This window comes from Triturus cristatus, chromosome 7 (genome assembly GCF_964204655.1).
Source record: "Triturus cristatus chromosome 7, aTriCri1.1, whole genome shotgun sequence".
Taxonomy (NCBI): Eukaryota; Metazoa; Chordata; class Amphibia; order Caudata; family Salamandridae; genus Triturus; species Triturus cristatus.
Genome location: NC_140590.1, coordinates 77,697,621 through 77,969,797, shown reverse-complemented (window position 1 = coordinate 77,969,797; position 272,177 = coordinate 77,697,621). Strand labels below are relative to the sequence as shown.

At 44.7% G+C, this 272,177-nt stretch overlaps 1 protein-coding gene across 2 annotated transcripts; it reads right to left on the bottom strand.

Moving 5' to 3' along the window:
• Positions 1 to 31,109: 31,109 nt before the first annotated feature.
• LOC146808860 (phospholipase A2 inhibitor and Ly6/PLAUR domain-containing protein-like) lies at positions 31,110 to 188,225 on the bottom strand. Of its 2 annotated transcripts, XM_085614246.1 has the most exons (5): positions 188,141 to 188,225; positions 87,942 to 88,061; positions 83,096 to 83,245; positions 70,641 to 70,787; positions 31,110 to 31,605 (listed from the first exon to the last, which is right to left on the bottom strand). In XM_085614246.1, exons 1-5 carry the CDS (start codon positions 188,190 to 188,192, stop codon positions 31,478 to 31,480), a joined length of 597 nt encoding a protein of 198 aa, XP_085470372.1. In that variant the 5' UTR covers positions 188,193 to 188,225; the 3' UTR covers positions 31,110 to 31,477. The 2 variants fall into 2 exon arrangements, 1 of the variants encoding a protein (XP_085470372.1); XR_014965496.1 differs by lacking the exons at positions 70,641 to 70,787; positions 83,096 to 83,245; positions 87,942 to 88,061; positions 188,141 to 188,225 and adding an exon at positions 48,818 to 48,911 and having other exon boundaries at positions 31,471 to 31,605.
• Between the last annotated feature and the right edge of the window lie 83,952 nt (positions 188,226 to 272,177).

The following is a 272,177-nucleotide window of genomic DNA, read 5'->3' as shown; positions in this document are numbered from 1 at the left end:
CTGGCACCTGATCCTTCTGCATCGTTTCATTATAAAACGAAAACCTTTTTCTCCTGGTGCCCTACCTACGCTGTTCATAGTATTAGCATCACGATTCTGCTCCCCGATGTGCTGCCTGTGTCTACACTTGCCTGTTTTTGCTCTGATTGCTTAGCGGCCGGCCCCGGGGGGTTGTAGGCCCATACTTGTTCTCTATTGAACTGTCAATAAAGGTTTTCAAAAAAAAAAAAAAAAAAAAAAAAAAAGAACGTAAACATTGGTATATAAAAGTATGCAAAAAGTGTATGCAGATACACTAAATATAACAAGACTTCTCCAATAAAGAATGCAGAAAATAAACATAAAATACTCTATATGAATATATACATGAAACCATCAGGAATATTTTATGGAGGTTTGGGAAGTTCTTTTGTACAAGGAGTATGTAAAGGTAGGGAACGTGCAGCTACATTTAATAAATTTGTAATGGGTAACCATAAAAAGTCACGTTTAATAGCAATTGTAATGGGATAAACATAGGCCCTGTCTAATCTGTGATGATAACAGACCCCATACCACCAAGCTTGAAAAGAAACATTCGAGGTATCCTTCCAAGATTTAGTGATTTGCTGAAACGCTACAGCTATAAGTAGATCAATAATGGAAGTGTTAATAATAGAAGAAGACCATATGTCTGAAAGACTGCCTAAGAAAATATGTGAAAGAGTAAGGGGGAAATGGGTGGAAACATTTTTATTAATCTGTTGCCACACATCGTTCCAAAACTTATAAATCACCGGACAAGTAAACAACATATGCTTAAAATCTGCCAGTGAAGCTGAGCAAGACCAGCAAGTGGAGGGAATAGAGGGATCAATTATATGTAATTTGGCAGGAGTAATCAAAAGTCTATTATATATAAAAAACAGTGTTTGAGTTGTATTAGCTGCTCTAGACGATTTCCTTATCTTGGTCCAAATTTTCTGCCACTTGAGGACAGAAAATGAGTCTTCTAAATCTGACTCCCAGTCCTTTTGTACCTTAGATTTATCTCAAGTGCTAGAAGTATCTCTTAACTTTTTGTAGATTTGGGAAGCGGAAGAAGAAGCAAGTAAATAAGGGAGAGGAAGAGGAGAGGGATTGGTATGAGTGACGGAGTCAGAGAGGGAATCATAACTATTCTGTGCAGCCGCACTCAGTAGTCTATATTTAGATTCAAAGGATACTGGTAAAGAAAAACGGGATTGAAGAATAGAGAAGGAGATACAAGTACCTTCATGAAAAAGTTGGTGAGTCCAACTAAGGCCAAGATCCTTCCAGTCCTTCCAAAAAAGAGTCCTATTTCTTATTTTAATAAGGGGATTATACCACAAGGGGGAATGTAAAAAACGTGAACGATCATCTAAACCTTCCAGAAAAAGAGGAAAAAATAATTTCCGAGAATTTTTAAGGATGGGGAGAGAGAATTTTTTGGGAATATGGGACAATGAAACAAATTCTTCAAAATTGAAAGGGTGAAAGAAGGAGGATTCAATATCTACCCATAACGGCTGAGAAGAGATATCAGACATATGATCAGATAATAAGTAAACAGAATGCTTAAGAAAGAATGAAGTATGATAAGAAGGAAAATCTGGAAAGTTAACTCCACCCAACTGTTTAGAGCACTTAAGTTTTGCAAAAGACATCCTAGCTTTCTTATGGTGCCATAAGAATTTTGATAAGGTGGAGTATATATTTTTATAGCAGGATTTAGGGATATTAATTGGAAGATTAGAGAGATTGAACACAATTATTGGAACTAACATCATTTTAATAGAGTCTAGTCTGCCCCACAAGGATAAAAACAAGGGGTGCCATCGAGTTGTAGAATCTTTTAGAGTTGTTTGTAGGTTTTTAATATTTAGTGCAACAGTATCTTTAATAGAGGATTTAAACCACAAACCTAAGTATTTGATCTTAGCCGGGCTCCAATGAAAAGAAGAGGCCAGAAAATCTGCATGGAAACAAAATTTATTTAGAGGGAGAATTTCACACTTATCAACATTAAGTTTATAACCTGATACTTTCGCAAAATCAGAGACTTCAGATAAAAAGGATGGAATAGAAGATTGGGGGTTGGAAATGAATAAAAGAATATCGTCCGCATAGGCAGAACGTTTTAAATGCTTATCCCCATATGGGAAGCCGGTGATATCCTTATTCTCTCGAATTTTTGTCAAGAAGAGTTCCAATGCCAAAATAAAAAGAAGAGGAGAAAGGGGACAACCTTGTCGGACACCTCTGAAGAGGGGAAACGAAGAGGAGACAAGACCATTAGCTAAAATAAAGGATCTTAGAAAGGAGTATAGTAAAGAAATATAAGCAAGAAATTTCGGGCCAAACCAAACCAAACAAGAACTGCGAACATAAATTGCCAATAAACCCTATCAAATGCTTTTTCAGCGTCTAACGCAACAGCAGCTACAGAGTGCTGGTAGGAATGAGACTTACTTAATACATTGAAAAAGAGTCGGGTGTTGTCAGAAAGGTGACGACCCTTTATGAAGTCCCATTGTTCTTTACCAATTAATGTAGGTAAAATTTTGTCGAGACGAAGCACTAGAATTTTTGCAAATATTTTGTAATCCAAGTTGATTAAAGAAATAGGTCTATAATTTTTACACAAGGTATGGTCCTTATTATCTTTAGGGAGGAGGCAAATTAAGGCTTCCTGAAAAGAGCCTTCAGATTTTTTTGGACGATATAAAGAACGAAAATAACTGGTGAAGTTTAGGAACAAGGAAGTTGGAAAAATGTAAATAGAATTCTATCGTGAATCCATCTGGCCCGGGAGCTTTGCCTTTTTTAAGCACCTGAATGGAGTCTAGAATGTCTTTAGGACCTATATCTGCTTCTAAGGGGGGTAAAAAACGATTTCTGGAAAGGAAGGAGAGGGAATAGAGGATAAATAATGATCAATGTCAGTTAACAGGGGAGGAAACTCCGGAGTATAAAGATTTTGATAAAAGTTAGTGAATTCCATCAGAATATCTTCATCCTTGTGCAGTGTGATATTAGATGAGGAAACAATAGATTTGATTTTTGTTCGTTCTTTTTTAACTTTAAGATACTTGGCAAGAAGATTACCTGCCTTATTTTGTGCAGAATAATACTTGCCACTAGATTTGAGTAAAAATAAATTTGCAGATTCTGTGGAGAGTTTATTAAAAGAGAATTTGGCCTTGAGAAGTTTATCTAAATCAGAGTGAGATTTAGTCAAGTAATAAGAATGTTCCAATTGTTTAATTTGCAAGTTAATTGATTGTAGGGAGTGAGAGGCAGCACGCCTTTTACGGGAGACGAATGAGATAATGAAATCTCTAGAAGCAGCTTTGTAAGTGTCCCATAACACCTGAGGGGATACCATAGGAGACCCATTTTCTGCAAAAAATAGGGAAGAAAACTCAAGGAAGGCTGGGGTAAATTTGGGATCTAAAAGGAGAGAATTATTAAACCTCCATCTTCTAGTACCTTGTAAGGGAGGGAGTAAATCTAGGCGCAGGGAAACTGGGGCATGATCAGAAATTAAAATAGAGCCTATTTCAGAATGGGTAATGTGTTGAGTCAAGGCTTTAGAAATAAAAATGTAGTCAATCCGGGACTGAGAAGAATGAGCCGGTGAGTAATACGTGTATTCCCGAAGTGTAGGATGGCAGAGTCTCCAGGAGTCAACGAGAGAACGTTGGGATATAGTGGAAGTGAATTGAGTGTGTACGTGAGAAGGCGAGAAATGGGAATTGGATCTTCGGTCTAAAATAGGATCCATAATTGTGTTACAATCACCTCCTAAAATGAGATAATCATCAGAAGATTGCATCAATGAGGTGAGCATCTAAGGCTAAAATAAAATATCTTGTAAAGTGGGAGTATAGACATTAAAAATAGTTAAGGGGATTTTATCAATCAACAAAGATACAGTAACCCACCTACCATCAGAGTCATTGGCTTGGTTTATAACTTTGATATTTAACCGCTTATGACAGAGAATAGCAACACCATTACGCTTCCCTGAACCAGGAGACGCAAAAACATGACCTACCCAATTACGGCGTAATTTGATAACTTCAACCTGTTTAACATGTATCTCTTGTAATAACATGATATCTCCTTGTAAACTTGCTAAATGAGATAGAACACGTTGGTGCTTAATGGGAGAACCCAATCCTTTAACATTCCAGGTAAGTATATTCAACGACATCTAAAAATAAAACTTATATCAAAAAAGGTAACAATTATGTACAAAAGTAATAAAGTACAAAGCATCTTATAATAATTTGAGAGAATGACATTGCCACTAGAGGAGTATTGATAGAATAAGGTAGATAAATATGAAATAAGAGAGAGTCTTGGAAAGAGAGATTGTGAGTAGAGAAGCATGAAGTGAAAAAATTGAGAATTAGAAATAAGTAAGAAGAGAAATACCAGGGATAGAAAAAAAGGCCAGAAAGAGAAGCGAAAAAAGAAATAAGTAAAAAAGGGTAAAAATAAGAAGAAACATGTACTACAAAAAACATAGGAACAAAACGACAGACACAATTGATGAAAAAATATGATAACAAATAGACATACCACAAGAAAGAATGAAGGACGGGGTTGGTGAAGCCACATAAGGAATATGAGACACTGAAACGGGAAACTCCAGGACGACGGTAAGGAAGGGACATCTGCTAGGCAAGTTGAGGAGAACAAGGAAAGACGAAGGATCACAAGATCGCCACCTGATGAAGGGAGGAAGAAAGAACAAATTAATCCAACATAATGGTACATAATACACTAGAAAAGAAATTAAAAACATCACGAAAGGTGAAACAAACATATACTACTAAAATAAATAAGTCCATCATGACTGAGGCACTTCCATGGACTCTGTTCTGCAGTTGTTCAGAAATTGTTGGAGCAGCGCTGGATCTTCATAACTGGTTGTTTTATTATTATAAGTCACCTTGAAGAGACAGGGATGGAATAAACCATAGCATGCGTTTATGTTGCGTAATGCAGGCCTCATCTCCAAAAACTTTTTCCGACGGTCAGCAGTCATCTTGGCATAATCTTGAGCAAAGAAAAGATTAGAACCTTTCCAGACAATTTTCCCTCGCTGTTTGGCAGCTTGAAGGACTCTGAGTAAATCCGTATATTCCAAAAAGTACAAAATAACTCCTCTCGGCTTAGTAGATGATGATGGAGAAGAACGGGCTAGATGACCCAAACGATGCGCTCTTTGGATATTCAATGAAGGGGTGTCAGGAAGACCCAGAAGAGTTGGCAAAAAAGACTGGAAAAAAGAAATTGGATTAGAATCTTCAAGCCCTTCAACTAATCCGTAAATGCGCAGATTATTGCGCCTATTGCGATTTTCTAAATTTTCAATCTGCTGCTTAAATTGAGTAATCTCCTGAGAAATAAGAGGAACTTGAGCTGTAAGACTTTGGACAGAATTAACACGTAATTCTACGTCTCCAACTCTCTTTTCAGTGAGAGACCAGTTGGCTTCCAGATTCTGAAGTCTGACGTTAGTTTCCTCCATATGTGGTTTGAGAGCATGAATTTCGTCAAGAAGGAGCTCCATAGATATCAGGGATGATGAATTGGTGGGAGAAGGTGGGTTAGCTTTCACTCGTTTGCCAGAAGTAGATGTTGACGCAGAGGGTATTTTGGAGCCTTGTTTAGTGCTTGAACGAGGAGTGAGTGGTGTAGCAGACTTGGAGCCAACAGTATGATCCTGCAGAATGTCAAAAGGATTGTATACCTCTACACTCGCTTCGTTGGAGGGAAGAGCACCACTACAGTTGGTGCGAGGCATGGTGATACGTGAAAAGTCACTCAGAGTCACTCAAAAGGAAGCAGAGCCAAACTCAGGAAAAAATTAAAGGAAAGTGAGAAAACACCAGTCCATACAAGCATCAGCTCATAACTCCAGCAATGAAGTAAAAGAAATAATTTTCCGTAGCCACTGCAAGCTCAGAGGAGAAGGCAACAATGGAACAACACCATGGACCAAATAAAAGAGAGCGCTGCCCAAAAATGAAGGAAGAAGATGATAATATCAAAAAATGGGCGATCAACTGCTAATCAGCAGCGCCACACAGCCTCAGGCGGGAAGCAGAGGAGCGCCGAAAAAACAAAATGGCGGCCGCAACGTTGAGGAAACAGAAAAACATTAAAATAAACCTGTCAGCCTCAGCCTATGAACAAATAGTGGCAGCATTGTGACGAGCGGGAGTTCCGACCGCCATATCCAGCAATTCCGAAGGTTTTCAACGATTAAATATTGCCTGCAGAGGTCGCGCTACCTCACGTCTCGGCGGAGCTCCCGGGAACAGCGGCCATCTTCCGAGGCTCCGAAGCCACGCCCATGTAAATTTGATGAGTCTCTTGATGAACGCATTTGTGACCAATTCATGTTCGGTTGCAATATAGAGAAAATTAAGGATGAGCAGTGGCAAAAGGACGATCCAAAATTAGATGAAGTTATCCTAATCGCAAAGAGAATTGAGCACTCTCTTGCCTGTGTAGAAGTAATTAAGAAAGAGAATGGTTCTTTAAGTGACAAAGTACAAAGTGCGATTAAATCTGTGACAAACTCTTCCTCGAAACAAATTGAACCTTCGACTTCGATTAAGTCTAAGAAAGGCTTTATGGGAAAATGTTTCCTTTGTGATATGGTTGGTCACTTAGCTACTGATAAGTCATGTCCTGCCATAACATCCAACTGTCACAGTTGTGGGAAAATAGACCATTTAGCAAAAGCTTGCAGGGCTCAGAAATACAAAAATAATAAGTGTGTGAAAGAAAGTTCCTTAAAAAACAAAAGTGATACTGATTGTAATGAGTTGCACTGTGGGGAAATCCTACTTCAGTTCGGGCTGAACAAAGGCAAGAGCCCCATTGACAATGTTCAAGTGAATGGTCATCCCATTGATATGCTCTTTGATTCTGGGGCTAAAACTTCTTTAGTTCCCAATTTTTTTCTTTTTCACACGTTGAAAGGGAAAGTCAAGATTTTTAAACCTGATATTAAACCTCTTGCCTATGGTGGTCAACCTATAAAACATTTTGTTTACTTCGTAGGTGATATAGAATACAAGGGGAGACTGACTGCAGGAAATATTTATGTCTCCTCTAGAGGAGATAGAATTGTCAGCTGGGTCCATCAGGTTGATCTAGGAGTGATTTTAGTTCTGGGTGGAAATCCTTGCATTGTTCTAAAGGACCTCTCTCTTTTAGGGCATTAGGGGGTGTTGTTGCCACTGAACCTTTGAAGATTGATCAGGAGGATGACTTGCGTAGGGAGTTTGAACAAGTCTTTAGTGAGGAGTCAGGTTGTCTCTCAGGTTACACACATAAGATCACTCTAAGAGCAGATGCCACTCCTGTGATGTGCAAGGTGCACAGCGTACCTTTAACTCTAAGGGAGTCTATGCGTCATGAACTTTAAGAAGTTGAAAAAGGAGGGAATAATCGTGGAAACTGAAGCAAGTGGTTATTTAGCTGCAGTAGTGCTTGCCCGAAAGGCTTCTGGAGAGGTGAGGTTATGTGTAGACCTTAGAGCTCTCAGTCGTGCCATTATTGCTGACCGATATCCCCTCCCCAATATCACTGAGTTGCTAATGCAATTGGAAGGGGCCGAAGTTTTTAACATAATTAGATCTTAAAGCTGCCTATCATCAGATCAGAATTGATAAAAAATCCATGGACTTAACGGCTTTTATAACACCATTTGAAATATATAAATTCACTCACCTTCCCTTTGGCTGGTATTCTTCAGCCTCCGTTTTCCAACGAGCCATGGAAGATGTTTTGCATGGGTTGTCAAGTGTAAAAAAAGACTTAGGGCAGTTTTGGAAAGATTTAAGTCCCAGGGTTTGACTTTGGGGAAAAAACAAGTGCAACTTTAAACTTTTGGAAATAGATTACTTGGGCACAAGTTGACTAAGAAAGGAGTTAGACCCAAAGACCATCAGGTGAAAACCATCTTCCTGTCCCACAATCCAGGGATCATCTGGTCACCTTTCTGGGTATGGCAGAATATTATAACAAGTTTGTTCCTCAGTTTGCTTGCCACACTTTTGTCACTCTTAAAGAAAGGTTCAAAATGTATTTGGTCCTCTCAGTGCTAAGCTGAATTCATTGATGTCAAGAATGCCTTGGGTTTAGCACCCTCTCTCCAAAGTTTTGACACTGCCACCCACTCTATCTTAATTACAGATGCCAGTTCAAAGGGTTTGGGTGCAGTCCTCAAACAATTAAGAGTGATAATGAAGAAACTATCATGCTCTTCTCCAAGGCACTTGTAGGACCAAAAGTACAATACTCCGTGATTCAAAAAGAAGCTCTATGTATCTTTTGGGCAAAGTTAAAAAAAAGTTTATCTGGCGAAGCTCATTCGTAGTCCGTTCTGATCACATACCCTTAAAAGACTTGTTTTGTAAGAAAAACGTAGATGCTATGTCATCTAGGATTTGTAGGTGTATAGTTGCCCTACAGGATTATGACTTGGTGGTGAATAACATACCTTGTGTAGAGAATAAAGCCGCTGACTGTCTCTCTCACCTAGTTCCCGAACACTCTGGGGATGTACCTGACGATACAGAAAGTCTATGGGAGAATGATGAATACAAAGTGTGTGAGATCGTGGAAGAAGTAATAAGTGAAGAAGAGTGGAAGGATTCCATGAAGAATGATGCTGTGATCTGCGAAGTTTGTAAGTTGATAATGAAAGGTTGTCTGGTATAAAGAACTTGAATGAAGAAGTTCCCAAATTCTGGAATGTGAGGGATGAATGTTGGTGGTGGTTTACTTTGGTGGGGTACCAGACTTGTTCCCCCTACGCTAATTAGGATGAAAATTATTCAATTAGCTAATCAAGGTCACCAAGGCATTTGTAAAAACCAAAGAGGGAATTTCCTTACATTTTTGGTGGCCAGGTATTGATCTTCTGGTGGAACGTGAGTGAGAGAGTGCATATAGTGTAATGCATGAGACACGATATCTAAGACTAGGGTTCAACCTATGGGTATATGTGATTCTCCTACGTGCTGTTGGCAAGAAGTTGCTTTGGATTTCTTAGGGCCTATAACAACCAAATCTGGTCAATCTTATGTTCTTGTTCTAATGGACATGTATTCAAGATGGCCAGAAATCAAAGTTACCCAAAGCATTGAGACAAAGGATGTTATTACATTTCTAGAGGATATCTTCTGCAGGGAAGGACTCCCTGATTGTCTGTTAACAGACAATGGTGTTCAATTGGTCTCGAAAGAAATGGAAGAGTTCTTGGTAAGGAGAGGCATCAAGCACAAGCGTTGTGCTCTCTATCATCCCAAAATGAACGCCATGGTAGAGAGATTCAACCGGGTGCTAAAATAGTCCATCCAACTAGCTAAAGTCCAGGACAAGGACTGGAGATCTGAGATTGTGTAGAGACTCCCGATTTATCGCCTCACGCCCCACTCCACTACAAACAAAATTCCTTTTGAGCTATTTTTATGTTCCATTCTGGATGAAGGGTAGGAGTACAGATGCTGTTGATTCTGATGTTGTACCCTGGCAGGTAACACAAAAATTGAAGTCCATCAAGAGTAAGGAGAACTTTGATGGAAGGCATGCTGTTTCTCACACGCATGTACATGCGGGTGACAGGTTGAGAGTATGTTATACACAGAAGTCTGCTGTTTCTAAATACTCTCCACCTTTTAAGGTGTCTAAGTTCTTTCAAAATGTGGTTCAACTCAATGACGGAGGAATATGGAATCTGAGCAGGATTGATCCCATGCGTTCTGGTAATACAACCAAACGAGACATGCCTAAGGCAATCTCTAATAGTTTGTCATCCTTGCGCAGGAGCTCCCACACTAGTAAGATTCCTGGAACATTACGTGACTTTGTTTTGCACTAACCTTTCTTCCCTTGTTTCATTTTTTTATTATGTTTTTTCTAATGTGTAGAGGGAAGATGTGTAGTAGTTGATATGTAACTTGTGTTTACCTAGACACATTCTATTTAGAAGGGCTCCTTGTTCTGGAATGTTTATTTGCGAAGAGCATGTTATCTCTAGAACTCCAAGGGTCATTTGCTGTTGGAGACTCAGTGGATAGGACGCTTTCATACCGTAGATGTATCTTCAAATAAAGAAGCTGCTGTTTAACTCTACCGGAATCCTGTCTACTTCTTCACAACCAGCCATCTTAGTCTTCAAAACCAGGAGAAAATGTACCTCAACTTCAAAGGAAATGTGACTCAGCACCCACACCCAATCAATTTTTTAGCTAATAACAACAGTGTTATTTATAATTAAACAGCAAAATGAACAGACTCACAGAATCTTTATATGCTAAAAGTAAATTCTTTATTCATTAATTTTTCAGTTAAAACATTTCTTTTTCTTCTTTGATTTTGCTGTAGCCAATGTGTTTTGTCCAAATAGACTTCTTCAGTGCGTGTTCAATGTATATCCATAGAGTATGGTGTATACTGATAATTTCCCATTTGAAAATCAACAGCGCTGAATTGAAATCAACAGTCTCCATATACGCAAAAAGTTCCTTGGAGACCAATTCAAATGTGAAAGTGACTGGACAACCAGATAGCTACCAATCTCAAATTTCGAAATTCCTGATCCAAAGTTCTCAAACAATTGTATCATAGTCCTTGTATAGGTAATGTCTTAGTGATTCAAACACACAAAAATGTCCAAGGTCAGAAGCCTCAAATCATAGAGTTGGTAACTCCCGCATCTCATGGACCAATGTTAGTCCAGCAGAGATTCTCTCCCCATGGCCAGAATGTCCAGATTTCTCAGCCCCATGATTTGTACCTATGGCCCCACATTGAAGCCTCTAATGGGCAGTGGACAGCCAGTGGCCTGGTTTCTAACACTGACAGCTGTCATCAACCTCTTTTGGTTATTAGTCTTTTGGTCAGAGCTTGCCCTGAATTGAGGAAAGTAGTCCAACCAATGAGACAGAATGGGCCAATTAATCTTGTTGCCCTTGTTGATACTGTCCGCCTACTGAGTTACATCTGTGAGCGAAATATGGTTAGGCGCCTCGCTGGTGGGTCCTGCAAGTGAAGGAAAGGGTTTCCCGTGGATAGGTGTAGTGGATAGGGGAGGTGTTTACAGAGGGGCGCAGCTAGCACAGCTGGACTGGACACCCAAAACAGCCCTGGCAATTTCCTCAGACCATCCCCTGCCTAGCCCCGGAAGGCTGGAAACACTTGCTTGCAGCACTGGTGGAAAACCGGCCTCCGGTAACAAAACTGGCCCCCACTGTTGTAAATCCAGGCCCCACCCTTCCAGCCTCCTGGAGAAACACCCGATACATGGTATGGCCAATCTGGCCCTGTAAGGTAGTCTAAAAGGGACATAGAATAGACAAGTGCCCCGCAAGTGGCAAATTGTCTACATTCTATCGTCTGAACAGGTAAGTTCATCAAGGGACTGATTGGACAACCGTCGCTCTTGGTTGGGTAGCCCATGCAGGAAATCCACCTTTTCTGAATGTTCACCGTATATTGGTGCCGATTCCTATCCTGGAGAAACCGGGTACGAACCGTCGGATGGAGCGTATTCTCCGTCCGACTCGTACCCGGTCGAATTATCTCACAAATATGCAAGTACGATTCGTATGGAAACACCATTTCCGTACGAATCGTAAAAACCACCGAACGAACAAAAAATATCCACAATTCTGATCCGGGACGCCGTGAACGTGACGTCCGGACGGAGTCAGGCAGCGTTCCACGAACCATCAAGTTCGATCCGTACCGACGTCACTCCGCATGGACAATATTATACGGGAGCCAAAAACTGCCGGGAAATCAGGACGACGCACATAAGGAGCATCTGGACGCGACGGGCAGCCATGGACCCCAACCTTCGTGTCCACCTGGTGTACAGGAACCGACGCAGACGCCGCAGAAGGTCAGAACAACACCCAGGGTCAAAGGGGGGGGGGCAGGGGCAGGAAACATGACCCCCACCCAAGTCCAAAATCAAACATGCCCTGTACATACCTGACCCCCAGGGCCTGGTCACTTTGGGGGTGAGGGTGGGGGCGTCTCCACCAAGGCCTGCGTCTGCCACAACGGAAGTCAACATGGACGCGAACCGGCAACACAACAATTGTGGTACGCACCGTACCCACGCCTTAAGAGTGTGGGTATGGGACGTATCACGCCTACCCCTACGTCATCCCATCAATGTCGGTACGGCCCGTACCCACGTCCCAAAGGCATGGGTACGGGCCGTACCGCCATTATTGTGGTGGGCGTGGTACGGCCCGTACCCACGCTCGTAAGGCGTGGGTACGGTGCGTACCCCTATGTCACCCCAACAAGGGTGGTACAGCCCGTACCCACGTCCCAAAGGCATGGGTACGGGCCGTACCGCCATTGTTGGGGTGACGTAGGGGTAGGCGTGGTACGGCCTGTACCCACGTCCCAAAGGCATGGGTACGGGCCGTACCGCCATTGTTGTGGTGGGCGTGGTACGTCCCGTACCCAAGCTCGTAAGGCGTGGGTACGGTGCGTACCCCTACGGCACCCCAACAATGGGGGTACGACCCGTACCCATGGCTGTGGGACGTGGGTACGGCTCGTACCAAGCGCACCCCTACATCACCACTGCAATGGTGGTACGGCCCGTACCCAGGCCGTAGGACGTGGGTACGGGTCTCACCACGCCAGTGGACAGACACATAGGGGTGTGTGGCCACCAGCCCCAGCAGTGCCCAGACATAGGAGGGGTGGGTGCAGAGTCCTCTCATCAGTGCCCCGACATATGAGGGGTGGGTGCCTATCACTCCCAGCAGTGCCCAGACATAGGAGGGGTGGGTGCAGAGTCCTCCCATCAGTGCCCAGACATATGAGGGGTGGGTGCAGAGTCCTCCCAGCAGTGCCCAGACATAGGAGGGGTGGGTGCAGAGTCCTCCCAGCAGTGCCCAGACATAGGAGGGGTGGGTGCCTATCACTCCCAGCAGTGCCCAGACATAGGAGGGGTGGGTGCAGAGTCCTCCCAGCAGTGCCCAAACATAGGAGGGGTGGGTGCAGAGTCCTCCCAGCAGTGCCCAGACATTGGAGGGGTGGGTGCAGAGTCCCCCCAGCAGTGCCCAGACATAGGAGGGGTGGGTGCAGAGTCCCCCCAGCAGTGCCCAGACATAGGAGGGGTGGGTGCAGAGTCCTCCCAGCAGTGCCCAGACATAGGAGGGGTGGGTGCAGAGTCCTCCCAGCAGTGCCCAGACATAGGAGGGGTGGGTGCCTATCACTCCCATCAGTGCCCAGACATAGGAGGGGTGGGTGCAGAGTCCTCCCATCAGTGCCCAGACATATGAGGGGTGGGTGCAGAGTCCTCCCAGCAGTGCCCAGACATAGGAGGGGTGGGTGCAGAGTCCTCCCAGCAGTGCCCAGACATAGGAGGGGTGGGTGCCTATCACTCCCAGCAGTGCCCAGACATAGGAGGGGTGGGTGCAGAGTCCTCCCAGCAGTGCCCAGACATAGGAGGGGTGGGTGCAGAGTCCCCCCAGCAGTGCCCAGACATAGGAGGGGTGGGTGCAGAGTCCCCCCAGCAGTGCCCAGACATAGGAGGGGTGGGTGCAGAGTCCTCCCAGCAGTGTCCAGACATAGGAGGGGTGGGTGCAGAGTCCCCCCAGCAGTGCCCAGACATAGGAGGGGTGTGTGCCTATCACTCTAAGCAGTGCCCAGACATAGGAGGGGTGGGTGCAGAGTCCTCCCAGCAGTGCCCAGACATAGGAGGGGTGGGAGCAGAGTCCCCCCAGCAGTGGCCAGACATAGGAGGGGTGGGTGCCTATCACTCCCAGTAGTGCCCATACATAGGAGGGGTGGGTGCCTATCACTCCCAGCAGTGCCCAGACATAGGAGGGGTGGATGCAGAGTCCTCCCAGCAGTGCCCAGACATAAGAGGGGTGGGTGCAGAGTCCTCCCAGCAGTGCCCAGACATAGGAGGGGTGGGTGCAGAGTCCTCCCATCAGTGCCCAGACATATGAGGGGTGGGTGCAGAGTCCTCTCATCAGTGCCCCGACATATGAGGGGTGGGTGCCTATCACTCCCAACAGTGCCCAGACATAGGAGGGGTGGGTGCAGAGTCCTCCCATCAGTGCACAGACATATGAGGGGTGGGTGCAGAGTCCTCCCAGCAGTGCCCAGACATAGGAGGGGTGGGTGCAGAGTCCTCACAGCAGTGCCCAGACATAGGAGGGGTGGGTGCCTATCACTCCCAGCAGTGCCCAGACATAGGATGGGTGGGTGCAGAGTCCTCCCAGCAGTGCCCAGACATAGGAGGGGTGGGTGCAGAGTCCTCCCAGCAGTGCTCAGACATAGGAGGGGTGGGTGCAGAGTCCCCCCAGCAGTGCCCAGACATAGGAGTGGTGGGTGCAGAGTCCCCCCAGCAGTGCCCAGACATAGGAGGGGTGGGTGCAGAGTCCTCCCAGCAGTGCCCAGACATAGGAGGGGTGGGTGCAGAGTCCTCCCAGCAGTGCCCAGACATAGGAGGGGTGGGTGCCTATCACTCCCAGCAGTGCCCAGACATAGGAGGGGTGGGTGCAGAGTCCTCCCAGCAGTGTCCAGACATAGGAGGGGTGGGTGCCTATCACTCCCATCAGTGCCCAGACATAGGAGGGGTGGGTGCAGAGTCCTCCCATCAGTGCCCAGACGTATGAGGGGTGGGTGCAGAGTCCTCCCAGCAGTGCCCAGACATAGGAGGGGTGGGTGCAGAGTCCTCCCAGCAGTGCCCAGACATAGGAGGGGTGGGTGCCTATCACTCCCAGCAGTGCCCAGACATAGGAGTGGTGGGTGCAGAGTCCTCCCAGCAGTGCCCAGACATAGGAGGGGTGGGTGCAGAGTCCCCCAGCAGTGCCCAGACATAGGAGGGGTGGGTGCAGAGTCCCCCCAGCAGTGCCCAGACATAGGAGGGGTGGGTGCAGAGTCCTCCCAGCAGTGTCCAGACATAGGAGGGGTGGGTGCAGAGTCCCCCCAGCAGTGCCCAGACATAGGAGGGGTGTGTGCCTATCACTCTAAGCAGTGCCCAGACATAGGAGGGGTGGGTGCAGAGTCCTCCCAGCAGTGCCCAGACATAGGAGGGGTGGGAGCAGAGTCCCCCCAGCAGTGGCCAGACATAGGAGGGGTGGGTGCCTATCACTCCCAGTAGTGCCCATACATAGGAGGGGTGGGTGCCTATCACTCCCAGCAGTGCCCAGACATAGTAGGGGTGGATGCAGAGTCCTCCCAGCAGTGCCCAGACATAGGAGGGGCGGGTGCAGAGTCCTCCCAGCAGTGCCCAGACATAGGAGGGGTGGGTGCAGAGTCCTCCCATCAGTGCCCAGACATATGAGGGGTGGGTGCAGAGTCCTCTCATCAGTGCCCCGACATATGAGGGGTGGACGCCTATCACTCCCAGCAGTGCCCAGACATAGGAGGGGTGGGTGCAGAGTCCTCCCATCAGTGCCCAGACATATGAGGGGTGGGTGCAGAGTCCCCCCAGCAGTGCCCAGACATAGGAGGGGTGGGTGCAGAGTCCTCCCAGCAGTGCCCAGGCATAGGAGGGGTGGGTGCCTATCACTCCCAGCAGTGCCCACACATAGGAGGGGTGGGTGCAGAGTCCCCCCAGCAGTGCCCAGACATAGGAGGGTTGGGTGCAGAGTCCTCCCAGCAGTGCCCAGACATAGGAGGGGTGGGTGCAGAGTCCTCCCAGCAGTGCCCAGACATAGGAGGGGTGGGTGCAGAGTCCTCCCAGCAGTGCCCAGACATTGGAGGGGTGGGTGCAGAGTCCCCCCAGCAGTGCCCAGACATAGGAGGGGTGGGTGCAGAGTCCCCCCAGCAGTGCCCAGACATAGGAGGGGTGGGTGCAGAGTCCTCCCAGCAGTGCCCAGACATAGGAGGGGTGGGTGCAGAGTCCTCCCAGCAGTGCCCAGACATAGGAGGGGTGGGTGCCTATCACTCCCATCAGTGCCCAGACATAGGAGGGGTGGGTGCAGAGTCCTCCCATCAGTGCCCAGACATATGAGGGGTGGGTGCAGAGTCCTCCCAGCAGTGCCCAGACATAGGAGGGGTGGGTGCAGAGTCCTCCCAGCAGTGCCCAGACATAGGAGGGGTGGGTGCCTATCACTCCCAGCAGTGCCCAGACATAGGAGGGGTGGGTGCAGAGTCCTCCCAGCAGTGCCCAGACATAGGAGGGGTGGGTGCAGAGTCCCCCCCGCAGTGCCCAGACATAGGAGGGGTGGGTGCAGAGTCCCCCCAGCAGTGCCCAGACATAGGAGTGGTGGGTGCAGAGTCCTCCCAGCAGTGTCCAGACATAGGAGGGGTGGGTGCAGAGTCCCCCCAGCAGTGCCCAGACATAGGAGGGGTGTGTGCCTATCACTCTAAGCAGTGCCCAGACATAGGAGGGGTGGGTGCAGAGTCCTCCCAGCAGTGCCCAGACATAGGAGGGGTGGGAGCAGAGTCCCCCCAGCAGTGGCCAGACATAGGAGGGGTGGGTGCCTATCACTCCCAGTAGTGCCCAGACATAGGAGGGGTGGGTGCCTATCACTCCCAGCAGTGCCCAGACATAGGAGGGGTGGATGCAGAGTCCTCCCAGCAGTGCCCAGACATAGGAGGGGCGGGTGCAGAGTCCTCCACGCAGTGCCCAGACATAGGAGGGGTGGGTGCAGCGTCCTCCCATCAGTGCCCAGACATATGAGGGGTGGGTGCAGAGTCCTCCCAGCAGTGCCCAGACATAGGAGGGGTGGGTGCAGAGTCCTCCCAGCAGTGCCCAGACATAGGAGGGGTGGGTGCAGAGTCCTCCCAGCAGTGCCCAGACATAGGAGGGGTGGGTGCAGAGTCCCCCCAGAAGTGCCCAGACATAGGAGGGGTGGGTGCAGAGTCCCCCCAGCAGTGCCCAGACATAGGAGGGGTGGGTGCAGAGTCCTCCCAGCAGTGCTCATAGAATGGCCGGCACAAAAAAGGTGGTATAGCCAACCATATGGTGGGGCACTGTGCTCCAAGTCTCCTGGAAGATACAGATGCTATAGGGCTCTATCAAAGAATTCCAGTTTGGGAGATCTAATTTGCTAGCAATGCCAGCTACATTCCAACTTAGAACCCTTAGGGGAGGGACATCTGTAACTAAATCCCGTGTTGTAAGAGGAATAGTAGAACTAGGAATAACCTGAGACAAGTTAGGTGTGGGGGGCGAAAACAAATAATTTATATCCTGGAGATTTAAAGTAAACTGTGGTCTTTGCTGCTGGGCGTGGAGACTTAGAGTGTTAGGTAAGGGATCCCCAGCTGATTCAGTAAGAGTTTCTATATCTTCTTTGTTTTGATCGCCAGCGGAGGTATAAATTCCAACCGCGACAGGGTTTCCATGTCAATAGGAATCATAATGGCCATGAAGTTCTCGATTTCTACTAAAGGCAGAAGTGGAATAATCATTGCCACTGATAGTCCGGACCACCTTATGGAGCCCATCATGAGCCAAATGGAAAAAAGACTGTGAATGATGGAAATACACAGAATCTGAATAGAACTGACTTAAGTCAAGACATCCTATACCATTGGCAACAAAGCCTGATTGTTGGTTACAAATTAACCTTGTAACACGAGGATCCCTGAAATTTACAAGGATACAGTCACCAGACATATTCTTAGGTCTATTACCCACCCAGGAAACCCTTCTAACATGGAGGACATGGCCATCCAGATGCCTAGGAAGCGGCTTGTTGATGTTAAGCCAATGTGTTGTTTTGTTTTTTAATTCAGTAAAGGATTCAGGCTTGCCAGCTTTGAGCTGAGGGACTCCGGTTAAAACAACAACAAAGGGTAGGCACTCCGGTGGCAAATTAATATGAGGTAGAATTTGCTGGGTGCAGATAACATTATCGTTTGGGTGATCTTGTACAGGTTCCTTACTAAGGGCCTTATGTAGGTGGCCTGGCATTTACCACTTCATAAATACCGAATCATACCGATTCGGTATTTATGAAGTGGTAAATGCTATGTAGGTAATTAGTCGGTAAATATTACCGATTCGGAATAATTCGGTAATTACCGAATCGGTATTTACCGATTCGGTAATGAGGCATACCTTCCCATTGATGGGAAGGTATGCCTCATTACCGAATCGGTAAATACCGATTCGGTAATAGGGGAGCACATGCAAGGGTGGCAGGGTGTCACATTGACACCCTGTTGCACCCCTGATTCGGCCATGTGTGCACATGTGGCACACATACATGCCCTAAGGGCATGTATGTCTGCCACATTGCACACTTCTAAGCGCCTTAAAGTGCATTTACACATCCATTCTTAATTTACCACCAACTATTAGTTGGTGGTAAATACCGACTCCAGACAACACCCACACACTCCCCCTACATCTCATTTCTGTATTCGGAATTTACCGAATCGGTAAAATTACCGATTCGGTAATTTTACCGATTCTGTAAATTACCGAATACAGAAATGATCCCCCTACATAGCAAAAGCCTAAATACCGGTCGGTAACGGTATAATTACCGAAAATCGGCCGTTACTGACCGGTATTAGGCTACCTACATGAGGCCCTAAATCTTTAACTGCTGGAACTGAGATTTCAACGTCTTGGACTGTGGAATTAGGATGCCTCCCATAATTTATGTAAAACGGAGAATAACCAGTGAATACGTTTTTTGCATTATTATGAGCAAACTCTGCTGCCCATAGGTAATCTGGCCAATCCTTGTCTTGTTTTAACAGGAAAAGTCTTAAGTATTGTTTTAACTCTTGGTTCACCCTCTCTGTCTGACCATCTGTTTCTGGGTGATAGCTGGTTGAAAACCTAGTCTCAATTCCCAGACCTTCTACAAAAGCTCTCCAGAAATGGGACAGGAATTGTGAACCCCGATCCGAAATGATGACCCTCGGAATCCCATGTAGTTTCTCTATTTGTGTGCTAAAATGAGTAGCTAACTGTTTTGCTGAAGGAACCCCTTTTAATTCTAGGAAATGAGTCATTTTTGAAAATGCATCTACCACCACTAAAACTGTATTAATCCCTGGCAGGAAGGCAAGTCAGTTATTAAGTCTAGGGTGATTGTGTGCCATGGAAAAGGGGGGGTTGGCATAGGTTGCAATAAACCTTTTGGAGCCTGCCGTTCCGATTTTCCCTGAGCACAAATCTCACATGTCTTGACATATTGTTCAATGTCTTTATTCATTTGAGGCCACCAGTATCTTCTCTTTACCAGGTCTGCAGTCTTGAGCTCTCCTTTGTGGCCTGCCAAGAGATCATCGTGGCATTCGTACAATGCTTGAGTTTGCAATTCACACGTAGGCAAGTATAGGGCTCCCTTATGGTAAGGTAAACGGTTTTGGGCTTCTCTTCCTTCCTCTTGTTGGGCCCATTTCTGCATGTCCTCTGGGTTTAAGACCTGAGCGATTAGTTCCTTCAAATTAATTAGAGTGGTGGCACAAATTATTTTGGAATCTGGAATTATTGTTTGATTTTTGGGCACCCCTTTTTCTTCTTCAGTTCCAATTCGAGATAAGGCATCTGCTTTCCCATTTTGAGCTCCTGGTCTGTAGGTAATCACAAAGTCGTAGTCAGCGAAATACAGAGACCATCGAAGTTGTCGAGGCGTGAGGGTTCTGGCTGACTTCAAAAACTTCAAATTACGGTGGTCAGTGAAGACTGTTACCACATGGTTAGCTCCCATGAGATAATTTCTCCACTCCTTAAAGGCGTCTTTTATAGCTAACAGCTCTTTTTCGGTTATGGTGTAATTAGTTTCAGCAGGTGTCAATTTTCGAGATCTATAAGCAACAGGATGCAGCTGACCCGTTTGCTTGTGCCTTTGGGATAGAACTCCTCCCACTGCCAGATCGGAGGCGTCAGTCTCTACATAAAATGGCTCAGTTGGGTCAGCGTGCAACAGGATGGGCGCCAAAGTGAAGTCTTCCTTCAAGGATTCAAAGGCTTCATCAGCTTCATTCGACCACTCAAAATGTACTCCTTTCTTGAGCAGGCGTGTAAGTGGGAGTATTTTTCGTGAAAAGTCACTGATAAATCTTCGATAAAAATTTGCGAACCCAATAAATCCCTGAACCTCCTTGACACTTGTTGGAGACTTCCAATCAATTACTGCTTGGATTTTTCGCTTATCCATGTTGATTCCGGATGGTGAAATCATAAAACCCAAAAATTCCACTTGTGACACGTTGAAGGCGCACTTCTCCAATTTCACAAACAGTCGATTCTCTCTGAGTTTTTGTAACACCTTTCTAACTTGGTCCCGATGCTGGCTCTGATCGACTGAATAAATCAATATGTCATCAATGTACACAATTATACATTGATAGATAAATTTGCTAAGAGCATCGTTGATAAAGTGCTGAAAAGCAGCTGGAGCGTTGCACAGTCCATACGGCATAACTTGGTATTCGAATAATCCAAACCTTGTTCTGAATGCCGTCTTCCATTCATCGCCTTCTCGCACTCTGATTAGATGGTAGGCTCCCCTCAAATCTAACTTTGTATAGATCTGTGCCCCTTTGACCTGATCTAATAGGACGGAGATGAGCGGAAGAGGATATCGGTTTTTCTTGGTAATTTTGTTAATTGCTCGATAATCGATACACATTCTCAAATCTCCCTCCTTCTTCGGCACGAAAAACAAAGGTGAAGATACCGGCGATTGAGAAGGTCGGATGAAACCATTCGCCAGATATTTGTCTATGTACTCTTTCAGGTGCTGGTGCTCTTTTTCCGTCAGCGCATAGAGCCGACTACAAGGCATATTGGAGCCTGGTTCAAAGTCTATTTTACAATCATAAACACGGTGAGGTGGTAGTTGCTCGGCTTCTTGCTCGTTGAACACATCTTCAAAATCCTGGTATTCTTGTGGTATTTCCTGTGAATTTATGACGCAGACCGAAGCTTCTGCCATGCATAAGGAGATTGCCGGATTCTCTTCCGTTGTTCCACCTTTCATCTTGAAGCAGTTTCTTTCACAATATTTCGAATTCATTTCAATTGTTCTGGTGCTCCAATCGATGGCTGGATTGTGCTCAGTGAGCCATGGTAACCCTAATATGAGTTGAAACTGTGGGGCATCAATTAAATTAAACTGGATATCTTCGCGGTGCCCATCTTCAGAAATCATTTGCATTGATTCCGTGTGGCTCACAATGGGTCCGGAGGAAAGATTCGTTCCATCCACCGCTCGGACTGGCTCACTCTTGGTCTTTGGGATGGCATTCAGCCCAATCTTGGTTGCAAATTTTAGATCACAAAAATTTCCGGTAGCTCCCGAATCCACCATTGCTGCCACTCCCGTCAATGTAACTTGTCGAAACCTTATTGTCATGGACAATATTAAGTGTGGTGACGATGATTGCAAGGTATTCGCCACTTGGTGTCCTTTCAGAGTTGATTCCTGATTAGCATCCACCTGTCCAACTCCTTCTACAGGTTGTGCTGAAAGTTTTCCTTCGGTTTAAAGGAATTTTTTGGTTTCTTTGGACAATTTCTCACAAAATGTCCACTTGAGCCGCAGTACATGCATAAATTGCTGATCCTTTTCTTCTTTCGAAAGTGGACCTCTTATAGTTCCAATTTGCATAGGTTCAGAGCTCAATGTTCCTTCTGCAACCTTTCCAGCTTTTATTTTTACTCTGTCGAATCGTGGGGCTATCGGTCTGAAATCTCTTCTTTTTTCGCCTTTCCTTTCTCCATGACGGAAGTCCAGTTCTAAAACCAGGTCTATCAGGGCTGAGATCTCTGTGGGTCTATTTGGGATTTGTGCCAGAACGTCCTTTAATTCATCTCTTAAGCCTCGATAAAATATTGCTGCTCTTTTGCTTTCTGGCCAGTCTGTTTCCATTACTAATTTATTAAACTGAGACAAATAAGCCACGAGGTCTCTATTCCCTTGACGTAATTCAAGCAGTTCATTATCTACAGCCTGAGAAATTCTTTGTCTATCAAAGATTCTTGTTTGAATTGGTCATAATCTTGCAAAAGTGGGTCATCTCGTGAAACCAAGGGCATAGACCACGACGCTGCATCACCACTTAAATATGACAAAACAAAGGCCACTCTAGATTGCGCATCAGGGAAAATTGAAGGGCGGCACATAAAGTGTAGAGAACATTGAGTAATGAAAACCTGGGCCTTCTGGGGGTCTCCACTAAAACTTTCTGGGGGTGCCAAAGGGATGACAGGGGATAAAGAGTGTATGACTTGTGTGGTTACTTTATTAGGGTCTCCAATGGATGGGTTTATGCTCTCTCTCCCTGGGCCTAATGGTTGTTTAACTATCTGGGCCAGTTCTGCTGTCTCCTTCCTAGAATTTATTACTTCTTGTCGTAAACTCTGATTGTCCTCTCTAACTGCGACTAACTCCTTTTGTATAGCTTCTAAAACGGATCCCAAGGTTTGCAAGTTTATTCCTTCAGCCATTCTGTCCGGGTGCAAGTTTTAAAACGTGGGCACTTCACTCTGTCAAGATCTACAACAGAGGAATTCTTACCATGTACTTGCACAGGAACAGAGATGCTAGTTCCCAATGCCCCCTCCAGGATCCTCCAGAGACCGAATTAGATCACGTCTCTAAACAACCCCAAAGGGGGAAGGGGGAGTGGACAAAATAATAAAAGAAAGAAGAGACTGGTTCAGGATTCTTCGGATCTCCTCCACAGCACCCTTCTTCTTGTCAGTCCGTTCTATAGACCTTCTCTTGAACGATGCCTGAGGGAACTAATAGAGCACAATACTTAGCACCCTAGTCTACTCAGCACTTGTCTAACCAACTCTACAAATCTTTAGTTGTACCCTTGGAAAGGAACGTACCCCTTAATCCTCTTGAACTAGCCCCTCTTCGTATGGTGGTAGTTGACTGCCTGGAATGTCTTTTCTCTTATTGGTTCTGTACAGTTCTACCTGAGACATATAAACACTTAATGGTTAATACCTGTCCCTTAATCTAATTCTAATTATTATTATTCTATTTATCAGCTCACCTACCAGTATCTTTTTAATGTAGCGCTCTCTATTCTTCTCTGTATTGTTGTGATAAGATTTCGTAGTCTTTTCCTTCACTAGGATTTATGTTCTGCGTAGTTGTTTTTCTTGTCATTGCATTTACTCAGTTATTTTATCTTGTATTCATCCTTTCTTTTAGCTTGATACATTAGCAGTTATCTCTCTCTATACTTAGGTAAGTTTCCTCTTCTTATATAGTGACTATGTCTTTTATATTTTTTCTATTAGCAATGTATTTTTCGTAATACTCTTTCCACAAATGAACAACATATAACTTAGCTTTTGAAGTCGGCTCCGTGTCCTTCTTCCTTCGAGCCGCTAGAGTTAACTCCTGTCAAGAGTTGCTGAGGCGGAGTGGTTACGTCAGGAAAAGTTCCTCACACGAGTCTTGAAACCTCCTGACTTGGGGAAAATATCGGGGAAGAACTAGGTAACAAGGCCTTGACTCTCCTAACCCTTACTGTAAACTGAATTAATCACTATCTTTGAAATTCTAAGATTTTCCTGAGACGCGCAAGTTCAGCTCCGACCTCGGGCGACGCTTCGGTGAAGTGCGCACTCGTTAGGGAGAGCGCATTCCACCAAGGCTCCACAAAGGTGTGAAGACAAAGACTAGACGGCTACCGCGATTGTACAGCGGCGGCCATCTTGGAATTTCTTCTTTGCAGCAAGGCACTCCAAGCGCGATCTTTTGTGCATTTTCCACTTCTCCTGTTCCAGCTTATTTTCGGATATGTGTTAATCGCATTAACTACTCGTGTCAAAGGCCCAGTGGTTCTGACAAACACACATTTCCATCCAACTAAATGGATGTGGACAGGTATACTTTAAGATTTTGAGCTGAAGAATTCCTGCAACATTACTTTTGGCCTGCTAGCTTACAGCTTATCTCTACTTATCTACATATCCCATTATATCAATCAGCCCTGTGTTACCCAATAACTGCCTGCCAGCGTGCAGTGACTCCCACCCCTAGGCAACGATCCAGCATTTAATTCCTGTGATGCTACATCAGGGTGTAAATCTCAGTTTAAGCGCAGCCCCCTGCCCCAACTACCCCATCCGCCCCCGTCATTCTGTATACAAATGAGCTTATTACTGCCAGGCAAAGTTCGGCAGTGGTAGTCCATAAAGTGGCCTTGTAGTTCAATGCATTACTGCCCCTGCCATGAATCATCAGCATCACCGGCCCCACCCGGCCTGTCCGCAGTGTGAATTGAGACGCATCCACCAGTCTGTGCGCAGTGACATCACAGTTCATATCTCTTATACTTACAATCTCCGCCAGTCCTGCCTAGCCCCCAGCCAGTGTGGATTACTGGTGTTCAACCCCATAGCCAAAGGAGCTAGTTCGCTGTCTTTACCGCAGCATGTTCAATAGCCACATCAATCCCTCACGCCCAGTACTCAAGGTGACGGTCACTCTTCATCTTCTCTTAATCCGAGTCTCGGTTCTGCTCCATTCGTTTTTGTTCCTTGCATTTGGCGCCAATCCTTTTAATGAATTCCAGTGCCGCTTCGGGCATCTGAAGAATTGTTGCATGACCCTCATGTGTCACTCGTAGCCGTGCAGGATATAGCATGGCATAGACAATGCCAAGTTCTCGCAACTTCTTTTTCGCTGGATTAAATTCTTTCCGTGCCAGCTGGACTGTTACTGTGAAATCTGGGTAAAATTCCAACGTATTACCCTGGTGGGTTATCAGCCACTTTTCTCGCGCCAGTCACAATATAGCGTCCCGATCCCTATAGTTAAGGACTCTGGCAACTATAGGTCGGGGGGGCGCGCCTGGTTTTGGCCGCGGAGCCAGAGACCTATGCGCACGCTCAATCAAAAACATTGAGGAAAGATGTTCAGTGCCAAATATACTTCGGATCAGTTCCTCCACATACGTTTCCATCCGCCCCGTATTAGTGGATTCCGGAACCGCTGTGATTCTGACGTTATTGCGCTGAGATCTCGCTTCCAAATCGTCCGCCTTATTTTTAATTACTTCCAATAGCTTTTCCACTTCCGCACATTTTTGGGCCGTGACCTGCGACACATCCTCCACCGCTGCAATACGATTTTCCGCCTCCAACAATCTTTCCCCATGTCCATCCAACTTGGCTGCCATATTGTCGACATGCAGCGTGATAGTATCCAATTTACCGTTTATGTCCTGCAGACTCTGTTGTATGGCCTGCAGCACCCCTTCCATTCCCGTGGATACCATCTCTTCCGTGTCAGGAGCAGCGTCTGAGGTGGACGCGGCGCCTTTTGCTTGCAGCTTAGCCTCAAATGGGAGCTTTGATTGGTGTTTGTCTGGTTTCCCCATTTTCCGCCCTCCGACTCCTAGGTGCCAATAGAGTCGAGACCGTGGAGCACTCCAGTTCAGATGACCCAGCCTGCTGCTTGCAAGTCCAGTAGTCTCAGGCGGCCCAGCGCATGAGCTACCCCACTCGTCTAGCACTTCAGGCGTCGATTACCTCACCTACGCTTCGTCTGCATTTCTCTGTTGTTGGTCCCCCTCCACCATATGATATGCGAGGCGGTCAGCAGATCCCAGCACACGATCTTTGTTGTTGTGGCTTATGAGTCCTCCCACCAGACTCGCAGTGAAGCCCGCACCAGCCTTTATTCCAGTCAGTCTCCAGCCGCCATCTGCCACATACTTCAGGGAGCCAGCAACAGGCATGAGAGTCAACCCGATCAGCCTATATCTTATTGCATTGTTGAGTGGGGTCGAGGTACTCTGGATCGCCGCCCGCCACCTCCTCCTTTACATCAGCGCTATCGGGGGCCACACTTCGAAATGCCACCCTCTCAGTATCCGGCTCGCCCTCCGACTACGTTAATTATATGCCAGCCTCCACCAAGCCAGGCAGTCAATTTCTCCCTCCTGGGCAGTCAGGCACTGGTCTTATCCACATGGAGCCTGCACACTCTTCTCGCATACCTGGGCAATGCGTGGGGTCAATTCATACTTCGGCGCCACTATATCAGGTGCGCACAATGCCGCCCTCGTCACCGCGCGCTCTCCGGCAACGGTTCCCTTCGCTGATAACAGCCACCATTTCGAGCCATACCGTCCGACCCAGCAGCTTCACGCACACAGCCTCCCAGGATTTATGCGCGTTTACAGTGCAAAGGGTCTCAGCTGGCACTTTCGACTCCTGGGCAGCACAGCGTCTCGCTTAGATGGCACACTTCTCCGCTCGCCGCTTCCCGCTGTCTCCAAGGCCCCAGGTCCTCAGGGCAGCGCCATCTTGTCCCCAGCCGGCTGCGTCTTCTCCGGATCGTCTGGGCACGAGTTGAGGCTTCTAGAGACACATTACATGTCCCTCTCCGCTGTTTTTCAGCCCGCAGCACAGTGTTTATTGCCACATACTGAACCTGCCCGGTGGAGCTGTCTTAGAAGGCAGCCATTCCGCTGTGCGATCTCTAGCGCCCCCCACCAGGAACTTGAAAAAAGATGGCACACCAGCAGAAATCTCACAGAAAGAGCCAACTTCAAATCAGCCCTCAATGACTACCACCAACAGATCAAAGTTGTGAGTCTACCTTAGTCATAGAGTTCACATGCCCATCAGCCACTGAAAACATTTTCCCCATATCATAGGAGCTCTGTGACACCCTCGCTGACCACTTCCACAACAAGATAGCAGCCATCTATAAAAACTTTGACCCACAACATTCTAACCTCCTCAGTCACCAATCAACCACCACCACTAACCACCCACTCACCACATTGAAACAGCTCACCACATCAAACACTACCACTCTGATAAACACCATCCACTCGGGAACACCCACTGACCATTGCACCCACTGACTCTTCAACTTCAGAAAAGACTAAATCAGCCGCCAATTCACCACATCCTCAATGCCTCGATAACACCGGGACCTTCCCCAATGAGTCAAAACATGAAGCGGTCAGACGACTCCTCAAGAACCCTTGGCAGACCCCAGTGAGCTCTTGAACTACCACCGCATCTCGCTACTTTTGTTCCCCGTCAAAGTCCTGGAGAAGGCCATCAAACTCCAACTCACCGAACACCTGGAGAAGTACAACCTACCGGACCCCTCATAAACAGGCTTCAGAACCAACCACAGCACCAATACAACTCTGATCGCCGCAACAGATGACATCCACACCCTACTGGACAGGTGAATCAGCCGTCTTGATTCTACTTGACCTCTCTGTAGCTTTCGACACTGTCTCCCTCCACACACTCATTGAACAAGTTCACCAGGATGGTATCACAGGTGGCACGCTCAGATGGATGGCATCCTTCCTTGCAGATGCACCCCGAAAGTCTGACTACCTACCTTCACATCGCAAGCCAAGCACAACATTGCAACATTCCCCAATGCTCATTCCAATGCTCATTCCTCAGCCCAACAGCCCAACACTCTTAAATATCTACAAGGCACCACTCACAGACATCGTCAGATTGCACAACATCAACATCATCTCCTACGCTGACAGCACCCAGTTCATCTTATCGCGTTCAGCTAACCCCACCACGATGAAGACTAACTTCCACACCTGTATGAAAAGAGTATCAGCCTGGATGAGGGAAAACTGCCTCAAACTCAACACAGACAAGACAGAAGTCCTCATCTTTGGAGACACACTGCCCTCTGGGATGAATTCTGGTGGCCTTCAGAACTCAGACCTACTCCGACGCCAAAAGACCATGCCCGCATCCTCGGCATCATCCTCGACAGGGAACTATCTATGAAACACCAAGTCATCTCCGACTCCTCAGCCTGTTTCCCAATGATCCACAAGATTTTCAACGGATACCCATCAGCACCAGGACGACGTTAACAGTGGCCCTCATCACCAGCTGACTAGACTACAGCAACACACTCTATGCAGGCATCGCCTCCAATTGATCCAGAAAACAGCAGCCAGACTGATCCTCAACCTAACCTGCCCAAGAGAACCCATATCACCCAGGACCTGAAGGACGTCCACTGGCTTCCCGTTCAGAAGAGATGCCACTTCAAGCTACTAACCCATGCCTACGAATCTCTCCACGACCAAGGACCGACCTACATAAGCGACCATTTGCGCTTCCACTGACCACCCAGGAATCTCCATTTTGCACACCTCAACCTGGCACCATTGCTCATTGATTCCAGAAAGGAGCTCAAGACCTGACTTTTTGAAAGAGCCTTGTAGCAAGCTCCTGGATACCCCGTGGGTGACAAGCAGCGCTATACAAATACTACTTGATTGATTGAACTTTCTGCTACTCTTACAATCCAGTACAGAGGAAACCACTCCTATTTGTCACTTCACAGCATATAGTAGGACACATACTGCCTGTCGCATTCGAAAACCGCCTGCGCCATTCAGTGGAGAAGCATGACATCTCCACAAATACGGTTTTTACCACTAGTCAGTAACTTTACTGCTATTATTGTGATCGCTTAAGCCTTGGAACTCATGGTCCCACCCACTCACACTAAAACACATAGCAGATTATCTCAGATGTAGAGGCCAGGGTGCCTGACTCTGGACTACTGAGTAAACTGTTCGATCCCCGGCGGCAGGTTTGCCCAACACCATGTGACTCTGGGCAATAGCTCGCCTAATCTTCCTGATGGTCACCAGTGCCGGGACACCACTTTGGAGGTAGCTGTGTGCTTTAAAAATACTGGTATTTCATTTCATTTTAAATAAGAGAAAATCTAACTGTCCCAAATTGTAATGAACTGTGAGTTCGAATCACATCCTCATAATTAACCCTGGGTGGAGCTGGATGCTTGTCTGCACTGTGTGATCATAGCGAACGGCACCATGCACAGCGCAGGCTTTCCTGTTCTGCCGTTCCAGTAGATTTTTGCTCGAGCGGCAGCTTTCTCAACCCAAACGGCAGTTTCTCAACGCAAGCGGTCGCGAGTATACGCGACCACTCGCAATGAGAAACCTTACCACCCGGCGTTGAGAAATCTCACCAGGAGGTTTAATGTTGATGATTTTCCTCACTCGCGCGTGGAACGCGAGTGTGGACAAAAAAAACTCTGCTCCGCTGAACGGAGTTTTTGGGAACTCCGCGATCTCCGCGTAACGCTGAGTGCAGAAAATTCCGCAACCTCCGCGAGCGGAGTTCAGTTCACCACCCAGGCCTACTCTTAATAAATCACTCTTCCTTTGTTTTCTTATTTTTCACTCTTCTGATGAGTGGGAGAATGGGAGGCGTTCATCCACCTTGCACACCCTAGGGGTGATTACAATGTAGGGCAGACTTACGTTTGCCTAACACAGAAACAGGACTGACCGGCCTTAGGTTTTTGGTCCTGGCCACCTAATCACGATGCAACTGAACACTGTTCGGCCGCATACTCCCATTCCCCTATGGGAGCTAGTGTTACGGCCATAAACGGGCCATGACACAACCTCCCATAAAGGCATGGGAGTCTGTGGTCATCCCTGCACCATGTGAAAGGCACCTCAGGGTGCCTGCCACATGGTGCAGGGATGAACAGGGGGCAAAAGACACACAGATTATGGATGGAATGCAGAGCAAATCAAGCATTCACCCTCTGCCAAGAGATCTGGGCTACATCCATCGTATCCATCGTTCTTTTGATCATCAAGCCACCCCAGTTTAGAACCAGCCATATTTAAATCAGTCTTGACCCTGTGCCTCATGGGAACATTCCAGCCTGAACTGCCAAGCTAGGTCCTCTCTGGACTGGAAACAAGCATCCTGGGACCGGTTTCAGGGCATCACCCCACATCAGCCAGGCTAGCTTGAATCCAGTGGCACAGTGAGCCTGGGACCCACATCTCGGCATACATGGCACACTTAGGGTGAGAAAGTAAAAAACACAGATGATGGACGGAATGCAGAGCAAATCAAACATTCAGCCCCAGTCAAGAGATCTGGGTTAAATCCATTGTTCTTTTGCTCACTATGCCACCCCAGTTTAGACCAAGCCATATGCAAATCAGTCTTCACCCTGTGCCTCATGAGAACAATCCAACCCAAACTGCCAAGCCAGGTCCACCCAGGACCAGAAACAAGCATCCTGGTAACAGCTTTGGTGCATCACTCCTCATCAGCCAGGCTAGCTTGAGTTCAGTGGCACATTGAGCCCGGGACCCGTATCTGGGCATTCCCAGCGCACTTAGTGCGTGAAAGCAAAAGACACACAGATGATGGACAGACTATAGAGCAAATCAAACAATCAGCCCCAGCCAAGAGATCTGGGTTAAATCCATTGTTCATTTGCTCACCATGCCACCCCAGTTTAGACCAAGCCATATGCAAATCAGTCTTGACCCTGTGCCTCATGGGAACAGTTCAGCCTGAACTGTCAAGCCAGGTCCTCCCAGGATCAGAAACAAACATCCTGGGACCGGTTTTGGGGCATCACTGCTCATCCCCCGGGCTTGCTGATATCCAGGGGCACAGTGAGCCTGGGAAACATGTCTGGGCATACCAGGCGCAATTAGGGTGAGAAAGCAAAAGACACACAAATAATGGATGGAATGCAGAGCAAATCAAATACTCACCCCCATTCAAGAGATCTGGGTTAAATTCATCATTGTTTTGATCACCATGCCACCCCAGTTGAACAGGGGAGGCACAATAGGTGCCCCCTTGGCCTCCAACTGGAGGTCCCAGAGGCAAGGGGCCACCAACTTGCTCTCCGACAAGCATTCCATGTCAGAAAGCCCGACATGGAAATCCTGCCGGAGACCGTGTATCGTAAATCCAAGGGCGGAAAGGCAGCCCTTTGCGATTATACGCAGGCCTCCGACTGGCCAACGGACTCCTTGAGCCCGTCAGAAGCCAGCTGTAATGACCGACCAGTTTAATTTCCGAACCCCAGCATTGGAATGCAGCAGAAGGAAATTAAATGGAGATGCGGTCGGATCCTTTCCGGGCCTCATCATAATAAAGCCCTATATGTATTGCTGTAACTCTTTATCTGCTAGTGAGGACAACTAGAAGCAATCAAATGTAGATTGGGACTTTTAAAGAAGATTTATTTATTTTTTCCTCAAGAATACCTCTAGGACTCTTCCTGTGGCATCTTCTAAACGTGACCATCTTCTAAATGACTGTTGCCACTGAATGGCTTACAAAAGTTTCAGAAATGTTGATTTTTCATACACAAAGTCTCTACCAAAATAATGAATGCAGATAACCCAACCTTTCATGATTAGACATACAGCAAATAAATAGAAGTTTCACAAACAAATATAGAGTGAATACATTTACTTTATATTTTGGGATGGATAAACAGATAAACAATGATTGTGGGACAGTTAGACAAGATAAGATGAAGATAAACTATTTGGTTCCCATGGGTCAAATGTTGCTAATAATCATTATGTAAAGAAGCTGTTTCCTGATTTAAACATGGATGAGTGCAGTGAGCTTTGACAGGATTCGGTGCAAAAGGGATCCTTGCTTCAGAGTCGTGTTTTCAAAATGTCTTTAAACGCCTTTGCTGATTTCCAGAGTCTCAATGCTTTGCAGTCTGTATGAAGCGTCCTGTGGGTAGTCGTTCTTGGTCTTTGCACTGGTGCAGCCACGGTAGGCAGCTGTCTCGGTAGGAGGGGGCTCTGTGGAGAACAGATACATAGTAAATATTGCAATTATATAGCACTAACTACCCCAGATGAGGCGCTGAAGCATGTGCCGAGTTTGAGCAGAGTTGGACATGAGACACCCTTAAACAGACTCCACGGGTCCTCGTTTCCCTAATGTTACTGCAGTGATGGCTGGCATTGCGGGAAGGTGGGATAGCTATTGGAATTCTGATCCACCGAAATGCCTGCACAGCTATTAGTGGGCGATGCAGACAGGATCACAACTAGAACTAACAGGGAGAAGGAAACAACAGAACCATAGGCAGTGGCACTGCCTTCTCCACACCCAACACACAGCCACTTACAGAGACATATCCTTCCTTAAGGGAGTCATATGCTTACCATCTCCAGCTGGGAGGGAAGAGCTGCCTCTGACCTGTTGGGGGGAAGGGGGGTTGTATCTTGATGATGCAGGACCTCATAGTCTCTCTATGGCAATGTTTGTATGTGAGGGAGAGTTGTGTATCACTAAAGTCACCAAAGTGTCTGTTGTTCTCCTCCTCACATGGCTTTAGCATTGGTAATCCTATTTATTGGTATCCTTGTCCACTCCTGTAGTCAGTCACACTCTCTGTATTAGGGAGATGTTTGCCTGAGCTGTTTTTCTTGACCATAGAACTCTAGTCAATTTACTCCTGCTACTAGTTGCAAACTGCTTATGCTCCCCCTCTTAACATGGTGACATTGGTATATACCAGATTCACATATTTATCTTATCTATAAGTCCCTAGCATATGGTAGAGAGTGTACCTCAGGCCTGTGAGTTAAATGCTACCAGTGGTCCAGCAGCACCAATTGTGCCAAGACCTAGCAACCCCGTCTCCAGGCCTTCCATTGTAGCCTGGCTGTGCAGGATTAAACTGCAAATTCTGCCGCCAACAATAAACCCTTTTGACAACTCAAAAATGTCATTTTTATATATAAATAGGCCACTCCTAAGTAGGCCTTAATGCCCATAACACAGGGTGCATTTTATTTAAGGTAGGACATGTAAATGTTGAATGTTCCACGCGCCCTTACGGCGAAATAAGGCCTAAAAGCTATTTTCACTCTATCAAGGTTGGCTGCTCCATTGGAAAATAGTGTTTTTTTGTTATTACAGATATACTAAATCTAATATAGGTTGAAAGCAGCTAAGAAATAAATTCAATAATTATTTTTAACAGTTAATCAAAAAAGCATTTGCAATGCAACCGGTCTCGCCTTTGGGACCTAATAAGTATTTAGCCATGCTGTACATTATCCTGGGTGCTGAAACATCTACTGTTCTGTAACATGGAAGCTTTGACACAAATAGGCACATTATCGCACTGCTTTTATGCTGATACAACTCTTTCAGCCATCTAGCCCTACATTTTAACACCGACATCTGATCGCCGGCCTGCAGTGCCCGCTATGCCTGCCACCTTTACCTTCCAAAAGGCACAACTGTTTGGCAGATGCCGTTCAAGGTGGCAGAGGGCCTGTCACAGTTAAAGTTGTGTCGACTTCAGGGGCATAGGTATGATCAGTGCAGCATGTGCCATGGCACTGGGGCCCAGGTGTAAGATGCACCCACAGCACACTAAATATGACAAACCTTTACTACCTAACCAGAGTACCTGAGGCATATCTTCCTGTTTGCACTGGTCCCCAAGAACCTTTACAACACCGCACATTTCCAGGGGTGCAGTAATACAGAACCAAGTCACAGGAGGAATACAGAGCAGACTGGGGCACCTAAAGTGGGGCATGGTTAAAGAGCGGGGACAAAACAAATATTCTGCTAACTACTTTGGCACCCGTGGTCAAATCTGCACAACGGGTGACAGGAATTTACAGCTCTCGTTTTCTGTTGCCATGTCAGGTTATGGCCAGATCAGGGATTCCAGTTTGAATGCGAATGTGAACACAATGAATAAAGGGGGAGGGGTCAAAAAAGCTTTGATATGCCAATATGTTTGGCACCATTTGACACATCTGCACAAAAGTAGAGCTCCTAAAATTGGTAATTACTTGCAAACCGCATGGTCAATTTGGGACTGGGAGGTTGGCTGCCAGGAGCATCTGTCAGTTGTGCACGGCCAAAGGATACATGCAGCAAGCTGTGAGTTTTGTGGAGGGCCTGGCCTTTGCCACTGATAGGATTTCTTCAGTTTCCATTAGTTCACATCTGGCCAAGTGTTTTTGTTGTTCTGAGGAACGCCTATCGCTGAAATGCATTTACTGTGACAATGCAAATAAATTATGCAGGATCACGGGAATGCATGCTGGCTTTCTTGGATGCATGTTTTTTTATGCATATCGCATGGTGGCTACTGACCGCAGTTGCACCAGGCCCGTCAGGAGTATGTACTTAGGTATAGCAAGCGGTGGAATATATACATACACACACCCCTTTAACACAATGAGCAAGCTGTCTGGGGCACCACTCATTCTTGCATTTGGCCAGCGCCTCTGGCACATTACATCAGAGTAGTCTGGTGATACAACAGACAGAGCACTATGTCATGAATCAAAGTCCAAATTAGCATATTTTTTATATAATAAATTGCCTCTTCAGTGACAGACCAACGTCACAGAAGACACCCTGAAAAGTGCATTAATTAGTGCAAATAAAAATAATCTATGCATGGGGGGAGCGCGCGCGGCGCCAAACAAGATGGCCGCCTAGCTTCCGAGTTCCATGTCGCGGCGGAAATGTCGCGGTAAAATTTGCAGCAGAAAACTCTCTCTAAACATCGAAACTGAGAGTTTTAGGCATCGGAACTGCTCCTGATCACCCTCAAATGCCTGAAATGGGTGACTTATTTGTATTTTGAGGTAAAACCTCTCTTTATTGTTCTATCTCCTCTGAGGCCGCCATTTTGTTTTTCCCTGTGAGGATTTCCTGGCATTACACCTCAATTACTATGCTGCTTTCCTGATTTTTGATGATATTTCTTATTTTTTCTGCCATTTTATGCTTGACCAGTCATATTTTTAACTTTAATAACAATACAGCTGTATTTTTTAACTGTTTGCGCATCCACTTGTGAAGCTTACCTCCCGCACTGTGAGTCATTATACTTCTTCACTGGTGTTATTTTTTTTCTCGCACGTAGTGTTTCCTTGTCTACCCTATGGGCAGGAGCAAGAAACTATTACTTACACAGAAGAGATCCATACCTCAGTCTCCAGTGTCAGTGTCTTTTCCCTCTGCTCCTGTATTTAGGAAAACTATCACTATGGCGCAATCCAATTCTTCAAAGTCAACTTCGTCATCAGCATCAATTAAAACGCAAATTTCATCTGCCGCTAATAAACGCTTCAAACAGGACCCTCCTTCTCCACCAAAGCCTACTTCTCCGATCTCTTGTGACACTATCTTTGAGGAAATTTGCGCTTTGCGCCCCTTTATCAAGGATGCTAACACACGCTTACAGACTATGGACACTAAGTGGGCTTCTATGGACTCTCGTATTTCCACAGTGGAACAGCAAGTTGATGAACTTCAAACTGTTTCTACAAAATTAATTGTCCTTGAGAAGGCGGTCCTTTGGCTGAAAAAATCAGCTGAGGACTTGGAAAACAGAAATAGGCGCAACAATCTACGCTTATATGGTCTTCCAGAAAATGTAGAAGGTGATGATCCAGTTCCCTTCTGCAGCAATTTTCTCATATAGCTTCTGGACCTACCTGCATCTACAAATCTGAATATATATACAGAGAGCACACAGGTTGTGTCCTCGTTTGTCTTCTTCAGCTGCTCCTTCCAAGCCACGAGGTGTTATTTTTCTGTTTTTAAATGCAGCTAAACATAAAAAACAGCTTGTCTGGTCAGGTGCTAAGATATTTTTATCTCAGGATATTTCCTCTGCGACTGCTAAACGGCGGAAATAATTTTTGGATCTTCGACCTCCCTTATGCACACTTGGAGCTCATTATGGACTTTTTCACCCATGTTTATTCAAGGTTACTTACCAAAATAAAACCTCCACTTTTGAGGAACCGGCAGAGCTGAGAAAATTCATCCAGTCACATTCCACATCGTCGATGGATGTCTCTGGCCCTCTCTCTTCTTCAACCGCCAGACCTTGACTTTTTTCTCCTCTATTTTAAATTTACTCTTGCTTGGTTTTACTTACTGTTTCTATTGTTAATAATTGTATCGTAGCACTATGTTTGTCGTATATTGTTTTCCATGCTTCTTTTATATTCTTCTATTTGCTATAGGTACTTTTTTTAAAAAAGTTCATATCCTCTAACGCATTTCTCTCTGTTTCCTGTTTATCGAATATGTTCCCCGCTATGACGCTACCTCCCCGGTTAGTTGTGCCGTCTTCCTCGTGTCGCCACTTCCCGCACATCTTCTTTTGTCTTCCCCTAAAAGGTACGTATCACAGTCGTCATCCTCTCTATTTTTCTCAATCTACATTCCTTTACTGCATTGGTGGTTGTCATGTACTGTCTTCTCTTATTGTCTCTTTTTTCAATCCTCTCCTTTTTTGGTCTTCTTTCCCTTCTTCCTTTTTCCTTCCCTTTCCCTCCTTTTCTCTAATGGTGTACTTGTATTTGGATTGTAAGTTTGATTACAGTATTTATTGCATCTGTGTTAATATTGTACGTTTTGTTTTTATTGTTGTCGTTTTTTAATGTATTTTTGATGGTTTTACATTCAGAGGTATTTCTTGGAATGTGAAAGGTTTCATTAACCCTATTAAGAGACAGAGAATTCTATCACATTTTGCCTCTTATAACACTGACCTGGTTTTTCTGCAAGAGGCCCATCTAACAGAAACTGAGGCTTTGAAATTGAAGAGAAGCTGGGTAGGATCAGTTTTAGTCTCTCCCACTTCTAATAAGAAAAATGGTGTAATAATTCTATGTCATAAGAAACTAAATTGTAAAATTATATCGCAAGAAAATGATACAGAAGGTAGATTAGCTGATCTGTTAATTAATAATATCTCTTTGACTGTTTTTAATGTTTATGGTCCCACTCATCCTGATTGCTCCTTTTGGCCTATGATCACACAAAAATGTATTCAATCAATTAATTCTTTATTTCGATGGTTAAAAAAATCATCATAAAAAGTACATATTTTAAAACACAGAAACATACATGATTTTATATCACATCAATATCAAAATTAACCATCTATCACCCTGTTAAAATTCAAAAAGAATCAATATATTATTCATAATAGGTTAGTCTCTGGTATTTCTTAGTCTTACTGCCGCTTTTAAAAAACCTATTACTGAACATAAAGTATGCATATCATTTGCTCTCTGAAGAAACAGCAGGGCTATTTTAGCATGACGAAATTTTCCACTTTTTAAAATTTCAACCAGAAACATACGCCTTGGATAACGATAAAATGGACATAATAATACAAAATGAAGGGTGTCCTGTGGAGACATATTGTCGCAGCCGCAGGCACCCTTCTGCTCAATAGTTGCAGTAAAACCAGACGGATAAGCTAAAATATTTTGCAACAAATTGAGCCTAAAACGACACATTAAAAACCTGTCCTGCTGATTATGCATCAGAAATAGGTACGGTTCCATACCTGGTGCCTCTTTAACTAGGGAGTATACTACCACTGAACGTTTTAGTGCAAAAGCTTTAGTCTCCCTAAGCCTCTCCAAATTTTCAAGCAACAGTCTTTTTATTTGTAATTTACTATTCCTTGTAATTAGGGCAGGGGTGCTAAAAAGGGTGTGCTGACCTATGGACTCTAAAGTTATTTTGACATATTTCAACCAAGGGATTAACATCCCTTTGTCCATTTGTATACAGTCAGAGAGGATTTCTTGGCTTAATACAGCCTCCGGGTTAGCCCAAATACTAAGCCAAGCCAGGACCGGTCTAATCTTGACCTGGTCTACAATATACGGGATTCCGAGTTCGGAATGTGCAATTTCAGCTGGTATTGAGTGTGGGATCTTGAGGATTCTCCGGATGAATTTGTCTTCCTCTAGTTGTAACTGTTTGGCATCCCGAAAGCCCCAAACCTCGGCTCCATATACTGCTTTGGCTGTGCTTATTGAGCGATACAGGCTCATTATTTGCTCTGGGGACCAACGTCCCAGTCTCTGGGCAAAGTTCATAATTGTACCACATGAGGAAGCCAATTTAGTACAATGTTCCTCTAATAATGTGTCAAATTGCATCTTGCCATCAAGTAATAGACCTAAATATGGGAAGGTGGTTACAATGCCCATGGTATGAGTCCCAATTTTGAACACCGTTTTTTAGTGAGTTTTTTGCCTGCAATCAGTGCAAAGGACTTGGTCAAATTCAGGGACAGATCTAATTTTTCCATGAAGACCACAAATCCATTAATCAGAGATTGGAGACTTCTCGGTGTCCGAGCAAGCAGGACCGTGTCATCTGCGTACAATAGTACCGGTATTTGACGCTTCCGTACCTTGGGACAATCCACTGCCCGGGCTATGAGGCATGACTCCAGGTCATTTATGTATAATGAGAAAAGGAAGGGGGCAAGAATGCACCCCTGCCTTACTCCGCTAGAGCATGGGAAGGAGTCAGTTTGCCCCCCCTCCATACTAAAGCGAACCCTGGCTGTGGTATTCCAGTGTAGTTCTCTTAGAATATTTATAAGTCCCTGGTCAATCCCCAAAGTGCTCATCCTTTCCCAAAGTTTACTTCTATTCACATTGTCAAAGGCCGCCGCCAGATCCATGAATCCCATATAAATGGTGCCGTTACTCGCTCTGGTGTATTTAGCGACCAATAGGTATAAATTTAAACATTGGTCACTGGTCGACTTTCCTGCTCTAAAACCATACTGGGTGTCCACTATTGCATGGTGCTCTTCTGTCCAGATCATTAAGCGGTTTAGGATCACCCGCCCCAGTATTTTGGCCGAAACGTCGATCAGTGATATGGGTCTATAACATTGAGGATTGTCCCTATTCCTTTCCTGAAAATAGGTACAATTAAGGCGGTGGACCACGACCTAGGGAGTCCTGTCTTAATAGCTGCATTTAACACCCTCGTTAAAATTGGCGCCCACAAGTCAATATTACTTCTATACAAATCTGGAGGGGTGCCATCAGGCCCGGGGGCTTTATTTGGAGTCAACCCTTTAATTGCCTGGATAGTCTCGGAAAGTGTGAAATCCTGCACCCAGCTCCTATTACCATCCCATTCCCCTTTATGTTTAGGATCTATAGACTGATTATAAAGACTCTCGAAGTGGGTCACCCATTGCTGCGGGAGGATGTTTGTGCTAATGACCGGGGCGTTTTGGTCGTGAAAACAGGGCCTATTTATGATTTTCCAGAATTCAATAAAATCCCTGTTTTCGCCGGCCTCTCTTAAGTCAGCCCATAGTTCTACTTTTAGGGAAGCCTTCCTTTCTTTGATCATGGTGTTATAGATTTTCCTACACTTTGCCACTTCCACTGTGTCCCTTGGAATTACTTTAAGACTTAATTTTAAATTTCTTAGTGCACGTGCACAACTTGCGTCAAACCATCTTGGTTGGGTCCCAGATTTTCTAGGACCTTTTGCCTCCAATAATTTTTCAGCCAATTTAGTTAGTTCGCTGAAGGCAGCTACTAAGTCAGCTCCTTCTATTTTAAAATCTAGACACTCTTCAACCCACTTTTTCCCCTTTACTATCAATGCGGTATAAAATTCCGAGGCATTGATTTTTGCCCATTTTAAACGCCTTCCTTGATCTGAAGGCTGTAAGATAGTATCCAGCTGTTTATTCATTTCAACATAATCCCTGCAAAGTATTTCTATAGATAAGGGATTATGATCACTAAAGGGACTCCATTTAGTGCATACCATCCCAACCCATTGTTTGGCGAAGGCGGTTATCAGGATGTAGTCTATAATAGACGAACATCCCCTACCTTTAAAAGTTGGTACCAAGGTACCCTTTGGCCCTGGGATTACTAAATCCATGGTATGTACTAATGAGTGACTACCTATTCGTTTTGTAAGTGATGTGCCCTCCGAGCTGTGCTCAAAGTGTGGCCCTTTACTAACTGGACAAAGATCCCAATCCGTAGTTACTGAAGTCAAGTATGGGCATAAATGACAATTTAAATCTCCCATTAAGAGGACAAATAAATCTACACCGACTTTCCTTAAATCGGCTTCCTGTTTTAATCTAGAGTCTAGTTCCTCCAGCACGGTTTTAGTGCCGCTTCCTGAGCCTGAGTTATAAATGTTAAATAGTTGTGCCTTCATCCCATAGCCATGAAATATTATTGCTTGCAAGTTTTTGGATGTCCAAGATGGCACTGTCCATCTCCCCTTTAAATTAATGTCAGCATAAATTATTAGACCTCCTTTAGCTCTGCCTGCCCTACTCTCTTGTGCAGGGACAACAAATAACTTGTAACCCTCCAAATGGTAGAGGTCGGGCTCAACCGCCCAAGTCTCCTGTAAAGCTACTATATGGGAGTCCCTCAATTGGTTCCTACAATCTGCATTGGCTATTTTTCCTGCTAAGCTTTCTATATTCCAAGATGTAATTTTCACCTTTCCCCCCTGTTCCCCTATCAAGTTTGAGCCACAAATATGGAAAGCATCTGCCTCCCTCTCTTCAGGCCGGGGGTCTTGTATCTCCCCATTCTGATTCTGCTGGAAGCCTTCCTGGGGGTTCGGTATATATCTTCCTGTAGGAGTTAAATCAATGTTATCCCTGGTCATTCTGATTGCTTTCCCCGCAGATTGTATATCAAGGTTGGTTAGTCAGTCATTTTCGTCCAGGTATTGAAGGGGACTGAATCTGTTTTTCCACTGTAGGCCATCCAGATCCAGTGATGAGAAGTGACTATGTTCAGGTTTTCTTTTCCTATAACCTTATATTCCTCCTTCCCTCATGCCCTGATTTTGGGCCAAGGGATATGTATTTCTGCTTCTCGGATAGAAATAACCTAGTGGCATAGATTGTACAGTACTAGTTACATTTTTATTAAGGTTACCCAATATGTATTCCACTAGACCCGGATTCCTAAAATTTACAATGACACAGTCCCCCTCAATATCCTTCTCTCTGATCCCCAGCCATGATCCTCACATGAATAATTTCTCCCCTTTCCTGCCCCCGGAGAGGTCTGTGTATGTTAAGCCAATTGATAATCTTGTTTTTTAAATCTAAGTATGGCTCTTTTTGACCCATCCTAAGTTCAGGCACCCCAGCAAATACCACAACATAGGGGCTTGTTTGGGGAGGTAAATGTATACGAGGGGGGGGGGGGGGAGAGTTTCTCCTTTACTCTCATAATCTTTTTGTTGTTTATTTACCTGGCTGTGAGAGACGACCTTCCCTAGCAACGTCTGCGCCCGACTTTGCGGAACCTGGGGTTTAGCGCTAGGTTCTTTCTCATTTTCATTATAGCCTCTGTTTTGCAAGTGGACTATAGTTTTAGGCGGCACATGGACCTGGGCAATAGTACATGGCTCATTGCTTGCGCAGTTATTGTTCATGGGGAATATCCTTGAAGAGGGGGTTTCAATTGAAGTTGAATTTCCAATAGAAATGGAATTTATATTTTCCTTCAGTCTCCCTAGCTTTTGCAATTCATTTGTGATTTTATCTATTTTGCTAATTAAAGGTTTTATTTGGGAGATAATGAAGGTTTCTAAATGTTTTTGCAGGTCACTTATTACCGGTTGGAGCCATCCTGGCGGGATTAGTGGGCCTTGCACATCTACTTCTATAATCTCATCATCTAGCGGTTGTGTCTTCCCACCCATGTTAATTGGTTTTAATTTCCTTGTATGCATATTCTTTATGCGCCTTTTAGGTGGTCTGTGTTTTGGTACAAATAGTCTTTTTGCTGACCTAGCAAGGGGAGGGTCGATCTCTGATGCCAGCTGGCCACAAGGCACATTTTCAGATGAGATATCTTGGGTATTGTCCTGTGAGCTATCACAGAGATTTATGTCTAACACCTGCGAGCGTGTACTCTGTGTTTGTGAATGGGGGTTGTTTGTAGGGGTCATCGAAAGGCGTCTCTCAGCGCGCTCAATCTCCCCATCCACCGCCCCAATGACCTTTCGTAACATCAGATCTATGGCAGTGGGGGGGACTAAGTGTCCAGCTACATTAGCAATATTCGATCCAGTTTGTTTGGCAATCAATGGGGTACTTGGTTTTCTCTTCGATGATCTTGTTTTAGGTTTGGAAGCCATAGTACCCTATCGGTCACAGTCCCCCTTCTCTCAATATATCCCACACAAAATGAGCAAATCACAGTCACAATTTAGTGTTTCACTGCCCGAGTGGTCGGGGCACATCAGAAGAATAGATTAAGGTCCCCAGGTTATACTTCAGAATGTCAGTGACCAACATATAGGTGTTATGAACTTTGTCCACCACTCAGCCTCACAAGTGGGCCACGATAGCTTTGCAAAGCAATCGGCTTACAGTACCCTGATTTTTCAGCCCATAGATGTGGCCCAGCCCGGCCTCCTTGTGCCTCTGAGGGCCACAGAGGGCCCGCCCTTTGCCCGGGCTTAGCCCGGCGCCGCCCGCGCGCGGTCCCGCGACGCGGGGGGCGGAGTCACTTTAGTAGCGCCTTCGGGCGCGAAACTATGCCAATTCCGCTTCTGGGGTTTCCAGGGATCTTGGGAAATGTAGTCCCGTCTTACGCTCCCCCCACACTGCGGTCGCGATGTCCGGCGACGGCGGGAAGGAGAGACAGGAACCAACGAGAGATGCAGCTGCCCCAGGCACCACAGGGGCACACAGGTATGCACCGGGTAACGTGAACAAATGCAGCCAATTCGTAGAAGGAACCCCCGCTCTGCCGGGGGCAGAGTCACTTTAGTAGCGCCTTCGGGCGCAAAACTATGCCAATTCCGCTTCCGGGGTTTCCAGGGATCTTGGGAAATGTAGTCCCGTCTTACGCTCCCCCCACACTGCGGTCGCGATGTCCGGCGACGGCGGGAGGGAGAGACAGGAACCAACGAGAGATGCAGCTGCCCCAGGCACCAGAGGGGCACACAGGTATGCACCGGGTAACGTGCACAAATGCAGCCAAATCGTAGAAGGAACCCCCGCTCTGCCGGGGGCAGAGTCACTTTAGTAGCGCCTTCGGGCACAAAACTATGCCAATTCCGCTTCCGGGGTTTCCAGGGATCTTGGGAAATGTAGTCCCGTCTTACGCTCCCCCCACACTGCGGTCGCGATGTCCGGCGACGGCGGGAGGGAGAGACAGGAACCAACGAGAGATGCAGCTGCCCCAGGCACCACAGGGGCACACAGGTATGCACCGGGTAACGTGCACAAATGCAGCCAAATCGTAGAAGGAACCCCCGCTCTGCCGGGGGCGGAGTCACTTTAGTAGCGCCTTCGGGCACGAAACTATGCCAATTCCGCTTCCGGGGTTTCCAGGGATCTTGGGAAATGTAGTCCCGTCTTACGCTCTCCCCACATTGCGGTCACGATGTCCGGCGATGGCGGGAGGGAGAGACAGGAACCAACGAGAGATGCAGCTGCCCCAGGCACCACAGGGGCACACAGGTATGCACCGGGTAACGTGAACAAATGCAGCCAAATCGTAGAAGGAACCCCCGCTCTGCCGGGGGCGGAGTCACTTTAGTAGCGCCTTCGGGCGCGAAACTATGCCAATTCCGCTTCCGGGGTTTACAGGGATCTTGGGAAATGTAGTCCCGTCTTACGCTCCCCCCACACTGCGGTCGCGATGTCCGGCGACGGCGGGAGGGAGAGACAGGAACCAACGAGAGATGCAGCTGCCCCAGGCACCACATGGGCACACAGGTATGCACCGGGTAACGTGAACAAATGCAGCCAAATCGTAGAAGGAATTCAATTTAGAGATGAAAATTTCATTTTAGGAGGTGACTGTCACCAAGTTGTTGACCCCTTTCTTGATTGCCAATCACAAACACGCTTTACACCCCATAGATCTCATAAAAAATGTTGGATACTATCTCCCAAACACATCTTGTTGACTCTTGGAGGCTCACTCACCCTGATTCCCTTGACTTCTCTTTCTTCTCTCCCCCTCACAATTCTCTCTCTTGTTTAGACTATAGCTTTATCTCAAAACTTATTATCCTCTTCTATTGAACCTATCGTTATTTCTGACCATTCCCCAATCATAACTGACCTTGATCTACTTCCACCACATCCCAGGTCCTCCTGTTGGTGTTTCAACAACTCTCTTCTTCTTGACCCTCTTTTCTCCTCTTCTTTCACCACCTTTGCTAATGAATTTATTGACATTGATAACGTTTCTACTTCCACCCCTTACATGATTTGGGACTCCTTTAAAGCTACTGCAAGAGGTTTCATTATAGACTTTGTCTCAAGAAAGAAGAACCATTTTCTCCAGCAACATAAAGCTACCTTGGCCCACATCAAAGCTTTAGAGCATACATTTTATACCTCATCGGATAACGCAAGTTCTTCTAGCCTTGATTTGTGCTAAAATGGCATTCAACAAAATTTCGACTGACAATGCGTCTTCCGTACATCTCCGTAGTAGTGCTCGCTATTATGGTGGTCGTAATAAAGTTGGAAAACTTCTAGCAAATTACCTTAAATCCCATAAAGATCATACATTGATTGACTTTGTTTATTCTGCGGATGGCAGTCTTCTTCATAAGGATCAAGAAATCCTTAATGAATTTAAACTGTTCTATGAAGATTTGTACACCCCAGAGTCCCCTCCCTCTAGTTCTCTCATTCAATCTTATCTTGATAAATTACCATCCTTATCCAAGTCTCATCGTAATCTTTCTGGTCTTGAGGTTGACCTCACCCTTAATGAACTCTCCTCTGCTTTGTCTGTTCTAAAGAAAGGGAAAACACCTGGCCCTGATGGCTTTTCAATTGAATTTTACCTACATTTTTCTAACTTACTCCTTCCTAAGCTTTTAAACCTTTTTCATTCCTTTTTTCTCTCTGGTAAAACAGAAGGTACTTTTCAAGAAGCCACAATTTGCCTGATTCATAAAGAAGGACGAGATCCTATTATTTGCAAAAATGGTAGACCGATTTCTGTGGTTGATGTTGATTACAAACTTTTTACCAAGACACTTGCTTTACGTTTAGATCCTCTTTTACCTCATTTAGTTGGTAAAGAGCAATGTGGTTTTGTCAAAAGCAGGTTGACCTCTGATAATTCTCATCTTTTTCTTAATGTTTTAAACAAAGTCCCCTCTCTCTCCACATCTTTAGCGGCCATACCTGTTGACGCTGTAAAAGCATTTGATAGAGTAGATTGGTCATTTTTATTTGCATCCTTGAAATGCCATGGCTTTGGTCCCAAATGTATTTCTCTTATATCTTTGTTATACTCAGCCCCCAGAGCTTCAGTATTAGTTAACGGTCGTATCTCGTCTTATTTTCACCTACAACGTGGGGTCCGTCAGGGATGTCCTCTATCCCCTCTTCTTTTTGTTCTTGCTCTTGAACCTTTCCTTTCCTCAATCCGCAATAATGCTTCCATCTCTGGTTTTTCGTATGGTGAGCAACATTTAAAACACTCTGCTTACGCAGATGACATCCTACTCTTTATTTCCGATCCTGACAAATCCATTCCTCCATTATTACAAGAATTTGCTTATTTTTCCCTTGTTTCTGGTTATAGAATTAATTCTGACAAAACAGAAATTCTTCCCCTCACTAAATTTTATCTTCCTCATTCCATTTCTTCCACTGGGTTTGCATGGAATAGTTCCAAAATCAAATATCTAGGTATATGGTTCTCCAATTCTATCACCTCTTCTATTAAATTAAATATGTCTGCGATCCTGTCTCGGATTGACAAATTACTTTCCTCTTGGAATCCTCTCTTTCTTTCATGGTGGGGTCGGTTGAAATCAATCAAGATGATGATTACTCCTATTTTGATTTATACTCTTTCCATGCTCCCTGTTCACATTCCTGCCTGCTATTTTAAACAAATCGATTCCCGTCTATCTAAATTTCGTTGGAAAAATAAAAATCAAGGATCTCTCTTTCTTCTCTTCGTAGGACCACAAATAATGTTGGTGTAAATTTCCCTAATTTTTGCTTATATCATAAATCTTTTTGTCTTCGACAAGCCTCCAAATGGCTCCTTTCTGACTTCTCCCCTTTCACTCCCTTGTGGCTCTCCATTGAGCGAGCCTTATGATTACAGTTCTCTTTAAAGGAAGTCCTGGCCTTTTCTGCCAAAATGCCTCTTACTTCTCTCCCTTTGTTTAAACACACTTGTTCTCTACTGAAACCTTTGCTACATCCCAATCCTATCTCTAAAGAATCCTTTTTAGATTCCCCTATTTGGCATAACTCCCTCATTACTATCAATGGTAGAACTATTTTTTGGAACTCTTGGAGATCAAGAGGTATAACCTGGGTCAAAGACCTTTTTGATGGTCTAACTCTGTGTTTCTTTCCCCAGTTTCAGACCGCTTTTCAATGTCCCCGCTCCTTCCTACAGAAATTTACTGTTCTAATGACTGTCATTCTTGGTATTTTCTATTCTCTTTCATCCTCATCTCTTCCCCCTGCCTCTCATTCTCTTCTTAAACTTCTTCTCTTAGTTCCTAAAGCATCTCCTATTTATAAATATTTCTCAGCTCCTAATCCAGAGCGTATGAAAACCAAGTTGGAACTCGCATGGGAATCTGACCTGGGATGGGAATGGTCTATTACCTTTTGGGACAAACTTTGGTCCCGTTCTCTAAAAATCTCTTGCTCCACTTCTCTTACTCAATCTATGTTCTTTCTATACCATAGGCTTTATCTCACTCCCACCTCTATTGCTAAATTCTCTCACTCTACTACTACAAACTCTTGGAACTGTGGTTTCCCTAATACCGGTCTTCTTCACCTTCTTTTCCTCTGCCCTTCAGTCTCCTCTTTTTGGGAGAAAGTTTGGTCCTATGTGTCTTGCCTCTTTAATATTTCTATTCCCTATTCTATCCCCCTAGCTTTCTCTGGAAGTCTCTCTGATTACATAGACCTTCTCCCTGTTAAAAAGGGTCTTTTTGACCTCCTGCTTGCTTTGGCTTTCCAACACATCACTCTAAATTGGAAAACACTAACAAAACTCTCCATTCAACACTGGTGGAATAGCCTCTGTCATATGCATCGACTTGATATTGCTTTTGCCTCCTCTTGTAAACCTTTGCTTAATAGAGATCCCTTACCTTACCCCTTACCACTTATTTAGATCATTTAGTATTAACTGATAACGCTCGTTTAAATGCTGAAAATTTCAAACCTCCTTGAACGTTTATTTTCCTCATTCCTTACCTTTTACTGTTCGTTTTTATTACTATATATATTAGCTTGATTAGTTTTTATCTTTCTTATTCCGATGTAAGATGCAATTTCTTAATGTATTAGTTTTAGAATGTTTACCTTCCTTCCTTCCCTCTTTTCCCCCCTTTCTTTCCTCTCCCTTATTCCCTTAAAAATGTAAAATAGCTTTCTTTTCTTCTGTACATAAACCCCTCATTTGATATGTTTTTTCTCTTATAATGATAATTTGTATCATTGGTTTCTTGTTCTCTGTACTACCTTTATTTGAAATAAAGCTTTTAAACTTAAAAAAGAAATAATCTATGCACAATTTCATATTTAATAAAAGGGAAGTGAACTATTAAAATAAAAATGTATATTTTAGAGTTCTTTTAAGCCTCTTCCACTCAAGGTACAATTTTGGGGGTACATTCTTTATCGTTCTGTGGGGTCCATGTGGGCATGGGCAGGACCCACGCTGCCACAGCAATTTGTTTCGCGGAATACTGTAATGTATATATTTTAGTTTATAGCGTTTACATGTACAAGGATTAATGTATTAACAAAATAGGCACCATGAATCTTCAGTTAACGATTAGCAAGGTCATAGATCCTGTGCCTTTTTAATTAACAACGCGGCCGGTATCACGCGCTCCCGGTAAATATCGGAAGGTATATAAATCAAACAAAAAAAACCAAGAATGAACGTAGCAGCCACATATTTGCGTTATTTACGATGTGGTCTCCTGTTTGTCTATCAACGTAGAGGACAGCTATCTCATTTCAGTTAGAAACTCAAACGCATTTTTGTAAATCTCTGCACCCCTCTGGTGGCGCTAAAAGTGCCTCCAGCGATCCACTTCGCAGATCCGGGCATCGGAAGCATTCAGTTATGTTTTCTTTACACTACTTGAAATTTTATAGCGACCCTTCAATATTTAGTTTTGATGCCTGTCAAAAAAAATTGGAATTGTTAACGAGGAATACATTATTTTTCACTCTGTAGACATCAGTCTGTTTTATCATGTGTTTAACTTGTTTACTATTTACGTGTGCACAGACTAAACATTGTGAAACAAACATTTACCAAGTAATCACCCTTATTTCCACCAGATTTCTTGTTTTTTGAGCCAAGAGATCATTTTAGGTTGAACAGAGAGCTCGGCAAAAGATAACTGAAACGTGTGCTTTACGTAACCAATTAAGAGTGGTAAGAGTTAGAGGAAAAGAGGGTGACACCATCAATATCAGAGGGTTCGCACAGACGTCCTTGTAATATCGCGTTAGATGCCTGCCGGATGCCAGCCAGTGATGTCCATCTCAGTATGGTCACTGCTTTGCGTGTATTCCCCTAACACTTGGGAACCGCTTGTAGTGCAGATGCGATGCGCCGGGAACCACAGGGCCCTGCCGGCCCGCCCTGAACTCAAAACCAACTTTTAAAGGGAAGTGAATGCGACCTCTCCACATTGGAAATCCATGGCAGGCTCTTTCAATTCTCGTAAAAATACGCGAGGTTTAAGATGGAAAGCGCTGCCCCTCTTTAATGCCAGATGGATATTTTTGTCTGGTTAGATGTCAGTGCCAAATATAGCTTAAACTGGTCGTTCAGTTTGCACGATGGCGACAAGCAGCGTTTAATAATCGTAATAAAATTAATTAATACAAAAAAAACACTGTTAAAAACTATTTAGGAGGAGTCCGTGTGTTCAGCTATTTCTTCCGGTAAAGGATATCTACAGAGCAAAGCATCCAATCAGTTCTGGCGTCGCAAGTAGTTGTTTTATTCATAATTTTAAAAAAACATTTTACTCCAACGTGAAGACTCCCCCGGAGGCCCGGGCATTCGAGCGCTCCAGAAGTGTATTTTTTTAACATAATATGACATACTGCTTTAGGGATAATGGCTTCGGGGCAGGGCACAGGCAAGGGATCGGGCCAGCTGCTTGATCTCTGGTGCAGGCGGGACTCACCTTCTGCAATGTCTGCTGCAGCACATTCTGCTCCACGGTCATGGCCCGGCCCTGCGGCGGCCACGGCGGGCAGGTGGTGCAAAGGAGGTGTGAGTCCCGTGTGCTGCAGCGGCGCAGAAGGAGACCGGGCCAATGGGCGAGAGAGCGTGGGATTACCGGAGAGCGGCTGGGCCAATGAGAGCCAATGTCTGACTGCGCATGCTTCTGCACAGACATTCTACATGTGTCAGCTCCCTACTCCCCCTCAGTGCGGCCGGACGATAGGAACTACTTTAAAAACAAGCATTGAAAATGCAATAGGACCTATTGCATTTTCAACAGAATTGCGTGCGTGAAAGAAGGCATGGACGGTAGGGGGTGGTGTGGGTGGTGATGGTCCAAGAAGTCACTGACTATGGGAGGGAACGGGGAGAGACAGGGGAACAAAACTGTTTTGGAAGTAAAGGGGCCGATAGCCTCGGAAGGAGGAAAATTACGACATGGCCATCAGGAGGTGGGATTAAATTCCCGAACACCAATCAAAATGCAGCATTTAGAATTGCGGCCAATCAAAATGATAGGTGGAAAGTGGGCGGATCTTCCCCCGCAATACTGTATACAGCATCTCTCGACGAGACAGCGCATGCGCTATCTAGCCAAGACCTAAAAACTATTTCGTGGTGAAATCGACTTTTGTATAATTATTAAGTAAAATGTACTTAAAGAAAAGTTCCTTTTTCCCTGTCTACAGTCAATGGAAGGGAATCTAGATTTTGCTCTTCCACGCTTGCCAGCCAGCAATAAGCATTACTTAGGTGGGAGCTTGCTCCCAGGGCAGGGACAGGAGGCCTTGGGTGTGGACGTGTGTTGTTGTGCCTTTGACAAGATGGTTTGTGGGCTGCATCCAGGAACTTGATAAACTTCAAAGAGGCCTACCCTGTCACAAGCAGATATAGCTAACTCCTAGGCCTTCACCCTTCTTTTGTCCCCCAGCCAGGTCGGTTCCAATCACATTGGGCTTCTAGTTGACATCACCGTGTCAAATCCTGCTGGAGTGTCAAGACCTGCTTGAGAGGTTGTCTGGGGTTTTTTAAATCACTCTCGGGGGTGCACTTAAAAGGGCTAGAGCCCGATGAGAAAATACTTCTTGTGTATTCACTGCCTGGCTGATGTTGAGCCCTGCTTTGTTCTACTTGACTTCTGTCTTTTGGTTTCATGAGGGTACATGGACTGTCTAAAATTGCTTTTGGTGTTAGATTTGGGAGGAAACTAGAATTACCATGGTACACTCAATCTTAGAAATCATCTAGTCAAAGCCACCCGCCTTTCCGTGGTGCCCACTGACCTGAGAGGAATGATGGGCCTTCCGGCACTCACCGGACATTTCCGGTGCAATGGATGCGGGGTATGCACGCAAACAAAAAATTCTAAGTGTGTGGAAATCAATAAAGTAGTGCATTCACAGCTAAGTTTTTCCAATTGCAACACCAAAAATGTGGTGTACGCAGTCACATGCCCGTGCGAAAAAACATACATTTGACAGACGACTCAGGCCGTAAAGATGAGGATTTTACAACATAAATCCCGTATACGATGTGGAACCATAGGGGCCCCTATGGTACAACATTTCAATGATATGAATCACAATGAAGATGAACTGTACTGGACAGTGTTAGTGGTGGTGAAAGCATCCACTAAAACAGCACTACAAAATAAGCTTAATCACCTTGAGGCACGTATGATCGAACGTTATCATACATCCAGATTAGGTCTAAACGACCGCGATGAAATCTGGGCGTTGATATAAGTACCATAGTCCCGTACCACTGTCTTTTGATACTGAACCTAGTATAGGGTTAGGGGTCTTGCATTACAAGGTCCTGACTAGTGCGAATGCCCTATTACATTTCCCGTTACACATTTTAGTAATGTTTTTATCTATTCGTTTTTTAGTTTTGTATTAATAGATTGTGCATTGATCAAGCACTGTCTGCGCGGTCTCCTGTGTTGCCCGTGGAGAGTAGTTGGCGGTGGTGGTGCCTTGTGGGATGTCGACCCCTAGATGTTGGACATACGGTCTTGTCCCCAGTGTCAGACTCAGTATACAGTATGGGAATACCTCGCTTCAAGGCAGTGCTGTGACTGTGTTGTCCCTGGGTTGTACTTCTATCTCTGACGACCTGATGTTTTTTTCTTGATTCATACCCCAGAGGTAGATGGTAGCGCCAGTAGAGATGCACCCCCTGTTAAGATGACCGATGTGTTTTCTTCTTTGATTTGCACTTCAGAGGTAGAAGGTAGCGCTAGTTTAGACATACCCCGTGTTAAGATGGCCGACACGTTTTGAATTCTAGTGGAATCCTTTCTCTATGTTTACTCCCCTCGACCAGCGCCGGAAATATAGTAACAGGTGCTCCTTGCTGCCTCACGCAGACCGGCGTCTTGGGGATTGTCGAGCGGTGGGGCTGTGTGTTCCGGACTTTTTAGTCGGATTACTGCCGAAGTAAGTGCCGTCACGCTAGTTTAGTAGGATTTGAACTTATGTTTACCGTCTGCCCCCGATGAGTTCTTTAAGGTTATTGGTTTCTTGCCTCTCTAGGTAGCTATTCCATTGAAAAATAAAACAAGTTGTCGACATATAGTGTCATCAGGAAGGACTTCCTGCTGGAGGAAGGTAAGCCCCCTTTGACTTAGTACCCCCGAGTGTATTCCCCTCAGTAATATTAATTGTGCCGCCATGTGTGTTTAGCCTCTTGTTTCCTTGTTGATAGGTTCGGCATCTTTTGGGTATCTGGGGACCCGGATGACCCGTACGTACGAGCGTCCTTTGGGCCACCTTATGCCCGTGAGTGCTATATGCTTGTTTAGACCTAGAGACACGTAGTAGTAGCACTCAGCATGCGTGCTTTTCGACGGTGGATTGTTGCCACGGGTGAGAGAACGTGAGATTGGGTTCCCCTGAGGTCCTTGTACTCCTTGTGGTTTATGCACCACCGGTGACGGTGGGCTGTGCACTGGGTCCGTGTTGTGACATCAGTTTCGCTAGTCTGAGATATTGACACACTGGTGGTTAGTAAATAATAGTCCCTTTGCTGTGAACATATAGATCCTCCTCGGGTGTTGCTTTTAGGTGTAAGTCCCCGGTTCACCTTTGTGCCCCTTGGTGACGGTCACCGACCACACACACCCCGCAGGGCGGCATGGAGAACTGCTACGACTTTGCTTGTGATTAAGTTCATGTGTAGGCAAGATGATTTATTTTGATATTTATATTTATATGTGTATATACTTCTTTTTTGTAGTGTGTGTACATTCTTTGTATTAACCCTGTCCTGAGGAGGCCGAGGAAAGTGTATGGCCGAAACGCAATTGCGTAGACCCGGTTATGAAGGAGGAGTCCTTGAAAATAAGCTCAGTGTGGTTACTCACCGTTTAGTGTGCTGAGAAAGTCCGACAATAATTTGTTGAGTCGCAGCGCACTCTGTGGACTACCTTCCAGTGGTTCGTCCTGAAATTATTAGGAGGACACTAATAGAAAATTATGTGTTTGTTTAGGGGTTAACTTATTTGTGTGTACAAGATTTTTTATGTATGTGATGTTCTGCACATGTTCAATTTATGTGTATATTTGTATTGTTGTATTTTTGCCCTGTTGCTCTCATCAAGGTCCGTTGTCATTTTTGATGCAGGAATGTCCAAATATTTTGATAAAATCTGTCTAGATTAATAAACTAGATGTAGAGTTAATTAGTGTGCTCTTGACCAAAGTTATTTCCTTATCTCTCCCTTTTGTACCATTTTTTGTTTGCACTTTATTGTTCCTTACCCAGGTATTAAAAGGGTCAATTGGGTATAACCCTGTTGTTTGCCAGATGTCTTTTACACTTTGTCAAGTGTGAGGTTGTGATTTAAAGTATTAGTATACGGTACATGACAAAATGTGTTAATCATCCTGCACTAAGTGACCTCTGATCATTGTTGGATTGTATACATTTATAGCTTCTGTTTTGTTTAAGTTTTTTTATGTGGAGTGTATGTAAACTTGATTTGTGTATAGAGAAATGTCTGAACCATACATGGTCAGTTACTCAGAAGAGGACATTAACAAGCTGAAACAGATCCCGTCATTATTAGGGGGTGACACTTCAGGGACTAGCAATCTGAATTATAATTCAGACAAAGGGGAACGCCTTATCCAACTCAAAAAGAAGAATACTAGGACCCAACTCCATGCCCAAGTATTGTTGGAATACCTCAAATCCAACACTATACCTGTAGGATTACAGGTTAAAAACATCCCAGTAATCTTCATAAACGATAAAGCATACCTGGTGGACTTCAGTGGTGTGGGAACTAAATGTTCACGCGATTGGATCGTGTTGTCAATTCAGACGGCATTAAGAATAAGCGAAGAAGAGTTAAAAGAAATCAAACAATTAGAAGAGGAAATTGGGGGAGACACCTCAATATCAGATGCGAAGGCACTGCTAGAAAGTATAGAGAGAACCTTAGCTGACTTCAAAACGCATACTGTAAATTTAAAAACATCAAAGGTGGTGAAAGATATTAAGAACTTTAAATTAGAGTGGGTTTACCCTTACCTGAAAGAAGATTTCTTTAAGAATAATAACCCCAGCAGTCTGAACCTACAATACAGAGGAAGGTCTCGAACTAAATTTGTGACCTTCTCCGAATCCTCGTCTTCCGATTCAGATCAAGGAAGCGGGTATTTCTATCCACCATATCCGCCACAGCAGCCGTACTATCAATATCCTAGAACCCAGCCCCCCCCTCCTTTTTTAGACAGAGGCGGGCACCGGGGACGGGGGTTCAGAAGGGGATGGCAACCCCCGCTTCAGCAGAATCAGGAACAGGGATTTTTCAGGACCCGACACAGAACTTACAGGAGGTAATTCTGAGTGATATGGAAGAGCATTATCCAGAGAGAGTCACTTTGCCAATTTATAATCTGTCGAAACATTCTTTATCAGAAACAGAAATAAAAGTATTGCAAAAGGGCTTATCCTTTGTCCCTACAGTGTTGCAGGATCCTGTTGCACCTAAAACTGAAGTTCTACAATTTCTCAGAAAAATTAGACTTAGGGTCTTTTTTTCAGAGTATAATGATACTGACGAGATCAATATCAGCGGGCTAAAGAAAAAATCCACTTTTTGCCCTCAACGCATGGCTATGCCTGAGGAGGTTTTAATGTTTGAAGATCAGGTCTTGCGGGAAGTTGATCAACTGAATACCAAACAAATCAGTTTCAAATCTAACTTTTCCAAACAAGAACTAGTGGCTTTAAAACAACTTGCTTTGAACCCTTTGACGGTCATTAAACCGGCCGACAAGGGTGGGGGGATCGTATTGTGGGACAGCGAACAATATGATGTGGAGATCCAGCGTCAACTGGATAATAGGGACCATTATCGTCTCATTATAAAGAATCCCACGGCCAGATTAAAAGCTCAAATATTACACCTGACTACTGAAGCAATGGACCTGGGTTTTCTTTGTAAAAAAGAATATGAATATCTTAACTTTACCGATCAAAAGATCCCCAACATATATGTATTGCCGAAAATACACAAAAACAGTTCCCATCCTCCCGGGAGACCCATCATTGCCTCCTGTGGGTCCGTGTTGGAGCCACTGGCAAAATACATAGATGTATTTCTGAAGCCATTTGTTCCTCTTACAAAAGCATATATCAGAGATACCATGGACTTCATTTCCAAAATTGAACTCTCAATGTTCGACGGAACCCAGCAGTTGCTGGTTTCCTTCGACATTGAGAGTTTATATACTAATATACCACAAGACGAAGCCTTGATAGTTATGCGGGTGGTACTTAATCAACGGCCCCGACCGCATCAGGTGCCCACTGAATTTTTAGTTGCCCTAGCCCAGATTTGTTTAAAAAATAATTTCTTCACGTTCAAAACAGATTTATTTTTACAGATTAAAGGCGTAGGGATGGGGTGTTGTTTCGCCCCAGAAATTGCTAATTTGGTTATGAATCAATTTGAAATCTCACACATCTTTGATGACCTGTCCCCCTTTAAAGATCATATCCTGAGGTGGGTTCGGTTTATAGACGATGTGTTTATGATATGGAAGGGTACACAGGATCAGCTGACACAATTCCACTTTTGGCTTAATGCAAGGACACCAGATTTAAAATTCACGATGTCATCAAGTGATAAACGTATCAACTTCCTGGATGTGTGGATTTTTGAAAAAGAGGGTAAACTGGAGGTGGACTTGTTCATCAAGCCCACCGATAGGAACACACTATTAGATTATACCTCTGGACATCCACGAAATCTCAGAGACAACTTGCCCTACGGCCAATTTTTGAGAGTGCGACGTAATTGCACTAATAAAGATGATTATTTCAGAAACGCCAAAATGCTCCAAAAAAAACTTATAGCACGAGGGTACCCAAAGAAATTGGTGAAGGGAGCATTAAAGAGAGCTTGGTACACCCCGAGGGAAACACTCCTTGTACCCAAAACGAAACAGGAAAATGATAAAATGGTATGTGTCCTTACATTCAACCCTAAGGCTAATAAGACCAAGCAGATTATTCTAAGAAACCTCAAATTGGTGGAACATTTGAATATCTCTAAGCCATTATTTGCGTTCCGCAGAGGGAAGAATCTTAGAAATCATCTAGTCAAAGCCACCCGCCTTTCCGTGGTACCCACTGACCTGAGAGGAATGATGGGCCTTCCGGCACTCACCGGACATTTCCGGTGCAATGGATGCGGGGTATGCACGCAAACAAAAAATTCTAAGTGTGTGGAAATCAATAAAGTAGTGCATTCACAGCTAAGTTTTTCCAATTGCAACACCAAAAATGTGGTGTACGCAGTCACATGCCCGTGCGAAAAAACATACATTGGACAGACGACTCAGGCCGTAAAGATGAGGATTTTACAACATAAATCCCGTATACGATGTGGAACCATAGGGGCCCCTATGGTACAACATTTCATTGAAATGAATCACAATGAAGATGAACTGTACTGGACAGTGTTAGTGGTGGTGAAAGCATCCACTAAAACAGCACTACAAAATAAGCTTAATCACCTTGAGGCACGTATGATCGAACGTTATCATACATCCAGATTAGGTCTAAACGACCGCGATGAAATCTGGGCGTTGATATAAGTACCATAGTCCCGTACCACTGTCTTTTGATACTGAACCTAGTATAGGGTTAGGGGTCTTGCATTACAAGGTCCTGACTAGTGCGAATGCCCTATTACATTTCCCGTTACACATTTTAGTAATGTTTTTATCTATTCGTTTTTTAGTTTTGTATTAATAGATTGTGCATTGATCAAGCACTGTCTGTGCGGTCTCCTGTGTTGCCCGTGGAGAGTAGTTGGCGGTGGTGGTGCCTTGTGGGATGTCGACCCCTAGATGTTGGACATACGGTCTTGTCCCCAGTGTCAGACTCAGTATACAGTATGGGAATACCTCCCTTCAAGGCAGTGCTGTGACTGTGTTGTCCCTGGGTTGTACTTCTATCTCTGACGACCTGATGTTTTTTTCTTGATTCATACCCCAGAGGTAGATGGTAGCGCCAGTAGAGATGCACCCCCTGTTAAGATGACCGATGTGTTTTCTTCTTTGATTTGCACTTCAGAGGTAGAGGGTAGCGCTAGTTTAGACATACCCCGTGTTAAGATGGCCGACACGTTTTGAATTCTAGTGGAATCCTTTCTCTATGTTTACTCCCCTCGACCAGCGCCGGAAATATAGTAACAGGTGCTCCTTGCTGCCTCACGCAGACCGGCGTCTTGGGGATTGTCGAGCGGTGGGGCTGTGTGTTCCGGACTTTTTAGTCGGATTACTGCCGAAGTAAGTGCCGTCACGCTAGTTTAGTAGGATTTGAACTTATGTTTACCGTCTGCCCCCGATGAGTTCTTTAAGGTTATTGGTTTCTTGCCTCTCTAGGAAGCTATTCCATTGAAAAATAAAACAAGTTGTCGACATATAGTGTCATCAGGAAGGACTTCCTGCTGGAGGAAGGTAAGCCCCCTTTGACTTAGTACCCCCGAGTGTATTCCCCTCATTAATATTAATTGTGCCGCCATGTGTGTTTAGCCTCTTGTTTCCTTGTTGATAGGTTCGGCATCTTTTGGGTATCTGGGGACCCGGATGACCCGTACGTACGAGCGTCCTTTGGGCCACCTTATTCCCGTGAGTGCTATATGCTTGTTTAGACCTAGAGACACGTAGTAGTAGCACTCAGCATGCGTGCTTTTCGACGGTGGATTGTTGCCACGGGTGAGAGAACGTGAGATTGGGTTCCCCTGAGGTCCTTGTACTCCTTGTGGTTTATGCACCACCGGTGACGGTGGGCTGTGCACTGGGTCCGTGTTGTGACATCAGTTTCGCTAGTCTGAGATATTGACACACTGGTGGTTAGTAAATAATAGTCCCTTTGCTGTGAACATATAGATCCTCCTCGGGTGTTGCTTTTAGGTGTAAGTCCCCGGTTCACCTTTGTGCCCCTTGGTGACGGTCACCGACCACACACACCCCGCAGGGCGGCATGGAGAACTGCTACGACTTTGCTTGTGATTAAGTTCATATGTAGGCAAGATGATTTATTTTGATATTTATATTTATATGTGTATATACTTCTTTTTTGTAGTGTGTGTACATTCTTTGTATTAACCCTGTCCTGAGGAGGCCGAGGAAAGTGTATGGCCGAAACGCAATTGCGTACACCCGGTTATGAAGGAGGAGTCCTTGAAAATAAGCTCAGTGTGGTTACTCACCGTTTAGTGTGCTGAGAAAGTCCGACAATAATTTGTTGAGTCGCAGCGCACTCTGTGGACTACCTTCCAGTGGTTCGTCCTGAAATTATTAGGAGGACACTAATGGAAAATTATGTGTTTGTTTAGGGGTTAACTTATTTGTGTGTACAAGTCTTTTTATGTATGTGATGTTCTGCACATGTTCAATTTATGTGTATATTTGTATTGTTGTATTTTTGCCCTGTTGCTCTCATCAAGGTCCGTTGTCATTTTTGATGCAGGAATGTCCAAATATTTTGATAAAATCTGTCTAGATTAATAAACTAGATGTAGAGTTAATTAGTGTGCTCTTGACCAAAGTTATTTCCTTATCTCTCCCTTTTGTACCATTTTTTGTTTGCACTTTATTGTTCCTTACCCAGGTATTAAAAGGGTCAATTGGGTATAACCCTGTTGTTTTCCAGATGGTACACTCCACACACACTCCATCCCTCAGAACCCAAATTAAGTTTGCTGCCATCTTGAAAATGTTTAAGGTTAAAAAGCATAGTTCTAGGAACCTTTACCCCATTGGTTAGGGATGCCCCAGGGTCATTTGTACCCACTAGCTCATGCCAGGCATACATTTAGCATCTCCAAGCAGCCTCTTCAGAACACTCCTGGACCTGAGGGAGATCACAAGATGACTGAATCTGCTGTCTGCATACAGAGAGGAACCTGGAAGACTGGAGGACCTCTTATCTCTCTCTTATCCAGGACAAAGTGGACTCCAAGTGTCCAAAGGGCAGACAGTGGACCTCCAGCTACAGGATTCAACAAACTACAAGTGGCCTTGTTTATGCTTCCCAGCTGATCAATGCCAACTGGGTCTTGACTGGCTTGAAACCCAGTGAGTCTCTAAGGGCCATCCCTGAGGTCACTTGAGGCTTTAGAAATGTACTCCTGTTTGGCTTGGGACTTCAAGGACCAAAGTTAAAAGGAATATTCTTTGACCAGGGAGAACCTGGTTAGTGTATCTGACCTGTGCTCCATTGCGTTGAACATCAAAGTTTCCCTAGGATCTGTTCCACATTAACCGTTGACCATCATTGGCACTTTTATTTACTTTAGTTTGGGATTGTTATTGTTTAGCATTTTGAGTTTATTACTGTTTTTAAAACTTCATGAATACATTGGTTCCAGGGGGTTGAGCACAAGTTTATTTAGTGTGTTTAGTGGTTTGCCCTGACAAGGGATGCGATTATTACTTGAGGTGGTACTTACCCTCCCAAACTAAGCTTTATGACACAGCCACCAGTGTATATGACTTTATATGGGATTAAGTTGGGCTGTATGGCAGATACTTCATAAAGAGTCACATATTTTTGCTAGTGTTTTGGGTTAGAGGTTGGAACCAACATTGAGCCAAATCCACTTTCCTGATACACATATGTTCAGTCACTCCATATGCATAGAATCGGTGTCCTCACTTATTTACAGGCAGATGTCAACACCTGATATAATACATGTACTACCATAACACAAAGTAAAGTAATTAAGCAAGTTGTACATTATTTTAAACCAGCAAACTTGAAACATCAGTTCCCTGTTTCATAGGATCAATAAAGCACAGCATCCTTTTTTACGTCTCGTGACCTGCATTGCACTGCGCAGCAGTGCTCGCGCAGGCGAGAGTCCTTTTGTCCGGGGTTCAGAAATGGACCCTGGAATCGCACGCGCTCGTGCGTGTGTTTTCTGTTTTGGGGTCTGTAATTGGGCTCTTAGTGTGTGTTTTTTGTTTTAACAGAGCACGCAATAGGCCAAAGGCGGGCGCATTGCTCCGTCCACGGCCTATTGGTGTCTGTTACGCGCCCCAAAGCCCATATGTTTTCAATTATCGTGCCCAGACACGGGCGCGCAATTTTTTTTTTTTCTTCAGTGCCGCTTGTATTTTCTTGCTCGCGGCTTATGTGTTTTTCGTTTTTACAAAATATTGGCATGTACCGTCTTCAGCGGTAGCGTTATATTGCAGAGTGCCGTCTCGCTCTTCTGAGCGTCCACACCGAGAAGCTGTTCTGAAAACTGCCATATTACTGCTCTCGGAGCAGTGGGCGCGAGAGCAGAGCACTGAAAAGGAGCGAGCCTAACTCTGTTTTAATGTGCGGCCCATGGTTGCTTGGATACCGTCCGTGACCTGGAAACTGCAAGGTCTACTTTCGAACACGTTTTGTTGATGTTGCATCAGAATTGATGAACAAGGAACCGGGAAAGAATCTGCTGGACAGCAAAGTGAGTGTTGAGCGCGTTTGAAAATGGGGATGGGGGCTTTGGAGTGCTTGGATGGTGTGAATTCAGTGTCACCGGCTGCGAATACCGGGGTCTTTGACGCCTCTTGTACACATAGTATGTAGTGCCACCTGGCATTTACTGGACATCAGGGCACTCTCCTGGTCCCCCCCGGCCCCCCACCACCTTTTAGAGTCAGACGGAGATCGAAGTATGTGTAGTTGGTGAGTTTATAATACCGAAACTGAGGTGCACCAGCACTTTTGAAGGTGCTCTTGGCCCGCTATTTTTTGTAGATCCCAAGATGGAAACCTGAGAACAAGGGAGGCTCTCACTCTGTTGCTTAATAGTTGATCAGGATGCTTTAGATCGTTATGTCTCTATTTTTTGTTCCATTTATATACTGGCTGTGATTTTTTCACATTCGTGGAAGATGTGGGACTTTTATTTCCCTTAAAGGATCAATGAGATTTTTCCAAGTGTGACGCAGTTTCAGAGTTATCACAGAAAGTGCAGCAGGATCCCTGTCTGGAATCGCCTCACTGTCCTTTAAATTTAAGACCCCTTTCCCACCAATCCTTTTTGCAGGGACACTGACTATTTGATGTTAAATAGTTTTTCCCTGAAATTCTTAGGACCAGAGCAATTCCTTGTGTTTTTGTATGAGAACCATATATTAACAGTGATGCCAGCCCGCATGCTCAGTTGCTATCTTTACTGAGAGATATACCGAGCATCTACTTGAATGGGTTCACACACTAGGCATCTTTCCTTCGGCCTAGACAGGCTTTAGTCAGGGAATAGAATCACTGGACAATGTAGCATACGATGGAGAGAGAGGATGCTTATTGGCCAAGATGGCAAGGCCTTCCTGGTTGACTGGCATTCCCAGTGCATTTTAGGAGAATCTTTTTGGCCTAGATACTTGAGCAGGCACTATAGTCAAAAGCCTAGCAAGGCAGCAGGGGAGTGAGTCGAGATTGTGTCATTGCACTGCTCCTCTTTGTGATTTATGCGGGTGACCAATCAGTCTAAGTTGATTCCTCGCTTCTGAAGTTGAGCTGACCTAGAACCTATGGTTTTGGCTCTTCAAGGAAGTCTGTACCGACTCTAAGCACATAATGCCAAGGGAATTACCTTTCTGTAAATCACATGAAGACCAGGCTGCTTTTGGCGTTTGGGGAGCCAAAAACTAGTAGTAGTCAGCCAGTGCAATTTTTTTAATTTTACATTTTATATAGTGTCACTCTACCTGTGAAATGGGGTTAATGCACTTTACAATGAACAAACAACAATTTTCTTTACATTTAGGGAATAAAATGAAGGGAAGAGAGAATTAATTAAATGATCGTCAAGTACATCATTTGAGTGCAACATCTTCTTCCAAAAAGGTAGGAATGGATAATGAGACGTGTGTGGTTGTGTGTGTAGTTGTGTGTGTGGTTGTGTGTGTGGTTTTGTGTGTGGTTGTGTGTGTAGTTGTGTGTGTGTGTGTGTGGTTGTGTGGGTGGCTGTGTGTGTGTAGTTGTGTGTGTGGTTGTGTGTGGTTGTGGTTGTGTGTGTGGTTGTGTGTGTGTGCTTTTGGTTGTGTGTGTGGTTGTGTGTATGTTTGTTTGTGAGTGTGGTTGTGTGGTTGGGTGTGGTTGTGTATGTGGTTGTGTGTGTGCTGTGTTTGTGGTTGTGTGTGTGGTTGTGTGTGTGTGTGTGTGGTTGTGTGTGGGTGTGTGTTTGTGTGTGGTTATGTGTGTAGTTGTGTGTGTGTGGTTGTGTGTGTGTGGTTGTGTGTGTGTGGTTGTGTGTGTGGTTGTGTGTGTTTGTGTGGTTGTGTGGTTGTGTGTGTGGTTGTATGTGTGGTTGTGTGTGTGGTTGTGTGTGTTTGTGTGGTTGTGTGTGTGGTTGTGTGTGTGTGTGTGGTTGTGTGTGTGGTTGTGTGTGTGTGGTGTGTGTGGTTGTGTGTGATTGTGTGTGCATGGTTGTGTGTGTGTTGTGTTTGTGGTTGTGTGTGGTTGTGTGTGTGTGTGATTGTGTGTGTGTGTGGTTGTTTGTGTGGTTGTGTCTTTGTGTGTGTGGTTGTGTGTGTGTGTGTGGTTGTGTGTGTGGTTGAGTGTGTGTGTGGTTGTATGTGTGGTTGTGTGTGGTGCTGGTTGTGTGTGTGGTTGTGGTTGTGTGTGTTGGTGTGTGTGTGGTTGTGTGAGTGGTTGTGGTTCTGTGTGTGGCTGTGGTGGTTATGTGTGTGGTTGTGGTGGTTGTGTGTGTGGTTGTGTGTGTATAGTTGTGTGTATGGTTGTGGTTGTATGTATGGTTGTGGTTGTGTATGTGGTTGTGGGTGTGTGTGTGTGTTGTGTTTTTGGTTGTGTGTGTGGTTGTGTGTGTGGTTGTATGTGTGTTTGTGTGTGTGGTTGTGTGTGTGTGGTTATGTGTGTGGTTGTGGTTGTGTGTATGGTTGTGGGTGTTGTTGTGTGTGTGTGGTTGTGTGGTTGGATGTGCTTGTGTGATTACACATCACATATTTACACTGTATTCAATACAACATAAATACACTTCATATACCACTCAGTACTACATAATTGCACATCACATAATTACTCTCTACTTAATGCAAGATAAATACACTCCACACAATACCACTCTGTGCCACATAATAACACAAAACATAATTACACTGTACTCAATGCAACATAAATATACACCTTTCACTCAAGTTCATGCCATATAAAAAACAATTGCAATGCAATAGGTTTCATATTACTGAATCTTTGAGCTGCTATTGGTGTTGCATTATTATTAGCAATGCCAACAGCTCAAACTTTAATAATGCGAGACCTATTGCATTAAAAATGCTTGTTTTTTAATGTTGTTTTTCACCAAATTGGATGGAATGAACCTTAGCTCACCCGGCAATTTTATTTTGTGTAAGTTTCCATCAAAATGTCCTTGATTTTAGGAGCACTGAGTATTTATATGTTTCTATGGAGTCTTCTGGAGCCTCTGGGATCATTCAATGCCATTACTGAGTAAGCATGTGTTCAGACATATTTGAGGGAATATATTTTATGCAAGTGCTCTAACCTGTGTCTTAGACTCTGTGATCAGCTGTGCTGTAGAGTGCAGCATTTATTAATGTATTTATTTTTATTTTTAAAGATTTATAAAGCTCAAACATGACCCAGACGGGTATCAGAACACTGTACAAAGTAACGTTAGTATGAGTACAACAACAAAATGGAACAAGAGAGATAACTTAAGAACCAAAAGGTCAAAGGGGAAACCACACAAGGTCAAAGGTGGGCATGTGGAGTTAGCCAATCTAGTGGGACTCGTAAGGTTTTAGCAGATCAAAAGGACAAGTAAGAGAAACATAAATCCAATTGAAACCACACATTAAAAAGAGTATCCAGATTCCAGACAGGAGAAAGAAGTAAATTGAGGTGATATCTGCGTTAATGCTGTTGAAGGTCTTTCAGGAGTATCCATTGGACATGTTTTTTGAAAGAGGCAGTAGATGGATTGGTTCTGATCTTGGGGGGTAGAGTGTTTCATATTCTTGCAGCAAGTCCAGAGAAAGTCTGATTCTTTTCTCATTGAATTTAGGAGGTTTCAATAGTTTGTTAGAGCTTCTTAAGTTACAACTTGAGCCAGATAGCTCAAGATTTTTTGCCAGGTAAATGAGGGTGTTGTAATAAATAGCTTTGTGCGTCAGGCAAGTTATCTTGAACTGGATCCTGGCTTCAAAGGGTAGTGAGTTTAGTTGGATTAGGTCTGGTGTCTGGTGTGATGTGGTCATGTTTTCTGGAGTCAGCAATGAGTCTAGCCAAAGCGTTCAGAGTGGCTCTAAGCAGAATCAAACTAGTTTTAGGTAGCCCATCAAGGGTCACAAACCATAGTAAAAGCGAAAGATAACTAGGCATTGAAAAGCTGGCTGGATGTCCTCAGGTAGAAGGAAAGGCTGGATTTTATTGAGGGTGTTGAGCTGAATATTGAATATTGAATATTGTCTCCCCTAATAGTTGCACTGATGTGATCTTGCATATTTAGATATTTGTCCAAGGTTATACCTAAAGATTTTGCCGAGTCAAAAACATGAGGAGTGCAGTTAAGCGCAGTAAGATGTTTGAGCCAGTCCAGGGTGGGTGGGTGCAGAGTGGTTGCGGGGGGCAATCAGAAGGAATTCAGTTTTGAGTATATTCAACATTAGATGGTTATGAGTTAACCATTGTTGAGTTTTTAGGAGTGTATCATTTAGAGTTTTTAATTCACCTGGAGAGGAGATCTTCATATATAGTTAAGTGTCATCAGCATACATATGGGAATGGATGTTAGAGTGGTTCAGAATATCGGAGAGCAGTTCCATAAAAAGGTTGAAATGAGTGGAAGAAAGTGCAGAGCCTTGAGGTACTCTAATGGTGACAGGGCTACTCGTTGCAAGGGATTGGCTAACTTTGATTTTGTGGGTAAGGTTCTGTAAGAGGCAAACCAGTTTAAGACAGGGCACAAAATTCCCATCCTATATTTAAGAAGAGCAATTAGGTTTTCTTATTTGATGGTGTCAAATACTGAGGACAGGTCAAGAAGGATCAGAAGAGAAGGGACATTTTGACCAAGGGATCTCAAGGCGTAATCAACAATGTGAGTTAGTGCTGTTTCAGTACTGTGCCCCGCCCTGAAACCCGATTGGTAGAGGTCAAGGAGCTGAATTTTCTCAATATTGTTCCAGAGCTGCAAGTGGATGCATTTATCAAGCAGTTTAGCCAGAGTAATGACGCTGGTTATCAGACAGAAGTTGTTAGGATCAGCTAAATCGGTATTGGGCTTCTTTGGGATGGTACTGACTTGACCCAACTTGGGCAATCTGGAATCCTCCCATGTAAGAGGCATTCTTGGATGATCCGGTACCACAGTGGGAGGATGGCCAAATTGAGATCTTTAAAAAACGTTTCCGGTAGTGGATCGCTGAAGTGATTGGCAGGTTTTAAGGACGCCATAGATTGGCGCAGCTCCATGTCATCTGGAAGAAGAGAAGTATTCTATGATGCGTAGTTTTTAGTGGTGCATGTTATGTGGTAGAAAGGTGCACTTGCTGCAGAAGGTTCCGTAGGTTCCATTGATGAAGCAAGGGAGTTCAAACGGCGCAAATTTGGAGTGGTTGGTTGCAGCTCAAGTTCAATTTTCCTTGCCTTTTCAGAGAAGTGTGCTAAGAAGTCCTCCCCACTAGGAAAAGAGGTTCTCTGTGCCATGCTATGGTTGGTAGAGTATTTAGCTTGCTGTTTGATGATTTCAAAGAGTTTCCTGGGTCTGAGTTTCGCACTGTCAAGCTGAGCCCTGAAATGGTTGGTTTTAGCATTGTGAATATGGTTGTTGTATGTGCTTCCCATCTGCCTTAACAGGCAGAGTTTCTCTAAAGTCTCTCTGAAAGCCTAAGTTTGTGACGTTCATCATTTAAATCATGGTTTGGATTGTTTGATTAGAATCCTCTTGAGTTGCTTTGGAGCAATAGAGTCGAAAATACTAGTCATAGAGTTAATGTAGTGATCACTCAGGTTGTCCAGTTTGGTCATGTTAGGGGGTGGCTGAAGACTATTCTTGCTAATGGATGTTAGATCACTAATGTTGATGTCCCCAAGGTTACAAGATAGTTGTTTGGTTTCATGTGGTTGCCCCGGTCTATGCATGACCTTTTCTAGTATGCGGAAGGATATTTGGTGATGATCCAACCAGTCACAGGGTAAAATGTTGTCAAGTTGAATGATGTTGTCTTTCACTGTAATAAGGTCAAGGGTGGGGCCGTTGTTGTGGATAGGTCCTTTCTAGACCTGGGTGAAATAGAGGTCAGAGAGGAAGGCTTTAAATGAGCATATTAAAGGATCTTCAGTGTTGTTCCAATGAAGATTAAAGTCTATGAGGAAGATATGGCTGTGTTGGTCCGAGCATGAGGTGATGGACTCCATAATTTGCTCAATGAAGAGAAGATTATCCCCTGGGGGTTGATAAATAGTGTGGAGCACACAGACAATCTTGTCGTTGTTCCACATTTTGGTGACTATTTGCTCACAGGAAGACATCAGAGCATTTTGAGTTTGTTTCAACATTAGACTGGAGCGATGTATGCAAGCAATGCCCCCCCCCCCCCCCCAAATTTTAACAGGTCGATTGCACCTGATAATGTTCTAATCAGGTGGGATTAAGATGTCAAGAATTGGAGAAGAGGCGTCATTGAGCAAAGTTTCAAAAAGGATCAGGAGGTCAAAGTTCTGAGAAATGATGAGGTCTGAAATATCTGCTGCATGTTTCACAGCAGATCTGCAGTTGAGAAGCAATGATTTGATGTGTGAGTTGGTCATGACTGCTTCACTGTGAGACGTATTGATCTGAAGTAGGTTTTTCCTATTTACAGATCTTAGGTTCACACTAGGTTCTCTACCGGGGTCAGAGGAGATAATTGGGATGTTGGTTGTAGTGGAGTCTGAGGGGTTAAATCCAGAGCCATTGTACGAAATGGGAAGAGCAAGAGGGTTGTCATCCGACAACTGATGAGGTCAGCCATCTTCTCTTCAATGTAAGGGAAGCTATTTCAGTCAGTGGCCGGCCTAGAGTACAATAATGGGTAAGTCCCCTTGGGAAGAGCGGTCTTGGATGGCAGAATAAATCCCTTATATTTCAAAAAGAGGTGACAGAGTGCACTCCTTGTTATCACAAGTATTCATTGTCTTTAGTTAATCCAATTTTCTCTTTTTTGCGTGCAGCCCGGGGTCGTGGTAAGCCCCTCCACCACGTATGCTAATAATTTGTCAAAGAACTGGAGCGGAGTTCCGCCTATTATTTCGTGGTATTCCAAACTTTCTTCGTACTTTCGTTTTTTATCCTGTCACATGAGAGGCATCTGTTGCATTAGAAATATTTGAAGATATGATGCCTCTCATGTGACAGGATAAAAAACAAAAGTACGAAGAAAGTTTGGAATACCACGAAATAAATGGATTTAAACAATAGGAAAAAAGTGCGTGATCTTTGTAATGCTGCAGGTATTAAGTTGTGTGTCCGGGATAGGAGCGGAGCTCCGCTCCAGTTCTTTGACAAATTATTAGAATAAATCCCTTACAACCGTCTCTGGGGGAGATAGTGTCCCTCCTGAGATTTAATTTAATGTCCACTAACGAGTGAGGACTGGCATAGAGGGAAGTAGGACTGGATGTGGGAGGATGTAGAGATAATTCTCGATTAGGATTGGTGGTGGACAAGGTGATTTTATCCAAAGAGATGGGGGACGCACTCGGGGAGGAGATAGTAAGGTGTGGGTAAATCGGAGAAGTACTAGGGAAAGAAGCTGGGAGCAGGGACATCAAGTTGGTAGTACAGGAGCCAAGGTTTGAATTATATGGGTTGTCAGGGTTAGGTATGTGAGTATTAAGCTCACCCTCTGTGAAGAGGGAAAGGACAGACTGGTTCATAGGGAAAGAGGGGGAAGCAGAGCTGGAGGAAAGGGGCAGAAGGAACCAAAGGTTCAGCATTAGTGGGAAGACCGATATGATGATGACTTACAGGATTTGAGTAATTAAGTGTATTTTTAATCCTCATAAATATTCTGCCAAAGCTCTTAGATTCAGGTCGGAGGCTTGAATGAGGATTTTACTATTATTGTATAGGGAGATGTTCAGATCAGTATGAAGGACAGGAGAGAGTAGTATAATTATACAGAAACTGTGGGATGTTTTGCTCAGCGGTTTGGAACAAAGTGAAGAGGTTAGAGCTTTTCTTCATTGAGCTCTTCTGGTAGTGTAGAAAATGAGGCCAGTAACCACTGTATCGTTTGCAGTGTAAACGTAAGTGTCGGAGATTAGTGTTTCTGGACATCTTTTAAGCAGATTGTGCTTGAAGGACTTTGCCACTTTCTTCGAGAGGTGGGGGTAGACAATCTTAAAAGCATTCAGTCCTACCTGAACGAGGAGGTCAGAGGAGCTATTAGTAGGTTGATCCATGGCGAGGATAACGTGCAGAATAAAGGTAATAATGGAGGTGAGGTAGTCCAATTTTAGGGGAGCAACAATCCAATCAAGGGTTCGAGGTACGGCTGACCAGTACTCCTGTCAACAAGAGCTAGTCGTTGAACTGACATTCCAGGGCAGTGCAAAATTGCACCTTCATAAGAGATCAACAGCACTAAGGAAGATGACACCAGAGGGAAGTGAAATGTATCAGCTTAAGCTACAGAACAGAGAAAGGTTATTATAAAGGCATTACATATAGAAGGAGGTCTAGAGTGGAGAATTTCCATGAATTCTATAGTCAAGTTGGGATAGCACCCACAGCTGGAACAAGGGTTCAACATCAAGTGTGCAATCAACAAGTGAATTGACGGTAGTGAAAACAAAATGATTTGCTTACCTGTGCCACATTTTATGGTGAAGGATTCTCCTAGATAGTTGTGTTTCCATTATAGTTGTTACCAGCATTAGCACTGATCAGTTTAATTGCTTTTTAAGAGCTCCTCTCATGGATATATTATTAGGTCCAAAAATCTCTGCTATAAGCTGCTCCGTTCCTGAGAGAAGATCTCTGACGTTTGACCAGGAAAACCTGGAATGCAGCTGATGAAGCACCATGCTTTTACTGGCAGCACTTACCTCTTAGGCCAACATCTTTTTTATAAGGAAACATTGTTTGAGCATTTGAAAATGGATAACACATTTAGATGCAACATATCAGTCACATTGGATCAATACAAGGATGATACGTTATGCACAATAACATATCACGTTATTCACCCAATTTGATGTTTACAGAGCAGCCTTAATACAGTGGCAGTCTGTGTATTATGTTATTGTTTAACAATTCCAAGGCGGCCAACCCATTGCTTCTAAATGTGGCATCCATCTTCGCTCCATAACCCCTTCAGCGCGGCGCGGATTTCCGCGCTGAGCTGAAGGTTCGGTGCGCGGGTGGGGCCATGACGGAGCGGTTCCGTCATGCGCACAGCGCAACCGACGCGCATGACGGAACCGCTCCTTCATGCGCATCGAAAGGGTTAAGTAATCTTACATTACGCACAATCCCATTCCTGTATGACTGCTCACTGTAATCTTTAAATTGTTACTAATTTCTTATTGCAGACATTTGCACAATGCCTATAGGTTTTTTTCTACTTTTATTCTCTTAATGTATTTGTATATGCTTGTCAAGTGTGTATGTGTTTGTGCGTGTTTTATTGCAGTTGGTTGAGGGGATGCATTATGAGTTACTGTTTGCCTAAATTCACCAATGATTAAATAGGCAATTTAAGGTTGCCACAATGGTAGCAACTCATTGCATGATGGAATCACCAATGCATTTACCATGCATGCCTTTACAACACAGTCACTACTTTGACTGGAATGTTACCACATGTTCCATTACCACACAATTCATTATGACTTGCTTTAGGGGAGCACTGGACTTTTGAATATTACAAATTACTATTTCACCTCAGTGGGTGTTTGAGTAGCGAAGGTGTGGGACTTAAAATCTGCTTTCCCAAAAGCATGTCATTGTAATGGCTTGTGTGGAAAAGGAACGCGTGGTGATAGTGACTCCATTGTAAAGGCTGGTCGTGTTCTGCCTGATATTTTCACCTCACCAGCCTCAGAAATTAATTAAGCTACTTCAGAGTTGAGTGACTGTAAAAAAGATCCCATTTAATCTTCAAAGTGTTGCTTGATCAGGTCTTTGATGGTGATTACAAGAATTCTTGGCTCATGTTTTATATAGTCCTTATTGGCAAGTGCTGCTCCTGAAGTTTGGTCTTGCAGGGAACAGAGATGCGTTTCTGCTACCAGCAAAATGTATCACATCTGTCCAACTTTTTATTTTCTGTTGAATTCAGGGTTTGTCAATTTATGAGCTACTTAGAAGAAGTATTTCTAGATTACATTTTCTGAGCCTTAAGTAGTCAATTCCTTTGAACCAGAAATGTGTCTTTTTTAAACTAAATGTCCTATTTCCAAAGATCTGGTCTTACCTCTAAGACCATTTCAGTTAGGCATCTATGGAATTTCATTAGATAGCTGAGATGTATATTGTTCATTCTTTGTGGAGAAATGTTGCAGACTTTGCCATGTATCCTTGTGTCAACAAAAACAAACAATAATTGAGAAAGTCCCCCTCCTGCCATAATGAAGAGTTCTTACCCTGTGGTCATTTTGAATGATAAGGGTGACAAAAATAACACATCAAATAAGGGTAAGAAGTTTCCTAGGTTTTGAAAGGATATTAGCTCTCTCCATAAACACTATTCAATATTGCTTTACCAATGTATCTAATCATGTAAGTCAGCCTCAGTTCCATTATGAAAGGCAGATGCCTTTGATGACCACACATTTCCATCTGTAGGAACATTAACAAATGTAGAGTTGAGGGTCCTGCAGACCTGCTGTTGGTTACTTTTCTTGAGGCATTATGATATAAATATGTCACATGCACATCAGCACCTTCACAGACCAAACTCCTCAAGCCTACATTTCAGACAAAATATGTATAAGGCTGCCCCTGTGGTAGAGAAACCTTCACAGTTTAAGTGATAAACATAAACTAGCTATAGCTGGTACTTCTCACTCTTTTAAGTGGCATTTAATAATATCTTGGAAGGTTACAGTTAAGGGTCCTCACCCTGAATGCCAAAGCATTAGGTACCACTTTGTACAAAAGGTGATGACTATGTGAAGATTGATGTTGTGGATTTGTACATATATCACTACTGTACAGTCAATTATTCTCGGCACATTGAGATCAAGAGGAAGGAATATAAAAATCACCTCTATTCAGAGGCACCTACCAGAGCGATAAAATGTTGCCGCCATGTAGATACAGTTGGTCATCTCCCCAACACATTCAACAAATCCATTGGCCTCACAGGTGAGAGCACCAGTCACATTACAGGTGGGGCACTTCACTCCATTCAGAGTGTTGTTTTTGGGTGGAACTGTACAATGCGTAAAGGGAAAGCAGATCTCTGTTGATTCTTAGGTTTTCCATACACATGTCTCAATATGCAACATATATTCCATAGAGCAGCATTTCCCACACTGTTGTTATGTGGTGAGTCACAAAAGATCCGGTACATATCACATTTAAAATTTGTGCTTGATTTGTACCTCACTCCTCCGTAGTCCTAATGGTAAAAATACTGTGTATACAAAGTAAATGCAACATGACACTAGCTGATAGGAGTGTTCATTTTCCCAGTGTTGTGTGTGTTCACAGCATCGTCCAAATTAAATCATGTTATAGCAGATTAATCGCTGACATAGCTAAAAGTGTTCATATTGCCCCATCTTCCACAAGATCAGAAATGGTAAGTATTTTTACCATTAGGACTGGGGGGAGTGAGTTGCAAATTTTTACACAAGCTTTCAGTGTGAGTGACTCTGACTCATTCCTACTGTCCTTCCAGCAGGACTGGCCTGCAAGTAATTAAAATAAATTGCCTGCATAGCTAGGTTCTGATCTGGCCCTGAGTAGAGGTATGTGTGGTTGACAAGACAAATACATTGCAGGCCGCAGCCCTGAACTGAGGCCGAGCCAAATGATCTGCAAAAACAACAGAAAAGCAGATTCTGCAAATTAGTCAAGGTTAAGAGTACTGTGCATCATCTATCAAAGGAGCTCAATTTTAGCTTGCTGTCCCAACAGGAATCAGAAGCAAACTATACCCACATTTTATTGTCTTTAATACAAGCTGAAGAAAGTCCATAAGGCTCAAAAGCCTGATTATGTTCTACCAGATTGTGCATGATCATGCCATAGCTCAACTCCTTGACAATGCCCATAGCGTCCCCATACACCAGGCAGCTGGGGACATTATTGCAGGCAGCAGATTCATTCCTTTTCTCTAAAAATCACCCTGCTTCAAGTCAGTTAGAGCTATGTATGTCACAAATGTCCTTTGTTCTAAAAATATGGTAGTGATTATAAATTGTTTATGAAGCACTACCGTAGAAGAATGATAGTGAGTTCTAAATGAGCTGTGCAAAGACTTGAATATAATATTAACACAAACAGACATCACAATACTGCCAGGTCTAGGATATACTGACTACATCACCTCTACCTTTTAGACAACGGAAGTATTGGTGTAGGAGCTCGGTTGGGGCAAGTAGTGATACTAAAAAAATCTAGGAACATCTGCAACACACAATCAAGAACAAGATACACTAATGAAGGGAGGCTAAAAATACATCCCCTCACTTTTTAATGCCAATTTTTAAGAATAACTCACCCAGGTTCTCTACCGTGTCAGTATCAACAAGAAAACTGTTGAAGAAAATCAGAACTGCTATTAAATAGGAGTGGGAGGAAATCCGTGGAATTCCTCAGAGTTACATGAATACTCATTCAGCATAGTTCTGCGATAGGCTGGAAATCAGAATGTCACGCTGCTCGTGCTGATTTATAGGACTGGGAACTTGTTCCTCGCTTAAAAATCAGTGTGTACAGCACCACGTGGTGTGCCAGAGAGCACTGCACCTCGAGTTTGTTTTGCTGCCAAATTTACAATTGATGGTTGGGAAATATACATAAGCCAACGGGGGATCCCTGCATATAGCATTTATAGACCTAACTTCGGCATTTGACTGCGTCAAGAGACCCAAGCTGTGGTCTATCCTCCTTAATCTGGGCATGGACGAATATTTGGTGGCTTTTTTACACTCCACCTATTCTAACACTACTGCTGAGGTGAGATATAATAAGGATGGCAGTGTGTCAGCCTCTTGAGCGGTCAAGAGACGGTCAGGCATGGGTGTATTTTGTCCCCCCTGCTGTTTATGCTTTACATCAATAGGATAGGGGCCGCCCTTTTGGCAACAAGTAACGATATCCCCAGGGACAGGTCCAAATGTATTTCTGCACTTCTCTCCACAGAAAACACAGTGTTGTTTGGCAGAACTGCTTTAGGTCCTTAAAAACTTTAAAATCCTTTTTTCTAAATCTCATTCCATGATGATCGCTACTCAGAAGGCTGTTAGGTGAAAGTTTTTCTACAGGGGCAGAATTATCAAATGTTTCAACTTACCCCTACATGGGTGTGCAGTTTGATGACAGTGGGTCGTGGGTTGCACAAAGAGCACACAAAAGAACGTTTGGCTAGGGCAGTGGGGGCAACCATGGACTTCGCAAAGAGATTAGGGGATAAGCCTGTACCTGCCCTGTTAAAGGTGTTTAGAGATAAATATATCCCAACGGCCATGTGGATGTGAGAGACTTGCAGGTAGTGGAAAACAAATGTATGCTTAGACTCCTTGCTGTCCCCCCCTGCACCCCTGCCATAATGATGCACGAGGAGCTTGGCCTGGGATACATTTCAGATCTTATCGCAGTCATGCCCTTAATGTGTTGGATGAGAATCTGGTCAAGTCCAGCTCCTACTTTAAATTAGCCCGTAATAGCAAACTTTATTGCACTTGAGGGGGCTCTGCGTTAAGTAAAATTATGGAGAAGAGGAGGCAGCTATGTGTCCCTGATTTGTATATGAACCACATGCCTTTACACCCTAGTGACATTAGTAACATTAAACATCTGTTTGTGGCTAGGCAGCGGGGAGAAAGGGAGGGTATGGAACCTGCTAAGCCCTCAGTGAGAATCAGAGGTGCAACTAGAGCCAAATTTCGGGGAGGGCTAAGAAAAAATTTCGGGGGGGGGGGGCTGAATCTTTTAAGCCATAGGCAGAGTGGAGCTGAAGGGGCTCTTAGAAGGTGTGAAACACCAGCGAGGCCTCATTAACATGCAAATGGTCTTTTCAAGACCTGTGAAGTGCTCGGGTGCGGCTGTGTGCGTGCCGGGAAGCTGTCTCATCCCGGGCTGCCACACACGACGGGGGGGGCTGAAGCCCTGTGAGTCCAATGGGTGTTGCGCGCCTGGTGAGAATCTATATTACACTGAGCTTAAGCTCGCAGGTGCGGCCCTATTTGTCTCTTTTGAACAATGTTCACCATTGCACTTGCTAACCAGATTTCGATTTAATTGTATACACTGGTTATTAGCCTTTCCAAAGGGCTTCTTGAAGCCAGGTGCCTTAAAGCCAGGTCCATGTACACTTTCTCTGGGCAGGACACCTTGCATTTTATATTTTTTTGCGAATTATATGGCACTTTGCGGAAAAACATTACCCTTCCGCTGCTTAGATCTAGCCATTTTGTTCAAGTTAGGCCTGCATTATTATATGCACAAATGCTTTCTTCTCCCTTGGTTTGCCTCGGAATTGCAACTGTATTATCAGGAGCAGTAAGACTCAGGAAGAAGATGCTCTTGGTCCAGTAAGTCTGAATCCGATTTGAGTCCCATAGGAATTATTAGGGCCCGATTCACAGAACTAACTTAAGACAAAATCCTAAACATACTACCATTTTGGTATTCACAGAATGCACTTACTGCTTTTGGTATTCACAGAATGCACTTATTACTTTTGGTATTCACAGAATGGATTTACGACTACTAACTTTCCGTCCGCTCTCGGGCCGGAAATTCCAGCCCGGAGGCGGAGCTTCCGGGCCAGAGGCTGAGATTTTGGCCATGGCTAAATCTCTGCCACTGGCCGGAATCCCCACCTCCGGGCCGGAAGCTCCGCCTCTGGGCCAGAAGCTCCGCCTCCGGGCCGGATGCTCCGCCTCCGGGCCGGAATTTCCGGCCCGAGTGCGGACGTAAAGTTAGTAGTCGTAAATCCATTCTGTGAATACCAAAAGTAGTAAGTCATTCTGTGAATACCAAAAGTAGTAAGTGCAGTGTGTGAATACCAAAAGTAGTAAGTTTAGGATTTTGTCTTAAGTTAATTCTGTGAATCGGGCCCTTAGTGTTTATTTCATGAAGGAATACTGTAGGGCTTGAACTTGTTGCTTCTTGATCATGCCAACGCGCTGCCACACTTACACTTTATCTGCTGATTTTTATATCCTGGGCCATATTCTATATTCCCCTTTTTCTTAATAGTGAGTTTTATTTTCTTGTGTAAAAGTCTTAGACATTTTTTATTCATGTTAACTGGACCTGCTATGTATTTACAGCTTTTTTGTAAAGCTTTTTGTATCTTCTATGTGTCTTTGGTACAATTGTTTTAACGTGTGTGCTTTTATGTCCTTCTTTGGCCGAATAAAGAATCTTTGAATTGAATTAAATTGCCTCTCAAATAGATGCTCCGCTTTATCAACTGCTTTCTCAATGTGACTTCCCGCGTTGTGAAACTCTCACTGGATGCCCTCCTAGCGCCCAACACTCATGCTAAGGGATGCCAATTCTTGCTTGCCAATGTACCATTGGGGAGCCACACATGAAAAAAACTCTGTCAGTTGGTGGTTGGTAGAATTTGGCCTGAACTCATTATTGCATAGTGGCCGAAACTCCATTTACTCTTCCGGCGTGGCAGAAATGATCCTGCCCCTACTATTAAGCTAATACACACCAAACTACATAGACAGAATTATGGATTCCAAGAAAAGAACTAAATAACTCATCCAAGAAGGCCACTAAACACACAGACAACAACACCAAGATGCAAAGTGTAGGGACTAAGGAGAATACCACACACTCACACACATATAGACGAGGATATAATAAGAGAGATGTAAGAAAACTAGCTACAAAATAGCTGCAAACTGCACTATCTAACGACATGCCTATCAGTCTATCATCACAAAAAGAAAACAGATGATCTAAACTACAACTCAAAACCCAACGGAGCACGAACAAAAGTGTGCAGATTGTCCCAATCCTTTGGAGTCAACTGGCAGTCATCCTATAGCTAAAGCAAGTGACAAAGGGGCATATTATCAAGGACGGCATTAAACATTATCGCCGCTTTTAACAGCAGAAAACTGCCGCTAAATCGGCGATAATGGCCTTGATAATATGCCCTTGTGAATTCATATAGAAGACCAGGTTCCGGTGTGAACATGGGCTTCCATGGGAACTCTCCAGGGCATATTATCAAGCCGATTATCGCTGCTTTAGCAGCAGTTTTCTGCCGCTAAACCGGCGATAATTTTAACGCTGTACTTGATAATATGCCCCAAAGTTAGTTAACCCTTCCTTGAATGTGTTAACTGCTATTTCAAAAGAGCATCTGTGAAAGGAGTAAAGCAGGTTAGAATGGCATTGCTTGCTGTCACTACTTGTGAAAAAACGAAACTCACAAGGATTGTAATTGTTCATCTTCATGAACAAAATACAGAAAAGGTTTTGGGGAACCTATAGGTGTGTACAACCTCATTAATCATACCCCTTCAAACATGGCACAGCCTCTCAACAAACACTAGAGCAGAAGTGGACTCCTTCTTTTAAAACTCACAAACTGGCCCTAGAAGGACAATCAGAGGCACCAACAATGGTAATAAAAATTGACTAACTGCAAACATAACACCATCAAAAAGAGACCAAATTCATGGATGCATAATCTGTTCTAAGCTGTTACTACCACAAGAACCAGACATTTATCTGTGAATGTTTACATCCCACTAGACTCCCCCTTTAATATCAAGGAGAGCTTTCCAACAGTGTTCACATGTTCATCTGTTAAGTTGTATTTAGTGCTGCATCATGTTCCAAGTCATGGGCATATTAGAGGTCAAAGTGAATGGGAGATCTGGCATCCAAATATACTAAGACAGCCCTTAGTCCCAAACATACATACACAGAGAATACACAAAATAACACTATTGTATTTATGTAAATGACCGAAACTCCTGCAAAATTAGATACATGTCCCTGGAACAATTCACCTATTCCCCTAACACTTGCAGCTGATGCAGTATGCGACCATCAACAAGGTAATTTGCTTCAAACCATAGACTGTCTTATATAAACACAACTATTAGATAATCGATCCGTTATAAAAATGAAATATCCCAAAACAATACTCAGAACAAACGCCCACCAAAGTACAGCTGAAAACAAAACCAATCCACCAGAGGGTCGACCTACTATAGAAAAGAAATATTCAAAAACATTCAGCACAACTGCCCACAAAAGTACAGCTGGAAAACCAATAGCAGGACCAATAATATCCAGCTCTCAGCAACAAAATGAAAGGAAGACAAATAGAGTTTTACAGCTAAACAAGTCAGATCAGCTGGAACAGGAAATGCATGCTCCTCTAATGACACAACAGACATCTACAAGAAAGCAACAACACATTATTCAACCACAGCCATTGTGACCTTCATCAAAATGTATTGTAAGATGATTTTATTTTCTTCCTTCCCTTGGGCAGCAGACCTATAGATCAGGAGAATAAAGGGGCTATGGTCTGGTCTGGAAGAATGCTTTACTCCATGCAGAATCTCAAAAACGTGTTCATTTTTGTTAAAGATCAAAAAAAAGTAATGAAGATGCTTTGACATAGTGAGGCTATATGTGCAGGACCCTTGCAATTCTGGGTGGACTCAATAGAGGAATTACGTGACTTTCTGGGAGTTGAACATGTGATCGTGTGCTGAAGAATGAAGACGTCTGTTACAGAGCTCTGTGTGTAGCATACTTGTTTAAATGCGTCCGAGCTGTGAAAGACGCTACAGCAGGTAGATGAGTAGGGGATGCATAATCCAAATGAAACAAGATTGCTTTGCCTCAGAGTTTTCAATGATACAGCAAACTGCTTGTGCATGCCACCTGCACCCAAATAGATGAGAAGCTGTTCGAAGGTGGCGTGTGAGGAGTAGCACATTTCGAAAGCCCACCAGAAACCCACTGGTAAGGCCAAAAGAAGAGATACTGTTCCACATCATAGCACAGAGCCATCATCAATAAAAATCAAAATGCAAAAGGCAGTGACAACCAGGTCAGTTAAAAAAAGGAAAACGCAACAATACCCAAGTGCGAGCAATTGAACAGTTACTCACCGGCAAAAAAGAAGATGGCGATGTATAATCTCAGATCAGGCATGATGACCCAAATGCAAGCATACTGACAGTGCTTGCAGAAGTTACAGGTCCAAATGAACAGCAGCAGTTGTCTGAACAGTATATGCTCTCGATGGCAGTAGAAAAGAGTACAAGATATGATTCAGCTCTATTCCTGAAACCACCATTTAACACCACCAAAACCCATAACATTGGCACAAGGTGGACTGCATGGATTGAAACATTTAATGACTTCATATATATTTTAAAAGAATTAGATGATAATAAAATCATTAGGTACTTAAAGAACCTTGATTGTGACGAAGTAAAAGAAGTGCTTAACAAGATCTTGCCGACTGAGGCAATATTGGACCATCGGATCAAAGAAGTATCGGGTACCAAGTCCAGTCCAATGCCAAATGACAATTATGAAAGGTACATTTTTGATCAAGTGAGACCGCAAACTGGTGAAACAAAGGATGAGTTTGATGAAATACTTAATGTGCCTATCAAACACTGCAAATTTAGTGAATTTACTGAGGAAGAAGCCATACACCTCAAAGTCGTTGATGGATGTCTTTCAGACACTATCAGAAGAGACATGTTGAGAAAGTTGCTCATTTTAGAGAAAGTACTAATGACTGCAAGGGCCTATGAAAGAGGACAAGCTGCTTATATGGAAGCTGGAACAGTGAAGAATTAGTCAACGTTGGTCATGAAAAGCAAGCACAAGTAGCAGGTAGATACATGCAAGTCAATGTCTCCAAAGAAGAAAAGGTTGTGTTTCCGATGTGGGTTTTCCTTACCTCATGAAGCCAAATGTACAGCCAAAGGACAGGCATGCAAAGTTTGTCGGAAGAAAAACACTTCATAATGGTTTGCAAAATTAAAGAAAAACCAAATACGTCACAGTGAGAAACTAATATGGATGCCAGAATTTTCATGAAGCATACTCACCATGCCCACAAGGCCAAAAGGCAACATCAGTCAATAAAAGTCAACTGTTGTCTCACACCCTGTATCACAGACAATGTTGCGTTGATTAACATCAACCCAGTCAAAAAGTTCAGCAGCCTATCTTCTATGCTACACCTCAACCCACCAAACATAAAGATGTACCCGTGGTCTGCTTTAAAACTGTTGCAGATTCAAGGCTTATTCACAACGACAATGTGACATGAAGCAAGCACTGATTCAAGTTCTTCAAGGAACTCTTTCCGTTGAATGCCTACTTAGTTTTGCCATTGCTACTGATATGGGACTGATATCTCTCAACAACCTCCTCACTCAATCTGAAATTGTGAGTCAGTTTCTGTTGTTGCTTCATGGACTAGGCATGCTGAAAACAATAAGAAGATTCGCTCTGCTGCCCAGCAGCAGCGCAGGGTCACTTTTCACTCGCAAAATGCCATTGAGAAAGAACTAGAAACATTGATGAAGCATAACATCATTGAGCAAACCACCAGTCCTACACCTTGTTTTCACCCATAGTGGTGGTGCCAAAAAAGGACAGTGGATGTGCAGTGCACATCTGTGTTGCTATGCACCAAGCCAACAAAGCAATTGATAGAGAAAGACATCCTGGTCCACACATAGCCGGCATGATCATGCAACTCAACAGTGCCAAAGTCTTCTCCTGTCTTGACCTGAACAAGGGATACCATTAACTCAAGTTGGTAGAAAACTATAGGTACATCACTACTTTTTCAACTCATGTTGGTTTGTTCAGATACAAAAGGTTGAGTTTTGGAATGTCGTCAGCTGCAGAAATATTTCAGGATGGTATATGTCAAATATTTCAACCTGTCATGCATGGTTTTAATCACAGTGATGACATGCTGCTATTTGGAGCAGCACAAAATGAGCATGACAAGGCTCTTACACAAGTGTGCCAGTTACTTGCTGATGCAGGTCTCACTCTGAATACAGAAATGTGTAAGTTTCGCAAAACCAAGCTTAAAATCTTTGAGCACACATTCTCTGATTGAGGAATGACTCCTGACCCAGATAAAGTGCAAGCACTGTCGGCTATTAGCGCCCCATAAGATGTCACCATGCTGCTGTTCTGGGTGTACTCAACAGAGGAATTACGTAACTTGCTGGGAGGTTATTAATGGTTATAATGTAATCAAATTGCAGTGTGTGATCGCATGCTGAAGAATAAAGAAATCTGTTACAGTGCTCTGTGTGTGTCACCCCGATCCCGCTGTCTTGCATGACATTTGAGCCTCTTCTCTCGGAAAACAGACTCCACCTGATTGGTGCCCCTGATTCCCACGCCAACCCAGCTACCTGCGCAGAGCTACCAGTTGCTAGGCAACCGGCTGGCCACCATTCCTCTCAGCCTATGACACTAGCGCATCGCAGGCCTCCACTCCAGACCAGCCCACCACCCTGTCCACCTCCCCAGGCTACTTAAGATAAGCTGCTGCATGGCAGCACCAAAGGCAAGCCCATCTGCGCCTGTCTGTGCCACCACCGTGCCCAGTAGGAGAAACTCTGGCCCACCGATCATCCACTGCTACTCCAGCTGCACTCCCCGAGGAATGGACCCAGGATGATGCAGCGCCCTCTGCTTCACCTGCTCACCCAAAGAAACCAAAGGAGCTTTCAACTGCCTCCACTGCAACTTCACCTGCGAATCCACACTACCACATACCCCTACAAAGACCACCAACCACCAGCCTAAACAACAATGCATGCTACTCAGCGTCCACTCCCTGACCAAGCACCCCAACGAACTCTTGGCCACCACCACCAGCCCCCTCAGTGTTACTCACAGAGATGTGGCTCAAGGACTCCTCAGTCCCTGATGCAGCTACTGCCACTCCAGCCGGCTACAAAATGACTCACAGGGACTGGCCAGGCAGGTCCGAAGGAGGAATCGCCATCATCCACAAGGACACCATCAGGTTCACCGCTTGTTCTGATGACCCCCTCTCACCCGACATGGAACACCTCTACTACCACCTACATACCAACGCCAATTCAACCATCATAGGTACCCTCACCTACAGACCACCTCTACCCCGACCTCCCTTCTGCAACACCGTTTCTGAAATCATTGCCCCCTCACCTTGGAATCCAGACATTACCTCTTCCTCAGTGAACTCAATTTCCACCTTGAAGACCCCTAAGACACCAACTCTGCCATTCTGCCTTAACAGTCCCTCTGCAACTCACCTGCCGACTTCTTCCACACCAAGATTGACAACATCTACAAAAACTTAGAACACCAACCGCCACAGCCAGAACTCCCTGCTTCTCCTACCAATCTCCCACCCTACATCCTGACAGACTGGACAACTCACTGCACCAAAAGCACAACATCTATCATATCCTCCAACCATTTTGGAGCTCTGACCAGCCTCCACCCCCCACATCTTCAACTTCAGACACAAAGAAATCAGACCCCCACTCACCAGCATCAGCAACTCGGCATCCAGCTCTGCCACCTTCCCAGAAACCTGGCAGAACGCTGAAGTAAAATTGCTTCTGAAGAATCCAACATGGGCCCATCCAACCTCAAGGACTACCGCCCCATATTGCTCATCCCCTTCCCAGCCAAGGGAGTGTAGAAAGCCATCAACATCCAACTCACAGACTACCTGGATTCCAACCACATGCTCGACTCCTCCCAATCTGGCTTCCGCTTGAACCACAGCACAAAAACTACAATTAAAGCCACCACTGATGACATCAGAGCCATCCTTGACCACGGCGAGTCAGCAGCCCTGATCCTCCTTGACCTGTCAGTGGCCTTTGACACCATCTCCCTCCACCTCCTCATCCAAAGACTAGACCACATCAGCATCTATGGCAACACCCTCAAGCTGCTATCCTCTTTTCTCACAGGACACACTCAGAGAATCTGTCTCCCACTGTACACTTCTGACCCAAACAGAATCATCTGTGGCATACCCCAGGGATCCTCACTCAGCCCCATACTGTTCAATGTCTGCATGACTCCACTGCCACCCATCGCTCACAACCACAGACTCAACATCATCTCCTATGCTTGGACAATACCAGAGAAAACTTCCAGAAGGCCATGACTGATGTCACCGACTGGATGAGAGCCAACTGTCTCAAATTCAACACCGACAGAACCAAAGTTCTCCTCTTTGGAAAACCTCACCATGAGCTGGCCCTCTACCCTCAGACCAGCACCCACCTCCAACACCCACACTGGCATTCTCAGGATCATCTTCAACAGTGAGCTCTCCATGACACGACAGGTCAACTTGGTTGCTTCAACCTGCTTCAACACCCTCAGAATGCTCCATAAAGTCTTTCTATGGATCGCAACCGACACCAGAAGAACTATCACTCAAGCCCTCTTCACCAGTTGACTTGACTAGGGGAATGCCATCTACGCCGGAACCATCACTCTCCTCCTCAAGCACCTCTAAACAATTCAGAATGCAGCAGCAAGAACTATCCTGGACCTACCCAAATGATCCAACATCACCACCCCCTCCATACCCTACACTGGCTTCCCATCAAGAAGAGATGCCACTTCAAGCTGTTCACGCATGCCTACAAAGCTCTCCATAACACAAGACCAGAATATCTGTACAACCGCCTAACCTTCCAACAGCCCACCAGAAACTTGCAGTCTGCCTCCCTGCCCCTCGCCACCGTCCTCCACATCCATCATACCCAAGGACGCCCTTTCTCCCACCTCGCAGCTAAAGCCTAGAACAAATTCACTTTCCATCTCCAAACCACTACCTCCCTCGCCAAATTCAGGGGTGGACTCAAAACCTGGCTGTTCGGGTGGCTCCACTTCACACAGCACCTGGATAACCCTCGGGGTGATAAACGCATGCTGCAAGTACTGTTTTATTCATTTATTCACTTGCATGCTCTCGGGCTGGGGAGGATGGCACAGATGCAGAGCAGAGCAAAGCCACATTTGTCAGCAAAGAGATTGAGGCCTAAGGAACTAGGAGGAGATTTAACACAAGATATGCTTCCTTCTCTAAAGAAACCTTCTCACAGAAGACAGTAGAAAGTGCAGCCGCATACCTGTCTGCTTTGACAAGCTAAGGTTACCAAAGCCTTCTATAAAAGGCATAAAACAACAACTACGAAACTGCAAAGCTTTGGCAATAAGGCAAGACAATCATGCATTATTGAATTCAACTGATCTGGTTTAAATTGGAAAAAAGAGAACATGAGGGTTAGAGAGCTGGCAAAGATAGTAGGAACTAGAGAATGTTGGAAGATAGCTTGCTGACAGAGATTTTGAGGCTGACCAATAAGTAATATGTAACAAGCGATCATAGCCATGAGCCAGGAAAGATTCTGAAATGCTGGGGCAGAGATAAAGGGAAGGGAAATAGAGAGAGGGAAAAGGCAAATGTTAGAGAAGAGAATGTCATAAAGATGAAATACTCACAATGAAGAGGCTTTTTGCTGCAGCCACTTTTTTGGCAGACTTCGACTTTCAGCTGATAAAAGCCTTGTCTCACTACACTCCTGTACATGGTGTTCTTGTTTCTCAAAGCTGAGCAATTCTTGAAGGAAGTATACATTGAGCCCATTCCCTCTGGATATGAAAAGAAGAACACAAATAACATTTGTATGCGATCCAGACTGACCAAAGCAACCTCAGGGCATCGCCTTCCATAGCCATCACAACAGTCAGACTCTTCCTGATGTCGACACACAAACCTCAAGATGAGACCGGAACATGGTAGAAAATGTGTCTCTGGTAAAGAATTTCCTTTTATATTAAGTCACATACTCCTTCAGGGTAAAAAGTCCTGTCCGGAGTCCTCCTCAATTAAAAATGCAATTGCTCATTCAAAACACCCAAATGTATAGTCCTTGTGAGGGTGTTTTGGAAGCAGGCGTAATCTGGTGCATTATATTTTATGTGAGGCGTAACACTTTTCTTTCTATTCTCATAGGTTACCTTCTTCTACCTTCTTTTCTTCTTTGAACTATTAGGTTATTCCACATCGGAGCCCCTTTGTGAAAAGTTGAAAGACAGCTCACATGCAATACTGTAAACTTAGGACTCAAAGTGGTTCTCTTTGTCAACCTGCTCTGTAGTTATTGTCATAAACATTAGTATGTGTTTACAATGTCCCATTATTGAATTGTCTGCTGATAGGTATTGGGCTACATTCTGCACAGCCCCATCTCACAAAGATGATGCATATGATCACCAGCAGATGTCCCTGATAAGATGGCTGCCACAAATAGCAGACAGGGAACACAGGTGATCAAAAACAAAACAAAACTGAATTTTAAAAACGTTCTGACAATCTCATAGATGTGATAAAACCCATACACAACTGAAAACACATATGTAGTAATCACATGAGTAAATGCACTTCCGATTGTGCAATATAAACTAGATTATAGTGGTTTGTTCTCTAGATTTCTGTCCAGAGCATTGAAGAAAGCAGACAAAATAAGGATCCAAAATTCTGCCCTAGAATCCCTTCTTCTTGCTCTCATTGGATAGAGGATCAAAAGACATCATCATCGATCAAGAGTAGCAGTACATCATCCACGTACGGTGATGTCCATATGTCACTCTTATGAAAAAATTGTTTTCATTAGAAAAATCGTGTATTACAAAGGTTAGTTCAGTTATCAAATCCACTACAAGGCCACATTTTGAAAAGTGCATGTTTAAATGTTGTGCACGACAATTTGTTTTCATTTAGTTTTCAAAAAATCATTGAAATTCAGTACCAGCCACAGTTTACCTTTGAAGTTGAAGTAAGAACTGATGAGCTTCTGCAACATTACAAGAATATGAGCTGAACATCAGTTTCTGTGATAGTCATGTTGCACAGTGCATTGTAGTAAGTTGCAATACCCATGTTTCTGTCCAGTGAATATTGTTTTTTAGCAGTTGTTTTGAAAATGAGCAGTAGTATTGGTGTAATGCACAAGTTACATTTTAGCGTTACCTTACTACATAAAACATGCTATGAGATTATGTGCTTTCTTTGTCATCAACATTCTAAAAGATGTGCTATTTTTGGAGGACATTCTGCTGCTGTAAAAGAGAGATGTGTTGTGCTCCTTATGTATTAGAACTTGTCATTATTCATTTGATTAGTTTTAATTGTGCTGTGAATTCTTAATTTTTAAATACACATTGCATAATTGCATTTATTAAAGAATTTGGATGCTAATTAGAACTAAGTTTTTGCTTTTTGCTTTCTGTAACAATAAAGTTGACATTTGAGTTAATACAATTAGAGAGGATAGAAGGCAGAAGTCAGTACCTCAATGATTTTAGGCACAATACAGCAGCCAACTTGTAATGTTGAGACTAGTGATGGTTCTCAGTACTAAAGGTTTGTGTCAGAAAAGAGGAATCCCTATTTTCATCTGTGCATCTCAAAAAAGGTCTTGGGGTTCTCAAAGGACCTTTTATGTGATTTGACGTTCAAAAAGCAGAGAGATTACCTGTTTTTGGAGCATCCATGTATTGTGCAGCAGACATCTGCACTGTACACTACCAGAGCCCACCTCCAGACCATTTAATGATATTTGCTGATGGTTGCAGAAATTCTTTGATGGAACATGCTTTCTATGTGTAAAAACTCTTCCTGCACTATAAGTCAGAATGCAAGCTTTAAGTAACTAGATTGATGGCCACTGTACTGGCAGCTATATACCACTGTTTATGCAACAGTATATCTCTGTTCATGGACCTGTCTGCATAACCCTGTCCGACCTGGATTGGGACTCTCCAACACATTGATGGGCAACTGGACTATACTTCTCAAGACTACCATCAGCTGGTCAACCTTGTGAGAATCATCTTTCATCCCATTTATCTTTGTAGAGATTAGCTAACCCCTTTCCCATAAAACTGCTTATAGATGCTCCTCCCAATCTGCCCCAATTCTGATCTGTTATTCCTTTGACTAGTATGATTTTTTGTAAGCTCTGATCCTTCTGTGTCTTCCTCAAAGTACCTTTTAACTGTGTGCTATTTATCATATTTAAGGGCTATCTGTCTTTCATGCAAACACTCTGGATAGCCAGAAAGGCCCCCCTAGAGGACATCATAATGAGACCCAGTTTTAGCTAAGCTAAAATGCAAATCTGAATAGACCTTCCCCAGAATCAGAAATCAGGAATTTGACATATAACTATAACAGTAGACCTGTCACCTATTACAAGCCTTAGAGAAGTAGTCGGTCTCAAAACACTTTTCACATCCAGAGGCGGATACTCCCTTTTCTAACTTAAGTGGTTGCATTAAGAGCAAGACTAAAAGCAGGCCCCTTCTCACTGCACAATTGAAAACAATTTGAAGGTTAGTCCACAATTCGCTGATGATGATTGCAATACTCATCTCACAGAGTATGCTGACATTTAAAAAATCTTTGCTTCCTTTTTTGAGTTGCCTCTCTAATTCTGACCTGAGGAGGCTCCTGCAGCTGAAGAGGCTTTCCAACTCAATCCCAAACTACCAACTGGTTAAGTAATGCTTAACTATTATTAAGCCAGCATTATTATGGTTGAGGAAATTTGGAAGGCATCAATGCTATCCTCTCCAGTAAAGCCTACGCAGATGATGGCACCTCAGCGAATTCAACAAAACAACTAAGGCTCAACTCTCTCCACTGCGGCTCAAGATTTTTTAAAGATATGAAAAATACTGGTTCACTTGAATCTTAGCAGAATTCAGCTAAGCCTTTATGTTCTTTTCCACCCAACCCCAAGAAAGATCCCATGCTCTGCACCAATTTCCATCCAACTCAGCTTATCAAAATGAATGCTAAATCATTAGGCAAGACTCTGGTAAACAGGCATAACCAGTGCCTTGTCCATGAAGTACGCATAGGTTTTGTACCTGGTGTGTACTTCATGGATCCCTCTATGTACACTCTCCAGTTGTTTGTGACACAAGGTGGCTGACCCAGGGATAGGTGTGGCACTCTCACTAAATACTGAGGAAGTCTTCTACCAGTCGTAAGACACTACTTATTTAGAAGTCTGGAAAAAGTGTGAATGGGCCAGGAATTTGGTGGAAACCAAAATGGCTAAACAATTGTATGAAGAAATATTCTTCTACAATAATTTGAGATTCAAAGAGTTGCATGTTGCAAAATATGTGGTAATTTTTTAATCTAGAGTATTGGTTACATTACACTAGATACATTATTTAGTCAGAGTTTGGAGACAAGGTAACAATGAAAAATGGTGAGCTATTGATTTTAAAACAATAAATGTCACAGGTGTAAGGTGGAAGTGAAGAACCTGATTGCAAATAAATTGTTAAAGAATAATAAGATTTACCATGCAGCTGAGAACAGCTAGGCATTCTAGATAAAGCACAGCTATCCTCGCAGACTGATGCACATTATGCAATAGGTAGAAAAATATATTTTCACCACAGGCCTGTGCCTCTGATACCTGGGTTTAGCATTGACGTGGTGCAGTTGAGTGATCCCCACCTAGAGCTTACCTATAAGGGAGGTTGACTTGGTGTAGCAATAGCCTCAGCCCTACAATTCTTGCAGTAGCCCTGGTATGTATTACAAACTCCCCATTCCTGCTCATAGCCTGTTCACCTCTGATTAGTCACCTGGTCATTCGCCCAAGAGCTAACTTTAAGCGCATAGGCCACATTTCAGTTGAGTGATCCCCACCTAGAACTTAGCAATAAGGCGGATGATATGGTGTAACAATAGGCTGACATGGGAATGACTCTGCCCCAGCCCTACAATTCTCTCAGCTGCCCTGATCTTTAGTATAAACTCCACTTTCCTTCATATTGCCTGTTCACCTCTGATTGATAACCTGGTCATTCGCCCAAGAGCTAACTGTATGCTCGTAGGCCACATTTCTGACGCTTAACAAGCTCCATCTTGTATTAATCACACATGCATAGGCTTCATCTTGACCAACAACTAAAATGGCATTTTGCCAGCATGGAAGGCAAGGGACTGAGATATGATGCTTCCCTTGGCAGTGTTCCTCAAGGTTCCTCCTGCACTGGGAAGAAAATGCTGTGTTCCTGACATGATTGATTGTACCAGGTGGGATTTGTTTGGCATTTAATGAATGCACATCTGTCTTTGCTGGGAAAGGGTGCATCTATCGGTTCTTAGAGTGCATGTTTCAGACATTGCATGAGCATCAGCACGGTGTGCGTCATTCAGCTGAATGAACTTCGCTCTCAAAGACCAATCCTGTTAATGAAGTGTACTTAAGGACTGAGTATAGACATGATACCATGAGGATCCCTATCTAGCACCTACCATGGCTGTACTCACTGATTGCAGACATGCAGCCTTTCACATTCTTGGCACAGGTCACCAGCTCTCCATAGCATCTCTTATTGGCTAGGTCCAAACAGTATTCACACATAATAGCATTTCCTAAAAAATATAATAATAATAATAACAAATATTATTAATAAGAATAATACCAACACTACTAATCATAGTAATAATAATAATTAAACATGAAATGCTCTTCGAAGGAAGGTTTCCATCACGTGTCCCAGGGTTTGAGTCAAATATTTAAAAGGATTGATATCCTCTCAGGACTCTTTGCCAGGTGGATCAGGATTTAAATGGACAACCTGTGCACAATCCCATCTGATCTTTCACTTCATCCACCCTCTTCTTTATATGTTGTTTCAAGAGGTGGATGAGGGTGACTCTTTCCCTTGTCCTTGTGGACTGTTATGCTGCGTGGCTGAGGTAAGTGAGAGACACAATAGTGTAATAAGACCTGGGCCGGGCAAAATGTGAGATACAGTGAAGCAGGGCAAACTCTCCACTAAACTCCTTGCTTGACGACTGTCGTGCACACCTCTTTATCCCAAATGTGCTGCCCCCCCAAAAGCCATGATGACCAGTGGTGTTAGAAAGTATTGATGTGCAAGGCATTGGTCAGGTAGGAGGTGCTTCATGAAGAAAGAAGACGTTTCTGGAGCTTTTTTAAATTTAGCAAATAGGGTTCACCTTAGTGTATATCCTATGAAATTGAACATGTGATTCAATCCCTGTACTGTGATAGTGGGAACAAAGAACAGATTGTTCATTTTCTATGGATGTAAGTGGTGTTACTTTTGCTACTTGGGGGAGAGGAGCAGGACAATGCACATTTCTTGAAACCTGCAGCGGGCATTGCTTTCCCACTGCTGTGTTAACACCACTTCCTATAGGGGAGATTGGTCACTAGCAGCAAATTATGACAAGCATTGGCATAGCCAATAGGTCTCGCTTTTGGGACCTTCTAAGTATTTAGTTATGCAGCACAAGATCCTTGGTGCAACCACATCAACTGTTGCGTGGCTAAAAACTTATAAGGTCCCAAAGGTGAGACCTATTGGCTATGCCAATGCTGGGTGTGGTTGTGTGTGTGGTTGTGTGTGTGTGATTGTGTGTGTGTGGTTGTGTGTGTGTATGTGGTTGTGTTTGTGTGGTTGTGTGCGAGTGGTTGTGTGTGTGTGGTTGTGTGTGTGTGGTTGTGTGTGTGTGTGGTTGCGTGTGTGTGGTTGCGTGTGGTTGTGTGTGAGTGTGTGGTTGTGTGTGTGTGGTTGTGTGTGTGTGTGGTTGTGTGCGTGGGTATGTGTCTGGGTGTGGTTGTGGGTTAGGGTGTTGGTGCAGTTGTGGGTGAAGTTGTGGCTGTGGGTATGGGTGTGGGTATGTGATTGGGTGTGGTTGTGTGTGTGTGGTTGTGTGTATGTTTGGTTGTGGGTGTGTGGTTGTGTGTGTGGTTGTGTGTGTGGGATTGTGGTTGTGTGTGGTTGTGGTTGTGTGTGTGTGGTTATGTATGTGTGGTTGTGTGTATGGTTGTCTGTGTGTGGTTGTGGTTGTGTGTGGTTGTGTGGGGGGTTGTGTGGGTGGTTGGGTTTGCATGTGGTTGTGGTTGTGTGTGTGTGTGTAGTTAGGTGTGTGTGGTAGTGTGTGTGTGGTTATGTGTGTGTGGTTGTGTGTGTGTGTGTGCAGTTGTGCATGTGGTAGTGTGTGTGGTAGTGTGTGTGGTTGTGTGTGGTTGTGTGGGTGGTTGTGTGTGTGTGTGTGATTGTGTGTGTTTGTGGTTGTGTGTGTGTGCATGTAGTTGGGTGTGTGTGGTTGTGTGTGTGGTTGTGTGTGTGGTTGTGTGTGGTTGTGTGAGGTTGTGGTTGTGTGTGTGGTTGTGTGTGTGTGGTTGTGTGTGGCTGTGTGTGTGTGGTTGTGTGTGAGTATGTGGTTGTGTGTATGTGGTTGTGTGTGTGTGTGGTTGTGTGTGTGGTTGTGTGTGTTGTGTGTGGTTGTATGTGGTTGTGTGTGTGTGGTTGTGTGTGTGTGTGGTTGTGTGTGTTTGTGTGTGTGTGGTTGTGTGTGTGTTGGTTGTGTGTGTGTGTTATGTGTGGTTGTGTGTGTGGTTGTGTATGTGGTTGTGGTTGTGTGTGTGGTTGTTGCTGTGTGTGTGTGGTTGTGTGTGTGTGTGGTTGTGGTTGTGTGTGTGTGGTTGTAGTTGTGTGTGGTTGTGGTTTTGTGTGTGTGGTTGTGGGTGTGGTTGTGTGTGTGGTTGTGTGTGTGGTTGTGTGTGTGTGGTTTTGTGTGTGGTTGTGTGTGTATGTGAGGTTGTGTGTATGTGTGGTTGTGTGTGGTTGTGTGTGTGGTTGTGTGTATGGTTGTGTGTGGTTGTGTGGTTGGGTGTGGGGTGTGTGTGTGGTTGTGTGTGTGGTTGTGTGTGTGTGGTTGTGTGTGTGGTTGTGGTTGTGTGTGGTTATGGTTATGTGTGTGTGGTTGTGTGTGGGGTTGTGTGCGGTTGTGTATATGTGGTTATGTGGTTGTTGTGTGTGTGTGTGGTTATAGTTGTGTGTGTGTGTGTGGTTGTGTGTATGTGTATGTGGTTGTGTGTGGTTGTATGTGTGGTTGTGTGTTTGGTTGTGGTTGTGTATGTGGGTGGTTGTGTGATTGTGTGTGTGGTTGTGCATGTGGTTGTGGTTGTGTGTGTGGTTGTGTGTGTGGTTGTGTGTGTGTGGTTGTGTGGGTGGTTGTGTGGGTGGTTGTGTGTGTGTGGTTGTGCATGTCTGTGGTTCTGTGTGTGTATGCGTGTGGTTGTGTGTGTATGGTTGTGTGTGTGGTTGTGGGTGTGGTTGTGTGTGGTTGTGAGTGTGGTTGTGTGTGGTTGTGGCTGTGTGAGGTTGTGGTTGTGTGTGGTTGCGTGTGTGTGGTTGTGCGTGGTTGTGTGTGTGTGTGTGTGTGGTTGTGTGTGAGTATGTGGTTGTGTGTGTGTGGTTGTGAGTGTGGTTGTGTGTGGTTGTGGCTGTGTGAGGTTGTGGTTGTGTGTGGTTGCGTGTGTGTGGTTGTGTGTGGTTGTGTTTGTGTGTGTGTGTGTGGTTGTGTGTGAGTATGTGGTTGTGTGTGTGTGGTTGTGTGTGTGGTTGTGTGTGTGGTTGTGTGTGTTGTGTGTGGTTGTATGTGGTTGTGTGTGTGTGGTTGTGTGTGTGTGTGTGGTTGTGTGTGTGTGGTTGTGTGTGTGGTTGTGTGTGTTGTGTGTGGTTGTGTGTGTGGTTGTGTGTGTTGTGTATATGGTTGTGGTTGTGTGTGTGGTTGTGTGTGTGTGTGGTCGTGGCTATGTGTGTGTGGTTGTATATGTGTGTGTGGTTGTGGTTGGGCATGGTTGTGGTTGTGTGTGTGTGTGTGGTTGTGGGTATGGTTGTGTGTGTGGTTGCTTGTGTGGTTGTGTGTGGGGGTTTGTGTATAGGTGTGGCTGGTTGTGTGTGTGGTTGTGTGTGTGTGGTTGTGTGTGATTGTGTGTGTGGTTGTGTGTGTTTGTGTGTGGTTGTGTGGTTGGGTGTGGTTGTGTGTGTGTGGTTGTGTGTGTGTGGTTGTGTGTGTGGGTGTGTGGTTGCACATGTGGTTGTGGTTGTGTGTGGTTGTGTGTGTGTGTGTGGTTGTGTGTGTGTGTGTGTGTGTGGTTGTGTGTGTGTGTGGTTGCGTGTGTGGTTGTGTGTGGTTGTGTGTGAGTGTGTGGTTGTGTGTGTGTGGTTGTGTGTGTGTGGTTGTGTGTGTGTGTGGTTGTGTGTGTGGATGTGTGTCTGGGTATGGTTGTGGGTATGGGTGTTGGTATGGTTGTGGGTGTAGTTGTGGGTGCGGGTATGGGTGTGGATGTGGGTATGTGATTGGGTATGGTTGTGTGTGTGTGGTTGTGTGTATGTGTGTGTGTCCGTGTGTGTGGTTGTGTGTGTGGTTGTGTGTATGGGGTTGTGGTTGTGTGTGTGTGGTTATGTGTGTGTGGTTGTGTGTATGGTTGTGTGTGTGTGGTTGCGATTGTGTGTGATTGTGTGGGTGGTTGTGTGGGTGGTTGTGTTTGTGTGGGGTTGTGGTTGTGTGGCTATGTGGTTGTGTGTGTGGTTGTGTGTGTGTGCAGTTGTGTGTGTGGTAGTGTGTGTGGTTGTGTGTGTGGCCGTGTGGGTGGTTGTGTGTATGTGGTTGTGTGTGTTTGGAGTTGCGTGTGTGCATGTAGTTGTGTGTGTGGGGTTGTGTGTGTGTGGTTGTGTACAGTTGTGTGTGGGGTTATGGTGTGTGTGTGGTTGTGTGTGTGTGTGGTTGTGTGTGTGGTTGTGTGTGTGTGATCATGTGTGGTTGTGTGTGTGGTTGTGTGTGGTTGTGTGAGGTTGTGGTTGTGTGTGTGGTTGTGTGTAGTTGTGTGTGTGTGGTTGTGTGTGAGTATGTGGTTGTGTGTGGTTGTGTGTGTGTAGATGTGTGTGTTGTGTGTGGTTGTATGTGGTTGTGTGTGTGGTTGTGTGTGTGTGGTTGTGTGTGTGTTGGTTGTGTGTGTGTGTGTGTTTTGTGTGTGGTTGTGTGTGTGGTTGTGTGTTGTGTATGTGGTTGTGGTTTTGTGTGTGATTGTGTGTGTGTGGTTGTGGCTGTGTGTGTGGTTGTGTGTGTGGTTGTGGTTGTGTATGTGTGTGTGGTTGTGGTTGGGTGTGGTTGTGGTTGTGTGTGTGGTTGTGGGTGTGGTTGTGTGTGTGGTTGTTTGTGTGGTTGTGTGTGTGGTTGTGTGTGTGTGGTTGTGTGTGTGGTTGTGTGTGTATGTGTGGTTGTGTGTGTATGTGTGGTTTTGTGTGTGGTTGTGTGTGGTTGTGTGTGTGTGGTTGTGTGTGGGGTTGTGTGTGGTTGTGTGGTTGGGTGTGGGGTGTGTGTGGTTATGTGTGTGTGGTTGTGGTTTTGTGTGTGGTTGTGGTTATGTGTGTGTCTGGTTGTGTGTGGGGTCGTGTGTGGTTGTGTGTGTGTGGTTGTGTGGTTGTTGTGTGTGTATGGTTATGGTTGTGTGTGTGTGTGGTTGTGTGTATGTGTATGTGTGGTTGTGTGTGTGGTTGTATGTGTGGTTGTGTGTTTGGTTGTGGTTGTGGGTGTGTATGTGGGTGTGTGTGTGTGGTTGTGTGATTGTGTGTGTGGTTGTGCATGTGGTTATGTGTGTGGTTGTGGTTGTGTGTGTGGTTATGTGTGTGTGGTTGTGTGTGTGGTTGTGTGGGTGGTTGTTTGTGTGTGTGGTTGTGCATGTTTGTGGTTGTGTGTGTGGTTGTATGTGTGGTTGTGGGTGTGGTTGTGGTGTGTGTGGTTGTGTATGTGTGGTTGTGAGTGTGGTTGTGTGTGTGTGGTTATTTGTGGTTGTGTGTGTGGTTGTGTGTGGTTGTGGTTGTGTGAGGTTGTGGTTGTGTGTGTGGTTGTGTGTGTGTGGTTTTGTGTGTGTGTGTGTGTGTGTGGTTGTGTGTGAGTATGTGGTTGTGTGTGTATGTGGTTGTGTGTGTGGTTGTGTGTGTGGTTGTGTGAGTTGTGTGTGTGGTTGTATGTGTGGTTGTGGTTGTGTGGCTGTGTGGTTATGTGTGTTTGGTTGTGTGTGTGTGCAGTTGTGCGTGTGGTAGTGTGTGTGGTTGTGTGTGTGGTTGTGTGTGTGGTTGTGTGGGTGGTTGTGTGTATGTGGTTGTGTGTGTTTGGGGTTGTGTGTGTGCATGTAGTTGTGTGTGTGTGTGTGTGGTTGTGTATGTGTGGTTGTGTGTGCAGTTGTGTGTGGGGTTATGGTGTGTGTGTGGTTGTGTGTGTGTGGTTGTGTGTTTGGTTGTGTGTGTGTGATCATGTGTGGTTGTGTGTGTGGTTGTGTGTGGTTGTGTGAGGTTGTGGTTGTGTGTGTGGTTGTGTGTAGTTGTGTGTGTGTGTGGTTGTGTGTGAGTATGTGGTTGTGTGTGTGTGTGGTTGTGTGTGTGTAGATGTGTGTGTTGTGTGTGGTTGTATGTGGTTGTGTGTGTGTGTGGTTGTGTGTGTGTGGTTGTGTGTGTGTTGGTTGTGTGTGTATTTTGTGTGTGGTTGTTTGTGTGGTTGTGTGTTGTGTATGTGGTTGTGGTTTTGTGTGTGATTGTGTGTGTGTGGTTGTGGCTGTGTGTGTGGTTGTGTGTGTGGTTGTGGTTGTGTATGTGTGTGTGGTTGTGGTTGGGTGTGGTTGTGGTTGTGTGTGTGGTTGTGGGTGTGGTTGTGTGTGTGGTTGTTTGTGTGGTTGTGTGTGTGGTTGTGTGTGTATGTGTGGTTTTGTGTGTGGTTGTGTGTGGTTGTGTTTGTGTGGTTGTGTGTGGGGTTGTGTGTGGTTGTGTGGTTGGGTGTGGGGTGTGTGTGGTTGTGTGTGTGGTTATATGTGTGTGGTTGTGGTTTTGTGTGTGGTTGTGGTTATGTGTGTGTCTGGTTGTGTGTGGGGTCGTGTGTGGTTGTGTGTGTGTGGTTGTGTGGTTGTTGTGTGTGTATGGTTATGGTTGTGTGTGTGTGTGGTTGTGTGTATGTGTATGTGTGGTTGTGTGTGTGGTTGTATGTGTGGTTGTGTGTTTGGTTGTGGTTGTGGGTGTGTATGTGGGTGTGTGTGTGGTTGTGTGATTGTGTGTGTGGTTGTGCATGTGGTTGTGTGTGTGGTTGTGGTTGTGTGTGTGGTTATGTGTGTGTGGTTGTGTGTGTGGTTGTGTGGGTAGTTGTGTGTGTGGTTGTGCATGTTTGTGGTTGTGTGTGTGCGTGTGGTTGTGTGTGTGGTTGTGGGTGTGGTTGTGGTGTGTGTGGTTGTGTATGTGTGGTTGTGAGTGTGGTTGTGTGTGTGTGGTTATTTGTGGTTGTGTGTGTGGTTGTGTGTGGTTGTGGTTGTGTGAGATTGTGGTTATGTGTGTGGTTGTGTGTGTGTGTGGTTGTGTGTGTTTGTGTGGTTGTGTGTGAGTGTGTGGTTGTGTGTGTATGTGGTTGTGTGTGTGGTTGTGTGTGTGGTTGTGTGAGTTGTGTGTATGGTTGTATGTGTGGTTGTGGTTGTGTGGCTGTGTGGTTATGTGTGTTTGGTTGTGTGTGTGTGCAGTTGTGCATGTGGTAGTGTGTGTGGTTGTGTGTGTGGTTGTGTGTGTGGTTGTGTGGGTGGTTGTGTGTGTGTGGTTGTGTGTGTGTTTGGGGTTGTGTGTGTGCATGTAGTTATGTGTGTGTGTGATTGTGTGTGTGTGGTTGTGTGTGCAGTTGTGTGTGGGGTTATGGTATGTGTGTGGTTGTGTGTGTGTGGTTGTGTGTGTGGTTGTATGTGTGTGATCGTGTGTGGTTGTGTGTGTGGTTGTGTGTTGTTGTGTGAGGTTGTGGTTGTGTGTGTGTGTAGTTGTGTGTGTGTGGTTGTGTGTGAGTATGTGTTTTTGTGTGTGTGTGGTTGTGTGTGTGGATGTGTGTGTTGTGAGTGGTTGTATGTGGTTGTGTTTGTGTGGTTGTGTGTGTGTGTGTGGTTGTGTGTGTGTTGGTTGTGTGTGTGTGTGTTTTGTGTGTGGTTGTGTGTGTGGTTGTGTGTTGTGTATGTGGTTGTGGTTTTGTGTGTGATTGTGTGTGTGTGGTTGTGGCTGTGTGTGTGTGTGGTTGTGGTTGTGTATGTGTGTGTGGTTGTGGTTGGGTGTGGTTGTGGTTGTGTGTGTGGTTGTGTGTGTGGTTGTGTGTGTGGTTGTTTGTGTGGTTGTGTGTGTGTGGTTGTGTGTGTGGTTGTATGTGTATGTGTGGTTTTGTGTGTGGTTGTATGTGTGGTTGTGTGTTTGGTTGTGGTTGTGGGTGTGTATGTGGGTGTGTGTGTGTGGTTGTGTGATTGTGTGTGTGGTTGTGCATGTGGTTGTGTGTGTGGTTGTGGTTGTTTGTGGTTGTGTGGGTGGTTGTTTGTGTGTGTGGTTGTGTGGGTGGTTGTTTGTGTGTGTGGTTGTGCATGTTTGTGGTTGTATGTGTGCATGTGGTTGTGTGTGTGGTTGTGGGTGTGGTTGTGGTGTGTGTGGTTGTGTATGTGTGGTTGTGAGTGTGGTTGTGTGTGTGTGTGGTTATTTGTGGTTGTGTGTGTGGTTGTGTGTGGTTGTGGTTGTGTGAGGTTGTGGTTGTGTGTGTGGTTGTGTGTGTGTGGTTGTGTGTGTGTGGTTGTGTGTGAGTATGTGGTTGTGTGTGTATGTGGTTGTGTGTGTGGTTGTGGTTATGTGTGTGTCTGGTTGTGTGTGGGGTCGTGTGTGGTTGTGTGTGTGTGGTTGTGTGGTTGTTGTGTGTGTATGGTTATGGTTGTGTGTGTGTGTGGTTGTGTGTATGTGTATGTGTGGTTGTGTGTGTGGTTGTATGTGTGGTTGTGTGTTTGGTTGTGGTTGTGGGTGTGTATGTGGGTGTGTGTGTGTGGTTGTGTGATTGTGTGTGTGGTTGTGCATGTGGTTGTGTGTGTGGTTGTGGTTGTGTGTGTGGTTATGTGTGTGTGGTTGTGTGTGTGGTTGTGTGGGTGGTTGTTTGTGTGTGTGGTTGTGCATGTTTGTGGTTGTGTGTGTGCGTGTGGTTGTGTGTGTGGTTGTGGGTGTGGTTGTGGTGTGTGTGGTTGTGTATGTGTGGTTGTGAGTGTGGTTGTGTGTGTGTGGTTATTTGTGGTTGTGTGTGTGGTTGTGTGTGGTTGTGGTTGTGTGAGGTTGTGGTTGTGTGTGTGTGTGTGTGTGTGTGGTTGTGTGTGTGTGTGTGTGTGTGGTTGTGTGTGAGTATGTGGTTGTGTGTGTATGTGGTTGTGTGTGTGGTTGTGTGTGTGGTTGTGTGAGTTGTGTGTGTGGTTGTATGTGTGGTTGTGGTTGTGTGGCTGTGTGGTTATGTGTGTTTGGTTGTGTGTGTGTGCAGTTGTGCGTGTGGTAGTGTGTGTGGTTGTGTGTGTGGTTGTGTGTGTGGTTGTGTGGGTGGTTGTGTGTGTGTGGTTGTGTGTGTTTGGGGTTGTGTGTGTGCATGTAGTTGTGTGTGTGTGTGTGTGGTTGTGTATGTGTGGTTGTGTGTGCAGTTGTGTGTGGGGTTATGGTGTGTGTGTGGTTGTGTGTGTGTGGTTGTGTGTGTGGTTGTGTGTGTGTGATCATGTGTGGTTGTGTGTGTGGTTGTGTGTGGTTGTGTGAGGTTGTGGTTGTGTGTGTGGTTGTGTGTAGTTGTGTGTGTGTGTGGTTGTGTGTGAGTATGTGGTTGTGTGTGTGTGTGGTTGTGTGTGTGTAGATGTGTGTGTTGTGTGTGGTTGTATGTGGTTGTGTGTGTGTGTGGTTGTGTGTGTGTGGTTGTGTGTGTGTTGGTTGTGTGTGTATTTTGTGTGTGGTTGTTTGTGTGGTTGTGTGTTGTGTATGTGGTTGTGGTTTTGTGTGTGATTGTGTGTGTGTGGTTGTGGCTGTGTGTGTGGTTGTGTGTGTGGTTGTGGTTGTGTATGTGTGTGTGGTTGTGGTTGGGTGTGGTTGTGGTTGTGTGTGTGGTTGTGGGTGTGGTTGTGTGTGTGGTTGTTTGTGTGGTTGTGTGTGTGGTTGTGTGTGTATGTGTGGTTTTGTGTGTGGTTGTGTGTGGTTGTGTGTGGTTGTGTTTGTGTGGTTGTGTGTGGGGTTGTGTGTGGTTGTGTGGTTGGGTGTGGGGTGTGTGTGGTTGTGTGTGTGGTTATATGTGTGTGGTTGTGGTTTTGTGTGTGGTTGTGGTTATGTGTGTGTCTGGTTGTGTGTGGGGTCGTGTGTGGTTGTGTGTGTGTGGTTGTGTGGTTGTTGTGTGTGTATGGTTATGGTTGTGTGTGTGTGTGGTTGTGTGTATGTGTATGTGTGGTTGTGTGTGTGGTTGTATGTGTGGTTGTGTGTTTGGTTGTGGTTGTGGGTGTGTATGTGGGTGTGTGTGTGGTTGTGTGATTGTGTGTGTGGTTGTGCATGTGGTTGTGTGTGTGGTTGTGGTTGTGTGTGTGGTTATGTGTGTGTGGTTGTGTGTGTGGTTGTGTGGGTAGTTGTGTGTGTGGTTGTGCATGTTTGTGGTTGTGTGTGTGCGTGTGGTTGTGTGTGTGGTTGTGGGTGTGGTTGTGGTGTGTGTGGTTGTGTATGTGTGGTTGTGAGTGTGGTTGTGTGTGTGTGGTTATTTGTGGTTGTGTGTGTGGTTGTGTGTGGTTGTGGTTGTGTGAGATTGTGGTTATGTGTGTGGTTGTGTGTGTGTGTGGTTGTGTGTGTTTGTGTGGTTGTGTGTGAGTATGTGGTTGTGTGTGTATGTGGTTGTGTGTGTGGTTGTGTGTGTGGTTGTGTGAGTTGTGTGTATGGTTGTATGTGTGGTTGTGGTTGTGTGGCTGTGTGGTTATGTGTGTTTGGTTGTGTGTGTGTGCAGTTGTGCATGTGGTAGTGTGTGTGGTTGTGTGTGTGGTTGTGTGTGTGGTTGTGTGGGTGGTTGTGTGTGTGGTTGTGTGTGTGTTTGGGGTTGTGTGTGTGCATGTAGTTATGTGTGTGTGTGATTGTGTGTGTGTGGTTGTGTGTGCAGTTGTGTGTGGGGTTATGGTATGTGTGTGGTTGTGTGTGTGTGGTTGTGTGTGTGGTTGTATGTGTGTGATCGTGTGTGGTTGTGTGTGTGGTTGTGTGTTGTTGTGTGAGGTTGTGGTTGTGTGTGTGTGTAGTTGTGTGTGTGTGGTTGTGTGTGAGTATGTGTTTTTGTGTGTGTGTGGTTGTGTGTGGATGTGTGTGTTGTGAGTGGTTGTATGTGGTTGTGTTTGTGTGGTTGTGTGTGTGTGTGTGGTTGTGTGTGTGTTGGTTGTGTGTGTGTGTGTGTGTGTTTTGTGTGTGGTTGTGTGTGTGGTTGTGTGTTGTGTATGTGGTTGTGGTTTTGTGTGTGATTGTGTGTGTGTGGTTGTGGCTGTGTGTGTGTGTGGTTGTGGTTGTGTATGTGTGTGTGGTTGTGGTTGGGTGTGGTTGTGGTTGTGTGTGTGGTTGTGTGTGTGGTTGTGTGTGTGGTTGTTTGTGTGGTTGTGTGTGTGTGGTTGTGTGTGTGGTTGTATGTGTATGTGTGGTTTTGTGTGTGGTTGTATGTGTGGATGTGTGTTTGGTTGTGGTTGTGGGTGTGTATATGGGTGTGTGTGTGTGGTTGTGTGATTGTGTGTGTGGTTGTGCATGTGGTTGTGTGTGTGGTTGTGATTGTGTGTGTGGTTGTGTGGGTGGTTGTTTGTGTGTGTGGTTGTGTGGGTGGTTGTTTGTGTGTGTGGTTGTGCATGTTTGTGGTTGTGTGTGTGCATGTGGTTGTGTGTGTGGTTGTGGGTGTGGTTGTGGTGTGTGTGGTTGTGTATGTGTGGTTGTGAGTGTGGTTGTGTGTGTGTGTGGTTATTTGTGGTTGTGTGTGTGGTTGTGTGTGGTTGTGGTTGTGTGAGGTTGTGGTTGTGTGTGTGGTTGTGTGTGTGTGGTTGTGTGTGTGTGGTTGTGTGTGAGTATGTGGTTGTGTGTGTATGTGGTTGTGTGTGTGGTTGTGTGTGTGGTTGTGTGAGTTGTGTGTGTGGTTGTATGTGTGGTTGTGGTTGTGTGGCTGTGTGGTTATGTGTGTTTGGTTGTGTGTGTGTGCAGTTGTGCGTGTGGTAGTGTGTGTGGTTGTGTGTGTGGTTGTGTGTGTGGTTGTGTGGGTGGTTGTGTGTGTGTGGTTGTGTGTGTGTGTGTTTGGGGTTGTGTGTGTGCATGTAGTTGTGTGTGTGTGTGATTGTGTGTGTGTGGTTGTGTGTGCAGTTGTGTGTGGGGTTATGGTATGTGTGTGGTTGTTTGTGTGTGGTTGTGTGTGTGTGATCGTGTGTGGTTGTGTGTGAGGTTGTGTGTTGTTGTGTGAGGTTGTGGTTGTGTGTGTGTGTAGTTGTGTGTGTGTGGTTGTGTGTGAGTATGTGTTTTTGTGTGTGTGTGGTTGTGTGTGTGTGGATGTGTGTGTTGTGAGTGGTTGTATGTGGTTGTGTTTGAGTGGTTATGTGTGTGTGTGGTTGTGTGTGTGTTGGTTGTGTGTGTGTGTGTTTTGTGTGTGGTTGTGTGTGTGCTTGTGTGTTGTGTATGTGGTTGTGGTTTTGTGTGTGATTGTGTGTGTGTGGTTGTGGCTGTGTGTGTGGTTGTGTGTGTGGTTGTGGTTGTGTATGTGTGTGTGGTTGTGGTTGGGTGTGGTTGTGGTTGTGTGTGTGGTTGTGGGTGTGGTTGTGTGTGTGGTTGTTTGTGTGGTTGTGTGTGTGTGGTTGTGTGTGTGGTTGTGTGTGTATGTGTGGTTTTGTGTGTGGTTGTGTGTGGTTGTGTGTGGTTTTGTGTGGTTGTTTGTGTGTAGTTGTGTGTGGGGTTGTGTGTGGTTGTGTGGTTGGGTGTGGGGTGTGTGTGGTTGTGTGTGTGGTTATGTGTGTGTGGTTGTGGTTTTGTGTGTGGTTGTGGTTATGTGTGTGTCTGGTTGTGTGTGGGGTCGTGTGTGGTTGTGTGTGTGTGGTTGTGTGGTTGTTGTGTGTGTATGGTTATGGTTGTGTGTGTGTGTGGTTGTGTGTATGTGTATGTGTGGTTGTGTGTGTGGTTGTATGTGTGGTTGTGTGTTTGGTTGTGGTTGTGGGTGTGTATGTGGGTGTGTGTGTGGTTGTGTGATTGTGTGTGTGGTTGTGCATGTGGTTGTGTGTGTGGTTGTGGTTGTGTGTGTGGTTATGTGTGTGTGGTTGTGTGTGTGGTTGTGTGGGTGGTTGTTTGTGTGTGTGGTTGTGCATGTTTGTGGTTGTGTGTGTGCGTGTGGTTGTGTGTGTGGTTGTGGGTGTGGTTGTGGTGTGTGTGGTTGTGTATGTGTGGTTGTGAGTGTGGTTGTGTGTGTGTGGTTATTTGTGGTTGTGTGTGTGGTTGTGTGTGGTTGTGTGAGGTTGTGGTTGTGTGTGTGGTTGTGTGTGTGTGGTTGTGTGTGTGTGTGGTTGTGTGTGAGTATGTGGTTGTATGTGTATGTGGTTGTGTGTGTGGTTGTGTGTGTGGTTGTGTGAGTTGTGTGTGTGGTTGTATGTGTGGTTGTGGTTGTGTGGCTGTGTGGTTATGTGTGTTTGGTTGTGTGTGTGTGCAGTTGTGCGTGTGGTAGTGTGTGTGGTTGTGTGTGTGGTTGTGTGTGTGGTTGTGTGGGTGGTTGTGTATGTGTGGTTGTGTATGTGTTTGGGGTTGTGTGTGTGCATGTAGTTGTGTGTGTGTGTGATTGTGTGTGTGTGGTTGTGTGTGCAGTTGTGTGTGGGGTTATGGTATGTGTGTGGTTGTGTGTGTGTGGTTGTGTGTGTGGTTGTGTGTGTGTGATCGTGTGTGGTTGTGTGTGTGGTTGTGTGTTGTTGTGTGAGGTTGTGGTTGTGTGTGTGTGTAGTTGTGTGTGTGTGGTTGTGTGTGAGTATGTGTTTTTGTGTGTGTGTGGTTGTGTGTGTGGATGTGTGTGTTGTGAGTGGTTGTATGTGGTTGTGTTTGTGTGGTTGTGTGTGTGTGTGGTTGTGTGTGTGTTGGTTGTGTGTGTGTGTGTGGTTTGTGCGTGGTTGTGTGTGGTTGTGTGTTGTGTATGTGGTTATGGTTGTGTGTGTGGTTGTGTGTGTGGTTGTGGCTGTGTGTGTGGTTGTGTGTGGTTGTGGTTGTGTATGTGTGTGTGGTTGTGGTTGGGTGTGGTTGTGGTTGTGTGTGTGGTTGTGGGTGTGGTTGTGTGTGTGTGGTTGTTTGTGTGGTTGTGTGTGTGTGGTTGTGTGTGTGGTTGTGTGTGTATGTGTTTTTGTGTGTGTGGTTGTGTGTGGTTGTGTTTGGTTGTGTGGTTGTGTGTGGGATTGTGTGTGGTTGTGTGGTTGGGTGTGGGTGTGTGTGGTTGTGTGTGCGGTTATGTGTGTGTGGTTGTATGCGTGGTTGTGGTTTTGTGTGTGGTTGTGGTTATGTGTGTGTCTGGTTGTGTGTGGGGTTGTGTGTGGTTGTGTGTGTGTGGTTGTGTGGTTGTTGTGTGTGTGTGGTTATGGTTGTGTGTGTGTGTGGTTGTGTGTATGTGTGGTTGTGTGTGTGGTTGTATGTGTGGTTGTGTGTTTGGTTGTGGTTGTGGGTGTGTATGTGGGTGTGTGTTTGTGTGGTTGTGTGATTGTGTGTGTGGTTGTGCGTATGGTTGTATGTGTGGTTGCTTGTGTGGTTGTGTGTGTGTGGTTGTGTGTGTGTGTGGCTGTGTGTGTTTGTGTGTGGTTGTGTGTGTGTGGTTGTGTGTGTGTGGTTGTGGTTGTGTGGTTGTATGTGTGGTTGTGGTTGTGTGTGTGTGTGTGTTTGTGTGTGGTTGAGTGGTTGGGTGTGGTTGTGCGTGTGGTTGTGTGTGTGTGATTGTGTGTGTGGTTGTGTGGTTGTACGTGTGATTGTGGTTGTGTGTGTCATTGTGTGTGTGTGTGGTTGTGTGTGTGGTTGTGTGTGGGGTTGTGTGTGGTTGTGTGTGTGTGGTTGTGCGTGGTTGTGTGGTTGTTGTGTGTGTGTGGTTGTGGGTATGGTTGTGTGTGTGTGTGGTTGTGTGTATGTGTGTGGTTGTGTGTGTGTGTGTGGTTGTGTGTGGTTGTGGTTGTGTGTGTGTGGTTATGGTTGTATGTGTGACAGTAATACTAAAAGCATCTCAAAATAAAGGAACACAAACATCAAGTTTGTGGAAAGAGAAAGCACGTTGTAAATCAAACGGGCGCAGCAAAGCATTAGCACAACAACAAAATAAAAAAGATCACTTAGCGAAGACTGGGTGCTGATAATGAATACACACAGCCCATCATCTTAAGAGTTGGATTGCAGCCAATGTGTACTCAAACATGCCCCCTCAGTGAGTTGCACCCCATATTTCATGGGTTGTAACTGCTGCACCCACCATAGCGCTTTGAGATCTAAAGCGCTACATAGGTCTAATCGATTAACCAGTCGCCAAAATGCTGTGCTTTTAAAGAGAATGTGGCAAAAGTTTCCAGCTTCCTCATCATGTCCTGATGAAAGAGCCAACAAAATGACTCCCTGAATGGTGCAACGGACATGAAGCAGCCACTGCGATCAGAAATAAACACTGTGAACGTTGTGCAGTTTCACAGTAACATTTCCTTAATATTCTTTAAGTCACAAAACGGTAATACTCTGCTCGTTAGCGCGCGCCCGCGCACATGCTCTGCAGCTCTAGGCTGGCCATGGTAGCATTTTTTGAGCCCTCACAAAAAGTCTTGCCAGACCAGCGCATGCGCTGGGTCAGGCGAGACCTAAAAAGTCAAAATATGTAGGGGGCGTGATAAAGAATGTGTAAACGAAAGAGGGAATGCTTTTTCTCACGTGGTAATGCGCGCTCTTTAAACCCAGCGCGGGAAACTACAGCGCTTTACTGATTGAGACCCGAGCCGTACGTTCATTGGAGTATAGCACAGGGGATGCAGGTTTGCTTCTACAGCTGCGGGATGCCAGGCGAGAACGCATTTTGACAAAGGCGGTAACACCGAAACGCGTTTGTTGACAAATTTGCAGAAACTATGCAATAAATTAATTTAAATATTGGCAACGTCTATGGCTCAGGAGTGCGCTCTTTTGAAGAACGGTTCCGCGAACAAAGGAATCGTGGTTGCGGAATATATATATATATATATATATATATATATATATATATATATATATATATATATAACAAAGAAGTGCCAAGCCCGGTTTAAAGTTGCACAGGTATTTATTTCATTTTGCTGCAAACTTAACCCTACGCGTTTCAGCTTGCGCCTTGTTCACAGGTGGATGACATTAAAATCATGTGCAAGTGCTCAATAACAGTCATGTGACTTTCCAAGGCACTACGAATTCCAAGATGCAACAGTGTGACTTTTTGAACAGCAACGGTAGGAATTATAATTTCTTTCGACCAAAATAGTCTTAAACATTGCCTGCTGCTGTCATATCCTTCTTGGCAAACAAAGTAAATACGATGTCTGTAGTGCACAATGTCCCAAATGCAGCATAGTTAACGAAAATACCTGACATTTCAAACTGTCCAAGAGAGGTGTAACCCCTCTTATCTCCCTTTCATCACTCATGCCAGAAATTCCTTGGAGCTCCGTTGGTCTGGCAATGAGCAAAGCGGGTCATGCCCTCTTAATCCGCAGCACGGTAACAGTGAAATCTCCATAAAGGGGGCCCCCGACCCTGCAGGGCGGCTCCAGCGATCAACGGAGATGGAGGACTCCGTCATTCAAATACAACAAAGAAGTGCCAAGCCCGGTTTAAAGTTGCACAGGTATTTATTTCATTTTGCTGCAAACTTAACCCTACGCGTTTCAGCTTGCGCCTTGTTCACAGGTGGATGACATTAAAATCATGTGCAAGTGCTCAATAACAGTCATGTGACTTTCCAAGGCACTACGAATTCCAAGATGCAACAGTGTGACTTTTTGAACAGCAACGGCAGGAATTATAATTTCTTTCGACCAAAATAGTCTTAAACATTGCCTGCTGCTGTCATATCCTTCTTGGCAAACAAAGTAAATACGATGTCTGTAGTGCACAATGTCCCAAATGCAGCATAGTTAACGAAAATACCTGACATTTCAAACTGTCCAAGAGAGGTGTAACCCCTCTTATCTCCCTTTCATCACTCATGCCAGAAATTCCTTGGAGCTCCGTTGGTCTGGCAATGAGCAAAGCGGGTCATGCCCTCTTAATCCGCAGCACGGTAACAGTGAAATCTCCATAAAGGGGGCCCCCGACCCTGCAGGGCGGCTCCAGCGATCAACGGAGATGGAGGACTCCGTCATTCAAATACAACAAAGAAGTGCCAAGCCCGGTTTAAAGTTGCACAGGTATTTATTTCATTTTGCTGCAAACTTAACCCTACGCGTTTCAGCTTGCGCCTTGTTCACAGGTGGATGACATTAAAATCATGTGCAAGTGCTCAATAACAGTCATGTGACTTTCCAAGGCACTACGAATTCCAAGATGCAACAGTGTGACTTTTTGAACAGCAACGGCAGGAATTATAATTTCTTTCGACCAAAATAGTCTTAAACATTGCCTGCTGCTGTCATATCCTTCTTGGCAAACAAAGTAAATACGATGTCTGTAGTGCACAATGTCCCAAATGCAGCATAGTTAACGAAAATACCTGACATTTCAAACTGTCCAAGAGAGGTGTAACCCCTCTTATCTCCCTTTCATCACTCATGCCAGAAATTCCTTGGAGCTCCGTTGGTCTGGCAATGAGCAAAGCGGGTCATGCCCTCTTAATCCGCAGCACGGTAACAGTGAAATCTCCATAAAGGGGGCCCCCGACCCTGCAGGGCGGCTCCAGCGATCAACGGAGATGGAGGACTCCGTCATTCAAATACAACAAAGAAGTGCCAAGCCCGGTTTAAAGTTGCACAGGTATTTATTTCATTTTGCTGCAAACTTAACCCTACGCGTTTCAGCTTGCGCCTTGTTCACAGGTGGATGACATTAAAATCATGTGCAAGTGCTCAATAACAGTCATGTGACTTTCCAAGGCACTACGAATTCCAAGATGCAACAGTGTGACTTTTTGAACAGCAACGGCAGGAATTATAATTTCTTTCGACCAAAATAGTCTTAAACATTGCCTGCTGCTGTCATATCCTTCTTGGCAAACAAAGTAAATACGATGTCTGTAGTGCACAATGTCCCAAATGCAGCATAGTTAACGAAAATACCTGACATTTCAAACTGTCCAAGAGAGGTGTAACCCCTCTTATCTCCCTTTCATCACTCATGCCAGAAATTCCTTGGAGCTCCGTTGGTCTGGCAATGAGCAAAGCGGGTCATGCCCTCTTAATCCGCAGCACGGTAACAGTGAAATCTCCATAAAGGGGGCCCCCGACCCTGCAGGGCGGCTCCAGCGATCAACGGAGATGGAGGACTCCGTCATTCAAATACAACAAAGAAGTGCCAAGCCCGGTTTAAAGTTGCACAGGTATTTATTTCATTTTGCTGCAAACTTAACCCTACGCGTTTCAGCTTGCGCCTTGTTCACAGGTGGATGACATTAAAATCATGTGCAAGTGCTCAATAACAGTCATGTGACTTTCCAAGGCACTACGAATTCCAAGATGCAACAGTGTGACTTTTTGAACAGCAACGGCAGGAATTATAATTTCTTTCGACCAAAATAGTCTTAAACATTGCCTGCTGCTGTCATATCCTTCTTGGCAAACAAAGTATATACGATGTCTGTAGTGCACAATGTCCCAAATGCAGCATAGTTAACGAAAATACCTGACATTTCAAACTGTCCAAGAGAGGTGTAACCCCTCTTATCTCCCTTTCATCACTCATGCCAGAAATTCCTTGGAGCTCCGTTGGTCTGGCAATGAGCAAAGCGGGTCATGCCCTCTTAATCCGCAGCACGGTAACAGTGAAATCTCCATAAAGGGGGCCCCCGACCCTGCAGGGCGGCTCCAGCGATCAACGGAGATGGAGGACTCCGTCATTCAAATACAACAAAGAAGTGCCAAGCCCGGTTTAAAGTTGCACAGGTATTTATTTCATTTTGGTGCAAACTTAACCCTACGCGTTTCAGCTTGCGCCTTGTTCACAGGTGGATGACATTAAAATCATGTGCAAGTGCTCAATAACAGTCATGTGACTTTCCAAGGCACTACGAATTCCAAGATGCAACAGTGTGACTTTTTGAACAGCAACGGCAGGAATTATAATTTCTTTCGACCAAAATAGTCTTAAACATTGCCTGCTGCTGTCATATCCTTCTTGGCAAACAAAGTAAATACGATGTCTGTAGTGCACAATGTCCCAAATGCAGCATAGTTAACGAAAATACCTGACATTTCAAACTGTCCAAGAGAGGTGTAACCCCTCTTATCTCCCTTTCATCACTCATGCCAGAAATTCCTTGGAGCTCCGTTGGTCTGGCAATGAGCAAAGCGGGTCATGCCCTCTTAATCCGCAGCACGGTAACAGTGAAATCTCCATAAAGGGGGCCCCCGACCCTGCAGGGCGGCTCCAGCGATCAACGGAGATGGAGGACTCCGTCATTCAAATACAACAAAGAAGTGCCAAGCCCGGTTTAAAGTTGCACAGGTATTTATTTCATTTTGCTGCAAACTTAACCCTACGCGTTTCAGCTTGCGCCTTGTTCACAGGTGGATGACATTAAAATCATGTGCAAGTGCTCAATAACAGTCATGTGACTTTCCAAGGCACTACGAATTCCAAGATGCAACAGTGTGACTTTTTGAACAGCAATGGCAGGAATTATAATTTCTTTCGACCAAAATAGTCTTAAACATTTTTAAATTGCGAGGTGCGCGCACTGCGCGCGCACGGCACGCACTGCGTACCGTGGGTGCTCGGCGCACGAAGCGCACCGAGCGCCCACAGCGCGAGCACGGTGCAGAAGATTGCGGTCCCGTGAGTTATAGTTGCCTGCACTAACTATAACGGGGGAATTTCATTGGTTTTTTACGAGTGAAATGTACAGCTAACTATAACTTGTGTGAAACCTATGGTTTTTTCAGTGAATATATATATATGTACAGCCTGAGAAGGGGAAACGTATGGCAAGAATCGGACAAAATTTCTGTTCTTAAAAAGCTGTGGCGAAAACATGTGGAATCTCGCCAAAGATTGGAGACACCACTGTGTGTTCTTGGATTTTCTAGATCACTGGATCAAGTTTCCACGAGCGACTACATGAACCAGCATGCAGCCTACTTTGAAACGCTGTGAGAGGAGGTACAAACCTGGTCATAGTAGGAGGAGCCAAGAGACTGGAACATTGGGAGTGGTCTCTTTAGGCTTTAAGAACTTCAGGTGAAACAATCATACCTGTGATTCTGGCACTGATGAAAGCTGAGTCCCGGCTAGAAACGCGTCTGCCCCAGCGCTTCATGAACTTTTTTGCACGCTTCGTTTGCTCAAATAAATCGTTTTACCCCGGAGCATGTGTCCTGCCTACTTCTTACTGAGTAAGTGAGCACCTGGTGTTGATGTATAGCCGGTAGTTGACACCGGCAAGGACACGCCCTCTCGATCAGGCGCCCTGCGACAGTCAACGATCTCTCTTGGTTTTCGCAATGAAATTGCACACGCAGAGCCCCCCCATGCGGGTTATTGCCACGGAGCATCACTTCACTGCAAGGGGAGAGAGGAGGCTTTTCTGTACAGCCTGAGAAGGGGAAACGTATGGCAAGAATCGGACAAAATTTCTGTTCTTAAAAAGCTGTGGCGAAAACATGTGGAATCTCGCCAAAGATTGGAGACACCACTGTGTGTTCTTGGATTTTCTAGATCACTGGATCAAGTTTCCACGAGCGACTACATGAACCAGCATGCAGCCTACTTTGAAACGCTGTGAGAGGAGGTACAAACCTGGTCATAGTAGGAGGAGCCAAGAGACTGGAACATTGGGAGTGGTCTCTTTAGGCTTTAAGAACTTCAGGTGAAACAATCATACCTGTGATTCTGGCACTGATGAAAGCCGAGTCCCGGCTAGAAACGCGTCTGCCCCAGCGCTTCATGAACTTTTTTGCACGCTTCGTTTGCTCAAATAAATCGTTTTACCCCGGAGCATGTGTCCTGCCTACTTCTTACTGAGTAAGTGAGCACCTGGTGTTGATGTATAGCCGGTAGTTGACACCGGCAAGGACACGCCCTCTCGATCAGGCGCCCTGCGACAGTCAACGATCTCTCTTGGTTTTCGCAATGAAATTGCACACGCAGAGCCCCCCCATGCGGGTTATTGCCACGGAGCATCACTTCACTGCAAGGGGAGAGAGGAGGCTTTTCTGTACAGCCTGAGAAGGGGAAACGTATGGCAAGAATCGGACAAAATTTCTGTTCTTAAAAAGCTGTGGCGAAAACATGTGGAATCTCGCCAAAGATTGGAGACACCACTGTGTGTTCTTGGATTTTCTAGATCACTGGATCAAGTTTCCACGAGCGACTACATGAACCAGCATGCAGCCTACTTTGAAACGCTGTGAGAGGAGGTACAAACCTGGTCATAGTAGGAGGAGCCAAGAGACTGGAACATTGGGAGTGGTCTCTTTAGGCTTTAAGAACTTCAGGTGAAACAATCATACCTGTGATTCTGGCACTGATGAAAGCCGAGTCCCGGCTAGAAACGCGTCTGCCCCAGCGCTTCATGAACTTTTTTGCACGCTTCGTTTGCTCAAATAAATCGTTTTACCCCGGAGCATGTGTCCTGCCTACTTCTTACTGAGTAAGTGAGCACCTGGTGTTGATGTATAGCCGGTAGTTGACACCGGCAAGGACACGCCCTCTCGATCAGGCGCCCTGCGACAGTCAACGATCTCTCTCGGTTTTCGCAATGAAATTGCACACGCAGAGCCCCCCCATGCGGGTTATTGCCACGGAGCATCACTTCACTGCAAGGGGAGAGAGGAGGCTTTTCTGTACAGCCTGAGAAGGGGAAACGTATGGCAAGAATCGGACAAAATTTCTGTTCTTAAAAAGCTGTGGCGAAAACATGTGGAATCTCGCCAAAGATTGGAGACACCACTGTGTGTTCTTGGATTTTCTAGATCACTGGATCAAGTTTCCACGAGCGACTACATGAACCAGCATGCAGCCTACTTTGAAACGCTGTGAGAGGAGGTACAAACCTGGTCATAGTAGGAGGAGCCAAGAGACTGGAACATTGGGAGTGGTCTCTTTAGGCTTTAAGAACTTCAGGTGAAACAATCATACCTGTGATTCTGGCACTGATGAAAGCCGAGTCCCGGCTAGAAACGCGTCTGCCCCAGCGCTTCATGAACTTTTTTGCACGCTTCGTTTGCTCAAATAAATCGTTTTACCCCGGAGCATGTGTCCTGCCTACTTCTTACTGAGTAAGTGAGCACCTGGTGTTGATATATATATATATATGTATATATATATATATATATTTTTTTCTTTTTTAAACAATGGCCTTGCAGCTTGGGAGAGCACTCGACGGCGCTCATTAATCATGTAGTCTGCCTTCAAGCAATTTGTGGAACTTGAAGACAGACTACATGATTAATGAGCGCCGTCGAGTGCTCTCCCAAGCTGCAAGCCCATTGTTTCAAAGATTTTACACGGGAGCCTGACCGTGGGGAGAAGCACCATCGTCAGCTGGAGAGAAATGTTCAACCAGCTGAACGAGGCTGCAGGTTTGCACTGTCTGAACTTGCGTGGCATGGCGCTGTATATGTTAAATAAGTCTGTCCTAAGCAAACCACGACCTACTAAGGAAATAATGAACTTTAAAGAGCAAATTGAACATTTGACATTTATTAAAATGAATACTAACTCTCGCATTAAGGACCTGGTGTCCCAGCATGCACTATAATGAATTGCACTTTGCACACGCCTACTGGAGGGCGGTTATATAAATAAATAAAACCGGAAATGCTTTCAAAAGTGTAATGCGAGCTTCAAGTGTGATAATTGCTTCCCGAGAAGAAGAGGATTTCACCTCGAAACACGTTGGCATATAAAATAATTTGTGGAGCTTGAAGGCAGACTACATGATTAATGAGCGCCGTCGAGTGCTCTCCCAAGCTGCAAGGCCATTGTTTAAAAAAAAAAATATATATATATATATATATATATATATATATATATATATGCCACAAGGAATCGCCTCACAGAATGCGCTGCATGGAAACGCCAGAGACGAACACGGACCCAGGAATAGGTGCTCTTAATTTTTTATTTTACTCCGTAACCTGCACCACCGCCATAACGCGTTTCGACCTACTGGAGGCCTTGGTCACATGACGCTAACAAAGGAAGCCTGAGTATTTAAAGTGCAAGTGCGTGATAACGTGACATCGTGATCATGAACATAGACAACAGAATTAAGCGTTGTGGTTTTGAAAATCAAAGTCCACAGTTTTGTTGCAAAGCCAGAATTTGTTATAATACATGTAAAATACATTTTGTACCCTAACAAAACAACAATACTACCAAAAGGTCACAGGAAAAAAAATACACAAAAATAGATAACATTATCTAAATCAGTTGGCACGAGGTTCGGGGACACCATGCAAATAGGGAGCACGAATGGCAGAGAAAATATTTACCTAAGAATTGTTTCATTGATTTTAAGCAGCTGAAATATGAACTCCATCTAATTGCAAAAAAGGTTGTAAACATTTATCACATTAAAACCACGCCATTCCTCATTGTTTAGTTTGCGCGTGAACCCAACCTGAATTAAAACAACTAAATTCATGTCAGATCAATTGAGTTGCTACCTGTAACTGGTTTAATCCATTCCAACTCACGTTAGACTGTGCCCCACTGAAAAAAGGAGGAGTTGCCCGCTACAATTCCTGAGACCTTCTGAATATAGCTACGTTCAAGAAAGTGTTAATAGTGCAATCAGTAAAAAACCAACATCTGGTTTGTTGGGGAAAACAAAAAAGAGGAGACAGGAAAAAAGTGATAGCTGCTGTTCAAAATAAAGGAAAATAACATGGGGAAAGGACAACGACACTCAACAGTCATAATGAATCCGAACAAAAGTGCGGACTAAAATCGATAACATGCAGAACAGGATGACTTAGCAGGACAGGTATGGTGAAGACAAGAGTTAGAGCCAAGTGTAGAAGTCCTCACTGGCATTTAACCCGTTGGGTACCTTGGAGTCTAGCTCCAAAATGTACCGCGTCTCTAGTTTTCTGAGGATGGCTTCCCGATCCCCCCCCACGTCTCAGTGGAGGCACCGAATCAATGACAAAGTAGCTAAGCTCTTCAAGGTTGCTATTATGTTTGTCACCAAAATGTCTAGCTACGGGGTATGATGTGTCATGATTCGTGATCGCCCTCATGTGCTGGAGTACACGTTTGTGTGCCTGCAATTTGGTGCTACCAACATATTGCAGGCCACACGTACACTCCAGCACATAAACCACAAAATCTGTCCTGCATGTTAGTTTTTTGGTAATCTTACAGGGTGAGTTAGCAAATGGAGAGAAATAGGTAGTGGTACTTCTGCCCAGCGTGCAAGCCTTGCAAGAGGAACATTTGATAAATCCCTTACTGGCTTGTAACCAATTGCTAGTGTTACTGCCTAATTCGGGACTGCTCTTTACTAGCATGTCGCTCATGGTTCGAGCTTTCCGAAAGGTCACAGCAGGGGCATTAGGCATATTACTACCTATTACTGGGTCAAAGCGAATGAGCGACCAGTTTTTCTTGCGCAAACAATGGTGTTGACGACTGTAGGTCAAAATCAATCTGGGGGCATCATTTTCGGTGGAAGTCAAGCTAGAGGCGTTTTTGGAGATGGAATCGCTATTTCTGGTAGTCAGGATAAGGTCTTTAGGTTTGGACCTGGTGCGAGCCAATGCTTTGTCAATCACTGCCGGGGAATAACCCCTTGCTAAGAACCTCAACTTACTCTGTTCCTGGGCTAAAATGCAATGTTCATCCGTACTGCAAATGCGTCTAATGCGCAACATCTCCCCATAGGGGATGCTACGTATAAGATGTTCAGGATGATGACTAAGAGCATGCAGCACGGTGTTGCCCGCAGTTGCTTTACGGAACAATTTTGTGTGTAGATTGCCCTCAAGAACAAAAACCTCCACATCTAGAAAGCTAACTTGAGTTTGGCTGATCTGAGCCGTAAATTGTAGGTTAAGTCGGTTGACATTGATGGCCTGAATAAACTCCAAGGCAGAGGTTCTGGACCCCTTCCAAACCATGAAAAGGTCATCTATATAGCGAAGCCAAGTAATGATGTTGTTAGTCATGACTTCACTAAACTCAACTTTGAGGACTTGCTCCTCCCACAAGCCCATGTGTAGACACGCGTAGCTCGGGGAAAAGCAAGCCCCCATAGCCACGCCTCTTAGTAGTTGGAACACTGTATTTTGGAATAGAAAAAAGTTATTATTGAGACAGATGTTAATCATGTCCAGAAACATCTTACAGTGGTCCATCATATACATTGGCTCAGTTCTCAAAAAGTATTCAACCGCTTTGATCCCATCATGATGGTGAATACTGGTGTATAAAGCGGTAACATCCAGCGTGATTAAGCAGTATTCATCCTGCCACTCAATGTCATTAATCTTCCTCAAAAAATCGTTAGTGTCTTGTATGTAGGATGTTAATCCCTTCACATGCTTTTGTAGGAAGAAATCGACGTAGAGCGACGTATTCTCCAAGATGCTACCCCTGGCCGAGATGATAGGCCTTCCAGGGGGTTTAGCTGTGTTCTTGTGTATCTTGGGAATGAGATAGAAAACCGGCATGATGGGATGGTTGACTTTCAGGAATTTGAATTCCTCAGTGCTGAGAAGACCAGTACTTTTCCATGCCAGAAGTTTGCTGTACAAATCACCCCATGTAGCTTTGACCACCTTCCATTCACTTCTCTTGTAACACGTCCTGTCATTTAGATGCAACAGGGCCTCATCAACATACAACTTTCTTGGCCACAAGACAACGTTGCCTCCCTTATCCGATTGACGGACAATGATATTGTCATCACTTTGAATCTTCTTCATCAATTGTCCATACCCATGGTTCCAATGTTGTTGAGAATGCCGAGCACCTTTAACTGATTTATGTAAAGATTTCAATTGGCAGGTAACCATTTCATTATATGTTTCTATATTGTCATGGACCATGATGGGACTAAAAGTGGACTTTGGTTTAAATGGTGTTCTACCCGGTTTATTAGTAATGAGAGCAACATCGACTTGTGATAGATTGTCAACACGGCCCTCTTCTTGTAATAATTGAAGGTCACAAAGAAGATTGTAGTCACCCACCGTACCTACTGGAGGGCTGGAGGGAGTGACGGATGTTACACTTTGTGTTTTAGTGGTTTTATCTTTGTTCAGTTCAAAAAACTTGCGAAGTTTCAACTTACGTATGAATTTGTAAGTATCTATGCGAGTTTGTGCATAGTTGAAGTTATCCGCTGGACAAAAAGAAAGGCCGAGGGCAAGAATCTTCTCTTCAGGGGCACTAAGTTGCATGTTGGTGAGGTTAATGACAGCGAGGGGTTTGGAAGTATCATTTAGTGTTTGCGAGTCCAACGTTTCTGACCTCTCTTGTTGTTCTGCGGTCTTTGACCGCTGTTTGATCTTGTGGTGTTTCCTGCGTTTCCTTCGCTTGATGTTGTTTCTCCTGCTATTTTTGTGTTCTGCACACGGGGCCTTAAGGTTTGGCGTCTGTCGTGCCGAAGGCAATCCACCTCTTGCACCGGGGTAAGCTTTGTAAACCCCAAATCTTTGCTTGTGGAGGTTTGTTCATTTTCTGATTCACTGCCTGGAATAGAGCTGAGATCAGAAACAGAGGATGAAGAATGTGCCCCGTTAATGCCCGACAATTGTGATGTTGTGGCAGATTGGCAAACCTTTTGTTTTAGTGTGACAAACTTCCTGGCAAATGTAAAGATTTGACCATTTTGATAATCAATTTTGTCCCTCTGAAATTTAAAGGCCTTACATTTCTTAATGGCCTCTTCTTCCTTGGCTAATCGGGTGTGCATTTCTTCACGGTATTTTTTCTCCAACTCCGAGGGGCCTAGTTTTTTTATTTGTTCATTCAACTCCTCGATGGTTATTTGGATTTTTAGGCGATCGCTTTCAGCGTACCTGACCAGAATTTTCAACAAGTTAGCAGAAGATTGTAAGTTACATTACGCCCAGTCTACTAGCATCTGAGGATCCAGATTCTCATAGCTGGGTGCCAGCATGATACGCAAACCACGAGGTATGCGTCCAACTTCCAAATAGCGTGATAGGGAACGGTGTTCCCACCATTTCGAGGTCTCAACTCGCATGGCCTTTTCCAACTTCTTAAATAGTTCTTTCAGATCCGTGTTACCCACCCTGGGAACCTCCGTGGAACTGATCGATTCGGATTCAATGACCGGAGAATCGTCGAACATTTCCATTGCCGCCTCCTCACGGCTTCTCGTAGCGCTATATATTACGTTCTGGCGGTTGCCAGTAGGTAGTTATAGTTAGGACCAAGTCTCCATAGGAAGAGCATTTTTTGTTTTGGTTATAACTTTGGCGTCGTTTGATGAATCTTCATGAAATTTTCCAAACAAATTCTTTGTTCATATCAGCTCCCTAGCTGTGTGGTGATTCGTCAAGGGGGACCAAGAAAAAAGGGGGTCCCAAAACTTGTTTTCTCCATGCAATTTTCATAGGAAACTTTAGACAAGGCTACAGGTCAAATCGGTGAACGGTATTAGCCCAAATGTGGCAGGGAGAAGGGTCTTGGTCTAGAAAGCACGCTTTTGTTTATTTGGTGTAAATCCGTTCATTAGTTTTGGAGAAATATCAAAATTTACAGATATCAATATTTGGGAATTCTGCCATCTGATTGGCTGAGGCGTTACGAGCACGAGCTTGCTGCTTATTGGCTGCGAGCAGTGCGGGCGGTTGCAACGAGGAAGTGTTGGCAGCCATTTTGTGATTCTGTTGAAGCGAGTAAGGGTAATTAAAAGGGCACAAAAAGTAGTAAGGAGGTGGGTAGGAGCACTGTAACCTCTGTGGGGTGTTTACGATGTGCTATACAGGGGTGCGAAGCAAACTACTCAGCCCTAGCGGTCTGAAAGTGCTGGGCTAAGGAAATTATGTGAGGTATTGCCTAGAGTCTGATGCTGCTATGTTGAGCTGCTGCGGGACTCGGGGATTAAAGCGTGAGTCCAAACTGTGTGTCATGTGCTGTATAGTCATGTGCTCTGGCCGCTGTGCCACATTTGTGCAAGTAGTGTCAGCATGTAGTTATACCTACTCGGAGGAACTTTTGTAAGTTGTGTATGGTGTTTAGGGGTGTCATACAGTGAGCGTGAAGGTAAATTTGTGCATATCAAATCAATTCGGTATTTGTAAAGTGCAAACTACTCACTCATACAGGTCTGATGGCGCTGGGGGCGTAAGCTGACCTGCTGCCGTACTAGGGGATAAAGGCGCTGAACTACTGACCCCTACCGGTCTGAAGGTGCGGTGTACGGAAATTAAGTGAGGTATTGCCTAGAGTGTCATGCTGCTAAATTGAGCTGCTGCTGAACTCGGGGATGAAACCGTGAGTCCAAACTGTGTGTTCTATGCTGTGAAGTCATGTGCTGTGGGCGCTGTGCCACACCTGTCCAAGCAGTGTCAGCAATATTTTATACGTAGTAGGAGGAAGTTTTGTTTGGAACACGGTAACTTGTATACGGTGCTGGTAAGTGATCTGCAGCACTTGACCTTGCCAGGTAGGTCGCTCCCCCCTGCTGCAGCTCTACCAGCGCTTGTGTGCCCCCCGTGCCCAGTGTCAGCTGTGCCCAGCTTTTGCTTCTGTTTCCTCTGTGCCCGCCCATTTAGATCTGTTCCACTGTGTGCCAATTCTTTCTTCTGTGCCCTCTCGTTCGCAGTTCCCTTTTATTTCAGTGCCCTTCTCACTCACATTTTCCTGCCGCTGCCGCTGCTGCCCCTGTGGCCCCGCCCCCCCTGCACCCATTCACTAACCCCTGCCACCCGCCTCCCAGCTGCTCCTCCCTCCCTCCTCCCCTTAAATGGCGACCGCTGCACGGTGGGGAGAGCGACCCTTGACCTTGTCAGGTAGGTCGCTCCCCCCTGCTGCAGCTCCACCAGTGCTTGTGTGCCCCCCCATGCCCGGTGTCAGCTGTGCCCAGCTTTTGCTTCTGTTTCCTGTGTGCCTGCCCATTTAGATCTGTTCTACTGTGTGCCCATTCTTTCTTCAGTGTCCTCTCGCTCGCAGTTCCCTTTTTTTCTGTGCCCTTCTTGCTCGCATTTTCCCATCTCTGCTGCCCTTGCGGACCACCCCGCGCCCATTCGCTATCCCCTGCCACCTGCCTCCCAGCTGCTCCTCCCTCCCTCCTCCCCTTAAATGGCGGCCGCTGCGCAGTGAGGAGAGCGACCCTTTCCCTTGCCAGGTAGGTTGCTCCCCCGCTGCAGCTCCACCAGTGCTTGTGTGCCCCCGTGCCCGGTGTCACCTGTGCCCAGCTTTTGCTTCGGTTTCCTGTGTGCCTGCCCATTTAGATCTGTTCCACTGTGTGCCCATTCTTTCTTCTGTGCCCTCTCGCTCGCAGTTTCCTTTATTTTCTGTGCCCTTCTCGCTCGCATTTTCCCGCCGCTGCTGCCCCTGCGGCCCTGTCCCCCACGCCCATTCACTAACCCCTGCCTCCCGCCTTCCAACAGCTCTTCCCTCCCTCCTCCCCTTAAATGGCGGCCGCTGCGTGGTGAGGAGAGCGACCATTGACCTTGCCAGGTAGGTCGCCCCCCGCTGCAGCTCCACCAGCGCTTGTGTGCCCTCCGTGCCCGGTGTCAGCTGTGCCCAGCTTTTTCTTCTGTTTCCTGTGTGCCTGCCCATTTAAGATCTGTTCCACAATGTCCCCACTCTTTCTTCTGTGCCCTCTCGCTCGCAGTTCCCTTTATTTTTCTGTGCCCTTCTCGCTTGCATCTTCCCGCCACTGCTGCCCCTGCGGCCCCGCCCCCCGTGCCCATTGGCTAACCCCTGCCACCCGCCTCCCGCCTCCCAGCTGCTTCTCCCTCCCTCCTACCCTTAAATGGTGGCCGCTGCGCGGCCGCGCGTAGCATGCGTGCCCCTGGCATGCCGAAGGCGCGCCTATGGTAAGCCCATCTGTGCCCGTCCGTGCTTGGACCACGCCCAGCACCAGACCTCCTGGCCCCCACACCAGCCATGAAGACCACCTCCGCTATGACGCCAGCACCCTCGTTGCTCTCAACCCAGGAAGGACACACACCTGCTGCAAGGCCGCCCCGAAGCGCACCCATGGTCCCTTCGCCTGCCGGAACTGCAGCTTCTCCTGCCTCGAAGGTGCAGAGACACCCCCCACGATGGAACCCAACCAGCTCCGATGCATCCTGATCAACACCCGCTCCGCACGCAAACACGCCATCGAGCTCTGGGACCTACTCGACACCGCATCCCCGGATGTTGCCTTCCTGACAGAGACCTGGATGAATGAAGCCTCCTCCCCAGACATCGCCATAGCCATCCCCGAAGGGTACAAGATCACCCGCAGAGACCGCACCAACGGAGCCGGAGGAGGAATCGACATCGTCCACAAGAACACCATCAGGGTCTCAAAAAACACCAACGACACTCTCATAACCGCCGAACACATGCACTTCCAGATCCACACGGACCCCAAGACCACCCTAAGAGGCATCCTCGTATAAAGACCGCCTGGACCCCGACCACAATTCTGCGACTCCATCGCCAACTTCATCAGCACGCACGTGCTGACCTCCGCCGACTACATCCTCCTCGGAGACCTGAACTATCATCTGGAGAACAACAACAACAGCAACTTCTCCACCCTTATCGACAACCTCGCCAACCTTGGACTAAAACAGCTCGCCATCCCACATCACCGGTCACACGCTTGATGCCATCTTCTCTTCAAGCCCCCACGTCGCCTTCAGCCATGCCTCCGAACTCACCTGGACAGACCACCACTGCATCCACTTCACCTTCCGAAAACCCCTCACACACCACCGCACCCTACAGATCCCCCGCGGCTGCTGGGGCAGTCACTGAAGAACAACTACAGACAAACCTCGCACTCAACCCACCGACCAACCCCACCAACTCCGACGATGGTGCACGCATCCTCAGACGCTAGATGGACGACTGCGCCAACACCTTAGCCCCGCTTAAAAAGCCAACCAACAGAGACACCAACAAGAGAGCCAACTGGTTCACCCCAAAACTCCTAGCATCAAAGCGCACCTGCCAGAAATTGGAGAACAAATGGCACAGCGAAAAGACGCCGGACAGCCGTGCTACCCACAAAGACGCCATCCGCAACCACCATCACCTCATCAGGACCGCCAAAAGGACCTCCTTCAAAGACTGCCTCGACAACAATGCACACAACAGCAAGTAGCTCTTCAACATCGTGAAGGAACTCTCCAACCCCAGCTCCAGCGCCAACAACATTCCACCATCGCAAGCCCTGTGCGACTCCCTCGCCACCTTCTTTCACTGCAAGATCACTGGCATCCATGACAGCTTCAACCCCCGGACGACCCCCATAGGCCTCGACACGCCAGACCCACCGCACCCCATAGACCACAACTCCCTGACAACCTGGGCCAATGTGAGCATCGAGGACACAATCAAGACCATGGGCACAATCCACTCCGGCTCCCCGTCTGACCCTCTTCCACACCACATCTTCAACAAAGCCGGCAGCTCCATTGCACCCCACCTGCGCAACGTCATCAACCTCTCCTTCGAGACTGCTACCTTTCCTGAGAGCTGGAAGCATGCCGAGATCAACGCCCGACTGAAGAAACCCAAGGCGGATCCGAGCGACCTCAAGAACTTCTGGTCCATCTGCTTGATTCCGTTCCCAGCAAAGGTCATTGAGAAGATAGTTAACATCCAGCTCAACCGTCACCTCGAAGACAACAGCATCCTGGACCCCTCCCAATCAGGATTCTGCAGCAACCACAGCAACCACAGCACCGAGACCGCCCTCATCGCAGCCACAGATGACATCAGGATCCTGCTAGACAATGGCGAGACGGTGGCCCTCATCCTCCTGGACCCCTCCGCCGCCTTCGACACCATCTGCCACCGCACGCTACGCACATGCCTCCACAACGCAGGGATCCGAGACAAGGCCCTGGACTGGACAACCTCCTACCTCTCCGGCATAACTCAGAGAGTCCGCCTCCCCCGTTCCGGTCCGAGACCTCCAAGATCATCTGCGGCGTCCCACAGGGATCCTCCCTCAGCCCGACGCTGTTCAACGTTTACATGGCACCACTCGCACGCATCGCCTGACAGCACAACTTCAACATAATCTCCTATGCCGACGACACGCAGCTGATCCTCTCCCTCACCAAGGACCCCCTTACCGCCAAATCCGACCTCCACCAGGGAGTGAAAGCTGTCGCTGACTGGATGACTTAAGCTGAAATCAGACAAGATGGAGATCCTCATCCTTGGGCCCAACCCCTCAGCATAGGACGACTCCTGGTGGCCCGCATCACTTGGCACACCCCCAGCCCCCACCAACCACGCACGCAACCTGGGAGTCATCCTCGACTCGAAACTCACCATGACCAACCAAGTCAACGCAGTCTCCTCTATCTGCTTCAACACCATCCGCACGCTCCGCAAGATCTACAGATGGATCCCGACAGACACAAGGAAAACAGTCACCCAGGCCCTGGTCAGCAGCAGACTCGACTACGGAAACGCCCTCTACGCCGGAGCCCCGACCAAGCTCATCAACAGACTGCAAAGAATCCAGAACGCCTCTGCACGCCTGATCCTCGATGTCCCGTGCCGCGACCACATCACCCCCCCACCTGAGGAACATGCACTGGCTCCCCATCGACAGAAGAATCTCCTTCAAACTCCTGATCCATGCACACAAGGCACTCCACAAAACCGGCCCAGCCTACCTCAACAGTCGACTCTCCTTCTACGTACCCAACAGGCCCAACTCCGCTGACCACGCCCTGGCCATGGTCCTGCGCATCTGTAGAACCACTTCCGGAGGCAGGTCGTTCTCCCACCGCGCCGCCAAGACCTGGAACACCCTCCCCCTCAACCAACAGGAAACCGAAGACCTGCTGACCTTCAGAAGACGACTCAAGACCTGGATTTTCGACCAGTAGCAGCAGCACCCCCCCTCAGTGCCTTGAAACCCTTGCGGGTAAGTAGTGCGCTTACAAATTAACTGATTGATTGATTGATTCAGCACTTGCAAAGGCAGTGTACCCAGGACATGCAGCAGACGTGCAAGGTATAGGTGGACGTGAATGGAGTCGACCATATGTTCGGGATGCCCTGCTATGCGTCAGTGGCTATGCTTGTAGCTGCACTGGCTTGCCGTGTGCTAGTCTTGTGGATGAAATGGCACAGCTTGGTTCAATGAGCCGTGTCTGTGTGCAATGGGTGCAGGGCAGGATTGTGGTGGGAGTATGTGTGAAGGCCATTTTACACATGCTAACTACGACGAAGGACTTTTGAGTGTGGGATGTCCACTTGTTCTCAAATCGGGCAGTGGGTAGTGTGGGAGATGGATGCAAATATTACCGTATCTGTCAGGGGCGGCTGGCCACTTGCAAGTTCCTTCTCGGAGTAGCAGATGTGTTAGCGCAAGATAGCTCAGAAAAATAACCTTTCATCCTTACAGTAACCTCTCCAGGTGCATTCAAACAGGATGTGTACAAAGGCCGTTCGTGGGTGTTGTGGGATGTCTGCGACCCTGGTCATCATAGATGAGATGCCCAGCACGTGGCACATGGGCGGGTTCACTGTGTGTTACATTTCCAAGCAGTTCCTTCTCCCTCCCACGAGCCCCTACACTTTTGTGCGCTGCGTTGTTGTATCCCGTGCACTCCTATGGCACACCTTTGTAATGCCTATTCGTGCATGTCCTGCGGCATTCCAATCACACCGTGACACTGCCGTTTGGAGGTGGTGCATGCCACTTACAACATCGACTGCTGCGGCCCTTGTGGCAGCCACAGCAGAACACAGAGACACACCTACCGCACTTCTTGCACACGGACATGTTTGAGACACCCTGTTCCCTTTGCCGCTTGTGCATGCAGGAGGATGCGTGCGTAGCTACATCTCCAGGCTCACTGCCAACTCTGAGGTGACATGGTAACGTCCGCTGAAGACAGTACACTGTGATGTTGCAGGGTCCATGCCTATCATGCTAACACAATGACCACACAGACATACTTGCTCAGATGCGGGTTCAGGGGGCGTTGGCGGTCCTTGGGTTGTTGCGATGAGTGTTATGGCCCTCATGGGAATCCGTGTATCATGCTCATTGACTCCATGGCACCTGTGGGTGTTCAGGTGTGGCTTTTGGCTGTGTTCCTTTTCATGCTGCAGGTAGTCGTCCTGCTTAACACCAGCAGAAAGCAGGTGTAAAATCTCTGATGCTAACGTGGCTTATCGCCGGAATTTGTTTTGCATCGCAGTTTTTGCCTTTCGTTGTGAAAGTTGTTATATGGTTTTTTCGTGTTCAGAAGAATAAATGAACCGGGCAGTGTATCCCGTCAGGATCCAGCACCTGACCCACTATTCCCAATCAATATAAATACAATGAGATTTCTTCATTGATTTTGTGTGTGCACTGTAAATGCACCCTCTACCACTGTGCAATTCAATTCAGGATTTTAGTATTTAGAATAAATTGCAAAGGTGCACCTTGTGTGTTTTTGCATGGGAACACCTACTCTGCATCTCATTATAAGTACTTTAATGCAGCTACAGCTGAGATAAATCTAACACACTATTCAGAAGCTGGTGCAAACTGCAAACATCAGCAGTATTCTCGCAATAACTGCCCCAAAATTTAACACCAAGGTGGACACCACCAACCAACTTTATTGATTTTTTTTTTCAAACTTTATGTTTTTTGTAAACATATAGTATAAAGGATAAAGTAAATTTAACAAAATGAACACAAAACAACAAGGCGAAAGACTCCTGTCGGGACCATGAATGTCAACGACACAGCCTGGAAAATAAAGCACAAAATAAGGACGTGTGTAATGCGCATATCAAAGGAGTGAGACACAGAGAAGGAAAAAAAAGCCAGAGAGAAAAAGATAGGGAAGGAAAGAAAGGGAGTGAGAAAGGGAGAAAGGAGACAGAGAAAGAGAAGGAAAGGAATGAAGAGAGTAAGAGAGAGAGTGAAGAGAGGGAAGTGAGAGAGAGAGAGAGATACTGCCGCCCCTGCACATCCATGACCAAATAATTACCTGCTGCCACCGGAGTGTCTACCAGTGGGCACTCCACGTGCCCGTCAAAGCTCCACGGCCCGGCAGTTCTCACAGATGTCGCTGAGTCCTGAGTCATGAATGGCAGAGACCACATCAGTTTTTAGTGCCGCTAACCCTGTGCAACACAAGTCAGCGCCACGTGGTGGTAGGCTGCTGACGGCCATACAACTTAGGGTGCAACTAACCCTGTGCAACTCAAGTCGACGCCACATGGTGGTAGGCCCCTGACGGCCACATTAGCTTCGGGTGACACTAACCCTGTGCTAGTCAAGTCTGCACCACATGGTAGTAGGCCCCTGGCGGCCATACAGCTCAGGGCACGACTTACCCTCTGCGCAACTCTTCATGGACTCTTAATGATTCAGCCCCCTGGAGCGTCCACCATACAGTCACCACCGGCAATAAAGGATGTGACGGTATCGATGCATTATATTTGCATATTCACATGGCCTGTGACGCATGTGCCGGACGGGTGTGGTGTGTGTGCAAACCTGCCCTCAGGAAGTAGCCGTGACATGTTGACAACTAGAGCACGTACATGCACACCAACAGCGGGGACGCCTGCGTCCGGTAGCTATGTGGGGGTATGAAAGCGTGTTTTCTCAATGGATTTTCCATTGGAAACTTTAGACAAGGCTACAGGTCAAACAGCAGAACGGAATTACGCCAAATTTGGTAGGGAGAAAGGTCATGGTCCAGAAAGCGCACTTTCTTGCATCGAGTGAAAATATAAAAGAAAGGTCCTGGGGCAATTTAATATACCAGAGCTCTGTCTGTGTGAGATAACCCTTTCAAGCTCCCTCTTCCCAACATCACCACTTCGCAGCTATAGTGTTAGAAGCCAGTCCGTCGGCTCGCAGCTCTCTACCATTGCGAGCTAGTACGCTGCTGTGCCTGTACCTCTGCGTGCTACTATACTGCTGTTCCTTTGGGAGCAGACGGCCATAGTGCTGCGTTTCTGAGTCGACTGGATGGTCCGCAGTTGTCCCTCTGCGAGTCTGGGTGCGAACTGTTCATAAGTCAAACTACATAAGCATTGAAAAGCCATTTTGTGATTCAGTCCGTCACCTGGCATTTGTCAGAGGCATTTCTGAAAACATACCGGAGTTCTTTCTGTGAGAGATACCCATTTCACGCTGCCTCTCTCCACATCAGCAGGTAACGCACCCTCTTCCCAAATTACCAACATACCCCCAACAACCTTCTTGGGCCCAGAATTGTCCCTGTGCTGTTTGACAAAGAAGAATCTTAGTCATGTATAGATTTACATATAAAACATTTTATTTAAACAAAACAACAACAAATAAAACTGAAGCGAGTCTGGTGCTGTGATCGCTGCCATGAAGTTGGGGTCACTGCCATTCAGGACTCAGGACACAGTTCCACATGTGGGATCGGCTTGTATTGAACAGGGTTAGTGGCACCACGTGTCGCCGGCCTTGCAAATGGAAATATGCCTGACTGATCAAAGGGAGTCTGTCGCTATGGTCGCTGCTACGGAGTTGGGGTCACTGCCATTCAGGACTCAGGACAAAGTTGCACATGTAGGATTGGCTTGTGTTGAACCGGGTTAGTGGCACCACGTGTCGCGGCTTGTGTTGAACAAGGTTAGTGGCACCACGTGTCAAAAATTCAAATTGCGAGCTCTGTTGCCCGCAGTGTAGACTGCTATTGAGTGTTTGCACTTGAAGATGAATTTGTTGATAGTATTAAAGCTGTAACTGATATAAAAAAAGTTCTTCAAGCAAGGATCCTAAAAGGATAGTATGTAGGTTTTAGGCCTGTGATAGTTACTTGCCTAGTGGACTCTGTAATTAATGAATCAAGATTTAATTTTAATTGTGAGCTCTACTGACCGCAGTGTAGGCATATCATATGTATAGAATACACTGTCGAAGTGTATGAGCCTGTGATGCTGCTTGGTGCGGATAGGCCGCAGTGGGAGCTATGTCTCTTGCCTATTGCGTCATCTGCAATTGCGACTGTATCTGACTTGTGAGTCCTGCTGACCGCAGTGTAGGCCAGAGGTAGTGGTGAGCAAGGGCCCACAGCCACATTCATAGGTTGGTGGTCGCTGCCACGGACTTGGGGTAACTGCCATTCAGGACTCAGCAAACAGTTACACATGTGGGATAGGCTTGTGTTGAACAGGGTTAGTGGCACCACGTGTCGCCGGCCTTGCATATGGAAATATGCCTAACTGATCAAAGGGAGTAGGCTGCTGTGGTCACTGCCACGGACTTGGGGTCACTGCCATTCAGGACACAGTTACATATGTGGGATCGACTTGTGTTGAACAGGGTTAGTGGCACCACGTGCCGCCGGCCTTGCATATGGAAATACGCCTAACTGATCAAACAGAGTATGCTACTGTGGTTGCTGCCATGGACTGGGGGTCACTGCCATTCAGGACTCAGGACACAGTTACACATGTGGGATCGGCTTGTGTTGAACAGGGTTAGTGGCACCATGTGTCGCCGGCCTTGCATATGGAAATATGCCTAACTGATCAAAGGGAGTATGCTGGTGTGGTTGCTGCCACGGACTTGGGGTCACTGCCATTCAGGGCTCAGGACACAGTTACACATGTGGGATTGGCTTGTGTTGAACAGGGCTAGTGGCACCACGTGTCACACCTTGTGTTGTACACGGTTAGTGCCACCACATGTCGCCAGCCTTGCATATGGAAATATGCCTAACTAATCAGAGGGAGTCTGGTGCTGTGGTCGCTGCCATGGACTTGGGGTCACTGCCATTCAGGACTCAGGACACAGTTCCACATGTGGGATCATTCGGCTTGTGTGAACAGGGTTAGTGGCACCACGTTTCGCCGGCTTGTGTTGAACTGAGTTAGTGGCACCATGTGTTGCGGCTTGCGTTGAATTCTGCCTGAATAAGTCCACGTGGTGATGACCTGTGGTGCAGTGAGTTAGTGGCACCTGAAGCACTCAGCGTTGATGCGTGCTCTGGGCGGGCCTCACTGGTAGCAATGTCTTTATATGCTTTGAAAGAATCTTTTATAGCAGTCAAAATCTCCAAGTAATTCCATTTCAGTCCTCCAAGGTTTGAAGAGTTGGAGAAGAGCTAAATAGAAAAACTCTCTCTTATCTGGAGTATCACAACTTAATTTCCTGTGATTAATCAAATTTCCTTTGGCATTCTTTAAGAATCATCCGTCAGATCCAATTACAGCATATTCCCCTTCTTTTATTTTTTCTGTAAATGTTTTTATAAAACTATAATGTTGCAGTATTTCATATAGACATATGTTTTCCAGGTATGGACTTCTACTTGGATAGCATGCGAGTAACAGTAATTGAGTTATCTGCAACATATTGTATGTCCATTTTTGCATTCCACATCTTCAAAATTACTGGAATGTAATCATTAATGTACTTCGATTCTTCTGTTCTTTTTATATTATAAGTATTTTTGGATGACTTTTGAGTAATAGTATGCCTCACTGCTGACATAAAACTGTTCACTCTTCCTTGGGATGACTTATGGTGCATAGAGTTAGTAGTACCTTTGGCGCTCAGCGTGTACGTACCCTGCGATGATGCGTTGTCCGGGAGGGCCGCACTGGGAGCAATGTCTTTTTTCTATTGAATTCTGCCTCAGTAAGGCGACGTTTCGATGTCTTGTGGTGCACTGAGATAGTAGTACCTTTGGCACTCAGCGTGCAGGTACCCTGCGATGATGCTTTGTCTGGGAGGGCCGCACTCGGACCAATGTCTTTTGTCTATTGAATTCTGCCTCAGTAAGGCCACGTGGCGATGACTTGTGGTGCACTGAGTTAGTGGCATCTGAAATACTCAGCGCGCGCTCACCCTGCGATGATGCGTGGTCCAAGAGGGCAACACTGGGAGCAATGTATCTTGCGTACTGCACTGCGTCATCTGCAATCGCTACACCATCTGAATCGTGAGGCCTGCTGTCTGCAGTGTAGATCGAAGGCAGTAGTCTGTACAGACATAAGTCTGCGGTGCTGTGCAGCTGGGTTCACAGGGGGCCTGTGTCGAGGAGACCCGCGGTCATGGTGGCACCCTTGTGGCAGGGTGAGGCCTGCCTCTCTGGCACAGTCGTTGGTCTTCACAGTTTACAAGTGAACCACTCCCAGAGCCCCGGCCTATTTATTCACACTCCTACACTGAAGTGGCGTACGTCAGGGGGGGACGATACAGCTACATGACTGAGATCGTCCCTAGTGTTTGACATAACATGGTTGGGTCCACTGTCCACAACACTACAAGCACCAGTAGTATTTGTGCACATGGAGAGGTGTGTGTTTTGCATACTGAGATGTATCCAGCACATCGCCGCTATACTTTGCATTGTGTGCATTGTTATTCATGGGTGAATTGCTTCCTTCACATATAGTTTGTTCACACCTGTCCCAATATTCAGCTATTGCGTGGCTGAGGGGCCATGCCGGTTTCGGAAAGTTCGCTGTCTTGTTCTGTGCTGACTCGATGGTAGACAGGGGGCTCCTGGCGGTGGTGGTGGGTGTTATGGTGTTCTTGGGAGTCGGAGATGCTTGATCAGTAGGTCTATGACATGTGTTGGTCTTCAGATGTGGCTCTGGGCTGGGCTCCCTTTCATACTGTATGTAGTTATTTATTATTTAAAAAACAAGAAGACATTAAATAATAGATACAAAAACATTTTTTAGGATATTAAAGTTACAAAATATCACATTTTTTTCAAAATTACTGAGAAAAACATAGGTTTTATGAACATTATAATTAGAAATTAGCATTTAAAAAACCTTTGAAATTCACTGACAAAACCATAGGTTTCAGGCACCTTAGAGTTTGAAATTAGCATTTAAAAAACCTTTGAAATTCACTGAAAAAACCATAGGTTTCAGGGACATTATAGTTACTTGGACATTTGACTCATATAAAACCAGAGAAATTCACCCATAATAGTTAGTAGAGCTACCTATAACTCACACGCCCGCAATGCACTGGTGATGACATCACATATTACATCACTCATGACATGGTCAGTGACATCACTGATGACATCACTGATGACATCACTGATGACATTATCCACGTGATAGTCTGACACACCTCCTCACACTCAAATATAACCTTTGAAACACGTACTCTAAAATACAGACTACCATTTTCGAAACCATAGACACACCAATAGCAGATACTAGACACCCATCCACTGATTCCTATCTATATTTTGTGAGCTAGACAGACAGTCACTCATACATGCTGTCATTGATCATTACATCAGTATAATATCCACTCATACACCTATACATACATTCACACAGTGCTACTGATCAATAGAGTTACTCACACATCTACTCAGTCATGCCAAAAATCAATCACACACCCATGTACTCACCTATGCAGATATATACACACCACCTGACTTATTTATACACACACCACCTCCCTTATTTACATAGATACTAACACATACTTACTGTCTTATACAATCACTAATACAAGTACACATTCATGAATGTAGACACTCTTGCAATCACTGTCTCTCATGTACAGTCAATTATACACCCCAACACTCACATATACTGTCTAAAAACATATATAGTTACTCACATATATACAACTGAGACATCAATTCACTAATCAACACACCTGTACACACAGTCAGCTACCCATACAGCCCTTCCCAGATGCACTTTTGAATCTATACAACCAGTAAATCAGCCATTCAGACATGTATGCACAGAGTCAGACACCCCCCACCCACCCACATAGACACTCAGACACCAATACAGATACTCATACAATCAATCAATAACCCATATAGACACTGATGTAGCTACTCACCAACCCATGCACCTGCTTACACACCAACTGAGAGACTAATATAGACATTCACGCAGTTTAGTCACTAACCCATGCATTCAGTAACATACGTTCAATCAGTGACTTATCCAGTCAGTCATGCATCTACTAAATAATCCATTCAGGCACTTCTACATTCATTCATTCTTTAATAGACCTTGGCACAGATACATATGAAAAATATTTAAACTTTACAGAAACACACATTCACTGGATGATGTCATGAGTGATGTCATTTGAGATGTTATCAGTGATGTCATGAGTGATGTCACTGACCATGTCATGAGTGATGTAATATGTGATGTCATCACCAGTGCATTGCGGGCGTGCGAGTTATAGTTAGCTCAACTAACTATAATGGGCAAATTTCTCTGGTTTTATATGAGTCAAATGTCCATGTAGCTAAACGTCCCTGAAACCTATGTTTTTTTCAGTGAACATATATATACATATATATATATATATATATATATATATATATATACATACATACAAACATACATACATACATACAAACATACATCAGGTATAGAGTGACACACACATGAAATATGCAAAAAGAGGAATGCAGAGACCTCTGGGTAGTTCTTTTTTTGCATAATTTATACATCACTCCATGCCTGTTAGGGTGTTACATAGTACATTGTAGTTCCTCCGAGCACAGTTCACATGTCAAGAGTTACATATATCTGGAAAGAATCACAGCATTTTCACAAGATCTTGACTTAGTTTTTGTTACTTCACATGTTTCCCCAGATGTGGTTGGGGTGTCCCTACTCCATTTCAGTACAAAGCTTATATGTTCCAGGTTGTAACTTTTTGTTTCTGCTCGGGGGTCCCCAGAGAATGCACAGCTTAAGCAAAGAAAAAAACAATCTAAATCAAAAGAAAAACAGAAACAATACACCTGTTCCGTTTTGATATAGATAATTGGTCCAGGTGGGTTGGGTGGCACATCGGAATTGGGATCATATTACGTGCTGTTAAGTCTCTGGGAACCAGTTCCCCAAGACTACAGAGTATACATCAACCACCCTTTCCGAGGGCTTCCCCAGGCATCTTGGAATCCACCCACAGAGCAGGTCAAGCGGGAAGCCCAAGCCGCTTAGTCTGAAAGAGGTGAAGGGATCAAAATCTCGGTTTGCCTGCTCACCAAGGGGCTCCAGCCATAATCAAAGCCCCTCCGTAACTCTTCAATAATACCTGTCATTTGCTCAAGGGCTTTTGCCCTCCACAGTCAAGCATGCCACTGGGTATGGGAAGGGGCCTCTGTTTTTTTCCAGGCTGCGGCTATTGCCATCTTGGCCGCTCCCAGACACAGCCACTTGATAGAGCAGTCCCCTTGGGTTTGATACTTTAGCATTGGGTTCCCCATGCCCAGGAGTGTGCTCCAAGGTGTTTGGGTTTGGGTATCCCAGAATGGTTTTAATTTGGGAGAGAATATTTTCCAAAATGGTTGGATAGAGGGGCAATCTCACCATATATGGTGAAAGTCTCTCAACAACCCACAACCCGCAAACATTTATCTGAGGTGTTAGGGAAAATTGTGTGCAGTTTCTGGGGGTGCAGGTACCATTCATATATGATTTTATAGTGGGCTTCCCTTTAAAAGAGGTAACTGTTATGTTTGGTGATATCTTTGTACAGGGAGGTCCATTGTTTGTTTTCCAAGGGGAATGGAAGTAGAGTGCCCCAAAATCTTCAGTGCCGTGAGTTCAAGTAGAGCCCACTGTTATTAGGAGAGAGCAAAGGAACGATATGCAACCCTTTGTCTAGTGCCCATTTGCATACATTTTTCAATAGGGAGGAGGTCCCTGGTCGCAGCCAAACGCACCTGAGGTTGTTGTACACAGTGCTTTAGCTGTTGGCAATTTATATAGGGCAGCACATTCCTCTCAAAGGTAAGCATTTCACATTTCTTAAAGAAGTCAGATAGCATAAGGCAACCACTGTCTCTCCATGCGTCAAACGGACCTTCCACGAGAGCCGGTAGAAAGGTCAGGTTAAAGTGGAAGGGGGTTTAGGGGGAAGGAAAGGATATCAGAGTTAGCGACTTGGTTACACTATCCCATATCTAAAGTGGGGAGGACGTGGGGATGCTGATATATGTGTTAGGCAGTCTGTCTTGCTTCTTTTTCCAAGGGAGATTCCATATGGTTATGCCCGTTATTTGCCGGTCCATGTAGAGCCAGTGTTTTTCAGATTCCCTCAGGGACCATTCAGCCAGCACCCATATTTGGGCAGCTTTGTAGTAGCCATTGAAATCTGGAAGGGCCAGACCTCCCTCCAGTCATGGTCTGCATAATAATCGCTGGGATAACCGGGCCCTTTGGTTTTACAATATAAATTTAGTTTTCATTTTGTTCAGCTCGGAGAACAGGTCCCTGTCCACTGGAATGGGAAGACATTGGAGTAGGCAAAGGAGCCGAAGTAAAACATTCATCATGATGGCATTTATTCTGCCATTCCAAGATATGAATGCCAAACCCCCAGGAGGGGGGGAAGGTTAGCTTTATAGAAATTTGAATTTTTGGGGGTAATCTTAATGCCCAGTTAGGTGATTTATTTGCAAACAGAGGTGAATGGGGACGTCTCCTCAATCTCAGCCATCATCTCTCAGGGTAGCATTAGGTTGAGGAGTAAGAATTTAGATAAATTCACCTTAGAGCCATTGGAAAAGGTTGTGTTCAATTTGTATGGCCGAAAGAGAAGACAACGGGTCAGTGACTGGCAGGAGGACGTCATCGGAGGAGAGCAACATTTTATGCTCATCTTGGCCGAACCTGATCCCCCGAATGCCGGGGTCTGCCCGTATTCTCACTGCCAACGGCTCAATGCAGAGGGAAAAGAGCATAGGAGAAAGGGGGCAGCCCTGTCTCGTCTCTCGAGAGAGCTGAAAGGAGTCCGAAATGTCCCCATTCACCAAAATTCAGATCTGGAGGCGTGATAGTTGCCCTGCACCATACCTATAAAGGAGCCATTGAATCTGAAGAGTGACAGATAGGAAGGCCTAATCAACTTGGCTGAAGGCCTTCTCCCCGTCGAAGGAGGGAAGGGCCGCAGGGAAGTGGTTTTTTTGTGCATTCTCTACTAAGTGAAGTGTCCTGCGGAGATTATCATGGGTCTGTCGCCTTTTGATGCAGCCTGATTGCTCCGGATGGATTAGTGCGGGTAGCATGTTTTCCAGGCGAGTTGCCAATATCTTGGAGTAAAGTTTGATGTCCACGTTCAGGAGGGCTATGGGCCCATAAAAGGCACATTGCTGGGGATCCTTCACTGCTTTGGGCATTATGGTAAATAAAGCCTCCCACATGGTGTAAGATACTCGATGTATTGCGCTTATTTCATTAAAGAGGTTTGCTCAGTGGGAGGTTAATTCAGTCACGAATATGCAGTAGAAGAGGGCATTCAGACCGTCAGGCCCTAGGGCTTTCAGAAGTTTAAGGGCTTCTATTGCTTTTTTTGGACCTCCTCGGTGGAGATCGGTTTACTGAGTTCAGAGTTGGTAGCATGAGGTACCTGTAGCAGCTTCTCCTAGTAGGGTATCCACAGTGTAAAGTGAGCTGTAGAAGTGGATGTATGATGCTACATCGCAAACGTTTACATCGCATGCCTTGACATCGCAGTTTTCACATTGCATGTTCTTTTACATCGCAAGTTTCCACAACGCAAACCCCTTACATCGCATTTCCCGCATGCTTTTACATTGCGATTTTTACCCCTAAACCCGAAATTCTAAAACCTTTAATTACTACCTTACATGAGGACCCCCTGACCTGACCCTAAACCCTAAACCCTGAAGCCTAAAACAGTATCCCACAGTACGACCCCTAACACTTCCCTAAACCCTAGGCCCTAAAGCCTAATACAGTACCCTACAGTAAGACCCCCTCACACTACCCTCAACCCTAAGCCCTAAGCCTACCCTAAACTACACTCTAAGCACAAACCCCTTACCTCTCTCTCCTCGCGTCATCTCTTCCTCATCTCTGTCCCGGTGCTCTTCCGTCCCGGTGCTCGTCCGCCTCTGTCTCGGTGCTCCGCCTTGCGTCCATTACACCACATGTGATTTAAAAGTGCATGCGTTTTAAAAGCGCATGCGATGTAATGGGACGCCTCGCAGTGTGTATGTGTCGTAACATCGCTTGCGTTGTAGCGCATGCGACGTAAAGGCATGCTTAGTAATGCCAGCGTTGTAATGGGTGTTCGCCGTAGAAGTCTCTGAAAGCTCTTTTCCGACTTTTGCTAACGTGTGTGACACCTGTGTCATCAATAATTTGTTTTATGTACTCTTTTTCCTGCTTTGCTCTAAGTTGGCGTGCCAGGAGTGGACCTATTTTGTTTCCCCACTCATAACCTCTGGCTTGGAGACAAAGGATGGGTTTTTCAGCTCTGTTAGAGTATATGACTTGTAACTTCCCCCTTAATGCCGTTATTTTCCTAGGGGCTGTGCCGATGGGGAGATTTAATGTGCTCTTTCTTCCTTTTGTTGGTCCTTCTCTAAAATCAGTCTCTTGTCAGTCTGCTGTTTCTTTGGTATGGTGGCTAGGGCTATGCATTTCCCCCGTATAACTGCCTTATTGGCGTCCCAATTGTTTGCATGAGAGGTATCTGTGGGATCATTTATGGTAAAAATTTGTTGATTGCACACCGTAGTTCGTCCTGGAGGATCCAATCTCTGCTAAGGGAGTTTTGGACGTACCATCTACTGTGTTTCATGCACGGGGTTGGCCAATTGACCGATATATCCAAAGGGGCACGATTTGAAAGGCATATCGCTTGGAAGCGAGTTCCTAGAAGTTCTTGAGATAACACCTGACTAATGAAGATGTAATCAATCCTGGGGTATGTCCTGTGGAAGTGAGAGAAAAATAAGTAATCCCGTGATGAGGGATTCTGGGTCCTTCACGCGTCAACCTGGCCCATGGGTTGCAGGAAGGCCTTTAATGATTTGCTGAAAACCCCTCCAGCTCATCTGTGAGTGTGTCATATCCACTGATGTATCCCATATAAGGTGAAAATCCCCTAGTGAGATTATGTTGCCTTCGGTAAATCCCTCTAGTGTCGCTAGACAAGTGGATAGGAGTTCCAGTTGCCCTGTGTTGGGCGCATACATCACGGCTACAGTGCATGGTCGACACCTCAAGTCGCCCCTGACCATAACAAACCTCCCCGCTCTGTCAGTCTTAGTGTTGTGGGGGTGAAAGTGAACCGAGTTGAGGAAGAGAAGGGCAACCCCATTCTGTTTCATGGCAGTTGAGGAGTGAAAGATTAAGAGTTATATTTTGTGTTTCAGGTGAAGGTCATTGCCTTTTTTCAGGTGAGTTTCTTGCAGCGCTACTATCCCAATCTGGTGATCTCTCAAAAATTTCTACAGGCTTCGACTCTTATTGGGGGAGTTAAGACCCCTCAATCAATCAATCATAGCATTTGTAAAGAGCACTACTTACCAGTGAGAGTCTCAAGGCGCTAGGGGGTGGGGTATGCTGCCAATGCTCGTAAAGCCAGGTCTTCAGGAGTCTTCTGAAGGTCAGCAGGTCTTGGGTCTGCCGTAGGTGGATGGGGAGGGTGTTCCAGGTCTTGGCGGCGAGGTGGGAGAAAGATCTGCCGCTGGAGGTCGCTCTTCGTATGAGGGATTCCAGGACATATAGTTAACTGCCATACCTTGTGTGATGCCCTGTGACTGCGCAGGCTAGGCAGCCCCAGGCCCATCCCAATTGTCTCCCTCCACCCCGTCCTTCCAAGACCCCCATCAGACCATGCATAAGAGTTACCACACAAAAAAGGTTAACCTCAAATATAAACAGTACACTGGAGCTGAAAGGCTCCCAAGAAAATAGAGGAACCTCACAAACATTAGCTCTGGGGGCAAGCCCATTTCTACTGACAGAGACCCAGTAGTGTTCCCTATGGGGCACAGGCAGCTCCGTAAGCCCCCGCCAGTGAGAACGGAAGGAGATCATCCTCACAGATATTTATGGGACCCAAAGTACCTTCTGGCCCCTGCTGGAGACCAAAGCTTTGAGGCGTGTGCAGAGTTCACCACAAGGAAAAAAGTGTTTCCCTTCATTCCCCCCCTTTCTGTACTCTGTCATGTTCAAAGAGAACCATGCAGAGCCCCTCGGGGAACCTTTTGAGTCTCATAATAGGGGATCAGCGTCACCACAGTTCACAGTGTTCGGGTGCATGCAGAGTTCCCACGCACAGGTTTTCTCCAGGCCTGGGTATAGTTCGCAAAGTTTTGCTACGCAGAACTCCGGGAAGTTACAAAAAAACTCCACAAAGTTCCACGAGTGGCGGAGTGCAGTGAGAACTGCAGTTTGTGCTGGTATTCCTGCCGCTCGGGTAGAAATTCTACCCGAGCGGCAGTTCGCGCTCGCGAACTTACCGCTCGGGATCGTGAACTTACCGTTCGAAATCGTGAGCAGGGAAAAAAATCCACTGCACATTGCAAAGCGGAGATTTCTGCGCTAAGTTCACTGTCCAGGCCTAGTTTTCTCCCCCCCACCTTGCTTTACCTTGTCATGTTCAGGGAGAACCAAGGATAATACCCCTTGGTCATCTTGAGTCTTGTGTCAGGGGGCTAAGAATACAGAAACTGTCACCCCTTTGCCTTTGTGCCACCTTTCCTGGGCATCTACCAAGGCCCTGGTGAGCATCGTTCCATGGTTGGTTCACTTTGTCGTCTCTGGAGGACGCTGCTCATCGTGGTAAAGTGTTCTTGAAGCCAAGTAGATATGCTGCTTCCTCTACATCCGTAAAGTGGAGTTGCTTGTTATTGAACAGAAAGGCTATGCCAAAGGGGTAAACCAATTTGTATTTAATTTGGCGTCCCCTTAAAGCATCTGTGACTGGGCACAATTGTTGTCTTTGGAACAGTGTTGCTTGGGCCACGTCCTGAAATAAAGAGCACGTCACGTGCTGAAAGGTGACCTTGTCACTTCTTCTAGCCTTTGAAGGAACATCTCTTTGACTTTAAAGGAGATAAACTTTGAGAGAATGTTTCTAGGTCACTTGTTGTCATTCTACATTCGTGGGCCAACCCGGTAGACCCGCTCCAACTGGACTTCTGGGCTGCCATCACCCAGTAGTGTGGAGAAGAGTCCCACCATAAATGCATCTAAATAGGGTCCTTCACTTCCCTCCTCTAAGCCTCTCACCAGTATGTTGTCTCTCTGAGAATGATTCTCGAGGTCTTCACATTTGAGGGTGGGGGTGCAGAGTTGGTTTTGCAAGGTAACTGATCTCTCCTCCAAGGACATCAATCGCTCCTCTAGTTCTCTGCACTTTTGTTTCTAGGTCAAGGGTGCTAGTTCCCACCAAGTCCACATCGGTTTGTAGTGCCATCAGTTTCGTGCCCATCTCCTTTCTGAATGTGTCGTATGAGGCGTTTATGGCAGATTTGATGTCCTCCCAGGGTTCTTTTTTAAAATCTCTCAGTCATGCCATCAGCTCTTCCTTAGTGAGAGCCATTGCGCTCCCTGTTCGTATGTCGTTCTCTTTTTCCAGCCGGGCATCCGATGGGGCGAATTAGTTAGAGACTCTATTGCCTTGAGCCTTCTTTGGAGGCATAGGGATGTGGTTCTCTGACTGTGCGGAGCCGCCCTCTGTTCAATTAAGCGCAGTTCTAGGAGGGGGGCCCACCAACGCGCTAAAGGTTGTCCCCAGGGAACTAATATGGTTCTGGTTCCCTAGAACCCCAGTGTGCTCCCCCTGGCTGCTTATACTGGGGTAGAAGCCACTCTCTCTTCTCTGGGTCCCAGGGCGTCGCACCACGGTCCTCGTGTTCTCTGCTCGGCAGTTCCACTGGGTGGTTCTAGTTAGGATAGGGCTTTGTTTGGTGCCATATTGAGATCAGACACCACCAGCAGGGCATAGGCTCAAGCTCTTGCAGCACTAAAGTGGTTTTCCTTGGGGGGGTTCAGGTTTATCCCTCGCTTTACTCTGTTGCAATGTAGGCCCCCTACCTTAGTGCCATGATGCAGCAGGACCTCCGTGGTTGGCTTCGCATTAGGGGGGTATCCGGCAGGGCCTTCTGATGGTGGGTCACGTCACCGCCCTGCTACTTTTCTTTTTGTGGCCAGATGAAGGTGAGATGTGCTCTGTGCATTGCGGCATGTAGCTGCTGCCCCCACGGTGTCGAGTGCACCCCACTTGTGTCTCCCTTTACTCTATGCCGTGGCAGGCACCATCTTGGGAGCCGCCATGTGTCCCAGGACTGCCTGTGTTGGAGTATGCATCACCGCCCTGGTCCTTGACTATACAGTTGCCAGTTGGGTGGTAGATGCACTCAGTGTGTTGCGGCTTGTCTCAGCTGCTACTGCTGGGCTGAGTTCACTGCATCTGCCTTCTTTCTCAATCTGCGGCCTCGCCCGCCACCATCTTGGGAGCCCTTCCGCATTGTGTGTCCGTCTTTTCCCCGGGGCAAAAGGCAATAAGGAACAAGGGCTTCCAAGCTTCACTGTGACCTCCTGATGCCCGCACATCTTACGCCATCGGATCGTGTGGTAGGAGGGTGTGAGTCACTTTTTGGCCATTGCGGGGGATAAATTTCCTGTGCTTGGGGGGGGGGATCTGTGCGAATTTATGTCTGCGTGTCCATGTTGGTCGTCCACAACCTAGAGTGTGTTTTTTCGACTTATACTGGGTGCTTGGATGGTATTTTACCAATCCAAAGCTGTCATACTCTGCCTGGAGTGGTAAAAGGCTTTTGTCACTTTACTGCTTGGCATGGATAGCACTGTGCTAATCCTATGTTTAAGGACTTTGCTGTAGAAATGGCAAAATGTCGCTTTCTATTTTGGCGTGGAAGGCACTGTGCTAATCCTATGCATAAAGACTTTGATAGAAAAAGAGACATTTGAGTGCAGCTGTCATTGCTTAACAGTTCTGGATCAGTTATATAGATGTATCTGGATGTTTAATTGCCACTGAGATGCACGCAGGCATAAGTCGGAACACTCCAAGATGGCGCTCCTGTTTGTTACTTATGTGATTGCACATTATTGTCTGTTGTTTATGTTGCTAACGGAAATGCGCAAGTAATGACGTTTGTAAACAGGGTGATCCGGGGCTTTCGGTAAACATCGAAGAAGGCCGTTGCCGAAACGCATCTGTTTTGAGTGCCTGTGGTCCGTGTTAATAAAATAACGGAACCTGCCCCCGAGAGTGCTGTCTTCCTTTGGAATTCTCCTTGGTTTGGAGGGAAGTTGGAGCGTTTATTGAAATGCGGATGCACCTCCTCATTTTGTCAAGCACTCGTCCAGGAGTGCACTGAGCTGGTGTACCTGGAGCGATAAATATATATATATATATATATTCACTGAAAAAACCATGGGTTTCACACACGTTATAGTTAGGAATTAGCATTTAAAAAACCTTAGAAATTCACTGAAAAAACCATAGGTTTCACACACGTTATAGTTAGGAATTAGCATTTAAAAAACCTTAGAAATTCAGTGAAAAAACCATAGGTTTCACACATGTTATAGTTAGCTGGACATTTTACTCGTAAAAAACCAATGAAATTGCCCCGTTATAGTTAGTTCAGCTAACTATAACTCACGCGCCCGCAATGCACTGCTGATGACGTCACATATTACATCACTCATGACATGGTCAGTGACATCACTCATGACATCACTGATGACATCTCAAATGACATCACTGATGACCTCACTGATGACATCATCCAGTGAATGTGTGTTTTTCTGAAAATTAAATATGTTTTATATATGTATATCTCAAGGTCGATGGAAGAATAAATGGGTATATAAGTGTCTAAATGGATGATTTGTTTTTAAAAAATTGATTGTGTAACTGACTGATTAAGTGTATCTCTCACTTTGTGTATAAGTGGCTGCATGGGTTGGTGAGTAGCTACATGGGTGTCTATATAGGTTAGTAGTTGTTTTTTTGAGTATCAGTCTGAGTGTCTGTATGGTTCGGTGGGGGGTATTACGTAGTGCATAGGTGCATGAATGAGTGACTCACTGTTTGTATGTGTTGAAGACAGCATGTGTGCAGGACTGTATGGGTGGATGAGTGTGTGTATGGGTGTGTTAGTGAGTGAATGACTGTCCCAATAGTGTCTTCAGGAGTAACTACATATGTTTTAAACTAGTATATGTGACTATTGGTGTATATATGTGAGTATATGTGAGAGGGACAGATTGAAAGAGTTCCTGTATGAATAAGTATGTGTTTCTATAAGTGATTGTTTAAAAGACTAAGTATGTGTAAGTTTCCGTAGAAGTAAGTGTGGTGGTGTGTGTATAACTGTATATGCAGGTGAATGTATGTTTGATTCTTTATTAGCATGAGTGACTATGTGTGTGAGTAACTCTATGGATGAGTGGCATTATGTAACAGGATGTATAGGTGTATGAGTACATATGATGAGTGAGTACATGTATGAGTGACTGTATAGGACTGTTGGTGAATGAGTGGATGTGTATGTGGATCTTAGAATTACTGAAGAGGTTGTTGTAACTGGTATTGGTATGTCCATTGTTTTGAAAATTTTAGTCTCTATTTTTGAATGTGTGTATCAAAGCTTATATTAAGGTGAGAGGAGGTCTGCCACTCTATCACAAGGATGATGTCATCAGTGAGGTCATCAGTGATGTCATTTGAGATGTCATCAGTGATGTCATGAGTGATGTCACTGACCATGTCATGAGTGATGTAATATGTGACGTCATCAGCAGTGCATTGCGGGCGCGTGAGTTATAGTTAGCTGAACTAACTATAACGGGGCAATTTCATTGGTTTTTTACGAGTAAAATGTCCAGCTAACTATAACATGTGTGAAACCTATGGTTTTTTCACTGAATTTCTAAGGTTTTTTAAATGCTAATTCCTAACTATAACGTGTGTGAAACCTATGGTTTTTTCAGTGAATTTCTAAGGTTTTTTAAATGCTAATTCCTAACTATAACGTGTGTGAAACCCATGGTTTTTTCAGTGAATTTGCAAGGTTTTTTAAATGCTAATTCCTAACTATAACGTGTGTGTAACCCATGGTTTTTTCAGTGAATTTGCAAGGTTTTTTAAATGCTAATTTTTTTTTTTATTCTTCATTTTTTTCAAACATATTTTTAATTTAATTTTCTTTCATTTTATAAAGACTATGCTTAAATTTTTAAAATCCTTAAATATTTTTTTTTAATATATTTTTTAAAATAAACATGTAAAATTTATTACCAGATTTTTTTTTTTTTTTTTTTTTTTTTTTAGTACGCGTACCGTAAGCTCACGGTAAGCGTACGGTTTACGCAACGTCCGTAATCTATCTACGCTGCGTTACGCGGAAGTGCCGGGGAGTGACTGTTATGCGCATGCGCGGAAGCGCGTGTCTTTTTTACGCGCACGCGTACTTTTTGCCGTAAGCGTACCGTAAGCGTACCGTAAGCGTACGGTAGGTCATGTGATCATGAAACACAACTTTTGATTGGTTGAAACTACTTTCAGTTCTAGAACTCTCCTACACCACACCCATTCCCCTCATTTCTGCTTGTGATCCCTTGGGAGAAGGAGCTGGTTTGTCTTTGGGATACGATGGCAGAACAGCAGAGCTCTTCTGAGAGTGAGCCTAGCACCAGCAGCACTGTCTTGAGGCAGAGATCGAGGAAACAAAAGCCTTCTTATGTTTGGGATTATTTTACTTTTCCAGAAGGCCAGCAAAAGGTGAATGCACCCTTAGTTACTTGCTGTCTGTGTAAGCGTGTACTTTCTAGAGGTAATCCTAACAGGAAGTATTCCTTTGGGAATCACACCATGAAGAGGCACCTCCAGGATGTACACGGAAGGACACATGGTCATCTTTTTGGAGGTAACTCTTCAGAAAGACGAGCCAGTACATCCACAGCAGCTCAGCCTGGACCATCATCTGCAGGGCTGACTCCTTCTTCTGCAGGTCAGGTGAGCCCTTCATCTGTGGGGGGAGAATCTCCTTTTGCTGGCCCTCTGGAAATGAACCTTCGATTTCGGAAGGTTGATATTCATTGCACATTTTGTAAAGGTCTAATTTGTCATAGGGAGACCAGTGTTTCCCTAGTGAACAACAAAATAGATCAGCACATTTGTAGCTTTGAATGATTTTCCCATGCTTCCTTTCCTCTGTCCCTGCATGAACACAACGGTTCTTTTAAGAGCCAACCTTATCTTTCATCTTTTTTTAACATATGTTTTTTAAAACCTTTTTTTTTTTTTTTTTACCGTACGCGTACGGTGCGCGTACCTTTTTTTTATTTTTTAAAAAAAACACGAAAAATCAATTATCACATTACAAGGTCCTTGAGAGACTACAATTATTATTATTGACTTACCATACTCACTCAAAAAAATATTTATTCATTTGTTTTTTTAAAAAATAGTTTTAAAAATGGTTGTAGTTTTCGAAAATTTTCTATATCGATCTGAAAAAAAAGAAAAAAGTATTAATATTTTTTTAACAATTTATAATACAGTATACATATTTACATTTTTTTCAAAAAAATATTTTTGCCTTATTTTTGCTGTTTTCAGAATATATTGCATTTCACTATAAATTGTGAAAGCAATTGCATTCATCATTTTACAGCGGGCAAAAAAAAATAACAATCTCAAAGATTGTATTAAAAAAGCCCAGAATCTCTTCTCACTTAAACTTATCATTACAGAAATGCATATTATTCTAAAAAAATATCATCTAAAAACAATACTTATTTCTTTAAAATACCGTCTGATATGTTTGTTTCAGAAGTATAATCACAATATTATATCTCAAATAACTCCAAAATACATCTGATTTCATTTCCTTTAGGCCAAATAGTATTTTTTTTTTTTTTTTTTGGAATAAATTTCCAAGGGAAATCCATTAAAATTCTAAAGTTTAATCTGTCCAGATCTCACCGATTCTCTGTAACATTTTGGTTCACGAAAATTTTTTGAATAATTTATTTAGTCCACAATAGAATTGCTTACTTTTCCACATGGCCAAATAGTAATTTTTTTAATCATTTTTGAAAAAATTTCCAATGGCAGTCCAATAGCATTCCAAAATTTAAAATGTGCAGAAGTTACCGATTATCTATAAATTATTGGTTTTTCAAAATTGCATTAAAAATTAAAAAAGTCCACATTACAATTGGTTATCTTTCCTTTAGGCCAAATGATAATTTTAAAAATATTTTTTCTACAAAATTGCAATGGTAATCCAGTAAAATGGTAAAATTATTTTGTCCAGATCTTGCCAAGTCTCTCTAAAATTTAGGTTTCAGGAAGATTAGATAGGAATTTGCTAAATCAAAAGGCAAACGTTGTTTGAAAATCAATTGGGAATCATTACACAGTGTCCAGCCTTTTTCACATTTTAGATAAACTGTGTAATGTCCAGAAGTAACAGTAGGTCCATCATAGAAAATTATTGCAACAGTTACAAAAGTTTTTCCTGAAATTGATAATTGCTGTCCTGTAAACTTCTTTATTAAAGTATCCAATTTTGAACCATCAGCTCTACATCGTTGCATCATTAAAATTACATACTGTCCGTATTCCCTTAAAATTAATGTTGAAAACATGTCAGAATTACACTCACCACATTTCATGCTATGATTAGCATCTTTAACTAATTTTGCAAAAGTGACTGTTTTACTCTCTGGCAATGTCAAATAAATAAACCTTTCATTATCAACAATAGAGCCACATATATTATAACAATTATCACAACTATGTTCCCATTTATAAGAGAGACCAAAAAAAATGTCAATGGGAACTCCTTCTTCTTCCACTACCTGAAGAAAATACATCAAAAATTCGTGTGCATCTTGCTGTTCATTTTGTGAAAACTGTGTTCGTCCTGAACATACATCTAAAAGTTTTCTAATATCAGTAGCACTTTCTATTTGAGTTTTATCTTTACTCAGCTTTTGAAAAAGGAGACTCAGCTCTGAACAGAATCTTTTTCCCTGATTTACTATTATCTGCTCTTGCAAACTTTCCAGATAAAATGCAACATTCAGCACTACATTAGCGTAGCAGTTGACACCAGAGCTATTTTCAAAATGACATCCTACAACCTGTTCTTCATTGTCCTTTTTCTTTTTGCTTGCAATTACATCACTCCTCTTTTTTTTCCTCTTCTCTATATCTTCATTACAGATATTCTCATTTCTCCTTTTACGAGAAACTACACGTTTCTCCAACACAGGATACTGACCTAAATGAGGAGCATAGCTTCTTCTTAATCTATTATACTCCTTTACACAGTTTGTATCAGCACTAACTTTTGAGTCATCAAAGTCTATCATGAATAAACCTGATAATGTTTTGACTCGTGACAAAGCTACATATGCCATACCTTCTTTGAACACAGTTGAACCAATGTTCACAAATGCACAATCTACAGTCAATCCTTGAGACTTGTGGATAGTTACAGCATATGCTAGAGAAAACGGAAACTGCTTCCTACGTACATATAAGTCTTTCACAAGCATAAAACGAACTGTACAACGACAAATATCTTTAACTTCATCTATCTGATCAAATTTTATCTGTAAACATTCAATTCCTTCTTTTTTCTGATAATTAATAAAACCCACAACTCTTCCCATCGCTCCATTCACTAAGCCTTTCTCAACATCCAAATTTCTCCTTAAAAATACTCTACAGTTCATGCAAACATATAGATTTTTTTCTAATCCTGCTGTTTTGGAGATGTTCTTCTCTAGTGAGTCCAATTTATTTTTCAGTTTGCCTGTTACTGTGACAGTAATTCTTCCATCCTCAATTTTGTCCACTGCTTCCAATTTCCTGATCTCTTCCTTTTCCAATTTCAAAAGCTCCTCATTAAATATTGAGCATTCACGTAGAGTTGGCATTAAGCAGATGACACTTTTGTTTTCTGCAATATTCTTGTATATTTTCTCTGCAACTATTTCTTCCTTTGGAAATAAATTATGTAGCAGCCGACTCTGTAATGCTTTTTTCCCAACTTCTGTGAGTAGTCCAATTCTGATATCTTTCAGAATACTTCCATATTCTTCATCGTTTGCTTGCCTCATATTAGTTGTAAGTTCCTTGTACTCAAAGAAGGACCAAATATTTGTATTTCCAATGCTTCCCAATGACTTCTTCGTGTCTTCATGTGTCACAGTATTAAACACTGGTTGTCCTTTAACTGGAGTAAGTTGCAAAAGATGCCCAAAAACTATGACGTGTTTTCCACCAAATAACACGTCATAGTCTGTCTTCAAAATTTGCTGCATTCTTAAATGCACAAAGGCAAGCATTAAGTTTGATACCATGCTCACCTCATCAATAATGAGAACTTGCATCTTCTTCAATACTCTTGAAACTTCCAAGGATGCTTCTCCAGTTAGCTTGTTGAATTGTATTTTGTTCTCATGCTCCACTGGTAACATTAGCAAACGATGTAAGGTGATTCCTTTTATGTTATATGCTGCTAACCCAGTTGGAGCAGTAACCACACAAGACAAAGTAGAATCCGTTTTTTGCTTTAGGTAGCTTCTGATGACTTTAATTAGGAAACTTTTTCCAGTGCCAGCTTGTCCGCTTACATACATCCTGATTGGATGAAATGATGTGCATGAGCACTCTTTTTTTATATGTAGAAATCCGTGATCAATTTTGTTTTTGATCTCTTCATAAATGTGTTGCTGCTCTTGATTCAGTTGTCTTTCCAAATTTTGTAAGTCTATAAATTCTTCTTGAGCTTGATTCATAGCCGTTTCCACTTCATTCATGGCTATTGATGCTTCATTTTCAACGATTGGTTGTCCTAGGGGATCTTGACTGTATGTTCCTGAACTTTGGCTGTCCTGAGAACTGTCTCTAGCTATTTCTGCTGCAATTGTAGTTTCCTGTTCAATTTCTTCATTTAACATTTGCAGATAAGTTGAGAATGTACTGCATTGTATGCTGTCTTTGCAAGCATTAAAAGAATCTTCATAGCTCTGGAATTCTCCCAGTAGTTCATCCTCTGTACGCCATGGTTTAAACAACTGTAAAAGAGCCAAGTAGTAAAATTCTTTCTTGTCGGTTGTGTCGCAACTCAGCTTCCGGTGATTTATCAAACTTCCTTTGGTTTGCTTCACCAAACATCCTTCTTCACCAACAACTTTATATTTTCCACTGTTGATGTCTTCTGCAGCTTTCCGTGAATAAATGTAGTTCTGCAGCACTTCATAGAGACACATGTTCTCCAGATGATGACTTCTCTTGGGATAATATGTGTCCAACATGTTTGTTTTCAATATATCTGTACTTTCTGGGTCATTCTCGGCCAAATATTCAATTTCTCCAACAGATTTCAGTACCCGATTTCTCATTGCTGCAAGGCCTAAACTTGCCCAAATTATTCTTCTTGACTTCGAGTAGAGACTTGCAGAAGATAACCTATCTGAACATTCGTAGGATCCAATTTCTCGATGCGATAACATCTTCAAACTGAAACTGTACAGCTTCTTACTGACAGTCTTCTCGTGAGAAATCTCTTCCCACATTTCCTTCAATTCTGTTTTTTCTGATTTCGTAATGTAAGACGTTACATATCGTGCAACAGCAATGGAATTGTCAGCTACATACTGTATATCCATGTTAGCGTTCCACATGGATAAAATGACTGGGTTGTAGTCATTTATATTTTTTGATTCTTCTTTTCTTTTAAGGTTGTAGGTATTCTTAGGTGATTTTCTTGTGATAGTATGTCTCACAGCTGACATAAAACTGTTGACTCTTCCATTTGAAAGAACAGGTCTAGGAAATCCAAATCGACATTTAGTGTAGTATTTTTCTTTGCTCTTGTATTTCCGTCGACAGTATTTTCCACACCGATGACTTTGGAAACGTAGAACTTGCTCCTTTAACTTGTTCTCTTCTTTGCTTTTTGGTATACCACATGTTGCATATTCTTCAATGTAAGATAACACTGCTTCATCAGTATCTGTTCCAAACTTTGGGGCATCCTTGATCCACAACAGCATATGAATATGAGGAGCACCTCTTGCCTGGTACTCTTTTCTCCAAAAGAAATCCACTACTTCTCCAAGGGGTGGATTTTTTTTATTGCAGATGAAGGACATCATAGCCTCAAATCTATGATTGAAATATCTGCAAACATTAACCGGATCCAATGAGCACAGTTCTCCTGCTGTCTTGTATTCGATGTTTTTAATGTTTGAATTGGCCTCTCGTAGAAAATCCAGTAAATCATCCCAAGCGTACTCGGCACAGCTTAGGGTAAGGAACCATGTTGGTGTTCCTAAATTGCGTAACATGCATTTTAGTTCACCATGGCGTCGGTACCAATATTCATTTGTCCCACGCTGACAAGCCATCAGATTGATCAGTTGTGTTTCCAAATGATCATCTCGGTGCTGCACTTTCTCCATAAAATCCTTAGCAGACACATTTTGTAAATGTACTCCACTTTTTAAAATGTGATTTACTGCATAAGACAGTGCAGACAAGTCGCTTTCAAATAAAAGATGGAACAAATAAGGAATACTTTGTCGAAATCTGGGATCTTCAGCATATAGTCTTGTAGTCCGATACTCTGAAGCTGGAATCTGTTCTGGACGTTCATCGTATCGTCCTCCTTTTCCTTTAGGAAACAGCTGGGGAAAACATCGAGCTTCCAAGCTCTCCTCCCATACACTCACGGGATTTCCTTTTGCTTTCTTCATCTGAAAGAGATCAATATTGTCTCCCATAACTTCTTTCGAATGGAGAGGATGTATGCTAAAATGTTCATAAATTTCTTCTTCCTTTGACTTGTCCACTTTTTCAATTTGTCCAGTTGGTGTTTCTGTGTGTTCTTGAAAATCTTCTTCTTCTTCTTCTTCTTCTATATAAATTGATTCATACCATTTGTTATTTTTTTTCAAATACAAATTTGCTCTTTGTACTTTCCGCACATCTACCAGCTCCTGCCAAATCTTCTTATTCTTTGTAGGTACACCATTAACCAGAATAATTAATGGTTCAGTTTCCAAAGTATCCGCATCAATAGTTTCCATATTTTTTTTCAAATCCAAGGGCAAATACACCACTCTACCTTTTAAACCTCTCAGTAAATCTGAAGGAGGTAATTTACCAGTTTTGGGCTCCATACGTACTATGGTCTGGAACGGATGAACACATTGAATGAGTATAGACTCATATGTATTTAATTCAGAAAGTTCAGCAGGAATAGCATCCAATTCTAAATTATTATGTACAGCTCTGGTCGGCATTCTATTTTCCTCTAACTTGTTGTAACAGTATTTACAAATACGCTGATCTTCACCCAATTCAAAACAATTTTCAAGAAATATATATGTGGCAAAATCCATCCACTTATAATTATCTTCATTTTCACTCTTTCTGAAGAGATCAACATTCCTAGTTTGTTTTCTATAATGAGTTCTGCGGCAACAAATACAAGTAACATTTGGTCTTTCATTAGAGACTATTGCAAATTTTGTTATGTGATCATTAAATGTGTTACTTACAGAGGGTTCTACATTCTCTTCCACTTCTGCCTCATTTACTGTGTCCTTCTCTGCACTGTTTTGTTCAGGACCAAAGTAACAAAACTGAATTTCATCAACAACCTTCTCTACATCTGATACCGTTCCTCGGAACAGAGCCCTATTCAATTCATTTAACTTTATTGCTGGACTTTTGGCAAAATACAACCGTCTCACAAACTTTCTCATTTCAGTATGATGAACAGCCAGCATCCTAAAATGATGGAAAACACTATTGTACACTTTTCTAGATAGACAAGCAAGAGAATGACCCTGCAAACCAGTATTCTCTCTCACTCTGCATGGATCCAGACTTTGAAGCACCTTAATCTTTTGTTTTACACTTTTTTTACTATATTCTCTTAGAAACTCTCGAAATCTGTCAATAGATTCCTGACGCACAGTGCAAATACTACTACAATTCCAAGTGTACACTGGGGCTTTAGGACGTCTCCCCATTGCCTCATCTGCCATCACTTGTACCTCATCTCTTGGAACCATTATCTCCTTCTCCATTATGCAACCATTTTTTACTTCGTATGAACGACCTCTGGTGTCAACTGCATGCAGCAAACTATTACTTTGAAAATAGCTCTCTTCATTAAAAAAAGGTTCACTACTTGAACTATGCATCCACTTTCCTAAAAACACTTTACAAAAGTTTGTTCTGTTCACTACTCTTTTGCTTTTGCTTTGTGATTTCAGTACATTAACCATTTTATCTAATGTACGCATCCTATTCAAAATTAATATGAATAGTTTCCTTTTTAATTCTAATGCTTTTGCTGCAATGGCTTCAATTTCTTTTTTTCTCTTGTAATATTTTGCCTTTTGCTTATATTTCTTTACATCCTTTATCAAATTGGACATAACTCTTCTCTGAAACATTTTTCTACGTATCTCTTTAAACGCTGTTTTTCTGTTTATGTTAAACTTTTCAATTGCAGAAGGTATATTTGCATTAACTAAATTCTCAATTTTTTGCTGTTCTCTATGTTTTGTTACATTTTTCCGAGGACAGACATTTTGTACATTTTTCTTTGTTTTGAATATTTTGTTAAGAAATTGTTTTTTCTGCTTACCAGAAGATTTTTTCTTTTTCCCAACATGAGCATCTTCTACTAACTTTGGTCCTCCAGTTGTCTTCAAATATAGTTTTTTTTTTAGCGTTTTTTGAGCTCGAGATTTTGTAGGCATCTTAAATTTTGTTCACTGTTCTTCAGCAATACCTGAAAAAAACTAAAAAAAAAATCCTTTATTGTATTTAAATATATTACTACATTTGTTTTCACAATAGTCATAAAACAAAATTTCTTTGCCAATTTGAATGCACACAAACTGCTCTTTTTTTTGGGCAAGTGAAAATCTCTTTTACAAACTGTCACATTATGAAACCACTTTTCAGATTTTTTAAAAAGCCCATGTCCACAGTGCTACACTCCACCAAGGGCAACCAGCCTTAGTGAAGCTCAATGTATTTGCATTACAGACTGAAACCTGAAAACCCCACTGGCTTCTAAATACTGTGCATGACTATACACGGCAAGCACATGGGTGTGTGCTAAGCCTCTGCTTCTTCCCCCAAAAACTCGCTCCCCCTTTCCATCTAATGCAACTGTGAAATCACCAGAGCAAGACGCAATAAATCTCTGCCTATAATTCCTCTATGCACACAGAGTCATGTTTTCACATTAGTCCCAAAACGAAATTTCTTTGCCATTTTGAAAGCACACTTACTGCTCTTTTTTTTTCGGGCCGAGTGAAAATCACTTTTACAGACTGACACATTATGAAACCACTATTTTTGATTTATTTAATTGCACGTGTACAAACTGTTTTTTTTTCAGACCACCACCATGTGCATTCTCTGTGACTGCCTACACTCCACCAAGGGCAACCAGCCTTAGTGATGCTGAATGTATTTGCATTACAGACTTAAACCTGAAAACCCCACTGGCTTCTAAATACTGTGCATGACTATACATGGCAAGCACATGGGTGTGTGCTAAGCCTCTGCTTCTTCCCCAAAAAATTCGCTCCCCCTTTCCATCTAATGCAACTGTGAAATCACCAGAGCAAGACGCAATAAATCTCTGCCTATAATTCCTCTATGCACACAGAGTCATGTTTTCACATTAGTCCTAAAACGAAATTTCTTTGCCAATTTGAAAGCACACTTACTGCTCTTTTTTTTTAGGGCCAAGTGAAAATCTCTTTTTACAATTTGAAATCACTTTTACAGACTGACACATTATGAAACCACTATTTTTGATTTATTTAATTGCACGTGTCCAAGCTGTTTTTTTTTCAGACCAACACCATGTGTATTCTCTGTGTCTGCCTACACTCCAGCAAGGGCAACCAGTCTTAGTGATGCTGAATGTATTTGCATTACAGACTTAAACCTGAAAACCCCACTGGCTTCTAAATACTGTGCATGACTATACATGGCAAGCACATGGGTGTGTGCTAAGCCTCTGCTTCTTCCCCAAAAAATTCGCTCCCCCTTTCCATCTAATGCAACTGTGAAATCACCAGAGCAAGACGCAATAAATCTCTGCCTATAATTCCTCTATGCACACAGAGTCATGTTTTCACATTAGTCCTAAAACGAAATTTCTTTGCCAATTTGAAAGCACACTTACTGCTCTTTTTTTTTAGGGCCAAGTGAAAATCTCTTTTTACAATTTGAAATCACTTTTACAGACTGACACATTATGAAACCACTATTTTTGATTTATTTAATTGCACGTGTACAAACTGGTTTTTTTTCAGACCACCACCATGTGCATTCTCTGTGACTGCCTACACTCCACCAAGGGCAACCAGCCTTAGTGATGCTGAATGTATTTGCATTACAGACTTAAACCTGAAAACCCCAGTGGCTTCTAAATACTGTGCATGACTATACATGGCAAGCACATGGGTGTGTGCTAAGCCTCTGCTTCTTCCCCCAAAAATTCGCTCCCCCTTTCCATCTAATGCAACTGTGAAATCACCAGAGCAAGACGCAACAAATCTCTGCCTATAATTCCTCTATGCACACAGAGTCATGTTTTCACATTAGACCTAAAACGAAATTTCTTTGCCAATTTGAAAGCACACTTACTGCTCTTTTTTTTTAGGGCCAAGTGAAAATCTCTTTTTACAATTTGATATCACTTTTACAGACTGACACATTATGAAACCACTATTTTTGATTTATTTAATTGCACGTGTACAAACTGTTTTTTTTTCAGACCACCACCATGTGCATTCTCTGTGACTGCCTACACTCCACCAAGGGCAACCAGCCTTAGTGATGCTGAATGTATTTGCATTACAGACTTAAACCTGAAAACCCCAGTGGCTTCTAAATACTGTGCATGACTATACACGGCAAGCACATGGGTGTGTGCTAAGCCTCTGCTTCTTCCCCCAAAAATTCGCTCCCCCTTTCCATCTAATGCAACTGTGAAATCACCAGAGCAAGACGCAATAAATCTCTGCCTATAATTCCTCTATGCACACAGAGTCATGTTTTCACATTAGTCCTAAAACGAAATTTCTTTGCCAATTTGAAAGCACACTTACTGCTCTTTTTTTTTCGGGCCAAGTGAAAATCTCTTTTTACAATTTGAAATCACTTTTACAGACTGACACATTATGAAACCACTATTTTTGATTTATTTAATTGCACGTGTCCAAGCTGTTTTTTTTTCAGACCACCACCATGTGCATTCTCTGTGTCTGCCTACACTCCAGCAAGGGCAACCAGCCTTAGTGATGCTGAATGTATTTGCATTACAGACTTAAACCTGAAAACCCCACTGGCTTCTAAATACTGTGCATGACTATACATGGCAAGCACATGGGTGTGTGCTAAGCCTCTGCTTCTTCCCCAAAAAATTCGCTCCCCCTTTCCATCTAATGCAACTGTGAAATCACCAGAGCAAGACGCAATAAATCTCTGCCTATAATTCCTCTATGCACACAGAGTCATGTTTTCACATTAGTCCTAAAACGAAATTTCTTTGCCAATATGAAAGCACACTTACTGCTCTTTTTTTTTAGGGCCAAGTGAAAATCTCTTTTTACAATTTGAAATCACTTTTACAGACTGACACATTATGAAACCACTATTTTTGATTTATTTAATTGCACGTGTACAAACTGTTTTTTTTTCAGACCACCACCATGTGCATTCTCTGTGACTGCCTACACTCCACCAAGGGCAACCGGCCTTAGTGATGCTGAATGTATTTGCATTACAGACTTAAACCTGAAAACCCCAGTGGCTTCTAAATACTGTGCATGACTATACATGGCAAGCACATGGGTGTGTGCTAAGCCTCTGCTTCTTCCCCCAAAAATTCGCTCCCCCTTTCCATCTAATGCAACTGTGAAATCACCAGAGCAAGACGCAATAAATCTCTGCCTATAATTCCTCTATGCACACAGAGTCATGTTTTCACATTAGACCCAAAACGAAATTTCTTTGCCAATTTGAAAGCACACTTACTGCTCTTTTTTTTTCGGGCCAAGTGAAAATCTCTTTTTACAATTTGAAATCACTTTTACAGACTGACACATTATGAAACCACTATTTTTGATTTATTTAATTGCACGTGTCCAAGCTGTTTTTTTTTCAGACCACCACCATGTGCATTCTCTGTGACTGCCTACACTCCACCAAGGGCAACCAGCCTTAGTGATGCTGAATGTATTTGCATTACAGACTTAAACCTGAAAACCCCACTGGCTTCTAAATACTGTGCATGACTATACACGGCAAGCACATGGGTGTGTGCTAAGCCTCTGCTTCTTCCCCAAAAAATTTGCTCCCCCTTTCCATCTAATGCAACTGTGAAATCACCAGAGCAAGACGCAATAAATCTCTGCCTATAATTCTTCTATGCACACAGAGTAATGTTTTCACATTAGTCCCAAAACGAAATTTCTTTGCCAATTTGAAAGCACACTTACTGCTCTTTTTTTTTCGGGCCAAGTGAAAATCTCTTTTTACAATTTGAAATCACTTTTACAGACTGACACATTATGAAACCACTATTTTTGATTTATTTAATTGCACGTGTCCAAGCTGTTTTTTTTTCAGACCACCACCATGTGCATTCTCTGTGACTGCCTACACTCCACCAAGGGCAACCAGCCTTAGTGATGCTGAATGTATTTGCATTACAGACTTAAACCTGAAAACCCCACTGGCTTCTAAATACTGTGCATGACTATACATGGCAAGCACATGGGTGTGTGCTAAGCCTCTGCTTCTTCCCCAAAAAATTCGCTCCCCCTTTCCATCTAATGCAACTGTGAAATCACCAGAGCAAGACGCAATAAATCTCTGCCTATAATTCTTCTATGCACACAGAGTCATGTTTTCACATTAGTCCCAAAACGAAATTTCTTTGCCAATTTGAAAGCACACTTACTGCTCTTTTTTTTTTCGGGGCAAGTGTAAATCACTTTTACACACTGTCACATTATGAAACCACCATGTGTAACTACAACAAAAACAATTCCCATTTCTATTATTCATTTCTTAAGTTACCACATACATCCCCTCTCAAACTCTAAACTCACCTTTAAAATTAGTTAGTTGTGAAAGAAATGTGACACTCAAACAGCAGATTATCAGAGCCAGGATCTCTGTTGTGTTCACCTCTCTCCTCTCAGCAGAACCAGATAATGGCAAACTTTCCCTCTATTTTTCCACACATATACATGTAAGTTTCAAATCTCAGTGCTTCCCCCTTTTTTTCAAATGTAATCACACATTTCTATTGGTTGAAAACCAACCCTTTTCCAAAAGTACCCTGCCCCCAACTTGACTTCTGCCTAGTACCCTTCCCCCAACTTGACTTCTGCCTGCTACCATAGCAACAGCTCATGGAACACTGCTGTGTGCAGTTAGGTCAGAAGTTCGACACACAATGTTTCAATTCCACAGAGCAAGAGTGCTTGACTTTTCAAACCTTACAGCAAATCCATAGTACTGTTCTTTGGTTACACATTTTTCTGTACCAATACAAAACATGCTTCTATTAGTTTACACATACAGCCTAGTTTTTATTCTAGAATGGTATGAAACAGCCAATCAGTTCTTTTTGTTTTGAAAAAAATATGTATGCCTCCATTTCCAAACTGTCTTTCTTTTCATATTGCCATTCTACTGAAAGACACCTCCTGAGTGCATCCAGTTCTCCTTTGAAGATGTTCACAGTGTGGATTGTAGGGCACAGCTATGTCTTCTGGAGTGAAAAGTTTGCAGAGAAAACAGATATGGTGAGAGACCTTGCTTTGCCAAATGTAGACATTAAATGGATTGGTCAGAGAGGGTTAAAGTGGCACCAATTGATGCCATTGGTGAAATCCTTCATTCAAATCCAACACCCTGACCTCATAATAGTGCACTGTGGTGGCAATGACCTAGGCACTTTGACTGGGGTAGGTCTGGAAATGCTTATGAAGGATACCTTTGCACAACTGTTTTCACTTTTCCCTAAAACTGCCTTTGTGTTTTCCAACATATGCCAAAGGCAAAAATGGAACTGGTCCAATCATTTCTGTCCACAGATTGACAAAGCAAGAAAGCACGTCAACAAATCTGTTTCTGCTTTCCTCCGTGACTATGGTATGGGTGCCATTTACCACAACAACTTGCGTTATGACATGCAAGACATTTATAGAGGAGATGGTGTGCACTTCAATGATGAAGGGAACAGAGTCTTCCTCATGAACCTTAGACTCTGCATCGGTACTTACTTGTAGGTACCACTAAAAAAATGACTTCATAAACACAACAGCTCTTTTTAGAGCTCCCTAATTTCTAAACTCTTAAATCTGCTTTTCATTTATCTATTTTTATTTTTTTACCGTACGCTTACCGTAAGCTTACCGTACGCGTACCCCGTGATTTTTTTTAAAATCAATAAATGTTTTTTTTGTACTTTTCTGTCCTTCTTTGACCCCCTTACAAATGTTAGGGGGTCTGTAACTCTCCTCATTGCCCCCTTTCCTTGTTTTCACTCTTTTTTTTCAGAGTGAAATACACAAAATGGCGGCCGCCGCTTCCTGGTTTCGGCCGATTCGAATGTTTACTAAGATCTAACAGCCAATCAGAATCGCGCTCGCGCACGCCGCCGTACGCTTACCGTAAGCGTACGGTAAGCGTACCGTAAGCGGGCTCAGATATATATATTGATTTAAAGGCTATTTTCTCAGAATCTACTGAACAGATTTACACCAAACCTACAAAAGGCACTTCCTTGACCTAGGGACTACCTCTCTGCCAAATTTTGAGTAATTCTGTTCAGCCGTTCGGGCTGTAGCTCGTTCTAAAGGTCCTATGGAAAAATGCATGGGAAAAACGCGTTTTGGGACCCCCCTTTTTATCTCAGCCCCCGCTTGACGGATCCCCCCGAGACTTTCAGGGTAGGAGCGGAGCGTAGCGCCCCACCTATTTTGAGAAATTCACGAGGATTCGTCGACTGACGCCAAAGTTATTCAAAATAGAATGTTGAGGTTTTCCTATGGAAACGTGGTCCTAACTATAACTACCTACTGGCGACCGCCAGTAGGTAATATATTTATATATATCTATATATATATATATATATATATATATATATATATATAAAACAAACAAACGCCATTGCGCTTGAGAGGGCACTCGACGGTGTTCTGTTCCCTCCAGAATTGAATCGCTTTCCGCAGCCCGCTTTTCTTCCATTCCAAAAATTCCACCATTCCCGACGCGTTTCAAGGCAAAAACGCCTCTTATTCATGGGCTATTTACAGAGGCACAGACACGTTCACCCGTCAATCAATCCTTTTATTAATTTCACTTGTGAAAGACCGCCCCCAGTGGGCGTGGCTATTGATGATTTCAAAAGCATTTTGGGAAATGCAGTCCATTCTGGTGATTTATATTTCCTTTAGTAGGCTCATATTTCCTTTTGTAGGCTCTGTGTCCCTGTAACATTTGCATACACCTAAATCCTTGAGTAGGACGGAATTGAAGAACACAGGCTTTCTTCTGCTAAGGACTAGGCCTGGGCAAAAATTTTGTTCCGTTCGCGGAAATTGCGATAATTTGACATTTTCGCGTTCCGCAGAGAGAGCGAAAATGTCAAAAATTCCGGTTTCCGCAGCTTGGCAATAATTTGTTTCTTGCTCGCGCTGTAAAATAATACATTTGCGTGCGCGGGCGATCGTCTTACCTGAATCCCTGCGTTCGCCGACAAGTTTTCTTGATCCGGTCGCGGATTGTAGATAAGGAAATAAGATGACATTGATGTAAGAAAATTATAAACATTTGTATCTATGGAATTTGTAGCATGTAATGTCTTGGGTTACATATAGACTTTTTAATGTGTATTTTTATGTATATTTATGTGTTTTTGTTTAAACAGCCCTGAAGAAGTCCGCTTCTAGGACGAAACGCGTCGGCTGTGCTGTCAAGACCAAATTGTACTTACAATTCTGTGTTTTAAAAAGAAATGATAATGATTACAATCTTTGAATAAAAATGAATTATTTTTTGGAATAATCTTGATGTGGGAAATGATTATATTATTGCTTTCCCTGTTCTTTTGATGTGTGGTGCACCTGTGCTTGTGTTTTGAAACTGTTAGGTCCCCTTTGGGGATTTGCATTGTAACAGTGGGTGCGTTTCAGTGTGCACAGACACCCCTAGCAACCATACAGGGATACAAATATACAAGGGATAGCAGATTAGGTGCTGGTCTATAGAGGGCTCCACTGTTGGGTGTTTTTATGCCCTTTTGTTTGCATATATTACAAATATTTATTTTTCAGAAAGACACATATGTAATCAATGATGTAATATCTGACATCATCAGCAGAGGATTGCGGTCGCGTGAGTTATAGTTGCCTGCACTAACTATAACGGGGGAATTTCATTGTTTTTTTTACGAGGGAAATGTCCAGCTAACTATAACATGTATGAAACCTATGGTTTTTTAGGTGAATTTGCAAGGTTTTTTAAACACTAATTCCTAACTATAACGTGTGTGAAACCTATGGTTTTTTAAGTGAATATATATATATATATATGTTCCCAAAGAATGCCCTGCATTCAGAGACGCACTCCTCCAACAACCATTTAGTAACAAGGAACAGGATTACAGCTCTGATATTTCTGTCCATTTGCCTTACTCGTTTCAGAGCGTCCTCGCTCTTTCTTCAGAGGCAATTTCAAACCTCAACAGTTCTCTTGGAATCCCACAGTTCCCCACGTGCATTAATTGATTTGAGGCTTCCGGTGTGCCCCTCTTTATAGAATTAATTATGATGCATGCTGGAACTTGTAGTTTTTATTTCGTAATAATTTTTAACCTCCAGTGGTCGTGAGCATTTCAAATCATTTTATGGACCAATTATTCCCCTCCAGTGGGTCTCAGGGCTGTGAGCCTGTTCCGCAATCCAGATATCAGCTGCGCCGTCCTCACAGCCATGATGATTCATGGCAGACGAACCCTTGTAACCTTTATAGGTGGTGCGACCTCTCATGGCTGGACCTGCCATGTACACATGTTCCCAAAGAATGCCCTTATATATATATTTATATTCTCTTCACCAAATGCCAAAGCATGCCTGGATGCACTCACTGCTGCTGAAAACCGAAGCTTAATTGAATATGCCAGCCAGCAAAGTCACAACTGTGATTAAAATCCTGTTGCCGACGCGTTTTGAGGTAGATACCCTCTTCTTCCTGGGTGGCTGCTTAGAAAAGTCTTATGGTATGGATACCCAGTATGCCTTAAAGTATTGTCCCGCCCCCAGTGGGTGTTGCTAAATGCACAGGGGCATGCTGGATCACGTAGTTCATCCCATAGTGGGGTCCAAAGGCTGGTTGCCGTTTGAAAAGAATAAACACCTCTTTTGAGACTGGCTGTTGAGTTCTGCATTACTGAGAGCGCATTCACTGGCTACATATTTTGGGATATTTCAGCCGGCAGGCTCCGCCGGCATATGCGCCACCTCTCTTGGGTCCCAGACGATTAGAAGGAGCGGGATCTTGGAAATATATATATATATATATATATATATATATATATAGGAAAACTCCGTCTCACAGGCTGAAGAGGTGTCCTCAAAAACGGAAGCAGACCCAAAGTGCGGTGAAAGAATCAATAATTTATTTGAATATAAGAGACACCACCGCAGCCATTACGCATTTTAGCCCGTCACAGGCCTTGGTCACATGATGCGCAACACAACGGGTTTACCAATTATATTCGCTTGGGTGAGTCACATGTGCAGCAAGGGATAAATCATAGAAATAGATAATCATGCAACATGTACAATGCTAGTCTGTCTTCACAGAGCTTTGTCCCTCACATTTGTGATCACTGTATAAATACATCATGTTTCCAGCTTAATACTGTTTACAGCTGCATTGTTACAAATGGGGAAATTTTGTTTAAAAGAAGATAAATAAACAAATGCTCATTGTAAAAACATATATGGTGTATAGGTCATTTGATTTAACCTGCTGATCTGCATAATGCAATTTAATATCACCATAAAAATTGTTTTAAATAATGTTATTTCTAAAATACAGAGAAGAAAATAATTCATCCCAATTAAATTATGTAAACAAGACAGGTTGCTTTTTTCGTAATACGGCCCACACTGGGCCCTTCTAATGAAACCCTTGCTGTAATAAAGTGACTGTGCAAATTAGGCTAATTTGTGCAAGTATGCTTATCCTTAACTAGAAGCCACATCCGTGACATCTGTTGTTAATAAATATACAGTACAAATGATTTTAAAAAAAGGCAGACATAAACCCTATGTGCAAAACGTGTGTGTAAAAAACTTTTTGTTAAAATACAGTGTTATTTACAAAACAGGGAAATAGCAGCATATGACTGGAACTTATTGAAGTTATATGATCCTTCACACAATGTTTAAGTAATAAAAGACCAGTCTACAAATGAGTATAAAAGTCCTCGCTCGAATTCAATCCTCGAGGACTCTTGCTGTCTAACTCTAAAATATACTCGGTTTCCAATCTCCTGAGTGCGACCTCCCGGTTGCCTCCCCTTCTCAACGTGGGAATTGAGTCCACCACCCAGCAACTGAAAGCCTCCAGCTTACTGGCGTGGTGCTCCTGAAAGTGGCGTGCCACCGGGTAGGTCAAATCCTTATTGGTAATTGCTCGCATGTGCTGGAGAACCCGCTTATGAACCTGCAGTTTGGTGCTGCCAATGTACCGCAGGCCACAGGAGCACTCCAGCACATACACCGCAAGATCCGTCTTGCAGTTAAGATATTTAGAGATTGGAACAGGTTCTGGAAGGAATGGAGTCAAATATGATTTGCGGTTTACTCTATATCTGCATGCTTTGCAAGAATTACAGCGGAAGAACCCTTTTCTTGCTGTTAACCAGGATTTAGATTGACTAAGTTCAGGACTGCTGCTCACCAGCAAATTGCTCATTGAGCGTGCTTTCCTAAAAGCAATCTTGGATTTCTTCGATAGTTGATTGCCTAACACCGGGTCAGCACGGATTAGTGACCAATTGTTGTTAATAATTTTGCGCACAGATTTGTGTTGTGCACTAAATGTTAGTATAATCCGTGTATCCTCAGTGTTGCTAACTGCTAGATCGTGTACTGGGGTTGCTTTTGGTGCCAGTGCCATGATTCTGGTTATGTTGTTCACTTTTAACACTGCTCTAGAGAGTATAGATTCAGAATACCCTCTCTCCCTGAATCGATCCCTGCACTCACATTGTGCTTTGAAAAAGTCAGCCTCAGTGCTACAAATGTGTCGCATCCTTAGCATTTCACCAAAGGGGATACTGTTGATCAAATGTTGTGGGTGATGGCTAAATGCATGTAGCACTGTGTTCCCCGCAGTGTCCTTTCTGTGTAATCTAGTTTGAAGTTGGTTATTACAAACATATATTTCAACATCCAAAAAGAAGACTGACCTATTGCTGATTTCAAAAGTAAACTGCAGGTTCAAATTATTGATGTTAATTGCTTCAAGGAACTGTCTGGCACTGCCTTCATCCCCCCGCCATATCAAAAACAAATCATCAATAAATCTGTACCAGCAGATAATACTAGATTCCATGATTGCGCGGTGTTTGGCCATGAGGACCATCTCCTCCCAGTAACCCATGTGCAAACATGCGTAACTGGGAGAAAAGCAAGCCCCCATGGCCACTCCGCGCGTTTGCTGGTATACCTGATGTTGGAACAAAAAGTAGTTGTTCTCTAAACACATGGATATCATAGTAAGTAACATCTTATTATGAGAATACATGCCCATGGCTCTGCGGTTCAGATAATATTCACAGGCCCTGACCCCATCCAAGTTTTGGATACTTGTGTAAAGGGTTGTGACATCCATAGAGATGAGTAACAGATCTTGACTCCATGGAACATTGATCAACTTCCTCAGAAAGTCCCCAGTGTCCTGTATATAAGATGGGAGACTTCTTATATGCTCTTGAAGAAAGTGATCAACGTACTTTGACACATTCTCCAACAGGCTGCCCCTGGCTGAGATGATCGGCCTACCAGGGGGCCTGTCCATTCTTTTATGTACTTTCGGGATGAAGTAAATAACTGGTGTAATAGGGTGGTCAACTTTCAGAAATCTGAACTCATCCATTGAAATCAAGCCAGCCGATTTCCAAGCTAGTAACTTACTATAACAATCCTGGCGTGCTGTATTCATCGTCTGGTAAGAACTCAATTTATAGCCGTTACGATTGTTAAGATGAGCATGGGCTTCTTCCATGTAATGGTCCCTCGGCCATAGGACCACATTTCCGCCCTTGTCCGATTGTCGCACTATGACATTATTGTTAGTTCTTAGTTTCTGCATAAGTTGGAAAAACTTATTGTCATGTTTGCTGTATTTCCTTGGTGCCCTGGCTGTCATAGAATACAGGCTCTTTAGATCTGTCACAACCTTTTCACTGAATGAATCCAGATTATCTTTCAACATGAGGGGATAAAAGGTGGATTTAGGTCTAAATGGGGTTTTGGTCATGGATTTACTCATAGGTGTACAGCTCACATCTCCCATGTCTCCTGCTTGCTCATTTTGAAGCTGTTGTAAATCCCTCATCAGATCCACATCTCCAGCATAAAGATTATTGTGTCCATTGCCAACATCAACCAAGCCCTGTGATTGTTCCTCAGGTGCATTTCTTAAACCTTGGAGGGCAAAGAATTTGCACAATTTCAATTTGCGCACAATCTTATAGATGTCAATCCTTGTCTCTGAATATTTGAAATCCGCCTTAGGACTATATGACAACCCTAGTGATAGAATATTAGTTTCCTCCTGCGTAAGATTGATATTGGTAAGGTTGACTACAGTCATATTGGTAGCCAGATTGGAGCTTGTTATCTGCGTTTCCATCCCCTGTTTGGTTTTTTGTTGCCACCGTTTGTGTTTGTGGTTCTGACGGCGCCTTGCCCGGCGATTTTTGTTTTTCCTGTTTCTACTGCTTGCCCAGCTGAGGCATTCGGGGCACGGGGTCTCAGGGTTTGTTTCCGGTCCTGTCGCATGCAACTGATTTCCTGAGCAAGCGACGCTCGTTGAAACCCCAATTCCGCATTGGATTTCAGTTGTTCACCATCAGATTCACTATCAACGACTGAGCTGAGGTCGGTTGTTGATGTGGATGCAAGTTCCTCATCCGCTCGCGGGTGAATCTTCGGACCTTTTGCCAATACACCAGCTTTAACTGCATCATATTTTTTGGCAAACGTAAACACGCGCCCTTGTTCGTAATCAGATTTGTCCCTTTGGAACTTGAAGGTCTTCCGTTTTTTAATCACCTCCTCATCCCTACGCACGCGTGCAACAATTTCATCCCTGTATTTGTTTTTTTCCGATGTGTCTTCAAATTCTGCAATTGTCTTTTCCATGTCCTCTATTTCCTTCTGCATTGCCGCTTGATCACTGATGGCATATTTAACCAGAACCTCAACCAACCGTCTGGAAGAGTCCAAATTAACAGTAGCCCATTCAGTTAGCATTGCGGGGTCAGGTTTCTCATAACTTGGGGCCAGCATGATTCTTAATCCCCTCGGGATCCTACCAACCTCCAAATAACGAGATAATGATTTGTGCTCCCACCATTTCGCCTGTTCAGCGCGCATGGTTTTCTCCAACTTCCTGAAGTGTTCCTTTAAACTGGTGCTATCCCCCCTCACGGCACTGTCTTGTGCTGTCTGTGCACTGCCCCTACCTGGCAGGGGTTCCGACGACAACTAGTCCTCCGACACGGTTCTTCGTCTCCCTCTGCTGCGGCTAGGGTTTCTTTGCTGCTCGGGGGCCTTGGGCGTCTTTCAAACGAAATACTCTACAATCTCCGGAAAACCGGAAGTGAGCTCCTTTTCCGCTCGGCCCTTCATGGAGGAGGGGTCTGCTGATACCGGCGAAGCTCCTCCGGTACTGAATACAGGAAAACTCCGTCTCACAGGCTGAAGAGGTGCCTTCAAAAACGGAAGCAGACCCAAAGTGCGGTGAAAGAATTCAATAATTTATTTGAATATAAGAGACACCACCGCCGCCATTACGCGTTTCAGCCCGTCACAGGCCTTGGTCACATGATGCGCAACACAACGGGTCTACCAATTATATTCGCTTGGGTGAGTCACATGTGCAGCAAGGGATAAATCATAGAAATAGATAATCACGCAACATGTAAAATGCTAGTCTGTCTTCACAGAGCTTTGTCCCTCACATTTGTAATCACTGTATAAATACATCATGTTTCCAGCTTGTGCTGGCGTTACGGCCACATTGCTGGGGGAATCCTCGAACATTGTGCATGCTGCAGCTTCCCTGCCTCGTAGCGCCTCGGCGAACATGGCGTCTAAATTATTGTGCTCAAGCTGCCACTATGAATTCCCTCGGGCACTCCCGTGTACAATCCGTGTGGCAACTCCTCCACCGAGTCTGTGCACTGCCCCTACCTGGCAGGGGTTCCGACGACAACTAGTCCTCCGACACGGTTCTTCGTCTCCCTCTGCTGCGGCTAGGGTTTCTTTGCTGCTCGGGGGCCTTGGGCGTCTTTCAAACGAAATACTCTACAATCTCCGGAAAACCGGAAGTGAGCTCCTTTTCCGCTCGGCCCTTCATGGAGGAGGGGTCTGCTGATACCGGCGAAGCTCCTCCGGTACTGAATACAGGAAAACTCCGTCTCACAGGCTGAAGAGGTGCCCTCAAAAACGGAAGCAGACCCAAAGTGCGGTGAAAGAATTCAATAATTTATTTGAATATAAGAGACACCACCGCCGCCATTACGCGTTTCAGCCCGTCACAGGCCTTGGTCACATGATGCGCAACACAACGGGTCTACCAATTATATTCGCTTGGGTGAGTCACATGTGCAGCAAGGGATAAATCATAGAAATAGATAATCACGCAACATGTAAAATGCTAGTCTGTCTTCACAGAGCTTTGTCCCTCACATTTGTAATCACTGTATAAATACATCATGTTTCCAGCTTGTGCTGGCGTTACGGCCACATTGCTGGGGGAATCCTCGAACATTGTGCATGCTGCAGCTTCCCTGCCTCGTAGCGCATCGGCGAACATGGCGTCTAAATTATTGTGCTCCAGCTGCCACTATGAATTCCCTCGGGCACTCCCGTGTACAATCCGTGTGGCAACTCCTCCACTGAGTCTGTGCACTGCCCCTACCTGGCAGGGGTTCCGACGACAACTAGTCCTCCGACACGGTTCTTCGTCTCCCTCTGCTGCGGCTAGGGATTCTTTGCTGCTCGGGGGCCTTGGGCGTCTTTCAAACGAAATACTCTACAATCTCCGGAAAACCGGAAGTGAGCTCCTTTTCCGCTCGGCCCTTCATGGAGGAGGGGTCTGCTGATACCGGCGAAGTTTCTCCGGTACTGAATACAGGAAAACTCCGTCTCACAGGCTGAAGAGGTGCCCTCAAAAACGGAAGCAGACCCAAAGTGCGGTGAAAGAATTCAATAATTTATTTGAATATAAGAGACACCACCGCCGCCATTACGCGTTTCAGCCCGTCACAGGCCTTGGTCACATGATGCGCATCACAACGGGTCTACCAATTATATTCGCTTGGGTGAGTCACATGTGCAGCAAGGGATAAATCATAGAAATAGATAATCACGCAACATGTAAAATGCTAGTCTGTCTTCACAGAGCTTTGTCCCTCACATTTGTAATCACTGTATAAATACATCATGTTTCCAGCTTAATACTGTTTACAGCTGCATTGTTACAAATGGGGAAATTTTGTTTAAAAGAAGATAAATAAACAAATGCTCATTGTAAAAACATACATGGTGTATAGGTCATTTGATTTAACCTGCTGATCTGCAAAAGAATAAACACCTCTTTTGAGACTGGCTGTTGAGTTCTGCATTACTGAGAGCACATTCACTGGCTACATAGTTTGGGATATTTCAGCCAGCAGGCTCCGCCGGCATATGTGCCACCTCTCTTGGGTCCCAGACGATTAGAAGGAGCGGGATCTTGGAAATATATATATATATATATATATATATATATATATATATATATATATATATATATATATATATATTATCTACTGGCGGTCGCCAGTAGATAGTTATAGTTAGGACCGTGTTTCCATAGGAAATCCGCAACATTCTATTTGGAATAACTTTGGCGCCAGTTGACGAATCCTCGCGAAATTTTCAAAATAGGTGGGGCGCTCCGCTCTGCTCCTACCCTGAAAGTCTCGGGGGGATTTGTCAAGCCGGGGCCGAGAAAAAAGGGGGGTCCCAAAACGCATTTTCCCCATGCAATTTTCCATAGAGACCTTTAGTCCAAGGTACAGCCCGAACGGCTGAACAGAATTACTTGAAATTTGGCAGAGAGGTAGTCCTCAGGTCAGGGAAGTGCCTTTTGCAGGTGTCAATCTATTCAGTAGTTCCTGAGAAAATCAAAAGTAAAATCAAATATATATGTGGGCGGAGCCTAACCACACATCTCATCCTGAGATCTGATTGGCTGTCAGCACTTCATCCAAGAAGTGTTGGCAGCCATCTTGGGACCAATATACATGATAGCACCTCATTAAAAAGCATTGCAGTTAATAGAAGGTTTTAAGACTTTAGTTACATTATAAATCATTTGTTGATAGTACCATACTCATTTTAGGAATTGTGGTATGTTCTAAGGTGATTTCACCATGTGAAAAAGCCTTCTGCTGGGATATCATGATTGAGAGAAAAATATTTTCTCATGCTTTTCCAACATAGGTTTGGAAGGTGATCTATAAGCTAAACTGAGAGCTTATTTTCTGTAAATTCACATTATCTTTCTCAGTCATGTGAGAATGAAGTCTGACATTCTCAGTAAAACATGTACATCCAACAAGGGCAGAGACTGTCAGTTGATTCCTTTGTGTTCTACTGCAGCTTCCCAGAGTGTTCCAAAGAACAACTAGAGAACTAGAGCGCTAACAGTCCTACTTATGATAAACGTATGGCACACCTGAAGCCATCTTACTTGGATTAAAGTGGTAAATCTTAAAACATTTAATTTAAAAAGGAACAAAATGAGGGGGATCATTTTTCCATAAAACGTATGATTAGTGCTGCAGAAAGAAAAATTAGGGCACATTTTGAGTGACTTCTCTAATCCTCTTCTATTTCATTAAAAAATTCTGACATGCAGACTGAAACATGCACTTTCAATACCAGCAGCAGTTTTCCCTGGTGAGCAGAAGCTTTACTACAGTGATCTAAAGAGCAAAAAGAGTGCTAACATTTTGAATGTATGGCAAATGTGTGACACATCTGAATGCCTTCTTGATGGAATCAAAGTAAAAAACTGAAAGTATTTCCTACTGAGGAGACTGCAGTAAATGAGGAAATTAGGAAACTTCATAACAAATAAGTGTCCCAAGATGGCCACCAGAGACAAAAGAGCCCAAATGTAGCTCAAATATCACCCAGATGTAGCCCAAGTATAGCCCAATGACAGAATGTCCCAGAGTGTTCTTAAAAACAACTAGAGCGCTTACTGTCTTCATTATGACAAAAGTATGGCACACCTGAAGCCATCTTGATTGGAATAAACTGGTAACACTTAAAACATTTAATTTAAAAAGGAACACAACGAGGGGGTTTATTTTGCCATAGAAATTATGATTAATGGTGAAGAAAGAAAATGAGGGCACATTTTGAGTGACTTCTCAAATCCTCTTCTATTTCATTTAAAAATTCTGACATGCAGACTGAAACATGCACTTTTAATACCAGGAGCAGACTTCCATGGTGAACAGTAGTTTTACTACAGTGATCTAATGAGCAACTAGAGTGCTAACATTCAGAATGTATGGCAAATGTGTGACATATCTGAAAACCTTCATGATGGAATCAAAGTCAAAAACTGAAAGCATTTCCTACTGAGGAGACTGCAGTACATGAGGAAATTAGGAAACTTCATAACAAATAAATCTCCCAAGATGGCCACCGGAGACAAAATAGCCCAAATGTAGCCCAAAATCACCCAGATGTAGCCCAAATATAGCCCAATGACAGAAGTGTGCAAAACACTTATTATTTTGTGTTTTTGCAGTGTTATATAGTGCAGACTTGTCAGGTATTGGAGTGCTTTACATGAGCATTGGTTACATCACACAAGAACAAATTCATTTTGGTTGTAGACATGGGGAGACTAAGTGATTTGACCAGAATCACAGAATGTCGAGCTGAAGGAGAAACTCCAACCTGGTTCCCCAGTTGCAAACTCTGCAGTTCTGGAAGTAACACCACATCCTCTCCCCTAAGTGCAACATTTAATCAAGTGGTCAACTAGATAAAAAAACATAAAGATAACAAATAATTTAAAAGTGCTTTGTCGCTATTTGAAAACTCAGAAAATATGTCCTTATTTTAGTCTTTTAGAGCACTAACTATAATTTTGATGCCAATAAGACCCTCTCATATATGTAATTTCTAAAGGAAATGCTCTAGGTATTACAGTTTTGATTACATCAAGATGACGTCAGGCGTTCCACACTTTTGTAATAAATATAGAATGTTAGCAATCTAGTTGTTCATTCGGATACTGTTGAGAGGCAGAGGCCAGGGGCACGGACTCTGAAAATTGAAGGCAGGTAGGAGGGTGCAAAGGCAACAATTTAACCACACTGAGCAGGCAGGAAGGGCCGTGGCAGCACAACAGACTATGGAGGGCAGTGGAAAGGGGGACAGGGGCAACAAACCAACAATACAGGACTTGCAAGAGAGGCTGTGGCAATGTAATAGACCATTGTGGGCAGAAGGAAGAGGCAATGGTAGTACAACCATACATGCCAACAGACCCGATTCAGCCAGGAAACGTCCAATGTTTTTAAGCTTAAATGGGCTTTATTTGATCTGTCTACGATCTCCTCTTTTTCAATGTAACTCAAAGGGGAAAATCAATAGCCCAGTTTTTTTTCAAAATCTCCCTCCTACCAAGTTCAAAATGTTCGCAAGTATGGTACATTGGATCATGGAAGGAAATGGGGTAGGGACATGGACTTGGATAACAGAGGACAGGAGGGACATGGAGAGGTGCACCAAACTGACCCTGCAGGGCAGGCATCAGGGTTTGCAGCAGCACAATACACCACACAGGGCATGCGGGACGGGATTGCAGCACAACAATCCATAGAAAGCAAGAGGGAGGGGACAGGACCATGCACATGGACAACAGAGAACAGAGGGGCAAGAGGCAATGGTAGCTAGCTGACCATAATGGACAGCCAGGAGAGAAAGCTGCAGCATAACAGACCATAAAGGGCAGGAGGTACGGATCAGGGGCATTACAATGGAACAGACAAGCCAGGAGGGAGGGAGTAGGGGTCTGCACATGTAAACAGAGGGCTGGGGGCAAGGGGGCAGGGCAGGAGCAGCAAGATAGCCATGGAGGTCAGGCAGGATGGGCACTAGAAGCAAGACACACCATGAAGAGCAACAGTGAGACTGATGGCATACACACAGACCATGGAGGGAAGGTGGGAGGGGGTCAGGGGCAGCTAACTGACCATGCAGGGAAGGTGGGAGGGGCCATGGCAGCACAGAAGACCATGCATGGCAAGTGGGAGGGTTAGTGGCAGCACAATGGCTATGATGAGCAAGAAGGAGGGTGCAGGGGCATGCACAAAGGACCATGGAGGATAGAAGGGAGGGTCAGGACCTGTGCACAGACAAGAAAGTTCAGGGGAAGGGGCCTCACAACAGACCGCACGGGGCAGGCAGGAGGAGCAGTTGCAGCACAACAGACTAGGGGGGCAGAAGGGTGTGGCAGTACAATGGACCATGTAGGACAGGAGGAAGAGGATAGGGGCATGGCATGTGGACAGGCAGGGTGGAGGTGGCAGGGACAGGTTACAGTCATCTGACAATGCTAGGCAGGTGGGAGGGGAGTGGCAGCTCAACAGAACATTCAGAGTAGATAGGAGTGGCAGGTCCATGGAACATGGTGGGCAAAAAGGGTGGAGCAGGGGCATGCACAAAGACATCGGAGGGCAGGGGGAAGCAGAATAGGGGCAGCAAGCTAAGCACAGAGTTTAAGCAGGAGGTCAATGATGGGGCATAGAATTGGGCAATGGAGGGCAGGAGGAGTGGACTGGTACATCATACTAAATTGAGGGCAGTGGCAGCACATCAGACCATGCATGGCAGGAGGGAGGAGGCTAGTCCATGGATTCACACAACAGAGGATAGGGAGGAGGGGGATGGGGCAGCAAGCTAACTGTTCAGAGAAGGCGGGTATTAGGAACTTTATTGTTTTTAAAACGTGTGTCTGTGCGAACTACTTAAAATATGAACAAGTATGCAGCATAATCTCACTTTTATTCAGGAAGAAGAGGATGTTTGTGACTGTGACTCCGGGCGCACTTGGCAGAAACACCCCCTGACCCTCCAACCCTATCGCAAAATGTAATGCCCGTGAAAAGGATAGGTGAACACAGTGTTATATAGAACATAGTCCTGAGAGCACGATTGAAAATGAAAACTAGATATAGTGTATGGTATAAACTATGCACCAAAAAGTGTGATATAAGATGAACCGGGCGTGAAATATAATATGAAATACATTGTGCGCAATGACAGATTAATTGGAGAGCGCGAGATAGCACAGGCACTAGCGTGTGCTATGCGATATGCGCCTTGGAGTGTAATATGCACAGGGCAGTGTTGTGTAACTTAACTAGTCTCTAAAGTTGTAATATAAAATATGTGCTGGGGAGTGTAACGTTGCATATGCACTGTGACAAAGATATGGATCACAGATTGTAATATGTATGGCATAGCACTGTGCGTTATAACATAGGCATCGAGGAAGGCACGTTAGATGGGGCAATATAACCCGTCGCGAAGACAAGTGTGGCATGACATATTCACGGGGTGGTGTTACAGTGCACATGGGCTAGAGAGTGTCATAGCATATGCACTAGCTAGTGGAATACAACATAGAGGTGTGTGGCACTCAACAGGCAATGGTGGGTGTAACACAGCATTGGGCTCTGCCAGGAGCGCGCTGTGACTCTCAAGTGATGTTCGTCCCCTTTTCAGAGAGTAAAATATAAAGTATTACACATCCGGCAGTGGATGTGTGTTTTATTAACTGTGAGGGGGGTTTCTTGCATAGTTTTGGTCGAATTTTTGTCGAATCCCCTTTGAATGGCTTGGTGTGCATGTGTATTAAATGTGCCCGTCAATAGCTACCCATGTTTGTATAAATAAACGACAAGGGTGTCTACCGGGATTAGGCACGGTATGGCATCAGACATGTCAGAGCTTCACTAGTGGTGTAAATACATTCCACGTGGATTCATTGTATGCATAGTCGCCTTTTAATGAATATCACGCAAATCGTCATGGTGATAGGTACGTACGGTTTGTCCAGCATGTCCTAGGTGTGTCTATAAATATATATTTTTAAAAAAATAATAAAAAACAGTGGCCGGCGCTGGGGATTGGGGTCAAAAAAATATAATTAGGAGACAGGCCCTGGGCCAATAAATTAGAATAAGAAGGGGAACCACACAGCCCCCCTTCTTAAAAAATTAAAATAAATAAAAGACTGGCATTGTGCCGGAGGCCACGCCCCCTCCTTGCAGCACTCTGCAAACGCGCCCCCTGGCGAGTTGTAAGTTGGGGAATTTATTCCTCTTCAATATTGAGGGTCCCTGAGGGCCAACTAGCCCAACAGGCATCTCCAGTATGCACCAGGGAGCTGCACTGCAGACAGGTGTTCTGAGGCCAAGCCCCTTTTTACACCTCTCTGCAACGCAGCTCTGTGGCACTTACTGGAGGTACCTAGTGGTCTAGTTTGACCCTAGGGACCCTTAGGATTCAAGGGGACTTAATCTCTCAGCTTAGAACAGCCACAGGGCGCGTTTACACAGTGGTGAATGGAGGGGACGGGGCCTGAGGTGACGTGTGCAAACACGCACTATGGCACGTTTTAAATTGGGGATATAATTTCCCTTCAATACTGAGGGCCCCTGGGGGCTAACTAGCCCACCAAGTGCTTCCAGTAAGCGCAACTGAGCTGCATTGCAGAGAGGTGGTCCAGGCCGTGCCACTTTTTACACCTCTCTGCAACGCAGCTCTGTGGCACTTGCTGGAGGTACCTAGTGGGCTAGTTGGACCCTAGGGACCATCAGGATTCAAATGAACTTAATCTCCCAACTAAAAACGGACACAGGGCGTGTTTACACAGTGGTGAAGGGAGGGGACGGGGCCTGAGTTAACATGTGCAAAAACGCCCTGTTGCCTGTTTTAAGAGGTAGTTTTAATTCCCCTGCCCTATTATATACTAGGGGCTTACAGAGGAGGTCATGCTAATCACAGGGGGACCCCAACGCATAATGTTCCCTAGTGTATGTAGGTGTTTTCACTGTATTCTAAGTGTCTTTTAACATATCACTGGCTCTAGGACTGGTTAGTCAGACTCAGTTACCACCAGTATCCGTCTGAAAAAGCTCAGGGTACAGTATGATTTTGCAACAAGGCTTCTTTCTGCTCTTCTTTTTGTTCTTTCTGCACGTTATCCTTCTTCCTGCACTTTTCTTCGTCTTTGAGGACTTCTGTTGCTTCTTTCTGCACTTCTTTTTTTTCTTTCTGTGCATTTTTTCTTCTTTCTTCACATGTCCTATCTCTGTAAGCATAGTTAGAAATTAGCATTTAAAAAACCTTTGAAATTCACAGAAAAAACCATAGGTTGCAGGCACGTTATAGTTAGGAATTAGCATTTAAAAAACCTCAGAAATTCACTGAAAAAACCATAGGTTTCAGGGGTGTTATAGTTAGCTGGACTTTTCACTTGTACAAAACCATTGAAATTCCCCCGTTATAGTTAGTTCAGCTAACTATAACTCGCGCGCCCGCAATGCACTGCTGATGACGTCACATATTACATCACTCATGACATGGTCAGTGACATCACTGATAACATCACTGATGACATCTCAAATGACATCACTGATGACATCACTGATGACATCATCCTTATGATAGAGTGGCAGACCTCCTCTCACCCTAATATAACCTTTGATACGCACATTCAAAAATAGAGACTACAATTTTCAAAACAATGGACATACCAATACCAGTTACAACAACCTCTTCAGTAATTCTAAGATCCCCATACACATCCACTCATTCACCAACAGTCCTATACAGTCACTCATACATGTACTCACTCATCATATGTAGTCATAGACCTATACATCCTGTTACACAATGCCACTCATCCATAGAGTTACTCACACACATAGTCACTCATGCTAATAAAGAATCAAACATACATTTACTTGCATATACAGTTATACACACACCACCACACTTACTTCTACGGAAACGTACACATACTTAGTCTTTTAAACAATCACTTATAGAAACACATACTTATTCATACAAGAACTCTTTCAATCTCTCACTCTCACATATACTCACTTATATACCCCAATAGTGTCATATACTAGTTTAAAACATATGTAGTTACTCATAAAGACACTATTGAGACAATCATTCACTCACTAACACACCCATACACACACTCATTCACCCATACAGTCCTGCACACATGCTGTCTTCAACACATACAAACAGTGAGTCACTCATTCATGCACCTATGCACTACGTAATACCCCCCACCGAACCATGCAGACACTCAGACTGATACTCAAAAAACCAACTAATAACCTATATAGACACCCATGTAGCTACTCACCAACCCATGCAGCCACTTATACACAAAGTGAGAGACTGATACAGATATTTACATATTTAAACATTACTCACTAAGCCATGTATTCACTATGATACACTTAATCAGTCAGTTACACAATCAATTTTTCAAAAACAAATCATCCATTTAGACACTTATATACCCATTTATTCTTACATCGACCTTGAGATATACATATATAAAACATATTTAATTTTCTGAAAAACACACATTCACTCGATGATGTCATCAGTGATGTCATCAGTGATGTCATTTGAGATGTCATCAGTGATGTCATGAGTGATGTCACTGACCATGTCATGAGTAATGTAATATATGACGTCATCAGCAGTGCATTGCGGGCGCGCAATTTATAGTTAGCTGAACTAACTATAACGGGGGAATTTCATTGGTTTTGTACAAGTGAAAAGTCCAGCTAACTATAACACCCCTGAAACCTATGGTTTTTTCAGTGAATATATATATATATATGTATTACCTACTGGCGGTCGCCAGTAGATAGTTATAGTTAGGACCTAGTTACCATAGGAAAATCGTAACATTCTTTTCCCAATAACTTTGGCCCTGGATGACGAATCGTTGTGAAAGTTTCAAAACTGGTGGGGCGCTCTGGTCAGCTCCTATCGTAAAAGTTTCGGGGTGATTCGTCAAGCGGGGGCTGAGAAAAAGGGGGGTCCCAAAACGTGTTTTCTCCATTTTATTTCCCAAGGGAAATTTTGGAACAGGCTACAGCCCAAACTGCTGAATGGAATTACACCAAATTTTGCAAAATGGTAGCCCTTGTCTCAAAAAGAGACCTTTTTTTAAATGGTGTAAATCCATTCAGTAGTTCCTGAGAAAATCAAAAAATGGAGTTCAAAAAATCAATTTCCCATAGGAAAGTTTAGACACTGTTATAGCAAAAACTGCTGAACGGAATTACACCAAATTTGGCAAAAAGGTACTGCTTGGCTCAGAAAGCCTTTTAAAAAATGGTGTAAATCCGTTCAGTAGTTTTTGAGAAATTAAGAAATAAACATAGTGATATCTATGGCCACGGAGGATCCGCGCACCCTCCCGATCACGAGCTTCATGCTAATTGGCTGTCAATACTCCAAACCAGGAAGTGTTGGCAGCCATCTTGTGCCTCGGTAGAACCCGAGGCACAAGAAAAGAGAAAAACAAAGGCACAAAACAAGAAAAGGGGGCTGGGTAGAAACATCCTGACCCCCTAGGCCTGCTCAGGGGGTCCCACAAGGACCCGCAGTGCCAAAAAAAAATGAAGTGCCGGCTCCCGGGTGGGTCTGGTCCTGGGGGCATGTGAAAAAATGTGGGGGGGCCCCAATCCCCCAAACACTGCCCCAGGGACCACCACCCCCGGGGCTTTCTATCATTATTTGTGGGAGGGTCACAGCTCCCCGCAGCCCCGGGGACCGCCACCTCCGGGGCTTTTATTAAATATGTTGCTGGGGGCATTTAAAAAGAAGTATATATACCTGTGTGGGGGGGCTTGAGCCACCCCACACGCCCCGGAGGAACTCCACCTTCCTGGGGCTTTGCCAATGTAATGGGAGGGGGGCCACGCGGCCCCCCTCCTGGAGCCTGTAATGGCCCTGGGGACCACCATCCCCCAGGGCCATCTCCTGCAGTGTCCCGGCGAGCCCACCCCAGGGACACTGCTGTTTGCTATGGCAGAGCGGGAGCCTCGCGGCTCCTGCCCTGTCATAGCAAACTCTGGTTTGGTTTTTGGAAGAGAGAGCAGTCCAAAAACAAAACCAGATTGCTTTTCCACACAGGGAGCTGCGTCTTAGCAGCTCCCCATGTGGAAAAGCAATGCCAGCTCTTGCAGGAGGCGGGGAGCCGGCGGGACCGTGGGGGAATTGGGGACCCCCCCACGGCTTCAGGAGGATTCGCATACCCTCCCGATCACGAGCTTCATGCTAATTGGCTGTCAACACTCCAAACCAGGAAGTGTTGGCAGCCATCTTGTGCCTAGGTTGAACCCGAGGCACAGGAAAAGAGAAAAACAAAGGCACAAAACAAGAAAAGGGCACAGGGCGCATTTGTACAGTGGTGAAGGGAGGGGGCGGGGCCTGAAGTGACATGTGTGCAAACAGGCCCTGTGGCACGTTTTAAGGTGGGGAATTAATTCCCCTTCAATCCTGAGGGTCCCTGTGGGCCAACTAGCCCACCAGGAACTGCCAGTAAGCGCTGCAGGGCTGCGTTGCAGAGAGGTGTTATGTTATGTTATGTTAAAAGGTTTTATAGAGCGCGACAGGTGCCTCAGCTAAGAGGCGTCCTGGCGCTAAGCAACAAAAGGCCTACAAGGAAGGAAACAAAAATGTCTTAATGGCTTTCCTAAAGTGAAGATAATTAGCAAGCCCACGAATGTGGCCCGGCAAAGAGTTCCACAAAATGGCAGCTCTATTACGAAAAGAGCGCCCACCTGCACAGACTCTTCTCACCCGGGGGATCACTACCAAACATTGTCCCATGGATCGAAGTGATCGTGTAGGAGTATAAGGTAAAAGAAGGTCAGACAGAATTTGTGGGGATGCCAATTCCAGAATTTTAAAGGCAATACACAATGCCTTAAACTCAATTCGCCTGGCTACAGGCAACCAATGGAGGCAACGAATAGCGCTTGTCACTGAACAAGTTCTGCGCAAGCCCAAAAGAGATCTTGCGGCCGCGTTCTGGACTCTCTGTAGCCTCTGTATTTCGGATTTATTAGCTCCCAAATACAGCGAGCAAGCATAATCGAGCCTAGACAAGATCAGGGCCTGAATAATGACCTGCCTGGTCATAGCATCAAAAAAGGCCAGAATAGATTTGAGCCCGCGCAACAAACACATACAAGTTCCTGCCACTTTTTTGTCTGAATCTGAAAATTAAGTGAGTTGTCCATCCATACCTCCAGGTTCTTCACTACAGGCTTAGGGATGGGAGCCGAACCTAAGCTCTTGGGCCACCACAGCTCACTCCAACAGTCATGGTTCCCTCCCACCAGCAACACCTCTGACTTGTTGGTATTCAGTTGAAGGCAGTTGGCGGTCATCCACTCGGCGATCGAAATTTCCTGGCGTCCTGCTCGGGGTCCCTCGAGAGACCCACCACCAACTGAGTGTCGTCGGCATAAGAGACCATGGTCAGCCCTCTGCTCCTGGCAACATCTGCCAGAGGTTGAACATAGATAATAAAGAGCAGAGGGCTCAGGGGCGAGCATTGTGGGACCCCTTGGCCAATAGGGAAGGTACCCAAGGCAAAAGGGGAGGGCAACCACCTGAAACGTCCTATCAGCAAGAAAGAAGGACAGCCACTTAAGAGCTAAACCAGTGACTCCAGCCTCAGATAAACGATTCAGCAAAATGACATGAGACACAGTGTCAAACGCGGCGCTGAGATCCAAATGGATCAGTGCCGACGTCTGCCGTGCGTCTAAGGCCATCCACAGATTTTCAATCATGGCCAGAAACGCTGACTCAGTGCTGTGGCCAGGCTGGAAACCGTTTTGAGAGGGGTCAAACCTCTGATTTACAGTAAATAAATCCAGAAGAAGGGAATTGATATAGGCCTCAGTGATCTTTGCAGTCCAAGGTAACAGGGAAATGGGACGAAAACTTTCAGGTTTATGGGGGTCTAGGGAAGGTTTCTTGAGCAGTGGTAGTACCCTGGCCTGCTTCCAGGCCCTGGGCACAACCGCTGCGCTCAAGGACCCGTTGATCACCATTTACAAAGGGTGTATGATAGTAGGTAGTATTTTTTTTAATTGGTCAGGCTTCAAAGGGTCAGCAGGAGAGCCCGACTTTACCTTGGAGCAAAGTGTCAGTAAATCCTCATGTGTTATGGGGGGAAAAACTTCAAGGACACCATCAATGGGGTCGCAAGAGGTCTCGGGAGGGCCTATAAAAACCATAGGAAAGCTTTTATAATTATCCTCGACCTTCTTGACAAAAAAATTGTCCAGTTCTTCACATTGCAAGTCGGGAGTAATCACTGAACTTGCAGCATCCTTCTGAGTTTTAAGCTTCGTCACTATAGAAAAAATAATCTTGGCCGGATTGGAACTCCCCCTGATCTGCTCGGTGTAAAATGTGACACGCTCAACATGGAGGGCCCTATGGTGTCGCTTAATGGCAGCGTGGTAGAGAGCCTTGGAAGAAGGGGCGTGGCCTTAGGCCACCTCTCTGCACCGCAGCCCTGTGGCGCTAACTGGAGGTACCTGGTGGGCTAGTTGAATATATATATATATATATACATATAAATACATATATTTATATACATATATTCATATATATATAAATATATATATATATGTATATATATATATATATTCACTGAAAAAAACATAGGTTTCAGGCATGTCATAGTTATCAGTGATGTAATCAGTGATGTCATCAGTGATGTCACTGACCATGTCATGAGTGATGTAATATGTGACGTCATCAGCAGTGCATTGCGGGGGCGCGAGTTATAGTTAGCTGAACTAACTATAACAAGGGAATTTCTATGGTTTTTTATGAGTGAAATGTTTAAATAACTATAACGTTCCCTAAAACCTATGGTTTTTTTCTGTGAATTTCTAAGGTTTTTTAAATGCTAATTTCTAACTATAACGTGCCTGAAACCTATGGTTTTTTCAGTGAATTTCAAAGGTTTTTTAAATGCTAATTTCTAACTATAACGTGCCTGAAACCTATGGTTTCTTCAGTGAATTTCAAAGGTTTTTTAAATGCTAGTTTCTAACTATGCCTACAGAGGTAGAACATGTGATGAAAGAAGAAACAGCGCACAGAAAGAAAAAAGAAATGAAGAAAGAAGCAACAGGAGTCCACAAAGACGAAGAAAATTGCAGGAAGAAGCAAGACGTGCAGAAAGAACCAACAGAGGAGCAGAAAGAGGCATTGTTGCAAAATCATCCTCTGCCCACAACATTTTCAGACGGGTACTGGTGGAAACTGACTCTGACTAACCAGGCCTAGAGCCAGTGCTATGCTAAAAGACACTTAGAATGCAGTGAAAACACCTACATACACTAGGGAACACTATGCGTTGGGGTACCCCAGTGATTAACATGACCTCCTCTGAAAGACCCTAGTACATAATAGGGCAGGGGGATTAAAACTACCTCTTAAAACTCACCACGGGGCGCATTTGCACACTGGTGAAGGGAGGGGTGCCTGAGGTGACATATGTGCAAACACGCCCTGTGGCCGTTTTAAGCTGGGGGATAAAGTCCCCTTTAATCCTGAGGGTCCCTGGGGTCCAACTAGCCCACCAGGTACCTCCAGTAAATGCCACAGAGCTGCGTTGCAGAGTGGTGTAAAAAGGGGCATGCCTGGACCACCTCTGCAATGCTGCGCAGTGGCGCTTACTGGAAGCACCTGGTAGGCTAGTTGTCCCCCAGAACCCTCAGGATTGAAAGGGAATTAATTCCCCAACTTAAAATGCGCCACAGGGTGTGTTTGCACACGTCACCTCAGGCCCCGTCACCTTCCTTCACCACTGTGTAAACACTACCTGTGGTCGTTTTAAGTTGGGAGATTAAGTCCCCTTGAATCCTGAGGGTCTCTGGGGTTCAACTAGCCAATTAGGTACCTCCAGTAAGCGTAAAACCAGTGTTTGCTGTGACAGGGCAGGAGCAAACAGCAGAGTCCCGTGGGTGGGCACCCCGAGACACTGCAGGAGCCGGCCCTGGGGGGGTGGCGGTCCCCAGGGTCATCAGAGGCTCCAGGAGGGGGGCTGTGTGGCCCCCCTCCCAATCTGTACACAGCCCCTGGGAGGTGGTGATCCCCGGGGCTCGGGGGTCCTTAACGGACCCCTTAATTTACATATTAGTGCCCCGGGGAGGTGGCGGTCCCCAGGGCATGTGGGGGGCTCAAGCTCCCCACACAGGTTTTTTTTTTAAAAGAAGCCCCGGGGGTGGCGTCCCTGGGGCTGCGGGGGGTAGAGTACCCCCCACAAATAATTAATCAAAGCCCCGGGGGGTGAAGGTCCCTGGGGCTTGGGGGGCCTTTGAGGCCCCGCATACATTAAAAAAAGAAGCCCCGGGCGGTGGCGGTCACCAGGGTGCGGGGGGCTGTGTGACCCCCGCAAATATTCATAGAAAGCCCTGGGGGGTGGTGGTCCCTGGGGCTGCGGGGGTCCCCCTGGGCCCCTGCAATTATTTTTTTTACAGTGCCCCTGGGACTTGGCCCACCCGGGGGCTAAATATTAATTAAGCGCGAGAGCCGGCACTTTGTTTTTTAAAACTTTTCGGCCGGATCCGCGGATCCTCTGCGCATCCTGTGATTTAACAAAAATATATATTTTTTTAGGGCCCTGAGGGTCCTTGTAGGACCCCCTGAGCAGGCCTAGGGGGTCAGGGTGTTTCTACCCTGCCCCCTTTTCCTGTTTTCCTGTTTTGCGCATTTGTTTTTCTGTTTTCTTGTGCCTCGGTTCTATGGTGTAAGCCTATAATAAAATGAGGCTAAGTCAGATGTGTCATAACCAGAAAAATAATAAAACTTCTGTGCAAATGATTTTGAACTACCCTTTCGCTAGTGTAGGGCAATGCTCCCAATGAGTAAAGTTGAAAACTTCACGAGATGTACTAGCCTTGCTGAAATTTTCACAAAGGACAAATCTCTTTGTTCACAGTGTGATGATGCACGTGGTTTCAGAACCAAGCTCACTGTGTGTACTGCAGAGCGTTCTGGGACAAAGTGTCCATTCAGGAGAAGGAAGAACACGTCACAAAACCAATCGAGACAATTAGTAAAAGCACTGCAACAGTAAACCCAAGGAAAAACAAAGTATTTTCGTTTCTTACGATTGAAAACGTTCAACTTTAGTTTGAACATCAGGGGTTGTGGGGACTATGAAAAGTCTGATGAGTCAAAGGAAAAGTCATCAAAATCAATCAAGTATCGAGACACCATCTGGTCTATCTTGGGCAGCTCAGCAGACTGAATTGAAATCTGTGTTTCTGAATTTTTAGACTACACAGTAGTTGTATTTTTGAAACAGGTAGAAGGCATACTTCACTGTTGTTCATTGTCGTTTCATGTTGTACAGAACAGGCTTCATTTGCAAGTAAAGCTTCCATCTGAACCTCTGTGTGGCAGTGAGAGGAGATTGATAGCTACCAGGAGTCCATGCAGCTTACAGTTGAGGATTGGCCTCATAGTATGGTTTGATCAGATTAATTGACACAAACGTTTTGTCTCTGCGTCCAGCAAGAAGCTGCGGAAATATGGCGCGTGCACCTTCAACAGACAAGATGGGCACAGGTGATCTGAAAGATGATCCAAACTCATTTTTGTCCACAATCATTTCTCTGATCGGATCCTAGATCTTCAAAATCCAGTCGATTCTTGTCTTAACAACCTTTATTTCTCAAATTGCAGTGCGTTTTACTTGGATGTTGCTTTGTCCGTCCCAAAATTCATTCAATTCTTTTAAAACAGCCAAATGTTCTTTGATGTCAAAGGGTGTTTTAACCACCACTGTGCTGGCACTTTTGACATCTGCGACTCCCATCTTAACCCCAAACAGGATCTCATAAGGAGTCTGACCACCAAGGACCTTTCTTGGCATGTTGTTCAAAGCCCTCTGGACCACATATAGGTGATGAATCCAACTGCAAACCTTGCTGTTAAAGACTGATTTAAATCCCAGTTTGTACTCTCCATAACCGCGTTTTCCTTGGGATGGTATGGAGATGGGAAATGCAGAGTCACACCCACATTTTATGGTGTCTTTGTAAACCCGAGAGCTAAATGCCAGACCCAGGTCGGGATGTAATGTGTCAACTGCATATGTCCTGATAAAGATTTGCAGATACTTTATAATATTTTGGGCATCAGCCAATCATTGTGGCCATACCCACAGGAATTGAGAGCAGGAATCCACTGCCACCAAGATGTACTTGTCAGCCTCATCCAATGATAGGGGGATGTAGTGGTCCAAATATACACAAGCCAAAGGCATGTTAGAAATAAAAAGAGGTGTCTGGGGTGGGTGCACTACAATGGCACTTCTCATCTGCTGACAGATGTCACATCTCAGGACAAAGTCTGTGGTCTGTTTGAAAAGCCCAGCCAACAGCAGCGTTGCTGTAATCGAGAAATCATAGCAGCCCCCCCTGCATGTGACGAAGCCATACCCTCATGTGTTGGCAGTAATAGTCTTAGTCTGCTATTACTATTTGGTATTACTCTGTCCCCCACTCCTGGAATCTGAGCATACATTATGTTTTTTGCATCTAACTTGTAGAAGTACTTCAGTAGACAGCCTTTCGGCAAGTGTGTGTCATTGCACACAGCATTGATGGCCTGCCTCTGTCTATTCTCATGCTGGAAGGAGTTATCACAGTAATTGTGGCAGTGCAAGCCATTGCCTTTGCTGCCTCATTGGCCAATGAATTCCCTACAACGTGCACACCAATACATTGGTGACTCAACTTTTGAATGCCATGAGACTGTGGCAAGCATTCTTTCAGCTTTGCCACTTGTTCCCAAAGCAACACGTGCTTCACTGAGCAGCCTTTTGAATCCTTATGACATTATTATGTTATGTTATGTTTGAATCCATTCTGCCTACAATAATGAAAATACTCATCATATGACTGCACACAGTAATACAAATCACACACACAGATTGTAGGAAATCCGGCATCTTTATTCGGTAGTGCTTGTACTGGAGCATTAAGTTCTGCAAGCTGTGTCATGGATTCACAGAGTGACTACATTTAGGTTTTCTTAGGACGGAAGGTTACAACATGCATATGCCCTTTTACGACCTACAGAAATATTGACGCAAAATTATTGAAATCAAGAATATCGACATCCTATCTACATTATGGTAAGTACAAAAATATCAGAAAAAAAATATTGATGTCAAAAATAATATCGTTGTGAAAAATATTTTTTTTTTAAGTTACAAAAATAATGTAAAATAAAGTAAATAATACATATAAATAAAATAAACATAGTTAAACATATTTAAAAATGTTTAAAAATTATAAGTAATATATAATGTAAAAATAAATTAAACATATACATATAAAATATAATATATATACTTACGTAATAATATTTTTTAATTATTATTTTAAAAACTTACAAATTGTTTATGAATATCTTATAAATTACAAATACATCTATACAAAATAAACAGTAATATACATAAAATTAAATAAATATATATAACAAATTAAAAAAATTACAATAATTTTTAATCTTTTTAAAATTAATTATATACTACATTAACTAAAATAATGCAAAAATCATTAGACAGCGGAGGGAATAAAATTACTATTCCAACTCCAAACAGTCCAACAGTAGGGAAAATGTTGGATAGTTTAAGGGTAAAACTTACCATTCCCACTCCAGTGAGTGCAACAGTAGGGAAGGTGTTGAATAATGTAGGGGTCAAAATTACTATTCCCACTCCAGTGAGTGCAACAGTAGGGAAAGTGTTGGATAGTGTTAGGGTTAAAATTACTATTCGAACTCCAGTGAATGTAACAGTGTGGGAAACGTGGGATAGTATAGGGATTAAATTAACATACTTATTAATTAAATAGTTTCTGTAAAATAAATAAAAACTCAAAAATTAAATAATTAACCAACAAATTAATAATAAATACCAATAAAATTAAATTAATATTTACTTAAGTAACATTAGTTATTTCAAGTTATTTTATTATCAATTAATCATTTAATAACAATTATTTACCAATGAAAAATGAATGAACAATACATTAATATTCAATACCAATTAATAAAAATTACAATGTACTTAATTATAATAAATATCTTCCCACCCTATTCCCCTATAAACCCACAACATTAATTTAATTATCAATTAATCAATTAATAAAAATCAATTAATAATTAACAATAAATTAATCAACGATAACAATACATAAAAAATACATTAATTATAATTAGTATAATTATACATTAATCAATTAATAAGAATTAATTATCAATTCATAATTGATTAGCAATAAATTAATAATCAATAACAATGAATAAAAACCATTAATTAATTAATTATAATTAAATTACTTCCCACCCTATTCCCCTATAAACCCATAACCCACTCTGATACTAAAACGCAAAATTTACTTTAAAAAAATTTACTAATTTCTAAACATGTAATACATATATTTAAAAACGATTAAAAAACATTAGAAAATGTTTTAAACACATACATATAAAATACACACTAAAATACATAACACTAATATGAATATCGATATTATTAACAACAATATTTTTGCTAACGATATTACTTACTTTGATATTTCTTACTTACCTTAAGGTCGATATTCTGGTCACCGATATTCTTGACATCGATATTCTGTCCCTAAGATATTTAAAACTCGATATTACTTTAGGTCGATAATAAAAACTCGATATTATGTCTGCCTACCCCCTTTTACAACACCGTTTGTAGCTGAATATTGCTGTTTTGTCCCCAGGGCAATTGTACAGAAAAATCAGTGTAAATTATGTAGTCAGAGTGATCTAGAGGCATTATTATGTTATTTAAAGGACCTTCTTGCTAGTACTGCAGCAATGTTTGTGTTTGTAATGTAGAGTCAAATCTGCAATCCAATTGTGTTGCAGTCAGGGAGTTTGCCCATTGTAGCCATCTCGGATGCGAACTTTTGCATTCGGTATGCTAGCTCTTGCAACCCCCTCCAAAGTTGATAACAGTGTCATGACAATAACTCGTTTACTTTGCACGCTCTCTCACTACAACAGTCTGGACTGCTGTCAGAATTTTTCTGTCGGTGCAAACCGCATTTCAGTTCGACACGTACTCGGGTGTACATACACGGGGGGGTTCGACACGTACTCGGGTGTACATACACGGGGGGTTCGACACGTACTCGGGTGTACATACACGGGGGGTTCGACACGTACGGTTCGACACGTACTCGGGTGTACATACACGGGGGGGTTCGACACGTACTCGGGTGTACATACATGGGGGGGTTCGACACGTACGGTTCGACACGTACTCGGGTGTACATACACGGGGGGTTCGACACGTACGGTTCGACACTTATATGTTACACCTGTGGCGCTCATTGCTGAACAGTATGGGGTTGAGGTAGTAACATATGCCGATGATACTCAGTTGGTTGTTGCTCTGACCCTGCCAGCTGAGCAGGCTGCTAGAAAGTTTACATCCTGTCTTCAAGACCTTTCAGTCTGGATGGCCAGCAATTGCCTCCGCCTAAACGGTGACAAGACAGAGGTACTTATCTTCGGCAGATCTCCCTCAGTTTGGACCTCGGCCTGGTGGCCGCAGGCCTTGGGACCTCTGCCGATCCCAAGGGATCAGGTGAAGAATTTAGGCTTTTGGATTGATTCAAAACTGACTTTTGACTACCACTCCCGATGTGTCTCTGGCACCTGCTTTGCTATCCTTCGTAAATTGAGAAAGACGCTCGATTTGCTCCCGGAATCTGCTAGGAAGACCTTGGTACATGCCCTAGTCACCTCGAGGTTGGACTATGGGAATGTCCTTTATCTGGGAGCAAATGCAAGCTGCCATCGAAGACTCCAGACTATCCAAAATGCCGCCGCTCGCTTGGTACTCCGGCTACCAAGAAGAGCTCCTTCGAAAAAAGCATTGGAGAAATTACACTGGCTTCCTATTAAGGAACGTGTTGATTTCAAGGCCCTATGCATTGCCCACAGGATAGTTCAGGGGAAATGCCCGGGCTTCTTGCGCAACCTGCTCCTTCCTTATATTCCTGCTCGACAGTGCGCTCCCTTGATGCTGGACTCCTCTCGATCCCCAGAATAAAGAAGGCTAGGATGGGAGGGAGATCGTTCCGCTCCTTAACTGCCCGTAGATGGAACACCCTCCCCCCCCGACTACGGGCAGAATGATCAGAACTGATTTTTCGGAAGGAGCTGAAGACGCTTCTCTTCCCCAAGGGCTAACCATCTGCCTTTTGGTTTTGCTGAGTAGGTGCTGCTGCAATCCTTGATAGCGCGGGGACACACTGGTAAGTGTAACCAGGCGCTCTACAAACTCAGAAATAATAATAATAATAATAATTACAAATTGTGTAAGCTTTCTGTATATTGTTACTAGGTTCTTGTATAATCCTCGTATCTGGTCTGCGGTCAGATGATCAACATTGGGATGTGGTGTGTAACCGGCTAAGACTGGTCATGTTGCCCCCTCATTGCTGAGTTAGCCCAGTCTCACTTCTTGTATACAACAGGGGAAGGGCACCTTTAAACCAATTGGTATGTTCTTGGTATGTTAAAGTAACTTCTAGCTTCTCATATGCAGTATATTCTACAGGTATTTCACCTACTTCATATTAGTGAAATAGCCGTGTAGCATCCTCTGCAGCAGGGAATTGGACCCAAGATTAAAATACCTCTGTCCTAAATGCTTTGTGTGCCTCTACCATAAAGGTAATCTCCACACCCTCTAGGGTGAGGGCATGTTGTAGCAGTTTTTTAGTGACTGCGTGCCTGCAGTTTTCAGAAATATTTTGTGCCATGGTATTTTAAGAAATGGATAATAATATTCGACTAACATAGTGGGAACGATATCCTTTCAAGCTTGAATTTACCAACAGCCAATACATAGGGTAACCTCCTCAGCGGAGGAGAATGCTCCCTAACACCACGGACGTCTCTGGTTTTAAAAGGTTATAGGGATCGTTGAGGAATCATGATTGAACTACTCAGTCGATCCATACAAAATACAAAACAAACCAATACTGGTGATGCCACGTTATGTAGTTTCTACAAATAGGTAGAAAATGCAAGTATGACAAAAACCTAGGAAGGTGCCAGAATGTTTACATGCACCCCCATAGGATATTGTAGTGGAGACGGAGTTCCATGTACACACATTGCTATGTTAGCATAAGCGTCTTAAATGTAAAATGCCATCTTGTCACTTTTGCTGCTTTTGCACATGACGCTGCAGGTAGCTGTTATTATGCGTAAAAATGCTTGCTTACTTTTTCTTCACATAAGAACGCTCTGTTGTTCACATCCCTAGACGTGCACCGCGACCTTAGTCTGAACACTGTGTGCAGAAGCCGTCAAGGTCAAATAACAATGTATGCTTTTGAATTCATGTTGATCGGCCCATGCTCTAGCCATAACACGCACACAGCTGCAAATATCTGAAACTCGGGTGCCTTTAATATTGCATTTTGCATGCATGATTCAGACACTTTGGAGAAGACCTTTTCCAGACATAGAGCAGAGATGATCCTGTGATGTGATTCACCTAAGCTGATATTTATGGTATGGGGTTCCCCATTCAAACCTAGAGACCTTCTATTAGTTTCAAAGTACTAGCTTTTTTGTGAAGGGAAGGTGGCTTTATTCCACTATCATTTATAACATGATTTCCCCCTTCATTTTCTATGGTATTGTAACAATGCTGATGATTTTATTTTTAATCATTTGTCTGCTTATGTTAGCCAAAAGTACTGCATCTTAGAGCACGTAGTTAAAAATAACATTTTAAACTTTACTGTGTCTCTGATTACTCTTGTTGTGGACTGATATGAAAATAATATCGAAAAGGTGTTTCTGATTCCCACCATTCCTGAGAGTACTCTAAGCTGCTTTTTCTGGGTTGTCTAATCATTGGTAGCTTCGAGATGATACGGTGAACGAATAAGACACTGATGCTAGTCGGATAGGGGTTCTGGGTACTGAGGTGAGTTTTTGGTACACCACAATTCACTGAGGTCCTGGTTTCCTGCGCATAGTTCTGTGCATGAGCAGAATCTCTGCAACAATATGTTGTCCCTTGGACCAGCTAGCTCACAGTACCACTGTTAGCCCCCCTAAACCTTTACAGTGAGCAAACAGTTCAGGCAACCACTGAACATGACAACTCTGTTTCCTCAAGAACAGTAGAGATAGACTTAGAACTTTTCGATCAATCACTTGTGCTCTATTTTGCTTAGAGAAATATACAAAGGGAAGTTTTCAATATTTATTGAGCAGTAGTGATTCTCACATATAAAATATGAGCTGCGATGATTAATAGACAGAAGCAGAAAAAGTTTATAATGAGGGTCAACAAAATGAATAAAAACAAAGAGTTCCAGTGTCTTGTTGAGACAGCTTTCATATGCATATATATAAAAGATAATAGCAATCAAACGTAATCCTATGATGCTCACTCTAACATATGTGTCTAGGGTGTAAATGAATGGTCTGCCAAGAAACCCCCTTCTGGATGATGTAACTCATTTACCTATTGGTCAACAGTGTAGGACCCTGTCTTAGTCTCGAACTGGACACCACTCACGGAGATGTCAGTCAGCTGATAGGCGAGAGAATCAGCATGCAGCTGCCCCTCAAAGTCAGCAGAAGTGCCTCCTCTGATTATGTTAGGAAACAAAAGGCTTTATAGAGAAATTGGCATCCTTGCCCCAAACTAAGTTTGCGATTAGGCTACCATTGTTTGTGTTCTACAGATAACTGCGTCACCATATGGATGTAGTAATAAACACATTTGTATGGCGCATGTGAGGGCCTTATACCTAATGCCAAGGCAGTGTGATAGTGTTCTCACAAAGTGTTCTGTGTCAGCAAGATCGGTGCTTCCAAATGTGTGTCAAAAGTCGATGTGGCAAAGGGAAGGCAACTTTAAGGAAGGATTGTGTACATTTAAGAGTGGCACTGATTCCTACCGGGCCTAACTTTGGCATATGACACTACCTTTCTAAATAGTTCACATCTGCGAAATGCCATTGGTTGAGATCAACAGCTGAAGGCAGTGCCTAAAGCCAGCTGAACCACAGCAGCCAATGTCTAAAAGTGTCTGTCTGAAAGCCCTTTTCTGTCTCTATATGTCTTTACATGTGTGTGTGTGTATACACATGTTTTTTGTGTTGTGCGTTGTTTTTGAATGAGTTACACAATATAATGAGAGCTCAGCTTGGCATTAGTGGATAAACAGGTCATCCTGGGATTTTAAAGAAGTAGAACTAAAGTTCATGCTAGTAGAGGGTAAAAGGTAGCTGTACATAATGTGGGGAGAGCTCAGCTTGGTATTCATAGGGGAGAACAACACTTTGCCTTAGTCGAGGCTAGCTCAGCTTGGTGTTAGTTGGCAGTGAGAGCAGAGCTTGAGGTTACCAGTGGAAGAGCTCAGTTTTGTGTTAGTTGCAGGAGGGCAGAGCTTGGTGTTAATAGGTAGGAACCTCAGCTTGGTGCTACCAATGTGAGAGCTAGGCTTGGTATTAGATGGAGGACGTTGATAGGGGGAGAGTTCATCTTGTAATTAGATGCAAAATGATGCAGCTTATTTTTAATAAGGGGTTAGTTCAGCTTAGTGTCAATAGGGGCGGAACAGAGCTTAGGGTAAGTGGGGGATAAAACAGCCTGGTGTAGGATGCAGGAGGGAACAGCTTATTGTTAATAGGGTATAGCTCAGATTAGTGTTAGTAGGGGAACATCTCAGTTTTTTACTAATGGGGGGTAGCTCAGCTTGCTGTTAATAGAAATAGAGCTCACATTGGTGCTAATAGGGGAAAACTCAGCTTGTGTTAGTAGTGATAAAGTACAGGTTTGTTGGAGAAGAGCTCAGACTGCTGAAAGTTCTATGCAGCACTTCGGTGCCTTTTTTGTTCGCTCGCACTATAAAGACATTGACATGCAGACATACCATTTAGTAGGAGAAAAGCACAGCTTGTTAATACGGGAAGGGTCAGCTTGTTGTTGGTAGTAATGGAATGTTGAGCTTGTTATTATTGTAGGAGAGTAAGCATCTGGATGTTAGCTCTGGAAAAGTTTGCTTTGGTTGAATCAGAGAGGGTTTGATTTCAATAATCGGGAGTGTACAAATCAGCTCATCCTTGAGTTAGAGATGGAGACTCAGCTTGGAGATACCTCAAGCTAGCTGCAGTGAATTACAGAAATCACCTTGGTATTAATAGGAACGACTTCAGCTTGTTGTTAGCAGCTTGATTGAGCAAGATAAGGTTTTTGTGCCATTCCTGCTTTGTTTATGGTCTAAAACCAAAGTTCGGTAGATGAATCATACCGTAAAGGAAATAACAGTTTGATGACCCACCTTTAAGACATATACCTTTTAGTAAGGAATTAAAAAAAAGACACAAAAGTAAAGCTATACATGTAACCCAGGGCCAGATGCAGAACCCTTTTTTGCAGCTGCAAACGAGAGATCGGCCCGTTTGCGACGGCAGAAAATGTTTCAGGCATGTACAAATGCTATTTTGCAAGTCACTGACTCACAAAATAGCATTTGCGACTCTCGCTATTAGGAAGGTGCGTCCGTTCCTAATAGCGAGTCACCATGCCATGTACTGTTGTTTTGCAACAGCATTTGCGGCTGCAAAACACTCGCAGTTCACCACCTACTACAAGTAGGTGATAATCCACTCACAAACAGGAAGGGGCCCCCGGGGGACCACTTCCCCTTTGTGAATGGGTGCGTAAATATTTTTTAAGGGCAGGCAGTGGTCCCAGAGACCACTGCCAGCCCTGAAAAATGAGACTGAAAAGTTTCATTTTTCTTTTTTAAATGCATCCTGTTTTCCTTTAAGGAAAATGGGCTGCATTTAAAAACAGCTTTATTTAAAAGTAGTCCCAGACATGGTGGTCTGATGAAACCAGCAGGCCACCATCCCTGAGAGTGCTAACCATTCCCAATGGGGTCGCAAATTGCGACAGCCTCATTAATATTCATGAAGCATGCAATTTGCAACCCTATTGGGAAACGCAAACAGTGTCTGATACACTGTTGTACATTAAGTTTAGTGAGTCGCAAATTGTGAGTCACAATTTTGCACAATCTGCGACTCGCTAAACTTAATGGTCATACATCTGGCCCCCAGAGTCTGTCATACACATAGCTCAGTAAACATCACTTTATGAACTCACCTACTGCTATGAAAACCAAGAAGAGGCTGGCACCGGCAGCGAAGAACCTCATGATGACAAAGAGGATGGAGTTGGCTGTGCAGACCTTGTGACTTGAGCTCTTTCTGCTCTAGATTCTCTTCTGCAGGGTCTAATAGGCAGCTCTCCTTTTCTCAGGGTTTGAGGAGGTCACATGACTCAGCAATGTTGATCTGGTTGGTCACACTTGGCTTTCTTAACTCCCCCTCTTCTTCCTCCACCTCATCCTGCTGACCTGATGTGTCAAGGAGAAGGACTCAAGAGATGAGTGGTCCTGCATTTAAATGTAGATGGCTTAGCTCCTCATATCCCCTGGATCAATCATTTCTCCCACTAATGTTCAAAATGAAAGACTCTTAAAAAGTGTCTTGAATCTGAGACTATCATAAACCCTCTTAAAAAGTGAACAGTTCTTCTCCAGGTCCCACGGTTACAGAAGCTCTGATAGGCTGTGCAGCGACGGCCACTGTGTTCTGCTTTCATAAAAGAATGAGTCCCCATGGAAGGTTTAGTCCATTTGCATAAGTGTCAGGGTCAATCAAATGTTGCCAATTGGCTGTGGCTCCTGTGGGAACAGCTTTGAAGCAATGACACTTCTCATTCGACTCCCTGCCTCTAGGAAGCCTCTCTGGATTATGCATGTTTAATAATTAATTGGGATACATTTACATTCTGCCAACCAGGAAATGGTGTCATAAAAAGCTCAGTCATGAAACTCCCTTTCGATATGCCTTTTTGACATTGGAACGGTTTGCTCTGGTACGAGCTGCCCTCATACCATGTACACTGTACAGCACAGAGTGTTTATGCAAATGGGTAGTAACTCTGTACAAAAATAGGGACACGCATATCTGTAAATAATATTTTGCTTTTGAAACACCATCGATCCATTAACAAAAAAACATGTTTTCAGCTGTTTTCTTTTAACTGGGTGCCACTTTCTTGTTATCATAAAGTAGCGACCTAAGACTTTGACCAAGCTTCTTAGATCACCAGCAATTCAAACAGTATCCCCTGGTTAACTTACTTTTATCCATCTAACAGATGTCTGCTAAAGTTCTACATCCTTCTTTGATAATGTGTTAAATCAGAGTGTCAAGATTAAAAGCATGCATATTTAAAAGAGGTGAAAATGTGCTTCTTTATCTGCTTGTCCAGTGACAAGAGAATGTAAACCAGTGCTCAAATCAGCAGCTCTAGAAAATAAGCATTTTAAATGCAATAGGTAGAATGTTTACACCAAATAGGCCAATTTGGGATAGAGGGTTCATTAACTTGTGGGGGTTGGGACGGGTAACTGGGTATGCCTTGCCAGGATAGTGACACAAACTTTACATGAACTAGAGCCTCTGTAAAGGTATGATGGAAACGCAAACTGGTACGTGGGACTCTCCCCTCCAACATGCTGCTGGGCATTTTGTTGGCAGGGTCTGAGACTGACAGGCAAGGGCATCAAGGGGCTGTATTAAGCAACAGGGTCAGTTGCAGGGTGAACTGAGTAAGTTGTCACTCTGCGAAAGGGTGTGGTGGCGCCACAGTGGGAACAATTCATATAATTTCCAAACCAGATCAGGAGTGCATACTTGTGCACAACAGCACATGCGTTAGTATTATCAGTTGCCCTTGGTAGAAACTTATTTGGGAGCCCCTGTTTGGAACAGCTTTGAATTTGATACAGTCCAGCTCTTTCATGCCCACTTTGGGAAGAGTTACTGACAGTGCATGGGCATACTCTTCCAATTTCTAAATGTGTTTCCATACAATATTCGGGGACGGTGACATGTTTGCAATACGGTAACACAGCAGCAGCTCACTAATAGTAATACAAATAATAGGTGGCTCTACCAACTAGCATATAGGAGGTTCTGCTTTGATCTAAAAGGAACCTTTTAGTGATGTCGTAAGGGTGGTACACATGGCCCAAGCGGCGCATGGTGAAACTTTGCAGGGAGGCATACTGGGCTCGGGAATTGGAGCGCTGTGGGTCGGTAGTGCGACCGTTGGTGTTAGTTTTGCTCTCACAGGTTGAGAAGAATAAAAAGAGACTTGTACTTGGTTGGCGCGAATTTGATAAGGGATTGTGTTCTTCGCAAGCACATGTGCCACATGTTTTAGTAAAAGACAAAATATCTACTTTCTACTACTCGACTCTTATCTCCGTAGAAAGTCTTGCATTGGCTCTTTGGGCCGAGCAAAGCATTTATGTAAGAAATAACCAATGTATGGATGAATAATTGAATAAAGGTTGAATCCCTGATGCCTGTGATTGAACTAAGTCTTCAGCCTCTCCTAGGCATCCTCTTCCGTGTACTGGCAATTACCCCCATGAACTGTATCCCGTATTAAGGGGTGTAAAAATGATCTTCTTGTTCCCACTGTTACAACATTGAGAATGCGAAGCAAGAGGGTTGTTCTGGGAGGCCTCTGCTGCATTCTTTCACTTTCTTCTTATTCCGTCTTAAATAGGAAATGTTTGTGAAACGCAGGCTCGGTTTCCAGGTCCAAGTGCACTGAATGCCTGCCTTTCTTCCCCATCGAAGTCAGCTATATTGTATTTTTGGTTGGTGGCACCTGATGTGGTATGATTTTGAGATGTACAATTACAAATCTTACCTGTCTGGGCTCTGCCTCTGGCCACCCACAGAAAAGGATAGATGTGTGGGAAGAAGCTCCTGAGCGGTGCAAGGATGCGTTTATGAAGGAAGGTATGTCTCAAAATGCTCGTTGGGTGGGAGGTCCTCGCCGCACGTGAGACACCTACACATTGAGGCCACATAAAGAAAGAACAATTAGTCAGTCGTACACTGGAGCGCAGGAAAAAGTGCTTTTGAATGATACTGCTGCTTTGCATTCGCATCTTTACAGCTGTTAGTGGCACGCGATATACGACTGCAGTCGTATCAGCGTCCGATCGCCAAAGCAGATGAAGCGGGCACCATGAGGAATCACTAGCAGGAAAAAACGCAAGTAGTCCCTAAAGGAAGACATAACCAGCTACAGCGCTAGTAAACTGTAGTTGGTCGGTGCTGCTCAGCAAAAACCGGAAATGACGTGTCGGCAGCACTAACCATTAAGGAGCCGGGAAAGCTAACTAATAGAGAACTGTACCAATGGCAAGCTGGAGGTGGGTTAACACTCATTACAGTGTTTACTTTAGGTCTTGCGACAGCGTATGCGCGCTGCTGATGCTCGACCTAAAAACAGAGTAGCAGGGCTCTTTTGATACTGTGAACAATACCATACCATAGCTCAAGTACCTCTTATGTGTTCCATTTATCACATAGCTACTGACTGATAAGATGCTATCAGCAGAGATCAATACACTAAACAAACAGATATACATTCAGATGTGAAGGAAGTCACCAGAAAAAGTTCATTAAGTGCCATATCAATTAAACATTCGGGGTCTGATATTTTATCTTGGGGTATAGGTACTCTCAATGTTGATGGACTACCTCTAACACCAAGATAATGGTCCGCTGCAGATTTTCATGCAGGAGAAACATAGGTTTGGCTACAGTGGTGACTACTCCATCACTGCCAGAGCCAAGCCTCCCCAAAGGCCAGACGGAGTAGGGGCAGTCGGAGACAAGGCTTTATGTTACTCCACACAGTTTTTTTAAACATAAAAAATAAAACTAATTGGTCCAAGGCTGCATGAAGTTGATGCAGCCCTGCACCAAACAAAAGAGTTAATTGCAGGAACCACCATGACAGCTGTTCTTGCAATGTATTATAATTGACTGCCTGCTTGGAGGTCATTTTTAAATAAAGTGGGCAGTCAGTCCAACTGGGGGACAAAGAAATATACTCAGTTCTCTTGGGAGAACTATGGGCCATCCGTCAAATTATAAATCGGGTCCTTAGTTCTGTCCAAGCCGGAAACGCATTCCTAGGCAGGGTAAGTCAGATGGACACTTAAAATTAACCTGTGCTTACCATCTGGTAGCTTGGCATAGAGAAGGCAGGCTCAACTTAAGAGGCAATGTGTAAAGTATTTGTGCAAGATAACACACAGTAAAACAATGGAAACACCAAAAAAAGAATGCACACCAGATTAGAATAATAGAAAATATTTCTGTGAGTAAAACAAAACAAAAATAATGAAAGTCCAATAACTAAAAGTCGAGATATTCATTTTTATAAATTAAAATGTTTTGTAGTGCTTAGAACCAAATAGCTACAGGGCTATCTGATCACGCTTGACCAGGTCCAAACCAAAAGTTCAGGAGGACCACAATTGGTAGCAGGTCAGATAAAGGGACCTGTGTTGGCCTGCTGAAATGGTACCTTGGATGCTCTGAGGCTGAGGACGATCTGAGAAGCAGTAGAGGCGATACATCCACGTTGATCTTTTTGAGGGAGGTGAGGCATCAGTTCCAAGCTGTTCAGCGTCGAAGGTATTGAAATTGGATTGAAAGCGATAATGTACCTCTGAGCCATGCAAACTCAAAGGTGCAGCGAAGCCTCAGGGAGATGCAATCATTGCAGTCTGTGCAGCAGCAGCGATGCATCGGCATCAAGGGAGATGCGCCGGATCTGATTTGTCGTAATGTCATTTTCACAGATGCAGCATTTTAAACTCCCTTACAAGGGCCTAGGGCTGGATAGGCACTACTTGGCACAGCAGGACTCTCAGCAGGCTATGCCCAGATGCTGATTGCAGGTGGCAGGGTGAATTCTTTGATGTTCTGAGACTTCAGAAACAGAAAGCAAGCCAACAAGCCCTTCGAGATCACTCTGAGTTCAAGGTAGAGTCCAAATCTATCTGAGCAGGTTCAGAGAGCAGCAGGCAGCACAGCATAACATCAGTTTTTCCGGAGCAGTAGTCTAGCAGATTGACAGTCCTTATAGCCCACAGCAGTTCTTCTGACAGAGGTTCTTCACAGGTACAGAAGTGTCTTATTTGGTGGGTTCCGAGACCCAGTAAAAATACCCAGTCATGCCTTTGAAGTAGGGGATGACTTCAAAGAAGGCTCTTTGAAGTGCATGGAGGTCATTACTTCCTAGCCCTGTCTCCAGACTCACTATACTGGTTCAATAAGCCCTTGGTGTTGGTACAGGACACTGTCCATTCATATGTAGATGTCAGCTCTCCCTCACATCCTGCTCAGGATGCAGATGGACAGTCAGACACAACTACCCTTCCTTTGTATGTAGCTAACTAGAGGGAATGGACAAAGTAAAGTAGTCAACCACTCCAGACGTGTGTTGGAGAGGGTGCAGGCATTCAGAGGTTTAAGAGCAGAGAAATGGCAACGTTCTACAAGGGGCATTTCTAAAACAGTAATGTTAAATCCAACTTCACAAGTAAAGAGGATGTATCATTACTTTTGCAATGTAATGAAACATGACAGAGGCTGTCTTTTCAATCAGGAATTACATGCTAAAAGTGTAATTAGGAATTTCCAGCGTTAACCTATGAGAGGAGGTAATTTTGTCTATCTAGGACACTCAAAACTGAAAAGTACATGTCCTACCTTTTACCTACACAGCAGACTGCCCTACCGGCTACCAAGCGCCTACCTAAGGGGTGACTTAGGTTTTATAGAAGGTGAGTTTAAGGCTTGGCATGGTGTTTTGAAGTTGATACTGCATTAAAACTGAGCAAACACAAAGAGATGATGGACAGAGCACTGAAACTTTTCAGACAGTCTTCCCCAGTCACAGATCCGGGTTGAATCCATCATTGTGCTTTAGCTTTCTTCGCCACCAAAGTTAAGACACAGCTATATGCAAATCACTCTTGACCCTGTGCCTTATGGGAACTGTCCATCCTGAGCTGCCAATCCATGTCTTCCCTGAACCGGAAACAAGCATTCTGGGACCGGTTTCTGGCTAACTGCCCTCATCAGCCAGGCTAGCTTGAATCCAGTGGCAAAGTGAGCAAGAGACCTACGTCTGGGTATACCCTGCCAACTTAGAGAAAACAAAGCAAACACAAGGAGATGATAGACGGAGCGTTGAAACTTTTCAGACACTCACCCCCAATCACAGATCCGGGTTGAATCCATCATCGTTCTTTAACTCACTTTGCCACCCCAGTTCAGACACAGCTATATGCAAATCAGTCTTGACCCTGTGCCTCATGGGAACTGTCCATACCGAACTGTCAAGCCATGTCTTCCCTGAACCGGAAACAAGCATCCTGCAACCGGTTTCGGGCTAACAGCCCTCATCAGCCAGGCTAGCTTGAATCCAGTGTCAAGGTGAGCAAGGGACCCACGTCTGGACATACCCTGCCAACTTAGGGCGAACAAAGCAAACACAAGGAGATGATCGACGGAGTGCTGAAACTTTTCAGACACTCACCCCCAGTCACAGATCCGGGTTGAATCCATCATCGTTCTTTAGCTCACTTCGTCACCCCAGTTCTGACACAGCTATATGCAAATCAGTCTTGACCCTGTGTGTGAGAAGTTGGCCTGGCATAGCTGGTCACTAGTTAAAGTGGCCACCTTGCACCAGTCCAATTCGACTCTTATCGTAGATAGGTTTAAGACAACCTTTTAAAGAGAGCTATCCTAGTGGTAGCTGTGGAGAGCAGCCTTCAAGGAATGTAAAGCAGCTTGTTTTCCCTTATAATCTCTTGAATTACCAAATGAAAGGACAACACACAGGTATATATATAAAATATATATGTATTTATTTCTATCACACTCTACTAATCTCTTTATGAGATTAGAAGTCAAGAACATATGCAAAAATCAAAAGTTCACAACAAGTGAAGCACTTATATGGCTGGGGCCCTAGGGGCTTACCAGACCATATACGAAAAAAGAGGTATAAGAAGATCGACTTGCGAGGGGACAAGGCCTAGGGCCTGTAGAAGCACTGGGTCCTCACTAATCCTCCCAAGGCAGGTAAGTAAAGGACCCACGGGAGATGCATGCAGTGTGAGAACACAGCCGCGGATCCCAATAGACTTCAATGGAGCAAGTCGCGGTTGGAATTTTAAGGTTTTAGGATACTGCGGGAGAGTCTACAAGCAAGTCACTTACAGGGTAAGTAGTTCTGGAGCCAACACACACAGGACCACCATAGTGCTGGAGTTACCTCACCCAGGGAAGCCGGGTGCATAGGTGTCTTTTGGTGTCGGGTCGCGGCGTCGTTTTCAATGGGAGCCAAAGAAGACTTGTTGCTTGTGAAGACAGGAGAAGTGTCCGTTGGAATGCAAGGATGGATTCAGAAGAAAGAAGACCTGAAAGCAGAGGAGACAGTGTTCAAAGTCACTTGCCAGTGACCCGGGCCCAGGAAGATGGATGCCCACAGTCGTTGTGTGATTTCAGGTGATCACAGGTGTCTTGACTCTTCAGCCACGAGGTCCAGGAGGCATCTACAACAACCAGGAGCTAGATTCGGCATGTCCCATAAAGTCTGCAGCTCACTGAGGTGTCGTCAACCGGATTGAAGTCAACAAGCCTTGGCAACAACAAGTCTTGTGGAAAGTGTGAAAAATCAGCGGTGCAGACCCGCAAGGTCTGAGGGACTCACCCAGCAAAGGTAAGTCAAGGCAGGCCTGGAACAACCAGAGGAGCCCTTTGTTTCTGTAGAAAAGTCTTCAGGGGACCCACAAGCCAGCTGGCAACCGATCTCGAAGATGCCTCGGGAGGATTCGCTTCACAGGAGCCCACGGTCACTTGGGACAAGGTAGGCCTCTGATCATCAGTGGAAATCCTGCTGGAGGCTTGGACCACATGTGGTCTAATGCACAATTTCGTAGAACGTCGTTAAGGGGTTGCACTTGACAATAGTGCACAGTACCCGGGTATTGCTGTTCCTCGTCACTCGTGGGGTCCACTTGCCTCAGCGTCACTGAGGACTCACAACGGCCGTCGAGAAGTCAGGAAATCCACTTCTGGGGCTGCAGGGACTTCGGACTCCGGTGGGAGCGGGAAAGTTTGCGACTGTTGTTGCAAAGTTTTGGTGCCTGCCAAGCAGGGGAGTCACTCCTTGACTCCAAGGGAGATTCTTCAGTATTCCAAAGGTAGTGGAATGTCGAAGGTCCAGGATTCTTCTTCAGAGCATCATCCAGGGATATATAGTTTGCAATGGCAAGGGTTCCCTAACTTATACTAGAAGGAAGGGAGGGACTAGCTCTATGACCCCTCCTATGGGAGGGTCAGGGGAGTGGGTGGCTACTTGCTGTTTTGGCCTTGGCATCCTCAGCTAACCTGATCTGCCAATAGCCAGCTGTTAGGTCAAATGTACTCAGATACTTGGCTGAGGCCAAAGTATCAATCAGTTCATCTGCCCTGGGGATTGGATAGGCATCAGTCCTGGTGACTGCATTGAGGCCTCTGTAGTCTACACAAAACCTCATTTCTTTCTTACCACCCTGGGTATGAGGTTTGGGTACAAGGACTACTGGGCTAGCCCAAGGGCTATCTGAAGGCTCAATTACACATAGTTCCAACATTTTCTGGACTTCAGTCCTGATACAGTTCCTGACATAGTCAGGTTGCATGTAGATTTTACTCTTAACAGGCAGACTGTTTCCAGTGTCCACCTCATGGGTGCACCAGGAAGTCTGAGTAGGGGTCAGGCTAAACACATGTCTAAACTGCTGCAGAACTTGTCTGCATTCAGTTTGCTGATGGTCAGTGAGGCTGCTTGCCAAAGCAACACCATCTTCTGACCCATCATCAGGGTTCTGTGAGAGCAGTTCAGGGAGAGGGTCACTCTCCTCCTCCTGTTCCTCATCAGTTGCCATGAGCAAGTCCATGTCAGCCCTGTCAACATATGGTTTCAATCTATTGACATGGAGCACCCTAAGGGGGCTCCTGGGAGTTCCAAGATTCACCAGGTAGGTGACTTCTCCCTTTTGCTCAACAATGGTATGGGGGCCACTCCATTTGTCGTGGAGGGCTGCTGGGGCCACAGGCTCCAACACCCACATTTTCTGTCCTGGCTGGTATACAGTCAGCACAGCCTTTTGGTCATGCCAAGTTTTTTGTAGTTCTTGGCTGGCCTCCAGGTTTTTAGTTGCCTTCTTCATGTATTCGGCAATCCTGGAGCGGAGACCAAGTACATAGTCCATCACATCCTGTTTGGGAGGTTTGAGAGGTAACTCCCAGCTCTCCTTCACCAAACATAATGGGCCTCTTACAGGATGCCCAAACAGAAGTTCAAATGGGCTGTGACCAACCCCCTTCTGTGGAACCTGTCTGTAAGCAAACAAAAGGCAGGGAGGTAAAAGGTCCCCTTTTCGCCTAAGCTTTCTGGGAGGCCTTTAATCATTCCCTTTAGGGATTTGTTGAAACGTTCAACTAACCCAGTGCATTGTGGGTGATAGGGAGTAGTGAATTTATAAGTTACACCACACTCCTTCCACATTGCTTTTAGATATCCTGACATGAAGTTGGTACCTCTGTCAGATATGACCTCCTTTGGGAAACCCATTCTGGAGAAATCTCCAATGAGGGTTCTTGCCACCACAGGGGCTGTGGTGGTCTTCAGGGGAATTGCTTCTGGGTACCTGGTGGCATGATCCACTACCACCAGGATGAGCCTGTGCTCAGATGCAGTTGGAGGGTCAAGGGGACCAACAATGTCAAGCCCTACCATTTCAAAGGGTACCCCCACCACAGGTACTGGTATCAGGGGGGCCTTTGTTGTGCCACCTGACTTGCCACTGGCTTTGGCAACTGACACAGGAGCGACAAAACTCCTTGGTGTCCTCTGACATGTGTGGCCAATGAAAATGTAGAACAAGCCTGTCCCAGGTCTTGTTTTGGCCCAATTGTCCTGCTAAAAGGATGTCATGTGTTAGGGTCAAGAGGAACCCCCTAAACCTCTGAGGTATTACCAACCTCCTGGTGGCTCCAGGGGTTGGATCTCTAGCCTCAGAAAATAGGAGTCCCTCATCCCAATAAACTTTATGGGACCCACTAGCACTCCCAGCAGCCTCAGCAGCAGACTTCTGTCTGAGGGGTTCAAGAGAGGACCAGCACTGTTGCTCCTTACTCAGATCACCCCTAGAAGGTCCCCCTGCCTCCAAGAACTCAACCTGGTCATGTTCAAGTCCCTCTGGGGAGGTTCCTTCTTAAGGATCTGCTTCTCCTCCCTCAGGAGGCGAATCTGTGATCTGAGACAGAGGGGAAGGCACTGCCTTAACCCTACTGCTCCTCCTATTGGGTAGCATCTGGGGCATACTTTCAGGATCCAGAGCTGGTTCAGTTTGATGCTTTTTGGAATGTGACCTGGTCACAGCAAATACCTCTGCAGGTATGCCCGACATCTCAGCATGAGTCCATAACTCTACTTCAGACCAGGCTGAAGTCTCTAGATCATTGCCCAATAGACATTCGACAGGGAGGTCTGCACTGACTACTACGTTCTTGAGGCCAGTTACCCCTCCCCAGGAGAAATTCACAGCTGCCAGACTATGGTTGGTCCTGACTATGGGTGGGCGACAATTTCCGTTCCGCTCCCGGAAATTGCGACAATTCGACATTTCCGCGTTACGACCGGAACGCGGAAATGCCGAATTGTCGCAATTTCCGGGAGGGAACGAAAATTGTTGCCTGGCCAAGCACTTACAGATATAAATAAAGCAGGGGCCCGAGTGGAAGTTCAAATTCAGTAACGCTTTAATCAGCACAAAACATTCGGGAGCTAGGTCGAGGCTGGGCAGGTGTGCTTTTCTCCCCATATCTACCGTCAAAAATTAGCTGTGGTCCTTACCTGTCCTTGATGAAGCTCTGTGCAGCCATGACTTTATTGAGCGCAATCCCCGTGTAGTTCCTGACACCAGGAGGTTCTGTCTCCTCGTCTGCTGCTCTGATCGGTCTCTGGCCCGCGGCGTCTCTGGCCCACGGCATGTGAACTGCATTGGAAGCCCCGCCCCACACACCAGCAGTGGGCAACGTCTTCCGCCCTTTCCCCCACTACGATGGACAGCTGACTCGAGGGACCCCAGGGACGTCGGCGCCGTGGCTGGCAACGTACACAAACTGTAGCAGGCGGCAGCGGCAGGCCGGAAGCACCAATTTCCGCGATCACGGAAATATTGCGTAATCGCGGAAATTGCGTGCATTCTCGCGAGAATTGGCGGAAGTGCCTTCCGCCAATTCCGCCCACCCCTAGTCCTGACATTGCTTGCATTGGTAACCTGGTACATTTCACCCAGGATGATCTGCCCAGGGTCCACAAGATCCTCTGCCACCATGGTGACACTAGCACCTGTGTCCCTGAATGCCAAAGCCTGTTTGTAATTTATTACAGGCTGCTGTTACTGGGGCTCACTAGGAAGGACATATCAATGTCTCCATCACAAATCAGCAATGCCTGAGTGAGTACTCTGACTAGGCCAGAGTCCACTTCAGAACCCAGGGTCAACCCTACTACACCCTTATTCTGATTACCACCTCCACTAGTTGCTGAACTAGGGGGAACAGTTGCCTTAGGGGCAGGGGTGGTGGCGGTTTGGTCTTTGGACTTGTTACAGTCAGAAGTCCAGTGCACTTTCTTTTTACAGAATTTGCACCAGGGCTTCTTTTGACCTATCCCTTTGTTGGATTGTGAATCCCCACCAGATGCAGATTTTTGGGGCACTTGTGAAGATTTCTGGTCTTTTGACTTATCCCCACCTTTCTCAGAGCCCTTTGAATCCTGCTTCTTAGTGTCACCCCCTTGGTTCTGGGTTTTCTGCCTCATCCTGGTACTGACCTATTTGTCTGCCTTCTTTCCCAATTCTTGGGGAGAGGTCAAATCAGAGTCCACCAGGTACTGATGCAACAACTGGTTCTGGCAATTATCAAGGATCTGTTCTCTGATCATAAGATTATACAATCCCTTAGAATCAGTAACTCTACTACCAACCAGCCAAGCCTCCAGAGCCTTGGTTGCACAATCTACAAAGTCAGTCCAGTCCTGAGTCTGTGCTTTCTGGGTGTCTCTGAACTTCAACCTGTACTGCTCAGTGGTTAAGCCAAACCCATCTATTAATGCACTCTTCAGGACTTCATAATCATCAGCATCCTCTTCTCTGACAGTGAGGAGCTTGTCTCTACCTTTATCTGAAAAGGAGAGCCACAAGATTGCTGCCCACTGCTTTTGGGGGACCTGTTGTACTCTACAGGCCCTTTCCATAGCGGTTATCCATTTGTGGATATCATCCCCACTCTGGTAGGGAGGAACAACCTTGGACAGGTTCCTATGGTCTGGAATGTAATCTCTGACTCTAGGGACACTGTTGCTGCCACCAGGGGTTCTAACCTCTCTCTTCTAGAAGCTCTCTGGAGCTCAAAGACTTCTTTGTCTAATGCCTTGAGGGCAATTATTGCTTCCTCATACTGTAGCAGTTTGTACATTCTTTCAGAGGAGGTCTCTCTTCTATTAAAGTATGAGTTCCTCTTCTTCTTTTTTTTTTTTTTGATCCCCATACCGCCAACATTCTTGTTTGGGTTCACTCTGATCCCTCAAGGTCTTATATAAGAATACTGACCGATAGACCAGGAGACAATCACAAGTAATATCCCTCAAGCTTACTGCTGCGTCCACTTCACTCTCCTATACCCGATGATACCACCAATAGGAGGAGGATGGTTACCGACAGCAAGTTTGGCTTAATCATAGGATTCCCAATTCCTTGTTTCTCCATCTTATCAACAGTGCCCATATTCTCCTCTCACTCATAGGATCACATGCCATATCGGACTTGCTAGTATAAATTATATTTCTGAGGCAGTCACTAAACAAGGGTGGATTTCCTGATTTCCATAACCTACATATCTCCCGTCTGGCCAAAAGAATCACCAAAAGCAGAAATTTTGCATTACACATGGATAGCTGCACATTTTCCTCCACACTTAAACCAAAGAAAACTAACCGAATGCAGATCGTGATCTGCATCCCAATCGTTTCCCTGATAAAGTCACACACTGAATTCCAATAGGATGATATATTTGGAAATGTCATAAACAGGTGAATATCGTCTGCCGTTGGAAGCATACATCTAGGACAATTATATGGATTACTGGTGATCTTAGTTAACTTTGCAGGTGACCAGTACACTCTATATGTAGTAAATAAATGATTTCTTTTACGTGATGCTGGTTTGACTACTGTTTGTAAATACAAGTGAAATAAGGCAACCCTCTAAAAGGAAAAAACTTTGAGGTCAGGGAACAGGGGGAAGGGGAACAGAAGAATTAAGTACTCAATATCCCTCTAGACCTATATTGCTTTATATCAAACTTATGTAGGCTCACATATAGAAAGCACAAAACACCATTATATATGCATTACTCTTATGTCTTTTTATTGTGTTTTATTTATTTTTTCATCATTTTTACATATGAGTGAAATTCATCTCCTTTTTAAATTTTTTTTTTTTTTTTACAAAACAATCCAAGCCATACAGAAATATAACAATCTTTGCACAGATATTAAATATTTGAAAAACAGAATTTATATAAAATATGAAAAAATGCATATCTTTTAGAACCAACATACGGATATTAACATTTATTTAGAATATCCAAAGACAGAAAATCCCCATACCTTTTCACACCTCTTCACACTTCACATCCATATCACTATCATCCATGACATACATACTACCCGCCCCACGCTAGGGTGTGTCATTCAAACTTGACCAGTTTGAATGACACACCCTAGCGTTCAGCACAGAATCAGAGGGTTGAGCTCTTCACCCCTGTTGGTTTCATCTGTGCATGTATTTTGGCTGTGGGGTAGGTAGTATGTATGTCATGGATGATAGTGATATGGATGTAAAGTGTGAAGAGGTGTGAAAAGGTATGGGGATTTTCTGTCTTCGGATATTTTAAATAAATGTTAATATCCGTATGTTGGTTCTAATAGATATGCATCTTTTCATATTTTGCATGAATTCTGTTTTTCAAATATTTAATATATGTGCAAAGACTGTTATATTTCTGTATGGCTTGGATTGTTTTGTTAAAAAAAAATTGTTTTTTAAAAAAGGAGATGAATTTCACTCATATGTAAAAATGATGAAAAAAGAAATAAAACACAATAAAAAGACATAAGAATAATGCATATATAAGGGTGTTTTGTGCTTTCTATATGTGAGCCTACATAAGTTTGATATAAAGCAATATAGGTCTAGAGGGATATTGTGTACTTAATTCTACTGTTCGTAAATAATCATAAGAGATACGCCACAATTGCGTTACATCCTCTTCACCAAGCTCCTGACCCCACAGCTTCACAATTTCGATCTCTAATTCCTTATCCATTTCCAAAAAGGCCCAGTACCAAAAGGACACCTCTTTTTTCCACTGGCCAGATCTCATCACCTGACTAAATTTTGTTTCATCGTTCTCCTCCACCCAAACCTGTGTGGCCCACCAGGAACTTAGTTGATAATACTTAAATCTCGTTAGCTGCCCCTTACAGAGATAATTCATGTCTCCCCAGCTCATTAGGTCTAGACCCTGCTTGAAATCAGCCCAATAATGAATACCCCCTAATTTCAGAGGCTGACTGAGCTGATCTCTCAAACATTCGGGGGTGCCGGGAGAATCCCATATTGGAGCATAACTCGAAAAATATGGGAGTTTAAAAACTTTCCTAACGTACATCCAAGTGTTCAAGACAGCCTTCAAAACCTTCAATCTTATCTTCTTAAAAAACTTAACAACAGCCCTGCCACTTCCTGGCTAGTTTTCCTCCAATTAATTTTTGTTATATCCTAATCTTTTGTGGAATTAAAATCCCTAAATACCGTATTTGGGTTTTCACTAGGCCTGGGCGAAAATTTCGTTCCGTTTGCGGAAATTGCGATAATTTGACATTTTCGCGTTCCGCGGAGAGCGTGAAAATGTCAAAATTTCCACATTCCGCAGCTTGGCGATAATTTGTTTCTTGCTCGCGCTGTAAAATAATACATTCTCGCGCGCGCGCGATCGCCTTACCTGAATCCCTGCGTTCGCCGACAAGTTTTCTTGATCCGGTCGCGTTCTCCATGAGATGTTGTATTGTTTTTAGCCATTTGCGCTGTATCGCGACAGTTCGCGCCCGCAGTGACGTCATGTGTCGCGCGATCATGTCTTTCTTCTCGCGATCATGCACCGCGAGACAACTGAAAACAAGATGGCCGCGCCCGCGAGCAACCACATGGGTAAGTTGGCGAGCCGCAACCATGCAGAAAATCTTGCGAACATGCGGGAGAAAAACTTCCGCATCTTCGCGATATTTCCGCGTGTTTGCGATAATTTTTAACATTTTCGCGATAATTTGCAAAAGTGGATTTCGCAAATTCCGCCCACCCCTAGTTTTCACCCCATAACTTTGTGAGACCTGATTCCACTCCATAATCTCCGTTTTGTCTGTATTTACTTTATAGCCTGAGACCTGCCCAGATAGCTCAGCCTTCCTCATTAAATTTGAGATCGCATACTGCGGATTTCTTGTATACAACAATAGATCATCCACATACAAAGCTAATTTAACCACATCATTTTTTGATCTGAAAGGAAGGATAGAAGTATCTGCTCTAATCAAATTTGCAAAAGGTTCAATATATAAATTAAAAAGAAGCAGAGACAGGCGACAACCCTACCTTGTCCCCCCTAGAAATATCAAACCAATCAGACAGTGCCCCATTTACCAAAACCCTAGCCTTTGGACCCCTATACAATTTTTGCACCGCCATAACCATATTCCACGGAAATCCAAAGCTACGAAGGGACTCCCACATATAAGGCCAATGCACCTGGTCGAAAGCTTTGGCTGTGTCAATCGCTACTATAGTAAGTGGCTCCTTCCGAGTCTCAGCTATGTCTACTACCCCTACCAACTGAAAAGTTAATTCATTTAGTTTTCTTCCAGGGATAAAACCTCTTTGATTGGGGTGAATAACCTGTTTTATTACCCTGGCTACCCGGGCTGCTATAACACCGGAAAAAATCTTGTAATCCGAATTTAATAGGGAAATCGGTCGATATGAATCAGCACTCCTCGGATCTTTATTTGGCTTTAAAATCAAAGTCACTATAGCCTCTGACCAGGACACAGGAGCATTTTCCCCACTAATGTAAATTAAATTAAACAAAAAATTTAGAACTGGGATTATTATATCTATAATAGAGAGAAATGCCTCCACTGGAAGGCCATCTGGCCCTGCGGCTTTCCCCTTTACCATTCTCTTACATTAAGCTCTAATCTCACCATCTGTAATCTCTCCTTCTAAGACTTTCTGTTGCTCATTAGTAAGCTGAGGAAGAGCCATTAGTTCTAACCACTCAGTAATATCCTCTTGATCGGGATAGATATCCTCCCTATATAAATCTTTCATAAAACTACAAGCCTCCTTACAGATATCATCATTGGTGAGCGATATTTCGCCAGAATTTCTACTAATTAGTGCTCGAATATTATTTCTAGCTCTATCCACCTTAGTTTTCCAAGCTAATAACGAGCTACATTTTTCTCCACATGCAAAATGCCAGAGTTTACTGGCTTTCCATTTATCAGATATTTTGTTATCAATACGTGCTTGAAATGTTGCCTGTAACCCTTCTAACTCTTTACTCAAAGTAGGAACATTTATCTGAGTCATCCATTGAGGCCTTCTGTAGTCCTCTTTCTTTGATCTTGATCTCTTCCAATTTATATTCATCATCTCGTTTCTCCACCCTTCTTTTCCCTACCATTATATATCTTAAGACACCCTTAGGTAGGCCTTATAGGCATCCCAGACTATTTGATAACCAGCCGATCCGATATTCATATAAAAGTATGCCTAGGATTTTTCTCTTAGATCTCTAACTATCCCCTCATCTAAAAATACAGTTCTATCTACTATCCATCTTCTCTGCCCCTCCTTTTGCTGTATCGTCAGCGCCAGGGCGACAGCTGAATGGTCCAACACTATCGCGGGGACATGTACAATCTCCAATATATCTCCAAGCAACTCTTGGTCTACCAAGAAATAATCAATTCGAGAATTGTGTCTATACTTTTTACTGTAAAAAGTGAACTCCCGAGCATCCCCCCTCTTAATACGCCAAATGTCGATTAAGTTGAAATCCTTCATCATACTCTTGAGCCTGGAAAATGATCTGGGTGGGTTCATATAGTTTACTTTAGAGGTCCTATCTAGTTCTTTCTCCATAACTAGATTAAAATCTCCTCCCACCACAATAGGTACTGTTGTCTCTAATAGACAGGATTCCATCTTGATTAGAGCCTACGGGTCATCATTATTCGGTCCATAGTAAACTGCGCATACCAGGGACCAATTTTGAATTACCAGGGTCGCCACCAACCATCTACCTGAACAATCAGTTTCATATTTTAGTAATCTTATTCCATTATTACTTTTAATGATAATGGCAACTCCTTGAGTACTCCACCTCTGATCCGAGCATACTACCTCCTGAACCCATCTACACTTTTGAAAGCATTGTCTACATTCAATACTTTCCAAATGAGTTTCCTGTAGTAGTATAATTTGAGCAGTGCTTCCCTTAAGAATTTCCAAAACCCTAGATAATTTCCTCCCAGATCTCAGCCCGTTCACATTCCAGGTAAAAAAATTACCTACTTTAAACTTATCCATTCTTTTCCCCTAAAGTTTCAATTCTTACCCTATTATCTTGGTTCCGATCCATGAGCATATATACACTTAACACATCCCCTACAAGAAATACGCAAATGAGGACTAATTTTTTTGTTTTTCTCCCACTGCTCCCTACACCCAGTGCCCCCCCATCTGCCCTCCCCCTGGGAAACCCCTTCTTCATCCTAAGGCGATACATTCCGCCCTTTGCGGCCTCCCCCATCCCTCCAGAGAGGAGAGAGCTAATCAAAGAAAGAAGAACATATAAAACAGCCTCTCCATAAATTTCTTCCATATCAAGATACGTGATCCTTAGCTCAACCATATTAACATAGACTTAAATCAAATACCTTATCATACCATCTGTGATAGAAAGGTATCAACCTCCTCTGGATTACTTACTTATATTATACATTTTGTTCTGCCGCATAATTTTTTGCATTGCAGGAAATTTTAACTGATCTTGTGCACCCTTACTCCGTAACTCAGTGATTCTAGTACCCAATTCCCACTGCCTCTGAGCAGTCCTTTTACCAAGATCTGACCTGATTTGATAGGAAAACCCATCATGACTTAAAGGACCCCCTTTCAGAGCCCGTTGCACACCAGCTCTTTAACAGCAAATGTTAAAAAATTTACCAAAATCTTTCTAGGGGTCTTCCAGTCCGAACTCAACCTAAAGGGGTCCCTATGGGCCCTCTGGATCTCCTTCTCCCAGTCAATCTCAGACCTATCCTTCAAAACTTCTCTCATAAGGCAGCAAATAAGGGCCTTAACGTCCCCTTTCTCGGACCCCTCAAGAATTTTAAGAAATCTTAAATTGTTCCGGCGAGATTGAGTTTCAAGCCGTTGCAAGTCATCTTGTAATATTTAATTCTGTTTCCTTAGGAACTCAATATCCTTGGAATTATCCATGACTGTTACGGAGAGGGCTTTAACTTCCTCTTCTAATAATCCGGTACGTAATGCAAGATCATCAAGTTTCTCCTCAAGCACTTCACATTTCTCACGAATCACCTTTTGATCTGTTTCAGATATCTCAAATTTTGAAAGGATGTCTTGACGTAGGACAAGAAACATCTTCTCCATAAGAGGTTCACCTCTATCACCACTTAAATTGTCATCCTTTTGGCTATCATTCTCTGCCTGTCTCCCATTAGTTATTCCCTCGAATGTCCCAATAATGCAAGTGGGACTAGAGCCAAGACTAAGCTCAGAGGCTGTCTCAGGACTTAAGCTATCAACTTGTGACTTTACACCTTGCGGAAGCGCCGCCAGCGGGGTGAAACGATTCTCCAAAGTAAGTGAAGCATTTTGTGATATATGCTTCCGTACCTGTGTGCATTCAACCTGCTCCATGATTTTAAAATAGGATCTCAAGGCGCGGGTTTTACAGACACACCCCCACCCCCTTGGGCCACACGTCTAGGCTTTCCTCCTACCTTCGAGAACTTCTTTTTGGGAGAGACTGCACAGGACTCAACACCAGCCGGCAATTCTCTGCTGCTTCCACCCTTGCCTCCCTTACCTTTACCCTTTGCCTCTGGCAGTGACCGGAGCTGATATCGATTTTTTACTGAATCCCCGGATTTATATTTCACCGTATTATCAGTGCTCCCCTTATCACAACAATCGTCACCAGTCTCTCTTACTTCTTGGTGTGGCTTTAGCTGTGATGCAGACGCTTGAAGGTCGCTTTCCATCGGTCGCAGAGCCCCTTGTGTGGAGCCTTGTGCTTGAAAACTAATTGTCTCAAGTTTCCTACCTCATGTTACGCCGCCCTGCTGCCGATTCGCTTGGATATTATGGGGCATAGATCTTGTGCCAGGGCCGCCGCTACTTGCTACGTTCTCCGGTCTGTTCTCCGCTGACTCCGTCGTAGGACTATGCCCTCTGCTCTCTCTGCCATTCGTGCCCCGGAAGCCGGCTACCGCGAGCACAGCGCGAGCTCTCCAGAACGAGCGCGCTGCGTAACACCAAACACCCTGCTGCGGCTCCACGTCCAAAGCCATAGGCAGAGGCAGAGAACGCCTCACAGAACCAGGTAAGCCAAAATTTAAAATTGATGGAAGAAATGTATCTAAACATTATATTTAAAATCAATTGCTTGTCCTGAACCATAATCCGATACTGTAATATGGCTGTTTCCCTAACGAAGTCTTCTATACCAACGCTCTCTCCTCTCTAGGATCGGGAGCTCGCGCGACCAACGTCAGCCCGCCGCCATGTTCCCCCCAAAAAGTATGAGTTCCTCTGCTGGACAGATTCTCTGCCAGAGTGATAGGAGTGGTCAGATTCCCTTGAAGGGGACTTGGGCCTCTCTTCCACTGTGTCAGTTCTCTTAGGGCGAATTCCACTGTCCTTTTCAGACCCTTGTGGGTCTGACCCTTCAACCACAGAGTCCAGGTCATCTTGATTTTCATCATCTGACCCAGAGACTATAGCTGACCCACCCCCTGATTCAGATCCCTTAGCTCCTAGAGCTAATCTAAGATCATCTGCTGTCAGCAGATCTATTAGGTGAAGTGTGGAGGAACTCTGTCCTATCCTCAGGGGCCTTGCAGCACACATGGCTTTCAAGTCAAAGAAAGTCATGCCCTTATACTGAGGTTGGGTGGACCCACTGGCTGGACCCACTGGCTCCAGCCCTTAAGGACATTCTAGTGTTGTGCAGTGTTGTACTACCTACACTAGTTTGTGGCCTACTGATCCTAGCATGAGCTGTAGCAAGGGTGTGCTATCCCTTGACACACAGCTCTAACTGGCACATGCATCAAGAAAAGCTATTGCGAGTCCTTAATTGCGAATATTAATGAATCGCAATTAAGGACTCGCAAAAGCCTATGCATGTAGGAATCGCTATTAAAATAGCGATTCCTTAACAATCATTAATTGCGACTCACAAATTGCGAGTCGCAATTAATGAATGGCTTCCCATTCATTCCTATGGGCCTCCAGGCCTATAGGAATGCATTGCAAATTGCTCCCACAATTTCTAGGGTGCAAGGGTGTCAAAACTCTGCACACATGTTGCATACACACATGCTCTAAGGGCATGTGTGTGCGCAACATGAAACTTAGAAAAATGTAAATAAGTGCATTTGTCTAAGTTTTAGCAAATTACCATGAAGTCCAGCTTCATGGTAATTTGCTCCCGCTAATAGCGAAGTCGCTATTTTTTAAACTATCAATACATAGCATTTAAGGAATCTCAATTAGGGATTCCTTAAATGCAATCGCTATTTAAGGAATCGCTATTGAGATTCCTTAAATTGCGATTTTTGCATTTGGGATGATGCATCCCAAATGCAAAAATACCGGTCGCAAAGGGGCAGATTCTGAGAATCTGCCCGTTTGCGACCGGTTTTGTGGTTGATGCATGTGCCTGTATGTTCAGTAGAACTTATTGATACTAAGCTTGACTTGTGTACCTATAGTGGTTTTCAGTTAGTAACTCAAATAGAGATTTTCTGGTAAAACAATGGCATGCTGTAATCCCACACGCTGCCCACCAATGTGAGAAGTTGGCCTGGCATATGCTGGTCACTAGTTGAAGTGGCCACCTTGCACCAGTCCAATTCGACTCTTATTGTAGATAGGTTTAAGACAACCTTTTAAAGAAAGCTATCCTAGTGGTAGCTGTGGAGAGCAGCCTTCAGGCCAAGTCTCTGTAGGAATGTAAAGCAGCTTGTTTTACCTTATAATCTCTTGAATTACAAAATGAAAGGACACCACACAGGTATATATATAAAATATATATGTATTTATTTCTAACACACTCTACTAATCTCTTTATGAGATTAGAAGTCAAGAACATATGCAAAAATCAACAGTTCACAACAAGTTAAGCACTTATATGGCTGGGGCCCTAGGGGAGTACTAGACCATATACTAAAAAAGAGGTATAAGAAGATCGACTTGCGAGGGGACAAGGCCTAGGGCCTGTAGAAGCGCTGGGGCCTCACTAATCTACCCAAGGCAGGTAAGTAAAGGACCCACGGGAGACGCATGCAGTGTGAGAACACAGCCGCGGATCCCAATAGACTTCAATGGATCAAGTCGTGGTTGGAATTTTAAAGTTTTAGGATACTTCGGGAGAGTCTACAAGCAAGTCACTTACAGGGTGAGTAGTTCTAGAGCCAACACACACAGGACCACAGTAGTGCGGGAGTTACCTCACCCAGGGAAGCCGGGTGCATAGGTGTCTTTTGGTGTCGGGTCGCGGCGTCGTTTTCAATGGGAGCCAAAGAAGACTTGATGCTTGTGAAGACAGGAGAAGTGTCTGGTGGAATCCAAGGATGGATTCAGAAGAAAGAAGACCTGAAAGCAGAGGAGACAGTTTTCAAAGTCACTTTCCAGTGACCCGGGCCCAGGAAGATGGATGCCCACAGTCGTCTGGTGATTTCAGGTGATCATGGGTGTCTTGACTCTTCAGCCACGAGGTCCAGGAGGCATTGATGACAACCAGGAGCTGGATTTGGTGTATCCCACAAAGTTTGCAGCTTACTGAGGTGTCGGCAACTGGATTGGAGGCAACAAGCCTTGGCAACAGCAAGTCTTGTGGAAAGTGTGAAAAGTCAGCGGTGTAGACCCGCAAGGTCTGAGGGACACACCCAGTGAAGGTAAGACAAGGCAGGCCTGGAGCAACCAGGGTAGGACTTTGTTTCTGTAGAAAAGTCTTCAGGGAACCCACAAACCAGCTGGCAAAGGATTGCAAAGATGCCTTGAGAGGATTTGCTTCTCAGGAGCCCACGGTCACTCGGGACAAGGTAGGCCTCTGATCTTCAGTGGAAATCCTGCTGGAGGCTTGGACCACATGTGGTCTAATGCACAAGTTTGTAGAATGTCGTGAAGGGGTTGCACTTGACAATAGTGCACGGTACCCGGGTATTGTTGTTCCTCGTCACTCGTGGTATCCACTTGCCTCACCATCACTGGGGATTCACGATGGCCATCGAGAAGTCAGGAAATCCACTTCTGGGGCTGCAGGGACTTAGGACTCCGGCGATAGCAGGAAAGTTTGCGACCATTCGCAAAGTTTTGATGCCTGCCAAGCAGGGGAGTCACTCCTTGACTCCAAGGGAGATTCTTCAGTCTTCCAAAGGTAGTGGAACGTCGAAGGTCCAGGATTCTTCTTCAGAGCATTGAGGTTCTGCAGCGATCCGAACCCGTGTATTCGGTATCGTAGTACTGACACGATTTTGCTATCAATGAACCGTAAATGATCCATTTAATATATGACAGTGTTTTCGCTGCGCTACGAGCATGAATTCACTGAGAAATAGGGCATTCTGTCGTAAAGCCATGGCATCCATTTTAGATACGGCACCCATTTTGTTTCTTGCCCTCACATAGTCAATGAACGAGCAATGACCCCGGCAGAATCACCTTGTTAAGGACACGTAAGCCAGAGCCCGAGGAAGCTGACGCTGCGTGACTAGGCAGAATCAAGCTGCCTCCCCTGCCTGAGGCCAGCCCTGTTATACTGGTTCTCGTGTCCATTGTCCTGATTGAGAGGCCAAAGACGGTAGCCATGCCCGTTTATGACCCATAAACACCTCTTATCCTACTTTTCTATCCCTTACACCTGGCTCTGCTCCTCTCCTTCTGGGCTTTTACGATGGGGAGGATACGATTTTTATGATGGGGAGGATCGGTCAAAGAATGGGAAACTGACAAAGAGACTTGATCGAATACTGAAAACCTACGACTAATTATTGTTTGGTGTATGTTTATTGTCTGTTTGGGATACCGGGTTGGGCATGAAAGATATTCGTGTAATGTTGCCTGAAGACATATTTTATGTATTTAAGGAGCAACCCACTTTTTACAAATTGAACAGTCTCGTAGATTCTGCCTTTGTGTGGTTCCTATGACTTCTGTGTCCCTGCAGTAAATAAATCTTGGTCTCTGACGCCACCATCGAGAAGCCCGCGTCTCTGTTTATTTGTGCACCAAGGCAGGAAGGAACTCAGGGGTCTTTGGGTGTTGTTTCCCTGACACCTCTGGACTCTTAAAAGTCCAGAACCTCAAATTGGCGCCCATTGTGGGGCGACGTCATCCGGTACCGGTCCAAAGCCTGAAAATTTCGAGGAGCTTCGTGTGAAGATTCCGGAAGGAGGTACCCCGCTTCATTGATCCCTGTATGTCGTAAAAGTGGCCCGACGATCTCTTCCACGAGGGTTCCCGTTCCTAGACGGCTACAGAGGCCCGCTGCCTTGACTGTCGCCCTGTCTTGGACCCGAGGTGCAGACCTTAGTACGGCGAGACGTAGACGGGTTTTCCTTGGTGACGTCTTCCACATTTCAGTTAAGTATTAAGTGGGTTGCGCTCAGTTTGATTGTCCGTTGTTGCTTTTGTTTTGCTCTCTGGATATGTTTGTTTTTGAATTCGTAGCTTATTATTGGTTGCTCTTGTTAAGATAATCTTTGTTTTGGTATTGTTCATTTGGTAGGCCTAAGTTCTTTGCCAATTTTTGTTGGAATCTGTCCTTAGTTTATAATGACTAACAGTAGTAATTGTTTCCTGTCCAGGTTAAGTTGCAACGGGGATTCCCGGTTGGAGGATCCGTGTTCGGTTCTTCCAATTGGAACTCCTACATATGAGCTCTATTGTAAACACGGTGTAGGTCCTATCGCTTATAATGAAGTATGGGTCCGTTACACCAGGAAAGATGGTGTCCTTAGTTGGCCACCGCATGGTAGCTTTGAAATCGAAATTCTAGACAATCTAGAAATGATGAAGTTGTTTAAAAAGAAAGCCCGGCCGGCAATGTTTGATTCTTTTCGCGTATGGCGTAAAGAAGCTAAACAGAGAGAAATTAGGAAGATGAAGAAGGAACAGAAAGAGAAAGGGTTGACATTAATGGAGTCTGCTAGACAGTTGCATGTCAACGAGACTGAGAAAACAATAGAGATGGTGAATAGAAAACATAATTTGGCGATAGATAAATGCTACCCTGTCTTGCCATCTTGTCCTGCTAAGCCGATAGAGGACTGTGAAAAAGATCCTCTGTTGTCTTATCTGTTGAGATCACCTCCACCGTATGCACAGGGTAATACAGCACCACAGTTACTACCTGTTGTGCAGCCAGCTGCTGGTCAGCCTGGAATAGTTGCTCCACTTCCTTTGATTCAAGCTCCTGTCCTTCCTGTGGTAAATGTTCCCTCGGCACCCCCTCTTCCTGGGTTGCCTAATCCGCCTGTGCCTGTCGTTTCGCAAACTGCTTTACCTGCTACTCCCACCCTTACCATTTCATCTGCTCCAGCTTCCCTGTTCCCGAACTCTGTAAACATTCTGACTCCGCTTTCTGTTCGTCGGAAAATAACCGACTCTGTTCTAACTCCTCTCTACAGGTCTTTAATTGGGACCCCCGTTTCTGACTCTACACAGAGACGTAGCCATTTTCCTGGTCCCCAGGAACGAGAAATGTTAGATTCGACAGCTCTTAGGTGGATGTCGAAAGCTGCGAAGTATGATGCACGAAGAGTGTCAGATACATTTATGCAATGGAATGAACCCACTCAGCGTTATGTCTTTGACGTGATGTGTTCTCTTTTGCGTGAGGAATGGGATGATGATGACTCAGATTCCGTCCCCTCTGATTTGATAAATATTCAGCAAAAGTTCGCCGCAGGAATGGTGATAGGTTCAGAAGTAAGGGAAGCGTTAGAACTGATTTTAGCTTATAGGGATGATTCTCCTCTCCGGTCTGCAATGGGTTCTGATGGTTCTCCGATTACTAGGAAAGGACGAGGTCAGTATCCGATGAGGGAAGTTCCGCCGATATGGCGCGAAGCAGTTCAAGCTGATGTGGCTCATGGTATTGCAGCTGCTCCGGCGCATTTCCATAGAGTGTGGATACACATCCCTTGGAAGCGGGCAGAAGTATTAGCAGTAAAACAGGCATTGCCGGACCCGCGTAAGAATCCTGCTGGTTATTATAAAGAGTTAACGCAGACAGTTCAAGCGTGTGTAATGAATTTGGCAGACATCGAAATGCTATTTGGCAATGTAGTGCCACAGCCTATATGGGCCAAGATTCGGCAAGAGAACCACCCAGTCGCCTTAGGAGGTGATTGGCCAGCTATAATAGCGGCAGACGCGCAACAAGTTGGTGGTGCTAAACCTGAGCCTCTGATTGCTGCTTTACCTAGCAGAATAATTAATTTGATGAAAACGCTAATGCCAGCGTTACGGGTCAACTGGGATAAACTATCAGCATGCAAGCAAAAGAAGGACGAAAGCGTCTTTGACTTCTTCACTAGATTTGAAGAGACCTTCGTAGACCATAGTGGGCAAGATATGAGTACTGAAGGAGGTCAGAGGTTGTTTGTCGACAAGTTTGTGTTTAATTTACTGCCTGAGCTTAGTAACAAGTTAAAGGATTCTGAGAGTGCATGGGCAGTGTCGACGACAGCACAGATACTTGCAACTGCTCAGTATTATGAGAATAGAGAGAAAGAAGAGAAGGAAAAGTCAGAAAAGAAGACAAAAGATTTAAAAACTAAAGTTCTTTTGCAACAGGCATACCCGCCTCGCTCAATTCAGTCAGATTCACAGCAGCGACCCCAGTTTCAGCAACAGCCACAATTCCAGCAAGGGATGTCCCAAAGATTTAATTATGGTTTTCCCCGACAACAGTTAGCATGGAATCAGTGTGCCTATTGTAAAAAGGAGGGCCATTATAAGAACGAGTGTCCAGTACTGCACACACAAACCAGTGGTGTCCCAGCTCATAGAGGTAGTGGTGGGTTTATGCAAGCTCCTAGAGGTAGAGGACGTGGTACAATGACTCCACAGACTGATCGCCCATCAAATTATTTCGATCAGCGAAATGTACAATCTACGCAACCAGGTAGATCTCCACAGTATCATGTTGAGGATTACTATGAAAATAATGAAGAGATTCAGAAAAGTGAGTACTAGGACAGCCACAGGCAAAGAGAGGGAGTAGTATCAGTTCCAGTTGATCAGAGTGGACCTTATGTCGCAGTAGTTACATCAGGCGTGGTCGAACCGTTTCTGTTGGATACTGGTGCGGCAAAAAGTTCAATCATGCATGCGAAACTCCCTGGCGCACCTTTGTCTGGCTTAACGAACACTTCAGTAGGTTTCTCAGGCGCCCCTGTTCACAATCCTGTTTCTAGTCCTTTGTCAATTTCTGTTGGGCCATGCGAACTAGAAGCACCCCTTATTCTAACAACCGGTTGTAATGAGAATCTGCTTGGTTTAGATCTGTTGAAACGCCTGCATGCGACACTATACTGTTCTCCTTCGGGAGTACAGCTCACATTGATGATGTAGGTCTTTTGGAAATTCCCCCTTATGTGGTGAGCCTGAAAGCGAATGTTAGATACCCACGAATACCACAGTATCGGATTTCGAATGAAGGTGAACGTGCACTTTTACTGATCGTGAAAGACTTAATACAGAAAGATGTGATAGAGGAAACTAGAGGAAATGTCTGCAATAGCCCTGTTCTGCGGATTTTGAAACGCACTGACCCTTCCAAACCTCCAATCTACAGATTTGTGATTGACCTCAGAGAGGTTAACAAAATAGTGATTCCACAGTTTCCTGTGGTACCAGATATCACTGCATTATTGACGTTGATTCCTGCCTCAGCCTCATGGTTTACAGTGATAGACTTGAAGAATGCCTTTTTCAGCATCCCGATAGCCGAGGAAAGTAGAGACATTTTTGGTTTCTCCTTAGGTGGTCGCAGTTTCAGGTTCAAGCGCGCTCCACAAGGTTATTGTGAGAGCCCTTCAATTCACAGCCAAGCATTAAAAAGCCAATTAGATGCTCTTGTACTTCCTCCTGGTGTTGCTCTGATTCAATACGTAGATGATCTTTTAGTGGCTGCTGATGACAAGGAAACTTGCAAAACAGCTACAATTTCTTTATTACGTCATTTGTCAGACTTGCATCACAAGGTTTCACCTTCTAAACTGCAATATTGTTGCCAAGAAGTGACCTACTTAGGTCATCTTTTGTCAAAGGAGGGAAGAAGGTTGACCCCACAGAGAATCAAAGCAATTTCGCAGATGACTGTACCAAGCACACAGAGAGAAGTGCGTGCGTTTTTGGGTATTACGTCATACTGCAGGCAATGGATCCCATATTTTTCTCTCATGGCAAAACCATTGGTAGCCCTGACTGGAAAAGGTGTTCCGAGCCCTTTGCCATGGTCTGATGAATGTCAACAGAGCTTCTCCGACTTACGTGATGCGCTGTGTTCAGCTCCTGTGGTGGGTACTCCTGACTACAGTAAGCCGTTTACTTTATATGTCCATGAAAGAGAAGGTTGTGCGTTGAGTGTTTTAACGCAACAATTTGGTGACAAACAGCGACCTTGTGCATATTTCTCATCCACATTAGATCCGGTAGCCAGAGCATTGCCAAGTTGTTTGAGAGCTACAGCAGCAGCTGCAGTGTCTATTTGACAGTCTGCTGGACTAGTCATGAACAACATGTTAGTAGTCATGGTTCCACATGCTGTGGATACACTCATGAATCGAACGAAAACTCAGCACCTCACCAGTGCTAGACTATCAGGTTATGAGCTGACGCTTTTGGCAAGTCACATTCAGATCAAGCGATGCAATATATTGAATCCAGCAACGCTGTTGCCGACTACTCAAGAGTTGAGTGATTCAGAGCACCATGATTGTTGTTTTAGAACTGAGGAAGAGACAAAAGGTAGGATTGATTTAAAAGATACTCCGTTACTAGATCCAGATGGCACTTTGTACGTCGATGGGTCATGTTTTAAACTACAGAATGGTGATGTGACGGCCGCGTATGCAGTTACGACTTTGAGCACGATTGTTGAGACCGCAAGAGTAAGTCAGAATTCTGCCCAAGCTGCAGAATTAATTGCATTAACAAGAGCGTGTGTTTTAGCTGAGGGAAAGAGAGTGAATGTGTTTACCGATAGCCAATACGCCTTCGGCGTAGCACATAGTTTTGGACGTCTGTGGAAAGAAAGAGGTTTTCTCACGTCCCATGGGACTAATATCCAACATGGACAGTTAGTCAATGACCTGTTGGAATCTCTGACCTTACCGAATGAAGTTGCGATTGTGAAGTGCAGTGCACATCGAAAGATTACGGATGATGTTGGCCGTGGGAATGCGTTTGCTGATGAGGTTGCCAAAGAGACGGCCAAGAACATGATGAGTCGAATGTACGTTGCATCGTCTGCGAGATGGATTGCTGAATCAGGAATGTGTGAGAATACAATTGAAAGTGTGAAGGCAATCCAGAATGAAGCAACTAAAAATGAGAAGAATGAATGGAAGGAGAAAACGGGTAGAATGGATTCAAGTGGATGTTGGGTTGATTTGTCTGAGCAGCAGCGTTGGATGTTACCCGATGCGTATGTACTTGCGGTAGTCACGATGGCGCATGGAGCGGCATACATTAGTTCGAAAGGGATATGTAAGATGTTAGCTCCAGTATGGAAGAACGATGGAATTACTAAGTGTGCGGAAAGAGTGGTGAAAAATTGCATGATATGCCTGATGCATAATCCTGGCAAGGGAACCCCAACCCCAGTTGGTCACTTTGCTCCCCCTTCTTGTCCCTTTGAAGTGATTCAGTTGGATTTTATCCACATGGACAGGTGTAATAATCTTAAATATGTCCTAGTGGTAGTCTGTGCCTTTTCAAGATGGATTGAGGCGTATCCGTTAAAGGATAACACTGCTATGTCTACTGCAAAAATCCTCCTCAAAGAGTACTTCCCCAGGTATGGTATGCCACGGATTGTTTGGTCGGACAATGGAAGTGAGTTTGTAGGGAAAGTTATAAAGAGTGTGTGTGCGGGTCTGGGAATCACCCAGAAATTCCACAGTGCGAATCACCCACAGTCAGCAGGTTTGGTTGAAGGGTACAAAGGTACCTTGAAGCTGAAACTTGCTAAAATTCAAGCTTCCACTGGTCTATCGCGGCCAGACGCACTGCCTTTAGCTTTACTGTCCACTAGAGCGACTGTACACTCTCGAGTAGGGCTTAGCCCATATGAGATTGTGTTTGGTCGTCCTGCTATTGTTTGGGGAGTCCCTAGGCCAAAGGAATTCAAACAGATCGAATATCCAATGTTGATTGATTACCTTTTTGACCTGACTGCTAAATTGAGCCTTATTCATCAACAGGTATTTGAATCCTTGCCTAAACTGCTAGAGAGTCCAGGCCACACATTGAAACCCGGTGATCAAGTTGTGGTGCGGAATTTTGAACGAACCCGGAACCTCCAGCCAAGATTCGTGGGCCCGTTTCAAGTGCTCCTGGCCACAAGAACTGCTGTACGCCTGGCTGGAAGGAAGAATTGGGTGCACGCTAGCCATACGAAGCGTGTCCCTCTCCCACTCCCCTACGACAACTGGGTTAGACAGGGATTTGGTGTATCCGAGACAGAACCTGTTCCCAGGCTCGTCCCCTTCAGTGATGCAGAGTACATAACGGACAAACGAACTGAAACGCAGAACTCTGACACCCCACCAGGAACTGTTCCTTCAAACCCTGAACAGAGTGTTGTACAAAGTGAACATTTGCCACCTGTGGATTCGAACATTACTGCACCTGTAGACCAGCTATTTCAAGATCAGACAAGACCCGGAAAGTACAGATATAACCTACGTTCTCATTCAATGAACCAATAACATTGCATAATTACCTTTCTATTTGAAAACTGTTTTGATCTTATCACATTTCCATTCAGTCAGGAAGTTTGCTCTATAATTTTTTGTTTTTTTTGTGTTGTTCTCTCACCTTGCCATCTGGGTTACCGTAGGGTCGTAACGTGTGCCTTGTTTTAACTTGCAGGGAACCAGACACAAGGTCGGTTTCTTCTGTTTATTTTGGGAACTCCCAGGGTAGACAGAGGCAATTTTTAACCGGTACAAACCATCCGTTGCGAACGGTTGTAGAAGATGGAGCTTCCTGAACTGCGACGGGCTAACGTCATAAATGCTCGCAAGACAAAACTGTATGAAATATTGTATAGCAAATGTTTCCTAATGCAATGTGCTCTGACATTTCTGATTGTTTTAATAACTCTGGTAGGCGGAATTATTTTTGGTATTCGACTGATCTTTGCACCTGTTACATCTACGGTATCTCCCCATGTTTCTGTTTCTCCGACTATTGTTTCTGTTCTTTCTTTCCATCCTTTTCCTGCACATGAGCAAGCTCGACGCTCTGAGTTTATAAATAACACTTTCATTCAGCTCTTGCACCAACACCAACTAGTGGTAAACACAACGAACTGCTGGGTGTGTGGCTTGATACCACATACCATGGACAAGGGTATCCCTTATCTGGTTCTGACCTTTAGTTATAATGGATCATTCTGGGCATTTCAGACCATGTTCGTCTATGCTCTAGGGACCTATCCCCCGCGACCTCCGCGTTCCACTAGGTATAACTCCGCTAATAGAGCCTTGGTAAAGGGAATTACTGACATGGTTAGATATGTCAATAACACTCCGTTTATTCCCAAGGATGAATTGCGAGTTTACATGGGTTGGAATGTTACGGAATATGGCATTACTTTGGGTGAGAACAAACGTAAAAGCTCGACTCCGATCTGGGTTGTACCCCACCAAGGTCAGGTCTGTTTGCAAGGAAATGGGAGAAATCCGAAAGCTCGACTAGGGAAGAGTGACTGTACCGAAACATACGTTTTCCCGTCACAGTTTTCCCCTGCATTCTTAGCTGCTAAGGGCACCTATTTTGTTTGCAAAGACAGAGCATATACATGGCTGCCTGCTGACTTTTCAGGCTCATGTTATATCGCTCAACTGTTGCCTCCGACATACACTGCTGCACCGGATTATCACAAAACTAGAGTTGTGAGAGGTGTTTTCAATAAGGAAGACACTGCTGGCCAAGAAGCAGGAGACTTCTTCAAAGGTTTCCTTCCGTTCTGGGGGCCTATGGCCAACAGTAGAAACTTACGTCAACTAACACGGGTAGTTGAATCCACTATTACTGAAACTGCGGCTTCCCTTAGCAACCTGACAGCTGAGCTTCAAGCGGATCGCCTCATGACGTTACAGAATCGTATGGTCCTTGATGTATTACTTGCAGACCGAGGTGGGGTATGTAAGATGATCCAATCGAGTTGCTGTGTTTTTATCCCAGATAATGCGCCAACGGTATATAAGGCCATTTCTAAGTTACACAAAATCTCTGACTCTATTCATGTAGAGGAAGGTCACTAATGGGATGGTTCTGGAATCTGTTATCTGCGTGGGGATGGAAGGTTCTGATAGTCACTGGTGTTGCGTTGGTATTTTTATTCTCGTGCTGTCTCATTGTTCAGTGTGGTCCTGCCTTATGTGGCCTTTGTGTTTCAACATGCGTAAGAAGACCACCTGTTCTTGGAGATACGCCACAGGATAGAATAATGTTCCAGCAACATATCAGTGACCTGATGAACATAGAGATGGACTCAGACATAGAGTAAGTTATTGCCTATGTAAGGGCAAAAGGACGGTCTGAGGTTCTGCAGCGATCCGAACCCGTGTATTCGGTATCGTAGTACTGACACGATTTTGGTATCAATGAACCGTAAATGATCCATTTAATATATGACAGTGTTTTCGCTGCGCTACGAGCATGAATTCACTGAGAAATAGGGCATTCTGTCGTAAAGCCATGGCATCCATTTTAGATACGGCACCCATTTTGTTTCTTGCCCTCACATAGTCAATGAACGAGCAATGACCCCGGCAGAATCACCTTGTTAAGGACACGTAAGCCCGAGCCCGAGGAAGCTGACGCTGCGTGACTAGGCAGAATCAAGCTGCCTCCCCTGCCTGAGGCCAGCCCTGTTATACTGGTTCTCGTGTCCATTGTCCTGATTGAGAGGCCAAGGACGGTAGCCATGCCCGTTTATGATCCATAAACACCTCTTATCCTACTTTTCTATCCCTTACACCTGGCTCTGCTCCTCTCCTTCTGGGCTTTTACGATGGGGAGGATACGATTTTTATGATGGGGAGGATCGGTCAAAGAATGGGAAACTGACAAAGAGACTTGATCGAATACTGAAAACCTCCGACTAATTAGTGTTTGGTGTATGTTTATTGTCTGTTTGAGATACCGGGTTGGGCATGAAAGATATTCGTGTAATGTTGCCTGAAGACATATTTTATGTATTTAAGGAGCAACCCACTTTTTACAAATTGAACAGTCTCGTAGATTCTGCCTTTGTGTGGTTCCTATGACTTCTGTGTCCCTGCAGTAAATAAATCTTGGTCTCTGACGCCACCATCGAGAAGCCCGCGTCTCTGTTTATTTGTGCACCAAGGCAGGAAGGAACTCAGGGGTCTTTGGGTGTTGTTTCCCTGACACCTCTGGACTCTTAAAAGTCCAGAACCTCAGCATCGTCCAGGGATATCTAGTTTGCAATGGCAAGGGTTCCCTAACTTATACTAGAAGGAAGGGAGAGACTAGCTCTATGACCCCTCCTATGGGAGGGTCAGGGGAGTGGGTGGCTACACACACTTCCCTTTGTCTAGTTTCACACCAGAGCAGGGGCAGGTAGCCCCTGAAGTGGTTTGAGCTGGCATATGCACAGAGAAGCCTACTGCTCCCCCAGTGCAGGACTTCAAAGCACTCTAGGAGTGCACCCACCCGGCCCCAATACACTAAATCCTGTCTGAAAGGTTACACCTCCCTGTGATAGGATGCCTATTGTTGGGCCTCCTCCACTGCGAGTTTCGGTCAGCAGCAGGAGGGCAGCCCAGTGTGGCATCCATTTTGTGATGCCAGGGCTCTTTCAGGAATCTACAGTGTTTCCACAGTGGGTACATGTCTACCCCTCTAGAAGGGTGGGATCATACTCCCACACCAGTTACTGGTGTGGGGGTATGATTGCAAAGCATTTGACACCAAACATGACATGTTTTGATGCAGCCATCCCAGAGTTAGCATTTACCGTGAGGTTATAATGCACTTAAGAGTATATGGTTTAACCGCATCCACAAACAGCCACAGAGAATAGACTCTGAGAGCTGCAGAAGGGCCCTGCTCAGGGAGAGGCAACCCCTCACATGGAAACCAAGCACCCTGCCTTCAGGATTGATAGGGCCTGCCTTAGGGGTGACTGATAGGTTTATTTGTGTGCGTATGGTGAGATATAGGGAACCTATATCTCTGTGAGGAGTGCTAACACTACCTCACCCAGGCTGCAGTAGCAGGCCTGTGGTGTCAGATTTAGTCTGCTTCCCAGGGGTGGCATACTACATGCTTCAGCCCCTGGTAGGCCTGTGAAGTACCTATGCCCTTGGTAACTAAGGTACCATATACAAGGGGCTCATAAGGTACCACAGTATCCAATCAATAGTGCATCTAATCTGCACTCCAAGTTGTTTAGAGAGAACAGAGAGGCTGGGGCCCTGATTAGCAGGGGCCCAGCCAGACTATAGCCAGAAACCAGTCTTATCATCAGAAAAAAAGTGGGGGCAACATAAGTGCAGATCCTACTCTCCTTCACTGTGCCTCATGGGAACGGTCCATCCCGAACTGCCAAGCCATGTCTTCCCTGAACTGTAAACAAGCATCCTGGGACTGGTTTCGGGCTAACAGCCCTCATCAGCCAGGCTAGCTTGAATTCAAAGGCAAAGTGAGCAAGAGACCCACGTCTGGGCATACCCTGCCAACTTAGAGCGAACAAAGCAAACAGAAGGATATGATGGAGGGAGCGCTGAAACTTTTCAGACACTCACCCCCAGTCAAAGATCCGGGTTGAATCCATCATTGTGCTTTAGCTTACTTCGCCACCCCAGTTCAGACACAGCTATATGAAAATCAGTCTTGACCCTGTGCCTCATGGGAACTGTCCATCCCGAACTGCCAAGCCATGTCTTCCCTGAACTGGAAACAAGCATCCTGGGACCGGATTCGGGCTAACACCCCTCATCAGCCAGGCTAGCTTGAATCCAGTGGCAAGGTGAGCAAGGGACCCACGTCTGGGCATACCCTGCCAACTTAGGGCGAACAAAGCAAACACAAGGAGATGATGGACGGAGTTCTAAAACCTTTCAGACACTCACCCCCAGTCACAGATCCGGGTTGAATTCATCATCGTTCTTTAGCTCACTTCGCCATCCCAGTTCAGACCCAGCTATATGCAAATCAGTCTTGACCCTGTGCCTCATGGGAACTGTCCATCCCAAACTGCCAAGCCATGTCTTCCCTGAACTGGAAACAAGCATCCTGGGACCGGTTTTGGGCTAGCAGCCCTCATCAGCCAGGCTAGCTTGAATCCAGTGGCAAAGTGAGCAAGGGACCCACGTCTGGGCATACCCTGCCAACTTAGGGCAAACAAAGCAAACACAAGGAGATTAAACTGTACAAACAGGCTCTACAGTTTCAGGGCTGAGACAGGTTTAAAGGACTACTTGTGTGTGAGGCACAATCAGTGCTATGGGCCCACTTGTAGCAACTAAATTGCAGGCCCTGGGCACAGGTAGTGAACTGTGCTAGGGACTTACTGATAAGTTAAATATCCCAATTGTGGATACACTTGTGGTAATATCTTTAGGGGTGTGAGCACATGCACTTTAGCACTGGTCAGCAGTGTTGAAGTTTTCCTAAGGACAGCAAAAAGACTCACAATAAAGGAGGCAAGCAGGCAAAATGTTTGGGGTAAGATCTCCCTAAGGATGACAGGTCTAACAGATTTCAATTCCCCCATGTAATTTGTATTGTAAGCGAGGAATATTTAAGAGGGACACAGCTGAAATAATACTATTTTAGCTTAACAAATAGTGAGTAATAAACATTTGATGAGCTTTAGCAATTTGAACACCAGAAATTCCATGTAACCAGATTATGATAATCAGAAGTAAAGAGGTGTGCTTGTCACTAGATTGAAATTCACAAATAATTTAAAGATGACGCTGAAATGTCCTTCTGCTACAAAACAAAATGACATATTAGCTAGCAAAGTCAGGGTATTGTGTGATAGACAATAACAAACATATCTCAAAGGCAGAGAACATTTGAAGAATATATGTTGTCCTCTGCAAGATATATTTTGTGACCACCTGTTATGAACTTTGAATTTATTAATTCTTTTCATCTCATTCAAGTCCTCGTGATCCCAAAACATATTGAATCATATGCTAAACCCTCAGAAAAATGTGCACACAAAAAGAGCCAGAATTTTAACCTGGCTCAAGCCTGTCAACCAAATAGAAAAAAAAGAAAGTTTTCACAAGCACTGATAATGCGATTTCTTTTCAGCTTGGATGTAGATCTTTGAGTTGGAGTAACATTTTATGCAGAATTCAGTACCTAAACAGCCTTTTTCGTTTAATTGTGGGAAAAGCTGACTAATACATAATATTAAAATAATAAATATGTGCATAGGTATCGTTGCCTTACTTATGTCATCACAAATATATCCACCTTCACCATCAGCATTCTTGCTTCAACAGTGAAAATCAAAGCTCTACTCTTAGTAGAGAAATACCCTTTACACACAGTCTTTACTATGCAATGATTTAGCATAAAGCCTTTACCATGCAGGTAAGTACAACACAGGTAATTATGTGTGTCTTTAGGTAGCAAAGGAGATGGGGCTGGTGTAGGAAGATGGAATCTGACTACATGGTTGCCCCCACTTTTTTCCTGGTGTTTTGAAGGTTTTTGACTTAGTTTGGCTGGGAACCTGCTATTCAGGTCCCCAGCCTAGCTGCTTCCTCTCTAAATTGATTGCAAGTACTTTAGGTACACTCCAGATTGGATTCTGGGGTACCCTTGTGAGTCCCTAGTATATGGTATACTATGTACCCAGGGCATAGGTACCCCAAAGGCCTACCAGGGGCTGAAGCATGTATTATGCCACCCCTGGAAAGCCATGCAAAATGACACCACAGGTCTGCTACTGCAGCCTGGGTAAGGTGGTGCATGCACCCCGTACTGAGGTATAGGTTCACTATACCTCACCTATCACTGCACATAGTAAACTATCAGTCAGCCCTATGGCAGGCCTTATCAATCCTGAAGGCAGGGTGCTTGGTTATATGTGAGAGGGTGCCCAGGCGTAAGCTCAGCCCCTCTGCAGCCTTCGGAATCTCTTCTCCGGGGTTGTCACTGGTGCAGCCTGACCATATACTCTTAAGTGCATTAGATCTTAAATAGTTAATGCTAACTTTGGACTGACTGCACGGAAACATGTCGTGTTTGGTGTCAAACACCTTGGAATCATACCCCCACATCAGTTCTTGATGTGAGGCTATGATCCCACCCTTCTAGAGGGAGAGTCATGGCAGTACTGGTATTCCCAGTAGAAATCTAATAGAGCCCTGGCATCAAAAAATGGATGCTGCAGACCAGAGAACGTGAAGGGACCTCAAGACGAAACACAAAATGGTAGCCCACAGGTCACTCGGGGTGACTAGGCCAACAATCTTCTGTGGATTCGGTGCTCAAGGTGGGGGCTACAAGTAAGCCCAAGCACGACTTCAAGAGACGTCGAGATGTTAATGCACTTGCTCTTGCTGGTCCTCGTGGCTGAAGAGTCAAGCTTCACCTCCTTCACCTGAAACCACCCAACATTGATGGGCATCTGTCTATCACCTTCCTGGTCACTGGCAAGTAACCCAGACTCTGTCCCCCCTGCTTTCAGGTTCTTCTCGACTTCAATCCAGGCTTGGATCTCTTCGGACACTTCTCATTTTCACGGCAGCAGCACTTCTTTGTCAGCTCCCATTGAAATCAACGGCCCGACCCGACACCATTTGACACCTATGCACCCGGCTTCCCTGGGTGAGGTAACATGAGTACTTCGGTGCTCCCAAGGGTGTTGGCCCTAGAACAAAGGGTTTGGTCCTGACTCATTTCTAAGTGTCCCTAATCTTTAAAAATCTAACCGCGACTTTCACCATAGAAGCTAACGGGAGCTCGTGGCTGTGTTCACACACTGCACACGGCCCCTGTGGGTCCCCTGTGTCACTATCTTGGGTGGTTCCTTGGGGTCCCAGCGATTCTACAGGCTCTAGGCCTTGTGTCCAGTTAAGTCGTGGTTTTTATACCACTATTTTAGTGTATGGTTTGGCTCGTCCCTAGGGCCTGACGTGTATTTGTGCTTATTACTGTGATATTTGAAGTGTAACTTATGTGTTTTGACCTGTAGCCTCATAAAGAGTCTAGGAGGGTGTGTTTAGAAATAAATACATATATTTTATATATATACCTGGTGTGATTGTCTTTCATTTAGGCACTCAAGAGATTATAGACTGGTAAAACAAGTTGCTTTACATTCCTTCAAGACTTAGCCTGAAGGATGCTCTCCATAGCTACCACTAGGATAGCTTTCAATAAAGGTTGTCTTAACCTATAACCAATAAGGGGTTGTTTGGACTGGTACAGAGTGCCCCCTATAACTTGTGGACAGCATATACCAGGTAGGCCTGGGCCAAAATTCCGTTCCGTTCGCGGAAATTGCGATATTTTGGCATTTTCGCGCTCCGCGGAAAGCGTGAAAATGTCAAAATTTCCGCATTCCGCAGCTTAGAGATAATTTGTTTCTTGCTCGCGCTGTAAAAAAATACATTCTCGCGTTCGCGCGATCGCCTTACCTGAATCCCCTCGTTCGCCGCCAAGTTTTCCCGACCCGGTCGCGTTCTCCACGAGATGTTGGATTGTTGGTAGCCATTTTGCGCTGTCTCGGACAGTTCGCGGCCGCATTAACGTCATTTGTCGCGCGATCACGTCATTTGTCGCGCGATCACGTCTTTCTTCTCGCGATCATGCACCGCGCGAGTATGAGAAGATTGAGATCTCGAACACGTCATTCTACATCGCGAGCCAGAGGATGAGGACGCGGGCACGTCTAATCGAACGCGAACAGGAGAAAGAGACCCCGAACACGTCATATCCAACGCGACAGGGACAAAGAGAACACGATCATGTCATTTTCGACACGCCGGCGGAAGTAATGTGAAGCTCGAGAACTCAACATGTAAAATTTTCAATTTGGAGAGGAATATCAGCTCTAGCAGCATGAAACCTTCTGCAAATGCTGATTTTGGATGAAAACAACTCCTTACATTGACATTTGGCTGTCCTTTTTTGTGCAAGGAGTCCTTTTTTTAGGTCTCGCTGAGCTCCAGCGCTTGCGCTGGCTCGGAGAGACATTTTATAGTTGGGATTTTCAAAGTGCTGCCGTGGCCTAAAGCTTCAGTGCACGTGAACGTGCACGCGCGCAGCGCCATGTGTCTTTCCTCGGCAGCACGCGATCGCAATCGCGATCACTTTCACTTTCGTGGCCGCGGCCGCGTGGCGAAAGCTTGTTTCCTGTGTTGCCTTTAGCCCCGCCCTCCCCTCCTCATTCTTTACCACCTTGTCATAGTAAAGCACGTCCGTGCCTCGGGGAAGCTCAACATGAGGGACATCACAGCTACAGACGCCAGGCGATTTAAGTGCATGGTGTTAAACTTTACTGTACACAGGCGCCACTCTTGGATGCCACATGAGCTGCAAAGCATGCTTGTGGCTGCTCGTCCGTCAGATCAGCTGTTTTCTCAGGGGTTTACATCGAGAAAATATAGTTGCCATCGAGACAAGTAAGCATTCATTTTGAAAACCCACGCAAGTTTAAATGCTTGGAAAAGGCTTCGGGAATTATATTGAGTGTTCCAGCAACACAAGTAAAAGGGGAGTTGGGGCCATATGTTGCCTCCTCGCTCACAACCCCTCTCTCCCGTAGGTTACGCCACAGTCTCTCTCCTGCTGGTTTCCCTTCCCACCCACCCTTCTCCCTTTTGCTGCCCCAGTCCTCTCACCAATTCCTGTGGTTTCTCATTGGTGTGCATGTTAGCTTGTACACTCTCGTTCTTTCGTGTCTGTTGTCTTTCAGGCACGCGTAGAAATTCACACCTGTGAATAAATGGTGGCCGTACCATTGGAGCAAATGCATAAACTTACAAGTTAGCAAGTGGACTGAAAGAAGCGGCAGCAACCTACCAAACACTCAGAAAGGTAGCCTTAGAAGACTCAAGTTAACAGAGAGGATGTGTTTGGTCAGTGAATGCTCTTTATAGTTGTTTCTGCTACCCCTACTCGCTCTGCACCAGCAAGCTTTACTTTACAACCCTCCATTTGTCTTGCTAGCTCCTGCCCATACACATACAAACCACACGGCAAGACCCTCTCAGGACTCAGCAAAGCAAAAGCCCATAAAAAATCCATGCACGAATATCTATGGGTACATTGTTTCACGAATAAAATGAATCCACTCAGGACACTTTGAGCGAGGCTGCACAAGCTGAAGGGGGCTATCCAATAAAAAGTAAAAAAAGCTTTGCCTCTAAATCATTAACAATTTCCAGCAATATAGGTTTGCATTGTGTTTTCAATGACGTATTGCTGTGTTGTACAATATATTGTGATGACATTCACCAGAAATGCCCCATTAAACAAGAGTCTCCTCCCACTTCTATCTCTACCTCTCTGTGCCCCAGTCTCTGTTCTTTTCCACTGTGTCTGTCGCTGCCTTTTTCAAATCTGCGTCCGTCTCTCCACGAGCCTCAGTCGCTGCCTCTCTCTGTTTTCCAGGGCGTCTTTCTTCGCCTGTTTGTCTTTGTCTGCTGTCTGTCTCTATCTTTTCCACAACGTGCCTCTGCCTCTCTCTGTGCCCCACTGTCTCTGTCTTTTACACTGCACCTGTCTGCCTCTTGCCTGCTGTTCCACTCTCTCTCTTCCACTGACCGTTTCTGCCTCTCTCTCATGCCCCAGTCTCTCACGCCCCCTTTAACTTTCATATATGGCCGTGGCGCAGCCCGCCAGAACCAAAAATAAACCGCAGAAATATTTCCTTGCAGCTGAACAGCACTCACATGCAACAACTTAACGTTTCATAAACGAAAACACGCTGGGGTTAGTACCACCAAACAAGAAGGATACCCTCTTCTCAAAATCAGGGGCTATTTATATTTCTTGGTTCGTCGATTTGGCACTTTATTTAAAAATTGGGAAAGCAACGAATCTTTGCAAATGCAATAAAAGCATTCGCCCTCCAACCCCCAAGAATGCTTTATGGCATTTTTTATGTTAATTCTTTTTTTTTTTGTTATGCAGTGGCTCAGTTATACATAATAACTTAATTATATCTAAGGTAACAAAAAAGTTTATAACACTTACTATAAATTTATAACATACTGTACAGCAGTCACACTGCTCTACATCATCTCTTAAACACATTGGCAAAGCCAACAGCTCTCGCTAAACACTTATAAGGTCCCAAAGGCGAGACCTATCGGCTATGCCAATGCTTGTTAAAAGATGGAGAGAGGGAGGAAGTGACACAGAATCTCCAACTTCCTGTTCCTGTCCAGCAGGCTCCTCCCAGTGCTTTGTCCATCTCCTGCTCATTCTGCCTTTGGATTTGGAGCTGGAAAGATCACTCTTTTTGTCTGCTGCATCATTGCAATTGGATTTGAGGATTTTTGGAATAGGATATTTTACAAGTGGTTGTTGTGTTTGTTTGATTGTGGGCATTGCAGTTGTTATAACTACAATTTATCATCATTCCTTTTTTTATTTTTTTTATTTTGTGGGTAGTAGTAGTAGTAGTAGGCCCGAGCTAGCCATCGGCATGGCCTCATGGGTGTGTGTGTGCATGATGAAGCAACTGTTCCTTTTGTTGTTTTTTGAATGTATTTCATTTTCAAGCACATTTAGGGCATGAATGGCATTGGATTGAGTTGGGGAAGTGTGTTTTTTGGGGTGGCCTTTGTGATGTTGTTGGGCCTGGCCATGTGGCAGGTGGCCATTTTGAAGCCTAGGCCTGCAAGCTTGCCTGGCCTTGTCTGCCAACAGGCCTGCTTTTTCATCCACTAGGATCAGAGCAGGTAGCCACAGCTTTATTAATCAAGTGTTTTCTGTTTGGTCTGTTGAATTTAGACGTCATTTAGGGCATGGATGGCATTGGATTGAGTTGGGGAAGTGTGTTTTTTGCGGTGGCCTTTGTGATGTTGTTGGGCCTGGCCATGTGGCTGGTGGCCATTTTGAAGCTTAGGCCTGCAAGCTTGCCTGGCCTTGTCTGCCAACAGGCCTGCTTTTTCATCCACTAGGATCAGAGCAGGTAGCCACAGCTTTATTAATCAAGTGTTTTCTGTTTGGTCTGTTGAATTTAGACGTCAGCTAGGGCATGGATGGCATTGGATTGAGTTGGGGAAGTGTGTTTTTTGCGGTGGCCTTTGTGATGTTGTTGGGCCTGGCCATGTGGCTGGTGGCCATTTTGAAGCCTAGGCCTGCAAGCTTGCCTGGCCTTGTCTGCCAACAGGCCTGCTTTTTCATCCACTAGGATCAGAGCAGGTAGCCACAGGTTTATTAATCAAGTGTTTTCTGTGTGGTTTGTTGAATTTAGACATCATTTAGAGCATGGATAGCATTGGATTGAGTTGGGGAGTGTGTTTTTTGGGGGTGGCCTTTGTGATGTTGTTGGGCCTGGCCATGTGGCTGGTGGCCATTTTGAAGCCTAGGCCTGCAAGCTTGCCTGGCCTTGTCTGCCAACAGGCCTGCTTTTTCATCCACTAGGATCAGAGCAGGTAGCCACAGCTTTATTAATCAAGTGTTTTCTGTGTGGTCTGTTGAATTTAGACATCATTTAGGGCATGGATGGCATTGGATTGAGTTGAGGAAGTGTGTTTTTTGGGGGTGGCCTTTGTGATGTTGTTGGGCCTGGCCATGTGGCTGGTGGCCATTTTGAAGCCTAGGCCTGCAAGCTTGCCTGGCCTTGTCTGCCAACAGGCCTGCTTTTTCATCCACTAGGATCAGAGCAGGTAGCCACAGCTTTATTAATCAAGTGTTTTCTGTGTGGTCTGTTGAATTTAGACATCATTTAGGGCATGGATGGCATTGGATTGAGTTGGGGAAGTGTGTTTTTTGGGGGTGGCCTTTGTGATGTTGTTGGGCCTGGCCATGTGGCTGGTGGCCATTTTGAAGCCTAGGCCTGCAAGCTTGCCTGGCCTTGTCTGTCAACAGGCCTGCTTTTTCATCCACTAGGATCAGAGCAGGTAGCCACAGCTTTATTAATCAAGTGTTTTCTGTGTGGTCTGTTGAATTTAGACATCATTTAGGGCATGGATGGCATTGGATTGAGTTGGGGAAGTGTGTTTTTTGGGATGGCCTTTGTGATGTTGTTGGGCCTGGCCATGTGGCTGGTGGCCATTTTGAAGCCTAGGCCTGCAAGCTTGCCTGGCCTTGTCTGCCAACAGGCCTGCTTTTTCATCCACTAGGATCAGAGCAGGTAGCCACAGCTTTATTAATCAAGTGTTTTCTGAGTGATCTGTTGAATTTAGACATCATTTAGGGCATGGATGGCATTGGATTGAGTTGGGGAAGTGTGTTTTTTGGGGTGGCCTTTCTGATGTTGCTTGTCTTAAAGACATGCTTTTGTTGTATGTGTCTGGTGTGTTGGTGTGTAATGCATGCACCCTGAAGACCTTTTTGGGGCCTGTGAATGTTCGTATTTCATTTTGTTGCATTAAAAAGGCAGAGCAGTGTGCTTTAGCATGCATCCTGGCTTTTATAGGCCTTTTGTCAGCTCCTGGTGTTTCCCAGGCCCCCGGCTTGTTTGTGATTTGTGAGTGTCCATGTGGGTGGTGGCCTTTTTGGTGTTTTTTTGACTGTGAGTTATTAGTGTCCTGCTTTTGCCATAGGCCTGCATGGTTTTCCTATTGGCTATTTGGCTTACTGCTTCCATCCATCCACCCCCTTTGCCAGCAGCAGCTCCATGGATGCTGAGATGCTCAAATAATTTAATGGTCCACCCCACTTTCATTACATTTTTATTTTGGTGGTTATTATTAACTTTCCTATCCTTCCTGAGAGTGTAGTGTGTGGCTGTACACAGTAGTATAACATATCTCTAGTTAAAAAAAAGTCATAAATGGCTAGACTATCTTTTGTTTGCACTAGTACAGTACTAAGTAACTGAACCACAACAACAAATGCAACATTTCACTGATGTTCTTCTCCTGTCTTATTTGCTTTTAGGTGCACAAAAGACAGAGTAGGAGGTGTCATCAGCATCACCCGGCTACCCGTTGTACTGCCAGCCAGACAGAAGTCCTGCTGCGCATCACGTCCACGTGTGACCAGAACTTGTTGTGCATCTGCATCCTGCCTGACATCTGAAGAAGATGGCCCCCAAGAAAGGTACCAGGTCCAGTACCAAGAAAGTTGCCGGTGAGAAGAAGGAACAGAATAAGGAAGTGCCATTAACCACGACTGGTGGTGTTCCGGCCAATGTTTTTTTTGGCACCAAAGCATTGTCCGGGAACCAAGCTGGGAGCAGCACAGCGGTCCAACGCCACCAACTTAGGCCCAAGGGCTTTAGTGTCGCAGAGGTAGCCAGTCTACTAACGAGCAGCGATGTTGAAGAAATGTCATTACCGCAAAGTAGTACACAATCAAGTTCAACGCAGGCGCAAACTCAGCAGATCAGTGTGCAGCCGCCGCAACAAGAACAGCAGCAGCCGCCGCAACAAGAACAGCAGCAGCCGCCGCAACAAGAACAGCAGCACCCGCCGCAACAAGAACAGCAGCAGCCACCGCAACAAGAACAGCAGCAGCTGCCGCAACAGCCCACCATAGTAGTTGTTGCTCCTGACGTAGGGGCATTTCAGGAAATCGAGCTTCCTGCAGACCAAGTGGAGCAAAGTCAAACCACTGTTTCAGAAGATCTATTGCCTTCCAGACCACCAGCAAGGAAAAGGAGGCTTAGTCCATCATCTTCTTCTTCAAGCCCCACTTCTGATGATCGTGATGACACTTGGGTCCCACCAGCTCGGTCTGAGAGTGATATACGCCACAAGACAATGCTTCTGAAAAGGAAGGTCCCAGAAAAACTTGGAGTTATGGAGGTAGATGTTGAAGAGGGGGGTGATGATGTTGATGAAGACGAGCCAGTCATCACGCACATTACTCCCGCCCTAAAGGGATTGGAGACCAACATTCTCACCCTATCCAGAAAGGCTGCTACTGAGCGGGATGTAGCACGGATCTCACCAACACAGATTACACCACCACTACCTCCAGCTGCCATATTGTCCAAGGCCCGGCAGGGACCTACATCCAGCTCAACCATCTCAGTAGGTAGTGGTAGTAAAAGTCACAGTGTAGGTGCACAGGGGCACACATTTTCAAACACCCCCTCTAGTTCATCTGGTATTGAAAGTGGCACATCCAGCAGTGCCAGAAAGTTCTCCTCCGCAGTTTGGGACTTCTTTTCTGTTAGCGCCAAGGAGGAGAACGTTGCTATATGCTAAATTTGTTGGCAAGGTGTTCGGCGTGGTAAGCTTGGTACAAACGATGGTACCGGAGGACAAGCAAGTCATCTAAAAATACACCACACTATCGTGTGGGAGGATCACCTATTTAAGTTAAAAGAAAGTAGAAAAACTCAACCCATTGAAGTTGGTCGGGATGAATCAGAGAGCGATATTATTGTGGTGGCAGGTGAAGAAGAGGGAGGCATTTCTAGCCCTGTCCCCAGTAGTGCAGTAACGCCCACATCCTCCTCAGTAACATCAGAGTGGCACCGCAGTAAGAGCCATACTCAGAGTCTGGGTGAGACACCAAGGCGACCGGCGAGTACCTCAATGAGACAATCTGTGTCGTTGAGCCGTAGTGGGTTAATGAAAACAGCACCACTAAGGAAAGTGAGCCAGCCTACCATTGAGAGCATGTTTAGGTTGGAGGGGCAGTTCCAACGCAACCACCCAATGGCACGATTGTACAATGCGAAGCTGGCTAAAATGTTAGCGCTGGACCTTCTTCCTTTTAGGTCTCGCCTGATCCAGCGCTTGCGCTGATCTGGCCGAGACATTTTGTATACGGGCTTTTCAAAGTGCTGCCATGGCCTAAAGCTTCAGTGCACGTGAACGTGCACGCGCGCAGCACCATGTGTCTTACCTCCGCAGCACGTGATCGCAATCGCGATCACTTTCACTTTCTCGGCCGTGTTGCGAAAGCTTGTTTTTCTTTGTTTTGTTTCGCTAGTTATATTGTCACTTTGCTTTACCAACATGGTTCTTGTTTGTCAGTCAGTCTTTTAGTTTGTTGATTATCTGCCCCCTTTGTCTTATACGTGGTATTGTTTCTACTGTTTACGTTTTCTTAGCTATATGCTTATCTTCTGTGACATAGGAATATTCTGTTGCCATTTTACATTATCCTGATGTATATTCCTTTTTTATCCCAGCTTTACGCTAAACTATTTAAGTCTTTGTGAACACGCGCATATGTTAATGAAGCTACAATGCGTAAGCACTTTTGGTTTGTTACATTACATTTTGATGAGGTTGGAACAAATTAAGATTGGGCTGTTTATGAATAACACTCGTTCTCTGCTGGTTAGTATTAAGAGTTGGCACTTGACTGAAGACCTGGGTCGAATGTATTAGCGCCGTGAAGCCAGCATGTGAGTTCATGCTCGGTAAATAAAATTAAAACCCGATTATCTACAATATCTTGAAGCCAGCATGTGACTTCATGCTCGGTAAATAAAATTAATACACGATTATCTACAATATATGGGCACATTAAGTTTCATGGGCAGTAGCATGTAGTGACGTTATTTCTATTTTGATGATATGACGACCTGCCCTAATTACTACAGATGACCATAAACCACTGGGGCAGTGTGGTAGCCATGGTCAAGCCACCAGAAGCACAGCACATCCTGATTGTTTGGTGCCGCTGTTGTGTATTTGATTTCTGCTCATTATGGAGTAGGAAGCGCCACTGATAATTGATTGCTGTTTTTATTAAGGACCCATTTTTAATTTCTTCTAATATTGCATGCCCAACATTCTCACTTGGATGTTCAGAGAATTTTTCAAATCTTAACACGGAGGTACACAGTTCCAGAAGTCAGGAATGGTATGGCGCAGTTTTCAGCAGACAAATTATTTATGAGCAAACGTATATTGCTCCTGCATAGTCCAGGTCTAGCGGGATACATTTCTAAGTGCATCAGTGAAGGCTTAGGTGAGATTTGCAAGGGGGGTACGGTGTTCTCCTTGCGGAGGCGGTCTCAGAAACCTGCTGTGAGGAGCATCCAAAATGGAAGCAAGATGGACGATTTGTGCGAGTGTAAGTTAAGGACCTATGCTACAAGGCAAGACTATACAGTTTTCAAGAGCTTCTTCAAATATGAGGGCGCCGTATTGCTTCTCAAAGTGTCAAATGCGATCCCACTTCTAGGGAAGAGAATATAAACTTTAAAAAATATTGCAAAATAAATCCTTCCCACCTGCCCTGGGTAAATTGTTCCGTAGTCTTGGGATGGCACCGGGGAAGGCCAGCTTACTTTTTGCTGCTTCAAAATTGATACACCTTTGAAGTTCTGGATTATTTTATATATAGGTTCCTTTCCCAGGCTATTGCTGTTTAGCAAATATACGTGCCAAATGCACTTTAAAACTCCCGATTTGACAGATTTTTTTCAAAAAATTAAGCAAGGGAAACATTCATCCCGTATTTGTTGGGCAGACTCACTTACTCGCAATTCATTTACGTTACACTTCCTTCAAATTCACCATCTTCTGCTGGATGCTAAAGGTACTGCAAGGCATCCCACACTGTCAGCCGCTATCGGACTGCTATCGGATGCAGTTGTGCGCTCAGGCTGCAGCATTTTATCCAGAGAGCTATTAATCTCAGATCAGCACTAGAAACCGAGAAATCCTGTCAAACAAAGGTGCTCACCTTGCGTGAAATGCAAAAAAATTCATTTACTCAGAACAGCAATTAATATTCACTATTGTAGCAAGCGCCAGCAACGGATTCCCTTTTAGTTGTTGTGTTGCGTATGAGGGAACTGCTTCAGCAATACAACCTCAAAATTCTAACAGGGTAGGTTAAGAATGAACAAATGCAAACTGAAGAGTGTGGGAGAGAATAGCCATGTAGTCAAGCAGATCACCATGGTAACACTCCCTACCACAAATAAAGATGAGTTGATTTATATCAGGACACCTATGGAAAACAGAGACCCAATTTGAAGACATTAACCTGGTGAGACAATTAGGACCAGGGAGACACAAAAGGTTCAGAAGAAGGACTACTCCATAACAAGAATTTGCACTGCAATAGGTCTCACATTTGCGGGAGTTTGAGATGTTGGCATTGTAAATGACAATGCCTTTTATTTACGTGTTGGTTTTTAAAACATAAATGAAAGGAATTGATATTTACAATGCCAATAGCTTAAACTCTCGCAAATGCGAGACCTATTGCATTGCAAATGCTTGTTTCATTTGTGGAAGGGGTGGGTTTCCTTGAATTTGTGTCTGCCATCTGCCCGAGATGGAAAGTTCCCAGCCGGTCCTATTTCGCAAGAATTGCTGCTCCGGCACTACATCATGATGTGCTGGAATTGGTTCGACACGCTTTGCAGAAGAGTGCTGTGCACAATATCCACCTGACAACAGACATGTGGAGCAGTTGCCAAGCCACAGATTACATGTGCATCACTGCACACTGGATCTCTTTTGTGGGGGTTAAAGATAAACTATCTGCACGAGGAGTTGTTGACACAGCTGCGATTTTTGAAGGTACTCTGAAACATGCAACTGTAGCCATGTTCGACATGGAGAAATCTCATACGGCTCAAAACATTTTACACGAGTTTCGTACCAAGGTTTTGGAATGGCTGCGGCCCAGAGGGCTGCGTATTGGTTTTGTTGCCACAGACAATGGCAGTAATGTACTTAAGGCCATGGAACTTGGTTCCTATTTCAGGGTTCAGTGTTTGGCGCACTGCATAAACATTATAGTTCAAGACTTTCTGAAAAAAGAACCCATAGTCAGCAATTTACTGGCCATCTGCCGAAGAATATGCACTCATTTCAGCCATTCTTTTAAAGCTCGGAAGCAGCTGAGGATCATCCAACGTGAACTTAGGATGCCAGTCAAGGCACTCATCCAGGAGGTGGCAACACGTTGGAACTCAACGTATTACATGCTTGATCGTCTGTACGAACAGCACATGTCACTCCATGAATGTGTCTGGAAAAGAAGAGGGGATGCTAGTGCTACTGTTAAAGGCATGATCCTTGACATGGAGCAATGGAGCCTAATTAAATGCCTGACTGAGATGCTTTCTCCTTTTGAGGTCTTCACACGTGAAGTCAGCAAGGAGGACTGTACAATGGGCCAAGCTATCCCATTATTGCAAAGAGTATGAGCTGAATAATGTGTCTGAATCATACAAAGGTGTAGAGGACAGAAGGCAAGCCCATGACTTGGTGGAGAGCTTATCCCGGCGCTTAACTGAAAATGTAAGGTTACAAAATAAAATGTTGTCACAAGAACATTACATTTGTGCCACAATTCTGGATCCACGTGCAAAATTGGGACTACTGAAGACATTCCTTGCTTTTTCCGACAATGATGTTGCCCGCTACAAAAGTTGTATAGCTGAAGCAGCCAGTAAGTTGGAAAACGAATGGCTGCTAATTAAAAGCCCGCAAGATCAACCCACAAGAAGTACTGATACTGAAGCAGGCCATGCAGAATCAAGTGCAACTTCGTCGGCTGAGGGCAGTGCGGTTGGCTCACAATCACAACACTCACCATCACTATCGACTACCGAAACAATAACTGGATCATTAGGCCGAGTACAATCATTATCATTACAGGATTGGTATGTAAAGATGGGCATTTGTAAGCACAGTGCTAATGCACAGAAAAAACAGCACAAAAGCTTACCAGCAGCAACCCTGAACATTGAGCGGATGGTCCAGGCCTATCTGGACGACCCAACAGAGGTGTACGCTGATCAAAACCCATTGCAGTATTGGTATAGGAAAAGGTCTGAATGGCCACAGCCCAGCAGGCTGGTGATAAGCTATCTGGCTTGCCCTGTCGCAAGTGTCTCTTCCGAACGTGTTTTCAGTGCTGCTGGTTCCATTGTAACATTGAGAAGGACCAGTCTATCTCCAAAAAACGTGGAGAGGTTAACAATGATCAAAATGAATCCGCACTTCATACCACCGAATAACACAATACATGAATCAACGGAGGAAGATGAGGACAGCGGCTCAGGTGACGGAAGTATTGTGTCAGATGATTACCTACTACTGGCTGAACCCCCAGAGTTTGAGGACGAGCTATACTTCCCTGACAATTAGGCTCACACTTACTGTCTTCCTCCCTTTTTTCCCCCTTTGTTTATGTGTCTGTTGTTCCGGTTATAAACTTGTGAATCACAACCAATCCATTACCACCATCTTCTACTCTTCTAATTTAATATACAAGTTTCAGGTGTCTGCTATTTGACAGTACAGTCCTCCGAATCCAGCTCCTCCGCTCCATCATACTGAATCTCCTGCTCAATTCCATTTCCCTCATGAATGATGATTGGATGATGGTAACAACAAATTCAAACTTTCCTAGTCCTTCCAAAAGAAGTGGACCATGAATCAGATGACTACTATAGCTATCCTCCTTTCAGAGCCGAGAGAGACTGGCCATTAACTGAAAATAAGATGGAACAGGTAATTATTGATGCCATGCATTGGACGCAGAGTCGCAGACTGAATGATTTAGATTTTGTTGTGTTTGTTGTGCCTGAAGTTATCTAATTGTGCACTGCCACTAATCAACTTTCTACAGAAGACACTAATTTCCCCCTTCTTGCAAATAAGAAATTGGTACTTCTCCTGCAGCTTGGTGACCCATTGCTTTTAATTCAATACAGGAAGGGGACTCACTCAATCTGCGCAATGAGTATGATTGACACAACAGCACCGTCCATCATGATGATGGCGAAATAGACGGCCCGTTAACTTAAGATGAGAAGGAACAGGTAATGATTGATGCCATGCATTGGACGCAGAGTCGCAGACTGAATGATTTGGATTTTGTTGTGTTTGTTGTGCATGAATTTATGTAATTGTGCACTGCCACTAATCAACTTTCTACAGAACACACTAATTTCCCCTTTCTTGCAAATAAGAAATTGGTACTTCTCCTGCAGCTTGGTGACCCATTGCTTTTAATTCAATACAGGAAGGGGACTCACTCAATCTGCGCAATGAGTATGATTGACACAACAGCACCGTCCATCATGATGATGGCGAAATAGACGGCCCGTTAACTTAAGATGAGAAGGAACAGGTAATGATTGATGCCATGCATTGGACGTAGAGTCGCAGACTGAATGATTTAGAGTTTGTTGTGCATGAATTTATGTAATTGTGCACTGCCACTAATCAACTTTCTACAGAACACACTAATTTCCCCCTTCTTGCAAATAAGAAATTGGTACTTCTCCTGCAGCTTGGTGACCCATTGCTTTTAATTCAATACAGGAAGGGGACTCACTCAATCTGCGCAATGAGTATGATTGACAAAACAGCACCGTCCATCATGATGATGGCGAAATAGACGGCCCGTTAACTTAAGATGAGAAGGAACAGGTAATGATTGATGCCATGCATTGGACGCAGAGTCGCAGACTGAATTATTTAGATTTTGTTGTGTTTGTTGTGCATGAATTTATGTAATTGTGCACTGCCACTAATCAACTTTCTACAGAACACACTAATTTCCCCCTTCTTGCAAATAAGAAATTGGTACTTCTCCTGCAGCTTGGTGACCCATTGCTTTTAATTCAATACAGGAAGGGGACTCACAAAATCTGCGCAATGAGTATGATTGACACAACAGCACCGTCCATCATGATGATGGCGAAATAGACGGCCCGTTAACTTAAGATGAGAAGGAACAGGTAATGATTGATGCCATGCATTGGATGCAGAGTCGCAGACTGAATGATTTAGATTTTGTTGTGTTTGTTGTGCATGAATTTATGTAATTGTGCACTGCCACTAATCAACTTTCTACAGAACACACTAATTTCCCCCTTCTTGCAAATAAGAAATTGGTACTTCTCCTACAGCTTGGTGACCCATTGCTTTTAATTCAATACAGGAAGGGGACTCACTCAATCTGCGCAATGAGTATGATTGACACAACAGCACCATCCATCATGATGATGGCGAAATAGACGGCCCGTTAACTTAAGATGAGAAGGAACAGGTAATGATTGATGCCATGCATTGGACGCAGAGTCGCAGACTGAATGATTTAGATTTTGTTTTGTTTGTTGTGCATGAATTTATGTAATTGTGCACTGCCACTAATCAACTTTCTACAGAACACACTAATTTCCCCTTTCTTGCAAATAAGAAATTGGTACTTCTCCTGCAGCTTGGTGACCCATTGCTTTTAATTCAATACAGGAAGGGGACTCACTCAATCTGCGCAATGAGTATGATTGACACAACAGCACCGTCCATCATGATGATGGCGAAATAGACGGCCCGTTAACTTAAGATGAGAAGGAACAGGTAATGATTGATGCCATGCATTGGACGCAGAGTCGCAGACTGAATGATTTAGATTTTGTTGTGGTAATGATGACAATTAATGGCATGCATTGGACACCTGACTCTAAGCTATTGGTCTTTGTGTTTGCGTTGTTTGTTTGTTGTGCACAAAGTGATGTCAAAGTGTACTAGTAATCTATCTTTCTGTACACAATAAAGAATGACTCAAGTCAGTAATATTTATATTTCTACTCTTGTTGTGTCATAAACATTTTACTTATACTGCAGGCCGATCTTCACAGTCAGTCAGTAAAAGTATCAGAGATGATGATGATTAAGTCAGGACTCAGGAGGACGTTTCATGAGTGGCATAAACGGAAAGCCAAAAGGTAAACACGTCAACAACAACAACCACAGCAGACCCAAATGTCTGTGTAGAAGTTGAATAGAGTGTAGCGGTGGGATGACTGCAGTGCATTGATTTTACTAACTTAAACCGTAAAATGTTATGTTTGGAATGGATAATGTGCTTTGCGTTTGTCCAACTCTTTGAGAGAAAAAAAAAGAATTTTAAGTGTTAACGTAGGATGTGCTAAATGCTAAGCACTGTGGGCCTGCTCTCTCCTGTTACTGTTGAAGGTCAATGCTGGAAACAGACTAGAGTAGAGATGATGCATAGATGCCACCTTGGAAAATGTTCTTGTTGCACTACACCATCACTTGTGCATTTGTTTTAACTTTCTTTCTCAATATCCCCTTTGGTTTTCAATCTACAATTACAGGCCAGGCCTTGCCCGAAACTTTGTAAAACATTACAATGCATATTAATTACCTTACCAATCAATCACCTTTTTTTTCCAGCCGGGCAGTGGCGAGTGGCGAGGCGACACACCCAAGATTGATGGACGAGAGGAGCAAGAGGAATTCCGAGATGCAAAAATCCAGTCCACATTTTTGACCAGGATAAGACAGTAACAGTATCCACTTTTATCTTCTTTTAAATAATTTGATTAATATCTTGTATACAATCTTTACAACAGTGTGTTCTTGGAGTTGTCAATCATCATTAGGTTTGCTCTGTGTAATTACGATTCTTCCCTACCAATATTTAAAATTTCTATTTGCTATCTGTTAAAGTATTAAGGCCGGCACAACAGAACAAGAACTAGAAGTGTATGTAATACGGGTCTCTCATCATCATGCATGCATTACCTTTTTCTCCCTTAACATATGGATATGGTAGTCTTCAATGATTGTCGTTTGTTTGTCTATGTATGCATACTGTTTTTCTATGTCAAACCTTTCCCAAAAAACCCCTTCCCATCCATTCAACAAACCCTAACCCTCTTCCCCCGGGCTGTGTGACTTATTGTCGAGGTGTAACTAAATTAAATGTACACCAATACTTAATCACACACTTGCTGGGGCGGATGTGGTGAAAGCAACACTACTTCAATTTCAAGGCAGAGCGATGATCTTCTTCTGCTTGGCCACCCATGAGTAGGATATTTCAGAGGTTATTTTTTTTAACAAAGGAATATATACCTCAGCATGAATTGCCGCCATTGATTGGATTTGTTTCTTGTCATTCCTCATATACAGCACTAACTGTTAGGCTGTAGGCCTAGTCAAGTGACTCGACACAACTATAGTTTGTAACTCTGTCTACTAGGCTATCCTCCTAACCACCATTCTGTTTTTTTGTCAAATATTTGAGCATATTATTGTTGCTCGGTAAGTTCTGTACTGTACTTCATTCAACTACCCCTAACAGTCTCTCAAAGGCGATTGACTGTCTCCTTTTCTTTTTTTGCAAATGCTGCCGCCCTGCCAGTGTCTACTACTACTACTATGCTGCTACCACCACCACCACCACCCCAGTCATGGCATGTATGAAAAAATAAACCATCTTCACCATGCAGCCAGTGTTGTGCCACAGTTGGACATAAACATCAAGCACCGGTAAGAGAGAAGTTTGGGGGAGGCAGAATTAATAATGGACATGTTGTCAATGATTTCAATTTCACTTACCACTCCAAAGAATGCATAGACTACATGTCAGAGGCTGTGTTCCACTTGCACGGGAGCAGAAGGACGTTAGCTCCCAATGCCCCTTCTAGGTGTTCCCACAAGCGCTATTTCGTTTGTTCGCGCAATGCTGAAACCCCAGAGGGGGAAAGGGGAATGGGACAGAGAAGAGACTGCTCACACCGTCTGCTTCTTGCTTCAGCGTCAGGCGTCTGCTGTTGATTCTTCTTGTAATAGGTATTGCTGTAAAAAATGCGTTAATTACTTTACTGCTGAACTCCTCCAAACCCCTCCCACTACTTGCCCTCTGTAACTCTACCTACCCTGAAGTGGTGTGAACTTGCTCCTCTTCTTATTTTTGGTTGTGTGATTCTTGACCCTGGTTTCTCTGTAACGATATTTTTTGGGGTTAATACTATTCTCAAAAACTATTGCCCCTAGTCTCCTGGATATGTGTATACTACCAGCTCTATTTCTCACCTCCTAGGTCAAGTTGGTCTTTATAATTGATTTTGTCTTTTCTCTAGGTTGTTGAAATCTTCTTATTAGTCTTGTCCTGACTTAGCATCTCCTTCTCTTTTAATGGTTGGCAAACTGCTAGTGTTTAGCCCTAGCCGACCTAAATTGTTAACGTGTAACTCCTTCTGGCTGGTATTGCACTTGCCCAATACTCTGGTCTCTTCACACTATGAAAATTGTACTTCCTTTTAAATTGATAATAGCAAACATTTTAAACTCAAGCGTCTTCTTGAAAATTTGGTCAGAGCACTCGCTAGTACATTGCTGGAGTATTAATTCGGAACAGTCTTACTGTAGTCAGAAGCTTCACTGCTAGAAGCCGAAGTATCTCTGAAAACTGCGTTGGCCTTCGAAGTTCAAAATGCTGAGGAAATTTCTAGTGCGTACTGTCCTCCTCACGGTTCAGGTGAAGTGCGCCTTAGTACGCGCTTGACACCTGCTCGACAATGATTGCACCGCAGAACTAGAACGCGCCACGTAGTTTCCTACCGCGGTTAATTTGACCGCCATCTTGGAAACTGCCTGTGACTCTTTTCTCGGTTCTGTGTCTCAGCTTACGCCTTAAAGCTAAAACGCTCACAGAGAGTCTTGACTTGGGCATCTTGTTGGTAGTCCTGACAGTACCCTCCCTCAAAGTAGCTCCTCTCGGCTTGGGTTTGTCTGGAAATTTCTTATGAAACTCATCTATTAATCTTGGAGCATGTACATCTGTGGACAACTCCCACGATCTTTCTTCGGGTCCAAAACCCTTCCAGTCCAGAAGGTAATACAAGTGTCCTCTCCGAATCTTGGCATCTAACACTTGCTTCACTTCAAACTCCTCTCCTTGTTCGGTCTGAATTGGCTTGGGTGGTTGATTTAAGCGCACCTCATTTGATGCCTTTTTTAATAAGGAAATATGAAACACTGGATGAACAGATAATCCTGTTGGTAGCTTCAATCGATAAGTCAAGGCACTCTGCTTTTTCTCAATGGAATATGGGCCGATAAACCTAGGTTGAAACTTCCTATTTCCTTTTAATCTTAGATTCTTAGTGTTCAACCAAACCTTATCACCCTCTCGTAACTCTGGTTCCTTTCTTCTCTTTTTGTCTGCATAATGCTTGTAATTCTCCTTAGCTATGATTAAATTTTTAATGGCCGAACTATGTACCCTAGTCATGTGTTCCACTAAGTCTGTAACTGCTGGGACATCTGCTTCTTGAAAATTTAAAGATTGGTTGGGATGTCTACCTGTGTTCAGATAAAAAGGTGAATAGCCTGTGGATACATTTTTTGCATTATTATGTGCGAACTCAGCCGCCCACAAATATTCTGGCCATTCCCCTTCTTGTTCTAACAGACATAATCTAAGGTATTGTTCCAGTTCTTGATTTGCTCTCTCAGTTTGGCCATCTGTTTCTGGGTGGTAACTAGTGGTGTACCTAGATTCGATGTTCAACCTCTCAGTGAATGATTTCCAAAAATGGGAAAGAAATTGGGAGCCCCTGTCTGAGATTAAAACTTTGGGTATCCCATGAGCTCGAACTATATTCTGACTGAATACTTGAGCTAGTGTCTTGGCAGTGGGTATTCCCTTCAAAGGTATAAAATGTGCCATTTTAGAAAAGGAATCTACACAAACTAGTATTGTATCAAAACCTTGACTAGAGGGTAATTCTACAATTAGGTCTAAGGTGACTGTGTGCCATGGATAAGGTGGAGTAGGCAAAGGCTGCAAATACCCTTGTGGAGCTCGTCTCTCCGGTTTTCCCCTTGCGCAAGTCTCACATGTGGCTACATATTGATGTATATCCTTGATCATATTTGGCCACCAGAATCTTCTTCGGATCAGATCTTCTGTCTTCGATATTCCTTTGTGACCTGCTAGTACATTATCGTGACATTCCTGTAAGGCCTTTTGTTGCATCTCCAGAGTGGGCAGATATAGGGCTCCTTTGTGATACAGTAACCCCTCTTTTACTTCTCGACTGGAATCTTCTTTTAACCATTCTGCTACTTCTTCTGAGGTCATTACCTTCTGATTTTCTTCTTCAGGGAATTCTTTTAAGACCGCACCAATCACCCGTTCTGCAGGTATTATTTCTTGACTCGTGATCTCCTCGGGATTTTCTTCTGAACCCAATCTTGATAAGGCATCTGCCTTACCATTTTGTGATCCAGGCCGATAAGTGATGATGAAATCGTAGTCTGCAAAATATAGGGACCATCGCAATTGCCTGGGAGTTAACGTTCTGGCAGATTTTAAAAACTTCAAATTCCGATGATCCGTATAGACAGTGACTACATGTCTGGCGCCCATCAAGTAGTGCCTCCAATCCTTAAAGGCATCTTTTATTGCCAATAGTTCCTTTTCCGTGATGGTATAGTTAACCTCAGCCGAGGTCAACTTTCGTGATCGAAAGGCCACTGGATGCAATTGCCCTGTTGTCTTGTGTCTTTGTGATAGTACCCCTCCTAAGGCAAAGTTTGAGGCGTCTGTTTCCACATAGAAAGGTTCGGAAGGATCTGGATGAAGCAGAATTGGTGCAGTTGTGAAGTCTTTTTTCAATAGCATGAATGCTTCCTCTGCCTCCTTTGACCACTCAAAACTCACCCCCTTCTTTAACATCTTGGTTATTGGAATCAATTTCTTAGAGAAGTCTTGAATGAATCTTCTATAGAAGTTGGCAAAACCGATAAAACTTTGTATCTCCTTCACCGATTTCGGGAATTCCCAATCCATTACTGCTCTTATCTTGTTTTCATCCATGGTGATTCCTTCAGGGGAGAGCACAAAGCCTAGGAATTCCACAGAGGAAACCTTGAAGGCGCATTTCTCCAATTTAACATATAGTTTGTTCTCCCGTAACTTTTGTAGCACCTTTTTCACCTGCTCTTCGTGCTCCTCCACCGTGTTTGAATAGACCAATATATCATCCAAGTACACTATGACTGTTTGATCTATGAACTCCTTTAACACATCATTTATGAAGTGTTGGAATGCTGCAGGAGCATTACACAGTCCATAGGGCATCACTTGGTATTCATATAGTCCATGCTTTGTTCGGAAGGCGGTTTTCCACTCATCACCTTTTCGTATACGCACTAGGTGATAAGCCCCACTTAAATCCAATTTGGTATAGACTTGTGCTCCCTTTACTTGATCCAATAGGACAGAGATCAAAGGTAAGGGGTACCTGTTCTTCACTGTGATCCGATTGATGGCTCGATAGTCAATACAAGTTCTCAATTCCCCATTCTTTTTGGGGATGAAAAAAAGTGGTGAAGAGACTGGGGACTGAGATGGTCGTATGAACCCATTTTCGAGATATTTTTCCAAGTATTCCTTCAGGTGAGCGTCCTCTCGCTCAGTTAGAGCATAAATTCTACTGCACGGAAGGTTTGTGCCAGGCTCCAATTCGATTTTACAATCGTAGTCCCTATGTGGAGGGAGTCTGTCGGCTTCTACCTCACTAAAGACATCTTGGAATTCAGAATACTCCTCAGGCAATTCGGTAGTCGTAACAACACAGATCGTTGCTTCTTTCTCGCTCAAAAATGACGCAGGAGAATTCGTGGATTCGCCCGAACATTTCTTATAACAATTCTCCTCACAATATTTTGATCTTAGTACTACGGTTCGGGCCCCCCAATCTATTGCCGGATTATGCTCGGTGAGCCATGGCAAGCCTAAGATTAACTGAAACTGTGGAGCATCAATCAAATTAAACTGCAATGTTTCCAGGTGACCTTCGTCTGACTCCAACTCTACGGGTTCAGTATGACTCACTATGGGGCCAGATGAAAGGTTGGTACCATCTACTGCGCGAACTGCTTCACTGCGCTCCTTCCTGATGGCTCTCAACCCGATTCCTTCGGCAAACTTCAAATCGCAAAAATTGCCAGTAGCTCCTGAGTCCACCATCACAGCTACTTGAGTTAAAGTCTTCTCTTGGAATCGCATGGTCATCATAATAACTAAATGTGGGGATGCAGACTGTAAGGTATTGGCCAAGGTATGTGCCTCTGGAGTTGTTTCTTCTCTTGCAACCACCCGTCCAACTCCATTTACTGGTGGTGCAAGGCGTTTTCCGCCGGTGATTGCTTAGGTTTCTTAAGACAGTTCCGAACAAAGTGCCCGCTGCCTCCACAATAAAGACACAGTTTATTATTTCTTCTTCGTTCCTTTTCCTCTTTTGTGAGGGGACCTCGAATGGTTCCAATTTGCATTGGTTCTCCTCCCCGACCCGAATCTGCTTCCTTCCCACCTTCCATTTTGACTCTGTCGAATCTTGGAACACTGGAGCGAAACTCCTTCCTTTTCTCACCTCTTCTCTCATTTTGACGAAAGTCTATTTCCAGTACTAAATCTATGAGTGCCGAAATTTCCGAAGGTCTATTTGGTACTTGAGCCAATGCGTCTTTTAACTCATCTTTTAAACCTCGGTAGAACACTGCTGCCCTCTTGTTTTCTGGCCACTCCGTCTCCACCACCAGTTTATTAAACTGCGCCAAATAAGAAATTAGGTCACGATTTCCCTGCTTCATTTCCAGCAACTCGTTATCTGTTGCCTGCGTGGCCTTTCGTCTGTCAAAAATTCTCAGGAACTCTTTTTTGAATTCATCTAGATTATACAAAATGGAGTCATTTCTGGACACCATGGGCATTGACCACGAAGCTGCATCACCACTTAGGTACGAAAGTATAAATGCCACTTGAGACTGCGCATCTGGGAAAAGTGCGGGCGGCACATAAAATGAAGGGTACACTGAGTCAAGAAAACTTGAGCTTTCTGGGGATCCCCATTAAAACGTTCTGGGGGGGCTAAGGGAATTACAGGTGATAAAGAATGAATTACTTGAGTTGTAATTTTAGGCTGAGAGGTTGAAGCATCGCTCGAGTTTCCTTCTTGAGAAGTGGGAAATTTTACACTAGGAGCTGACAGGAAATTATTCATTTTAAAAGTCAAGTCTACGGTTTCCTTTCTAAGCTCACTGTTCTCCTCTCTCACTGATATTAATTCCCTCTGAATTCCTTCTAGAACCTCCCCCAACTTTTTGAGGTCAAGTCCCTCAGCCATTCTGCTCAGGTGCGATTAAAAACGTGGGCACTTCACTCTGTCAGAGGCTGTGTTCCACTTGCACGGGAGCAGAAGGACGTTAGCTCCCAATGCCCCTTCTAGGTGTTCCCACAAGCGCTATTTCGTTTGTTCGCGCAATGCTGAAACCCCAGAGGGGGAAAGGGGAATGGGACAGAGAAGAGACTGCTCACACCGTCTGCTTCTTGCTTCAGCGTCAGGCGTCTGCTGTTGATTCTTCTTGTAATAGGTATTGCTGTAAAAAATGCGTTAATTACTTTACTGCTGAACTCCTCCAAACCCCTCCCACTACTTGCCCTCTGTAACTCTACCTACCCTGAAGTGGTGTGAACTTGCTCCTCTTCTTATTTTTGGTTGTGTGATTCTTGACCCTGGTTTCTCTGTAACGATATTTTTTGGGGTTAATACTATTCTCAAAAACTATTGCCCCTAGTCTCCTGGATATGTGTATACTACCAGCTCTATTTCTCACCTCCTAGGTCAAGTTGGTCTTTATATAATTGATTTTGTCTTTTCTCTAGGTTGTTGAAATCTTCTTATTAGTCTTGTCCTGACTTAGCATCTCCTTCTCTTTTAATGGTTGGCAAACTGCTAGTGTTTAGCCCTAGCAGACCTAAATTGTTAACGTGTAACTCCTTCTGGCTGGTATTGCACTTGCCCAATACTCTGGTCTCTTCACACTATGAAAATTGTACTTCCTTTTAAATTGATAATAGCAAACATTTTAAACTCAAGCGTCTTCTTGAAAATTTGGTCAGAGCACTCGCTAGTACATTGCTGGAGTATTAATTCGGAACAGTCTTACTGTAGTCAGAAGCTTCACTGCTAGAAGCCGAAGTATCTCTGAAAACTGCGTTGGCCTTCGAAGTTCAAAATGCTGAGGAAATTTCTAGTGCGTACTGTCCTCCTCACGGTTCAGGTGAAGTGCGCCTCAGTACGCGCTTGACACCTGCTCGACAATGATTGCACCGCAGAACTAGAACGCGCCACGTAGTTTCCTACCGCGGTTAATTGGACCGCCATCTTGGAAACTGCCTGTGACTCTTTTCTCGGTTCTGTGTCTCAGCTTACGCCTTAAAGCTAAAACGCTCACAGAGAGTCTTGACTTGGGCATCTTGTTGGTAGTCCTGACACTACAGGACAGACTGAAAGTACTATAAGGACCAGTCAATGAGTGAGGTGTGTCGCATCTATCTGTTTGTGTCTTATACAGTCAGCCAATTATTGAAATCAAACACAGGCTATGGGCGGCCATGCACCAGCAAGGAAACAGTGTGATGTAAAACAGTTACCCCACCTACAAAACCTTAACAACATTGCATGTAACATAGAAAAATATATTTAATTTACCCTAACAAAAATAAAATAAACCAACAAAAGCTGACCCACCCCCCTCCCTAACCCCAACCAATGTCCATAGAAGCCCGTAACACCCTAACAAGTTCCCACCCACCCACCCAAACAAGAATTAAAAAAGGGGCAGAACAGGATGACAGGGACTAAGTGGTGGGGCGGGACTGAAGGAGGACACGCATCTAGTGCATCTCGTCCTCTAAACGGGCGAAGCGGCGTCTAAGGCCGCAGCAGTTGCAGCCACAGTGGGGGGGGGCACCGGAGATGGCACGGTGGCAGCAGGCAGCCACCAGACGGTGACGCCGTACCGCTGGAGGGCGGTGGCTGGGGCCCGGGGCACTGGAGGAGGCTTGAACAATTGCTGCCGCAGTCTCCTCCTCCTCCTCAGCTAGGACCACCAGCCGCCGGTATTCCCGCTGGATTGCCTCCAGCTTCCGGTGCCGTGCCTTGGCGGCCAACTCCTTCCGGTTGAGTTTCGGAGAAAAAAAAAAGACAATTGTAAAATATACTCTTAGAAAAACAGTAGGACAAGGTAATTATTTATACACATAGTGGCATGGTAGAGTAGCACTATAAAATAAAGCACAGTAGTACATAACATTTTAAATGTCGCCCGTCCTTCTTCCTTCCACCCGTCTTTCACTTTTTAGTTGAACAGTGCACCAGGTGCTCTTCTCCATAAAACTTTCAAAGCGAAGTTGAAATCAGATAGATGAGGCCATTGGTTACTCAATACTCCGGCTCCTAGTCCTATGCCAATTAAAGGGAATTCTAGTCTTCTAGTTCACTCTTCAAACGTCCCCAACAACTCATACTTACTTACGACATCGGATAGCGGGCGGACTTTGTCCGCCCGCCATCCTCATGCTAAAAAGGGTGGGGGTCCCGTGGGGACAATTAATTAGGATGATGCGCCCAGCACAGTGGCGGGCGCATCCTGGTTTTTTTTTTTACATTCTGGTTGGCTTTGCTGAAAGCAATGCTAAAATGTTGTGCTGCTTTTCCAAGCACAACATGACAGGCCCCGCACGGAGCCTGTCACGTTTTGCTTTGAAAGGCGGGGGGTACCATAGCATAGGTAGGTACCCTCCATGGGGGCCCCCAAGCATACTCTGCAATGTCTGCATGCCTTTCCGTGGCGGACGGCAATGCCGACACGTAAAGGCATTCCAAAATGCAGATTATATGGCTGGCGGTGTGTTCAGAGAGACACCACCGCCATATTGAACCCTTTTCCGACTGGTCGACATGTGGGGGGTCTGAATATTTTCTACAGGGATGGCGGGAGGTTTGCCCCTGCGGTGTCGGCAGTGAATTCCAGCCGGCCCGGCGGGGGCAATACGCCCACCATCCTAATGGGGCCCTAAGTCACAACTGTACAGTATACATATACATACAGTACACCCTTGCAGTGAGTGTACTGTCAAGTTCAACAATAGTTAAGGATTATGAATCTAACTTACCACCGCCTGCCACTGGTGCTGCCACTCCCCCTACCGCTCCGTTGCTATCTGCAGCAACTGCCGCATCCTCGCCCTCCACGTCGCCTTCGCTGGCCCCGGCAATGGTGGTCGGTAGTGCGCCTAGAAAACATTACACATTTATTAGGCGTCATATACACCTCCCCCCTATTGATCAGTAGCAAAGTTGAAAAATGAGTTAATACTAACATACATCACTAGTACAAATCAGGTAGTAGTAGAGTAGACACTAATAGTTATATATGATCATTGTAGCCTTTGCTTAATTAGCCCTAGCCATGCTACCATTTTACCTTTGTGTCTTTTATTTTTGCACATGTGACGTTACCTTGCAGCTTCTTGTATAAGACACCTTTGAGCCCACATGACCTGCCTCACACTGCTACTGTCTAGTCTACGCGCTGCGTACAAGCGGTCAACAAACATTAACAAGCCACTTTTTTAGGAAGTGCTGGTGTACTACTGTTACTGTTAGTCCATATTGCTTATCCATAAATGCTACACTTTTTGGCAGGGCTGAGAAATGCTTGCAGGTTGTAATATACTAACGCACACCATTTCATTTTTCGCATTACAGACGCGAGATTCCCTTCTACGAACCAGAGCTTCTGAATGATGCAACAACTACCAGTACTAGGTTCTTCTAAGGTGAGGGGTCCCTTCACTCACATCTTCATTTATGAATTTATATAAACTAAATTGCTATGGGATGGTGCAGATCAGAGCTTCCGAATCCCCTCTACTTCCACGGACGGAGTGATCTCACAGTCACACACGCACACACACATTACACGCTGGTGGGGCCCATTACACCAACATTCATCCTACCACTCTTATCCGTGCCATGTATAAGGGGAAACACTTTCTGATACCTAACCAATCTGCATGTACTTTGAGGTCAATGGCATCTACTAGTTGCTTATAAATCTGTCGAAAAACATTTCCATTAATTTGCAAATAAATTCAATAAACATGACAAGAAATAACCACCCGAAACAGAGATTCAAACAGAATTATTTGTTTATCTAAAACTGTAAGAAAAGCCAATTAAATGCAAATTCATTTCTCTCATATTTACCTATTCTGTCTAAATGTCAGATCCTAAGTCAGAACCGGTCCTCAGTAATTCCATCAGAGTTTCTATCCGTCATGTAGAGTCACCGCCCTCTCTGTCAGCATAGGGACCTCGGATCATCAGTTCGGGAAGAAGTGGCGCTAGACCTCTCTAGCCTACTAATATTTATACTAAAATTTACATTCTATAAAGTTACAATTCATTGTTCAGAACGGATGAATGGCGGAAATAATGTCATCTTGGTACATTTGCGATACTGTGCAAGATTTTCTCACACTTAGATTGTCCCAAATAATGAATAGAAAAATTAGATGTCCATAACTAATTCGATACTTCTACGGATGTCTCTTTTAGATAAATTATATCCCAGTCGTGGGATCATCAGTTCATAAGTTCAGTATTCAGTTTTTTTGTAACAAATCTCATGTTCAGGGGCTCTTGGCATCCGTCCTGGGTTTGTCGTCATGATCATGGCTTTTCAGTTTTGTCGAGTGGGCAAGGTCACAGGCAGTGCGAAGCTTCCTTGCAAAAATTTCCATCTACTCGAATGCAGGCTGCGGGTGGTAGCCATCTTTTGGTAGGCCACATTGGTCAACTTAAATGAAATAAGACATAAAACAGTATTACTACACGGAAATGATTATACAGTGTTACTCCCCTGCTAATACCCTTATGTGTATGTAGTTATCTAGACATTTGCGACATCAAAAGCCATTAATGCATATTAATTATATGCGCAAGACACAATAACATCACATAAGCAACATCTATTTCTGTCAGTTTGCTCATAAACTTAGTTCACTTATTATTTTAGCCATGCAATAGCATTCCCACGTGTAATTCTCTTGTTAATAAGGTTGGTTAGACAAGACTCGACAAACTTTTAATAATTAATAATTAATCAGTAGTATTTTTAATTATAACATGCGAAAATGAAACAGGTATTCGGTTTTAAAGAAAAAACCCTGCTCCATCAATCCCCCCTTTGGTGATATCTTATCACCACAAAATCAAAAACCCCAAATCAATTTAATTCCCCTTTTGGAAGAAATTCAAAATATCTTCTTGTTCATTTTTCAAACCCTTGTTTCCAACTCATCTTCTTTCTTAGTTTCTATATACATGCTTTCTCTTAGCTCTTCTAATTCTATTTGTTTTGGATCTCTTTCTGGTTTCTTTTGTCTCCATTTAACATTTTCTTTTGTGATTTTCTTTTTATTTCTTCTATATCTACAACACATACACCCTATTCTAAGGATCAATAATGCAACAATTACACAGGTTAATGGAAATAATATCTTACTAAAAATGGTACTACCTATTTTAGCTATAAAATTCTTAATAGCAATCATCTTATTAGCCATTCTAGTCCAGATACTTTCAGCTTCCAGTGGTACTAATTCTTCATGCAAATCAGTAATATTTTTGATATAAACTTTTAGATCTTTACTTTCGTCAGGAATGTAAGCGCAACAATGTTGAACTTTCAGCATTCCACAGACTCCACCCTCTTTTGCCAAAAGAATGTCAAGGGCAAGTCGATTTTGCATCGCCATAGCACGCAAAGCAACCATTTCTGTATTAACCAAAAGAAAGCCTCCAGCGGTGCTTGTTGACAAGCGATCCACCACTGTTGACAGCTTCCGAATGCCAAATGCATTCAAAGAAATTCCCACTGCTGGAATTAAAGCTCCAAAAATATCTCCTACAATTTCTGTCCATGTTTCTCTTCTATAACGTGTTAATGGATTAGAATGTTCAGCATCATCTACTCTATCCATGTGAAAAATCTTTGGAAAGACCAAGCCAACATAACATGTACCAAACCAATGGTCAGGCAAACGGTAATAAGCCTTGTTCCCACAAATATAATACACTCCCGGGAAAACTGGATCTTCTCCTCCTCTAAATCCCCATCCGGTTGCAATACAGTATGTATCATGGCACTCACTAGTCCCTATGAAATATTAACCATACTGGGATCTCCTCCTGGTAATGCACAGTTTGCCTTTCTGTGGGGCATCTATAGCCATAGTTGGACTGGCTCCATTTTTCAACTCCTTTTCTTTCTCAATATCCCACATTGTGTCACTCATTTTATGCCCTTCTGCTTTCTTGTGCATGTTCAACCTTCTTCTCTCAACCATGTCTAGAAAATTCTTCTCTTCTCCCTTCAAACTGCAAGTTAAATTGTTTCTAAAAACATATTCTAAGGTTAATTCTTTGGTTTCTAATAAAATCTCACCTAAAGTGTTAGCTTCTTTTGCTGGATTCAGTGCTTTATTCATAGGCAGTTGCCCAAGAATATTATCTACATTAGACATATTATAATCTAATTTCCCCAACTGGTAAAATATACTAATCAGCACACTACAGGAAATTCCATACGTAGCCGGAAGATGATGATAAGTCACTCCTTCCGAAACAGAGGCAGGTAATTGCATGCAAACATAGCAATCCCTTACTTCCATTGTTTTTACGTATTCATACAACAATTTAGAAAAAACATTGCTAGAAAAATCATTAATTGACCTATCCTTATGTATATGTACATTGCTAGTTCTAGTTGGTACTATTTTCTGTGAACTTTTCCCTATACTAGTTCTGTTCTCAGTATGACCTTTTAAAGTGTCTATAGTGACTCTAAATGAAATCAATAGAGCAAGCACGCTCCAAAGCAGCATTAATAAACCTGTACAGCAGCAGCACATCTTGCACCATCTTTTCAGAAAGGTACATCTACTTTTATTATTCTCTGTGTTAGCCATTTTGTTAATTTGACCGTGTCTTTTGACTTAGCCTCTTCTACTCCTCTACTGAATTTAAAGGCAGCAAGTACCCACCCGATTTTTTTACAATCTACTAATTTTATATCGCTTCTTCTCTTTTCTTCTCCAAGTGACTTTCCTTGGATTTACTCAATTTGGATTTTCATCACTTTTCACTGTCTCTTCATCATCATTAAACTGTATCAGGTCCTGAACATCCGTTTCTTCTCCAATGTCGGACAAGATAACTCTCAGGATTCCCACAGCTTCTTCTTCAGCAACTTCTTTTAGTAAAGCCTCCTCTGGACTTCCTTGACTGTCTGCCTCTTCTCCTTGTTCAGGCAGTGCCACATACGTCCATTCCGGTGACTTATACCTCTGATTTGGTTTCCTTATCCTTTTAGTTCTCTCCGGTATCTTTGTCTCTTCTTCCTTAGTTGGATTTTGACTTGACACTTCGTTCAATTGTTCAGCTTTCGAAGAGTTAACTCGTGTCAGTCTATACCTCAGTCTCTTTATCTTATTCGGCCAAAGATCTCCTTTAGCATTTCTCTTTTGTTTTCCTTCTTTATTGTTTCTTTCTCGAAGCCAAGTTCTCTTTCTCAGAACTCGTCCTCCATATATCTCATTGTCACTTTCATCAGACTCTGTTTCAGTTACCTCTTGTTCATCAACAGCTTTCTTTTTTCCAACAACTTCCTTTTCTCCAACAGTCTCTTTTCCACCAATTGAGATTTCCTTACTTCTGTCCCTCCTCGGGTCTCCGACACGCAATCTTCTTGCTGTCTACTTGTCCCTTCACCTAGCTTGTTGTTGATGTTCTCTACACCTCCTCGGGGTTTTTCCGCAAGCTGTCCCTCTCTGTCTTTGTCCGTCCCTTCTTTTTCTATATTTATCTCAGGCGGAACTTGTCCAATTTCCTCATTTGATTCAGATGTCACTTCTGTTGGAATGTTCTTTTCTTTCCTTTCTTTCTTTTTGTGTTGGTCACTGTTAGGTTTAAATCTTTTATTAAAGGTTTTCAGCAAAGAACCAATAGCGACAAGCCAACACACTTTCCCGGCCCATGAAGGAGCAGCCGCAGCTGAGGTCTCCCCCCACCACAGGTGGATGGGAAACTGAAGAAACACTTTCAGGCCCTTTCAATCGCTATCAGTTGCGCCCCCCCCCAACCCCCCCAACGGCACCCCCCAGTCCCCCCCAACCCACCATCAAGAGAGACAAAGAAAGAGAAGAAAGAGAAAGAAATGAAGGAGTATAGACCCTGCCCCGGGAACGAAGGGACCAAGAAGGCGTATGCACCGCTCTGCCACGAACCCAATGGCCAAACAGGGCGGCTATGTGGCTTCCCCCTCTTCTAGGTCATCGCTAAGCCGCAGGAGGCGCAGGTATTGGGGGCACGTCAGTTCCCTGAAGTCCTGCGCCAGCAAGGACCGGAACGGCTGCCACAGTTCCGCGAAAGCGTCGCCCTTCCCCGCCAGTGTCAAAGAGATGCTTTCCATCCCCAAGATGTGCCAGAGGCGATGCAGCCACTCTAGATGCGTGGGTACGCGGGACGTCCTCCAACAAGCCAGGAGGCACTGCGTGGCCGCCCCCAGCGCCAAGGCTATCTGTTTCCCCCGGCGGGGTTTTAGAGGGTAAGTAAGGGCGTTGGGGACCCCCAGGATGATGTATGCAGGGAATCTGGGCAGCTCCGTGTCAAAGTATTTGTCCACCTCATCCAGAATTTGACGCCAGTAGGGCGCTAACAAGGGGCAATCCCAAAGAATGTGTGCGAGAGTGCCCTGCTGACCGCACCCTCTCCAGCAGACCCCGCTATGTGAGTTATCCATGCGATGTAGACGCTCCGGTGTGTAGTACCAGTATGTCACCAGTTTAGTGAATGTCTCGGTGAGCCCTGCGTGTGTGGCTGTGTGGCGGGCCCTATAGCAACAGCCCTCCCATTCCTTTGCCAGCAAGTCCCTTCCCAAATCCCTCTCCCTGCGTGCCCTCCCCGCATGATATGAGTGGTGATGTGTCGACAGGAGCATTTTGTAGAGATCCGATGTCAGTTTCTTGTCGGTCTGGCGAGTGATCAGCCAACGCTCGAACGGGGTGAGCCGGCGCTGCGCTGCAAGTTTCTCCCTCAGCCGAGTGGCCCAGTGTTTAACCTGCAGGTACCCGATCCGGTCCTTGGCCGGAATGCCATATTCGGCTGCCAACTGTGCTAGGGGGATAAACCCCCGGGCGTCGTAAAGGACCCCCAGCGCTCTGCAGCCGGAGTAGCGCCAACCCGGGAACGCAGATTCCGGAAGCCCCGGCGGGAAGTCAGAATTTCCAAACAAAGGGGTGAGAGGCGAGGGGAAGGATGTCAGGTCCTGACTCTCACCAGTCTGGTCCCAAATCCGCACCGTTGCCTGGGTTACCCACGAGGCATACAGATTGGGCGGCCGTTGGTCCCGCCGAAGAAACGGGACCGCGGCCAGGGCCCTCCCGGCCACCACCCGGTCCTGGAACAGCCAATGCTTCTCGGACATGGGCTTCATCCATTCCGCCAGGTACCGTAGCTGAGCGGCCTGGAAGTAGAGCAGGAGATCCGGGACGCCAACGCCCCCGTGCTCCGGCGGGAGCGCGCTAATCTGGCGTTTGAGTCGCGGCTTCCTGCCCTGCCAGATGAAGTGCGACAGATCTGATTGGACCCGCTTGATCCACCCTTTCGGTGGATATATGGGGAGCGTGTGGAACAAGTACAGGATTTTAGGCAGTATCGTCATCTTAATGGCCGCGATCCGCCCCAGCCACGAGATCGGCAGGCGGCGCCAGCGATGGAGATCGGCTTTAACGGCGGAGGAAAGACGGTCGTAGTTCGTGGTCCTAATGCTCGGGATCGTGGGCGCTAGCAGCACCCCGAGGTAGGGGACCGGGCCCGACGCCCAGGGGACCGGATATTTCGTGCGGAGTTCCGCCACCGTGCCCGGCGCGAGAGAGAGGGAGAGCGCCACTGATTTAGTGATGTTGACTTTAAAGCCTGATATATCCCCGAACACCGACAGCTCCTGCAAGATCGCTCCCAGAGACGTCAAGGGCTCCCTGAAGGTCAGTAGGACATCATCTGCATAGAGGCAGATCTTGTGAGTGTCCCCCCCGAACCGGACCCCAGCAATTTGGCCGTTTTGGCGTATGTGCTGCGCCAGGGGCTCCATGTACATGGCGAAGAGCAACGGAGAAAGGGGACAACCTTGCCTCGTGCCACGGGAAATCCAAAAGGGCGATGACGTATGGCCGTTAACTCGGACCGATGCGTGGGGGTCGCGATAGCAGTTGAGTATCCGCGCCCTCATTTTGTCCCGGAAGCCGAACCGGCACAAGACCGTCTCGAGATAGGGCCAGTGCACCCGGTCGAATGCCTTCTCGGCATCTACCGCCAGCAGGGCGTAGTCGGCCGGGAAGCGGGAGGCCTTCTCTATAAGGTGCAGGACCCGTTTCGTGTTTTTGCTCATTTGGCGGCCTGGGATAAAGCCCGCCTGATCCGGGTCTATGAGGTTCGGCAGGTGGGGCGCAATACGAGCCGCCACGATCCCCGTGTACAGCTTGAGATCCACGTTAAGGAGGGATATAGGCCGGTAGGAGCTGCACTGCTTACTGACCTTCCCGGGCTTGGGAATCACCACGATCGCCGCATCCAGTAGGGATGGGGGCAACTCCCCGAGCGTGTCAAACGAGTTGAAAAGGCGCGTGAGGAGTGGAGTGACCAGTGAGCAGAATTGTTTATAAAACATGGCCGAGAAGCCATCCGGGCCTGGGGATTTGCCCACCTTGAGCCTCGCGATGGCTGAGATCTCCTCCGGCCGGATCGGCGATTCCAGCAGTTCGGCCTGAAGTGAGGGCAGGCCTTTCACCCGCGCATGTTCCAGATACGCGTCCATCCCGCCACCGTCGAGGGGCTGCGCGTCATAGAGCCGGGCGTAAAAATCCCGAAACGTCGCGGCAATCTCCCCATCGTCTGTATGCAGGGCCCCATGGGAGTCCTCTATCTCCTTGACGCCCTCTCGCTGTCGACGCTCCCGCAGGCAGCGGGCCAGAAGGCCACCACATTTATCCCCTCCCACGTAATAGCTGTGCCGGAGGCGCAATGCTGCATATTCCGCCTTGTCACGATCTAGCGCTTCCAGCTGCGCTCTCTGCGCCTTCAACAGCCGCCAGACTCTCGGGGCACCCGTCCGGCTATGCATCCGTTCCAGTTCCCTGACTTTCTGCGAAAGCTCCGCACGCTTCTCCTGCCGTTCTTTGTTTTCCGCCGCAGAGAGGGCAATAATTGCACCCCGGACCACCGCCTTCAGGGCCAGCCAGCACGTGGCGAGGGTTGTGGCCCCATTGTCGTTGAGCCGAAGGTATTCCTCCATGACCCCCTGTAGCTGTGTGACCACCGCGGGGCGAAGCAGGAGCAAATCTCGCAACCGCCACTGGCGCATCCTCCTGCCCACGGGCGGGAGCGTCAGCGTCATGACCACCGCCGCATGGTCGGAGAGGGACGCCGCCAATATCTCCACCCCTGAGGCCTCCCGGACGAGCGCGCGTGTGGCCAGAAAATAATCCAGGCGTGCATATGTACCGTGCGCACCCGACGTGTGTGTGTATTCCCGGGCCGTGGGGTTGTGTAGCCGCCAGAGGTCCACCATGTCTAGTTCCTGCAGCGCTGAGTGCCTCGCCTGAAACAAGGCCCCCACCTGCCCCGTGCGGTGTGCCGACCGGTCCATCATGTTGTCGAAGACCAGGTTGAGGTCGCCCCCAAGCAACAACCTCCGGTCCGAGGAGGCCGATAAGTTTGTCAGTGCTGTCTGGAGGAACCGCTCCGGGCCATCGTTGGGCGCATAAATCGTACCCGCTGTGAATGTGTAGTCCCCCATGTGGAATTGGTAGACCAGCAGCCTGCCCTTAATCTCCGCCACCTTACACACTGGAAGCCCCCTAAATCTAGGTGCGAGAAGGATCGCCACCCCCGCCCGCTTCGAGGAGTCACAGGAGAAAAACTGCACAGGGAATGACCTGGATTGCATCCTGTGTGTGTCTCGCATGAGCAAATGTGTTTCCTGGAGGAGGCATATCTCCGCCCCGGACTGTGCAAGAAGGGAAATGATGGAACGGCGCTTAATTGGGTTATTCAGGCCCCGGACATTGAGCGTAAGGACCTTAAGTGACACTGGAGGCATTCCTAGCAATCAGCGAGCCCCCACTTGCGATGCACAACCCCGTGCCCTCCCAAATGCGTCCCTGGCATCCAACCACCGCCCCCCCGACCCGACACAGGAAAGAGAAGAAAAGGAAGGAAAGGAAGTAAAGAAACAGAGAACCCCAACTAACCCCATACAGCCCCCTTCCCCAACCCCAAAACCACGAAGCGTACCAAAAGTCCATCTTCCAAGGAAGATCAGGAAGTCCAGAGTCAAAGGGGAACGTGGCGTACCAAAGTGTCCCCCCCCCCGCCCGGCCGCCCTCGTGTCCGCCAGCCAAGTCCCAACAAGAGCGAAGGCACAGGCCATCCGAGAAAAGGGACCCAACCTCGCAACAGACCCCTATTAGTTACCCTCAGGGGACCTCGCCCCTCGGTGCCAACGTTTCAGCCACTGAAGATATGGCATCCTGACGGCCTTGGGCGATCTCCTCTCCTGGTACAGCCGGTCCTCATGACGGAAAATAAGACGAAATGGATGGCCCCAAGAGTATTTAATGTCCCGTTGGCGGAGGGCCTCTGTGACGGGGCGGAAGGTTCTGCGCTTCTGCAGTGTCAGGGCGGACAGGTCCTGATATAGCACCGGGTGCTGACCCCGAAAGGCGATGGGATGCTGTGTTCGGGCCGCATGAAGGATCTCCTCCTTAGTGGTGTAGTCCTGGACACAAACCAGGATGTCAGCAGGAAGGGCATTGTCCGGTCGTGGAGGACCCACCCGATGGGCCCTGTCCAGAGTGAGCGCCGTGTCCGCCGGTTTACCCAGGATCTGATTGAAGAGCTCGCGGACGAATGCGAAGATGTCTCCCGCCTCAGCGTCCCGTTTCACCCCCCGGATGCGGATGTTATGCCTCCTTGACCGATTCTCCAGGTCCTCCAGGTGGGTTTGAATGTCCACTTGCTGGTCGTGGAGCCGGAGAAGGTCCTGGTGGACTAGGGAGAGTTCCGTGTCCTGTGCGTCCGCCCTGTCCTCCACCGCCTGCACCCTCTCCCCCAGGCCATCCAGGTCCCTCCGGACCTCCCGTAGCTCCGCCCACAGCTCCTGCCGCATGCTTTTAAGTTCCTCCTTTTGTTCCGCGAATAGCGACAGCAGAAAGGCCTTGGTGATCGGCTCCGCTCCGTCATCTCCGGACCCCTTCGACGGGGTCGCCCCAGCCGCGGACGACCGTGTATCTGGGGCCACCGTCAGCGCCCCCCCCCTGGGGCTTGGCAAACAGCTCCTGCAGCGACTTGCCCTGGGCCTTATCCTTGCCCTTACCCCTCTGTGTCGCCATCTTGCTGGTAGGCCCGCCTCAGCCGGGCCCTCCGGAGGGGGCCGCAGGAAACTCGCCCCTTGCGGGCCGGGCTGGACTCCGAGGCTCGCCCTCCGCGCCTCCGCGGGTGACCTCGCTTCCGATGGGGGGTGGGCAGCGCCCCAGGGCTCTCTCCCACCGATCGTGGGGCGGTTGTCTGCTGCCCTCACCTCCTCCATCCCCGCCACCGCTTCAGAAGGGCTGGTCCGCACCGGTCCCCGCCCGCTGGGCTCCTCGCCGTGCTCCGCACTCCCGGGGTCGTGGGTCCTCCCTTCTCACCTCTGGGAATCCGGAGGCCTCCTGACGGCACCGCCGTCCGCTATGTACGCTGCAGCGCCGGGTCCAGATCTTACCGCGCTGTCCAATACGGGCGGGGATCCCAGTCCGTCAAGCCCCTTGTAGGCCACCGAAGGCTCCGCGTCGAGCCGAGCCCGCGCCGTGTCTCGCTAGGCCGCGGGCCCTCCTGGGCGTCGGTCACCTCCTCGACCCTCGGGTCCGCGCCGCCACAACAACCGGCTCAGTGCTGCGTCCGCTGGCTTGTAGCCCCGGGCCCACCCGGCCGCTACCGCACTGCCTTGGGCGCCGTCCCTCACGCTGGGCACTCCGCACCCGAGGCCGGGGCCGTAACGCTCGCTGCTAGGCCGCACACGGCCTCGACGTCCTCAGCTGGCGAGCGAGCCCCACCGCTCCCCGGGACACCGGCTGGCCCCCACAGGTGCGCCCCGCTCTCGGGCTCCGCCGGCGGTGCTGTGTGCCGGAAACGGGAAGGGAAATCGGTCCCGCACCGGCGCTATTCTCGGGCGCTCGAGGGAGAGACAGAGAGATGCGTCTCACCTCGCCTCCATCTTGGCCACGCCCCCTGTTGGTCACTGTTAATTGGAACCTCAGGTACTTCTTCAGAATCTGAACTTGCCTCTGCGGTTTGCACTGTTCTTTTCAGAACCTCTTATGGTGGGATGAAAATTTCCCTTGACTCACTTTCCCCACTTTCAGGATTCTTTTTCCTTCTTACTGTCTCGCTGTCTGCATCATCACTGGAATCTGGTTCTTCAAAGTATTCTTTTCCAGTACCATCTCTTGGATTTGGAACTCTCATTGTGTGACTTGCATGTATCAAATTTTTCACTCCAGCACACTTCACAGCAGTCGTTGTGGTCAAAATGACTTGTCTTGGCCTTCCCCACCTTGGAACTAGGCAATTCCTTCTTCTATAGGACTTTTATCCTTACCCAGTCCCCTGGGCTCAGATCATGGGCTGGTTTCTTTTCAAGTGTGGTGGCGTCTTCTCCAACCTGGTGAAACACAGAATGAACTGCGTCAGCCAGGCCCTTACAGTAATCCAAAATCATGTCATCAGTTATAGTCATCAACCTGTTGACTGGTACAAATGCATGTCTCATAGCACGTCCCATGATAATTTCATGTGGACTCAAACCTGTAGTTCTGTCTGGAGTAGACCTAATGGTCATCAGGACTAGAGGCAAGACATCAGGCCATTTCATTCCTGTGGCTACGCACATTTTGGCAATTCTATTTTTGATGGTACCATTCATTTGTTCAACCACACCATAAGCACAATGTAGCTTCTGCTGTACACTCAATGCTTCACAGATTAGACCCATGATTTCATTATAAAAATGTCCTCCTCTGTCTGATTCAATGGTTACTGGGAACCCGTACCTTGGGATGAACTCTCTTAACAGTAATTTGGCCACTGTTATCCCATCATTTCTTCTTGTTGGATATGCCTCCACCCACCTGGAGAACAAACAGACCACCACCAGGACATACCTCAATCTGTTGACTGGGGGCATTTCAATGAAGTCTATCTGCATTCTTGTGAAGGGTCCTCCCTCTCTGCCTATTGTTCCTAGGCTCACCACTGTTTTCTTTCCAGGATTGAATTGAAGACATATCAGACATCTCTGACAGAGACTTTCTGCTATCAACCTGAACTTTGGACTGTACCAGGTTTGCTTAAAGGCCCTTATCATAGCATCCCTCCCCAGGTGTCCTTGGCCATGATACATTCTTGCCATTGTTGATAGCATGCTATTTGGCATGACTGGTCTTCCATCCCTATAGACCCACACATGATCTTTTTCTCTAGGTGCACAACCTGCTTTCACCCAATCTTTCATTTCCTCATCTCCTGCCTCATCCTGCAATTGTTTCACCTCCTCCCATGTTCCCACCTCATTAGTAAACATCAAGGAACAAGAAGATATTTCTCTCTCTTTACTCCGGTTAATGGAATGATTGTTTCTTGCACAGTATTGTGCTATGTCATTTGCGAATTTATTTCCCACGGTAACAAAATCATCACCTTGACCATGAGCAGCACATTTTACAACTGCTAGTTCTTTAGGCAGCTGTATCGCCTCTAGCAATTTTCCAACCACTTCAGCATTCTTTATGGGAGTTCCACTTGAGGTCAGGAAACCTCTTTGTAGCCATAGCTGGCCAAAATCATGGACAACTCCGAAGCCATACTGGCTGTCAGTCATCACAGTCACTCTCACACTCCTCCCAATTTTGCAAGCTTTTGTCAGTGCCACTAATTCTGCCACCTGAGCGGATTTAACTCCTTTCAAAGGTGATGCTTACACAACTCCTGAAACTGTACACACAGCATAAGCAGCACTCAGTGTTCCTTCATCCGTTCTCAAGCAAGATCCATCCACAAACAACACATGATCACTTTCAGGCAGTGGCAGATCTCTTATATCTGGCCTTGGTTTTGTACAGTAATCAAGCACATCTAGGCAGTCATGGTCAACTTCATTTCTTATTCCCACACATTCAGCATCAGGCAACAGTGTCGCTGGATTCACATTCACACATCTCTCCAGACTCACATTGGTTGCACCAAGAATGACTTTCTCATATTTAGTCAGCCGACTATGAGACATGAACTGTGTCCGGCTCCTTGTTAAAAGGATTGCCACATCATGAGGTACGAATACCCGTACAGGATATCCCATTATGATTCCCTCACTTTGTTCTAGACTTTTACAGGTAGCAGCTACTGCTTTCAGGCAACCTGGTAAACCCACAGCGACTGGGTCAAGTGTTGCTGAGAAGTAGGCAATTGGCCTTCTCAGTCGTCCATGTTTCTGGATTAACACTGAAAGTGCACATCCATTTCTCTCACTATAATACAACTCAAATTCTTTTTCATAATCGGGCATTCCTAGGGCAGGAGCTTCACATAGTCTGTCCTTTAACTCTCTAAATGCAGCCATTTCTTCTGGGTTTAGTTCCAATGGGTCTTTCACCTCACTTTTGGTCAATTTAATCAATGGTTTGGCAATCAGGGAAAAGTTACTTATCCACTGACGACAGTAACCCACCATTCCCAGGAACATTCTCACTTCTCTCTGTGTCATTGGAGCTCTCATCCCTCTAATGATTTTAATCCTGTCAATGGTCACTTTTCTCAGACCTTTTTCAATGTTATGTCCCAAGTACTGGACTTCTTTCTTGCAGAATTGCAATTTGGCTGGAGATACTTTTAATCCTCCATCTGCCAAGGGATTTAGTAAAGCTATGGTGTCTACTTCACAGGCTTCACGGGTTTTTGATGCCACAAGCAGGTCATCGATATACTGGACCAAGACTGAATTTTCAGGCATTGTTAGACTTTCCAGAGATTTCTTCAGCAATTGATTAAATATTGAAGGGCTCTCTGTATACCCCTGTGGAATTCGGCACCATGCCAAAATCCGCTCTCCAAATCTAAAAGAAAATACTGGCTGGCTGTCATGATGCAATGGAATTGAAAAGAAAGCATGACACAAATCAATTACAGTATACCATTCTGCATCATGGGGAATCTGATACAAAATCACTGATGGATTTGGCACAATGGGACAACATGACACAACAATCTTGTTAATTTTTCTCAAAACCTGTACTATTCTGAACTTTCCATTAGGTTTCTTCAGTCCCATTATTGGTGAATTACATGGGCTGCTCAATATTTCTCTCAACACCCCCTGCTGAATCATCTTCTCAATTATGGGTGTTAATCCTTCAATTATTTCAGGTTTCAGTCTGTATTGCGGTATGTTTGGGTAAGCCACTCCCTCTTTTACAGTAATCTTTACTGGATCTACGTTTCTCATCAGACCTACATCTTCTCCAGTAAAATCCCAAACTGCTGCTTTCACTGTCTGTTTCAATTCTGGAGGTAATGCATCTGGATTAAATATAGCATATGTTCCCAAAGAGTCACATTCCCTGTTATCCATGGTCATTCTGTATAGGACATCCTCATCTGGTGTTTCAAAGGTTATTCCATCTGGAGTACAGAAAATAGTGCAATTCATCTTGCACAGCAGGTTCCTGCCTAGCAAGTTCACAGGACTAGTATCACACACCACAAATCTGTGCATTTCTGAGAACTTCCCTATTTTAACCCTTACTGGTTCAGTAAGTAGAGTTTTAATCTGTGTGTTGGACACACCAACTACTTGGATTGCTTCATCCGAGAGAGGAAGATTCTTTATCTCAGCTGACCTGACAGTCGATCTCGTGGCTCCTGTGTCAACTAGAAAAGTCACACTTTCACAATTAACTTTCCCATCTACAAAAGGCCCTGCCTGGTCTATTTCTAGAGTAGCGCCAAGTACGCACTCCTCCTCCTCTCTTCGGCACCGTCAGAAGTCTCCCTCAGAGTCGCTTCCCTCATTTTTCAGCCAGTACTGAGAAACAGCGCTTGCGCGTTTTGGCTTGATTACCTGCTCTTCATCGTAGAACCCCGACTCTTGACTGTACTTCTGGGATCCTCTTCTCTGCGGCAAGGGTGGTTTTGGCACCTGATTCTGCTGCTTAGCAGCCTTCTGCTGTTGCTGATGCTGATCACACCCCTCACTCTGCACCTGTGAATTCAATGATGGATTGTCATCATTAGTAGATGGTGGATTCTTACACTCGGATTTCCAGTGCCCTAATTTTCCAGTTGTGACATGGGAACTTCTTCTTCGCGTCCTCTATGTTTCCTTTCCCTTTTCGTGGACCAAACCTGGATTTATTTCCTGGGTTATTTGCTTGTTCAACCAACTGAGCTTCCTGTCTTTCTGCAACTTTCACCTGTGCCCACATTGCTTTTTCTTTCAGTGTCCTCTGCTTTGCCTCAATCTCACCACTGAAGTATTTTGCATGTCTCAAAATCTCATCAATCTTCTTGCTCTGCCAGTCTACGGTATGCTGCTTTATCATTTCACTGATTTCCGGCCGCAAACCATACACAAATCTATATACAAAATGGCTCAGGTCCTTGTCACTCAGATGTTCATCTCCACTGAACTGTTTGAAAGCTAAGATTAGTCTTTCATAATATGCATGGACTGATTCCTTCAATTCTTGATGTGTTCGATCTATTTTAACCCAGTCTGTTTCCTTGGGGGGTACCTTATTTTTCAAAAAGGCCATAACCTGTTCGTACTTCTTCATGACCTCCGGGTCTGGAGCTCCTGTCTTTGGATCTCTTGGATATTCCTTAGTGGGCCAGTCTATAACTATTTTACATTCTGCCCACAGGTCTGCTGGTACAATTATATCAAACAGACTATTCAGGTCGATCCACAGCACTTTTGACAACTTCACAAATCTGTCGACCTGTCTATACCACTCGACGGGTTTCTCCCTTAGTCGAGGGAAATCATTTGTAAATGACAAAATATCCTGTCTGGTCCATGGGACATGTACATACCCACTTCCTGGAATCCCCTCATGGGGTAAGCTGTCACTGCTTTCTCTTTTTCTTTCAGAGGAAATGTCGAGTAAGTTCTATCTGCCCCATCCTCTCGCTTTCGGTACCATCTGTCTTTCCATCTTTCTACATCTCCCCATTTTCTCAGCAAGGCAATCATCTCCTTAATCTGCCCTGTTCGGCCTGCATTGTTCAGATTCTCAATGTCCTTATCTGTAAAATCCACTCGGTAAGGCTTTTGTAAACCTTTTACCTTGTCCATGTCAATTCCCAATTCACTGGCTATTCCTTTCAACCTGTCATGTATGTTCTTGGCTCTCCATGTGATGCTTTTGCACAGGAAGAGGATCTCCCCTTCCTGATAATTTTTCAGTGTTTCTGTAGGGATTGTTCCTACAATCATCTCCTCCATTTCCATACGTAGCCTAGCTACATCAATTCCCTGGGATTCTTTTTCTTTTCTCCGCAAAGTTTTCAGCCAATCATTCAAATCTTCAGCAGTTATTCCCACAGATTTTTCCGCACCCCCTGGTTCTGTCACTCTTTGTGGTTCTAAGATTGATCCTCTGTTCCCTTCCACACATCCAGAATTCAAACTTGAGTTAGTCTGCACACTCAATTCTTCTCCACATACGGTATGTCTCCACTGATTTTCTCCCATTCTCCACAGTGTTTCTCCTGCTCTCATTTCTGCCTGCTCCGGAGGAACAATCAACCTATTGCCCACATATGGTACTGGCAAACCACTTTCACCCGTCCTCTGCTTTTCAAAAATCGGCATAACCGGGCCTATTGTCACAGGCACTGTAACTGCCTCAAGATTTTTAGTCAGTTCTCTGATTTTCTCTGTCAGTTCAAAGGTAGTTCTTGCTAGTTCTCTGGTCTTTTCTTCCTCAAGTTCATTCTCCCTTTCTATCTCTCTCTCTTTCTCTCTCTCTTTCTCTCTCTCTCTCTTTCTCTCTCTCTTTCTCTCTCTCTTTCTCTCTCTCTATCTCTCTCTCTTTCTCTCTCTCTATCTCTCTCTCTTTCTCTTTCCGCCAAAGAACAACTGCTTTTCAATCCAGGGGTGGTACACTCTGTCTTAATAATCCGCAAGGTGTCTCTCATTGGGGTCACTGCTGTTCCTACCTCTGGTTCTCGTCTATACGGGGGTGGTCTTTTATAGAGCATGTCTTCTAAGACATCATCATCAGACTCATATCTCCTAGGTTCTATATTATGTTCTTTTTCTGTACACTTTCTCCCTTCTGACTCCTCTGCTGTTCTTACAGGATATAATCCCTCGTTCATACTGGCGTCACGCCATTGTCTCATCAGGTCATGCTGGGTTTCGCGATCATACTTGCGCCCAAACATATACCGGTAGCTACCTCCACCCCTCTGCTTTTCTCGCTCATGCATTTCATCTTCCCATTCAGTTAATGCCTTGAATTGCGTCGGCCTAGGCCGAGGCTCTAGACACATCATCCGCTCCAGTAAGTTTCTTAGTATGGCCAGACTAAATGAGCCATGTTCCGGGAAAGCTAAAACCCCATCCTCTTTCGTATACTTCACCCAGTTATCCAACCATATACAGGTATGATACCCATACTTTGCAACCATGAAGGATGCAGGAGTTCTTATCGGAGGAAGTAACTGTCCTTCCCTAGTCACAATATCTTTATCCTTGTCAAACCAGTTCTTTACTTTACTAAGCAAGGATTTCTTTTTCTTTTCTTCTGCGTGGTAGTACATTTTCTTATTTTCTGCAAGCTGTTTGTCCTTTCTACAGTGGTACGATCTCCTGTCCAATTGCAGCGCGACTCACACTAACGCACCAATCCTGGAGCGTCTACGTCACTGACTCAGTCCACGAATACCAGCGCGACTCACACCAACGCACCAATCCTGGAGCGTCTACGTTACCCTGTATGTCTCCCAATCCTAGCACGGCGTACACTAGCACACCAATCACCGTGCTTCCACTGTTCTAACCCACTGTCCAATCACAGCGCGGTCTCCCTGATGTCAGCAGTTGCTGCAGTCGCTTCTTCTCCTGTCTCTCTCGTCTACCCCTCCTTTACAAGACAACCCGGTAGACTTTGTTTCAACTTCTACGAGTCTGTTAGTTACAACATACAAACATCTCCATTGTCTGCTTCGCTAGCCACAGAACAGCAAAAGATCTTTCCCACGAGAATTCTGCCTTTCCCGAGAGCAGCGCTTACCTCTGCCCTACTACAGAATCGTTACTTCCGTTGATAAAGTAGCACATCCCTCTACTCTACCCTTCTAACAAGCACGAATTAACCGTTTTCTCCGGAATGCTCCTAAGAGTTTCACAATTAACTAGAATGCCTTCTCATTCACGCACTTTCACACCAGAAAATGTAGTACATTCACACAGAATTCTGTCTTTCCCGAGAACAGCGAACAGTCTGTCCTACTACAGAATTATATCACACGTTAACAAAGCAGCGCTTACCTCTGCTCCGTCCTTCTATCAAGCTCAGTAAATACCTATTAACTTTCTAGTGATAAGCTTTAACGGAATGCCATACGGATCCCTGAGACCTAAGACCAGAATTTCACAGATAACCTTCGCTATCATATACACTTCTCTCACACAGAAAATACGTTTCTAATGGCAACACACGGCGATGCTACCTCATCGAACCCAGACAATGCGACGCGCAACTTCAATTGTCACACGTTTTCCCCTGTCTGCATACAGGGCCAACAATCCCGCCTTTTTCCGAGAGCAGCACTCCCTCTGCCCTACTACGGAACAGTCACCGACTCCCTACGTCCCAGAAGCCATTCACAATACATAAAACTCAACACGACTTCAACATACAGTGTTAGTACAAATATCAATCAATAATCAACAAGCCTATATACACGCAATTTCGCCAGACCAAGACAATAGTAAACCATCATTCTGCTACCAAGAAACTGGTGCAGATCGGAGCTTCCGAATCCCCTCTACTTCCACGGATGGAGTGATCTCACAGTCACACACGCACACACACATTACACGCTGGTGGGGCCCATTACACCAACATTCATCCTACCACTCTTATCCGTGCCATGTATAAGGGGAAACACTTTCTGATGCCTAACCAATCTGCATGTACTTTGAGGTCAATGGCATCTACTAGTTGCTTATAAATCTGTCGAAAAACATTTCCATTAATTTGAAAATAAATTCAATAAACATGACAAGAAATAACCACCCGACACAGAGATTCAAATAGAATTATTTGTTTATCTAAAATTGTAAGAAAAGCCACTTAAATGCAAATTCATTTCTCTCATATTTACCTATTCTGTCTAAATGTCAGATCCTAAGTCAGAACCGGTCCTCAGTAATTCCATCAGAGTTTCTATCCGTCATGTAGAGTCACCGTCCTCTCCGTCAGCATAGGGACCTCGGATCATCAGTTCGGGAAGAAGTGGCGCTAGACCTCTCTAGCCTACTAATATTTATACTAAAATTTACATTCTATAAAGTTACAATTCATTGTTCAGAACGGATGAATGGCGGAAATAATGTCATCTTGGTACATTTGCGATACTGTGCAAGATTTTCTCACACTTAGATTGTCCCAAATAATGAATTGAAAAATTAGATGTCCATAACTAATTCGATACTTCTACGGATGTCTCTTTTAGATAAATTGTATCCCAGTCGTGGGATCATCAGTTCATAAGTTCAGTATTCAGGTTTTTTTTGTAACAAATCTCATGTTCAGGGGCTCTTGGCATCCGTCCTGGGTTTGTCGTCATGATCATGGCTTTTCAGTTTTGTCGAGTGGGCAAGGTCACAGGCAGCGCAAAGCTTCCTTGCAAAAATTTCCATCTACTCGAATGCAGGCTGCGGGTGGTAGCCATCTTTTGGTAGGCCACATTGGTCAACTTAAATGAAATAAGACATAAAACAGTATTACTACACGGAAATGATTATACAGTGTTACTCCCCTGCTAATACCCTTATGTGTATGTATTTATCTAGCCATTTGCGACATCAAAATCCATTAATGCATATTAATTATATGCGCAAGACACAATAACATCACATAAGCAACATCTATTTCTGTCAGTTTGCTCACCAACTTAGTTCACTTATTATTTTAGCCATGCAATAGCATTCCCAGGTGTAATTCTCTTGTTAATAAGGTTGATTAGACAAGACTCGACAAACTTTTAATAATTAATAATTAATCAGTAGTACTTTTAATTATAACAAGCGAAAATGAAACAGGTATTTGGTTTTAAAGAAAAAACCCTGCTCCATCAGTGCTGCCTTCCACCACTGTTCAGTTATCATGATTTAATTCCCAACTGTATAAGTGTAACAATGTATATGGTTTTAATGTTATTGATTTTCCATTTGGTGCTGCATTTATAAGAAAACAGTGTACAGACCTTCTCAAATTGAAATAAACATTTTGAACTTACATAGACTTGGTGGTATTTGGTGTGGACTAACTTACACGAGTGAGCAAATTAAAGTAAGGGTGTGCATGTGAATTGCTTCCACGACTGAGAGGTTGGGTGTGTTATGTTCTGGGTTGTCTACTTGTTGGGTATCTTGGGGGGAGGGTTCCGAGACCTAATAGTTATGACAAGACAGTACTATAGTCAAGCAGTGGAATTGTGGTGGGTGCGGAATTTCTGATTGAGGTGTGCAAGGAAGGTCCAACCTACCATCACCAACATCCTATTTTCTGGTGCAAATGTCTGTGTATGTGCAAGATCCCTACAACAGTAGTATGTCCTAGAGGGTATCATATCAAAATAGGAATAAATCTTTTAGGGCTGTTGCTGTGAATTTTCAAAGCCTCAAGATCTATAAGAGTAAAAGTAGTACAAGACAACGACCCAACGGATTGGACTCAATGGCTCGAGCTACTGGTGAATATGAGTTTTATATTACAATCTTTCACAAAGAGTGGCACTGGCCAACTGTGCAAGACTAGCTACTACAGTAGAGACAGACTGATAGTATGTAGTAGTACTCAGAGTCATCATAGCGGAGGCAGGGATAAGATTTTTTAAACCGTACAGATGGAAGGATAATTGATCGTAAAAAAATAGCATTTGGAAACAAACAATAGTTCGGGAAAAATATGGGGCAGTACAAGTTATGGAATAAGAAATATTATTAAAAACAAGAAGACTTACTGGGGCCAGCAGAGGAGCCCTCAGCGGTGTCCTCCTGGTGGTGTTCTTCTTTGTGTCCCGCCGACTGCCCAGTCCCTGTCGGTCTACCCCTGGGTGCTGATGAACAGGAAAGATATAAGAAAGAGACAAAAATTGATGGATGGTGTCAAACAAATACAATATTTTTCAACAACGCTCAAAAACACTTATGTAAACAACAATTGCAATAACTAAATTGACCGATCTCATCTGGTCAACAAGTAATATCAGGGGATTCGCAGTTCGACTACTTAATTTACTATTTATCAACAGTAATCCAGTCTTCCATTCTGATTCCAGAATACCAAGTTACAACTAAGCCTAAGTACAACGTACCACCCAACCTAGCCCACCTATTCCAGGCATGCCAATTGTACATTATGTATTCATTTCCA

Bases quoted from the DNA above. Each gene is read 5' to 3' on its own strand.
- LOC146808860 (XM_085614246.1), bottom strand. From the start codon at position 188,192: ATGAGGTTCTTCGCTGCCGGTGCCAGCCTCTTCTTGGTTTTCATAGCA. The intron at 83,246-87,941 runs GTAGGTGCTAGA...TTTCATATCCAG, and splicing joins AATCAGTGAGTACAGCCATG to AGGGAATGGGCTCAATGTAT. The intron at 31,606-70,640 runs GTAGGTGCCTCT...TGTTCTCCACAG, and splicing joins GGCAACATTTTATCGCTCTG to AGCCCCCTCCTACCGAGACA.